Source organism: Apodemus sylvaticus, chromosome 11 (genome assembly GCF_947179515.1).
Source record: "Apodemus sylvaticus chromosome 11, mApoSyl1.1, whole genome shotgun sequence".
Lineage (NCBI taxonomy): Eukaryota > Metazoa > Chordata > Mammalia > Rodentia > Muridae > Apodemus > Apodemus sylvaticus.
The window spans coordinates 16,186,977-16,430,769 of NC_067482.1; the positions used below are offsets into that span (position 1 = coordinate 16,186,977).

Here is a 243,793-nt window from a genome sequence, read left to right on the forward strand (position 1 = left end):
GGCAGTCTAGTCCATATTGGGCATCTGTCTTAGTCAGGGTTTCTATTCCTGCACAAACATCATGACCAAGAAGCAAGTTGGGGAGGAAAGGGTTTATTGAGCTTACACTTCCACATTGCTGTTCATCTCTAAAGGAAGTCAGGACTGGAACTCAAGCAGGTCAGGAAGCAGGAGCTGATGCAGAGGCCATGGAGGGATGTTTCTTACTGGCTTGCTTCCCCTGGCTTGCTCAGCCTGCTCTCTTATAGAACCCAAGAGCACCAGCCCAAAGGTGGTACCACACAAGGGGCCCTCCCCTCTTGATCACTAATTGAGAAAATGCCCCACAGCTGGATCTCATGGAGGCACTTCCCCAACTGAAGTTCCTTTCTCTGTGATAACTCCAGCCTGTGTCAAGTTGACACACAAAACTAGCCAGTACAGCAGCATCTCACAACGAACAAGACATTCACAGACGCTGTTTTCATGTGAAACAAAATGAGAAGTAGGAAGCGCTAAGTTTTAAGCTAACGAAAAGAGGTTCATTTCATCAGACTCTTCTGCAGCCTCTCATGCTGATACACGTCAGAGGCGTTCAGACCAGCACAGCCTTTCTTACATGCACTAGATTTTAAGTATGAGCATGACTGTCTGCTAATCTGTGCTGTTTGTCCCAATGTGGTGCCACCCTCTGCTGATGGCTGCCTCCTGAGATGGTGACTCTCTAACCAGAGCCCGAAAACTGTGGCACTGCCCAATCAGCAGTTATGCGCACCAGGCACACTTGTGGCATACGCATGCCTATGCTAAGTCTTTACTGTCTTCGTATCAGCTTCTGAATGTATTTGTGCTGAATGTGCTCCTTCCTAGATACCAGTGCCTGCCGGTCCATTTTCTCACCACAGTAATGAATCACTTATCTGCCCATCCTCTTCGAAAGTGAAAATTAGCAGAGCTCCAAACAGATTTAACTACCTCGCAGACTGGATATAATCTCTAAACAGAGTATAACTGGAAATAATGACAGTCTTCTTGTCTGGCATTTAAGAAGCTCTTTCCCAGAGGCATCTTGGATGCTGTAGAAGGTTTTATTCCCTAAGATTTAGAATGGGAATAGTTAAGCCATAATGCAGACAATCACTATCCCAAGCCTTTATTTTTTAAAGAATAAGATTAATACAATTAACTCCAGAATAGTGAGGTTGCTTTATTAGGTCGGACAGACCTGGGACTACAGGTAGGACTCCTCCTGTAGCTGGCAGGGCTGATTCCAACCTCTGCTCCTCCCTGGATCCTTCCTGCTCTCACTGGCTTCCAGAGCTAATTCTGCCCTTCCATGTTCTACCTGACATCATGTTCCTTAACTTTCACTCCGTGTGGTCACACATAGCTTCCTTCTCTCCCTCTTCTCCCCCAGAGAAATTTTTTTACATTCTTGTCAGTCCATATTGTTTCTCTATTTATGTACGTTTTTTTAACTTCATTTTTTTTTTCAACACAGGGCTTCTCTGTGTAGCCCTGGCTCTCCCAGAACTCACTCTGTAGACCAGGCCGGCCTCCAACTCACAGAGATCCGCCTGCCTCTGCCTCCCGAGTGCTGGGACTGATTAAAGGTGTGTGCCACCACTGCCCAGCCTAGTTTTTTGTAATTTTCAATTAGCAAAAGAAGAAAACTGGGACTTGTATCTTTGGTTGTCTATACTCAGTACTTTTTAAAAAAAGCTTTTAAAATCTCAGTCCTATAAATGTACCATAGAAGGGTACATTTGTCCAGAATGCTAGGGAATTGCAAGTATTTTGGGCCTTGAATAGTTTTAGGGTTTGTTTTGTTTTTGGTAAGGAGGGACTTCTTAATATTAGCTTATACATAATCAAATACCTCAGAGATGGGTATATACATATACATCATATACATATATGTATACATATACGTATAAATATATCATATATACATAGCCTGATAGTGACTTTATACAATATTGCTAATCATTTTATACATAAAACAAATATTCATAGTATGAAGTGTTCTTTTTTGTTTATGCTGGCACTGCAAGTTTTTAGACTGTGGCACGTTTTGGGTTTAAGAACTTCTGAATAGGGACAATAGACGTGCAGAAGTGCCTCCGGAAAACAGAGAACAGGGCTCCCCAATGCCCCAGAAGAACTGTTAAAGCACTTCCGGGTAGCAACATAGGTCTGGGAATGATTACATAGAGGCCCTCAGGACTTTAAGAAAACATCTAAAGTTTCAGGGCCTGCTCTAGTTTCTTTGAATTGATAAAATAGCAGGCGCCTGTTAGGCACAAGGGCGTGGCCTTGAATGCAACAGGCAATTTGCTCTGGGAGCACAGTCTGATTCATTGGCTTCAGCAAACCTGGAACCGGGTGTATTAGAACTGAGGAAATGAATGACTAGGTTGACCTTCCCTTACTCACGTCTTCTCGAATGTTCTATCAGCGTCAAGACAAGCCAGGCTGAGTTAACTGTGGGCGGGGCAAACACCCACTTCTCTCTGCTCCTCTTGTCTGTCATCCAGCAGCCTTGTTTGTCTCTAAGGCACAAAGAGCTGGAAACTACTACGTGAAGAAACCATGTCACTAACGCCCAAACAGGGATTCCGCCCTAAGTCCAGGCAACAGCTGTTGAACAGCTGCACCAGTGTCCTGTGTAAGCTGTTCAGGAAAAGAACGAAACCTCCTGAATCCCTGTGGAAAGCCCAAACCCTGGAGAAGACAGCTGGCAGGTACCACGAAGGCATTTGTGGATCCAAATAGATGCATGGTGGGTGAGAATTATGACTGTATTTTCCCTATAAATATTCTACATTCAAACCTTTCCAACTAAAAAAAAAAGGTAAAAAATAAAAAGAGAACTGGAAGAATTGTAGTAGTTGCTATAATACAGATACAAAGGGCATATAGAACGCTTTGTCACTCTTCTCTTTCCTAGATGCTCCACCCTTAAATGTCATGGACTGTTTCCCTCAAGCAACCGAGATGCCTATCTGCTGCTGGAGCCAGGCCCCAAGTTCAGGCACAGCACGGCTTCTGAGAGCTGGCAGCTGAGCTAGCCTTTGATCTCTGGCTCCAGTCTGCAGCGCTCCTCTAATGTACAAGACAGGACAAGTGCTCAGGCTGGGCAGGCATAGCTGCAGGCAAGCCTTTCTCCAATGCTGAACAGAGAGGCTTTGGCCTGCCCAGGCCCAAGGGCAGCAGCTGGCTCCAGCTGCTTGCCTGCTACAACCCACAAAGGACTCTGGGTGCTCTGGTGGCTCACGATGGGTGTTGCCCAACACGGGCGAGCTGGAACCTGGTTCTAAATGGAAAACAGACATGTTCGGATCGCTTTTAGCACCTCGCCTCTGGGGACCTATATTTCTTTTCTTCCATCCCTTTCAGTGACATCTTCCTCAGGGCCCTTTAGAAAACTAATGAGCTCATTTGCTTTTCTGAGTCCTCCTTCCCTATCCCTGTCCAAAATATTGGGCATGAATGTAAAGAAACTCACTGACTTTCGCTATCAATAGGGATGAAGAACAGTATTGCTTCCTGGAGAGCTGGCCAAAAAATGTATGCTTTTTAAACGTGTGTTCTTGTAGGCCCAAGGTTTTCAGTTCTAGAACTGTATCCTACAGAAGTGATTACACAAGTAGACAGAAATGCATTTACAAGAATGTTTCCTGCTGCTGCTGCTGTATTAAAAACAGAACAAAGAGGAATGACACAAGCAGCCATTAGAAAAGAATTGGTTAAATAATGATCACACCAGTAAATGAGGAAATATGCTGTGAAAGCCACTAAAAGCTGCATAGTGAGGACTGCTCTGATAGATATAACCAGGAAAATTAGAATATAGAATAGACAGAGTGGGAGCCTGCTTATGTAAAGACAGAGGATTATTCCAGTGTTTATGTGTTCATACAGTTTAAAATGAGGACCAGCGAGATGAACCAGCGGATAAATTTAATTGCTGTGCAAACCAGACAACCTAAGCACCAGGCCCAGAACCTGTATGGTGGAATGAAAGAATCGACCCCTAAGTGTTGTCCCTAATCTCCACAGGCATACTGTAGCATGTACACACACACACACACACACACACACACACACACACGCAGAGCAACAAAGGTGAAGATAAACGCTCCAGTTGACAGCAGTATCTCTGAGAGGTGGCCTGTTAAGCATGATCTTTTTTTTTTTTTCCCAAATGTCTACATCTTTACAAAGCAGAGATGTATAATATTAGGTAGGGTCAAATTCTCCCCCCACCCCCTTCACTCTACCCCTTACATTTTCTTGGAAATTCAAAACCCAGGGATACTAGCTTTGTTTAAAGACATCATCCTACATCCCAGTGATCTTATCCATGGTAAGCGCTGGATGATGCCACCCCCTTCCATCTCATCTCTTGAAGGTTCTCCAAGATGGAAGACAATAGCTTCAGAACCGCCCCCCCCCCCAATTTCTACATATGACATAAAGACAGCAAACAGCAACTTTCGCTTGGGAAGCCTACACCTATGGGTGTCTTACACTCTCTCCAGCATCTCGTTCTTTTTTCTCCCATGTGCTTTTTAAGACGTGTGTGTGTGTGTGTGTGTGTGTGTGTGTGTGTGTGTGTGTGTGTTTGCCTACAAATCTGTGCACTACACATGTGCAAGGTCCACAGTAGTCAGAAGCAAGCATTGGATCCCTGGAACTAGAGTTACGGATGATTGTGAGCTACTAAGTGGATGCTGGGAACTGAGCTAGGTCCTCTGTAAGAACAACCAGTGTTCTTAAGCACTGAGCCGTCTCTCCAGTCCCATCTCTGGTTCCTAACAGCACCTGCCCGCTCCCAACCCCCACGCTTAATGTTTATATTTAAAATGTCATTCAACACCCTGCAAGCTCTTCTCTGAGAAGCCCACACCATGCCCTTGGGTATGTCTTTTCTTCTGAGTGCCCCCTTTTTCTTAACCTCATGCTAAAGTCTATATTAAAACATCTTTCGTTAAACTTCAACTTCATACTGCCAACTTGTGAAAACTTTCTGCGCCTTTGCCACAAACCTGTTTGGCTTGAGCCAAAGTCCCTCAGAGGTTAGGGGAACTCCTCAGAGTGCTGCAGGCTGTGCCTTTCTCCCGGCTCTCCTTGACAGTAGCCACTCTTGCTGTAGCTTTGTTATACGTAGAAGAAACCGAGACACTACCAACACTTCACCTAACACAGCACCTGACACTCTAGCTGCTGGAGTCTGATGCCAGTTGGTCTTTGTCCCCACATCTCGCCTTTGATATGGCCCTGGGCAGTATCTAGAGCAGTGGGCTGGGATCTCCCATGCGCTCTATTGAAACGCTGGCTTTAGAGAAGCTGAATTTGTCCTTACATGCACAAAAGTCTACCTTTGCAGATTATGAATAGCTGTAACCAAGAATGGCAAAGACATGACCAGGCATAATTATCAACACAGGAATATGTTTGTACCCAGTATTATGTTAGGCAGGTTGAAGGAGAAAAAAGGAAACAGAATATATCATCTCTTCTCATAAAAAGTTCCCAATTAAGGGAAAAAATAATCTACGGCCCTGTGAAATAATTACTGGACATACTCCAGAGGTAAATGCTATGCTGGGTAATAAGAATATAGGTGAGGAGTAAGCAAACCTTTAGCAAGACAGAGTTCTTACAGAGTTCCACTCTAGTTAAGCCTGAACTGCTCTAGGTCTTGGGCCCAGAGTATAATAATAAAGCGTCAACTATAAAATCAGTTTAAGAATTGGATGGGTATGTGTTTGGAAAAGTTCTTCAATCTAAGTCCACAAGGTCTGGGGTCAAATTAAAATTCCTCATTTGGGGGCTACGCTTGAGCTCAGTACTAGCGTGAATATGCAGTGAACAGGCCAAGGGATTGGCCCTGGATTCAATCCCAGCACCAACACAGAAACCTCTGCCTTAAGTCCTAACTGCTTTGGTACTGACTGCCCCGACCAGCCCATTTCTGGTCTAATCTGGTTCCAGAGTAAATAAAGATGCCTTAGCTTTGAATCCCAACTGCTTTTTCTTTCTACGGGCAAAAGCCCTTAAAGACAGAGCAGAAAGAGTGCAATTTTGATTTCACTGGCATAGCCAATACTGTTCTTCATATGAATTCTGCCACCGATTCAGTTTGAATGGTATCAGCCTTGGGGCAACTGTTGAGCACTGAAATTAAGAGCTCAGTGTCTGGCAGGCAGATAGATGGGTTTGGATCACGGTCCTGTCTATCTCGGCTCTGTCAATGAGCCTGACTTCTCTAACATGCCCAGCACTGTACCAGGACTTGTCAATAGCTTTGGAACAAAGCGTCAATAATCCACATCAGACATCTAGCATGGTGTAAGTAGTCAGTAAAGTTGCCTGTTAACTGTTATAAAGTCATGCAGCAGCTGGAGAAAATGTGGAGGTCAGATGATGTACCTAGTGTTGGGCATTCCGCAAAGAAAAGAGACATCAACAGCCTCTCCTGTTGAGAGAAGACAAATTTAAGTTTTATAAAAACAACACATGGCACTGACACAGATGCTCTGGGAAAATGTCTTGGAAAGAAGCATTATCACAGGCTTTTAAAATTACAGGATTTGTTGCATTTCACCCTTAAATTCCCTAAGGATGGGATGAGTCTGGTGCTACATAGCAAGCACATGGGAGATGTTCAGACATCCTTCCAGTGAGAGAATTCAGGAAGGAGGGACTCTTCAAGCAGTTAAGTAGGTGGCAGCAACAAGTGAGTGTGTGTGTGTGTGTGTGTGTGTGTGTGTGTGAGAGAGAGAGAGAGAGAGAGAGTGTGTGTGTGTGTGTGTGTGTGTGTGTGAGTGTGAGAGTGTGTGTATGTGTGAGTGTGAGTGTGTGTGTGTGTGTGTGTGTGTGTTAGTCCCTGAAGGAAGTGAAGAGGGGGAGGAGCCAGCATGCTGTAGGCTGGAAACCTCACCTTTCTGCTGCCAGGAGGAGACTTAGAAGGGGGCAGCCATGCCAGGGGGGTGGTGCTGAGTCACGGTAAGGAAGCTTGAACTGGGTGCTAAGAAACCAAGATCTGTTAAGGATTTCATCACAGGGAGGAGATAATCAGTGACGGTGTTCACAGTTCACTCTGTATTATGTAAAACACCAATGACATAAATCCATTTCAAGAATAAAAAGCATTACACTCATATAATCACCCTCTGGCTGTGAATACTTTGTTTCAGCTATTTATTTCTCTATAACAAACCATCCTAAAGCCTGTTGCCTTCAAGAGACTTCTTTCTTATGGGTCTGTGGTGGGTCAGTAGGGGTTTGGTCTGCAGGTGAGGATCCAGGGTGGTCAGCTGAAAACCCAAAACATCAAGATGATTTTCATTCTTAAAACCCCTTCCACATGGTCTCTCCTCTTTCAGGCCTAGTGTAAACTCCTTTGTGGTAAAACAGAGGGCCAAGAGGGCAAAAAAGAGTGGCTACCAGTTTCTTAAAGTCTAGACTTACTCACACAGTAAGATTCCAAGCAGGAGGCAGAGAAGCCAACACAAGAGCAGCCAAAATCAAAGGGGAAGAGGGTCCACCCATTGACAGAAATAACATCACGGTGATGGGGGCGGGGGGAGGAGACAGGGGGAGGTCATGCGCAGGGAAGAGCGCCTGACTGACACTTTGGGAGACATCTATCCGTCTGATATCTACAATCTACAGACTAGCACAGACACTTTTTTGAAATTTCTGTTTACAGGAAAATTGTATTCCAAAGAGTTTTGGAATGGAATCTCTAGGATAAAGGGCTTGCCTGGCATGTACAAGATCCTGGATTCAATCCCACCATTTCAAAAAGCAAACAACAAAAACAAAAACAAAAACAAAAAAAACCCAGGAGGGACAAAGTGAGTGTCTTAATCTCCGTATATATAAATGGAGTGTCTGTATCACACGATAACTTGCCTGTGTGGTGGGAGATAGGATGTAGGGGACACATCATGCTACAATCTAGTGTTTAAATGACAGGAGTTAAAGGAAAAAAGATCCTAGACCAAGAAAATGGTTTAAGTTGCCATGAGAATTTTGCAGCCAACATCTTTATAATTAACCTCAATGTAAACTCTGTTAAGTCCAAAGGGGTTTATTAAAACACAAAGCTTACATAATCTCACATCCTAGGGCAAGATATAGAAGTAGGGTCATATGGGTGGAGACCCATGACCCAGCAGGACACCAGCACAATAGTAAAACACAGTCAGCTTACCCCAGCTTACCATCCAAACCAAAAGAGCCAAATTTTTTGTCAACTCAAAGGGGTGGATCATGAATGAGGTCAAATTCAATCTGACTCCTCAATTCCTTGAAAAAGGTCCATTACTGAGTAACAGCAAGCTTGTGAGTCCCCTTGTAATAACACACACACACACACACACACACACGTTCACATGTATTCCTGCTCACACTCTCATACACACACCCACACACACACCTCACATGTCACAAACGTGCACACACATGTACATACAAACATGTACACACACACACACACATACACGCATGCTCACAGATATGCTTACTCTCAAACACACATGTATGCGTGTACACATATGCACACATGCACACACACCCCACCCCAGCCCATCTTCCACATAGCTGTCAGCTTGCTAGTTTTCTTAACATTTTTTAGCCCCAGGAAATAGCAAGGGAAAACAAGCCAACAATAGGCCAGCGATAGGTTCAGAGTAGGAGACTTGGTTTCTCTTGAGTATATCCTTTTGAGCAAATTTTCAGGACAGTCTTACTGTCATGTCTTAAAAGGTTAAATAGGCAGCAAGTAGGGACCAGATCCAAGCAAACCTGAAATAAAAGATATCAAGAATAGCATAGTAACCACTATTATAGAAGGGTGTGTGTGTGTGTGTGTGTGTGTGTGTGTGTGCGCGCGCGCGCGCGCATGTGTGTAAACTTGCTTATGTGTAAACCAAACAAGCAGTAGGAAAGGAGAATCAGTAAGGAAATATAAGCAGTATAAATAGCATCCTCCAAATGACAGAAGTTACTCTCCAGTAAACAAGCAAGAGGAGAAAATACTAGTCAGAGTTTTACCTTGAACAGGTAGAATTCTGACTCGGTGAGAACAGGTTTAGGAGTAACCAGAAACGTCCCAGTAGAATGAGGACTTCCCAGAGTGGCTGATAAGCCCAGTGGAAAGGTCTACCGGTAAATACATTGAAAACTAGGATTAGAAGAGGAGGCATGGGCAGTCACCCAGGAAGATCCAGTAAGAAAAGCAGCCCAATCCAAGGGACTGAAGAAACCACACGTACTTCACAGTAAATCAAAATCTGAAGCAGAACATACTGTAGCTTGCCAAAGCTATTTAATAAGGGTCATCCTAGAACTGACGCCTCACAGGGAAAGTAGGAAGCTGTGGTGATTTGAGTAAGAACGGTCCCTATAGACTCAAATGCTTGGTCAGGGGTGTGGCCTTGTTAAAGGAAGTATGTCACTTGGGGGTAGGATTTGAGATTTCAGATGCTCAAGCCACGCCCAGTGTCACTCTTCCTGTTGCCTGCCAATCCAGATGTTGAACTCTCAGCTCCTTCTCTAGCATCACATCTGCCTGCATGCTGCCATGCTTCCCACCATGACAATAAAGGCCTAAACCTCTGAAACTGTAAGCCAGCCCCAATTAAAGGTTGTCCTTTATTAGAGTTGCTGTAGTCACAGCACACTAAGACACAAGCCACGCCCATATCTCCAGGGCAGAATAAATTATACTCAGTATGCTTGATTTGCTACAAAACAAGTTTACAAAATCCAATAGAATGGGAAACATATGTGAGTTGTTTTGTTTTGTTTTTAAAATTTGAAAGAAAGGTCAGATGTCGCGGTGCATAGCTTTTATTCCAGCAACTGGGAGGTAGAAGAAGGCACCTCTGTGAGTTCGATGTTAGCCTGGTCTACACAGTGAGTTCCAGGACAGCCAAGGTTGTTTAGAGACCTTATCTAAAAACAAAAAAAACCCAAACAAACATACACAAACCCAAACCCAAAAAGTAAACCTAAAAAACTCAAGCTACCAAAAGCAATATGCTAGGAAACTAGTGGGACTCCATTACCAAGCATGACACATTTATGCACCCAGCAGCACTCAAGAGATCATATGGTACACCAGACTGGCCTACTTGGTACTGTGTCATTGGCGTCCACTGTGAAGAAACAGGCATTTGGATTAATGTGCCATTCCTGAAAGCGTAATAGGAATCCACCTGGAGATAAGTCAAGTGCCAGAGTGTTTTTTGGTATTTCCAAAACTAAGGGCCAAACTGATGACAAACTACAATCTAGAGGACTCGTCAGCAGTTAGAAAGCTATGTGGGAGCCTTCGGCCTCACTTCAAGCTTTCACATTAAAACACACCAAGTATTTTTGCCAAAAATCAATTAAAAACTGAAATATGAATACATTTAAAGAGAATGCATTAATATTTTTATTTTTGAATTATGACCTATTCTGAATTCAAAAAATCTACTCTGGAAAACACCTCATTGGGGGTTGACTTACTAATAAAAAGTAAGTCATCAATGTCTGAGCATAATAAAGAATACACAATAAATTATATTTACATGCACTGACCAATTATCACACACACAAGGTAAAAAAATACAGCATTTTATGTACATTTTTAAAGATTTACATTTTCACATAGGTTTATAAAGTTAAAAATTCTCTGTACAAAATCTTCCGTGTCCAGAGTGTACACATCTTCATCCTTATGGCTATATCACCACACAGAATTGCTTTAAACTAACACTACAAACACTGGAGGGCTTTCACTTCATATTCACATCTTGGCACCCATATACAATACATTATGAAATGTGAATTATAAAACAATTAGAAAGTAATCATGCAGGTATTTTAATACAAGAAAGTGAGATGAGCTAAATCAGCACTTATCAATTCCATTTCCTGTTCTGTTCCATTTCCTCTTCTGCTTTCACACAGGTGCATGCAAAGCTAGCAGATTATGAACTTTTTAGGTAACACTAAAATAATACTACAGTCTGACAATACTTAGGTATTAAGAATGCAACTAACAGTCCTAGCTTGGTGGCAACTTCTGCTTCAGCAGAAAGCTCAAGACATTTATGAACTAAAATTCACAGACATGTCAATATAATTCTTAATGTATAGGATCTGTATCAGACAATACACCACCATTAGAAAAACAGAATTGGTGTTTGACACTCAAGAGTACTGTAGTCTCTGTTCTGAGAACAAGGGAGAAGGAAATCCAAGATAAACCATGAAAGGATCGCGCGCTCTGTCCCTGCTAAGGAAGCCCTTGCACACTCCCAGTCTGTTAAATAAAGACACCTAAAGGCTCTACAGTTTCAGACAGGCTACACCATTCATCTTTAAAAGTCCTGAAAAGGAATGAAGGTATCTGCACCTTTCCTCCTCCCCAAGATAAATGTCAACAAGAAAATAAAGTGCCAATGTTTAAAGTACTGTTTAGAGGCACTAACCCATTTGATGGCTTAGGATTAAATATGAAAATAGGCCAGATCTGATCTGAATAAATAGAAAGTCAGTATTCCAGTCTGTGAAGTTCCTGTCTAGATGGGGGCTAGACTAGAAAACTACCTCCTCCCCCACGTATTGCTTTGAAACAGGTACACACACTTTAACCCTGACACAGACAGGAGCTCTAAGGGGGAAAGCACAGTGTCTGAGCCACTTGGAAGTCAAAGAAGAAGGTGCATTCCTGGTCACTGGGAGGGGAACTGCTCAGACTTTCCTCGCCACAACTCATGTCTTCACCAGAGTCCTCACTGAAAGGAAAGAGACAAAAGAGTGTCACGGCTTAGAACACACATGACTACAGGCAAAATAAAACTCAGCCTGCTACAGTTTACATAAATATTATATTCAAAAGTTAATCATCATTTACACAGTGCAATGAGTTTAAAGTCAAGTCTATTCGAAGTATAAGATATTCTTTCCTTAACAGTAGTTTTTCTTTCTTTCTTTCTCTCTCTCTTTCTTTCTTTCTTTCATTCATTCATTCATTCATTCATTCATTCATTCAGACAGGGCTTCTCTATGTAGCCCTGGCTGTCCTAGAACTCACTATGTAGATCAGGCTGGCCTTGAACTCACAGAAATCTGCTTGCTTCTGCCTCCCAAGTGGTGGTCTTAATGGAATGTACTACCATGTCTGGTTAACAATAGTTTTCTTAAAAGAGCTGCACCAAGTGCCATCTATTATGTCTGTACCATTAACTATAGCAGAAGTAATCACAGGTTTCTACGCATCTGCATCCAGTGGTTACCTGTGGTCTGTTAAAGGTGTTAACAGTCACTCCTTCACTGGTTCCCTTAAACACCAAAGTAAGAACATACTGTGAAACTGGAGTTTCTGGTCCTTCACTGATAGCACAGAACAATCAAATTTAGTAAAATTCACAGAAATAAAGTGGCACTGGCGAAATGTGATGTCTGCGTGCACTCTGCTTGACAATTGACAGCTCCTGTGTTCCAGACCTCCCTCAGCATCCGACCGTGCCAACCAGGGAAACCCCGATACTGTCTGCATTGTTTTTGTTTTAATAACCGAACTGTGTCTCCAAAGTAGGTAAAATGAGAAGACAGAAGTATCCTTTGAGGTGAAGTTTACAAATTGTCTATTTTAAAAAACTAGTTAATTTTCTGGCATTAAAAAACACTGCTATATGTGTGTGTGTGGGGGGGGGGGGGGTTCTCTCTTAACTCTCCACAGGGGACTTCTAGAGACAGCATCTCACATGTAACAGTGGTCTTGAACTCATGCCCAGCTAAGAATGACCTCCAACTCCACACCTGGTTTTGGTTGGGGACCAAATCCCCACTTCATGCATGCTACAAAGCACTACCAACTGAGCTTCATCTCCACCCCAGTTCTTTCTTTCAATTTTTAACTTACATGCATTTACTTAGGTCAAGTGATAGTGGTGGGGGGCAGAGAGGAAGAGGGAGGGAGAGGGTGCACTGTGTGCCACAGCATGTGTAGAGTTGAGAAAAATCACTTGGAGGGTTGGTTCGCCTTCCACAGCATGGGTTCTGGACTCAAACTCCAGCGTGTCAGCAAGCAGCCTTACCTGCTGAGACAGCTTGCTGGTTGGTTTTTTAACAAATCCCATCGTTACCTTTAGTCTGTGGAAGATGCCTGCTTACCTTTCACTTCCGTCAAAGCAGCCACCCTCTGGTATAGTGGGCAGCTCAGGAACACTGTAGTAGCTGTTGTGGAGGTTTTGTGCAGTACGCCGCGAAACAATCCAAACCAGCTTCTTCAGATCAGGTTTGCAGCATTGAGGAGAAGAATACTCAGCTAGACATTTAGAAACCAGTTCCCTCCAGTAAAAGAATTCAGTGTCACTGATCTGCATAGAAAGATGGAGATGCTATAACAATGGTTCTCACACTTTGCTGCCCCTTGAAGTCGCAAGGTAACTGGTGCCAGGTACCCTGATTTCACAGATGAGAATATGACCTGGGTGCTGAGTATCTCTAAAGTCCTACAGTCAATTGTGAACTTGAAATAATCAAGTTTTACAGAGGAATCAATCCACAAAAAAAAGTTCTGCCTATTCTAAGAAAACACCAGCCTAGAGCCAAGTACAGTTTAGTGTAGTGCTGAACAAAAGAAATTTAACATGTGTTATAAAAATTATTTTCTTTCTGTAGTGTTTCTTAAACAAATCACAGTTTCAATTGCTTATATTATATTTTTATTATGACAGAAGACACAAACTAAAGTTAACACTATCAAAGAAGAAATTCCCAAGGGCGGGTCCTCCCCACCTGGAGAATGCCATTTGTCCTGATTCCACCCAAAACAAAGATGGTTTCACGTATCATGCAGAGAGAGAGCAGTGACACGCAGACGCCAGCATCTCCGCTAACACCAGGCTTTTGCTCATGTTTTGCAGGCTCACCTAGCCCAGTCCTTCACTCACTGTGAGACTACACTGACTTTCAGCTCACAATCCTCCCACCCTGTCTGCTGGGTGCTGGGATTACAAGTCATCATATCTGACTTAAACATGGATTCTTTCAAACCACTGTGGCATCTATAGTCAACTGAAGCTGGCTATAGCTTTAGCGCTTTGTAACAGGCAACTGCCGGTCCCTCCTCACTCTCTATAGGGGTGTCCTCAATGACCTCCTTCCAGTCTCATGGTATTAGTCCTGTCATCAAAACTCAGGACAAACTCTACTGTTATTAGGGTGTGTATGTGAGAGAGAGGGGGCAGGGAGGGAGGAGGGGCAGGGAGGGGAGACAACTTTATGAAGTGGTTCTCCCACTGTGGACTCTGGGTATTGAAACTGAACTGGCTATCCATGTGTCCCTGATTCACCTACACACTTGGCTTCTATAGAGCTATCTGTTAGGTTGGCTATACTTACTCTGTGACTGCAGCCCATCCCACCTGCATATCCACCCTAAAACTGCCTTTCCCAACTTAGCCTGCCCATTCCTTAGTATAAGCCCTCTGCAGTCCAAGCCTCCGTTCTCGGAGATGACGGTGCTGGCTCCTAGACTGCACACACATCCTGGATTGCCTACTTCTTTGCACATAACCCCAAAGTACTTCTCATCGTCACCATTATCTAACCCTAGGTCACAGTATAACAAGTATACTATTTCATGTTAAAGTTTGCATTTCCTTAACCAGACAATTAAGTAAGGAAAAGCATTGGGCTTTTGTTTTGGTTTTCACAACTGCAAGAACTTTCAGAAGTGGCCCACCTAAGGAGCTTTTTAAAAACCTGCTAATGAGCCAGGCGGTGGTGGTGCATGCCTGTAATTCCAGCACTCTGGGAGGCAGAGGCAGGCGCATTTCTGAGTTCAAGGCCAGCCTGGTCTTCAGAGTGAGTTCCAGGACAGCCCAGGGCTGCACAGAGAAACCCTGTCTTGAAAAAAACTAATCCAAAAAACAAAAACAAAAACAAAAAAAAAAAAACCAAACTGCTAATGACCTTAGGCAGTGCTACTATGACGACTCAGCTCTAGAGACCCAGGCATGAGGCATGTCCTGGGCCGCCTGAGCATAGTCAGGGTACTTCCTGCTCCATGGTTGACAACAGTCACTGGGAGTATGCACAGCTCTCCTGCCTTTGGGCATGCCTAGCCAATGAGTGTACTTAGAGAACGTTGTAGTGCATAATTGAGGACAAGGACAGCCATCCTGGATGGGGCACGAGTCCCCAGAACAAGCACCTGCCTTCAGAAGGAAGCTAACTAAGTCAGAATTTCTTCTGACTTAACACTGTCTGAGTCAAAACATTCTAACACCTGACATACAAGAGAAAAATGAACAAAGACATTGAGAATTTCACAAAGGATTGTATAAAATAAGACACCACAAAAAAAAAATTAACACAGAAGAGACACTTGCTTAAAAAAAAAAAGATATTTACCTTCAAATGTTTTTTAACAAGCAGGAGAATTTCCAGCAACTCAACAGATTTTATCGTTTCTATTTCCAAATTGAGAAGGCACAGAGCTAATACAGATGGCTACAAAAAAAATAAACAAACATTAGGGGAAAAAATCAAAATAGGATCTGTAAGACGTAAACAAGAAGCAGACTCACTTTTGCTTTTGAGAAGACGAGGCGGCAGTTGCAAGCTTTCAGCTGAGCTTCGAGTTTATCGAGGCTCAGGATCTCCTTCCTGTACGAAGCAGAGAAGGATGGATTAAACCTTCAGAAAAGTTACTTGATTTCTAAGGACTCAAATCCAAGTCGAAAGTTTGGACAGAGTAAAACATCAATTTGCTGGCCATCTAACTTCCTCCCACTGGTGGCGGCCACTGAAGGCCTGTGGACGCCCCGCCGCACCCCACCCACCTTTCTGGAGTATGGCAAAATACAATCGCGTGGTACAGGTGCAGAAAGTTTAAGGCAGTGGTAGCTTCCAGCTCATATTGCAGTTTCTCTGAGATGATTTTCTCCATGCGTTTAATGTCAGACGCTGTGCATTTGCACTGACTGATCCGGATCACATCGTGCGTGGGGGGAACGTCACATTCTTCTTCTGCCAGTCTGGCGGCCAGCAGAAAGCAGCAGACGCCAATGCAGGACAGGTGTTTCGGTTTCACCTAGAAAACAGAACACAAGGAACCAATCACACTTTGATTTGGCAACTAAAGATGTCTGAAACAATGCCATGCTGTTTCTCTTAGGTGAACTCACCTTTACCCATAGTTATTTTCACATTTTAGATCACCGTAAACGCTTTAACAAGAAAAAAATGGCTACATAAAGCATTTATTAAATTTAAATGCAGATTAAAAAAAAAATCCCAAAGCTGGTTTAAAAGCTTGCTTTCTGGTACTGAATCAGTTTGTATTTCTGACTTAGTAAAACTGAGAATAGTACATCTTCCCTCAAAATAACCCTCTGAACACACACTCATGAACACACCACACACACACACACTCCTGCGTGGATAAAGGGAAACTATTCTGCATCTTCTGTTTCTGTACAAAGCTCTACCATCACGTGATGTCATCTTGCCCAGAAGCCCCACCCCTCCCCGACTGTGCAGGGCGGAGGACGTTATGTAGATCCACTGCAGTGGACAGATGGGTGCCCTTTTCTTTTCAGGGCCTGAAAAAGTGACCCGGCAGCTGACAGCGATCCCATTGGCCAGAGAATTTCCATGTTTTAAACAGTTGCAGTTGACTATTAATAAGACTGTGGCTGCCTGCTTTGAAGGGCCTTACAGGCATAATTTTATTCTTCTTTGCCCAGCTTCAGGGTTAAAACTATGCAGGCTCCAACAGGAAACATGGTAACAAATGAAAATGTCTCTCTCTCTCTCTCTCTCTCACACACACTCACACACACACACACACACACACACACACACACACACGTGCGCACTCCCAGCAGTATTTTATTTTTATAAGAAGTCTAGCTCCTTTCCTCAGTTTGGACACTTTTATAAATGAGCCTGTAACAGATATTATGGCATTTTTCACAAAGTGACTTTTAGTTGATTCTTCTCACCTCCCCAAACACGTATAATGAGTACTTAAAACATAGTGATCTTCCTCTGTAATATCTTTCAAGAGAACATATTTAAGAGGTGCAGTAAAACCTTATTTAAGATGCAGAAATACAATTTTTCAGTCTCTCTCGTATGAATGATCACAATTCTGATTACTTTAAATTTATAATCATGAGACTTTAGTAGATTCCATTTGACAAATATTATCGAGCCCTGTATGTGTTAGAGACTATGCTGGGCACTGGCCATTGAAAACATGAGGGGTTGTCAGAAGTGGAAGCACACCCTTTTGACCCTAGCACTTCGGAGGCAGAGGCAAGCAGAACTCTGTGATTCGAGGTCAGCCAAGTCTACAGAGCTAGTTCCAGAATAGTCAAAGCTACACAGAGAGACCAGGTCTCAAATAAAATAAAATAAAAATAACTATATGAAATATAATGTAGATTTTACAAAAAGAGATGAAATACCTTCATAAGGGCCAAGAATCTATCCAAAATATTGACAGCCAGAACAAAAGTTTCAGTGCCAGATCCAAAAAAGTTAGTTAAACTTCTTAAATCTTCGACTTTGGCATTTCTCAGTCTTGAACACAAAGTGTTATCATTCTGAAATTAAAAACCAAGAAACAAAGTTTATTTTCTCAAAATGGAACAGAGAGGTTCCAAAACTACTCTCCCTTCAGTTTTCACCATTGTACTCGTGACCTCCTAAAGCTATCAGAATACAACGATCAGATATAAGAGATAAATCACTGCTTTTAAAGTTTATCCAATACAGAACTTGAGCAACTCAATACAAGTGTTCCTCACTCCAGGCAGTTACAGTAGAATGTGCGTTCCTTGATGAGGTTTCAGTTTTCTAACATAATTTAAGATCCTATCAGAAATATTCCCTAGGAGTTTCCCACCACCAGAAGAAACCCCTCTTATGGTACACTTGGTATAACTTCCCATTCACTAAAAACAAAAGCATAGCCCTGTGCAGTTTCAGGTTTTTCTTAGTACAGGGAGGCCAATTTTGGATATAACTTTGTAGCCTTTGGTACTGATTCAACCGAGGAAAAACAAAAAGTTACCTTTCCCCCAAGTCCTATCAATTCTCAAATTTACCTCCGGGGTAGCCTCCATCAAGGTCAGCCCTTTTTCTCGAGGTTGGTATCTCTGTTCTTGTTCCAGATATAAGTTCAACAATCCGAAAAGCTGAACCCCTTCGCCACCTGCCAAGTGCTCGGCCCCCAAATCCTTCATCTGCAGCAAATACACCACGGCCGGTTAAGAATATTTATTATACGGATATGAAGGGAGTGAGAGCAGAAAGATTTGGCCGCGATCCCTCCAGCTAGGGGCGCCCCAGATCACACAAGCCAGAACCGGGTGAAGGGGGGCGGGGGGGGGTCGGTCACGTCCGCCAGCCTCAGGGGAATCCTCCCCTAAAGACAAGGAGGCGTGGCATGGGGGGGGGGGGGAAGGATCTCGGTCACCTCGGCTGGCCAGGACTAGTTCTGACCAGCTCTGGGGCCAACGGCGTTAGACAAACAGGAAAAGTGTCCAAGGAGCGTAAGGTCCCCTACTGTCCTCGTCACCTGGACAGCACATCAGGGACTTCTGCCTAGACTCTAAGCCCTAGAGGAAAGCGGGGGGCCGGAAGACTGAAGCCACCGAAGCGGGTTCTGGGGCGGGGCGTTGCACAATAGGAGAGAAGGGAGGGGGAGCCTCGAGACTGAACAAAGAACTGGAAGGAGGAGGCTTCGGAGCCCCGCCCCGGGAGCCCTTCGCGGAGCCCACCTCCGAGCTGCCCCCTCAGCTTCTGCAGCTTGGACGAGCCCCGCAACTCGAGACAGGGCGGCCCGTAGCTTGGGGGATGCTGGGGGGCACAGGGGGAGTCCAGTCCGCCCGCGCCGAGCAGGAGCCTAACACTTCGGCTCCGTAACGGTGCGGAGCCCCGGGGCTGTCAGCCCCCGTGAGGCCTCAGAACACCCCTGTCAGTCCCTCGACTGCGGCTGGGGGACTCCACCATCATAGCAAGCCGCGATCCAGACCCGGAGCCACCCGGGAGGCCCACTCACCGTGTCGGCCCCGGCGTCGCGGACCGGCGCGGCGGGGGCGTCCGGACCCGTCTCCGAGCTCGGGGACCAGCCTCCTCAGCGGTGCCCTGAGACCCGCATCCGACCTCCCCGCCGCCGCCGCCCGGCCTCACAGCCCCGGCTGCATCCTGCTCCTCAGCGGGGCGCTGCACCCGCCCTGCACCGCCGCCTCCTCCCGGCTCCGCCGCAGCCTCCCGAGCTGAGCAAACCCCTTGTTTTTGTTTTGAGCCTGCGACGCCCCAAGGGGCGGGGCGCGTGACTCCGCGCGGAGGGATCCTCTCTCGCTCGCTCAGGGAAGCTGAGAAAAAAGTCCCTGCTCCAACCCTCAGTTCCCAGCCCCTCTTAGTCCCTTCTGTTCCTCTTGATCTTGCCAAGCCAGGATCTAGGGTGGGGAGTGGAATCTAGATCCCAGCCTCGTTTCAGAATGGAACCGGAAGGGAGCAAAGACGAGCGAGCCCATCGGAGAGCGGAAGGAGACTGCTTCTGGACGCCTCACACCTTTTAAAGGTCCCCGATTTGTTTGTTTTCGCTATTTTGAAAAGTCCGCCCAAAGTAGCCGGCTCCCTGATTGGACACGGGTGGGGCAAGCCTGACTGCTGAGGACTTGATTTAATCTCGAATCTGGATTGGCTGGCCGATTGGCTGTTGCGTCTTCTGATTGGCTCTCATTATATCCCGAGTCCCTTATCTTCTTCGGGGGGCCTTAGCAACTCAGGGGTCTGGATTGCGCATGCTTGGGTGGGTGGCATTTGTGGTGCTCGGTTACGTGCCGGGGTCCACAGCTGCCTACGAGCGCTAGCTCATTCTAGGCGGGTCCCGAAAATGTCGCCTCGGGTCACACCCCTGGAAATCTGGGGTCACAACTCTGTAACAGCGTTTCCACTAGAGCAGAAGGGCGTCCTGAGCTTAGTTGTACCACGGGTGTATTTTGCAATAAGCAGTCATGCTCTAACATTCCAAGATGCTTACCTAGATATTTGTTTAAAAAAAAAAAATCTGACTCAGGAAAGGAAAAAAAAAAGCTAGATTCGACTAGTTGTTTACACAGCTGACTTGTTGAAGTTGGTCCGTGGGTAGTAGAGACTGCATTACAGAATTGTTAATGCATTTGTGCACCTTGAAATATTTTTCCATAATAAAAAGTTCAAAGGAGGGACCTTTCAATAAAAACTGCAGATTGATGAGGCAATATAAATATCTAGTAGTGTACTTCTAGAGGTTATGGTTGTACTGTTTGCTTTCGGTTTTAATGGAGGCTCCCACAGCCGCTTGGTTCTTGATCACCCATAAATTATCATTTATTGCCTATTATAATTAACGTTGTTATTAAGCTAACACCTCTCCTTAGGCAGAGCAAAAACCAAACCAACTAGATGCCTTAGGCAGGGCTAACTTTCACACGGAGTGGAGTATCTGTCAGGAGGTAGGAAAAGTTCCTAGGTTGTTTTGGTTTTATTTGTTTGTTTTACTTTCTATTCCCTCAGATCTCTACCTCCTATAAAACATGCAAATCAGCAACTTAGCGCCTTCATGAATTCTAAACAGCTAACCTCTCGGAAATGAGTTTTCTGCAGTTTTCTGCTCTTACGTGTGTTTTCTATGAGTCACTTTGGAGCTTATAAACTACTAGAAGGCACACAGTACAGCTTTTAACAGCTGAACTCAAATAGGTGGCTCTGTGTATTAGCTGAAAAGAGACTCAGACACCTAGAGCAGCAGAGTTGGAGACCGCCAGAGGGCTAGCCAGCACTCCGGTTTCAGAGGGGTGTGGCCTTCTTGGTTTTCCGAACAGAAAATAAAATTAGCATGCCACTTATAAATGATTTACAGGTTACATAATTTTATTCAAGGTGTGGTTGATCTTTTAAGCGTTATTTAAATTATTACTTTAGTGACGCACATCTGGACGAAAGTCCATGCTAATAAACGCACGCAGCAATCGGTAACTCGTTTAGCGAATGGAGCTATGATTAAAGTTCAGACATACATTGCAACAGGGGAAAAGCCCAGCTAGCAGGGTTCACAGAGAGAAAGAAGCAACCAAATGATAAGATAGACATGAGAGAAGTTTAGGAGCCGAACATAAAGACTGGGTTGAGTTTTGTGTTCCAACCGGCAAAGTTAGAAAAGGAGCCTGGGCTATAAAAGGTATAGTGATGTGAAAGAGGAAGTGTAAAAGAATGTGGCAGGAGATTTATTTAAAAAAAAGAAAAAAAAACTTACTGTATGAGACAAAAAGGAAGAGAGCCTGCCCAGTGTGATGATTCTTGTCTGCAAATCCAGACTTGGAAGGCTGAGGCAGGGGGATTGCTGTGAGTTCAAGGCTAGCCTAGGCTACAGTGGGAGACCCCGTCAGTAGGGAGAGAAGAGAAAGAAAATAGAAAGATCTAGAAAGTATCCTCTTTTTTTTTTCAGCCCACTAGAGGGTTTTTACAAGATTGTGAACAGCCCTGTTGAGTGAGATGCTTTATACTGGTGAATTCACTGCTCAGTACAAAAGAGACTAACTTTCCACTTCCATCCATTTAACTCTTTAATATAAAAAGACAGCAGTCCTTTAAAAGGCTAGCCCCAAATTACATCATCTCCCAATCGCAACCTCTGGAAAAATTATGATTTTCCAGAAACTGAGGAGAATTGTTCCAATTTTTCTCTTTGCTAAGTCTCTTTGTCTGTCTGCCCTCTGCCTCTGTCTCTGCCTCTCTCTGTCTCCCTATCTCTCTCTCTCTCTCTCTCTCTCTCTCTCTCTCTCTCTCTCCCTCTCTCTTAAATGAGCCTTTCTGCAGACAGTCCTTATCTCCTCGGCTAGCTGCACCAAACCTGTGGGTGCTGTTTATTAAAATAAGACATTTCTTCCTGTGCTGAACCCATTAGGTTCATCTTGGCCTTTCCTGAGAAATTCTTGAAGATCACATTCCTAGACAATCACCCACATAAAATAAGGAAATCAAAACTCTTTCAGCACCCCAAAGATATTGAGGGAATTCCCTGTATTCTACGATACTGGTCTTCTTCAGCGCGGTGATAGGGATGCGGTAGTGATCAGGAGGAACTTGGCGCAGGAAAACTGACACTATGAAGGATTTATTAATAAACTTCCTTAGGACATATTAAGTTCTAGAAGGTAGAATTTACCCAAAGGGGAGCTGCCTCCAATATGATGGGGAGATAGACAGTAAAGTAGCAACCAGGCTTGTTAGACATGAAAGAAAAGAAACTTTCTCCCATAGCTGAAGTTAAGGGTTGCTGTGAAAGTCTCTGCTAATGTTTGTTCATCAAGATTGACCTTCAGTGAGGCTCCATTTCCACAGCTAAAGGAGATGAACCCTGACTTTCAACTGGCTATTAAGACCATTCCCATATCATAGACCACGCCTCTAAAGGGTTGCTCAAGTGGGCAGAACAGGCTCACAACCACCCTAAGAACCCTGTGCTCTTATCAGAAAAGGAAAGATGAACCTGCATAACAGCTGTTTGAAAATAACAACATTGGTGTACTTAAATAATTCTGAAACCTCTTTGCAGAGTAAATCTTCTGTCTGACCAAGTGGCCAGACTTGCAGTCTCCTGTCTCTGTTTAAACTGTTCAAAGTATGGCTCAAGACCTGGAAGACATTTAAGAATGACAACATATGTGAAATGCATGTCTAAGGTATATATAAGCTAGTTAAAAGCTTTTATTTGCTCTTTTTGCTCTCTGCTCTCCCACATTCTCTCACCTCCCTGCCCCTTGGGCTTTTCCCCCCTCTACATGGGTATGGCTGGCCACCACTCCACTTCTCTACTCTCTCTACTCTCTCTCTCTCTCCCCTCTCTCTCTGCCTCTCTCTACCACTACCACTAACTCCTATCCCCTGCTCTGAATAAACTCTATTCTATACCAAAAAAAAAAAAAAAAAAAAGCTTTTATTTTTGCCTGGCTCCTCTTTGTACAACAGCCAGAGGCAGGACCTCACGATACTAGAGATTTTTTGGTTTTGGGTGTTTTTTTTTTTCCTTTATTAATTTTCAGGTGTGTAGGGTGATTTCTCACTGGGAAGGAATGTTAGTTCTATAACACTAGGATTAGGTGGGGCATTATCGGCAATGGCCCATCTGAAGGCATGACAGAGAAACTGAAACCAGAAGGTGGGAAACAGACAGGAAACAGCAGCAGCAGCAGCAGTCAGTCAATAACAAAGCCAGCATGAAGCCCATTCTTGATTCTGAAGGGTATCCTTCAAACTGCTCACAGTCAGCTTCTAACCAAAAAGAAAGATGTCCCAAAAGGCTGCTTCAAGGCTCCTCTAAGTGAGCCAAAGCAGAGCACCCCTAGACTGAATGAGGGCATCTGAATTCTTATAGCTTTCCAAACAACATCTTTCTCCTCAGAAATAATGACTCGTGCCAGTAGTGGTAGCGCATGACTGTAATCCAGGGTTGGGAGGGCAGGTAGATCAGAGGTCCATGATCATCTTTACCTCTGTAATGACTCTGACACCAGTCTACAGTTCATGAGACCTGCCAGCAACTCTCAACCACTTCAGCAGACACGTTGATGGATTTCAGCATCTAGGGACTTGAATGTTTTGGGTTAGGGTTCTAACATCAAGGCTCATCTCCAAACCCTATACTACAGGCATTTAATGAATATACACAAAGAGTTCAGAAATACAAAAATAAGTAATAAGAAGGTCCTAGGTTCTGTCCTAATGCAGCTACACTCAGGCAGAAGTGCTACCTCAGGTACCAGGAAGGCTTTGAATTCAGTTTTCCTACTCTCTAGAGACACGACCTTCAACAGCTCACTCTGCCCTGAACGTCAGCTTTCTATTGTAAGGGAGTGGGGGTGTGATAGTTATGACTACTTTGTTCATAGGAGCCTTTTGCCTACACAATGAGCTAGTAAGGTTTTTCATGATGTTTACCAAAGGAATCATGTTTAACCTCAAAGACGTCTGATGGGAAGCAGCCCTGCAAGGAAAGAGACCCTTAGGACCTGGGTTACATGCTGAAGGTTCTGTGTGTCTCCTCCCCGTGTCCCTGCTCTTCTGACTCCAGGCCAGACTCCTTTCTGCATTAAAAATGGTTGCAGCCCAAACTTCCTGTTTAGATTAACTCTGGCTAGCAGAAGCCACAAAGGAGACAGGAATGCCTGTCCCAGAAAGAGAAACAAACAGGGAACTTATAACCCAAGCCAGGATGCCATCTTGAAGTGATTCTGCTTTTTCCAACCAAGAGCTCATGTTTTGATCTTAACCTGGAAAAACTGAGATAATCTGCGTAATAGATCACTATCCGTGCCTTTCCTTAAATGATCAGCAGAATAAATCAAGAGGGCACCTTATACCATCCCCTTTCTGACTTTGTTACAGGCAAGAGACAAGGATAGGCCATCAGCTTACCATGTTGATATTCTGCCATTTCTGTTAGTAATCGCGGATGCTGTATCTTTTTCTAGCGAAGTGTTCATAAACCTATGTAAGGGCTGGTGATGACCACAGCACAGCCAATCCCCAGATGTTGATATACCTAGCCCTTAAATTATGGAAGTCATCCACACCTTGGGGACCGACAGCAGCAGGGTCAGTGAGAGACAGCCAGTTCTGCATTCCCAGTTCTATTAGCTCATAGGTAAGTTAGCCTGGAGTAAAACTCATTTGACGAGGGTCTCCAGGTTCATTATCCAGGACCCTTTCTGTTACACGCCAATTGACATAAGCGAAGTGGCCATGACATGACGTGGAAAGCTGGCAAAGAAGAGTCCAACAACAGAAAAGATATTCCTGCCGATATCTCAGAAGAGTGAATCTACCCCAAAGCAGATATTCTTCTAAGAGACTGTGCCTCAATATGATGCCCAGCCTGTGTCAGTGACTTTGTGTCTTAGCCTATCATCAAGCTGGAACACACATTAGCTTCCAAAGTTACACTTAAAGAGACCCAGACTCTATTCAGGGATGCTGTACATTATAGGATGTATCTTTTTCCTTTGGTCTTTTTTTTTTAACTTTTAATTTGTACAAAGAACCATAACATAAGTCAAATATTTCTTGTCTTATCTTGACATCACAATGCTATGTAAAGCTGCCACTTTCAGCAGAGAACTATTTAGGGGCCATCTGTTGAATATATCATCTTATACCAAAAAGAAGTTTCACTGTCTGTAAAAACAAGATCCTTTCATTTAGATCTCAAATGGAAAGGCAGTTGACATTTAAAGTGATATGAATAAAAAATGCAAGCTTAAAATTTGCTTTTGTTAACATTTTAAAGTGTTTCCCAAATGAAGGGTTTTTTTTTTCAAATTCCAACAAGAAAGATTGCCTTAAAGATTCACAAGTCTGTTATATTGCATACAGTAAGTTTTCAACCTTAATTATGAATAAGAAATTATGGCTACAGGTGGGAGCAAAACCAGAGTAGGGGGAATTTGATAATTTGGAGAGTCTTTTCTTAAAGAGAAAAAATAATTTACAAATATGAAAGTATATATGAAGTCAGCATTTATTAACATGAGATGAATCTAGATAAATTCATAGATTTTTATAAATCTATAAAAGTTGTCATAAATTTACTGCCCCCACTGTCCATTGCTAAAGTGCATGGAATCCCAAACAAATGCTGTAAGTTAAGACACTCATAACTTTATCGTAATTCTGGGTGTTAGGTGAGTTCAGCTGGGAGGCCCTAATTCAGGGTTTCTTAGGAACTTGCAGTCAGATGGTGGCTGGGGCTGTGCAGTCACGTGTAATCATGTTAAAGCTCTGAGGCTGCTGTGGGCAGAGACTCAACTACATGAGACTGTCGGCCAGAGTACGTCCACATGTGGACTCGGCATGTGGTCTTTCCAGCTTCACACAGCTTGGTGATGGCTCCAGCGGAATGCCAGATGAGAACTGAATGCAGCACCTCGCTCTGTGATTGATTAGCTTCACCTTCTGCCATAACCAGTTACCATCCGCCATCATTACAAGAACCACACAGCCAAGAAATCCCCTGATAGTTTTTTTCCAGATGGCTTCTCATTTTTCTTCATTAATTCCCACAGAATTCAGGACCTACCAGTAATTCCACTATGAATTTTCTTTTCTTTTCTTTCTTTTCTTCTTCCTCCTCTTCTTCTTCCTTCCCCCCTCTTTCTCTCTCATTTTTCATACAAGCTCTATATTGCTTGAGCTGAGTTCTAAGTTAATGGGGCTCAAAGACTCCTCCCACCTCAGGTCCCTGAGCACAAGGTCCTATGTCGGCAGGAAGCCCAAGGTTGAAGCTGAGGATCTTCCTCTATCACTCCACCTTATTACTCTGAGACTGCCTCACTTACTGTTTCAGCCAGGATGGCTTAGGCTTGGGATGGTGATCACTCACAGACTATTTATCTAACATGTGTTCAATCAAACCAGGAGTCCATAAAGCACTAAGCTTTAAGTGCTATGTTCTCAACTCAATGTCTTTCTAGCTAGATTCAAGAAATGGTGAGGAATACTCAAATACCTTTAAACAAACAAATAAAATAAAAATTGGGCATGAGACGAGACAGCAGCCTCAACCACAGCAATCAAAACCTCTTCCCTTTATCCAACTCAGAGAAACAACCAATGCGCCATGACTAAAGATAGGCATTTAGAAGATTGGTTAGGGAAACAGTGATGGATGTCTGTTTCCAAATCCAGACAGTCTAAGCTTTTTATTTATTTTACTAAGGGTTCATAATCACTTTAACCTCCCTTCTGGAGATCCCACCATGTACCAGAGGTAGTAGACAGGAAAGGTTAAAAGGGCAAAGGGGAATGTGTACCTATTTGGAAATAATTCTTTGGGGGTGATTCCATTCTTTGTTGTCAGGGTATCAGCAGTACAGTTCACACAAGTCAACAGAGGTAGCCTGATCTACTTGCAAACACCACTCACAAGTTAGCAATGGCAGTTCAATTCAGAAGGCCAAAAGCCACTGGAATATCATAAGAAGGTCTTTAGTGTGTTTTTCTCTACAAAGTCACAACAAATGATGATCATAGAAGTAGGCAAGGCAAACCAATGGCCCAGTGTCATCAGTGAAGAACAGTGTCAGCAAAGCCCAACAAAGACCACCAAAGAGTAGCAAGGTGAACCAATACCACACTGTCATCCGCTGTCTGTTGGGTTATATTTACATCCTTTCCAAACACCATGTGTTCTCTCAAGCATCTGCTCTAGCAAAACATCACATGCCTTTTTATTTTCCAGGCAGCTTCCAGAAAAACATCACATGACACAACTGAGTCTCCAAAGAAATCAGAAGTTTCCACTTCAATGGCTGGCTCTGCCACCATCATCCCAGAACCTGCATAGCATGGTTCCACTGAGTCCAAGACTCTCTGATACTTCATTGTTAAAAATATCAAGCTTGAGTTCTACGCCACGGACTAAGCATTGGGAGAGCACAGAGGACAAAAATAGCGGGCACAGAGTAGGTGGAAGTCAGAGGTCACCAGGTCATAGCACTTGCTGTGTTGCTTAAGGTTTATAGGTTGTTTTTAATTTTCTAATGGTGTGCATTTGCATGTGCGTGTGTGTTGTCTATACACATACGGGGGTCAGAGAAGAGTTGATTCTCTCCTTCTACCATGCCACCTATCATGTAGGTCCTAGAGATCAAACTCCATGTACCCTTACCCACTGTGCCATCTCTCTGGCTCCTGTTTTTAAGTTTTAGGAGGACATAGGAATATAGTCTCTTAATATTTTACATTACATATGATAGAAACTCATGGATTCATCATCCACGAAAATCATGCTTTTAAGGTATTCAGTTGTCCCTAGCTGTGTGCTTTAGTGCATTACAAAATCTTTTTCTGTGTCTTTTGTTCCACTTAATATAACAGTATGTGGGTCTGTTCTTGGCAAAGTGTATCTCTGGAAGAAACAAAGATGCAAAATGACTTTCTCAGGGAACTCGGAGGCCAGTGGCAAAGAGCTGAGCCACTGAGCAGCATTACCGTGTGATTTGCACAAAAATACACAAGCATACATGTGTTTCCTAGTAAGACAGAAAGAAAAGAGAGGAAGATAAATGGAGAGAAACTTTTTCTTGCCTGCTTCTAAAAAGCTGCTTCTGTTGTGTGACTTTGTCTTCTCTCTTCAACTGAAAATTTACATTCATTTTGAAAGTGAGCCACTTCCTCCCCAAGAACAAACTGGCTGGATCCAAGCTACCCCAGAGTCTGTGTTATAGAACTTCCACCTTCAGCATGTCCTTTCCTAGAGCTTATGCTTCCCACAGATTTATGTAATTCATGGCTCTGAACATAGGTAGGCTAGGTCAAAATATTGTTATTGCCTATAAATGAATTATGTATTTAAATTATGAAAGTACTAAAATTGCATTACAAAAGTATACAAAAATCACCTAGAAACAATCTACACAGTTAATGTTATTATGCTAATGTTTTCTGGTATTTTTCTTGTGTGTGTATAATATTTTTATTATATTTTTGAGAATTTCATACATGTTTTGATACACAGTATTTTGGTCAGATCTATTTTCACCCCCTCCACATTCAACTCTCTCCAGATACCCCTAACAAACATCCTTCCTAATTTCATGTCTGTTCTTTTTTAAAAAAGATTTATTTGTGTGTGTGTGTGTGTGTGTGCTGAGGTCATAAAAGGATCTAAGAACCCCTGGAATTGGAGTTACAGGTAGTTGGGAGTTTTACAGGTAGCTAGGAATTACAGCTACTGGATGTTGGGAACTGAACTTGGGTCCTCTGAAAAAGCAGTACTCACTCTTAACTGCTGGATCATCTCTGTAGCCACCCTCCCCCTCATATTGGGGGACAGGTAACCTACCTACTTGAAAACCCAGCCAAGGCCCCCAAAGAAAATTAATCTTCCCCATCAACTGCCAACAGCTCCTCAGCTAGGGGTAGGGCTTCATGAGTCCCTCTTCCAGCCCTGTTGGAAAGTTGACTGGCTTGAATCTTGTAAGGGAACCCCAGCTGCAGTGAGTTCATGAGGGCAACGGTAAGTCATGTGGAGGACATAGCATGTCACAGCCCTCCTTCCCATCCTCTAGCTCCTTCAGTCTTTCTAGTTTCTCTTCTGTCACTGGTCCCTGAGCTTCTAAAACATGTCCAGCTTCTAAAACAACAACAGGGCCTATTACCTCTCCAGTCATGGGCCTTTGACTAGGTTTTCATTATCAGGTGTGAATTCCTGCCTGTGGAGTAGGCCTCAGATCTAGTCAGGAAGCAAGTGGTTACTCCTATAATAGCCATGCCACTATTGTACCAATAGGTACATCTTATTGCAAGGTCCAACTTCTCGTTTCTCCTCCAGCAGTCTCCATAGACCCATCCAGCACAATGAAAGCTAGCCAGTGGGGACAACAGTAATAATACTTGAGAACAATCATTAGAATGGCAGATTCTCTGTGTCCTGCTCTTTATACACATGCAGCTGGATGCAGAACAGGCATTCAAGCAACATTTTCCAGCTGGTTGCTGGGTTTAAAGGAAAATATTGCATAAATTCAAAGACAACTATATCTCCTTTTTCTTTTTTAAAAGACACATTTTTATATAGCCCAGGCTGGCCTAAATCTCACTACATAGTCAAGTTGGCCCTGAACTCTGAACCTCTTAAGTACCAAGATTACAAGGCACGTGCCACCACATTCAGCTAATACAACTGTCCTTAAATACACAATAGGTATTTATGTAACAAGCCCAAAGTTTGCTTCACTTTTAAATTAAATTTTATAATTTTTTTTTGTTTTTTTGGATTTGGTTTTTTCGAGACAGGGTTTCTCTGTATAGCCCTGGCTGTCCTGGAACTCACTCTGTAGACCAGGCTGGCCTCAAATTCAGAAATCCACCTGCCTCTGCCTCCCAGAGTACTGGGATTACAGGTGTGCGCCACCACTGCCTGGCTAAATTTTATAAATTAAAAAGAATATTTTATACATAACCATTTATATGGAAACATCATGAGGCATATTATTTATTAATAAAAAGTGGGGGCAAATAAATAGCACTTGTGGGTACATGCATGTAAGTGTGCTTCTGCATGTGCAATGTGTGTAAAATGCACATGAGTGTGCAGATGCACCCACCCCTCTGTGTACACAAAAGTACTAGAACTCAGGTGTTCTCTTCTATTGCACTCTGCCTGGCTGCCTCTAACTGGGCTCTTGGGTTTCTCCTGCCTCCCCTGGTTCTAGAGACAGGCACGTGCAGCTATGCACAGCTTCAACAACACAGCTTCAGCCAAAAAGACATTCTGAAACTTTATTACCGCATGCACATGTCCATTGTATGTGTGCACATATGCATGCACATATGTCATGAATATTGCACTTCCTTACATTCCTCATATGAATAGATAGGCTCTGTCATCATGTGAACATAGGAATCCATTTTACACGCTTATTCATTTGGAACCACTGATTAAAGATTCTGAACTCTAAATTCCTTTACAAGTCAAGTTAACATAATTTAAAGTAAGCCTTAATATGCACCCAGCCAAGGCAAAACCATGCTACAGTGAATCATTTAAAAGTCTAAATATATATGTTTTTCTTTATCTACAACAGATTGTCACCCTCCTACTATCCTGACCAATTTCAAACCAGCTTTGTTTTAAAATAAAAAATGTCTATTTATCTGCCAAGGCAACTTAAAGATAAACCTTGAGACTTAAAAAAAATTGTGCAATACCAACAATCAGCAAAAGATAAATTTAACTTATAGCTTTAAAACATGAGAGTACTTTCTTTCTAGCCAAATATGTAATTATTTTCTTAAAGTTGTTACTTCTACACTATGGTAAACAGAATATGACAAGTACATTTGTTATCTCGTAATTTTGAGATAGAAAAAAGTACTTTTCAGATAGTTCTATTGCAGACTTTTGCTTCACCTGTTAGAAAATATGATGGAGGGTGGGCTACACGGCTCAGAAGGATTGCCACCAAGTCTGATGACAGGCGTTCAATCCCCAGAGCCAACCCACATAGTGGAAGGAGAGGACCAGTTTCTGCAAGTTGTCCTCTACACATGTGCTGTGACACACACACACACACTCACACACACACACGCACACGCACACGCACACGCACACACACACACACACTCACTCACACACACACACACACACACACACACACAGAAGAGATGCCCCCACAGCCTCAGGCATTCAAAGCTGTACACCGCTCCCAGTGTTCAGTCCCTCCTTCACGCTTGCTTTAAGATATGACCTCTCACTCCTGCTGCTTCTGTGCCATGATAGACTCATCCCTCTGGAACCACAAGTCAAATAAAGCCTTCCTCCTGTAAGTGGACTGTATCTTAGTGTTTTATCACAGCAGCTTACATGTAACAAATACACGTACCAAATACGTGGCTTAGAAACGTTAGAGAAAACAACGGAATCCGTGGCAGGCAGGACGAGCCTCCTGGAATCAGCCTTGTGATTTTCCATGTACATCTAATACTCACGATGGTACATTTGCCCCGTTGATAATATTTAATCTGTGTTCTTATTTTATTGAGCAAAAATGAAGTGGCTAAGCTCTGTGGGGCCTGGATAGAGAGAGCACTTACGGAACTACCATTTTACTTGTGCTCTGCGGGCTTTGGGCTTACAGGAAATTCACATACTACTGATGCTGGCTGCCCAATTCCTGAAACACCCAGAGGCGTGGCTTTAGGACCGACCCTGTCACCTGCTTGCCTAGCAACCCCCACCCTCCCACTTTCGCAAACCAAGGATAACTCTGGTCTTGAAGGAAGCCTAGGAGATGAAGGACAAGTGTGTGTGCAAATACAATCAGTTGACCATAAAGTGCTAAATATATTTGCATTCAAATTCCAGTTTTAGTTCTATTATCTCTGTGACTTACAATGGTAGATTACTTTTCTCTTGTTCTTTTTTTAGACAGGGTCTCAAGTGTTCCAGTCTGGTTAAGAAATCCCTATGTATCTGTGTAGATAAAGATGACTTTGAATTTCTGGTCCCCATCCCTCATTCTGTTAAATGCTGGGATTATAGACATGCACTACCACATGCAGTCTCTGCAGTACTGGGATGGAAACCAGGGTTAAAGGTTACGTGTGTGCTAGGCAAGTGCTCGCCCAAGCAAGCAACATGTATATCTCCTTAACTTTCCTGAGTAAGACTCAGACTGCAGGTCAGGCTAAATTCAAACTCATGATCCTCCTGCCTCGGCCTCCTACATACTAGATTAAGGACATACACTATCACACTTAGCACATTTCCTTACCTAAAAATATCAGATTTATGAGTATTAAATAAGTCAAGTCACAGAAATTGCTAAAGCACAGTGGGTGTGGTTAGAAGGGCCACACCCTCTACAGTTTAGAGTTACCAAACTGTAACTCTAAAATTAGTCACATGACCAGTGACCTGTGCCTGGGAGAGACTCACACAGGATACCATAGAAGCTACAGCGTGCGGTGGGTCTTCTCCTCTGTATAGAGCTCAGCAGCCAACATGGAAACTGAACCTTGCCCTTATTAGGTAACTGGATGAACCAACCTAGATGCAAACTATATAAACCAATTTCACACCTAGATGTAAACTATACAAACCAATTTCACACACTAACAGTAGGGTTGCAAAGCTGAAGGGTCTGAAACAGTCCAATCCCAGGAATAACACACTCACCAAGCGCTTGCTTGAATAACAATTGGCATTGCTAATTTCTCTTCGGGCCACCTCAGGATGACCTAGTTCTTTCTTTTGGCTTTGCATATCTAATCTCCTTGTCCCTCCAAATCTGTGCCCTTGCTTCCTCATCAGCCATTTCTACAAGCAAGGAGCCTTGGCTATCACCACCCCTCTAGCTTTTTGACATGTTCTACTGAGAAGTAGTCAAAGCGGGTCACGAGGGAGAAGGCCAAGTGTTACCTCACACACACCAGATTCATTTGGCCTTACAACCCTTGAGGTCAGACAGCTCTGAGCTGTTTATGACCCAAATTCAGAGCCGCCATGAGCCAGCAAAACCAGACAGCTCAAAAAGAACAGGTCTGAATGAAATTACTTCTTTCATTGAGCTCATTTGGGGGAAAAATAGAGGTGACAATCAATTGAAACATACAGAATTTTTTGGGTGTATTGTAATATGTCTCACACAGAACCATAATAATGTATACCAAGTAGCTATTGCTTCTCAGAAGCTACTGAATCTTGATAAGTTCTGATCTTATCCCAACCAGTTGCACAAGTACCTGTTTGTTAACACAACTGAGGGAACATGATCATTAAGTTTTAATGGGTACAAAATATATACCTGTGGTATTTCATGGCAAACAATCTGTTTCCTTCCATGAATAAGTTGGATGTTATATCAGCTTCATATTTGAGAATATATGCATTTCATATATTTCATCTCACAGTTGATAAATTATTGTTTGTAAACACTCTTTGAATATTATTGGTCAATTTTTAATCTTTGAGAGTTGTATATGGTGTCAGTAAGTGACTTAGCATTCCATTGGGGATGCAAGACAAACAATTAAAAGCATTTATATCACATAGTATCTTAATATAAAAATATAATATTAGCATATGCTCTATAAATTAATTATAGACTCCAACCACTGCAATTTTCCCTCCGGAGAGTGTTTTTCCCACTGCCAAAGACAGTTTTATTGAGATTTATGAGGTGCGAGGCCAATGTCCAAACTGCAGTTAATACTCTATTAGTCATGTAGCAGATGCCACTGAATGTTTTTGGGGGAGATTTTTCTGCAGAGGACATTCACAAACAGAAAAACATTCTTTGCAATTTAATGAACTCTTAGTGAATAACTGTATGCAAGTGTATGCAAGGTGTGCACATGCAGAGAGAGAGAGAGAGAGAGAGAGAGAGAGAGAGAGAGTTCTCAAAAATCAAGGTCCTAAACAGGACACTGAAACAAAGTGTTGCAAGTGCTATGACAGAGCCCAAGAAATGTGGAGATGGAGTTAGAAGTCTCTCTCTCTCCTGAGTTTTACACTCACTGATTCAACACCATTTTGAATAGCATTAACTTTTCAACATATTCAAAGCAAAATTTAAGCACTGTCTCCTCCAAGTAGCTATAGTCAATTATCTTCACGGTCCCCCAGCCTCTGGAGTCTGCTCTGTGTCACACTGGGTGGACACATAGCCTGGCCCTACACCCACTCGGGGCAGAGCTCACGGGTGGGATAATTGACTTGTGCTCTGGCTGTTGTCTTGAGTCTCCACCCACTAAGGATGGCGAGAGGGAAAGGGAGTCAAGCAGAAGCCCCTGGAACTGCTGCCGTTACCAAGATTTTATTGATAAGCCATGCCACGTCCCAGATCGAACCTCAGAGATTAGTTCTACTGATAAAGGTTTGACCGAAGAGATATTGACAATTGTCGCTATCAATTTGCCTCTTTGGCCTCTACAGAAGTCAAATGGATCTTGGAGAATAACTATCACTGTGAAACTCAACAGTTGACTCCAGTTGCAGCCATTGTCTAGGTATGGTCTTACTTCCTGGACAAAGGCTGCTGTTGGTGGACACTGCTCTTGGTGGACAGAAGTTTCCTTTCCCATGCCAGTTTGCAAGAACCACCAGGAGCAGAGCGTTACTGACCTGACATCATTCAGGACTGTGACGATGCTCCTGCTTTCTCCCCGAATGTGTCTCTAGAGCTTATGAGATCTTGGCATTCCTCATCAAACCACACTGGCCCACCGTGACACTTGTTAGCATGGGGTTTCTCGGCTCTGATCCTGGATAGGAAGCAGCACGTAATTTCAGGCAAGACATGTGAGAATCCCTGAAGAAGATAAACCCAGAGAAAACCCACGGAGTCCCTTACCAGGGTGAAATTTCTGAGAGTCACATGATATCTCAAGATATCTCTTCCCAAGTAAGAGATAAGTTGTGTGCCTTGCATACACAGTCTACCACTTAAAGAAACTAAAGAAGAGGCACCAGGTGAGCCTTTGGGTTTTGGAGATGGGGTAATTACTGGAGCTGGAACCTCTCACATGCTGGTCAGTTACTCTACCATTGAGTTACACCCCTAATTCCCTTTTGAGGTTCTAGAGGCAAAGTATATTACATTTGTTTATGCTGCTTAGACTCAATTTACAAGTAATTCGTAAAGTTGCCAGTTCTAGGGGAACTAGAGAAGGGTAGCTGGAGTCTAAGCTGTTCTTCTTTGGCACCCAGCAGACACAATGACACTCGAAGCATCGCTAGCACATAAAATGCTTAATGAAGTCTCTGGCGATCACCAAGTAGCACCAAGAATTGCAGCACTGAGCTCAGGGGTTTGGAGCAAATGTTTCCCCTTTGGGCAACCATTGTCCTTTCCAAAAGCAGCTCCGCCTTGATTTTAATACTAAACATCCTACATATAACCTCAGATTTCCATTAATATTTCAAATACAACATGTGCCCCACAGACTCATGTGTAGAAGTCTAGGTCGCCAGTATGTGGTGCTGTTTGGGGAAATACTAGACACTTTAAGGTGTGTTACCTTACTGGAGGAAGTAGATTACTGGGGACTCACTTTGTGAGTCTGTCCCTGGCTTCTTCCGATCTCATTCTTTGCTTCCTGTCCATGGTAAGATAGTGCCATCCTTGTGTGCACACTCCGGATACTGTCCTGTGTCACCCCAGTCTGTGCCAGAATCAATGGAGAATGTATCAGGATCTCCAAAACAGTACGCCAAAGTAAAATCTCCTTCAAGTTACACTGTCAGGTATTTTGGATAAAGCAGCCTATGATCATGCAGAGCTGGGACTGGAGTACGGCATGCAAGGACGGCTCACTGGTAGAGTCCTTGTTGTAAAAAATGAAGATCTTGAGTTCAGACTCCCAACACCCATTTTTACAAATCCAGCTGCTGGGTCGTGCCCCAGTAATCTCAGAACTGGAGAGACAGAGACAGAAGACTTCCTGGGGCTCACTGGCCAGCCAGCCTAACCCATTCAATGGGCTTTAGGGTCAATGAGAGACTCTGTCTCAAACATAAGGTGGGGGTAATTGAGTGTCAAGTTCTGGCCTCCATATGCACAGTCATGCGAGTGCACCTTCACACACACGCAAATTCACAACGGTGCAAACGCCTGCATGCTGAGTGGTACACGAGACTCTGATATCTAGTAGATCCAGAAGGCACAACTAAATTCCCCTAAGTGCTTGACTTATGTGTCTTTAATGCCAGTCTGGCTCTTCTATCCAGACCTGTAACCTCTAAGTGAAGTGGGTTTTTTTTTTTTCTTTTTAAACTTTGTTTTAAATTGAAGACAGGTTCTTGCAGTGCATCTGAGGATGGCCTTGCATTTTGATTTTACCTGTTACTATTGTGTGGGGGAATGCATATGCCATACTGCACATGTGGAGGACGGAACACAACTCTGGGGGGCGACTTCTCACATCCCACCTTTGTGTAAGTCCCAGGGATTGATGCAGGCAGCCAGGCTTACATCACTGGGCAATGAGGACCTTTACCCACTGAGCCATCTCCATCTCACTGGCCCTATCTTGAGCAAAAAGATCCTTACCCTTCCATCTACTGAGTTCAGGGAGTACAGTTGTGTCAGGATGCCTGGGCTCTGGGATGATGGGGATCCGACCCAGGGCTTCATGCATACATTATATACATGTATTCTCTCACCTGAGCTACATCATGGTCAGGAATTTCTTTTGTATTTCCAGTTGGTGACGATGTGGAAGAAGGTCCTGATGTATAGGTAGAATGGCGGGTTCCACGAGGAACATCTCTCATAGGCTCTGGAATTTGAATATTGGTTCCCCAGTTGATGATGCAGTTTGGGGAGGTTTAAGAAGTATAGCCTTGCTGGTGGAAGTGTGTGTTTGAATAAGAATGGTCCCACAGGCTCAATATTTGAATGCTTGACCATCAGGAAGGGGTACTTAGAGGGGGAGTATTGTTGGAGTAGATGTATGGCCATATTGGAGGAAATATGTCACAGGGTGGGGTCACTTTGGGGTTTTCAATGCTTAAGCCGGGCTGTGTCCTTATCTTCCTACTGCCTGCTGATCCAGCTGTAGACCCCCCAGCTACCTCTCCAGCATGCTGTCTGCCTGTGCACTGCCGTGTTACCCACCATGATGATAACAGACTAAACTTCTGAATCTTTAAGCCAGCCCCAATTACATGTTTTCTTTTATAAGAGTTGTCATGGTCATGGTGTCTAGTCACAGCAATAGAACATAGACTAAGACAGAAGTGGGTACCAGGAACTGGGGTATTGCTGTGACGGACCTGACCATGCTTTTGTTCGGAGGAATGTGAAACACTTTGGGGCTTTGGAGTAGAAAAGCAACTAGATACTTTAAGTGAGACTCGATGGACATTCTAGTAGAAGCTTTAAAGACAGTGGTGCTGAGGGTGATTTGAACTGTGGGGGCCCAGCTCAAGAAGTTCCCGAGGGGGAGCATATTAGTATGTGGCCTAGAGACCATTCTTGTGATGTTTTGGTGAAGAGTGTGGCTCCTTTTGGCCCATGTCCAAAAAATCTGCACAAGACTCAGTTGAAGAGTTTTAGATTAAAGGCATTGGCAGAGGAGACTTAAATGCTTTCCTTGTTAAGCGTTGCTATGGTCATGGTGTATCTTCTCAGCAAGGGAACGTCAACTAAGAAAGCCAGCCATTGGGGTTGGACTTTGAGATCTTAAAGCCGTGCCCGGCTTCCATTTTGTTCTTTCTGCTTTCTGTTCCTTCCCCCATGCCTGCCACTTGCTGCCTTGTTGGCATGATGGATGTGTCCGCCTGGCATTAAAATAAAGTCTTTCTTCCATAAATCATTTCTGGTCATGGTATTTTATCACAGCAACAGAAAAAGTAATGAAGACAGATGGTAATCCACCCAGTGTACTGTTTAATTGAGTGAACAATTGCAAATAATTTCACATGCATGCCTTCTAACAGTGATGAAGTACACACCAAAGGAGGCGCTTCAACAGTGCATCGGGTTGCTCATTTTGCCTTTGCTAGATGATGTCTGCGGGTTTTATTGCTGTGAATAAATAAGGCAGCTCTTATAAAGGACAACGTTTAATTGGGGCTGGCTCACAGTTTCAGAGGCTCGGTCCATTATTGTCATGGCAGGAAGCATGGCAGCAACCAGGCTGACTGTGGTTGCTGGAGGAGTCGAGAATATTACATTTTTGATCCAAGGGGAGCCAGAAGGAGACTTTCATCCATACTTGAGATGTGAGTTTGAGCAGTGGACCTAAAGCCCACCCCCACAGTGATGAACTTCCTCCAACAAGGCCACGCCTCCTAACAGCAACATCTCAGTGAGAGGAATGCAGCAGCGGGTTCATTTCCGTGGAATTTGTCTTGGCGCATTTTCCATGGAGCAGTTGGTTTATGCACTAGTGGACTCGCCTTCTGAATTCACTTTTAATAACGGGTGAGGGATGGAGTGCTAACACAACATGGACTAATCTTTGAATCACCAACCAGTAGTTACCCCTTTCCTCTGTAACCAAAACACATAGGAGGAGGAATCGAGGTAGAGGTGGGAGTGGCTCCCTTAATATACCTATGGCCCGTCACAGCAACAGCTTTGCTTTCCTGGTTGGGGACAAGGGCAGAGTGCTTAGCCAGGAGACATGACAACGGCTCAGCAGAATTGGAAGTTGCGACGACATACTCTTTATTTTGGCTCTTCATATTATGGGCTGGGACGATTGTTCCAACTGACTGAGGACAAATTGGATTTCAGTAATACAATAATAGCAGAGAACATCGCGTCTGAAGCCAAGGGATTATTTAAGGGTCTTTTTAGTACAATAATACAATTTAGTGCAAAACCATAGCAATGAAAAACAAAGCCAATCCAAATAGATACGCATATATTTCAGTACAAAAGCTTGGATCACACTGTGCAGACAGACTGCCTACTAGCACGTTGTGTGTCCTCATTTGGAAGAGGGTTAAAAAATAAGTCTTCATTCATACCAAGCATACTGAAATTTAAAAGATAGAATCTCACTATGTGGTTCTCTCTGGCCTACGACTGGTCTTGACTTCTGCAGGGCTGCCGCTGAACTTGTGCACCGGCAGGTCAAGCTAGGATAATAGAGTTTTGCTGGAGGTAATAAGAGTTCTTCTAGTTGGTGGTGAGGCTGTGACCAAGCGAGCTCAGTCAGTCAATGAGTTCTCCAGCGCAGGAATGAAGATTAAAGAAAAAACAAAAACAAACAGACACCATGGTAGCATGACCCCAGCCAGTTCTGAGACTGAGGCAGGTTTATTTTTTTCCCAATCTGCTTTTATACCATTTTAATTAATGCAAGTATTAAGGGCGAGCAGTGCAATGAGGACAAACGAGGCCATAAGCAAAGTCCTGTGATTACTCCTGAGACAGTTGTTTCTTTTTTTTATTAGATATTTTCTTTATTTAAATTTCAAATGTTATCCCCTTTCCTTGTTTCCCCTCCAAAAATCCTCTATCCCATCCCCTTTCCCCCTGCTCGCCAACTCACCCACTCTTGCTCCCCTGTCCTGGTATTCCCCTATACTGGGTTATAGAGCCTTCTCAAGACCAAGGACCTCTCCTTCCTTTGATGTCCAACAAGGCCATCCTCTGCTGCATATGCAGCTGGAGCCATGGGTCCCTCCATGTGTACTCTTTGGTTGATAGTTCAGTCCCTGGGAGCTCTAGGGGTACTGGTTGGTTCATATTATTGTTCCTCCTATGGGGCTGACAGCTCCTTCAGCTCCTTGGGTCCTTTCTCTAGCTCCTCCATTGGTGACCTTGTGCTCAGTCCAACAGTTTGTCAGGTACTTGCAGAGACAGTTGTTTCTAAGGACTTGTCAGAATGACCAAGATATCTGAATCCACTTCCTTGTCCAAGCCCAAAATCAGATCCTTGCCTGAAGCCTACTTCTTTTGTTCCACCCTATAATTAAGATTTCCTCCTGAACTTACTTCCTTGTCTTGGCCTAATGTCAGATTCCTGCCTGAGCTTACTTTGCTGTCATTGGTCAATGTTAGATTCCCCCCAAAGTTCTCAGCTCTCCACAAGGCTGGATGGGTGTAAACTGCTGGTTACTGAGCTATTATCTCTCAGCTTCAAATGTGTCACGTGGTGATGACATTCAGGAATTTTCCAAACCACTGGCCTGCCTTGCTGTTAGTGAGGTGTGCTCCTAGGATGCTGCCCGAGGAAGGAGAGCGGAGTGCATCGTGTTTTATTTCTGCATGCTCTTTGTGCTTTCGAGCAGGACTCAGCTAGCATCGTTTCTTGTAAAAAAAAAATATATATATCGTATTGACACATTCATTATACACAAGCATTTCCATGATGACATTTTCATACGTGTACACAACTCATGTTGACCATATTCACCTGCTACCCCCTCGCATCCCATCCCACCCCTCCTGATTCCTTTCCTCCTCCCAACTCACCCCCATTTGCCCTCCTGTCTTTTTCTCCCAGTGAGCTTCATCAGGGTTGTTCTCTGGAGCATGGATAGGGGTCCATTCACAGGAACATGTGCCCCCTACATGTCTCCACATGTCTGCACTGCGCAGGAGCATGGATAGAAGTCCATTCACAGGAACATGTGTACCCTACATGTCTCCACATTTCTGCACTGCGCAGGAGCATGGATAGGGGTCTGTTCACAGGAACATGTGCCCCCTACATGTCTCCACATTTCTGCACTGCGCAGGAGCATGGATAGGGGTCTGTTCACAGGAACATGTGCCCCCTACATGTCTCCACATTTCTGCACTGCGCAGGAGCATGGATAGGGGTCTGTTCACAGGAACATGTGCCCCCTACATGTCTCCACATGTCTGCACTGCGCAGGAGCATGGATAGGAGTCCCTTCACAGGAACATGTGCCCCCTACATGTCTCCACATGTCTGCACTGCGCAGGAGCATGGATAGCAGTCCCTTCACAGGAACATGTGCCCCCTACATTTCTCCACACTGATTCAGCACTGCTTTTCTCCTTCGTACGGCAGCTTGATTCCATTTGCAGTTTTTCCTTTCTCTTCAGAACCATCTTCATTTTGCTCCACTTCAGAGACCAGGCTGAGCAGTGCTTCATCTGCTCATGTCTGAATTTCAGCTCCACAGAACTCTACTAAAGCTTCTAAACTTTGTAGTTTGTTTGTTTGTTTGTTTGAGACAATGTTTTTCTGTGTAGTCCTGGCTGTCCCTGGAACTCACTCTGTATACCAGGTTGCCCTAGAACTCAGAGATCCATCTGCTTCTGCCTCCCAAATACTTGGATTAAAGATGTGCACCATTACACCCAGCTTAAAGCTTCAAAATTTAATTATTGAAATCTTTCTTGTCCCATCTTCAAAGTGGTAGCTGCTTCCTGCAATTGACACTTCTGTCGTAACCTGGGTTTTGCCCCTTTTCTCTCTTTTGCAGTTTTCTGTAATGCTCCTCTTGGTATCCATGGATACAGACACCCACATAGACTTGTCTCCTCTGACCCTGTTATGGTTGGTTGAGCTTGGTGTTTAAACTGATGATGTGACTGCTCCATGGACTGGTTAAGGGGAAGGGTTTTATTATGGATATGAGTGGCAGAGCAGCCAGAGGCATCTGGAAGAGTCAAGAGCAGAGAGAGAAAGAAGTGGACTGAACACAGCCAGCAGATTGGATCTGGCCTTAATAGAATCAGGAGCAGAGCAGAGAAGGACAGAGAGAGAGAGAGAGAGAGAGAGAGAGAGAGAGAGAGAGAGAGAGAGAGAGAGAGAGAGAGAGAGGAGAGAGAGAGAATCTAAAATAGCAGGGTTATAAGGAGAATGGGTAGCTGTAGGAGGGAAGCCCACAAGCTGAGGGGGTGTAGGGTAAGGGAGGATGTGAGAAGGGCTGGGATGCCAGCCTGGGCTTTGAAAGGTGTAACAGGTACTTGTGTTACTGAGGAAGCCTGGAGACTGGCGATGTGGGATTTGGTGTGCTAAAAGATACCATAAGTAGCCATTTGTCCCTCCTACCAGGGAAGGGGGACGACTCTTTAGTAGATGGGAAACAACCTCACAAGTTCTGGAGGAATGGTGGCTTTTGTTTAATCACCAGAAAGCCTCCTGTAGTCCCCGGTAAGCACATTTGTGGATATTTGGCTGCCTTTTAGAATTTAGGGAAAATGGAGTTTCCTTTGGACCTGACAGTTGGAAGTTTCTCTATACTGTGATACCACTAGTCACTCCCAACACAGCAATTGTACATCCCCATCAAGTAGAACACTTTGTAATGGTGTGTACGGTATTCCTGCCTCGTGTCATACTGAAAACCAGCAGTTTAAGCAGCAAGTCTTGCTATCGCTTTGTGTTGTGATGAAACATCATGACCACACCTTGGGGAAGTGTGGTGGTTGAGTGGCCCCATAGGTTCATGCATGTAAGTGCTTGGCCGTGGGAAGTAAGACTATTAAGAGGTGTGGCCTTCAGACACCCCCCACCCTCCGGACTGGACTTATAACCAAAGAATACACATGGAGCACCCCATGGTGCTGGCCACATATGAGGCAGAGGATGGCCTTGCTGGACATCAGCGGGAGGAGAGGCCCTTGGTCCTGAGGGTATTCAATGCCCCAGTACAGGGGAATGCCAGGGTGGGAGAATGGGAGTAGATGGGGGGGGGTGCAGACCCAAGTAGACGCAGAGGGAAAGGGGATGGGATAGAGGGATAGGGGGTTTCTAAAGGGAAAGGGGAGACCTGGAAAGGGGAAAATAATTGAAATGTAAATAAAGAAAATATCCAATCAAAAATTAATTAATTAATTAATAAACAATCCCAAACCACAAAAAGAAAAAAGAAAAAACTGTGTGTAAAAGAATTAAATAAAGAAACACAATCCTTCACCATAAAAAAAAAAAAAAAAAGAAGAGGTGTGACCTTGCTGGGGGAAGTGTGTTACTGTCAGGGGCGGGCTTTGAGTCTCCTATGTTCAAACTGCAGCCAGTGTGGCACACAGTCTCCTTCTGCAGTCCTTCTCCGGCACCGTGACTACCGGGACAGTACTGGACGAAACCTCTGAAAGTGTATGCCAGCTAGGAGCAAATGTGTTCTTTTATAAGAGTTCCTGTGGTCATGGTCTCTCATCACAGCCATACAACTCTAACTAAGACAGGAAGAAAGGGTTTATTTCACTTGCATTTCCATACCATAGTTCATCGTTGAAGGCCAGTCAGGGTAGGAGCTCAAACAAGGCAGGAACCTAGAAGCAGGCTCGAGCTGAAGCCTTGGGCGGGGGTGCTTCCTGCTTGCTTGCTCTCCATGGCTTGCTTATTCTGTTTTCTTATAGACCACCTGCTTTCTTATCTGGGACCACCCACACCTGCTTTCTTATCTGGGACCACCCACACCTGCTTTCTTATCTGGGACCATCCACAACAGGCTGCAGCCCCCATCACTAATTAAGACACACCCCACAGGCTTGCCTAGCCAGATCTCATGGAGGCATTTCCTCAACTGAGCTTCCCTCTTCTCCAATGAGTCTACTTGTCTCAAGCTGACATAAAACCAGCCAGCACAGCTACTGAAGATGTGTGTCCAGCTAAATAGGATAAGATTACACCTTTTTAGTCTTATAATAAAAATAATTGTAACTCCACAAAAGAGGCTACAGGGTTAACAATTGTGGCAGAAGCCTAAAAAGCATGAAGACACCTGCTGTGGTGCCACCTGCCGGTAATCCCAGCACTTGGGAGATAGAGGCAAGAGGATCAGGAGTTCAAGGCCAGCATGGGCTACATGGCAAGACTGAGGCCATCTTGAACTACACTAAACTCTGACTTTTAAAAAGCAAACAAACAAACAAGCAAAAAAAAAAAACCAACAACAACAGGAGACAGAAAGATGCCACAAGTTGCCATAGTATACTAATGGAAGTTCAACTTTCTTCTGCTACTGTAGCTAAGAGGGCAAATCCAAATCTTGGAACTTCCATGACAGACCTTAGAAAGTTTGGGGTTGGGCAGTGGTTGGTCTTATCAGCCTGGATCATTAGGGGGCAGTTAATGTGTGTGTGTGTAGGGGGTTATTTTTGGAATGAAACTTCATCTCTATTGCATTGGGAGAAAAACAACTCTTAACTAAATGAGGCCGTACCTTACCACCTTGGGAAAGAACAGGCCTGGTCTATGTCTTTGTAACCAAACAAGCAATCAAGAGACAAAACACCCAGCCGGGCAGTGGTAGGTGGTGGGCCACGCCTGTAATCCCAGCACTCTGGGAGGCAGGGGCAGGCAGAGGCAGGTGGATTCCTGAGTTCAAGGTCAGCCTGTTCTACAGAGGGAGTTCCAGGACAGCCAGGGCTATACAGAGAAACCCTGTCTCGAAAAAACCAAATCTGAAAAACCAAAAAAGAAAGAAAGGAAGAAAGGAAGGAAGGAAGGAAGGAAGGAAGGAAGGAAGGAAGGAAGGAAAGAAAGAAAAGAAAAACAAAACATCCTCTCTGACCCTGGACAATTTAGACTGAAATGTTTGGAAAATATCTATTTTTCAGCTCTCTTTCAGTGTGCTTCTCAGAGCCTATCTTTTGTTACCCCAACTGAATTAGCGTCAGCCCCCATAATAATTCCCCATACTCTTACCCCTTCCTCCTCTCTTAACTTCTTCTCACTCTCCTCTCCTTTCCCTGCTTTTTCTTTCCTTCCCCCAGAAGGGCTTCCCTTCCCCTGTGTTAAGGATTTTATAGTCGAGTACAACGGAAGATTCCATATAAAATAAGTGCCTGCTAGACCCAATTTCTTGTTCTGGTTACTTATTTATATTTCCGTGTGCGTCAGAGTCTTGAATGCTGATTTGTTTAAACACTTGGGCGCAAGCACACCTCCTGCTCCAGCCTCCCAAGCATCAGGGCCACGTTTGTGTGCACCTACTCATTCCTATAATTTCTTGTTGGGATTCTAACAGTAACCTTGGGCCAGCTTAAGACGAGAAGAAAGGACACAGGAAGGTACGCCCATCGCTGCAAGTGCTCTTTGCAATAGTCTCCTGGCATGCGATGCCCTGGCTTCAGCTTTCATTCTAAAGGGACAGCCTTGTGTTCTAGACACACTGTAATGCTGTCTCGGGAGTTTTCTGTTGTAGCTAATATACTGTGTTCTTTGTGAAATAAACAATACTGCAAGCCAAAGGCAAGATATGCAGAATCGTGGGAAGCCTGCATCTTCTAAATGATAAAACAATTTTAATGTTTAATACATTGTAAGGGGACTATTTTAAAATACATTTTGCAACATTTTGCAGTCTCTATCCTCTTAAAATGTAAATAGGCAAACATCTTGTTAAACCCAGCTGGGCTTTTTAATAAGAACATTGGTGTTTACATTGCATTTTAATAAGTATCACCAGCATTTCAACTCCCTTGTCATTTAAGGGACCGCAGATCACAGAAACTGACCCCACTTAATGTAGAAGTTAGTTAGTATGATGTGAGAATCGAGATGATGTCATAAATTGTTCTCTCAGATACTCCAGTTCATTCTGCCTGTACTAATTGGAGAATCCTAAGCTTTGACTCTCCTTAACGACCACTACCCTCATCAAAAGGCAGTGTGTCTTTTTTTTTAAAGATTTATTTATTTTATGTGAGTACATTGCTACTGTCTTCAGACACACCAGAAGAGGATGTCAGATCCCATTACGGATGGTTGTGAGCCACCATGTGGTTGCTGGGATTTGAACTCAGGACCTTCGGAAGAGCAGTCAGTGCTCTTAACCACTGACTCTAGTCCTGGTAGTGTGTCTTCATGGTCAGATTATGAACTCTAACCAGATTTCCTGACTGAATCCTTAGTGAGGAGTGGGGAAAGTTGGGAGAAGTTACTGACTGCCTGTGTGCTTCCATTTCCTCCTCTTCAAAGAAAAATGACACCACCCGTCGGGCTATTGTCACACACACAGCGGTATTGCTAAGCGCCTGGAAGAGCGCCACACAAACAACGGAACATTGCTTTTTTTTTTTTTTTTTTTTTTTTTTTTTTTTTTTTTTTGCCTTGTTTGGTTGGTTGCTTTGAGACAAGTTCTCATGATGAATCCCAGACCAGTGCCATCAGACAGGTCCACAAAGACAGTCACGTGTGCCAGGGGAAAGACATTACCAACTGTGGCACTGAACAGCTGATGGATGTCCTCCAGGCCTGTAAAAGGATGAGGGCTGGGCAGCACTGTCTACCTCACCGCGTTTGACCATCAGTGGTGGGTTTTTTTTTAGGCATAGAAACATTATGTACATTCTATGTATCCCTGGAGCTTATCAAAGTGCCAATGGCATATTTTAAATCTTGATTCATTTATTGTCATCTGTACGGTGGGGAGGTGAATCCATGGCACGCATGAGGTGGTCAGAGAACAAGTTCTTGGAGTCACCTCTCTCCTTTCCCATCCACGTAAACTCCAGGGATCCAACTGGGGTAGCTGGGAACTGTGGGCCACACACCTTTGCCCTATGATTGGTTTTTAATGCATTGCTTCATTCGTCCAGATTATAAATTAAGAGATGCTCCTGAAACCTGTAGAGCAATTTCTCCCAAGAGCAATCTAAATTAAGACTTTATTTTGCACCTTTGAAAAGTAACACTGAGCCGGGTGGTGGTGGCGCACGCCTGTAATCCCAGCACTTGGGAGGCAGAGGCAGGCGTATTTCTGAGTTCAAGGCCAGCCTGGTTAGAGTGAGTTCCAGGACAGCCAGGGCTAGACAGAGAAACCCTGTCTCGAAAAAAAAAAAACAAAAAAAAAAAAAAGAAAAGAAAAAAAGAAGAAAGAAAGAAAGAAAGAAAGAAAGAAAGAAAGAAAGAAAGAAAGAAAGAAAGAAAGAAAGAAAGAAAAAGTAACACTGTGCTTTCCTGTCGAGTCTTCCTCATAAGCTCAGTGCTGCGTGTATTTTGTGTTCTCTCTGTATCTCAGTTGTGAGAGGAAGGAAGTGTGGTCCTGCGGTCGTGCACTCGAACCACCTTTTGAGAATCCTGAGATGTGAGCCTTCTCTTTGTTTCTGGGTGACCGGGAAGCCACCAGACCCCACAGCCTGCAGTGTTGGAAGAATAATCAATGCATGGTACATCTTACTTCAGATTTACATTCTTTTGATAATTTTCTTTCTAGGAGATGACACAGAGACCCCTGGATCCCCAGATAAGCACCAGGGGAACCAGGAATGTTAAACACCCAGGGTTGTCTCTTGAATGCGGATGTGGTTAATAGCCTGCTGGCCTTTGTGCTATCTCTGTGGCCCAGACCACACTGGATCCTCCCCAAGACCGTTATCTTGATCTTGTTTGTCTCTGTTACTCCAAAGAACCTGTCTTTATGGAAGATGTACTTTGCAAAGATGTAGTCATGTCCTAAACTTTGTTGTGCACACAGGATTGAATTAATAATCACTGAGAGGTTTTTTTTTTTTCTCACCAAATTGTCCTGTGCTTAAACGTGCATAAAATAAACTACTTGGGGTCAGGCTCTTGAAGTTTGAACCAACACCAACTACTAAGTCGAGCTGAACAATCTGCCTTCGTGCCTCCTGCAGGCCAACACTCCACTGGCTGAGGTGGTTGCTGACACCTCCTTCACTATTTTATTTATAATAAATAATTGTAATAATAGCAATATTGTATATATAATATATTTAATATGGTAATATGTAATAATATATTTAATAGTTATTAAATAACTTTAAATAATATATTTAATAATAAAAAGTAATAAATGTAATGATAAAATAAAAATAATATAAAAATATTAAAACAATACTATATAATAACATGTGCTAGGCAACTATTTTACATCCTCCAACTCTTTAACTTTTTCTTTGAAAAAGAGACTCATTTACTTATTTTGTGTATATATGTGAACACATGTATGCTATGACACATGTTCAACAATCAGAGAACCACTTGCTGAAATCCTTTCTCTATTTTCATTCTACACATCCTGGGAATCAAACTCAGCCTGTCAGTGTTGGAAGCAAGCACCGTTACCAGATGATCTGTCTTGCTGGCCCTATTTTTCTCCCGTAACTTTTTCTCCCATAACTTTCTTTTTATATTAAACACTGTGTGTGAAAGCTATGTAAAGCACCTGGTAGAGATAAGAACCCATAGAATGTTTCTGGGATCTTATAATCTAATGTTCTTTTATGTTTCGACAAGCCTAGCTCCAGAGAACCGAATGGTAGGTAGCTATGGTCTCCCTGTCTGCAGTCACCAAACATGCTCACAGAGCATGAGGCTAGGGGGCCACACGGTGCACACGAAACTATTATACTGGTGGGGTACAGACTGGTTGCTTAAACTATTGTGGCATTAAACTGTATCTGAAGGGGTTAAATCATAAGAAAACACACCAAAAAATATTTCTGCACAGGAAATATAAGCCCCAAACCTCTAATGGAATTAATCGCCTAATTAAAACATTGCTCATAAATTACAACTAGATTAAATGGCTAACTAATAAATGCTTTTGTAACCACAAGTTATGGCAGGCATGTAGCCCATAATAATCTCCAGGCTCCACCAGAAGCTTTCACTTGAGGTAAAAAGAGGTGAAGCTTTGGAACTTCATTTAGAGAATTTCTGAAATTGACTTTGCATGTGCGTGTGCACATAAACAATTGCATGTGTGCGAGGGCATGTGTGTGTGTCCACGCGCCCGTGTGTGTGCATGTGCGTGAGCGTGCGCGTGTACGTGCGTGTGTGTGTGTGTGTGTGTGTGTGTGTGTGTCTCGCACAGTAAGTGAATGAAGTAGGAGGGCCTCTGGGAGGGAGGCGGAGCTGAGGGTGGGCAGTGAGCAGGACTACAGCAGCAGCAAATGTGTTGGAAACAAGTAGAGGAACTGTTTATTGCTGCTTCAAAACATCTCCTGGGGGCTGGAGAAGTGGCTCCGTAGTTAAAATGGCTGCCTGCCTGCTTTTCCAGAGGACCCACATGGCAGCTCACAACTGTCTGTAACTCCAAGATCTGATGAGACATAACAGACAGGCAATGCACATAAAATAAAAATAGTTGGGTTTTTTTTTTTCAATTTTCTTATATTGGTCCCTAGTTTCTTGATGACTACATAGATCCCAGATTTCCCTGGTTAGAAACTGAAGCTCAGGGGTAGAGCTATAGCTGAGTGCTGGAGTATCTATCTAATGCGTGTGGGCCTGGCTTCGACCCCTGGGGGGGGGCAGAGAAAAGGGGGGAAGGCATTTAAGATTCAAAAGAGGGCTAGAGAGTTAGCTCAGTGGGTTAAGAGCACTGACTGCTCTTCTGAAGTTCCTGGGTTCAAATCCCAGCAACCACATAATGGCTCACAACCATCCGTAATGAGATCTGCTGCCCTTTTCTGGGGTGTCTGATGACAACTACAGTGGACTTACATATAACAATAAATGAATACATCTTTAAAAAAATATATTCAAAGGATAGCGTGACTGAGAAGAATAAAAAGCATACCACTGTGGGAAAACAGACGCAGCATTGTGGGAAACAGATGGAGATGCCTCAGAAGATAACAAAATTAGAAATAGTGCGTGGTCCATCAATGCAACTTCTGTGTGTATTCAAAGGTAACAAAATCATTACCTTTCCTTTAATGACTCCACTCACTTTTTTATGTATGTGTGTGGGAACGCGCATACAATGGCGTGCACGTGTAGTCAGTGGACAACCTTCGTAGGTCCCCAGGGATTGCCAGTCTCGGTGACAGATGCCTTTACCCACTGAGCCGTCTCCCCAGCCCTGATTCCTTGAAGCATGTCTGCACTCTTCTATTCATTTCAGTATTGCTCACACTAGCTAAGAGCCGGCACAACCTAACTCGCCATTGACGATTATGTGCTTAAGGCTAGCCTGGGCTACATATCAAGTTCCAGGATGGCTCAAAATAAACAACAAGGAAAATCTGCCCTTTGCAACGACCTGGACAGCCCTGGAAGACATTCTGTCCCATGAAATACGTGAGTCACAAAACACAAACAGCATGTGATGTCACATGTGAAATCTGAAGTCGGCTTGATAGTAGTATCTCATTGCAAAACCTTTGTAGGTAGCTATAAAGTTTGGGGGTGGGGAAACAGATAGATGAAGGTATAGAGTTTTATTCATGTGGGTGAGTGAATTATGGTCTCTAATGCACAGTGTGGTGACTATAACTGATAGCAGCATATACATGAATTTGTTAAGAGAACAGATCGTTAAGTGTTTTTAACACACACATACGACAGACAGACATGCTAATCAGCTTGTGGTAATTATTGCAACACCATCACATGATAGCCCTTCAATGCGCATAGATTGTTAACCATACCTCTAAAACGGTGAGAGAAATTGACACTCATTAAGGAAGACAGCACCATTGCCCTCATTAGGCAGAGGAAGGGCCAGATGGAGACCTCTCCTGTGCCATCTGTCACACCTTGGCAGAGGCAGATGGCAAGTGGGTTTTGGGAAAGGACAGTGGAGTCTGGCTGGCTTCTCTCTTGGCAGGAATTGTACCTGATTCCATTCCATCACTTCCACTACCCAACCCTCCTCTCTCTTGGTCTCTAACCTGCCTCAGACAGCTCATTGCTGGAATAGCCTTCAGAATCGAGTGTAGATGCCCACAATCAATCGGCTGGAATCATGGGGTCATGACTTTGGGTGCCTGGGTGCTGGAGAGGAAGGGACATTGACATATGGTGGTTGTTCCTAGTGTTTGTCATAGTGGCTTTCTGATCTTCTAGGACACAAAGGAAGAGTCCCAACGCCTCCTTTACAGTTAAGCTACAGCCATGTGATGAGCTCTAGCCGGGATACTGGAAGCAGAAGGGATGTGCATCTTTCCTAATCTATGATAGGTGGGGGGAGTGTGTGAGCTTCCGACCCTTCTGTGTCCCTACAAGCCTTAAATTACACTAAAAGCAGCTCTTAAGATGAAGAAAGGAGAGAGGTATGATGGACAGAGAGGGAAGGAGGGAAGGAAGGAAGGGAGGGAGGGAGGGAGGGAGAGAGGGAGGAAAGAAGGGAGGGAGAAAGGAAGGAAGGAGGGAGGGAGGAGGGAGGGAAAGAGGGAGGGAGGGAGCTAGAAGTGAACACCAAGTTCCTCCTCCTAGTTCCAGATTTTAATATTTCCCCTTCCCCTGCTCTGACGAACTGCAGTTTTAACCAGGGTCAGAACCAGATACTAGCAAACTGGTAATTGTCCATGGGATCAGCCCTCCCCTCTCACATGCATACTGTTTTCCTTACAAAGACACCAGTCATGCTGGATCAAATGCACCCGATAATTTCATTTTACCTTCCTTACTGCTTTCCAAACCTTGTCTCTAATTACAGTCACGTTCTGAGACACAGGGAGTTTGAGCTTCAGCATATGAATTCAGGGGTGGGGTGGGGGTGGGGCGGGGCACAATTCTGTTCACATCAGAATCTATTTCCAACAAGATGGTGATTACATATCCTGCCCAAGCCACCTGCTGAAAGCCACCAAAACTCCATTTAGAATATGCAAAACACCTTTTTAAAATGCATCACAGAACAGAGAAAAAAATATATGCAGAAGCCCCAAACCAAAATGAAATGGAGACCTAGTTAAATAATAGGCACAATGAAATGGATAACATTTTGCGGACTCCTACAAATTAAGAGTTGGTTTGGTTTGGATTTAGCCAGACATGGTGGTTATGCCCTTAATCCCTACAGGAGCAGGCAGATCTCTGTGGGTGTGAGGTCAGCCTGGTCTAAATAGTGAGGTCTAGGCCAGCCAGGGCTGCACAGTAAGACTGTGTTTAGATGTATTTTTTAAAAGTAATCTAAGACTGGTGTTGTTCCTAGGGGAGCCAAAAGCTTTCTCTGATGGCCCATTGCTCAGGGAGGAGCCCTGCACCCCTCCCCCGCCTGAGTTCAGTCAGGCAGAAAGATAGCCAAGCATTACATTTGTAAGTCTGTGGGTCAAATATCTGAGAACTACGGCGCAGACTCGGTCTGTCTGCACCGTGATATCTGGTCCCCATCTGAGGAAAGCATGAACGCCAGGGTGGCCGGGGAAGAAGCTGGAATCTTTGAAAGCTGATGCACTCTCTCATGTCTCATGACTGGTGCTGCCTGTTAGCTGAGGCCACGGGTTCAAGTGCCCACCATAAGGAAAGATGGAGTGGTAGATACTGTTCTGGGACATCCAACGTACCATTGAGAAGCATGTTTCGGCTAAGTTTTGTATCAAGTTGACACAAGCTGGAGTTATCACAGAGAAAGGAACCTCCCTTGAGGAAATACCTCCATGAGATCTAGCTGTAAGGCATTTTCTCAATCAGTGATTGAGGGGGGGGGGGGTGGAGGTCCCCTTGTGGGTGGTAACATCGCTGGGTTTGGGTTTTTTAAGAGAGAAGGCTGAGCAAGTCAGGGGAAGCAAGCCAGTAAGGAACATCCCTCCATGGCCTCTGCATCAGCTCCTGCTTCCTGACCTGCTTGAATTCCAGTCCTGACTTCCTTTGGTGATGAACAGCAATGTGGAAGTGTAAGCTGAATAAACCCTTTCCTCCCCAACTTGCTTCTTGGTCATGATGTGTGTGCAGAAATAGAAACCCTGACTAAGACAAGTTTTTTTCCTAGAAAAGTTGTTCCCCACCCCCAGACAAGTCTTCTAAAATATCAGCACAAGATCATAAAATACATAAAATTCGTAAAGCATTTTATATAAGAGGAAACAGAAGCAACTAATAGAATAATGCTACCACAAAACTTCAAACTCTTTTAAGCAGAAAATAAAGTAAGTCGGCTGCCGCTCTGCCCTGTAGGGGTAGCGAGCTGGTGGTTGCACACTTGGCTGGGCTGGAGGGAAGGAGGCTTAGCCCGGGTGACTGGTGCACTGCAGGGCCTTGGTCCTTAGTAAGTGCCTGGGTAAAGAACATACACACATGGGGGACAGCTTCAGAGAACTGGTTCAGTTTATGGGGGGGGGAAGGTACTTATGCCCCTGGGGAGGTGGCCAGGGTCTCTGGGGCAAGGTCTGTGTATGGCCCTGTACAATTGTCTATGACGGGTGTTGGAAGATACTTCATCTGCACACTCAGGGAATAGGGGGTCTGAGAAGGGAAAACCTTATAAGGTCAAACAAGGAGTGAGGCCTGATAACAGTCAGGATAGTAAACTCTTCCTTGGCTTGATGGTGGGGCAGCTGACTTTGTGGTCCACGCTGGGAGAGGGGGGTAGCCAATGCCTGCTGTCCTCATCTGAGTTTTCCAGGGTTGAAGCTCTCCTTAATCCTCCCCTAGGGGTCACTATGGTCGCACAGTAGGTTAATATGTTAACATTACATGATTGGGTTCTAGAAGGATCCTACTCAAGACCATAGACTATATATAGACTTACTATGTCCTTAAATGGTGGAAAGGTACTGAGACAGCTCTAGGGTCTATAAGAGCCTCACTTTCATGAGCTAAGCACCAATGATAGGCTATTCTTTTTTATTTGGTTGTTTGATTTTTAAAGACAGGTTCTCTCAGCGTGGTCCTGGCTGCCCTGAAACTCACTATGTAGGCCAGGCTAGCCTCAACTCAGAGATCCTCTCAACTGCTTCATTAAGGGCATGCACCACCTCACCCAGCGAGGCTCCACCTCTCCCTCCTTCACGCCTTTCCTCCCTCCCTTCTTTCTTTGGTTCCCCCCCCCCACACACACACACACCTCTGCAGACATAGTTTCCCAGTGTAGCCCTGGCTGTCCTGGAACCCACTCTGTAGTCCAGGCTGGCCTTGACACAGATTACCTGCCTCCTCCTAAAATGGGCTGAAAAAAAGGAATGTGCCACCACTACCCAGCAAGGTTTCACCTCTTAACTTGATAATATCAAGGTGTTAGGATCTCAAGACATGAATTTAGGAGGAACACATATATTTATTCCACAGCAACGTAAAACAATAAAAGAAGAGTTTAAAATATAGGTATAGAGCCTGGAGCGATGGCTCAGCAGTTAAAACATGTTTTCTTTGAGTAATATCCATAATTTGCACTTATCTGTGGTGATGTTATCAGCAGAGAAAGCAGAAGAGAAATGTAGACAGTTTCCAGAGGAAACAAATGCATTTTAAAAATCTAATCTTTCTTATTTATGGTAAATGTGTTCTAAGTGTTTATATAAACAGTATGTCAACAGTTTTAGAACTTCTAAAATGTGAACAAAGAGATAAGTTCTAACCAATAAGCTAAAAATGACCTTAAGTAGAAAAATGCCCAACTTCATAAGCAATCCAAATAGATGATTTATAACTGAGGAGCTCAAATAGCTTTGACAAATAAATAGAAAACTACTCACTCTCACTAGCCAATTAGGGAAACAGAAGGCAATATTCCATTTCCATCTAGAAATTTTGTAAATTCTCTTAGAATTAGATAGCATGCTCAAAGCTGCTCACCAGAAAAGAGATGCTGTGTTATGCTTCAGAGAAGCTGGTTTACAATGAGATTCAGGAATCCCATTCCCTACGGACTATACAGCTACAAAAGAAAAGGAATGCAGTTAAAGAAGTCTTTTTTTTTTTAATTAGAAATGCTTTTCTTTCTCTTCATCCCTCCATTCATGCTTCCTTCTTTTCAATTATTTGCCGCCTCAGCAATTCACCTGTTAGACCGAGTCAGCACAATGGGTGTCCCGTGGGATGGGACGGAGGAGAAAGAAGAATGGTGGTCTGTCCAGGAGGGCAGTCTGCCTGTGGTGGGAAGAGGGAATCTCTGGAGATGGGAGCCTGGCACCAGCACTGATGGAGGAGAGGATTCATATGCATATCCAGCCCTAGCAGGAGGAGAGGATTCATATGCATTTCCTAAAGAGGGGCTCCGGAGCTCTGGGAGGAGGGATTTGCAAGGTGCAACAGGGGCGGCAGGTTGTGTGCAGGAGCGCTGATCGATCAAATGGGCGTGGTGGCGCAAACTCCAACGGCTTTAGGACTCATTCATTACTGGAGTGTCACGTGCCACAAGGTCACAACTTCAGAAGCACCTCAAATGACTGTCTTACTTGGTAGAATTGCTTCTATGACAATCATAACACGTAGCTAAGTCAACACGTGTGGGACCGACTGTGAAGGCAGCCTATGTTCTGGTCGAGCAAGACCGGAGACCCAGCAGGTGTTCCTGCAAGGGACAGAAGGCCTGTTGGCCACGCTCTCAGACACCAGGCTCCTGACATGAGGCCTCAGCTCCATAATTCTGTGGCCATCAGTCACGTAGGGCAACACCCCAAGTCCCTGGTATTCTGTCTGGTCTCCACCCCCACAGTTACCTGGCAATAACCAGGTGGGCCTGGCCCACTATAAAAAGGGCTGCTTGCCCCCTCCTCTCTCTCTTGCCTCTCTTACTCTCTCTCCTTCACTCTCTTACTCCCCTCTGTCCGCATTCCCTTCCTCCTCTCTCCACATGGTCCTGGCCAGCCTCTACTTTTCACTCATCACAATTCTCCGCCAACAGCAGGTCTTCCTCTAAAGAGCATCTAGTCTCCTATAGGAAACCTCTCTGCGCTTCCAGACATGGTCTCCGCCAAGCGAAGCTGAGCAGCCAACCAAGCCAAAGACACTCTTCCCCACCGGAGCCAGCCGGAGCTCTCCTTTCCCTCTTTTCCCTTCGGTCCTGGGTGGAAAGCGCCCCTCGGGTCCCACCCTGTTCTCAGCTCTTCCGCGGCATCCAGCGGTGTCTGTGGTGCCCAAGACAGAGAGCCTGTGTGCCCCAGCCTCTGCTTGGCCCAGGGACCCACAGCCCAGCCCATTATGTTCCCCGGGGACCCCAGACTGCTCCTGCCCCACCCCCGGAGCTGGGTTCTGCCGCTTCTCACAGCCCAATGTCCACCCAGCGGTGGCGTGGGGTTCACACAGTCCAACTCCCTGCGTCTGCCTTGCCCAGGCAGCCATTTTAACGCACAATCCTGCTTTTATAATTGGATAGTATTATTTGCTGAGTCATGATTTTGAAAAATCCCTACTGCATGCCTGTGTGACTTTTCCAGATTTTCACAAGAAATTCTCCATTTTCTTTCTAAAAGCAGTCTACACTGGTATCAGGTATACATGCAGTACACATATGTACTCTCGGGCAAAACATTCATACACATAAAATTAAAGAAAAGTGTTTTTAGAATTGGGGTTACAAGCAATTGTGAGTTGCCATGTGGGTGCTGGGTTTGAACCCAAGTCTTCTGCAACCACAGCAAGAGTTCTTAACCATTGAGCCATCTTCTCATATCTCTATATTCTTTAAAAAATATATTTTTTAAGCTGGGTATGGTATCATATACCTTTGATCCTAGCACTTGGGATGCAGAGGCAGGTGGATTTCTATAAGTTCAAGATCAGCTTGGTTTACACAGAGAATCTCAGGCCAGTCAAGGCTATCTAGTGAAATTCTATCTCAAAAACAAAACAAACAAAACCCCAAACAACAACAACAAAAATCAAACAAAAGCAAAACAAAGATCTGCTTTCAGGTGTAAGTATGCGTCTGCATCTGTGTCAGTGTGTGGTGAGCGTGCTTGAGGGCAGGTGTTCAAGGGAGCCCTTGGATTCCCGGGAGCTGAGCTACAGGCAGTCACAGGCCTTCCAACCTGAGTTCTGGAAACTGAACAGACCTGGACACTGCAAAAACATTACAGGCTCTTCACCACCTTCCCTGCCCCTCTTCCTCTGCCCTAACCACATCACAACAATCTAACAAATTTCCCCTCACCCTTTAGATTTGTTCAAATCCAACCTTCCCCTAAGAATTCAAATTCAAAGTTTCCTGTTTCGAAGTTTCACTGAATACCTCCCCCACACACACCTCATTTACTCTGTCTTCTATACACCACTAAGAACACATAGCACACATTGAAGAATTCATAGAAAATACGTACATATACAAGCTTTTTTTTAAAATGGGGAGGGATATACCTACACTTGACCTTTGCTCAACGCTGAGAGGTGGTGGGACACTTATTATGACATAAAAGGCACACTATAATGCAACAGTTCTCAACCTGCAGGTTGTGACCCCTTAGTGTTGGATGGCCTTTTCACAGGGGTCACCTAAGACCATCCAAAAACATGGATATTTACATTATTATTCATAACAGTAGCAAGATTGCAGTTATAAAATAGTAACAAAATAATTTTACAGTTGCGGAGTCACCACAACATGAAGAACTGTTTTAAAGGGTCGCAGCGTTAGGAAGGTTGAGAACCACTGTTCTAGTGACTTCACACTTTCCTGATTTTATTAAGAACCTAAATCAGAAGACAGGGTTAGTACCTATACTGCAAATGCGAGAATAGAATCTCAGGGAGGCTGCATCATCCTCAGTTATTGAGGAAACATTAGAAAATACTTAGATACCAGTGACTGTAAAACTTAAGCCACATCATTATGCAATACAGTTTTTCAGTACTGGCAATAATCACAGTATATTGTAACAGTTGAGTTTGTTACTCTCTTGAGTTAAATTCTCAGTATAAAGAGGGAATCTTAGCTTCTTTCTTATTCTTAGCACCTATAGAGTATCTGGTGATAAAAGTGCCCTGTGTTTTCTTCTGGGATGAATACATGAAAATTGTTCAATAAAACAGTTCAATAAAAGTTCAAAGTACTTTGTGATAGTGCACGCAAGTGTGTGGTACAGACAGGAAAGAGTTTTCCGGAGACTTGAGGATTAGAGATCTGGGCTCACTGTAACATTTTCTGAACATTTATTCTGGTCTGGAGCAACATCTTAACTCAAGATGAGAATTTGATGAGTTGCTCTGAGAAAACACTAGAATAAAGAAATGGGATGAACAGGGTGTTCTTACAGTCTGTTAGAGGACTTGGCCTCAATATAATGCAGAGAGAAATAAAGCTTGGTTTTGATGTGAAAGATAGGAGCAGTTTGTGGAGCATTTTGGGAGTCCCATTTTGAGGAGTTTGTAAAGCAGAGGAAAAAGACTAAAACCATGACTTACAGTTTCAAGCGAACTTTTCATCCTAGCACAACCAGTACTGAGTGAACCCAAGTGTTCATGCCTTAAGTTCTTCCAACTGTAATTGTTTCTTATTGGCATTCATCTGCTTGAAGTGATTAATTCCTGTGAAAAGAACTTAGCACACCATGGGCATTATAGTAAATATGCAGTGAATTTTAGTTATTGATATCGTAGTTATTAATTGGAGCTGTCCATTAAAAATGCATTGTATTAGAATCGTTCTAGGAAGACTGTTCATTCTATCACACTTGAGAGGCTTAGAATTTGAAGGCAAGCTAGTGTTGAAAGAATCCTGACCTATAACTTTTAAAGGTCTTGAACAGAATCCTGTGGGTGGGAAGAAAGCACTCTGGGAAATGAGTTGAAGGCAAAAACTCTAGAATTCAGGAAGGTACTTAGACCAGTAAGACATAGGGAGTGGAGACCCTGACTTAGGGTCTCCATTGAATCCTTGGCTCTGAGCAGTTTAGATGGCTCTGACCTTACTGTCTACTACTTGAAAACACTAAGAACAATGTCCAGGGTTCTGTTTTCCTACGTCTGTTGGCTGCCGTGTCTAGATCAGTATTGATCCCTGGGTTGCACTGAGCCTCAGTAACCACAAATCATACGTCGCTAAGAAGGAAAACCCACGGGTGAAAGGTCTTTAATGCAATGAGCTCAACCACCATCTCTGAAGTAAGTGACCTGTTTGCAGATGAGCTCCAGCTTGAACCTGATGATCATCTCCAGGCTGACTCTGTGGGGCAGCGAGGCAGGGCTGGACTGCAGGCATAGGTCAAACACAGCACCTGCGTTCCCCCTGCCCAGACCATTGTGTAGAGTGTCACTTTCAGAGTTGACACTTGATTTGCTCCTACTGCCTTTCCTTGTTGATGTGGAAAATACTTGAAACCACTGAACTTCATGGTGAACTTTACAAAGTGACTTTAAGTCATATTCTGACATTTTTAGTGATTAGCTGTGAAATCCTGAATCTCAAAAAACAAACAAATAAACAAATAAACACCCTTTTTCTTCACCTGGATGTGTCTGACTCAGCAACTTAGGATGCTGGAAAATCAGGGGCCACCAAAGGTCAACCTGAGACAGTGGCTCTTCATTAGGGTGTCTAAGGCTGATGAAGACCACAAACTGGACATGTGTGAGAGTGCGCAAAGGGAGGTGAAGCTTTATTAAGAGAAATTAAAGTGAGAGAAACTCCCTAGAGCACAGTGGTACCCGAGAGGAAAACCCACTGCAGCGGTTTGTTTCTGGAGTTTTGTAGGACTCATTACAGAAACCGGGTAAAGACTAAGGTTTCTGTTGGGCTGGTTCGCTCTCTGTGCTATCATGAACTGAGTCATGAGCTCTATGCATGTTTCCCTGGCCCATCCCCATGCTGCCCGCCCATCATCTACCCAGTCAGAGGTGCTTGAAACCCTTCCTTTACCATCTCTGACTTATGCTTTGTTAATGGCTGACCTCCACTGGCTACTACCTATCCCCAGCGATCCCTGATACCATTGGCCTTGTAGGTATCTGACTGGCTGTTAACTAAACTGGTGTTGTTTTTGTCCTCATGCTCATGTGGTCAGTCTTTAACCTCTGCCTTGGACCTAACACTGTCACAGTTACCAAAATGCAGCTGCATTTGGTCTTTGTTTATGTATCATTTAACTCCTTGAGGTGGTCTCCTTCCAGGGATGGGGGAAGCCCTCTTGTTAGAAGGCATTGCCATTCACAATTTAGTGTGTTATAAGTAGCTACATTAGAAGTAAGATTACACAAAAGGGCAACTTTGCCTTGCATCTATTACCAGGAGAAGACCTGAGGAACCAGCCAGCCTCTGCCATTCTCAGAGCCCCGCCCTTTTTATCTAGAATTTAGTTATCTCAGCCCCATGGGCAAGCTCTTTTCTCATTCTGTGTGTTCCTGAGTTCAGGGTTTGAACACTGATATTTCCTTTCACCAAGCATCGGTCTTCACTGTAGCATTCGTGATCAACACAGAGTTTTCACGATGAGCCGTTTTTCCCTTCCGCCAAGAGTGGAGTAGCTCCTGCCTCCTGTTAAAGTGTAATAAAAGGAAAAGGTAGGCATTCAAAATAAGTTCAGGAAGCTAAAGGGATATCTTGGTGGGTAAGTGTAAATATAACTTTTAATATACATTTAATCTGTAAATCAATATGGTGGCTGTTTTTCTTTACCTTAGCTAGTTCTCCAAATAATGACACAGAATAACCAGAATTTATTCTAAAACTTCACCTCAATATCGGGGCAGTCAAATGTTCTATCTTAACCTCTAAACTAATCTGGCTAACTCTGAGCCATGATCCTAAATAATACTTGCAATTAGGGCTTTCATTGTCCAGTTGAACTCTTAAGAACTCTTTCTTTCTTCCCCCTCATGACTGAACTGAATCTCTCTCCTCTCTCTCTCTCTCTCTCTCTCTCTCTCTCTCTCTCTCTCTCTCTCCTTCCCTTGGCTGGTAGAAGTTCCACCCTGTTCTCTCTTCTGCCCAGCCATTGTGATCAACATTTATTGACAAGAAAGAGAATAAATGGTAAGAATTGTTTACACAAACTTGAGACTGGAGATTTTCTTCCTTCCTTCCTTCCTTGCTTTCCTTCTTTCACTCTCTTTTATTTGTTTTGACAGGAGAATCTTGACCTAAAACTGTCATGTCCACATTGAAACAACATATGAGGGCAGAGAAATCAGCATTTGAATAACACAACGATAACTCTACACAGTGCACGAAAACATGCCTACAGGTAAGAACAGCACTCAGCAAGCATTAGAATCAATATTTTAATTCCTAGCACCCATATAAAAACCTAGAATTGCCAAGATACCTGGAGATCTAAGAGCTTGTTTGCCAGGCAACCCAGCAGAAAACTGGCAAGCTTCCTGTTACAGATAGAGCCTGTCTCAAGGCAGCAAGGCTAAAGGTGACAGAAGAAAGCACAGATGTCCTGCTCAGGGAGACCTGCCAGCACACTCACGGATACGTACCACAGCACACAACCACACCACGCCACAACCACAGCATACCACAAGCACAATGCACCACAACCATAGCATACCACATCACACCACACCCTCATACCAAGCAACCAGCCTAAAAACACCTTCAAAGCCAGGTGCAGTGCATTAAGCCTGCAAACCCCGCGTGGGTCAGGCAGAGGCCAGAGATCTGGAGTTTAAGGGAAACATTGGCTACAGGAAAATCTGCCTTAAAAAGGCAAAACAACACTGTGAGTTTTAAGAGACTGTAGGACTCACTGGACAAAAGGCACAGAAAATTGCAGAAAAAATCCAGCTAGAGAGAAAAATGAGATGACAACACGAGATTAAGGGGACAGTTGGAAATCTACATAAAGAATATCAGAAGAAGAAGAAAAAGCCTGGCATTTAACACATTAGGGCAAGCACATTTGAAATTATCTGAATAAAAATAATAAAGTAGCAGCAATTAAACAGTCTTCTTTAACATTTTTTTTTTCACCACAGGATTAAAAACGAAGCTTGAGAACTTCAGAGCTGCAGAGGGGGAAAAGTCAAGTTGCTGACAGAGGAGAGACACCTCTAGAGGGAGAGCAAGGCAGGGATGCCCATGCTGCTGCCTCCAGCAAGCTCCGTCATCTTCTCTTGAGAGACGGAGATGTGAACAGGTCACTCTACAGACCACTGTCAGCACCACGGTGGTGCAAAGCCAAGGGGCAGCCTTGGCAGAGCTAGAGAAGAGAGAACACCGGCCGGAGAGTGAATACAAGCAGGTCAGTGTTGGCTTTGTTAGAATCCAGACAGCGCAGACACAGAACACAGAGTTTGAACAGCATTTAGATGGAGTTATGAACAAGGGTGCTATGTTCGCCCAGGGGTAGCAATCTCGAGTAGCTGTTATCATCCCTAGGCTTGATGGCGTAGAGAAGGAATTAATTACTGAGATGCAGAGAAAACTGTGAAAACAGCGAGCGAGAATGAATCCGTAGGAAACTGGTACCGAAGGGATAATCCATTTCACTCTCCTCTGGATTTTTCGCAGTGGCTCTTGGCTGACTCCACTTAGAAGAGTTGTGATTTGGATGGTGCAAACTGTTTGCTCATAGCAAACAGATAGCGAGACAAAACATCTAGCACAAGCTCGTTTTTGTTTTGTTTTGTTTTATTGGATATTTTATTTCTTTACATTTCAAATGTTGTCCACCTTCCTGGTTTCCCTTCCACAAACCCCCTCTCCCATGTCCCTTTCCCCTGCTTCTATGAGGGTGTTCCCCCACCCACCCACCCACCTCACCACTCTAGCATTCCCCTACACTGGGCCATCAAGCCTCCATAGGATCAAGGGCCTCTCCTCCCATTGATGCTAGACAAGGCCATCCTCTGCTACATATATGGCTGGAGCCATGGGTCCCTCCATGTGTACTCTTTGGTTGGTGGTTTAGTCCCTGGGAGCTCTCGTGGGTCTGGTTAGTTGATACTGTTGTTCTTCCCATGGGGCTGCAAACCCCTTCAGCTCCTACAGTCCTCACTCTAACTTCTCCATTAGGGTCCCTGAGTTCGGTCAGATATTTGGCTACTAGCATCCGCATCAGTATTGGTCAGGTTCTGGCAAAGCCTCTCAGGGGACAGCTATGCCAGGCACCTGTGAGCAAGCTCTTCTTGACATCAGCAATAGTGCCTGGGTTTGGTGTCTGCGGATGGGATGGATTCTCAGGTGGGCAGTCTCTGAATGGCCTTTCCTTCAGTCTCTGCTCCACTCTTTGTCCCTGACTGTCCTGGATCTCGCTCTATAGACCAGGCTGGCCTCAAACCCACAGAGATCCACTTGCCTCTGACTTCTGAGTGCTGGGATTAAAGGCCCGTGCCACCACTGCCAGGCCCAACACAAGTTCTTCACAAGAATGAAAGAGGGTTGGAAAAGTCATTGTGAGAAAACAGGGAGAGAGCCAAGAAATGACAGGAACTGTCACACTACATAAGAAGAACTGCTTGACACCAGTTAGTACTTTAAAATAAGACATTTGTTTTTATGTTACTGCAAGAACAATATATAACTCTCAGGTTTTAATTTCTGATAATCCCCGTCTTCATAGGCAATCTCTGAATTCAATGAATTTTAAAAATACCTCCAGAATCTTTGTATGTCCAAATACATTTTTATATAAACAAATCATCACACGCACCATACAAATCTGAATCACGTGATGGCCTTTGAATCCAACCAAATCACGTTAAAAATTTCTCTGAGATGTATTGAATGCTTACAAGACACAAGGAATTTTTACACATTGAAAAGAGAAAGTTTGTCATTTCATTACTTTTACATTTGAGTGGAGAGTAATGGGAAAGGAGCAGGCAAATAAATAATATATTTTAGGAGATCACAGAAATTAAAAAAAAAAACTAGATAGATGGGGATTATGGGGGAGGCAATAATGAATTTTTCCATGTGAGAAGTCATAGCTTCGACCAGGCAGGTAATGAGGGAGGTGCTGGACCTGGAGGCAGGGCAAAGCAGAGCCCACAGGTGTGCATGGAGGTATCCTCTGCGGAACTCTGAAGGGAACTCGCTGCAGGTTGTTTCCTCAAACTCTCTGCCCTGGTCCTCTATTGCCCGGAAGTCCCATCTCCACCAACCACAACACCTGAATCCCCCACACGCTCTTTGGGTTGGGTTCAGGCAAGAGAGTTAGCCAGAAAGAGACGGGGGGGGGGGGGGGGGGGGAGGGGGGCACAAATGGAAGACTTCTTTCCCTCCCATCTCTTGTTCAGCAGTTTGGCAATGGCAGCTTGGCTTTGCTGACAGCTCTGGTGTCTCTCCAGGCAGCTGTGCGCTGGGGCCACAGTTCTTATTGGTTTGACTGCTGCTCTCCCCACCCTTGCTCTTTCTGGCCTCAGGGTGGAGCTGGTTTTTACTGGTTCTGCCTCTTGTCACCCTTTCTTATTAGCTTTCCTCAACTTGGCCATACATTGGTAACAAACCCAATGACCTTTCCTTAGGTAGGTACCCTTTAGTATGTCACTGTTGTTTACATGACTAGGACTCTAATTGACACAGAATATCAGAAGAAGAAAAAATGGAGTCAAAAAGGACTCCAAGTTTACTGGTCTGAGCATCTGGAGGAATGGAGTTGCCATTTACGGAATTGGGGGAAGACTTCAGAGAAATAAATAAATAGTTCGAAATAAATTCATGGGGAGAAGGGGTAATCCACAGAGTGCCATGAAGAGCGGAAACATTTGAGAGGTGAGTTTGCTCCCGCGTCTGTTTAAGAAGGTGGAAATGATCCTGCTCAATGCTCCCAAAGGGAGCATAGGGATCAAAGCCTTCCAGTCAAGGGCTGGCGACAGGTCAGCCCACCGCTCAAAAGCAGAAATGAAACAAAGCCATTGCTAGCTGCTACCTGGGTTACAACTTATTAACTGGGAAGCTTCCTGCTTAGAGTGAAGGAGCACAGCTAAATCCCTCCTCAGCACAGGCAGCCCTGCTCTGTAAGCCGCCTGCTGGGTGCTTCAGATGCTGCGTCTCCTGGGACAAGTCAGATTACTCTACATCCAAGGTTTCCAAGCAAGCCTTAAAGCAACAGCAACAAATGTATGGGGGCTGCCCAAAAGAGGCACTTCAGGGATTTATACATTTGGAAAACTTTGGTGAAGTGCCTAGAATCTTTTTCTTACAATACAGTGATGACTACAAACGCATACATGAGTACAACTCCACTCAGCACAGCATAGGTCTATGTGTGGTTTAAACAGTGTATCCATATGTGCTTAGGCCTGCAACTAAAATTAAAAAGGTGGTAAATCACACATTACAGCTTTAAAACCCTTGCAGGAGCCTTTCCAGGAAGCAGAGTGCTGTGATTTTGTCTAATGACAGGTACTAAAGTAAGCTCGTGACAGAGCTGTATTCATTCGGCACAATGGGCTTTCTATGTCCCAGGGAGTCTCTTGGGACGCAGCCACTTACCTGGAGCAAGACTCACCGGAGAAGGGAGCCTGCAATGGGGCCTTGTGTGTGTCTTTAAGCTCAGCTCAGAACTGAGAAATGGCTTGTTGGTCTAGGGCCAGGAAGGCACTGACAGCATTCTAGAGAAAGCTGGCACGTGGGCGGCAGAGCCTCAGGGCTTGGACTCAGTTGTTTCCCAACATTCTGGCAGAAAATGACCTTTCTTTATAAAGTAAGAAAGACTTTGCTTTTTCTGATTAGAGCTAGAAAGTTTTATGTCTAAAATAAATATAATTTATGTCCCAAGAATTCTCAGGTCTACCAAACTCTCTTCCTGGTTAGCTTTCACCATCCCAACCCCTGGGAACATGATGCTCTATTCACAAACCTGCTCTTTATTTTCAAGGTCAAGGAGACCCCGACCCCAGAGGATGCTCAGGAAATGCCAATGTCTATAACAGAAATAATGGTGCTAATGTCCCGAGAGTGTGAGACTCCAATGACTGGAAAAACTCAGTAATTCTATGACTCTCCCATAGGGTTTTGCTACTCTTGAGGTCCCCTAGATTTTTATAATTGTATTTTCCTGAAGCTATAAAGTTAGATCCCCCTCCCTAACTCAGAAACATTTATCTGCATAAATATCCATAGAGATTTTAATTGACTATACTTTGTGCTGTTAAATCAGCTGTTAATTCAATATATCAACTGTTTTATTCCAAAACATTTTCTATATGTAAACACTTAGTATTTTTAAAGTTTTATGCACTTAGTAATTAGCATAATAAGACCATTAATCTGCTAAAACAAAACAAAACAAAGAAAACCAGTCTTACCTAAGGGTAGCTAGAGTTTATTTATACTATTTGAAACTCCTGTGTTTGTGTGAGTGTATGCTCTGTGTGTGTATGCACACATGTGAGTGCATGTATGTGTGTGTACGCCCATATGCATGTGTGTAAAACCATTAATAGATAAGAATGTGCTTTTGTTTTAATCCCAGGTGTAGAGATATGGAGCTGCTTCAGATTGTCCACAACAGCTGACAATGATTTGTCTTGGGCTATGGTAGGCGCTTGATTTTCCCAGCTACAGATAGTTTCTGCTATTGTGTTTGGAATTCTGAGGACTTTTCAGAGGGTCTGTAAATGCTAGAGCCCCAAGAGTCAGGGTGAGGTGTTGACTGGTTGCTGTTGGTTGTTGTTGGTCATTGTTTGTTAAGCAGTCATGCACAAAGAAGAAAAAAATTACATATCCTGACATTGAAGATCAAACTTGCCCCAAGGAACTCAATACCCTAATCAGCAGGACGTAGTCAATGATAACTTTGCCCTGTTTCCTTTCTATCCTGTTTTCTCTCCTATCTAGTGTTAGGAGGTTGAAAGGGTGGGGAAAGGATGGAAGAAAGAACTCACAAAGTGGCAAAGACAGATACACAGATGTAATTCTGGGAGGCCACTGTTTTGTACTGGGTTTGTTTTTTGGACTCTGCCAAGGCCTAATCAGAAGGAAGCCTCCCACTTTAGGAACTCTAAAACAACAACAAACAAGGTATTGTCAGCCACAGAACAGGAAGGCCCTTGCTGTGTCTGATGCAGTGTGAGAAGTCTCACTGTTCTCTTAGGAAAACATTCTGTAATGACTAATCATGTAATGCTTCTTGTTCCTTTTTTATTCCTTTAAGACTCTTTCTGTCTCAAAAGCCACCTTCCTCTGCTCTTCTCACTGGATAACCTTTCTGTTTCTAATAAGATGAGAATTACTCATTAAAAGCCAAGTAGTCTATTTTTAAAATTTTCATTATCTATGTATCGTACAATTATCAGAAGCAGTATAAAAATATAGAATTATAATAAATGTAATTTAAAAAAAATTAATCTCATTATCCTTTGAACTTGCATTTAGTATTCATCTTTGTTCCTTATTCGACACTGTAGAAAACTGGTACCTAGGGGGCGTCTTATCTGCCAATCGATGAAAGCGCCTCGCACCACACAGGGATTCTCATCACTGTCATTTGAGGTTCCTGGTCTCCTTCTCTATATTGTTTTTTCTTTCTATTTTTAAAATACAAATACAACTGAATACAAATACAGCTTGATAGGGCTGGAGAGATGGTTTAGGGGTTAGGAGCACTAATGCGGAGGTCCGGAGCTCTGTTCCCAGCCCCACGTCTGGCTGCTCTCAACTTCTGGTCACTCCGGTTCCAGGAGCAATTCGATGCCTCTGACGTTGGATGGTTCCTGCGCTGTTCACATGTGCACACCCACATTCACACATAGACAAAGACACAGCTTAAAATAAAACAAACCATTCTAATAGAAAAATACAGCTTGATGTCATAGTCCATGTAAGCTTTGTATACACAATCAGGACTTTTTTTGGGGGGGGGGGTGTATGTGTGTGTTAAAACAGTGTCATAAACTTTTTAAAAATATTGATATGTGTATAGTTGTTTTGCCTGGATGTACATCTGTGTACCACATACATCCCTACTGCCTAAGGAGACCTGAAGAAGACACTAAATTCCCTAGACCTTGGGTTACAGACAAATGTGAGCCATCACATAGGGGCTGAGAGCCAATCCCTGGCCCCCCACAAACACCATAAACACTCTTAGCCACGGAGCCATGGCTCCAGCCCCTCAATAATGTAGATTTTAAAAATACTTTTTTTTTCAATTTCATACATGTATACAATGTATCTTGACAATTTCCAACCCACATTCTTTCTCCCACCCACGGACATCCCTAATACTTTCCTGATCCACTTACTTGCTGCATTTCTTTGTTCATAAAGTGATCATTGCAGTTTCTAAAAAATATATTCCTCAAACATCAAAATATCACCACAATCTTATTAGTTCATTATTAAGATCATGTTAAACTGTGGTATTCAGATTGCCAAAGGCTGTGGCCTAGAATGGAGGCTTCAAAACTTTACCTCAAGGTCTTTTCCAGTAGGTCTGGAATAGAGCCAGAATATGTATTTTAGTAATGTTGTCATGCTATTTTTATTTTCTGTGAAATGGAAGAATCATATATTTGAGAGGTATCCATTATGTGTCTTTTCTCATGAGTCAACTTCATAATTTTGTCTTGATAATGTTAAACTTTTAAGTTCTCTCTAATTGTTTAAGCTTTCAGGCCTGGGGAAACCTACTCCTGCTGTAGGTAAGTTTATACTCTATGATTTTGCATTGCTAAATGATACTCCTAGAGCTTATAATTAAACAAACAAAATCATAGTGGGAAACACAATTGCAAAAGGAGACATGGAAAGATCTTGTCTAAAAAGGAGGAATCCTGGGTTCAAGAAGCCTGTCATTTCCAGGAGCTGTTTCCAGGGCAGGAACAACTGCTCAAACATGAGTAGATGAAAGGAGATGGTGTCGGTCATCTGACCATTCGAGCCACAAACTTGTAATGCCTTGAAGATCACCTGCACCAGCAGAGGCATCTTAATCTGGTAGTAGCTGACATCTAACTCACATTTCAGGTCTGAGTCCTCTCATCTCAAGTTTGGCCTTGGGTTAAAAATACGAAGAAAAGCTAGGCATGGTGGCTAGTACCTGTAAAATACTATCATGTAGAAGGCTCTGGGAGGAAGATCACATGTTCAAGGCCATTCTAGGCTATATAGAAAGTCAGCCTAAGCCACACAGTGGAAACTTTTCTCAAAAACAACAAATAATATAAAAGGAAATGAGGGAGATGAGGAAGGTAGGAGAGAGGAGAGGAAAAGAGTATGGTCGCACATATTAACACCTTCCTACCCACAATCACAGTGTTCCATGCTTACCGAAGGAAAACATCTGACTCAGGATGTCTTAGTGTTTCATTGCTGTGAACAGATACCATGACCACGACTCTTATAAAGGATAACATTTAGTATAGACTGCCTTACAGGTTCTGAGGTTCAGTCCATTATCATCAAGGGAGGAGCATGGCAGCATCCAGGCAGATGAGTTGCAGGAAAAGCTGAGAGTTGTACATCTTCACCTGAAGGCCACTAGAAGACTGACTTGCAAGCATCTAAGAGGAAACTCTTAAAGCCCACACCCACGGTGACATACTTTCTTTACCAAGGCCACATCTACTCCAACAGGTTCACACCTCCTAATAATGCCACATATTCAATACAGAGTGAGTCCATCGCATGCTCTTTTGGTAGAATATGAACCAAAAGGCAGAGAGCTCAAGGCTGTTTCTACTGTGCAGTGCTCTGGGATATGGTTACACTGAGACAAACATTGCTATGGTAAATCAAAGACATATGAGTGAGTGAATCCCCAAAGCCTAGAGAGGTCAAAAAGGACCAAATAAAGGGGGAAAATGCAAGTGGACAAACTGACAAAAGCGGAAATGAGGACTCTCTGACCCTCTGAAAGGGGAGCTGCCGTGTGAGTGCATCCTATGAAGAGCATTCTGTATTTTCACATCAGTCTCTCTGACGTTCCCGCCTATACCCTATTTCAGACAATGGTATATTTAACAGCCACAGTTTGAGAAGGTAAGGAAGGAAACACACTTCCCATATGTGGTCATGCTCAGTCTCCTGTGAATTCTGATCGTGTTGAAGCTCAAGCCCATAGCGCCCACAGGAGTTGTTCCAGTCTAAATCTCAAATCCAGGGTGTAGACATTACAAAAAGAGGGCTGAGAGGTAGATCATTGTTAAAATGCTTACCTAGTGTGCACAGGGCCCTGTGTTTGACCCCCCTGAGGTAGAGTGGAGGAGGTGCCCCCCAAGACTGGATAACCTCCTACTCATAGAATAAAGCGTAAAATGAAGGGCATTCAAAACTACTGGATTTTTGGCTGCACAGGAAGGAATATATTTTTTCTTGGTCTTACTAGCAGTCATTATAACTTTAATATACTATACTCTTGAAGTACATTCACTTTTTGGTAGTCAGACAATCAGTATAGCTGAGGTCTTACATTTTTTTCAGGGTCAGCAAAGGGATAGGGCTGTACAGTGGATGGAGATCAGATCAAAAATGCCTTACTGTCTCCATCTAACTCCACTTTATGTTCTCCATCTGGCTATTCTCAGGAAAGAAGAAATTCTGAAGGAACTAAGATGGAAGTGCTGTGCCAGGCAGAGCAGCAGCTGCTGGCTGTGGCTTTAAAAGCTCACTTCTAAGAGATATACATTATATCAGTAGGTGGTGGAATTTGCTAACGTCCTCTCATATCTCTGCACTGCTAATAAAGATGGACTCAAGTCTAGCTAGGCTGCATAGTCAATAGGATGTGGCTATAAGTGCACTGTGTGCCACTTCTGAATCAAGTGCTTCTTCATTCACTCCTTTCTCTAAAGAGTTGGAGTGAGCATGTGCTGGATGAGCTGTTATTGGGGAATAATGATGAAGCCAATCCCTTATATGGCAAAGCAACAAGGTAGAGGAGGAGCTCTATTCTCTGCTATTGAGCTATCCTCTGAGTCTTTTTTTGTTGTTGTTGTTCATAAGTTATTAAGTCTAACACCTAGTTAATCAGACCAGAATCATAGATCATAGAGAAGGTTCTCTCTACATATATTTTGAACCTAACACAAATTTATGAGAAGAGCACAGAACAGAGACCAGGTAGACAGATTAGATAGCTAGATGAATGGATGGATGGATGGATGGATGGATGGATGGATGGATGGATGGATAGATGGATGGATAGATAGACCAACTGACCACTGTACATTGGACCTAGATCAGGGATAATAAAAAAGAGTCTCAAGGAGTGAGAACCCACTAGCATATAGTATGAGGAATGTACTTAAGAATACTTGGGGAGCCGGGCAGTGGTGGCACACGCATTTAATCCCAGCAGTTGGGAGGCAGAGGCAGGCAGATTTCTGAGTTTGAGGCCAACCTGGTCTACAGAGTGAGTTCCAGGACAGCCAGGGCTAAACAGAGAAACCCTGTCTCGAAAAACCAAAATAAAAAAATAAATAAATAAATAAAAATAAAAGAATATTTGGGGAAGTAGAAACTTGATGTAGAGAGAGGAATAGTTGTAAGTTTAATGAAAGAGGAGACACACAAAGAGTTGACAAGAAGTGGTGTGTGTGTGTGTGTGTGTGTGTGTGTGTGTGTGAAACAAACTCTATTAAAACTTAAAAGCTGAAAATCTAGTTTGTGGGGATTGGGAAATCTGAGAGCCAGGTGCCAGTGCTCAAAAGTCACAGCCGGTGACTTTTGGCAGAGGTTCTCCAAAGGCTGAGAGGTATCAGCTTTTCCACTCCATGGTCTCCTTAAAAGGTACTAATTTCATTCATGATGCGTCCACTCTCTTGACAAAATTACCCCTCAAAGGCTACACTTCTAAATACCATCACTTTGGGGGAGGGGGGTCTGGCTTTAGAATATGAATCCAGGAGCTGCACATCCAGCCAACTCAATGCTACTAGAAAACCAGTAGGCGTGCCCGACTCCCCTCGGTGGTATTTCATACATGATCTCTGGGTAATGGTCAGTTGGCCTGCATTTGGGAGCATTTGCTTCCTTTACTGATATGGTCAAATTCTGGAAACTATTAAGCACAAACCCAATTCAATGTTGGAAAAGATTTAGGTTAAAAAGCATTAAGTGTTCTGTAACTTTGTCTTAGTCTCTGTTCTATTGCTGGGAAGAGATGCCATGACCACGGCAACTCCAACAAAAGAAAACTTTGAACTGGAGGCTGACAGTTTCAGAGGCAGGCAGACATATTGCTGGTCAAGTAGCTGAGAGCTACATCGTCATCCACAGGCATCAGGCAGGAGTGGGGGTGGGGGAGCACACTTATGAAGCTTCAAAGCTCACCCCTAGTAACGCTGCCTCCAACATGACCACACTCCCTAATCCTTCACTGACAGCTCATCGACTGAGGACTAAGCCTGCAAATGAGCCTATGAGAGCCGATCTCATTCAAATCACTGCAGACTTCATGGGTAACTTGTATTCAAGACAAAGATTTCTAACTTTGCTACACAAAATATTTTCAGTAGGTCACAATTTTCCCTTAAAAACTCAATCGCTGGGAGATGGCTCAGTGGTTAAGAACACACTGGTTGTTCTTTCAGAGGACCCAGGTTCAATTCCCAGCACCTGCATGGCAGCTCAAAACTGTTTGTAACTCATATAGACATACAGGCAGTCAAGACACTAATGCACATGAAATAAAAATTAATTTTATAAAAAAATATAAGGCTGGGCATTGGTGGCGCATGCCTTTAATCCCAGCACTTGGGAGGCAGAGGCAGGCAGATTTCTGAGTTCGAGGCCAACGTGGTCTACAGAGTGAGTTCCAGGACAGCCAGGGCTGCACAGAGAAACCCTGTCTCGAAAACAAAAACAAAATAAAATAAAAAATATAATTACTGTGTACTTCCCAATAAGCATGTTGGTGATTATGCTGTTGGTGTATTATGTATGTTGGTGATTATGCTGTTGGTGTATTATGTATGTTGGTGATTTTGCTGTTGGTGTATTATGTATGTTGGTGATTGTGCCGTTGGTGTATTATGTACGTTGGTGATTGTGCCGTTGGTGTATTATGTATGTTGGTGATTGTGCCGTTGGTGTATTATGCACGTTGGTGATTGTGCCGTTGGTGTATTATGTATGTTGGTGATTGTGCCGTTGGTGTATTATGTATGTTGGTGATTGTGCTGTTGGTGTATTATGTATGTTGGTGATTGTGCCGTTGGTGTATTATGTATGTTGGTGATTGTGCCGTTGGTGTATTATGTATGTTGGTGATTGTGCCGTTGGTGTATTATGTATGTTGGTGATTGTGCCGTTGGTGTATTATGTATGTTGGTGATTGTGCCGTTGGTGTATTATGCATGTTGGTGATTGTGCCGTTGGTGTATTATGTATGTTGGTGATTGTGCCGTTGGTGTATTATGTATGTTGGTGATTGTGCTCTTGGTGTATTATGCATGTTGGTGATTGTGCTGTTGGTGTATTATGTATGTTGGTGATTGTGCCGTTAGTGTATTATGTATGCTGGTGATTGTGCCGTTGGTGTATTATGTATGTTGGTGATTGTGCCGTTGGTGTATGATGTATGTTGGTGATTGTGCCGTTGGTGTATTATGTATGTTGGTGATTGTGCCGTTGGTGTATGATGTATGTTGGTGATTGTGCCGTTGGTGTATGATGTATGTTGGTGATTGTGCCGTTGGTGTATGATGTACGTTGGTGATTGTGCCGTTGGTGTATGATGTACGTTGGTGATTGTGCCGTTGGTGTATTATGTACGTTGGTGATTGTGCCGTTGGTGTATTATGTACGTTGGTGATTGTGCCGTTGGTGTATTATGTATGTTGGTGATTGTGCCGTTGGTGTATTATGTATGTTGGTGATTGTGCCGTTGGTGTATTATGCATGTTGGTGATTGTGCCGTTGGTGTATGATGTACGTTGGTGATTGTGCCGTTGGTGTATTATGTACGTTGGTGATTGTGCCGTTGGTGTATTATGTACATTGGTGATTGTGCCGTTGGTGTATTATGTATGTTGGTGATTGTGCCGTTGGTGTATTATGTATGTTGGTGATTGTGCCGTTGGTGTATTATGTATGTTGGTGATTGTGCCGTTGGTGTATTATGTATGTTGGTGACTGTGCTGTTGGTGTATTATGTATGTTGGTGACTGTGCTGTTGGTGTATTATGTATGTTGGTGATTGTGCCGTTGGTGTATTATGTATGTTGGTGACTGTGCTGTTGGTGTATTATGTATGTTGGTGATTGTGCCGTTGGTGTATTATGTATGTTGGTGATTGTGCCGTTGGTGTATTATGTATGTTGGTGATTGTGCCGTTGGTGTATTATGCATGTTGGTGATTGTGCCGTTGGTGTATTATGTATGTTGGTGATTGTGCCGTTGGTGTATTATGCACGTTGGTGATTGTGCTGTTGGTGTATTATGTATGTTGGTGATTGTGCCGTTGGTGTATTATGTATGTTGGTGATTGTGCCGTTGGTGTATTATGTATGCTGGTGATTGTGCCGTTGGTGTATTATGTATGTTGGTGATTGTGCTGTTGGTGTATGATGTATGTTGGTGATTGTGCTGTTGGTGTATTATGTATGTTGGTGATTGTGCCGTTGGTGTATGATGTATGTTGGTGATTGTGCCATTGGTGTATTATGTATGTTGGTGATTGTGCCGTTGGTGTATTATGTATGTTGGTGATTGTGCCGTCGGTGTATTATGTATGTTGGTGATTGTGCCGTCGGTGTATTATGTATGTTGGTGATTGTGCCGTCGGTGTATTATGTATGTTGGTGATTGTGCCGTCGGTGTATTATGTATGTTGGTGATTGTGCCGTCGGTGTATTATGTATGTTGGTGATTGTGCCGTCGGTGTATTATGTATGTTGGTGATTGTGCCGTTGGTGTATTATGTATGTTGGTGATTGTGCCGTTGGTGTATTATGCACGTTGGTGATTGTGCTGTTGGTGTATTATGTATGTTGGTGACTGTGCTGTTGGTGTATGATGTATGTTGGTGATTGTGCTGTTGGTGTATTATGTATGTTGGTGATTGTGCTGCCGGTGTATTATGTATGTTGGTGATTGTGCTGTCGGTGTATTATGTATGTTGGTGACTGTGCTGTTGGTGTATGATGTATGTTGGTGATTGTGCTGTTGGTGTATTATGTATGTTGGTGACTGTGCTGTTGGTGTATTATGTATGTTGGTGACTGTGCTGTCGGTGTATTATGTATGTTGGTGACTGTGCTGTCGGTGTATTATGTATGTTGGTGATTGTGCTGTCGGTGTATTATGTATGTGGGTGACTGTGCTGTCGGTGTATTATGTATGTTGGTGACTGTGCTGTCGGTGTATTATGTATGTGGGTGACTGTGCTGTCGGTGTATTATGTATGTTGGTGATTGTGCTGTCGGTGTATTATGTATGTTGGTGATTGTGCTGTCGGTGTATTATGTATGTTGGTGATTGTGCTGTCGGTGTATTATGTATGTTGGTGATTGTGCTGTCGGTGTATTATGTATGTTGGTGACTGTGCTGTCGGTGTATTATGTATGTTGGTGACTGTGCTGTCGGTGTATTATGTATGTTGGTGACTGTGCTGTCGGTGTATTATGTATGTTGGTGATTGTGCTGTCGGTGTATTATGTATGTTGGTGACTGTGCTGTCGGTGTATTATGTATGTTGGTGACTGTGCTGTCGGTGTATTATGTATGTTGGTGACTGTGCTGTCGGTGTATTATGTATGTTGGTGACTGTGCTGTCGGTGTATTATGTATGTTGGTGACTGTGCTGTCGGTGTATTATGTATGTTGGTGACTGTGCTGTCGGTGTATTATGTATGTTGGTGACTGTGCTGTCGGTGTATTATGTATGTTGGTGACTGTGCTGTCGGTGTATTATGTATGTTGGTGACTGTGCTGTCGGTGTATTATGTATGTTGGTGACTGTGCTGTCGGTGTATTATGTATGTTGGTGACTGTGCTGTCGGTGTATTATGTATGTTGGTGACTGTGCTGTCGGTGTATTATGTATGTTGGTGACTGTGCTGTCGGTGTATTATGTATGTTGGTGACTGTGCTGTCGGTGTATTATGTATGTTGGTGACTGTGCTGTCGGTGTATTATGTATGTTGGTGACTGTGCTGTCGGTGTATTATGTATGTTGGTGACTGTGCTGTCGGTGTATTATGTATGTTGGTGACTGTGCTGTCGGTGTATTATGTATGTTGGTGACTGTGCTGTCGGTGTATTATGTATGTTGGTGACTGTGCTGTCGGTGTATTATGTATGTTGGTGACTGTGCTGTCGGTGTATTATGTATGTTGGTGATTGTGCTGTCGGTGTATTATTTATGTTGGTGATTGTGCTGTCGGTGTATTATGTATGTTGGTGATTGTGCTGTCGGTGTATTATGTATGTTGGTGATTGTGCTGTTGGTGTATTATGTATGTTGGTGACTGTGCTGTCGGTGTATTATGTATGTTGGTGATTGTGCTGTCGGTGTATTATGTATGTTGGTGACTGTGCTGTCGGTGTATTATGTATGTTGGTGACTGTGCTGTCGGTGTATTATGTATGTTGGTGACTGTGCTGTCGGTGTATTATGTATGTTGGTGATTGTGCTGTCGGTGTATTATGTATGTTGGTGACTGTGCTGTTGGTGTATTATGTATGTTGGTGACTGTGCTGTCGGTGTATTATGTATGTTGGTGACTGTGCTGTCGGTGTATTATGTATGTTGGTGACTGTGCTGTCGGTGTATTATGTATGTTGGTGACTGTGCTGTCGGTGTATTATGTATGTTGGTGACTGTGCTGTCGGTGTATTATGTATGTTGGTGATTGTGCTGTCGGTGTATTATGTATGTTGGTGATTGTGCTGTCGGTGTATTATGTATGTTGGTGATTGTGCTGTCGGTGTATTATGTATGTTGGTGATTGTGCTGTCAGTGTATTATGTATGTTGGTGATTGTGCTGTCGCTGTATTATGTATGTTGGTGATTGTGCTGTCGCTGTATTATGTATGTTGGTGATTGTGCTGTCGGTGTATTATGTATGTTGGTGATTGTGCTGTCGGTGTATTATGTATGTTGGTGATTGTGCTGTCGGTGTATTATGTATGTTGGTGATTGTGCTGTCGGTGTATTATGTATGTTGGTGACTGTGCTGTTGGTGTATTATGTATGTTGGTGACTGTGCTGTTGGTGTATTATGTATGTTGGTGATTGTGCTGTCGGTGTATTATGTATGTTGGTGACTGTGCTGTTGGTGTATTATGTATGTTGGTGACTGTGCTGTCGGTGTATTATGTATGTTGGTGATTGTGCTGTTGGTGTATTATGTATGTTGGTGATTGTGCTGTTGGTGTATTATGAATGTTGGTGATTGTGCTGTTGGTGTATTATGTATGTTGGTGATTGTACTGTCGGTGTATTATGTATGTTGGTGATTGTGCTGTCGGTGTATTATGTATGTTGGTGATTGTGCTGTTGGTGTATTATGTATGTTGGTGATTGTGCTGTTGGTGTATTATGTATGTTGGTGACTGTGCTGTTGGTGTATTATGTATGTTGGTGACTGTGCTGTTGGTGTATTATGTATGTTGGTGATTGTGCTGTCAGTGTATTATGTATGTTGGTGATTGTGCTGTCGGTGTATTATGTATGTTGGTGACTGTGCTGTTGGTGTATTATGTATGTTGGTGATTGTACTGTCGGTGTATTATGTATGTTGGTGATTGTGCTGTCGGTGTATTATGTATGTTGGTGATTGTGCTGTTGGTGTATTATGTATGTTGGTGACTGTGCTGTTGGTGTATTATGTATGTTGGTGACTGTGCTGTTGTTGTATTATGTATGTTGGTGATTGGCCCTCTTCATGGCCTGGCATTTCATTTATCCCATGATCTCGTTCACGGCTGATGTCAATAACTATTTGAATATTTGTTCACTGAATCACATTGGGTTACACAGCAGCAGTGTTTACTGGGAAATCTGACTTGCAAAACCAACAGCCTCTGGAAGGAACCTGAAACCCCACTGTCCCTTAATGAAAGCTTGGGAACTCTGGGTCTTGAAAGTGAGTGGACTTAAATTTCACTTTTAAAAGAATGCCTAATCTTGGAAGACACAGAGGTGAAGACTGTACTGAAAAAAAAGCGCATATGTTCATGAACTCGTTGGCACACAGAAAATAAAACAATGTTCTTCTGGCGAGGGTGCTTCGTTCTGGGAAATGATCCTCCCTGCAGTTTCTCCGCAGGTCCTACTCTGGAAGTAAACTTAGACAGAAAAAAGCAAATAGCCGATCATAAAAGTCCCCTGAGGTCCAAAGAGCCGGAAGTTGTGGAGGACTTCTGTGAACAGTTTTCCTGACAGAAGCAGCCCACCGCACACACTGCATACACGCAGCTACACCTGAGAAAGACCAAGCCATTTAGGAGTCCACCGTGGGTTTGGGGAGGAACTCACAAAGCTCTTGGCACCCCAACTGAGGGGCAATTAGTTGACTGGTGGCCACTGGGGATGGAGTGTCGCAGGCTGCTGGGGAAGTTTTCCTCAGGTAGGCTGCTCCATTTCCAGTGGGTGAAAGGCCCTACATGTGTGCACAGAACCACAGCACCAATTCTACTCAGTGACAAAAGAGAAAGGTTTATGAAGCTGGGACAAAGATTTGGTGGTTGTGATCTGAGAGGATTGGACGGGAGAGACTACAAAAGGATTACATAGATGGATAAATGGATGGATGGATGGATGGATGGGTAGATAAAATGTCCTTTAAAGAAAACATTACACCACTGGGGCTAGAGAAATGTCTCAGTGGTTAAAAGTGCTTCTTACTGTCCCAAAGGACCCGAATATAGTTCCTGGCACCCATATCAGGTGGCTCAGAACTGTGTCTAACTTCAGCTCCAGGGATCCAATGAACTCGTATGACTTCTTTGAGTACCCACATACATGGTATGTTCACGCATGCGCACGCACACATACAAAATAATTATAAATAAAAATACACTAATTATAAGTAAAAATACAATTTAAAAAATACTACCATGGATTTTGTTCTTTTTTTTTTTTCATACAGCTAAGATTCAGTTTCTGTAATCTTAATTAAAACCTTCTACTTTGAGGAATATGGTGTATAAGGAATGTGGGAGTAGCTGTCAAACACAGTCTGTTCTAAATCCATTCAGTGGTACTCTGGGAGGAAAAAAATGACTTGGCATCCAAATCAATCTTTTAATATTCATTATTATATGTGTGCTGTAACTTCCTGAGTTACAGAGGCCAAGTTTCAGTGGACCAATAAAAATCGATCAGGGGCCATCTCCAAGAGATGTGGTAGAGAACATCTGATATTTGGGGAGGAGGTGAGTTTTTCTCACATACAGATTGATTCCTCTCACCACATTATCTCTGATGTTATTTTTCCCCCTCAATATCCAACATTATCTTCAAGGATTCAGAAAGCAATTTAGATTCTGAAAGAGATATCTTATGTTACAATAATGAATTTCGGATATTGTGTGTGAGTGTGTGTGTGTGATCTTTCTTCTAAATGCAAGTGGTTATTAACATAATAAAGTTGTTTTCAATGCTGAGGGTTGGATGTTGACCTCACCTCCCATGTGCTAGGCAAGTGCTCTGCCCTGACCCACACACTCCCACTTGACCTCTTTGAATAGGGTTTCACTGAGTTGTCATGTAGACCTTGAACTTATGATGACCCTGCCTCAGTTCCTGAAGCCGGAACTGGAGTTGTAGCTGCTTGCGCTGAGAACAAAAGCCCAGTTCTCAGCAAGAGTGGCCCAGTGCTGGGAATGGCTGAGCGCTCTCTCAAGCCGGCCATTAGCACTGCCATATGCACTTCACTTGGTTGATTCTCTATCCCTTCCTCAGCAGTGTGACTTTCACATGCTCCTCTGAACCCTTCTCCCCATTTCATATGCATTAAGAATTCTTTATGTCGCCAGGTGGTGGTGATTGATTCCTTTAATCCTAGCACTCCGGAGGCAGAGGCAGGCAGATCTGAGCTCAAGGCCAGTTTTGGTCTACAGAGTGAGTTCTAGGACGGCCAGGGTTACACAGAGAAACTCTGACTCAAAAACAAACAAAACAAAACAAAAAAAAAAACAAAAAAAAAAAAAAGGAAAGAGAGAGACAGAGAGAGAGGGGGGTCTTTATGTTTTTAAATTGTTTCCTTCCTCCTGAGGTCATGGTTGTTGGTTTGAGAAAGTTACTCTTCCATCCAGTCTCTGGAGAGACAGGTGAGAACAGCAGGCAGATCCAAGAGACAAGCGATACAGATTGTTCCTGTTCTCACTCTCCTACAAGACAGTGCCTTCATAAATTGCTGCATGAAAACCTCATCTAAAAAGCTCATTTAAGACAAGGGAGACAGGCAATTTCACTCACTCAATATTAATAGGCTAACACTGTGCAAATCAATGCGTGGCAGGTCCTCAGGAAGATGAGAACTAATCAATCTCAAGATCCAGCTATACCACTCTTGGGCATACACCCAAAGGACACTTCATCCTACCACAGAGGCACTTGTTCAACCAGGATCACTGCTGCTCTATTCACAATCAACAGAAATTGGTCACCTAGATGACTCTCAACAGATGAATGAACAAAGAAAATGTGGTTCATTTTCACCACAGAATATCACTCAGCTGTTTAAAAAAATGAAATCATGAAATTCATAGGTAAATGGATGGAACCAGAAAAAAAAAATCATTCTGGTGAGGTAACCCAGAAAGACAAATATGGTATGCGTCCACTTGAATGTGGATATTAGCCATTAACTCATAATTACTAAGCTATAAACCATAGAAGCACAGAGGTTAGGTATAGAGTAAGGGATGGGGTGGGAGGAACAGATAGATCTCCCTAGTAAAGGGAAATAGGAGAGATGGGGAAGGGGAGAATAGAGATTGATGAAGAACCCTGGGGAGTGATAGCTAAAATTAGGACCACTTGAGGGGTAGTAGTTTCTTACATCTATGAAGACAATCTAAATGAAACTGCCAAATAATGTGGGAGATTGGTTCCCAACTAAGTTATCTCTTCACCAAATGAAGCTTCCAGTACTAGGGAAGGGTATATCTAATTGAGTTGTTGGCCAAAAAGGTCCCATGAGAAACCACAAACAACCTAGGTGTTTTGGGCAAGAACAAGACTACATATAGACTGTTCTCCACAAAATGATAACAATGTCCTATTACTGAAGACACATCAAATCCCTCTCCTCAAGACTCAGGGGATCCTGCTGAAGAGGAGGTAAAAAGATTATAAAAGCCAGGGGGGATGAGGACACCAAAGAAACAAGGCCTTCTAGAACAACAGAATCGATGCACATTTGAACTCACAAGAGACTGGGGCAGCATGCACAGGGCCTGTGTAGGACCAGCTGGGGTCCTAGAGCTGAAAGGTGAAATGGACACAAGCTCCGGTCCCTAACCCAGAAGATATTTCTGACTGATAACCGCTTACAAAGGAAAATTTAGTTTTTTCCAAGAGAATCTCAGTGGGGAAACAAACTACTTTTAAGGGTAGGTCACATGCAGAAAATGAACTAAAATGGCTTAGAGTAGTGGTTCCTAAACTATAGGTCATGACCCCTTTGGGAGGAGGGGTGAATAATTTTATGGTGAGGGGTCGCAGCCTTAGGAAGGTTGAGAACCACTGGCTTAGAGGTTCCTTGTCTTGTAATGTCGTGTCAGGGCTTTTTTTTAATCTTTAAAAAATATTTCATATTATTCATTCCTCTCTCTCTCTCTCTCTCTCTCTCTCTCTCTGTGTGTGTGTGTGTGTGTGTGTGTGTGTGTGTGTGTGCGTGTGTGTGCATTATGGCTTCCAGTTTAGCATTTTTATGGGATTCCTGAGTGTGCAAAGGAGTTGGTCTTGGTATCTGGATCTGTTTCTTTTGACTTTCTTGGGCTCTTTCTCTTCTGTTTTGTCCTATTTGAATATATTAGTTTTTGTTGTATCTTCTTTTACTTATCCCCCTAGCAGCCTGTTTCTTTTCTAATGAGAGACCGAAAGGGGACGGATGGAGAAAGGAGGGTAAGTGTGGGGGAGCTTGGAGGAACAGAGGGAGAGGAAACTATAATTGGGATATATTATATGAGAAAAATATTTTTCAATAAAAACGAATGTATTCTAATATCAAAAAGATTAATAGGCTTATCTTATTTACTTACAAAATGTGAACACAGTATTTCTAATTATACTTCTTGAAAAAATTAAGGGTAGCAAACTAGTGTATATTAATTTCATTAATTTGTGCTGCTTCACAAGTGTTTGACCTGAGTGTGTGTGTGTGTGTGTGTGTGTTGCTCCCAGAAGCCAGAAGAGGGCACTGGATCCCCTGGAATTGGAGTGACTGATGATCATCAGCCAGTGCAGGTGGTGAGAATCGAACATAGGTCCTCTGGAAAAGCACCCAGCACTCTCAGCCACTAAGCCTGGAACTCACTGTGCAGACCAGGCTGGCCTCAGACTCACAGAGATTCACTTGCCTTTGCCCCTCAAGTGCTGGGACTAAAGGCTCGTGCCAACAAGACTAAGAATTATAACTACCCCTTCTCCAAAACAAGGTTAACACTTTAGAGACGAAAGTTAAAAAAAAAAATACTCGCTAGAATGAAAACTAAAAGATCAAAGGCACGTGAAAAATAATCAGAGTAATGTTTTTATTTTAAAATTTAACAAAGCCAGAAATGCCCACAGGGACAGGTCCAAAACGGTGCCCGAGGGCACAAGCAGGCTTCGAGCAGGTAAAGCTGAGTGCTGACTGTGCCTTTCTGTGTCATCGACCTTACACATCTACTGTCCTCCACCACACCGGGGCAGCAGCAATGCCCACTGTGTAGAGTGATTCAGGGTTAAAAAAACCGAATGACGAGCATAGTGCCAGGCCTACATCTCCAGCCACCGTCTCAAATGCCACGTACAAGGGCACTCTAAAGGCATACTGTTTGGGAGGTGTTCCTACAACTTATATTTCTAACCAATACATTATAAGACTTATTTTCTCAGGGACTTTAATAGTTCATGTAAAATACAATTATCAAGCAGGAAAGGATCCTGAGCCAAAGTTTAACAAATGAGTGGTATTCAGCTCAGGGGTTAAAAGCACTGAATGCTCTTCCAGAGGACCTGGGTTCGATTCCCAGCAGCCACATGGCAGCTCCCAACTCTCTGAAATCCAGTCCCAGACGATTCAACCATATACAGGCTGTCCAGACAACACACTCATTCGCGTAAAATGTTAAAACATTTTTTAAAAAATAATGAAGAATATTCATATTTCTCTTCAGACAACTGACACTGGTTTCTAGAAGACACACCATTGCAAAGGTCTATTTCAATGAATGTCTCAAATACATGAATCTACAGGGGCAGAAGCTCTCGTGGCTCTGGGCTGGGCTGGGCACAGGACTGGCAGGTGATTCAGGAAGGATGCTGAGTTTATTTTCAAGGTGATGAAAATGTTCTAATGTGGATTGTGATGACGAGGCTCAGTGACGTGAACCATATGCTTGAAATGGATGGTTTATGCGTCAATAAAGCTGTCCCTCGGGAAAACGGAAGACAAATCATCTGGTATCTCTACGCACAGCCTTCTCGAGGTGATTCCTGCATCCAACAGTATTTACATTTTTGTGACTTTTGATGAATCTTTTTGCCAAGTTGTTTGACATAAAAATTAAGCCAATTTAAGTATAACCAGGAGTATTTAAGAGCTCTCACTTAATTATAAACTTTTTGTTTGGAAGTTCATGAATGCCAGTGGCCATTTAATCCATGGTGGGATGTGTAGATGTACAAGTAACAGCAGGCGCCTGAAGGACCAGCTTCAGATATTTACCTTTTACCTCTTATGAACCATGCTTCTGTGACCATCCACATATAACTTCTTTTTGAGAATTTTTTTTTAAATTATGTGTATATGTATGCATGGGAGCTATGGGCCTGTTTACTGCAGATCCCAGTGGAGTCAGGAAGAGGGGGTCAGATTACTAGGAGTGGATCCCTGTGAGCCACTTTAACTTGGGCCCTGTACTTGCTCTTAACTACTCAGCATTCTATCCAGCTCCCATATATACATTCTTCACACACACACACACACACACACACACACACACAGGCACACACGCATGCATGCACGCACAGTACTGTTGTGCTACATTCTTACTCAGTCTTCCTCACAGGAATGAGAGGCAGAAATGATTTCATGGTTCCATGAGAGTTGTGCCACTATAAGTTATGCAGAAAGGCCCTTCCCTTGAGACTATGATCCAGGAAAAAAATATGTTGGTCATATAAAGAAAGAACGTGTAACACTGCAGAAAAAGACTAGATGGGGTGGGAAGTGCAGGCACACATAGAACCTTCTTGAAAGCTGTCCAATGCTCCCTATTCTCCACTGTGTCTGGGGAATCCTCTCTGACATCAGCTTTCTGCCCCTCGGGTCCCAGAGGCAGGTAAGCTTCAGAGCCTTTCCAGATGTTGCTTCCTGCACTTGTATTTTTCTTTGCCCAGTTACTATGAGCCTCATCTTAAATTTCACTGCTTTTTTTAAAAAAAGATTTATTATTATGTACTGTAGCTGTCTTCAGACACACTAGAAGAGGGCATCTGATCTTATTACAAATGGTTGTGAGCCACCATGTCGTTGCTAGGATTTGAATTCAAGACCTTCAGAAGAGTAGTCAGTGCTCTTAACCGCTGAGTCATCTCTCCAGCCCTTAAATGACACTTCCTCAGAGAAACCTTCACTGATAGCCCAGAACAGGCAAAGGGTGTTTCCACAGTGGTCCACAATTTTCCATCTTAATCCTTCTGCTACTGACACTTGTTTATGAGGCTGGGAATCAAATATTGAGAGCCTTTCGCATATAGAGATGCAGAATAAAACAAACTATACAAGATCCATGCCATCCATGACCTCGTATTCTAGGGAACAGATGGCTGTACAGTCTTTTGGGTAATGTCATATAGTGATTAGTAAATCAATGGGTATCTCTGTGCTTGAGTTGCAAACTCCTTGAAGGCAGGAGCCTTTTGTTTTCAAGCTAATTCCAGCTTTGTAAGAATCTGATCTGTATTTTTTTCCACTGACGTAAAACGCATACTGGATTAGGTAAATGGTTAAGTTTCAGGTTTCCCCTTCTTCCCAAAGCTATCTGCATTCTTTTCATAATTAGAACCATTGTAAGATTAGCAAAATTTGTCATCTGGAGTAAAAGGAACTCCAACTAAATAAAACACATTTTACATTCATTAAGGACCTAGAGATAAAACGGACCCCGAAATACTAGACGTATAGGCTCATGATTAGAAGTCCATTGGCGCACAGCCAAGCTGTCAGTAGTCTGATCCACTGTTTTTAAAAGTAGCCATAAGCACCTAGGATATGATCCCCTTAATTTTCTGATTTCTAAAGTGCTTCAGTCTCCCATCACCCACAGGATGGTAAAAAGACACGCATCCATACTCATTAACAGGAACGGGACAACAACATAACTTTGTGTAAGGTCAACAAAGAATGTGATCTTTACACAAAAGATCAGCATCCCCGCCCAAGAAATTCGTTTAGGAGGTCTAAGGACAAGTTAGGTTAGAAAACATTGAGAGACTCAAGGTTGGGCGCAGGCGCTCACCCACAAACCATTCCCTGAGGCTAGCGCTCAGCAGCGCCTTTCTTTCCAGAGGCGCATGCGCAGCACACTCTCCGGCCACTGCACGCCTCCTCGGCTAACTAAACCTCTTACATCACCGAGCGGGCGGAGATGGGTTCTTCCGCGCGCCCTAGGAAAAGGAGTCCGCGCACCTTTCCTCCTCTTTGTGTACACAAAACGCACTTTCTCCATCCACCCCAGTTCCAGCGCCTTCCACAGATCTTCTCCGGTAGCTCATCTTTGTTCAAACTCTTATATGTGTCCGTGGGACCCAGGAGGAGAACACTGGTATTGTTTACAGACGCGCGCGGCCGAGATCAGTCCGCGAGGGCGGGGCTAGGCGGCCGGCGCTATTTTACTCGCCCCTCCCTCCCCAGCCTTCCCCCGCGAGCGGACGCGCCAGCGCCTCTGTCTCGCTTTTTCTTATTTTCTCCCCCTTTTCCCCCTTCCTTTTCTTTTCTTTTTTCCCCTTCCCCCCTTCCACCATTTCCCCTCGGAGGCGCTTCCCTCGGGCAGGGGCAGAGCCGGCCTCACCCCGTGCCTCTCCCCGGCCCCCGCCGCCCTATGGCGAGAGGGCGCCCCCTCCTCACCCGGGCACCAGCGGCGGCGGTCGGAGGAGCGGGACCGGCGGCGGCGGCCTCGGGCCCAGGGTCATCATGGAACTAGTTCGCTGAGTGACCCTTCGGCCGCAGCCGTGCGTCCCGCCCAAGTGCCCGCGCCCGCCGGCCCGGTCTGCCCTCTTCTCCCTCCTCAGACGTCCCGGCCCTGGTCCCGCGCGCCCCGCCGCCGCGCGCCGAGGATCATGAGGTGGTAACGGGCCCCCGGATGACCCCGCGTCACCACTGTGAGGCCTACAGCTCTGCCGGGGAGGAGGAGGAGGAGGAAGAGGAGGAGAAGGTGAGGGCGGGGGTGCGGCGCGGTCGCCGTGCGCGCCGCCGGAGTGGGAGCTCGCGGGGGCGCGCGCCGCTCCCCCGAGGACCGGTCCCTCGGCGGTCTTTTCCGGAGCACCCCGGGGTCCCCCTCGCCGTCTCTGGCAATGCTGGGTGGGTTTCCTTTGAGCCCGGCCTTTCTGTCCCCAAGTTACTTGTAGCCACAGCCGGTCACCGACTGGGGTGCCAGTTCCAGGCTCTGCAAGCAAGTGCTAATAAAGAAGAGGACACACCCCCGCCTACAGAGGCCACCGATCCCTCGTGACCACCGAAGATAATTTACCGGGCAAAGCATTGTGAATGTCAAGCCAGTAGTTAATCCACCCCAGCTCCCCCCCCCCACACACACACACACTGCGCGTGGTAGTTGCCGGAGGGTAACGTTACCTAGGGCTTGGGCGGATGGAGGAAACTAGAGAGGTGAGGGAGCTGAATTGCATCGGAAAGGACAGAAAAATGCCGAATTCTGCAAGAAGCCCTAAATGCTCTATGCTGAGTTACTTGCTCCACTGCAGGTCATTTAGGAAGAAGTTGCACATTGTAGTTAAATTAGTGGAAGGTGTGAGGTAAATTGATCAACGAGGTAAATGGATCAACTGAAGGTCTTAGAATAGCAAAGTAAAATACTTAGGTTTCACTCTTGACAATAAAGAGCCATTGAGCAGTAGAGACTTTCAGAATAGCTATAGTGACATACATAATGGATCCTGTCTTAAAGGAGGGGGTGGGTCAAGGTTAAAAGCCAAGAGTATTTGTTTACTCTGGTCATGTAATTCTTAAAATTAAGAGAATTCAACCTATCTGTGTGTCTGTTCCTCTTTTAAATGGATTTAGTAATTCCACCATCATAGGGTTAAACAAGGCTTACCTAGGCTGATAAGAACAATAGCTAGCCTAGTAGCAAAGCTTTGAGGGCCGTTGATAAGCACCAGGCAAGTGTAAGCTGTGATTGGGGTGGAGGAGGCATAGTGCTAGATTTTAGAAACTGGTTGGTGGTAAAAATACTCATGATTCCTTGAGAAAGCAAGTCTAACAATGGTCATGACAGTAAGTAAATGCAAAGGCAGGATTATGTCTAAGTATATATACAGAAAGTCAGGGGAGTGTGTTCCTTCACAATTCCAAAAGGTAATGTTAATAGATCGAGAGCAGTTCAGCCTACAGAAGGCACTGCAATTTGGAAGACCAGTGGATAGCATGAAGATTAACCCACTGTTTTGGGACCGCTATAACCCAGTATTGCTGATGCATAAAGCCAATGAGGGAATAGTAGATATGAGAACCTGAAAGGCTCACATTGATATTCTCTGTTCAGAAAAGGAAGTAAGAACCAGAAGTCAACAGTCAGTACAGGATTATTAATAGAGTTGGCATTGTGGTAACCATAATAGGATAATTATGTATTAATGAAGTTTGCTATTAATGTGGTTGTTTACCAGCATTATGTTACACTCTTAAGATCAGGGGGTCCTGGGTGTATGTTGGTAGTACAGTTTGATGTAAGCTTTGTTTTACAAGCTTGTTAATACAGAAACTAAGATTTTTCATAAGCATGAACAGTATAGAAGAAGCATTTGAGACAATGGGAGGAAAATGTAAAGCCTGTTAAGAAAATTTAATGCTTCATAGCTCATTTAGACATGTGTGGAGTGTGCCGAGCCAAATTCAAGTTGAGCATCCCAAATCTGTGGAAAGGAATTTAAGAAGTTCACAAGTGGAAAATTCTATACCTTGAACTTTTCATGTACAAAATTATTTTTAAATTATATAAAATTATTTGGCTATATGTAAAGTGTATATAGAATACATATTTATATTGGGTTCCCTTCTAATTATATATATATGTACATATTCTAAAATCTTATACACACAATATCTGAAACACTTGAACTAATCATATAAGGGATACCCAACTTCTATGTAAATATCTTTCTCTGTCTCTCTCTGTCTCTGTCTCTGTCTCTCTCTCTCTCTCTCTCTCTCTCACACACACACACACACAGAATCTGAAACATTTGGACCCATCATATAAGGGATACCCAACTTCTATAGTCCTTTTGTGTTTAGAGACTAAAAAGATCATTCACATTTGTGCATGTGACTAATAGTGTGTACAGATGAACAAGAAACAATAAAGTTCCATCATTTAAAAAAAAAAAAGTTGTCCTGGGAGACTGAGGTGGAAATTCAGGCCTGGCTTGGGCTACATAACAGGAAAGTTCTCATCTCCAAAAAAGGTAGAGTATGATGACATTTTTAAGTGTTTGTGTTAGCAAATATTCATTTAGCTTAAATCTCTTTTTATATGTTAAAGAATAGACTTACAAGTTTTCTGTAAAAGGAGCAAAAACTGAATTCCCTGCTACCTGTCAATAACTGTCTTAAAGGAGTGTAAAAAATGTTTCTCCCACGATATTGACAAATAATTTACAACTTAATTCTATGCATACTTTTACCCATTTTTATTGTTTTATTGTAAATGTGTGTGACATATACTTCTAGAATTCTTTATCCCCTATGAATAGGATTTTTTTTGTTTTTTGTTTGTTTTTTGTTTTTCCGAGACAGGGTTTCTCTGTGTAGCCCTGGCTGTCCTGGAACTCACTCTGTAGACCAGGCTGGCCTCAAACTCAGAAATCCGCCTGCCTCTGACTCCCAAGTGCTGGGATTAAAGGTGTGCGCCACCACCGCCTGGCTGAATAGGAATGTTTTTATACAGAATCACAAAACATTTTTAAAATTTTAGTAAATGTAGTTTTGATACATGTAGGCCTGCAGTCAATATCTCTTTGATTAGGTAATGCTCCTTAAAATATGCCTGTTTTTAGTACAGGATCCAATCCAGTTAAAGCTGTATTTAAGCCGGAACCTCTTAATACTAATTCTCAATTGATTTCATTGTTTTTCCTCTTCTCATTGTTTCAGCAATTAGTTATCTGAAAAGCCCAGGCTGATATTAAATGTTGTATGTAGCTAAGAATAACTTTGAATGTCTCATCCTCCTGTCTCTACCCAAATTTACAGGTGTGCACAAGGCCTGGTTTACAGTTCTATTGTTTTTTTTTTTGTTTGTTTTTTTTTTTTGTTTTTTTTTTTTTTTTTAAGTTTAAGGAGATTTTTCATTTATTTAAAGACCAGGTCTGGCTGTGTAGCCCAGGTCCTCAGAAGTCCTGAGGTTACAAACATGCACTGCTTGTTTCCTGTGACTTACCACTTACCTTGTCTTTGGGTGGAGGTTAGGTAAATGATTTGGGGTGTTTTAATATAGGCATTTTCAGGAATTAGTTTTCCCTTAGCACCACTTTCTTTGCATCTTACACGTTTTTAATGTCTTCATTTTCGCTCATCTCAGAATATTTTTTAGATTTTTTTTGTTAAATAACATTTGAACATTTGAAAATCTTACTAAGGACCTTAATTGTAGAGCAGACTCCCTTAAACCAGTCTTAACCCTCACGTGACTTCAAATGGTTTAATGTAATTATTAAATTAATGTATTTAAGTGATAAGAGTAATGGCCTTTAGTGATTATTTTTATTTCACTTCTAGAGAGAATATTTGGAACAACTATTTCTAAGAATTTCTAATATAAAAAATAGTGGTCTTAGTTGTTTGCTAGTTTTACACAATACTGAATTATAACTAATTTCAAATTTAAGGTGAGGTTACTTTAGATGACATTGTTGCCAACTTTAATATATGGTATTTTAAAGAGCTATAAAATCGTATACTGCCTTATAACATTCTTATTTTGTTTTATAAATTGCTTAATAAATACCAACATTTATAAACTGTATAATATAGTTATTCTATAATTATGTGATGCACATTATTTATATTTGATTTTAATAGGTAGCTACATCAAGCTGGGTGGCAGGCAGATCCAAAGGGATATCATGAAGTTTCCAGGACCTTTGGAAAACCAGAGATTGTCTTCCCTGTTGGAAAGGGCAATCTCCAGGGAAGCCCAGATGTGGAAGGTGACTGTGCCGAAAATACCTACAAATCAGGTAATTTCTCACTTGAGACAGGTCCTCGTTACTAGGCATAACACTATTGCATAATTTATATCATGCTGCTACATTGGGAATATTTGTACTGTTAAACATGTTCTCACCTGGGTTTGCTGATGCATACTTGTAATCCTAGAGCTTAAGAGGAGTTCAAGGCCCGTATTACTTGGAGGCTAGCCAACAGCAAAAATCTCTTGTCAATATTTCTAAGGAGTTCAGTGAATTACTAGGTAATAGCAGTGCTGAAAGTCTTGAGATATCAGCTGAACTCTTTGCTGTAGCTATGCAGTTTTTAAAAATTACTTTATGTCTGTTAGTATTTTGCCTGCATGTATGTCTCTGTACCCTGTATATGCCTAGTGCCTTTGGCAGTCAGAAAAGGCCCCGGAACTGGAGTTTCAATTATTAGCTGTCGTGCGGGTACTGGAACTTGAACTCCTGTCTCTGCAACATCAACAAGTGGTCTTAACCACTGAGCCATCATCACTCCGGTCACCTGTGTACTTTCACTGGTATACAGTTTTATACTTTGATCATAGTAGTTAAATTTTTATAACTAAAAGTTTCATATTCTTAACAGTTTACTATATACAATTTGTACATTTTTTTATCCCTCTTGTCTCATAAGGTGTTTGGCGTGTAGAGTAGCCAAGAAAATTTTAATATTACCAGTGATCAAATGACAAACAGCTGTTTTACATTAGTTTTAGATTTCTAGGCTGTTGAAGTCTACATTTTCTGATTCTATTCTTAACTCTTCCTATAAGCTAAAGAAATCTGTTTCACATTTACTGTTTGTCAGTTTGCACATTGAAGACTAGTTGAGCTTGAATAAGTACTGTCTATGGAAGGAACACTTAGGCACTCTCTTGTAGTGGATAGTTTGGTTCTCTTAAGTTAGGCACAGTCCCACGTTGTTCAAGACTTCGATAACGAATAATAGTTACAATTTGAATCTTTACTTGAGGCAGTCTCTTCTTGTTCTACTTTCCCATTTATTTTTGTGTTAATGTGTGGTTTAGATTTCATTAAATGTTTATTGAATATTTGCTGTACTTCTGGGTGTGCAATTCTACACACTGAAGATGTGAATGGAGAAAACTCCAAATTTCATGACTGTGTTAGGACTTAAAACCTTTCCAACAGAGTTCTAAGAAGAGCTCTGTCTTTCTCCTTTCTCCTGTCATCTCCTTAAGTCAGTATGTAGCTAACCCTAAAAACCATTTGCAGCACAGCTGTGAAGGTGACATTTTACTGTGACTGTCGTAAATGGCTGAATTACCATGTTGCCTGGTCTGTTTGTATAGCCAGGTTAACAGGTATCAGTGAGGTAATACCAGAGGACAAGACAGGATCAAAACTTATAAGACAAACCTACTTTTCTCTCCCCTCTCTTTCTGAAACAATTTTTAAAACAGCAGGACAACTACAGCACAATTTAAAATATTTGTAATCCAGTTACAAAGAAAGATACAAAGTATTTATGATATTGCTTACAGAGTCATACAGCTAAGTCATTCACCAAATGTTACAGTAATCTATAAGTGTTCCAAATTGAATAGTTATGAGTTGTGTTAATGAATCTCTTTCCTTACAACATTTATATATTATCTCTAATATTGATTCACTTATAAAATAGAATATACAAACTACATTTTTAAATTTTGTTGAAGGATGAATAATATTCTTTAGCCAATAGTTTAGTTTACCGAACATTTTGGGACATGTGAGATAAAGTACTAAGATTAACACATACACACACAAACCTCTATAATTCTGATACTAATACACTTTTTTTAAAAGATTTATTTCATGTATGTGGGTACACTATCGCTGTCTTCAGACATACCAGAAGAGGGCACCGGATCCCCATTACAGTTGGTTGTGAGCTACCTTGTGGTTGCTGGGAATTGAACTCATGACCTTTGGAAGAGCAGTCAGTGCTCTTAACAACTGAGCCATCTCTCCGGCCCTCTACTACACTCTTAATTTATGTATGTATGTTTGTGGATGCTGCAGTATTTATGTGGAGGCCAAAGGACACTCACTGTATGGAAGTTGGTGCTCTTCCTCTCCTCAGGGGTTAAACACAGCTTGCTAGGTCTGAGCATCAAGGGCCTCCACCTGTACTCAGCCATCCTCTGACCCTGAGAACAGTACATTCATAAACTTTGCAAAAGTTGATCTGAATGCTACAAATAATCCTCGGGACCAACTCTTAACTAGTTATTCTTAACACAAAGCTTGCTGCTGTGTTACAGACTTTTCCTGAGGAGGCACAATACATGTCTACTTGTTCCCAGATAGCCCACAATAGATGTACGATTTCCCTAAAGTCCTTGGTAATTCAATGAGCTTTGTTAGAGTTACTTACAGGATAAAAAAACAACTCAAAGATAGATATATCAAAGTCTACTCCAGCATGGGTAGCGACACAGAAAGGCTGAAAATAGGGCTCACACTGCACACACTGCCTTACCAGGGTGAGCATGAGCACCGGCCCTGGTGGAAGAAGAGTTGGCCGAGTTGGCCCTCAACCTTTCCCAGGTAGCTCGTCTAACACCCGTGACTAGAGTGCCTATATTTTTAGATAGCAAACATGTTATTCTGTACTAAAGGAGTTAGTAATAAATTCTTGTCATATAACAATTTAGTTCTCTAGAAAAATCTCAAAATATACAGGTTTTATGGTTTTGAAACCAACAGCTCCAGAAAAAGGAAATCAACTTGCTGCTTTTCTTTGCTTCAGTCAGAAAAACACTAGAGGTGGGCATGAGGTTTTGCATATATTGTCTAAGAACTTGATTTTCTAATTTTAGCTTTTGATTTTTTTCTTTAATTGCATGTTCTTATAGAAAGATTTCCAAGAGTGTATTGGAATTCCAACATTGTCATGTTCTTTTTCCTCTGTTCCACCTGATTTTAAGCATCAAGTTGACATCATTCATTATTTTTGGATAATAAACTTTTGAAGCCTTGGATACAGAAATTTTGAATGGACTTGTGGTTAAGGCACCCAGAGTGAGTCATCAGGTCAGGACACTTAGAACCAGCAGATGCAGGCATTCCCACCCTTCCTGCACAGAGAGCAGAGGGCTTGTGGATGACAATCATGCTGATAAAAGTCTAGTCCTTTTATCGATGGCCAAACCAAGAACAGGCTTGTGCCTCTGAAAAGTCTGTTGGTGCCCAAGCTCAGGGTACAGAGGTGTTAAAGGCGAACCAACAAAGACCATAGTTTATATCAACATTAGACGGGGTCAGAGCAACCTGGAAACCTTCATTCCCGGCGGAGCATTGTAATTACTTTACATGTTCCATGCCATTTACTTTTGACATAGATCTTTTCTAGTTATTTTAGCTTAGTTACTTTGGTTAATACATCTGGACCATGGTCAAGGCAATGGGACTCTCACATGTTGCCAGAGCAAATGTGACTGTTAGGGGAGGGGTGATAGATCTAGGATAGGATGGTGTTAAGGCGTTTTACCTATTTAAGGACTTGCTTTAGTAATGCCAATAGTTCTGGTTAATACTAGAACTTTGAGTGGTCTGAGGGGAATAGGAGAGGATATGGGTTTAGGCTTAAAAGAGCAGTTCTAATTCCTGGTCTTAGACAGGCCTTTCTCCTGTTACATATTTTTAAGAACTGGTAAAAATAGAAAAGTCTGGGTTTGTTTTTTTGTTTTTGTTTTTTTTTAAGAGCTTCCTTTTATGCTGCCTGCTTCTGCTTTCTTTTACCCCTTTCCTTGTCCTCTGTAAGTGCAAGGCCACTCTCACAGCTCGTTCTTAATGTTGGCCCCAACCTCCAGTGCTCAGCAAAGTGTGGCCAAGCAAGAAAGTGTCCCTGTTCCTCCTGACTTCTCCCAGAGAACTCTGTATTTCCCTTGTGATAACACAATATAATTGGTTGGGGTTTCCTTGGTGGTGATGTGTCCTGTTTTCTGAAACATTTGTTACTCTTTAATAGTGTTTTAAGTCAGGGTCTCAAGTAGCCCAAGCTGGCTCAGACTTGCTTTGCAGATGAATGCTAGCCTTTAACTCTTGATCCTTCTGTGTCTACTGGTGAGTAATGGGTTTCAGGTGTGTGTTAGCACAACAGTTAAACTTTTAAATGAATGGCTATGGCTTCTTTATAATTTATTCAATATTGGTCTGTTGTGTGTTTTTGGTTCTTACAGAAAAGTTCTTGTGTATAGTAGTTGAAGTTTGAATGAATTTAGGGAAAACTTAAAAACAGTGACACTTTCAGATAATCTACATTTATTTTGCTGAAGTCTTTGATCACAAAGAAAGCCCTGCCACAAACTTTAAAGTGATTTTTGTTGGAACTTTGGCACACTAAGGTGTCAAAGGCTATCTGGTTTTATGTTAAAAAAAAATTATGCTAAGGATAGCTGAAACATACAGAGAGGTGTGCCTGAATCACTTGGCCACTAGATAGATGAGAATTATCTGAAAGTTGTAAAAATTGGAGTTTCAGCTGGGTGTGGAGCAGGCTTGTGATGCCAGCATTTGGGAGGCTGGGGCAGTAGGATTTCTGAAAGTTCCAGGCCAGCAGGCTAAGAATAACACCCTATCTCAAAAGAGACAAGTGATCATTTTAGAACTCACATGCACACCCTTTGAATTGCTGTAGCAACTGTTGAATTTTGTAACTTTATTGCTCTTGTGGGGTAGGTACGCTCTGCATGTGGGGGTGAGGATGGACTGTCATTAGCGCTCCAGGACAAGCGTAAACTTAGATCAGTCAAGCTTGCACTTCAAGGCACCTTATGTAGCCACTTTTCTGACCCTAGGATTTGTATTTTAAAACTACTTCTTACTTGTATTTGTTGTATGTATCAAGTTTGGGAACAAATCTAACAGTACAGTAAAAAGGAAATTTTGTTTATTTAACATCCATCTCTGATAGTTCAGTAGTGTTCCTCTATTTTTTGGGCCATTCTAAGAAAAGTTCCTTTATTTTATTTTATTTTATTTTATTTTATTTTATTTTATTTTATTTTTTTGGTTTTTTGAGACAGGGTTTCTCTGTGTAGCCCTGGCTGTCCTATACAGCTCACTCTGTAGACCAGGCTGGCCTCGAACTCAGAAATCCACCTGCCTCTGCCTCCCAAGTGCTGGGAAAAAGGTGTGCGCCACTACTGCCCGTCTCTAAGAAAAGTTCTAATTTCTGATTATCACAAGGCTTTTCCTAAATTGGACCTCAGAAATGCTTCTACTGAATGCCTCACAAGCATGAGAAACTTGAGTTTGGTTCCTGCAGAACCTATGTAAACATTTTGGGTGTGGCAGTTCACACTTGTAGCCCAGCATTGGTGTGGCAGAGGCAGGAAAAACTCTGGAGTTCAAAGATCAGCCAGCCTAACCTAGTTAGGCAGGCACTTCAGGCTAATGAGTACCCTGTTTCAAAGGAAGTGAGTGGCATTCTTGATACCCGTGGTTGTTCTTTGGCTTACATGTGCATACCAGTGTACACACACACACACACACACACTGGTCACTTAGTGAGTTCACTCATTCAGTGAGTGGTTCCATCTATGTAAGTAATGCAGAGTAGCCGGGCGGTGGTGATACACTCCTTTAATCCCAGCACTTGGGAGGCAGTGGCAGGCGGATTTCTGAGTTCAAAGCCAGCCTGGTCTAAAGAGTGAGTTCCAAGACAGCCAGGGCTATAGAGAAACCCTGTCTCTAAAAACCAAAAACAAAAAAGTAATGCAGAGTAAATCTGTGGCTCTTTATATATTTAAAGCTAGATTTTACTTCCACAAAGTCATCATGATACACATTTTACTCTTTATTTTTTTCATTTGATAAGACTTGCCCTTCTCCATTCCAGTATTTTCTTTCTCTTCTGGACCAGGCTGGTCTCAAAGATTAAACGTGTGCGCCACCACCCACCGCCCAGCCCAACTCTTCTATTTCTTAAACTGGTGTTTTCAGATGTCATTAATGTGTAGTAAAATTAGACTATGCTTTTGACTTACTTTGGCTTCTTTTATTAGTTTAGCTCTAAACTTTGTTTTATTTAGGCAAAAATACAATGTTGGCTTGTATTTGTTCTTTAGCCGAATGGGTTCTATGTATATTGTATATGTGTTTGCTTTTTGGTTTGTTAGTAATGAATGAACCCTGACCAGCAAATACTAGCAGACAGTTACACCTTAACTCTAAATCTTTATCACCACTACCAGCAGTTTCCTTGATCGTGAATATAGAGTGTTAGCTTGCAATTTTAATAGAGTACATTTGTTTCCAAAATACTGCTTTTTTAAAATCAGAATTTTATCATTTATTACTTGCTGTTTTACTTTTCAAAAATATAACTTACTGTTCTTTAAGGTAGATGCTTAAGTTATTTTTTAGTATTTTTCTTTTAACTGTAATGTGTTTAGATTCATAAATTTTCTTCTCTATGCTTTAGGTTTTTGGTTTTTTTAACCTTTATCTACTTAGTGTATGTGAATGTACATACCTGTGTTAGTGGCATGGCATTTGTGTGGGGATAAGAAGACAGCTTTGGGATTTTTGTTTGTTTGTTTTTTGCTTTATTTTATTTTTCTTTTGTTAGATATTTGCTTTATTTATATTTCAAATGGTATACTCTTTCCACATTACCCCTCCGGAAAAAACCCTATCCCATTCCCCCCACTCCTGCTCACTCCCCCACCCCCCAACCACCCCACAATTCCTGACTTGCATTCCCTTATTCTGGGGAATCTAGCCTCCACAAGACCAATGGCCTCTCCTCTCATTGATGTCTGAAATAGCCATCTTGTGCTACATATGTAGCTGGAGCCATGCGTCCCTCCATGTGTACTGGTTGGTCCATATTATTATTCCTCCTGCAGGTCTACAAACTTCTTCAACTCCTTGGGTCCTTTCTCTAGCTGCTCCATTAGGGACCCTATGCTCATTCTATTGGTTGGCTGTGAGCTATTGGTATTTTGATCCACTTTCCAATAAGGATCAAAGTATCCACACTTTGATATTCCTCCTTCTTGAGCTTCATGTGTCTGTAAGTTGTATCTTGGGTATTCCAAGCTTTTGGGCTAATATCCACTTATCAGCGAGTACATTGTGTGATTGCCTTACCTCACTCAGGATGATATTTTCTAGCTCCATCTATTTGCCTAAGAATTTCATGAATTCATTGTTTTTAAGTGGTACTCCATTGTGTAAATGTACCACATATTCTGTATCCATTCCTCTGTTGAGGGACATCTGGGTTCCTTCCAGCTTCTGGCTATTATAAATAAGGTTGTTATGAACATAGTAGAGCATGTGTCCTTATTGCATGTTGGAGCATCTTTTGGGTATATGCCCAGGAGTGAGGCATAGCTGCGTCCTCAGGTAGAGCTATGTCCAATTTTCTGAGGAACTGCCAAACTGATTTCCAGAGTAGTTTTACCAGCTTGCAATCACACCAACAATGGAGGAGTTTTCCTCTTTCTCCACATCCTCTCTAGCATTTGCTGTCCCCTGAGTTTTTTGATCTTGGCCATTCCGACTAGCGTAAGGTGGAATCTCAGGGTTGTTTTGATTTGCATTTCCCTGATGGTTAAGGATATTGAACATTTCTTTAGGTGTTTCTCAGCCATCCGGCATTCCTCGGTTGAGAATTCATTGTTTAGCTCTGTACCCCATTTTTTAATAGGGTTATTTGGTTCTCTGGAGTCTTAACTTACTGAGTTCTTTGTATATATTGGATATTAGCCCTCTATTGGATGTAGGATTTGTAAAAATCTTTTCCCAATCTGTTGGTTGCTGTTTTGTCTTATTGACGGTGTCCTTTGCTTTATAGAAGCTTTGCAAGTTTATGAGGTTCCATTTGTCAATTCTTGATCTTAGAGCATAAGCTGTTGGTGTTCTACTCAGAAAATGTTCCCCTGTGCCCATGTGCTCCAGATTCTTTCCTACTTTCTCTTCTATTAGATTCAGTGTACCTGGTTTTATATGGAGGTCCTTGATCCACTTGGACTTGAGCTTTGTACAGGGAGATAAGAATGGATCAATTTGTATCCTTCTACATGTTGGCTGCCAGTTGACCCAGCACCATTTGTTGAAAATGCTGCCTTTTTCCCACTGGATGCTTTTAGCTCCTTTGTTGAAGATCAAGTGACCATAGGTGTGAGGGTTCATTTCTGGGCCTTCAATTCTATTCCATTGATCTACCTGCTGGTCATTGTACCAATGCCATGCAGTTTTTATCACTATTGCTCTGTAGTCTAGCTTGAGGTCATGGATGGTGATCCTGCCAGAAGTTCTTTTTTTGTTGAGAATAGTTTTTGATATCCTGGGTTTTTTGTTATTCCAGATAAATTTGGAAATTGTTCTTTCCAACTGTATGAAGAATTGAGTTGGAATTTTGATGGGGATTGCATTGAATCTGTAGATTGCTTTAGGCAAGATGGCCATTTTTACTATATTAATCCTGCTAATCCATGAGCATGGGAGATCTTTCCATCTTCTGAGATCTCCTTCAGTTTCTTTCTTCATAGACTTGAAGTTCTTGTCATACAGATTTTTCACTTACTTGGTTAGAATCACACCAAGTATTTTATATTATTTGCAACTATTGCAAAGGGTATTTCCCTAATTTCTTTCTCAGCCTCTTTATCCTTTTAGTATAGGAAGGCTACTGATTTGTTTGGGTTAATTTTATATCCAGCCACTTTGCTGAAGTTGTTTAGGAGTTCTCTGGTGGAATTTTTGGGGTCACTTAAGTATACTATCACTTAAGTATACTATCATATCATCTGCAAATAGTGATACTTCTTCCTTTCCAATTTGAATCCCTTTGACTTCCTTTTGTTGTCTAATTGCTCTGGCTAGGACTTTGAGTACTATGTTGAACAGGTAGGGAGAGAGGGCAGCCTTGTCTAGTCCCTGATTTCAGTGGGATTGCTTTCAAGTTTCTCTCCATTTAGTTTGATGTTGGCTACAAGTTTTTTGTATATTGCTTTTACTATGTTTAGGTATGACCTTAGAATTCCTGATCTTTCCAAGACTTTTATCATGAAGAGGTGTTGGATTTTGTCAAATGCTTTCTCAGCATCTAATGAAATGATCATGTGGTTTTTTTTTCTTTGAGTTTATTTATATAGTGGGTTACATTGATGGATTTCCGTATATCAAACCATCCCTGCATCCCTGGGATGAAGCCTACTTGATCATGGTGGATGATCGTTTTGATGTGTTCTTGGATTCGGTTGGCAAGAATTTTATTGAGTATTTTTGCATTGATACTCAAAAGGGAAACTGATCTAAAATTCTCCTTTTTTTGTTGGTTCTTTGTGTGGTTTAGGTATCAGAGTAATTATGGCTTCATAAAACGAATTGGGTAGTGTTCCATCTGTTTCTATTTTGTGGAATAGTTTAAAGAGTATTGGTATTAGGTCTTCTTTGAAGGTCTGGTAGAACTCTGCATTGAACCCATCTGGTCCTGGGCTTTTTTTTGGTTGGGAGACTATTAATAACTGAGAAGACAGCTTTGTTGAAGTTGTTTCTTTCCTTCTACCATGTGGGTCTTGGAGATCAAGCTCAGGTTCTAGGGTTACCAGCATATGCCTTGATTCTGTGGGCCATGTCTCTGGCTCCTAGACTTCCATTTTTTTCAAGACAACAAATATATCTGTTGTAATCAGATCTATTACAATCACATGTAATTCTTGTTAGATGGACACTTGAGTTTATAATTTTCAGTTACTGTATTTTTCAGTTTTTCCTCTTGGGTCATATTCATCATTGTCTTTTTAAATAAAGATTTGTGGATGTGGGTGTTTACACAGAAGGGAGCTTTGTATGACTCCTTGAAGTTAAAGGTGTTTGAGCCACCTGATGTGGGTGCTGAAATCTGAATTCAAGTTCTCAAATAGAGCAGTTAACCACTGAGGTATCTTGCCCCTCTGCCCAGTGATTTCTTGTATAATAAATCCTTTATTCTGATAAAGATCTGCCTTCCTGTTGCCTGGTTTCTGTTCTTGTCTTTCATTTGTTTACTTAGTTCTTTTTATGTTTCTGATAAATTTTTGATTTAGCACTGAACATTCTATCATTTTAAAAATGATACAGACTTAGTTCTTTTTTGTCTTTGTGGTGTTGGGAGGTCAAACCCAGCATGTTCTGTCTACCAAGCAAGCGCTCTACCATTTTCCTACTATTGTCACTTAGGATCTTATCTTGTCTTACCCCTTTTATTTACTCGTCTGCCTCCTACCTTTTCTCTTCTTCCTCCTCCAGTGATCACGACAAAATCTCTGAATCAGGGCCAGAATACATCTTATGCCATCAGTTAGGTGACTTTCTTTTTCCTTCAGATTTCTGACCTCCTACTATTCCTTGGTTTTTCAAGTCCCAGATTTTGTCTCTCTAACTCTTAGTTACTCCTAGCTGCTTGCCCTGATCTCACAATGTGGACTCGTCACTTCATTATCTTCTCTTTAGAATCATAGTTCAGGACCTGGTTGTCACAGCAATATTGTAACTTTTAAAAAGCACACCCAATGTTTTGAAATTGTGTGTGAGTGTGTGTATGTATGGTGTGTATGTTAAAACAAGTAAAATAGAAAAAGGATTGCAGTTAGAGGGAATGATTAAGGAAGGAAGCAGGGATGCAAAATTGCATGGTAAGGAAGACTCCTAGCCTAAGCACTGTTAATAGTGTGAAGGTTAATGTAGAAAGTAATAAAAGGTATGCAGGAGTGGACAGGTAGACGGTTTCTGTCTGTCAAGCATGGGAACTATGCTACTGTCCTTAATTGATGAATCTTAGAGATTAAAGCTAAGCCCAGGAGACTCACCAACCATGTGAATGTACTCTATATTCTCTTAAGAAGTACTAGTTGAACGTTACCTTCTTAACCTCTTTAGGCATTGCCTGTGAGAAGTGGTATCTGGGACTTGTACTGTTCCCTTCTTCTGTTCATTGATCCTTTTTTTTTTTTTTAATATGATTAGAGAATATTAGATTTGGAACTTACTTCTCACAAAGCTGTCCAGATTGTTTTACTGCTGAGTGCTCTTGATATGAGCAGTGGTCCAGGATCAGCATTACTGAAGTGCAAATGCATTTCACATATTACCTTCTGAGAGTTTTGTTAGTAATAATGGGCTTTTTTTTGGTCTGATTCATTTTTCCATGACTAATTACCATATTTAAAAATAACTGATGTGTTACATTTTATGAATTTTTGTTCTTAATCAGGTAGTATAGAGGTAGGGCAGAAGAGAAGTCATACATATTCCTTTTCCATATCATATGTATGCTTATATAGTTTATATCACTTAGCTACCATAACTATAACAATCTACATAGGTGATTGTGTTCCTTCTATTTATCTTTTTTTTTTTTCTTTTTTTTTTTTCTTCGAGACAGGGTTTCTCTGTATAACCTTGGCTGTCCTGGAACTCACTCTGTAGACCAGGCTGGCCTCGAACTCAGAAATCCGCCTGCCTCTGCCTCCCAAGTGCTGGGATTACAGGCGTGCGCCACCACTGCCCGGCTCTATTCATCTTTTATAATTTTCCTTAAATTTTTGTTTGTATTTGTTTAAAGTGAAGTATACCAGAGAATAATATAGTCTGCTCTCGGGGAGAGTTTTTTCTGTATCTTAACTGTATGTCTGACGTGCCAGTGTAGTTAGTGTTCTTGTTTCTTGTGACCTCTGATCATTGTTCCTTTCCTTCCCGAGAGCTCCCAAAGTGCATCAGATGGTATCACTGCCTACTTCTCTTTCATGATTCCTTTCCTCATTGTTGGTTTATTAGGCTGGCTGGATTTTCCTTAAATGTTTAATTTCTTATTTAGAAGAGACTACCTTTACTTTCAAAGATCTTTAGGGGACAGAAGTAGATTTTATTAGTAGCACCTTGGGGCTCTAAAAATATAGGAAATGTGTAATTAAGGACCTTGCCAACTGATAGTTACCCAGATTCTAGCTACAAGGCTAGATATCCTCTTACCTAAAGAAGTGATAGCTCTAGACAGTAGTATTTTGTCAAAGGATTGATTCTTTCTCTGTTATTGATGGCTTGACTCCAGACTATAGGTTGTAATGCTGTTGTTGGAGTGCTTTTCTAGCACACATGAAGGAAGCCCAGGGTTTAATACCCAGCGCTGCATAATCCAGGTATGGTGTGCATACCTGTTATCCCAGTAATGGAAACAGGAGAATCAGAAGTTTAAAGCCATCCTTGGCTATATAGCAAGTTTGAGGTGAGCCTGGGCTACATGAGATCCAGTCTTTTAAAATAAAATAAAATAAATTCGACTACTGTTTTTCTGTCAAACGGGATATAAGTTTGTCATAAAGTAAGAACCTTCAGGCTGGTAGCTTTATTCTCAAAACTTACTTAAGTCTTTTGTTTGTTTGGTGGTGGTGGTTTTGTTTTTGGTTTGTTTTGTTTTGTTTTTTTTTTTTTGTTTGTTTGATCATAAAATTCTAGGATTGATTGTCTGGGCTTCAGTTCCTGGGAGTCTCTACCCACCTTAATCTTGTCTGCTCTTCTGAAGAGCTTACTGGTTTAAACCAGTTTGAAATTGGGTTTGAAATCATCTTTGTCCTCCATGTCCCCTCTATGAGCTTAAGCACTAAGACTTTTTATCTTGCAGCACAGATGATCCTCAACCCCTTTTTTTAGGATACTACTTAGTTGCTGTTTCTTCTAAGATTTCATTATACTCTTAAACCAGCCATTAAACCAGGTAACTCTGGTTTAATACCTTTTTATGGTCCTTCTGACTTTAAGACTTAAGTTTTGAAGTGTAAACAACTTTTACTCAGTAATCAACTTTGTAGTGAGTTGCTAATAAAATAGATTGTAAGTCATCTGTATCTTACTAGTATTTCTATTCACCACTGACATTGTTACCAAAGAGTTGAACAGAAGGTAGGTGTACTAAAAATACCTGTTATAACCAAGTTTAGAGCTAGGTATAAGAATTATGTAACCATCTTGATTTGGCTAATGAGGAAGAACACTTTGTCATGTCACAGCTGACAAGCAAAGTGACAGCAAGTAGAGGAGGAGGACTCACAATGAGAAGTCGACAGCTGCAGTGGCAGGGACATAATGAACAAAAGTCACTTCTGTAACTCTAGAGCAAACCAAGAACAGTAATGCAATTCTAGCTAGAATTCCTGTTTGAGGAGCTATACCCTAGATACAGTCATTGAACATTTATTTTAATAGCTGTTAATTATATTTGTAGGATAAAAGAATTAGCTTAGGTTGGCATTGATCAGGAAACGTATCCCATGATCACTGCACTATATTTCATAAAGATAAGTAAGTATCATTCAAGTAATTTTTTACTCCATTGTGCTACATGGCATGGTGTGGTGTAAGGACTTGGGGTATGGGGGCTCAGTTGGTACTGTGTCTCCATGTGTGAAGCTCTAGAATCCAAGCACTGTGTAAGCTGGGCGTGCTAGTGCACCTCTGCATCCCAGCACCTGAGAGGTGGAGGCAGGAGGGTCCTAACTTTAAAGTCACCCTCAACTACATAGTGAGTTTTAGACAAGCCTGGGCTATTTATGTCCCTGTAAGTAGTCCTCAAAGAATCTTTTACTTTGCATTAGTAATACACTAACAGTTCAGTCATGATTGAAATTCAAATAAAAGTAAAAGAATTACTACTATTTTAAAGTATACACACATACACACACACACATACACATCACACACAACCCTACACACCCTTCCTCCCTCCCTCAAAACTTAAGCCTTTACTCAAAAGTTCAAAATAATATTTAGGTAAATTAAAATGTTTTTTATTGTTGTTTTTAGAGAACTAATCCTTGTTTCATAGTCGATTTGTATTTCCTAACATAAGCTCATGGGTATTTTCTGGCTCAGAAATTACTTCATTCTTAAAAGAGTAATTATCGATTAGTAGTAATTAAATTTTAAAGTGTTTTGTTTTCTAAATATCTGAATTTAATTCAATTGTAGATATTTGGTGAAATGAATAGTGAAGATTTTAGTATCAGATGATATTAAATGTGATATGGTATATATAATTTTCATCTATCTCAGGTGTGATTTTGAATGATCTTCAAACATTTTAACAATTAGTGCATTTTTATTTAATTTCCTAATGTTTAAAAATATGGTACATGTATCTATTTTGTGTATGTGGGCATGCATATACCATAGCACATGTTGGAGGTTAGAGGAAACTTGTAGGAGTTGATTCTCTTCTTTTACCATGTGAGTCTTAGTGAGTGAACTCGGGTCACCAAGCTTGGCAGCAAGGACTGTTACCTGCTGAGCTGTCTGTCAGCTAGCCATGTATTTAGAGAGCTCTAAATGATAACTGAAACGTTGTGATCTCTTATTTTTTTAATTATTCCCTTCTAGAATGTTTCTCCATCCCAGAGAGATGAAGTAATTCAATGGTTGGCCAAACTCAAATACCAGTTCAACCTTTATCCAGAAACATTTGCTCTGGCAAGCAGTCTTTTGGATAGGTTTTTAGCTACGGTAAAAGTAAGTATTGTAAGATACATTCAAACACAGCGTCTTTCAGTGACTTTTGTGCTAAACCATAGATTACTAGTAGACATGTTGTCATGACAGTAGATATAGAGATTTTGATAGGACGTTATTTTGTTTTAAAATTTTGGAAGTAATTCAGTAAGTTCAGAGTTTTACATAGCATTTATTCAATGACTGGTATGAACATACAGAAAAGAAACTTATTTTTGTACCTAAGAAGATGTAAACTGGGGGAATTGTAAACTAGATGTCTGTTTAGATTTTAAAAACAAAGAGCTCAATTCAAAATAATCATTAATGTTGTTTTTTGTTTGTTTATTTTTGGTTTTTTTTTTTTTTTTTTAATTTTAGGCTCATCCAAAATATTTGAATTGTATTGCAATCAGCTGTTTTTTTCTGGCTGCTAAGACTGTTGAGGAAGATGAGGTAATGAATCCTTTCAAAGTTTATTCTTTATGTTTGGTTGATTTGCTTGGAGGCTTTTTTGTTTGTTTATAATGAAACCTTTATTACTAAATGTATAAGTGTTACAGCTCTGAGAAGAAAGGTATCCTGGTAGTCAGGAGCCAAGAAATACCACAAAGTCATACCACACAACAAGCTTCATATGAGAGATTGATTAGGAAAGACACAAGAGACTGGCTGCTTCTGCTCAGGAGAGAAGCAGCAAAAACTGAGCAGGAGGCAGACCTTATATAGGGTTTCTTGGGACTGTGGGGAGTTATTTCCCGGACGGTCTGGAATGGTAGAATTCTTTGGCCTTATCTTGGGGTCTTTTTTAATCTGTAGGATGTAGTTTGGGTGCCTGCATCTTGAGGGGCTGGAAACAACCATTAAAGAGTATCTAGGGGCAGGGCCAGGCTACTTGAGCCTCAAGAGGCTTAATAATGAATGCTGTCTTAGAAACTCCAGTTTTAGTTAAGTGTTTTTGATTCATTGTCCTTCTAGTATGCTTCTTTGGAAGATCAGTTGTCTCTTTAAAAGGATTATTTATTTGGGTGTCTTGTTGTTGTTGTTGTTGTTGTTGTTGTTGTTTTAAAGACAGAATTTCTTTGTGTAGCCCAGGCTGTCCTGGAACTTGATCAGTAGACCAGGCTCCCTTTAAACTTAAGAGATCTGCCTGCATCTGCCTCCCAATTTTTAGTGCTTTGCTTCAGAGTATATAAGTACACCGCATGCATGCCTGGTGCACACAAGACAGAACAGGGCATTGGTTTCCCTGGCGCTGGAATAAAGACAGTTGTGAGTTGTCATGTAGGTGCTGATAGTTGAACTTGGGCCTGGGAAGAGCAGCCCTGCTCTTAGCCGCTGAACCTTTGTAGTACATTTTGGTTTAATATATTTTTCTGTGTATTTCTGACCTTTGTATCTTACTCCTTTTGTCGTGAATAGAAAATTCCAGTGCTAAAGGTATTGGCAAGAGACAGTTTCTGTGGATGTTCCTCATCTGAGATTTTGAGAATGGAGAGAATTATTCTGGATAAATTGAATTGGGATCTTCACACAGCCACACCATTGGATTTTCTTCACATTGTAAGTATATCTAAAATGTTTTAGTTCTTACTTGGAATACATAGTCCTAATCCAGTAACTTGGAGAAAGGTTGCCTCTTCATATGGATTTGGGAAAAACTATTAAAATTAGTCAAGGAGAAAAATTAGACTCTGAAAATGTATCAAATCACTAAAGCTAAAGTTATAAACTTGCATTGTACCTGAGATGTTATTTCTATGTACACTTTCTTAGATATTTTTCTTAAATAACAATTTTGTTTCTTCTTCCCCAAACCCCCAGTTCCATGCCATTGCAGTGTCAACTAGACCTCAGTTATTTTTCAGTTTGCCCAAATTGAGCCCGTCTCAACATTTGGCAATCCTGACCAAGCAGCTACTTCACTGTATGGCCTGCAGCCAACTTCTGCAGTTCAAAGGATCCATGCTGGCTTTGGCCATGGTTAGTCTGGAAATGGAGAAACTCATTCCTGATTGGCTTCCCCTTACAATTGAACTGCTGCAGAAAGCACAGGTATCAAGCTTAATTTTTTTTTATTACACTATTTTTTCATTGGTTGAATTGAGAGGGTTATTTTATAGTTTTAAATAAACTGAGAGAGTAGGAGATTTAGTTCATGATAGAGAAGGCTCTGACGTCAGTCCTTAGCTTAAAAACAATCAGTTTGCAACTGGCATTTTCAAATGCCACCTCAGTATTAAGAAAAGTTTAGATAGAGAAAATATAATAAAGTAATAGTGCTGTGTGTTAGTAACTACTTAACAGCCTGTTTACTCATGCCACCTAAGAGAAATCAAGTTGAGATTTGCAAACTGGTATCTCTAGAGACTGATGGATTTTCTTTCCCTTCTCTAAAAACTAGTGCACAGCTCTAGGAGTTGGTTTTCTTTGTATATATTCTGATGCTCAGAGAAATTCCTCATTTAATTTTATTTTTTCCTTAACTGTACAGGATCTTAGAGATCATTTTACTCATCAATTACAGTTTCAGTTTAGGGAATTTGAGAGTTCAATAGAGTGACATAGAACTCTGTGGTTGTGCAGACTAGAAGGAGTCAGTGGTGGTTTGATTGCTCTGTACATGTTGTGAGCTACCTGGTGTGGGTACTGGGATTTGAAGAATCCTCTGCAAGAGCAATATGTGCTCTTACCCACAGAGCCATCTCCAACCTTTCTATTTTTGATAGCACATAAACCTTAAAGAGTCTAGAGCAGGCTGGAAAATTAAATCGGTGGGTGGAGTTCTTTCTCGTGTGCAAGCCTGGGGAGCAGCCCTTGGGACCCAAGGATGATGGCTGTTAGTTCATCTGGGCAGAGGTCCTGTCCTTGCTAGGTTCACCTATGTGTATTTAGAGCAGAGTATAATCTCTTGTTTCTTTGTAAGTAGACCCATGGCAAAAGATAGACTTGGGGTTCTAGTATCAGAAGCTTTGCATCAGATCGTGCCAGAATGCCCCCTCCTGTTGCCCCTAGTGCTGGGGATCAAACTTAGGGCTTCGCACATGGTGAGCAAGTGTTGTACCATTGGTTACACCCCATTCTTGATGCATTCTGTTCTGTCTTAGCTTTCCCGTGCCTCTTGTGGACTTGGGACACATCTCTGGTTTGAGAGCTTTCCAAACAGCCTGTGCCAGTGCTTCTGCCCCACTGGTGAGCTCCACACCAGGACAGCTGTACCTTGCTCTCTACTGCTCTCTTCCTGGAGTTTATTCATATGGCTATGTTCATGTCCTTTGCTCTCTGACCTGTAGTGACCCACGCTGATTGTCAGGATATAGATTCTATTGTGGTCTTCCTAGCTGCCTGCCAGTCAGTGGTCAGAGTAGATGTTCTTAAAACTAAAATAGAGAATTAAAACGCATACCCTCCTACCATAGACTCTTGGTTACCCTTGAAAGCTGCCTGTTATTCCAACAGCTGTTTTCAGGGTTTTACACTGCTCACCATATGTGGGTCCTCTGGGACCTGTCACGTGTATCATGCTATTCTGTTCCTCCTCTTCATTGGAAACCTATGCGATGGCCTTATTTTATTGCTGTTTGACTATTCTCCTGGTCAGCTAAATGGTTAGCAACTTTTTGTTGCTAATTTTTGATAAGGTCATTTAGAAATGGTTACCATATTGAAATTTGGAGTCATAAAGATGGCCAGTAAAGGTTCTCTTGTTTCTCATAATGAGATAAGTAAATAAGTAAATAAACAAAAAAAATGGTTCACTTAAAATGCTTAAATTTTAAGAGCAAGATAAAGGACTTGTCTGCATCTAGAGTTAGTAATTGTAGTGTATGTTCCTAAACAAGTGCACTTTACTACAAAGGCAGCAAGTTGGGAATGGTTTGTTACTTTAGAAGGTCGAGTTCATATTATACTAGATTAGGATTTATTTTAAACAGACTTTGTTTTGGAACCCCAATGGAAAGTAGAGTTTAAATAGATGGTGAGTTTTTTTTTTTTTTAACTTTATAATGCATTACTATTTTTTGATAGTCTTCACTTCAAAATAATAACTCTCGTTTCTCTTTTTCACCATCAGAGATCATAGAGAGTATTCCTTTTAAATGCATGTTCAGGATCATGACCAGTGAACAAGGGGTTAAAACATTTGTGGCACTTTTCCTCTTTTTGGAAAAAAGCCTGTTCTCTGTCTGTTGGTTCTCTTTTGTATGCTGCTTGAAATACTAGAAACCCCATTTCTTACATGCAGTTTTTAGCAGGGGTCTTCATCACTGGGCTAATAATTAGGTCTAGTCCATATCACACCTAGCCACCCGAGTGCGATCCCTAGGGCCCATGTAAGGTAGAAGGGGATGTCACAAAGTGTCCTCTAACCTCCATGTGCATGCCATGACACATGGGTCCATTCACACATCATGAACATGCATGATGCATGCACACACAAAATTGGGGTCTATTAAAATGGCTTTTCAAGAAAAATGAATTCTGATACTTAATATCTTACTGTAGTGTCTTCTAAAGTACTTTAAAACAGGAAATGGAGGATGCCAAAGTCTTCAGTTAAGTATTCTGATAGTTTCATGTAACTTTACATTTATGTTTTTCCCATTGATTCTTTCCCGATCAACATAGTAAATACATTTAGAGATGAGCTAATTTTGTGACAAAATGCGTTCTTGTAGAGTTGTACTTATTTCCCTATAGTATTACAAATAGTTCTGCTGTGTACTTCAGTCTGTGGGATGAGTAAAATGTGGATAAGAAATGTCCAAAATGAGCTTGGTGTGATGGTGTACACCCCTAATGCCAGCACCTGGGAGGCTGAGGGGCCAAGAGTGGAAGCTAGCCTGGGCTCCGAGCCAGAAACAAAAAAGAAAGGTGGGGAAAGATAACATTAAAATGCCAAAAAAAAAAAAAAAAAAAAAGGTACACAACAGGGAAAAGTGCTTCCTTGTGCTTATGTGGCCAGCATAAGCTTCCTGGAGTGAGAGGGCAACAGTTGAGGCAGGTAAGCAAGGGAGAGTGGCAGGGGTTTGGTGTGTATTATGTAGACTAGGCCTGTGCCGGGAGTGTAAACTGTCACTATGGAGTACACTGGGAAGTACGCTTGTGAGATTTATAGAGCCTTGTGCATATTACACTAGAGAGCATTTGGCTTACTCTGAAGATACTGACTGCCATGCTGCTGAAGAATTGTTGACTAGAAGAAGAGTCGATAGTGATAGAGAAGGTCACTCAGTGCTATAAGTTAAAAGTAAGACAAACACTTCATAGGTAAAACTTTGAAGGCCTTTCACTGCAGTCATTAATATTTAATATAAGCAGTGGTTCTCAAATGCTTTGTAATGCTACAACCCTTTAATAAAATTTCTCATGTTGTGGTGACCCAACCACAAATTTATATTCATTGCTACTTCATAGCTGTAATTTCGCTACTGTTATGAACTGTAATGTAAACATCTGTGTATTCTAATGGCTTTAGTCAACCCTTATGAAAGGACCCAACCCCCAAGGGGTTGTGACCCACAGAGAATGAAGCAATGGCTAAGATAAGATGATGCCTCAAAGTTGAGTCTTGAAGTCACCAGATGCAAGGCTAGATTGTTAAATGGGTGATTGTGATTATTTGCTTAACTGTGAGGATATGTTGAAACAGAAACATAATGACTATCAAAATTGGGGTGTTCAAGAGGTTGAAGGGATCAAATGTGTGTTACTCCAGAATGGATTAATATCTGAACTGTTCCAAAGGATAAGGAAGAAATAGCAATTCTCAATCGATGTAGTCTTGTTAACTATTTTCTATAAAAATATGCTTGCTTAACATTTGCAATTATTTTGTAACATAATACATTATTAAAAAAAATGAGCCAAGCAAGCTTCCCCATCATCCCTAGTTTAATGTTTTCCATTGCTTTTGAGTCTTCCTTAAATTGTTGATCACTGCTCTGTGCCTATCTTGACTTTGGTCTTCATTGAAGAAGTTAGAAGAGGCCAAGAGAGTGGGGTTTGGCCTTATAGACAAGAGGCATAGACAGAAGAAAGCAAACATTACTAATATCACAGGGAACAAAGTCAGGTTCTGCCTTGTTGTGAGTGCTCACACACGATACAGATTTATGTTGGAAGCACAAGCATGTGCACTATTTCAGAAGAAGGCTGGATAGGTAATCAGTGAGTGAGGTGGAGGGTGTGGGGGAGCAGAGAAAGCTGAAGGGAGAGAGGGCCAGGGGTGAGGAACGGTGGCAGTAAAGGTAATAGTGGGCCGCGTTACTGACCAGTGTGGTTTTGTTTCTTTCTTTGGTCCAGATGGACAGCTCCCAATTGATCCACTGTCGGGAGCTGGTGGCATATCACCTTTCTGCTCTGCAGTCTTCCCTGCCTCTAAATTCCGTTTATGTTTACCGTCCCCTCAAGCACACCCTGGTGACCTGTGACAAAGGAGCGTACAAATTACATCCTTCCTCTGTCTCAGGCCCAGATTTCTCCAAGGACAACAGCAAGCCAGAAGTGCCAGTCAGAGGTCCAGCAGCCTTCCACCTTCATCTCCCCGCTGCCAGTGGGTGCAAGCATACCTCTGCTAAACGGAAAGTGGAGGAGATGGAGGTGGATGACTTCTACGATGGGATCAAGCGGCTCTATAATGAAGACAATGGTTCCGAGAATGTGGGTTCTGTATGTGGCACTGATTTATCAAGGCAAGAGGGCCATGCTTCCCCCTGTCCACCTTTGCAGCCTGTCTCTGTCATGTAGTTTCAGGTGTCACCTTCCACTAAGGCTGACTACTCGGGGTGAGACTAGACAACCAGGAAAGGCTGTAGAGAAGGGCATGTGCTTTATCAGACTGAAGTGAGCCAGGAAAAAAGAAAAACACTCTTCTTGTTTTGTACGGTTACCTACAGTTCAACATAATTTAATATAAAGGCATATATTTATAGACTCAAGATCCAAAATGTATTTAAAAGTGAAGCAAAAGTTCTTTGTACTATGTCAGTTCTGCTTCATTGTTAAAATAAGTTTGCCCCATGTCAAAAAGAAAAAAAAAAATCAATGTTTAGGGGAAAGTTGCAAACTCACAGCTTGGAACCTGTTCCCGTGTCCTTATTTTCCTCTTGCCTATTCTTGCCTCGGTTGAATACTTACTAAGTTGTGTGCTTGTTGATCTGTGTATTCTGACTTCACTGAATAAGTACCACCCACCTTTTCTTTTAAAGTAATTCAGTAAAGAAATTATTTTTGTGTGGCAGCCATGTTTAATCCACGGTTCAAGTGTTTGGAAAGGGCGCTCTGAAGCCGTCCCCGTGAGTCAGAGGAGGAGGAAACACTCTCTGTGTGGCTCATTTCAGTTGTTAGTTGAAAAAGATTATTGTCCTTTCTGTTTATCTTGAAGCTTAAAAAAACGGCTTGTAATTAGGACATTTTAAGCATTTGACATTTATATAAAAGAATTTCTGATAAAGTTAATATATCCAGGTGCTCACCAAAGAAACATGTAACATGTACGTAGATTTTTTTTTTCAGTAACTGATCTGTTTTCGCTCATTTATAATCAGTAGAAGTAACTGTCTAGATATTGGGGCAGCCCTGATTTGAGTCTGTAACTTATAATTGAATTCAGTACCCTAGTTTTATTTTACACTATTAGGATTTTCTTGATAAGGAGTTATTACCTTGTTTTTCTCTGAGCGACTTCTGGACCCTGAGCTCCCTTTGCAGTCTGAAGATGGCACTGCAGTCAGAACCATGTACTGCTGATAAAGCCTCTGGTAGCAATAAAATGTTGTCCTTAACCTTTGTTTCTGTAGGAGTTCTTTGTTGGTTTGTTTTGCTTATGAGAAGGTATGGTTTCTGATATCTTAGGCACGTTGCAAAATTTTTAATTAAAGAAACCAGCAAGAAGCCTAAACGTGAGCTTTCTTGACTGTACTATAAAAATGAAAGTGGTTGACTGTGGAAGTTTCACATTTGTAGTATTTTCTTGTTTGTGGGCTAGAGACCTTACAATCAACTGGGATTGCTTACAAGGGCAGGCTCAAGCTTACAGATGAAGCTTAAGCTTTCATTCTTAGCCCATTGATTTTTTAAGTTTAACAGAGCAAGAGTATTCTCATCAGTATCTAATGTTTAGAAATTTGTGGAAGACTTTTAACTACTATTTTCTATGACCTTGGAAATCCAATTGGAGAATAAATTAAGTGTGCAAGGTTGGGGGTTGGGAGTGACATGAACAAAGGGTTTATATGCAAAGAATTGGTCTCACACAGATATGTATTTTTATAAAATCATGTCTTGTTTATCTTTCTTGACTTTGAATTATGGGAGCTTTGGGTTCACAGTTCAATGCGTTCATAATGTGTATGATATGAATGGGACAACCCCTACACACACACACACACACACACACACACACACTTAGATGCACAAAACTTGAGTCTAGAGCCTGCATATCTAATCTATAATCCAGATGTTGAAGACTGCAAAAGTGGGAGAGGAGACAACAGGACTTTAGCTGCTCCATCTTGAGGTTCCTTAATGCTGATGGTGAGCTGGTGCTGGCATGCATCTGTGGTCCTGGCTATTAAAGAGGTTTAAGACAAGAAGACTGTTTTAGCCCAGGAAGTTTAGGCAATAGTGAGACCTCTACAGTGAGGCTGGATGACCCAGGTTCAAATCCCAGCACCCACATGGTGTTTTACAACCGACTGTGATTCCAATTCCAGAAACCCCAGTGCCATCGCTTCAGTGGGCCTATACATGCATGCAAGCAAAGCACCTACCTACATGATAAAAATAACAAAAATTTTAAAACATTAAATATCCAGAGCCCTCAGCATTCCTCAAAACCCACTCTTCAAAACTTCAGCCCGAGATTGAAATAGCAAACACTGAACACTGTAGATCCTCTATGAAGAGTATTCCTGCATTAAGAATATTCCTGCTGTTCACTCAGTTCCTTGGGGTAATTGCTGCCTCCTGGTGGTTAAAAGATGCATCATCATTCTTGGGTGCTCCAGAAAAGGATGGGTTAAATAATCACCAAAAAGAAAGCAGAGGACCATGATTTATTTGCAAGTGAAACGAGAAGCTATTTACTTTAATCCTCTGGAAGTTGGGTAAGCTGGTTATTGTTGAACAAAATGCCTTCTCTCCCAGAGGAAGGGGAACTGGGGCCGAGTTGTCCATATCCCCTACTGAAAGGTAAGATAGAGGTTTTGAGTGCTCCTGACACCATGGTTGGCTCTGAGGGAAGCTGGTGAGAACCTATAAGCTAACACTTTACTGCTTGCCTGCCCAAGAACTTCCCAGCCTTGAGAAGAAAATTGTGGTTAGGTTGTTGATGCTCCCTTAATGTGCCTTCCAGGGGAAAGGATAAGTACTGTGCCATACACTCTCACCAGCATCCTGAGGGGTAAATATCCTCAGATCATAACACGTTTGAAGGTTGAAGGATGTTTTCTGAATGACGTTAATCTTCAAAGTCATCTCCGTTCACCTTTTAGCTGATAAGAATTTCTAACAAAAGTGCTACTTCTAAAAGCTCCCAAATTCTTAAACCTTTAAACTATGTTAATGCAGTCTTCTATACCCATAACTATACTACATAGTGCTCTGGTTTTCTGGCCACCAGGCGGTGTTCCCAGGAAAAGAAAAAAAGCATCTTTTCAGCCTGTGGCGAAACTGAGCTCTCTGGGTTGATTATGGTACTAAGCAGATGATGATTATCTATGTTTTGTGATTACAGTTTTACTCCAGTTTGTGGTGTGTGTAGAGGGGGGTGGGTTAAAGGACAACATAGGGCAGGCAGTTTTCTCCTCCTATCACTGTGGTCTCAAGCTAGCCGTCAGGTCTGCCAGAATGTTCACTGAGCCATCTCACTGGCCTTCATGCTTACAATTGTGTGCAACCTAAGGTATAGGTGGTGTGGGCTGGTGAGCCTGGAGAAGTTAGCAATTGGCAGAGTGGCAGCACACTAAGTCTCAGGCAAACAAGAAACCCAGAATCACGTGTGTACATTGAGATCCTGAGAAGAGTTGTATGTAGTCCGTAATGGAGACAGAACCAAAAGGGTGTGAAGGTGGCCCAGCCCAAGGTATTGCTGCTGTCGGTGTGGGCTGGACTTAACCAGTCATTTGGACATGAGAGGAAGTGCACACATGGAGCACAAATGTCCTTAAGGAATTGTTAGACTGGAAATGTTCTCTTCCAGATAGGTTTGGTTTTGTGGCCTTTTGGATATACCGATGGAGGAGTAGACCAGCTCTGTTGCTTTCACCATAAAGGTAAGAGGTAGCCAAGAATGTTTCATTGGCGTAGAAGGTTTTGGGTTAAGGGTAGAAAGAACTCTTATCTTGTTCAGCCGACTGTTACATGTAGCCTACAGGAGAACAAAGCTAACTCCTCTCTGCACAGCAAACCTCCTGTTCGTGTAATGGAAACAGCTTGCTTTAAGAGGGCCTTCCAGAATGGAAACCAGCAGCAGCCAGCCATTGAAATAAGCTTGTGGGAGGATGGAGTGAGGCCTGCTGATTTTCAGAACAGGATTGCCTTTGATAGTTGAATAAGAGACATGCCACCACTTCCCTTTGCTCCACACTTGGTGTGCTCAGGAGGAACGGGGTTAAGTACAATTGAGTGTGCCCGTGTCCCTACGCTCATGGCCACAAGGCACAGGATAAAGGACTGGGAAGGGGGGAGAGCGGTGCAGACAGCTCTCTGCAGAGAAAATGTTACTCAGTTCCTCTCATACATTATTAAGTTGTGCTTTGTGGGAAAGGTCTGTTCCACTGCTCACTTAGAAGCCACAATTTTAAGTTTCCAAGTCAGACTGAAAGGCTCTACCAACAGTGAAGCAGACATGGAAATTCTGCATCTCGTGATGTTCTGTGAACATCTGGCAGATTGCATGCAGTTACTAGTGAGGCTGGAGAGGGAGGGTGTGGGCATTTAGGCTTATGGTCTTCTCAAATGACTATCCATCCCATCCTGGGAAGAGACATAAGGACTAGGTATCACTATAAGCATTCAAGCACAAGGATCTTTGAAGAGACAGTGCCCTGGTGGTCACCATGACAGAATGATGGCTATCTGCAAAACTTTCTGTAGGTCATTAAATGCAGTCACAATTAATTGTGTATTCTTAGATGTCCAGAAACATTTATCCTGCAATCTTTTTCAATGGTGAACAAAAAACTAAGATAGTTTATGATAAGGTACAATTGATGGCGAAGCTTGGATGTTTGGTCAAACATGAGCTTCAGTTCGGGGATGGGGGGACAGTTTTTAACTTTCTTTTTAAATCACCCAGCTCAGCATACACTAATTCAGGATGTATTTATCTTTCATAATGGATTATGCTGGTCTCAAGTAGACAGACAGCTAGACTATATACTTGGATGGGCAAGTTTTTAAAGTTTGGGGGAAAAATAAAAAGGCTATTATTATTGCCCACAGAAACAGGCTCTATGGCTCAAGTCTTCCCACAGCGTAGATGAGGATTATTGCTAGTGATGGTCCTCAGTGTAATTCCACAGGAGGCCCATCTGTGCCCACATTAGAGAAAAGGAGTCATGTGACACAAAATGCCAAATCAGTGGCAGGCAGTCTTAGGAGACAGGCCATAAGGTACTTGGCCAGTGGTGTCCACAACTAGGTTCTCTATGGTCAATGAATGGAAGCTAGCTTGCTTAGAACCCCCTCACTTCCCACCTTGATCTTAGAAGGAAGAGAAGAACAATGAAACTACACACTCCTTAGGCAAAATCCTGCCACCTGACCTGATTTTTAAACATTACTCAACTATCACCTGAAACAAAATGCTTTTTGAAACAAGTAAATGACAGTATGAAATTGTTGTTAAATGATTATAAGTTAAAAATGAAGTGAGTTATACGTAGTGGTTTCAACATGAACTCACGTTTAACAGCACCACTATGTGCTGACATCAGAGACAGTCACAGCACTGAATTTCTGCCATTGCATAAGGTAAGGGGGCATTTGGGCAGCTAATTAGCTCCAGTGAAACTGCCTTTACTTTAGAAATACTTTCTAGTAACAAGCTGCTTGCTAACAAACTCATGCAGTTGCTCTAAAGGACCTCTTCCCAAGACTAAGGGCAGCAAGGGCTGTCGTGCCTCCACTAGCCCACAGAAGCACTGTACCTTTCTCAAGTGCAACTCACCCCAGGGGCATGAACTACCTGTCATGGGAATGAAAGTATTTGGAGATGCAAACAACGCTGTGACAAGTAGTTAATTTAGAAGGGAACCTCAACCATTCTTTACAGATAGGAATTTGGATAGTTGGATTAGATAGATAGGGATCTGTAAGTTGTCTTTTGTCTGAGTGGTGAATATTATTTAAGTGTCCTAGCTTTGAGCTCAGCACTGGGAATCACAAGCTCACTCAGCTGGCACAAGTGGTTCTAGATGTGGGTGGATTCTAAGTTTTCTGATGCAAATGCTTTGATTCCTAGCAGGCCTTTTGCAGATACTATGGAAAAAGCCATGTGAGTCCCTATGAGAAGATATGTATTGAACCTTTTTACCAAAGCAGTTACCTGGGAAGGATATGTACATGTTTAGAACAATGAACATGAGGTAAAGTAGAGCTTCACAACAAATTCAAAGGCAGGGATGGGCCAGACAGTATTTTAAGATATCTTTAAATATAAACTGAGCCCCAGAGGCAGAAAAGTCATTTACCCAACACTGGCACAATTCAAACGTAATTAAGACTTATAGATCAAAACTCTAGTGACAAAAAGGGGCACTTTGAAATTGCATCTAAGATAAGAACATATTAAACAGAATTCCCCCTTGAAGTAAACTTAGGATTGGCATGATTTTTGATACCAAAAGTTTGAGTAACAAATACAAAAATGCAAGAGTGGCTAGTTGGAATCCCCCCACCCCCAAAACGAGCAAAACTTCCTCCCCCAAACAACTTCTGTAAGGGATGCAGATAACAGAGTCAAATAAAAAATTGGTTCCTGAATTTTAAGGTAGGATGCCCACTTCTTTCTCTCAAGAGGCAGATGTTCAGCTGAAAAATAAAAACACCGTATCAATAGGACGTTCCGGAGGGACAACTGCAGCGACCTCTGTGCATGCAATAGCATTTTTTTTTAATCCCACACCAGAAAAACCCACAAAACCAACAGAAGGCAAGGGTTGACCCGCTCTGATGACCTGCTGATAGCTGAGGATCCTGAGGGGGTCGGTGAGAGCTGCCCATAGGATAGAGACCGGAAGTACCATGTGCTATGTTTGCCCCTCAGGTGAGGTACAGGGTCTCTTCTGTCCGTGAGGTCTTAGATTAGGAGCTTCAAGAAAATGGCAGCTAAGCCAGAGGATTCCAGCCCCAAATCCCAGGGTTTGGGCCTAAGTTTTCTATTCCACTCTTTTAATTAATCTTATCATTACTATTTTTGGTAGTTGAAGTCACTTCGGTAGCCACTGAGGGTGGTGGTTTGTAAACAGACATTGACAGTTACAAACAGTGCAATATTTGACCCAGACTTTAAAGAATGGGAGGCGATGGTGGAGATGAGGTAACTCTTCCCCAACTCGAGTGAACAGACAGCTCCCGCTCTTCTAATGCTGTCCATTAAGAGAGAGTAGGGCTTGGCAACGGGATGGCTACATAAAGAAGAAGCTACAGAAGAGAAAAAAGAAAGGTTCAGGTTCAAATTGATTCTTAAAGCCAAAGAAACACTTTTCTACAGCCAGGTGAATGTAGCAGTCTGTCAGTTAAAGGGCCAGTGTCTGAAAGCATGGTTTGGGGAGGAGTCCATAGAGTAGCAATGTGTGCACTCAGCAAGGGAGTGGAGGATGCCTCTGCTGGACACTGGGGGTCATCGATGTACTGGGCAGGCAGAGACACGGGACAATGAGTGTGGTGGCGAGAAGCGTGTGAGCCACAGGACACCACAGGGTGAGTGTCTTAAGAGAAGCTGGGTCAACCATCAATGCTGAAGTCCACACAAGGTAAGAAAGCAGGGGACAGTGGCCATCCCCATTTCTTTATGTGACGTAACAAGCACGTGTGTACATAGGCATGTCAGGCAGGGACTGGAAAGAACTCACAAACGGGCACACAGAACAACGGTTGGGTAAAAATATATTTCCCCACTTTAAGTCTTGGCACTAGTGATATATGCATAGGCCGCCTGGCACCACACTACATTACCAGACACCAAGTTACTCGGCAGGTCGCTGGGCCAGCGCTTTCATACTTGTCGGAACAATATGTGTCACATCAATACAATTATTTTAGTTCATAAAAAAAAAGACTGAGTGTCTAGCATGCAGCTTACATACATGACAATCTGCATTAACACTGAAAGATTACACAACAGTTTAGAAAACATTGGTTATCTTGAAACAGCAAAAAAAAAAATGACAATTCTACAGCTACAGTTTAAGGCATTATCAGCATATTTTAAAACCAAGAAATAGACAAAGCTCTAATGCTGTTCACAGCTTAAATTTCAATTTATTTTTTAAAATTCCCTTCATACCTACATACAAACTAGACTGCGGGTCATGATTCAGCTAACGATTCCATAAGAAATGTCCTGTCAATAGAACTAGGACTTTTGGAACCTGACAACTCCAGACACTTGTGAATGGCAAAGCCGAGGGATTCAAATGGACAGTTCTGGTAGGACCACAGAGAGACAGTACGATGTGGGTGGGGAGACGTGAACACCAACTCTGCAGAACACTTAGGGGTATGGCAGGAAAGTGAGACAGCCAAGTCTATCCATTAGAGGTGCACAGGATGGAGAGAAGCAAGAACTGTTGCTGGTGAGTTGCAAAGTAGAGGAGGAGGAAAACAAGAAAGGCACACCCAACACCAGGTGGAAGAGTTCCCCTGGCTGAGAGAGACCCTTTTGGAGAGGTCCATACAGAGCCCAAGCTGGGAAACCAGTCCTGAACTGCTGACCATTCGGCCATCCCCACAGCATGGATGACAATTCCAGGGGACCACAGTCCAAAGGAGCAGAAGATGCTCCCTGTGCTTGGGATGCAGAGAGGCCAAAGATGTCCGACAAAAAAATAAAAGTGGCTGTTGTGCACTGGGCATAAAGGAGAGGCCGTTAAACCGAGATGCAGAATGTCAGATCAGAAAGGCGGCCTAGCCCGGCAGCGACATTTTCAGGACTTCTGTCCTGTGGACGGTGGGAATCTTTCACCAGCGTTTTGCCACTGTCACAATCCAAGGCCCTCTACAAGACCTCCAGGACACTATTACACAACAATAGCTGCCATCAGTAATCAGTCCCCTACTTCCTCTGAGATCAAGAGGAAGCGTAAATTGTGGGGGCAAAATATAAATGTGGCCAGGATAGATGTATTTAGCTTTAAAAGGAAAAAATGACTACTCAGACGATCCAGCACACCTTCTAAAAGAAAACTTCATCTGCCCCATTTGTTTTCCCTAATCTGAAACAAAGATCTGAGTTCTTACTCCTGTACTTACATGCAAAGGCGAAAGCACGTCCAGTTAGATTTGAGAGTATCGTTTATTCCGTGCAGAGCCAGGGACTACTGTGAAGAAAGGTATAGATACGGAAAGAAAAGAGCAGCAGTAACCAGCTCCCAGAGGCTTGAAGCAGTGGAGGGAAAGGTTCAGAAGCAATTTTTTTTTTGAAGCTTCTTTAGGATTCCCTTAACTTTTTATTCCCTGACTCTCCATAGGATTTATTTTACTGAGAAAAACACTTGATGCAAAAAAATTTCAATAATTTTGGCATCAAAAAAGGCAGTTGTTTGGGTTTTCTTGGTTTTTTTTGTTTTTGTTTTTTTTCTGAGTATCTTTAAAAGCTTTATGGATGTGAGAAATCAAATGCATGGGGGTGTTTTCTATTACAAGGCACACACAAAATCACACAAGCAGTGGCTGGAACAAGCAGATGGCACCAAAGCTCAAGCTCCTGTGTGGTGCCCGGTCAAGAAGCAAACGCAGCCACGGTTAATCAGCATGCCATTAGTACCTGCTGCCCCACAGCTAGCTAGAAAAACGGAAGCAAAGCCAGTGTCTGCGTTCCTGCTCCTCCCTGCACCAGTGACGATGGCTGAGGCTGCTCTCCAGCCTGGTCTACACCCCAGTGAAGCCAATGTCCTTATTTGTCTAACGAAGCCTAATTCAGTTTAAAAGCTTCCTTCTTATGATGGGAAGATGAAGTAACAGATGACAGAAAAACTTGGCTGGGATCAATAGAGGCTGACTGGGCAATGTTTTTTTTTAAGTGTGACAGAGGGACAGCCTGTATTGTCCCGTTCACGTGTAACTGGTGAGAGGGAAATGCAGAGGCAAAGGCCTGGGTTCATGAGAAACGAGAGGGTAGAGCCAAGGTCTGGTTAGAAGGGGGTGGCCAAGCGGGTGACAGGAGGAGCGTCAGAGAAAAGAGGACAGGACAAACAATGTGCCCTTCTCAGTTTTGACACAACAGGCAAGCAGGACGCGTCCTAGCTCCTGAGTTAATCCTCATGGGGATGAGGTGAGATAACCGATGGACCCAATAGTCAGAGTGGGTGGAACTGGTCACAGTGAGGGGACAGGAAGGAAAACTCCTTAGAGGCAACTGAGTTTCAACACGGCAAGGAACTGGACCAGGGACTGGCGACCAGCCAAGGCTATCTCTGCTTGCACTGTCCGTTCACTCCCCTGCTACCTTAAACGAGAAGGTCCTGTCAGACTGGTGCTACCGGCAGAACAATGTATAGAAAGTTTTCTCATGGTGACTCACGAAAACTTCGATTAGAAGTAGCCACATCCTAGAATCAGCCTCCAGGTTTCCCCTCAGCCTGCGTAAAGCAAATGTGTGTGTGTGTGTGTGTGTGTGTGTGTCTGTGTGCGCGTGCGCGTGCGCGCTCGGGCTAGACAGGGAAGGGGTGGACAGCATACCCTCATTGGAAGTGGGAAGCCAACCTCATTAATAGAAGATTCTTTAGCTAAGCATTACCGGATGAGGTGTTCTTTGAGATCTGGACCCTGAGAGCATCAGGGGCACCCTGGTGGGGGGTGAATGTAACCATGTTTCTTATGCCAGTCCGTAGCTTTGGCCTGGCTTTGAAGGTAGGTATGCAGATGCAGGCTCCATTCCTACGACGGTCTAACCAGATCACAGGCTTGGGCCAAATAAGCAAACAATGGAATGAGAAAGCCATACATGGGGAAAAGCTATCTTAGATGCCTCGCCCGTTTCTGCCTACTTTCAAGCACACCTCCAGTTTGTGGCGAGTATGAAGAAGAGAGTGAACTCTGGGGCCGCGCAAGCATGAGCCGTACAATTAAGAAAATGCAAGTTGTCATGGCTACTCGGGGTTTTAGCTCAGCTGCTGAGGCGGTGAGTTTTCCCGCCAGACGAACAGGTAGTTATTTTACCCCGCTTTCCTTGGTTCAAAGCGACATACAACGGACAGACATGCTTCCGGCCGCCACGTGGAACAGGCATACAAGGCAAGTCAACTTTCCAGAAACAAAGTCCAGCTGCACACTTGCTGGGATCATCCCCTTGTACTATGGCTTTCCACCACCTGACAACATTCAGTAAAACGAGCTAAGTTACTGGTATTTGGGGAAAGGCTGAAACAACAAATCAAACAGGACACAGATGACAGAGGTACGCTACTACTGCCAAAGCAGGTGAATGCGGGAGCGTCCTTGGCTTGCCAGGCCTTATGCGAAGCTTGCACTGCAAGTTAAAAAACAAAACAAAACAAAAAGTTAGAAATGATAACAAATTAAACGAAAAGAAAACCAGGAGTGCCAGCACCAGCGTTCAGTGGTGGCAAATGCTCATGCAATGATTGTGGGACTGAGAAATTAAAAGAAAAACCCAAGTAGTCTACAGGAGAAGCAAAGCGAACCTCGGGCCCTAGATAGAGAACATCTGGCTCAGTTTCCTTTTGTGTGGAATTTATATTCACGAGTGACTTAGAAACCAAAGCACGGTCCAGTGGAAGGATCCACTGTCAGGTTTGTTTTCTCTAATAACAAAACTATCATCTGTGAGGAGTAGAGAGCACCCTGGGACTGAAGAGAAAAGTCATCTTCCACTTCTGGGCTGCAGGAGGAGGAGTCAGAGAATAAATATATGACAGGCATCTTGGTACAGATAAGTTGGAGAAGAGAGCTAAAGCAGCTTTGCAAACTGGAATCTAGTGGGTGGACAACGTGCTACTGGTCTAGCTGGGAGGGGCTGAAAAAAAAGAGCATGGTTAGAGCGCCACCACCACCAAGAGCTTTCCCCTTTTAGCACCAAAGCAACGCCAAACCTGGGAGCTGCACAGCTGGTTTCAGGCAATTCCAAAAACATGCAACTTTATTACTTAGCAAAACCAAACCAACAACAAAAAAATATTTGTTTAAAAAAAAAAAAAGGCCGGTGAGCAGCTGGAGATGTCCAGTGTAGAGGTCACATGCCAGCTTAGATGATGGCACTCAGTCTTCACTGGGGTCAGACGTGTCCCAGCAAATGCCTCCTGGCAACCGTGTAAATTGTTTTCAGGAGAGGGAGGGACACCACTAGAAAACTTGTCCTCAGGCAGTCCTACCATAGCAGTTCAGCCCTGGACAAGGGAAGTGGTTAGGAGGCCAGAGATGGCAGAAGGTGGGGTCCACCTAATGGCAGTGCCAGGGTTAGTTCTACTTTGTAATCTTAGGAAATGTTACATACTCTGATGCCATGTTCAGGTCAAGGGGAGGTCTACAGCCTTAACCTATGTTAAAAAAGAGTGCAAAAAGAAAGTTTAAAACTATTACAAAGTAGATTAATACTGGCTGAGGGGTGCGGGACAGACAGAAGAGCACCCCTCAGAAGTTTTCTGTTCAGCACAGCCAGGTCCTAAGAGGCATGAGGTAACACTTGCACCTGCTGCAGCTATGGCCAGGAGGAAGAACCATCCTCTTTCTTGGTTGCCCTGGTTGTTGTCTTTCTGTGGTCCTCTCCAGCCAAAACCCTCCACTGATAATAAGAGGGGTAACTTTTTTTTCTTTATGACTTTTTTTTTAAAAACAAGTCAGGCTTCCAACTAACCCTCGCTTTCTTTATACAAGCAGAAGTATGGAAACGGTAAGAACCAACTGACACAAAAAATACTGTCAGTCCAGTCACTGAGCCTGGTGATTGTTGTGCACCAAGTCTAACACCATCAACAATAAATGAGAATATATAAATAAAGCTAAAATAGAATTTTTAACACAAACATCATGTAAACTTTAAGAGCATTATACATTGGTAAAGCCTAGGATGAGAAGAGACTAGGGTAGCTTATTCCAGAGAAAAAGATGTTTGTGACTAAACTTCCGATGGAGGGACAATAATGATCAGCTTGTGGAATTTTTATTGCTGAAAGGCACATCCAGTATACATGAAATGATTTGTTAACATTGCTGGTCTTTTATAAACAGTTTTAGTTTAAAACTTGAACCTCTACCCACTTTAGTGCTTTGGGGTGAGAAAGCCTACCCTTTGGACTTCCTAACCAGTGCGCTCTCTCTCTCTCTCTCTCTCTCTCTCTCTCTCTCTCTCTCTCTCTCTCTCTCTCACACACACACACACTTCTGTGGTTTTTCTCACATAAGAGACCAGGGTTCAGTGCCAAATGGCTTTAACTCTGGCTTGCCATGTGGGGGCGCCAATCTCAGTATTAGCCTGTCCAACACAGAGAGCAGCAGAGCCCGGGACTGAACTAGGCCACTGAGAAGGCTGTTTCTCTCAGAGCTAACTCAGTCTGGGCGCTGGACTCTGATGACTTCGATCTACACCAACCCTAATTAAAGCCACATGTTATCTATGTGGACTACGTCCGTTATTGCTTAGACCGGTTTCCTGCTCCTCTGTCCTCTGGACACGCTTCCTACTGCCTCAGAGCTTGCACAAGCAATGTGTGGAGAGCATGCTTTACTAGACTTTCAGTGTCACCATGGTGACGAAGGCCACAGTGCCTTAGGGACAGGCTCTCTCTCTCTCTCTCTCTCTCTCTCTCTCTCTCTCTCTCTCCTCTCTCCCTCCCTCCCTCCCTCTTCCTCTCCCTCCCTCTCTCTCTCCCTCCCTCCCTCCCTCCCTCTCTCCCTCTCTCTCTCTCTCTCTTCCTCCCCCTCCCTCCCCCTCTCTCTCTTTGCCCCAACTAGGATTGGGTAGAGACTCAATCCTCTAAGGGCTACAGGTTTTTTGTTTTGTTTTGTTTTTTCAAAACAGGGTTTCTCTGTGTAGCCCTGGCTGTCCTAGAACTCACTCTGTAGACCAGGCTGGCCTTGAACTCAGAAATCCGCCTGCCTCTGCCTCCCAGAGTGCTGCAGTTTTCAAAGAAGGAGCCTCCTCGCTAGCCTCGGCCCACCCTTTGTGCTGTTACTCGGATGCCAGCCTTTTTCTCTGAACCTTAGCCTCCAAGGACGAAGAACAAGAACCCCAAAAAGGGCTGGCCCCAGGGTCACCCACACAGCGACACTAGCTCGGCAGGTTCTAGAGGAGGGTGGCCCATGGTCACGTTTTCCAAGGGCTTCCTTAGCACCGTGCTCACTCGTCCCACAGCTACTGTACACAGTGTACTGTACCCACAACACTGCCTCCTCTGCTCGTTAAGGTGACGCAGTGAACAGCTCCAAAGCACAGAAGTTCAAGGAAGGGCACTTCTCCACTAGTTCAGATGCCGCTGCTTGGGTGCCACAGGAAGTGACAGCGAGAGAGCATCTAGCCCTTTGGCACTCGAAACCAAGGCTGTATGGAAACCATGAGGGTTGCTAGGGCTGTGCTAAATGAGTGGGCATTTTGGTTCAACTTCACAATACGATAATCCTCCAGAAAAACCAGCGCCCATTAGCTGCTGTTTGGAATATGAAATTGAGTAGCTGGCTCGCCATCCTGTCTTTACAGAACAGAGAACCCATGTGAACAACTGCAATTTTAAACTGCTTTTACCAAGAGTCTTGAGAAAGCCTGCAGAGGCACTACGAGAACTCGCCTGTTTCCTCTGCATCTCCTCGTATTGCTACAGAAGCTACTATGGGAGTTCACAGGCCTCTGCTCTCCAGATTGCTTGGTCACCATAGTGACACTTATAAGTTAACCCTTTGTACCCTTTAAAAATACCTCTAAAACCTCTGTCGTCTTCCCTGCACTGTAGAGAAAAATACTTGCTTCTGTTTTCCTGGCGACAGCCAGTTTCCAGTCTGTAAGTAGGAAAAGGTAGACATGCAAGAGGAAGAGATTATTAGCGGTCCCCGGGAGGTGGGCGACACCTGCTTACTTTTTCTTATCTTTGTCCTTCTTGGTTTGCTGGGCCCCAGACTGCTGGGCCTGGGATTGTAAGAGCTGAGCCGCCGCCTTCTTCTTCTGGAAGTTGCTCACCTCCTCCTCAAGCTCCTTCTTCTTGTCTTCCACCTTTTTCTTCTCCTCTTGGTGAGTCCGCTTCAGGAGGTCAAACTTCTCATGAAGCTGGGCAGAAGAAAGGAAAACAGGCGTAGCGAAAGCAATGGAAATCTGCGTGAGCTCCTGCACAGTCAGAACATGTAGCCTGTGGCTGCTCTCCCTTTGTAGTGGTTAGAATAGCAATGGTCCCCACAGGCTCAGAGATTTGAATTCTTAGTCATTAGGGAGTCACCATGGCACTATATGAAAAGGACTAGGAGGCGTGGCCTTGTTGAAGGAGGCGTCCCTGGGGATGGCTTCCAGGCTCTGTGTGTGTGTGTGTGTGTGTGTGTGTGTGTGTGTGGTTCTCTCTTCCTGCTGCCTGCACGTCTGCATACAGAAGTCTCAGCTCCTTCACCAGCACCATGCCTGCCTGCCTGCCTGCTGCCATGCTCCCCTCCACGAGGACAATGGGTCCTCCATGAGGACCTCTGAAATGGTAAGCCAGCCCAGCCCCCCCCCCCCCCCCCAGTTAAATGCTGTCTTCTCTAAGAGTTGTCATGGTCATGCCGTCTCTTCACAGCGACAGGACAGTGACTAAGTCAGGTCCGAGGTGTCTGTGTGGCTGATGGAGGAGGAAGGTGTGGGTGCTGAGCCCTAAGCTTTTCTGCCACTTGAGTTCATCAGGGCTAACACCCCTTGGGCACACTTAGTGATGACAAGGTGTTTGTTTGTTTATTGTTTTCTGATTCTGTGGCCCTGGCTATCACTGAACTCATTAGACCAGGCTGGCCTCAAACTCATAGAGATGTGTCTGCCTCTGCCTCCTGAGTGCCGGGACCAACAGCATACACTACTCGACTCTGAAATAAGATACATTATTTTGAAAGCATAAAGGTAGGTGGCCAGCAAGGTGACTTAGTAGGTAAAGATGCTTGCTGCCAACCGTGTCCCGAGTTTGATCTCTGAAACACACACACATACACACACACACACAATTTTAAAGGACGTATTATTTTTTTAAAAGCATGAAAAAGGCAAAAATTAACCATAAACCTAAAAACAAAGTCACCTTTCAAATAAAACTGGATTCTTGTTTCTGGGCCTTTCATAATTCAGTGTTCATATACACATATTATTCTCTCTCTTTCCATGCATATGTGCACACATACGCTGCACTGTTTAAATAATAAGATGAATAATTACTAGCTTTTGATGAAAAAAAATCATAATCCTGGGCACAGCTCAGCCATAGGCCTACTGTGCAGGTGTGTGACTCTGGCTTCATCTTCTAAAGCAAACAACACAAAAGCCAGAAACAATAACAGAAAGGGGTCGGGGAGGACAACGGATTGCCAAATTCTGCATTTTATCTCATCACAACTTGGTTAAGGTCAGCCAATTTTCTTTTCTATGCAGCACAACCACTGTAAGTACTTTGCATAAATGGCATCTAAGTTCTACTAGCTTCTTTAAAAATATTTATTTTTCATGTGTGTATGTTTTGCTTCCATGTATGTCTGGGCACCACTGTGTCTGGTACCCAGAGAGGACAGGGCAGGGCACTGGATCTCCTGGAGTTACAGATGGTTGTGAGCCATCATGTGGGTACAGGGGATTGAAGACCAGTCCTGGGGAAGAGCAGTCAGTGCCCTTAACCACTGCGCCATCTCTGCAGTCCCAAGTTTCATCAGTCTTTAAAAACTAAAATGAGTTGCAAACATTATTCCAGAGAGTAGTGGGCCACAGGGAAACTTGGCTGATTGGGGTGGGACCGGGTAGAGTCAGAGGATGCCAGAGCAGGGAATATGCTGGAAGGAGGGCAGTGGGGGGTGGGGATGCCGTACTGCGAAACGCCTCCACCGTTTAGCTCGTTTAGTTGGCTGAACCCCAAGTCTCACATTCGAAAACTTATAAACTGAGGAAACTCGGAGCTGAAAAGACCGCATGATCAGTTAGAGACGGAAGATCTGTTTTAGCCTTGTCTACCGCAAAAATCACTCAACTTTACCATCTGCTAAGTGGGGACAAGAATATTTGCGAGCATTCCTTGCCTGGTGGGGAAGCTGCTCTTGTGATAACGGGAAGGGGACCACTCTGTACTACTGCGAAGTCTCATTAACTGCAACCCGCTGAGAAAACGCCCCTTTCAGCTCCTGGAGAACAGACATTGGCAGCTCACCTCTTTCTCCGCCTCCTTGAGCTCCGCCTCTTTCTCCTTCACCCTCATGACAAACATCTGTCTCATCTCCTCCTCTTTCTTCTGCAGCTCTCCCAGGAACTCATTCCTCTTTGCTTCGTATGTCTCCTGAAGACTAGTAAAAGTCCGCAAAGCAAGACAGGGCATAAGACAGCATCAAGTATTTCAGTTCATGACATTTCTCCCTCTCTGGTTCCAAAAGAAAAGGCCCAACTGCTGCTTACCACACTAAAGCCCAAATCAAGGGTCTTATTCTTATTTACGCCAACATTATAGAGGCGAACACGTCTGAAAGCATAACGCCACGCTAGGGGCCTGCAGCTAACCACCAGCCAGGTTTCTTGCAAGAACAGGCCAGCCTGGCATCACGGGTGAAATGACAGGAACTGGAGTCAGTCAGAGCTGCAATTCCGGCCTCAGCAGCTGACGGGCTTTGGTAGGCACAGCTCTCCAGTCCCCTGCACAGGGCTTCAGGCACGGTAGCACTTACCACGGGATAAGACTGTGCAACTGAATCAGGCGTTACTTGAGAAAAGCATCTGCCATACAACAGTATTCGCTAATCTCCCTCTACCCTCCAAAGGGCACATGGACTTAGCGAGAAGGCTCCCGTCCAAAGCTGGGACAGAAAACCACCATGGCTCAAGCCATGGTAAAGTTTCATGTGGTGTGGGGAGGAGTCTTATTTTCATTTCGAATCCTGTACTCCTCCCCTCTGGGAAACTCAAGAGTTTCATACTGAATGTCATGAACTGTATCTCTAAGTCAGAACAACGGCATTTACAGAGAAAGCTGTAACAAAACTATATAGTCAATAGATCTGAACCACTAAAGAAAGTCCTCTTGCTACATCTAATTTGTTCCCTGATCTCACCCCGAGGGGCTAAGGACATGAGGAGAGGCAGAGTCAGGACTTGAACTCAGGCTCCTCAGCCAGTGTTCCTGGACAAGAGTCCTGGCCAGTGCATTCGACGCAACAAAAGTTTTGTTGTTCCACTTTTGTGCATAGGAACAAAATTCCATTAAAAAAACAAAACAAAACACTTTTTCGGGGACTGGAGAGATGGCTCAGTAGTTAAGAGCATTGACTGCTCTTCCAGAGATCCTGAGTTCAAATCCCAGCAACCACATGGTGGCTCACAACCTTTAGTAATGAGATCTCATGCCCTCTTCTGGTGTGTCTGAAGACAGCTACAGTGTACTTACATATAATAAATAAATAAATCTTTAAAAAACAAAAACAAATAAAGAAAAACCTACTTTTTCATCAGACTTAATAACCCCAGAATAGGCTTACTTTATGGGGTTATCTGGGAAATTCACTGCAAGCACAGACAGACTTGCTACACCTTCACAGAGCCATCCTGTGTGGTTGAAGATAGTGTCACAGGCCTGCAGGACTGAATTAAATGATTAAGTTGCTCCGAAGTCCTTTGTGTGAGATTTGCATTTGTTCTCACCAAACACAGACCTGCTTACGGAAGTGCACAGTTGCACTGTGTAGGGGATACTTGCACAGAAAGTACTGAACTTTCTCCAAAGTGAGCCCAAGGGAGAACTCCTCCACCAAGGGGCCAGTTAGCCCCAGGAGGAGATTGCTTCTCTGAGCACTGACTGACAGACAGCCTCAGGTTCCTTGGCCAGCCATCAGTTCTATGACTTGCAGATTTCAGAATGTGTCCTAGGACTAGCCAAAAAAGATGGAAACCAGCTTGTTCAAAGGCACTGTGGCTTTAATCAGAAGAGGCTCAGAGTCCTGGCAAACCTCACATTGGCTCAACGGAGATTCCTATTTAGGAAACAGCTTGGGCTCAAACCGGACAATCCCTTTCTCTACCAGGAGGTGGCGACCTGGCCTTGAGCCTTACCTTCCAGTGAGCTATCCTTCCATTCAACCCAAACTTTCTCCACCATGGTGGGGGATGGGGGTCTGTTGAAAGGAGGGCAGTTTCTAAGGTGCTGAGCCTACCTCCCCCCACCCCTGCATTAATTTATTTATTTGTTCATTTTACATCCTGATTGTTGCCCCAACCTCCCAGTTCCCTTCCCTGAGCCTACCTTCTTTTAAAGTGTTTTTTTTTTTTTTATTTTTGAGGTTTAAAGATTTATTTATTTTATGTATATGAGTACACTGTAGCTGTCTTCAGACACACCAGAAGAAAGCATCAGATCCCATTGCAGATGGTTGTGAGCCACCATGTGGTTGCTGGGAATTGAACTCAGGACCTCAGAAGAGCAGTCAGTTCTCTTAACTGATGAGCCAGCTCTCCACCCCTGCCCCCACTCTTTTAAAGTTTTTTTTTTTGTTTTGTTTTGTTTTGTTTTGTTTTTTTGGTTTTTTGGATTTGGTTTTTTCGAGACAGGGTTTCTCTGTGTAGCCCTGGCTGTCCTGGAACTCACTCTGTAAACCAGGCTGGCCTCGAACTCAAAGATCCGCCTGCCTCTGCCTCCCAGAGTGCTGGGATTACAGGCGTGGGCCACCACTGTCCAGCTCTTTTAAAGTTTTTTAAAATTTACTTTTATGTGTAAGGTTGTTTTGCCTGAATATATGTCTGTGCACCACACGTGTGCTTGGTGACCAAAGAGGCCAGAAGAGAATGTCCTATCCCGTGGAACTGAAGCTGCAGATGGCCCTGAGGAGCCGTGTGGACACTGGGACTCAAACCCAGGTTCTCCGTGAGAACAGCCAGTGCTCTTCTTAACCGCTCAGTGCTCTCCCAGCCACAATCACCTTGCTCCCTTGCACATTTTGCCTGTCCATCTGTGATGTGGGAAATCATACACATTTCCTAGCTTTTCCCTTTCCTGCCCCCTGTCAGAGTTGTACACCAGGGAGGTAACAAGAGGCCCCGAGGGCTGGAGAGACAGCTCGGGGGTCAGGCTGCTGGCTGTTCTTCCACAGGACTCAAGTCTGATTCCCAGCACAATCACAGGTGGCCCACCCGTAATCCCAGCACCTGGGGATCTGACACACTCCACTGTGGGCAGACACTTGCATGTTTGTACTCATGTACACAAACACACGCACAAACACACACACACACACGCACGCACGCACATGTGCTTTATAAAGAAAAAGTATTGAAAAGCTGAAGAGCCCTAGGAAGTTAAGTCTGTTAAAGACAAATGAATGAGGGCAAAGGTCAGGCGGCAGCTGTATCCTGTGAGGCTGTGGGTCAGGCATTACACCCCACAAACGTAATTAGGAGCTAGGGCTGGCTCAGGGGCCCAGAACAAACTCCTTTCCCTAACTACTAGGACTTCAGGCAGGTTGCTCACACTTGTGGTGCTCTGAATGCTAACACTTTAAATGCGGACAGCAGTACCAACATCTGCAACATCACCCGGCTAAGACGGTAATGAAAAGTGGTTATCCCAACACCTGACGATTAACCCCACCTCTCATGGAGCTACAGAGGGACCAAAGCCTCCGTCCAGCAACTCTTTCTGTGGGGCACGGACATAGCACTGCCTGAGACGCCTGCCTGCTGTGTACGTCACGTTTGTACCTGAAGGGCTTGCTGTCGGGGTCGGTGTCTTTGAAGCCCATCTCCTCAAGCTTACAGCGCCGATACAACTCATAGTGGCGAGTGTGTGTCTGCTCTCGCAGGTCCTCCATGTTTACTCGGATCAGCATCTCCCTCAGCTTCACAAAGTCACAGTGGTTTTCATTCTCAACTACAGGAGACGTAAGCAGAGGAGAGAGGGAGACCGTCAGCAGTGATGTCACTGAGAAGCAGGGCGAGGCCCCAGAGGGGGTGTCGCCAGCCCTCTTGAGACCCAAGGTCCCGAGGCATAGAGGATGTCTTGCTGGTTCCTCTCTCCGTTCTCAAGGACGCCCTGACGAGGGTGGCAGAAGACGGTGCCAAGGGAGGAACTCTCCTCAACCATTCTTCCTGCCAACCGGTGACTCTTCCCCTGCAGAGGCAGGGTCTGGGTTTGGAATGGAGCTGACAGCCAAGCAGGGGTAGTAACATCTGGCTCCAAAGTCAGACTCCATGCTGTCCCAACCCAGCAGGGCCATGCTTAAAGACCACGATTCTTCCTAATTACCAGATTTCTGCTGAAACAGCATTTCCTTGGAAAACAACTTTCCCAGAGATGAGAGAGAAACAAGCTCTTCCCAGCTATCCGACGCTTTGCTGATGAGACGGATACATACTCTCTGGGAAGAACGGTTTCCTAATTTTACTAATTTCCTAAAAAGCCCAACATCTTGAGGGGCCACCTCCAGCTCAGGGTTTGTAGCTGCTTCTCAGTCTGTCTACCTGCCTCATTGATGACTATTTCTTCCTTCCTCACATCCGCAGTGGCTAAGCATGGGTGGAAGTGTTGCAGGAGGCAGAGGGACTCGAGGTGGGGGATGGGGTTGGGGAGATGGGGCGGACAAATCCCCACATGCCCCGTGTTGGCCCCTCCTTCCACACCGTGGGGCAGGAGGAAATGTGGCTGTCATTTCTTCATCACAGGCACTAACATGGAGTCCCTCTACCACGACTGGACGTACCCTGCACCACGCCCCAAGGGTACTGTCTGGCCTTCGCCATCTTGTTTCCAATCTTCACCTCTTCGGTACTGCCAACCACTGCGAATGGGAGGTGGACCTGCCAGGTGACAGAGAGGTAAGCGGTTATTTCCCACAGCACCGAGCAGAGCTCCTGACCCTATCATCAGAGAAGGTTCTCCTTCCTCAGAAGCACAAGAAAAGATGAGACCATGAAGGACAGCCAAGGGTGACTACAGCCCGCTGGTTGCCCTTCATGAATCAGTCTCCATGATCTTATATGCTAGCCTAATACAAGCTAGATTTAAGAAGCAACTCGAGCTTGCTCTGCATGTCCTGTCACAGCGGACATTGTGACACTCTGCGTCCACAAGGCACTTAAAACACGGCTTATGGAGGAGCACAGGAGTCACTGGGTCAGCAGTTAAAAACACTGGCTGTTCTTCCAGGGAGCTGAGGTTCAATTCTCAGCACCCACACGGTGGTATTTCATAATCATCTGTAACTCCAGTTCCAGAAGAGATGATGCCCTCTCTTCTGGCCTCTGTGGGTACTGCATGCACATGGTACACAGATACACATGCAGACAAAATGTCCACACATGTAAAATAAAAATAAGTAGATCTTGGGTTGGTGGCTCAGAGACCAACAGGCCGGTCCAAGACATCTGGTACATATGTAGCAGAGGGCTGCCATGTCTGGCCTCAGTGGGAGAGGATGCACCTTATCCTATAGAGACTTGATGCCTCAGGGTAAAGGGTTATGGGGATGGAGGCTGCCCTCTCAGAGGTGAAGTGGTGATAGGAGGAGGACGTCTGTGAAGGGGGCCTAGGGGGGCAACATTGGGGATATAAATAAATAAATTTAAAATAAGAAAATTTTCATACACACAGTTTGTGGGAGCAAGTAAATTTCATTTACTTTTAATTGACTCACATGCAAATTTTAAAATGAACGCAATGGAAAATATCTCCCCATTAAGTATTAAATTTATTGACTAGTAGGCCTTTGCATTTCATTTAGCTTTGAGTTCAAATCTTAAGATTTTATGACGGTAATGCAAGTATTCAGAAAAATTATCATAGGTAAACTGTCTACATATTGAAAAACCTCAAAAACATGTTAGGAATAATGGATACTTGGATCTGCCTCTTGGCTAGAATTTCATGATATGTAAATGAAGATCATTTGTTACTAATGAATGTGAAATCTGACTGGGGGGGGAGGCGGGCAGTAAATGTATACACTGGATTCCGGAGGCCTGCTAAGGAAGCATCACATTGGTGAGATCACAATGGCCAGTACTGAGCTTCATTTCTCCTGAACACAGTTGTTTTCTTCCTGGCTTTGCAGTGCTGGGGTGGAGGCCGAGGCCTTGCGTGTGCCAGGTAAGACAGGCTCATCAGTGCACACACTTCAAGTCGGAAGTACACTGCAGTCCAAAGGCCTGGCTCGAGCCCCGCACCCCAGCTTAGCCAGAGCAGAGACGGTATTGTGTCCAAGACGACGGCCTCTTCCATACTGGGTCGTCTGGTAGTTATGACTATATCCTGAGTGTGGGGGAGACAGCTAACTGCTTTCTATCAGCACACACACATACACACACACACACACACACACACACACACACACACAAACACGAGTAAGGAGATCTTTAGAGCTGCTTTGAGGATTATTGTTTACAGTTTCCTGTCCACTGCTGAGAAGGGAGACAGTGTTTTCAAGATAATCAGGAAGAGTCCACAGCTCAGGTTACAGGCGTGGCATTTTGTGTGGTGCACAGATATCTGAATTTCCTAGTGTAGGGGACTCAGGCACAGCAATTATGAATGAGCACACTGCTCGAGCACTCACGCTTTGGGACAACTCACAACCACTCCAGATCCAAAGCCTCTGGTCTCACACACACATATCTGTATACAGATATACACCCATACACATAATTAAAATAGACAGGGTAGGTACATAACTCTGGCTGGCCTGGAATTTGCTATATAGACCAGATTTGCCACAAATTCATAGCCATATACCTGCCTCTGCCTCCCAGGTGCTGGGATTAAAGGCGTGTGCCACTTCCTGAAATCCTAAGGAGAACTGGGATCTTTCTACATAACTTGACATATCGACCTAGAAAACAGTTCCCACTCATTGTGACAAAAGCAACTGGCAAGTTCAGCTTTAATAATCAATAAGTACATGTGACATGAAATTGGTAGGGGTCCTGTCAATGGGAAGAAATAGGTCAAGAGGGAGAGGGTGAGCAAGATGATGGGTAAAGGAGGGCATGGAATGAAGGATACCATGCTTCCTTGTGTATGTAGCCTAGATATAAATGCAGGTGTGCATGCATGTATGCACACATGTGTATATATGTGCATGTATGTGTATGACTGGAAAGCAGAAAGGAAGGAAGAAAGCTACAAAGTTGGCACCACGAAGGAAGAAAGCTACAAAGTTGGCACCACATTCAACATGACCTGGCATTTGTTCTAACAGGGGCAACGAGAGAAGTTACAACAACAAACACACTGTGGTGGTTTGAATATGCTTGGCCCAAAGAGTGGCACTATTAGGAGGTGTGCCCATGGTGGAGTGGGTGTGGCTTTGATGGCAAAAGTAGTCACTTTAGAGGTGGGCTTTGAGACCCTCCTCCTAGGTGCCTGAAGACAGTCCTCTCCTGGCTGCAGGTGAATCAGGAGGTAGAATTCTCAGCTCTTCTAACGCCATGCCTTCCTGGACGCTGCCGTGCTTCCTGCCATGATGATAGTGGACTGAACCTCTGAACCTATAAGCTAACCCCAACTAAATGCTGTCCTTTATAGGAGTTGCCTTGGTCATGGTGTCTCTCCACAGCAATGGAAACCCTAAGACAGAAGTTTACATGGAAACCCTAACATAGAGAGGGAGGGTCAGGTAGACTGTGCACACTGTCAGAGCCACACCTACTGTGAGCTAATTATGTATAGCACAGGGGAGGAGCTCGCTAGTAGGCGGTCTCTGTATGCAAGACAGAGACCTTCTGGAAACCCTCATGAAAGAAGCTACAGTTGCTAGTTTTTGCACATAGTTGTCAACCATTTTTTTTTGTTGTTTTGTTGTTTTGTTGTTGTTTTTTTTTTTTTTTTTTTTTTTTTTTTTTTTTTTTTTTTTTTTCGAGACAGGGTTTCCCTGTGTAGCCCTGGCTGTCCTAGAACTCACTCTGTAGACCGGGCTGGCCTCGAACTCAGAAATCCACCTGCCTCTGCCTCCCAAGTGCTGGAATTAAATGCGTGAGCCACCACCACCCAACAGTAGTCAACCATTGATTGGTACACTCATACTTGTACACACTGTTGACATTCACACTAAGACTAGAAAAGGGCTTTCCATTCTCCCTGAGTCTCTCGGTGTTGTGTGTGTATGTGTATGTGTGTGCACGTGTGCTGTTCCTGTGGATCTGAGGCACTGGCCTTTGATAGTGCCATCCCCACATCGAACAACACACATTCGCTCAGGATTTCAATAGCTCCTTACACATTCACTCAGGGCCTCTTCAGCTCCCCACAGGTAGGAGTTAATATGAGCAAAGTACTATGATACAAACTTTTGAAAAACATTTATTTTGTCCACTAAAAATTTTAAAAGTACTTAAAACTCCCCCAAATTAGGTAGATAAATTATGGTTTGGAAAAGAAGCAACTGCTCTGGACATGGTGATTTATGCCTATCATCCTAGCACTCAGGAGGCTAAGGCAGGAGGATCTAGAGTTGAAAGCCAGCTTTGGCTATACTTTGGGTTTGAGGCCAGTTTGGGCCAGAGGAGACCTGGTCATGAGGTCAATGAAGGACCAGCGAGCAGTTTCATTTATCTCCTGATGGCTACCTCTCTGCTGTGGAGAGCATCCTTCATTTTTTGGTTTACCTTCAGATTCAGGAAAATGCACTGGAAAGGCACAGAGGGGAAAAGGGAGGCAGCTCTAAGACAAATGGGAGGCAGGCAGCCATATTTCTGCCACTGCCGACTGAGTAAGGAGATCCCTTCTTTGAGCTGCTTTGAATAAGGTCCTGTATTTGTGTCATATTCCTAGAAGATTCTCCATAAAAATCAGAGTGGGCAGAAAGCTGAAATAATCCTGCCTTCTTTTCCCACTTGACAGTGAGAGAAACTGAGGCACAGGCTAGTTAAATGACTGGCAGTCCCACTGAGGACCTCCGTGCAGGCCTCTCCAACCTCCGCAGTGCTAGCATGACACAAGCTTTCTGGAAGGCTTCCCTCCGGTCCGCATTCCACCAAGGACTTACGCTCATCGTTGCATTGATCTCAGCCACCGTTTCCTCATCTGTGGGGAACTGATAGATCTGGACTCCGTTGCTAACTAGTTCACTCATTATCTTACTCTTGAATTTGTGCAATTCGTTCTTGGCAATGGTGTCGGCTTTCGCAATGATCGGAATGATGTTCACCTGCAAAGCAAACATGTCTTGCATTCACACAATCCCACCGCGAGAAAGAAAGCTAGACAATGAAAATATGCGGCAATGAAAGGAGAGTCGCAAGGCAACATTGTAACGTGCAGGTAACATTGTAACGAGCAGGCGATGCTGACAATCAGACTTCCTCCTGGATGAGAAATTCAGACACAGAATCCTCTCAGCTCCCTCTGACTTCCTCTCATCCCACACTGACACTTATTTGTCATTTCCTCTCCTGCACCAACTCCCACTTTATAGAGTAAACGGAAGTGTTTTTACTCCGTGACAAACCGTGACAGCAAGGAAGTCAGTCCACTCTTTGAATAAACAGCCCCTCCTTTTAAGGGCTTGATTTCTGTGTGCTGATGCTACGTTGGTCAAAGTGGAACCTTATCAGGGCTACACTGCATCACCTTTTCTTTATTGTGACCATCTGGAAATTCCTGGGAGAGATTCAAGTATTAAGCCAAAAATAATAAAATAAAATAATTTTAAATTACCCATTTTTAAAATTTTCAAACTCAAGCATTAATTCTTTTGAAAATCAGTTTGTATCAAATGATGCTTTCATCTCATAAAAAGCTCCCTTACTGAAAACAAGGCTTGCCTTGAGCATGGTGGAACACACCAGAATCCCAGCACTAAGGAGAGTCAGGAGGATGAAGAGTTCAAGGCCATGCTCATCTACACAGTAGGTCTGAGGCTGACATGGGCTCCATGAGACCCTGGCTCAAAAACTGATGGCCTGATAGCTCATTTTCAGAGCATCAGTTATTAAAATAGAGATACATTCAGAGTTTGATCTTAATGGTAGACATCCCAGAATAAGAGCTCAGGACACCTGGGTACACAGGAACAAAGCCCCAAGGTAGGAAGGACACCGTTGTCTCGACTTATCAAGAGGACTCACACAGCTGACCTCAAACACTGCGCTGAGGTTGCTTGGAGCTCCTGATTCTCCTGTCTCCTCCTGCGTGCTGGGACTACAGATACGATTTTTTTTTTTTAATTCACAGTTTAAGATGAACTTTCTCCTTCTCCCTCATAGGCACAGAGGCTTTAGTGAGATGCTCTGGATACCAGGAATCTGGACTACACTCTGCCCAGATCAGGAGCTCAGAGTATTTCAGAGTTTTCAGTCGCATTTGAATTTTTTGCTTTTCTTTTCCATGGACCCAATCAGAACCCTCTGACAAACAAGAACAGGAGACGGTGCTGACTACCGTGCTTGTTTTCAACACATCTCTTGGACCCTCCCAAAACTCATGGGGCTCGGGGCTCCCTCTGGTTAAGGAGAGCATCCCTGACAAGGCATGGGCTCGATCGGAACCTCGGAGCCCTTCTTCCTGCTGTGCTTCAGAACGGCCTTGTGCACACACTCTAACAACAGCCAGCGTTGGTTCCTTGGCCAAACTGATGAGGGTATAGATAGACATCAAACCCCCACTCAGGCGGGTGCTTACACCAAGACCATAATTGCTTAACACGTCCCTTCACCTTTATAAATGACACTGAGTAACAGCACTGAAAGAAGCTACCTAGCTCTTTCACAGTATCGACAGTATCATAGTCAGTCATCTGGAAGGGGGGAAGGGTAACCTGCCCTCCAGCCGGACCTTCGGGGTGTTTGTGTGAGTCGCATGTGTCCAGCTTCTACTTTTCTCCTTTTCTTTTCAACTCTCAGACAGAAAGCCAGAACCCCTGCCTTTCTTTAGGATGCTTTACAGCGAGCAGAAGCCAAAGCAGAAGTGGAGCAGCCCTCCCCCACGGGATCTGCCACCAGAGCAAAGCCCCCAGGGAGCAGAGTTCAGACAACAGAGCAGGGTAAGGAAGAATGGCGATTACCCTGGCAGAGCCCGCTGGAGCTGTAGTGGTGGGAGTAATGGTAATAGCAGTGGAAGTAGTAATAGCTAATAAATAATAATAATAATAATAATAATAATAATAATAATGAGGAGGAGGAGGAGGAGGAGGAGCTTTAAGGCCAGTACAGTATCTTTCCGTAATGCACTTTGCCCATGGATGCTAGGAACCAAAAGACCCTGGCCAGTCCAGAAAGGAGCCTGGGGGGCAGGCTGACTTCTGAACAGGGTCTTTATGTTTTACTTCTCTATAGAGAAAAGAAAATTTTAAACAGTATCTGGGGGTGGTGTATGCACCCCATACCACACCCTAGGGCTCTGCCGTCCAGTAAGAATCTGCGCTGTTGGAGGGAGTTTCAGGAGAAACTCCAGAAGAAAGGACGACGGCTTGGTGCACGGTCCTTCTTCTTAGTGCCCTTTGCATCATGGATTTCGGAACATATTGTTTTCTGTTCATTTCAAAACAGAAAGCTGAATTCATTATATGCCTGGACATCAGATTTTATCACAATGAACAACCCCTTCCTTCAAGAGCTGTAAAGACGGAGACTACAAACATGACAGGCCAAAAATAAAACATAGACTTCACTTTCTGTGGAGACGCACATATCTTTAAAATCTAAAAGGCTGTGTGACCTCAGGCAGGCACAACGTTAGAACCTGATCCTACTTTAAACTTAAAATTAAAGCCAGCTCTTTATACACGTCCAGGAAAGCAAATAATCATCGCATTTCTATTTTAGTCTCCATCTAAGAACTAAGTGCAGTTTCCTGTGCTGGCTCACTCTCCTCCTGCCTAACACCCAAAAGAGGTTTTTAGGCACTTATGTGGCCAAACTCTGGCTCTGTGATCCAGGACCAAAGAAAGCAAAGACAGTGACCCAGCTACGAGCATCACAGCAGCTAAGCTTCGCCCCAGGGAAATGGAGGCGAGAAGGAGAGTGCGTGGGACACCACGCCCGGTACCTTGCTGTCCAGCTTCTTCATGGTGACCAGGTCCAGGGACTTCAGTGAATGTCCCGTGGGGGCAATGAAGTAAAGGCAGGCGTGAATCCTCGTGTCATGGTAGTTGAAGAGAGAGCGCTTAATCTTCAGTTCCTCTTGCAAGTAGGCCTCGAACTGGGCGTCAATGTATTCCACTATAGGCTTGTAGCTGGAATGTAGGAGAACATTTGACAAACACATTTTCAAGGGTGTCTGGGTCTCGAAGCTCCTGCAGGTTGCTACAGGCCTTCACTGAACATTACGGCTGACACTCTGCCCTAGGAGCTAGGACCCACCTTCTTTACCTCTCCGGCCCTGACTCCCCTTCTCTGTACAGCAGCGCAGAACCACTTACCCTGGCCCAGTCCTCCAGTCCTCGCTTGCTCCCCGCATCAGCTTACACTGTCCTTTAGTTAGAACCTCTAAGAGATCACGGACCTCAGCAAATTGATTCTGACAGTTTTTAATGCCCGCTGCGTACTGGTGCCCGTAATGAAATGGGTTTGTGATTTCGGACCGGGTCATGGCTGCCCCCAGGAACTTTCCCTAGTCCGGGGCACATCCCCCTCAGAGGCAAGCCGGCTGAGCTCTCTGCGCTTCCGGAAGTTCAACTGTGATTTAAGATTCTTCCCAGGGCTGGAGATATGGCTCAGAGATGGTCCTGAGTTCAAATCCCAGCAACCACACGGTGGCTCACAACATCCGTAACAAGATCTGACTCCCTCTTCTGGAGTGAAGACAGCTACAGTGCATTTACATATAATAAATAAATAAATCTTTAAAAAAATTCTTCCCAATATATAAGTAATTTTGTCCTTTAACCATAAACTCTGTGTCCTTTCCTCCTCCTCTTCCTCCTCCTCCTCAACAAGTCATAGCAAACTCTGTTTTGAATAACTATGTATGATTCTATTAACTGGCTATGAAAGTCAGCAACAGCTATCAGAAACACATCCTCCAGGAAGTAAGCAGCTCGGTGCTTATAGTGGGAAAAGGAATTAACCCTTTCAGTCTCCAGGGGACCCGATCAGAGGGAGGACATTTTAGCACCAAAGAGACAGACAGATCCATTAGAAACAAGGCACTACATCTCCCCAAAAGTACTCTCTGGTGAACAATTCAGTTGTATGAAAATAACAGTCTCTGAATACCCAGATCCCAGAGCCACAAATCAACTGGAAGCCCCAAGAAAGCGCCACAAATCCTTACAATCAGGCGGGCAGCAGCCATCCTGGGGAGAGTGGCAGAGAACAGAGTGGTGATCAAGACTGAAACAATCAGCAAACTGGTTTTGTATTGTTTAGGACAGGACGGGGAGGACAAGTGTGGCTGTGTGTTTGTGTGTCTCTGCTTGTCTATGTGTCTGTCTGTACATGGAGGCTAGAGGTCAACCTGAGACACTGCTCCTCAGGAGCCATTTCCTTATTTTATTTTATTCATTCATTCATTCATTCATTCATTCATTTATTTATTTATTTTTGGTGACAGAATCTCCTACCGGTTTATTTATTTATTTATTTATTTATTTATTTATTTATTTATTTATTTTTGGTGACAGAATCTCCTACCGGTTTGGGACTTGCCGAGTAGGCCAGGTTAGCTGGCCACTGAGGCCCAGGGTCCTCCAGCCTCTGCCTTCCCAGAGCTGGAATTACAGGCTTGTCTGCCCACACTTAGGTTTTAATTGTGCTATCACCCCAGGCCCTTGCTTGGGTGTTTTAAGGCCAAGTCCTGCTACGTAGCTATCCCTGAACTTGCTCTGTCGCCAGCCTTGACCTTGGCAGCGTTCCCGCCTCAGCTCCCAAGTACTGGGACCACAAGCATGCATTCCTACAGGGCACTACGAAATAACTGCTCATCGGACGCTGGACTCATTATCCCTCGGCGGAACGGACACAGTCGCTCCACAGGTATTTCTAAAAAAGGTGGAATGTGTCTCAAAGTTAAAATGAGAATTGCAAAATTCTCATGCAATTGATAGTGACTGATATGATTCTTTGTTTCTCAATTTTGAAATATAGGCACAGATTACATAACAATAACAATACTTGTGCTTGTTATTTTGAGATAGCTGTGTAGGAGAATCATGGATTTAGGCCAAAGTGCCTGAGACCCAAAGTAAGCATCCTAGTCACTAAGTAACTAGTGGCCTTGGACAGGTCACTGAAATCCTTCTGTGCTTCAGTTTCCCCAAACATAAGTCAGGTGCAAAAACAGTACCTTGAATAGACCCTGGTATACGCCTCTAGTCCCAGTACTCCGAGACAGGGAGGAGGAAGATCAAGCCTACAAGGCCAGCCTCAGCTGCACAACTTCCAGACAAGCCTGGGCTACAAGAGACTAAATAAGCACTCTTTTTTTTTTTTTTAAATCAGAGAGCTACAGTGACAGGTGAATGAACTAATTGATGTAAAGAATGCACTGCAAAGCTATTTGGTAACATCTTATAACAGCATCATAAACACAGATGATGCAGTAAATCCCAGGACCAGGGCTTTTGAAAAAGAAGAGGAAGAGACCCAAGAACTCCACACCCTTTTCATCAGTTCCTACTTGTCTAGTACTGAGCCCCACCTACCCTGTGGGGAAGTGGATGACCCACAGAGATCCACTGATCATCTGGGGGGTGAGCCTCAGGGTTTCCTGACACTGGGGCAGGTTGGGGGTTTAGGCTCTCCCCGGCAACTTCTTATCCTGTGGGGAGGAAAAGACACTTGCAGTGTGCCCTGGCTCCTTGTGTCAGAGTCAGGGCTGCCTCTGCCTCCTCTAAGGGGCAGTCCACGTTGGTTTCTGCTCTCGTCTGATTTCCTCTCTTGCCTCTTATGCCCAGGGTATAAGACATGGCCGGAACCCTTTCAGAATTGGGTTTTGAGGCCTTTGTTTTCTCTGTACCTGAGATCTCCTTTGCTGCTTCTTCCAAGGTCCTGCTAGACCTTCACACCCTCTTCCCTTCCCCCTCCCCATTGTCTCCCCAGAAAACCACATTTATTCTGAATTTCCTTTAGCATTTCTTCGATGACACACTACTTTCTACCTCCAGTCCCACCAGTCTCACACTCACTCATCAGTTTGTCAAATATTTCCATTTGGTCTTCTGTAGAGCCTCCTCCTAGTCATCCCCAGGCTGTGGGTGCCAGAAGTCCCAAGTTCAACATGAGGGCCCCCCCTTCACAACCAAGCCTGAAATCTCTTGCATCTAGCATATGTGAAGGCCTCTTGCATAAAAGATATAACTACCCCTACTAACATCACCGGCAAAATAAATACCCATCAATAAAAGGAAAGTCGCATGAGTTTTAGGGGTTTTTATTTTAAAGTAAAGATGAGAAGGAAAAGAAAGGACCTAGAAGATGGGGGTGGGGAAGGAAGGAAAGAGGAAAATTAAGTCATCATAAACAAACAAAAGACTGTTCTCTTGGAGACCTATTTCCTTAGGCTAAAGTTTCATTATGGGAAAGAAACAAAGAAACAGCTTCCTGGGGGAAACCAGCGCCGGCAGGCTCTTCATCCCTCTGTATCCTGGTATCCCTCTGTATCCTGGTATCCCCCTCCGTACCCTGTTCCACAGTCCCTCAACCCCTTCCACTTCTGCAGTCTGCCAGAAAGATAAAGTTTCCACCTAACTACCGTCAGTCACTTTCAAGGCTAAGAAAGGACCCCTGTTACTTTGTGTGTGGCCACTTCTCTGGGCTGCAGGAGCTGGGGAGAACAAAGCCCTTTTAACATAATTTCCTTTGCCGGGGCATTACTGATTGCTGCTCGTTTTATTCCTATATTTCTGGGCATTAAAAAAATATAAAGAAACCAGATGCGTTCAGCTTAAAGTTACAGATGAAGGCTATTCTCAGCGGATTTTCTTCTCATCATTCTTGTGGATTATCTACGACTTTCAGGCTGATGACCTTCAAGGTCACGGCACCTCCCAAAGGTGGAGTAAACTATTCTGGTTCTAGTTAGGCAGCAAGAGTCTGCTGGTCCTTGCCCCTTGCCCTCACCCATGAGTACAGACAGAGCGAGGAAGCCCTTAAACACAACAGGAAACTCGCCCAGACCCCACTTCCTGTCTCCTTCTAGCTAGCCAGGTCAGAAGCAGATAATGTCTCAAGAATGCCGATATGTCCCAAATCTATAAACACACTGGGACATTCTTGATGTGCAGAGGAGCTTGCCTCGTAGCAGCAGAAGATAATCCTGGCTTTGAGAACAAGCATACCCCTTCCTATATGGTTACACACTGATGCAAAGATGCATTCCACTTCCAATATCCTGATGAAAGCAGAGGCTGTCCAGCAACTAATTTTAGGTCAGTCATTTCAATTTACAGTCCACCGCCAACATTGCCTTTTGAGGTATAGGTCAAGAGCTCTAAAAGCCATTCAAGGAGGTTACGCAAGAGTTGTCAAGAAATTAAAGAGGAAAAAATATTTGGTATCTAGGTTAGGTTAATATCATACTTCCTCTCTTCTGAGTCTCCTTGGAAACTATTATTTGACCCAAATGAGTCAGATAATTTCTTAAAGAGGACTCCAGAGGCAGACGCGAGGATCTGCACTGTGCTCCCTTCAACTAGTTTGCAGCTTGTTGCTGGCCAGTGAAAACCCACCAGCCTGAGGAGAACTCTGTCAGGAGTGAGGCAAACGAAAAGCCAGGAGCAGGGCCAAAGGGAAGGGCAATGCGGCTCCAGCAGCAGGAGGTTAAATGGCTCCTGGTTCTCCATTCCATGGGGTGTCGAAACTCCGGCCAGGGAATGCATTAACTCGACATTCCCTAACTCCAGAAGAAATCTATCCAGCAAAGAACTGAGGGACAAGCTTTGTTTGCTCTGTGCGTAATCCCGACAGCGCAGGGAACAGAAGCTCCTGTCAGTCTCCAGCGCCCACAATGCACCTGTGCCCTTCTCTGGGTCCCTGGGGAAGTCTCATTTTTTCCATTTAGCATTAAAAAGGCCTTCAGGTACAACCACCCCCATCATATCTTGGCATTGAAAGTCAGAGGACGGTCAAAGCTTGGTTGTCCCCTCCCCAGCTCGCTTGGTACAAATGGCCCTACTTTGACTGTATGCTAATAAAGTCCTTTCCACTAAAGGTAACTATAGCCTGTTTAATCACAGGACAACAATGGCTACTTGAACATTTAAAGTACTCCACAGGTAAACCAGACCTTAGTGCTCAACTAATGAATGAATTAGATATTTCCACCGTGAACTGTAGGACCTATGTCTAACAAGGCACTGTTAAAATGTATCTAGATGATACACATTCCTACATAAAAAGGTTTCAAACTCCTCTTACAGAATACAACTACAGAAACACATCATTTCGAGGAAAGGATTTTTTGAAAATTCTGGCACCCACGCTGTTGATAAGCAAAACACCCCACAACTTATTTCTGCTCTAAGGAAAGAGGCAGTCCCACAATGCTGTCATTATCCATAAAAGGTTTCTAGAATCATCTTTGGGCCTGAGATGGCTTTAACCTTCTTAAATCTCTTTGTAAGAGAACAATTCTTGAAAGTCTAGCAGGCCTCCAGACTGAGAAAGCAGGCAGCCTGCTACTAATGAAGACAAGGGAGGTGTCCGGGGGCTGAGTCCCCCTGTCTGCCTCCCACACCCCGGGAGGGACGGTGAACTCTAAATGATCCAGCTTGGCTTTGTGGTTTTCTATAAATTATAAGGCTGCCAGAGGCATTGTGGGAGAAATTAGGTTTTCTCTCCTTGGTTTGGCCAAATCGTAAGGAGACCCATTTCCTTTAGACTACAGAGAAAGTGAAGCAGGGACTTAGGGACCAGAGGTTCGGATTACAGTGTGAGAACAAAGGGACTGTTTTCAACAGTCAAGACATCCAAAGTCAAGATTAAAGAACAGGCTCACTGACCTTGAGAGGAGCAAGGGTGTGACCCTGATCGCTGAGTTCTGATGCCCTTTACACTCTGGCAAGCTCTAAGAATTAACAGCTTCCCTCAAGGAGAGGCAAACCAGCCATTCACCGTGAAGACCCACATTTATGTGGCTTTATAAATGGGCTATGTGTTTTACGAAATTAAAACTAACTATAGTAGTTTACAATATAGCTTCCAGCTTAGGTGATGAATTGGAGCCAGATTTTATGATTACACAAGAATTCACTGGTGTCGGGCATCCTCGATCTGTGTATTCAAAAGCACTGTGCCAAAATGCTTTTAAGATATTTTACTTTTTAATTAAGAGCTATTTTCCCATACACATACAGGATTTTATAGCATAAATTACACAATTAGGTAATCCTGTCTCTGTAGAGCAAATTTTAATGCACCCAATTGAGCTAAAGTTCTCATTAGGCTCAACTAACCTTCCTAGTTGCTATTCGCTCGCGATTTGGTAATTCTGTGCCCAAAGTCTTCAAAGCCTCTGAATTTACCTGGGATGGAGCCTTCTTGGTATAGAGCTTCCGACCTCTTAACCCATTTCTACAGCTACAACAAGTTACGACATACCTGTCATCTTTGTTAATCTGGTCTCCGAATCCCACCGTGTCAACAATAGTTAGCTTCAGCCGCACGTTGCTCTCCTGAAGTTCGTAACTCCTGGCTTTTAACCGGACGCCCGGCTCGTTGTGAGTAGCTGGGTCACTTTCAAATTTGGTGTTGAATAAAGTGTCCATCAACGTGGACTTGCCAATACCTGTCTCGCCTATATAACCACAAAAGAAAAATCAAAGCTGGGTTAAAAAGCGGGGACAGCGACATGACCAATGACCAGAAATTCCACTGTAAATCCCAAAGTTCTTTCTCTGGGTGATCTAGGGAACATTTCCTTAGAACCTCTTAGGCCTCTAAATTCATAGATTACTCAGTAGAAGGGGGGCTTGAACTTACAGATAGGGGTATTTTCTAATAGCCAGGCCTGAGGGTGCGAGCCTGCTCTCCCTGCAACTCAGGAGGCTGTGGCAGGAGAGTTGCACGTTGAACAGCTTAGTGAGACTCTGCCTCCAAATAAAAAGTAAAACGAAATGGCTGAAGATACAGCTCATTTGTAGAACACTGCCACACCCACACCCACACCCACACCACACACACACACACACACACACACACACACCACACATCCACACCCACACCACACCCACAGGAGGTCCTGAGTTTGATCCCTATTATGGGGGTATGGGGAAAGGGGACATTTTTAACCCTTAGATAGCCAGTACCTGTGAGCCTGCCCATGGTCACTTTGTATACCACAAGGATAAAAAGTATCTCTCTCCTAAATCATTCTGTAAAGTGTATTACTTAGAGAAAAATACATTAGTGGATTTAATATTTAAGAAGATTTATATATTTCAAAACATCGCTTTGATAACAGTAACCACTAAACTTGCTAAGTACTTACTTTGTGCCAGGCCCAAGACAGGAGGCTCTACTAGTCTCTCATTGATAGGCCTTCAACCTTCTCCCCTAGGACAGGAGGCTCTACTAGTCTCTCATTGATACGCCCTGCACCCTTCTCCACTAGGCACTGGAGTTTCCTGTGCTTGGTAGGCACAGCATTTAAGCTCCTAAATATCTTGCTTAAAGTCACAACGTAAAGTGCCACACACAGCCAGGATTTTAACCTAGTTTACATGGGCCTGGTGTTTAGATGCATGCCAACTCTCTGTTACAGCTAAGGCTAGGCGTCTTTGTCAAGCTCTCTGCATTGCCTCTCTCTCTCTCTCTCTCTCTCTCTCTCTCTCCCTCCCTCCCTCCCTTCCTCCCTCCCTCCCTTCTTCCCCCTTTCCCTCTTCTCTACAGAGCTTATTAGTTTTTGAATTTCACAGCTCACATGTTTGATGTTTTAAGCATGACTCGAAGCAATGACTTTATTGATTCACAGTGATATTTCAAGTCAAGATGTGGGCTCCTCATATGCACAAAGCAGAGGGAAGGACATCAAAACAACAATATTGATCAAACAGGGAAACTCAAACATGAAGCCAGGATGTGTTGAAGATTCTAAGTTTTCTGCTTAAGACCAAGCATAAGTCTCTCATAACTCTGGTTCCTCTGCTGGGTCTCGGAGCTCTGGAACAAAGACAGACCTGTGTCTCTGGCTGGTGGTGTGGTTGAGTGCAGACATGATTATCAAGAGGAGGAGGGAAAACACAGGAAGCACTGGCTATAAAATGCTCCTTTTTAATGTAATCAGCAAAATGTCCTCTTAGACGCAATTAAATGTGTCAACACATATCAGGCCCCTTGAGCAAATCCCGGCTGAGACTTGACAGTGTTCTTGGATGTCCTGAAGGAAAGAGGCAATCACTTTTCAGACAAGTTAAGGCCCTAGGATAAAGGAGGGATTCTAGAACCTGCTGCAGCCTTAAGGCAGTTTTCTCACTAAGTGGACAAAAGGGAGTAATTAGAACTTTATATTATTGTAATCCTTGCTTCTCAACACAATGCCAAGGTAGGTGGGGCTTTCTGGGTTTGGGCTCATTTGATGGACAGTCTGATGAAGCTTGCCACTTAGGCTTTGATTCATTTCTTCAATAAAACATTGATCAAGTACCTTTTTCTTACCCTTTAACCTTTGCATTGTGTCTCTGATCTAAGATCATAGTTTCCTCCCCCACCAACCCTCATCCAGCCCGTGTTTTTCCAGTGCCTACTGTGAACACCACTCCGTGCCAAGTTCAGAGAATACAACAATGAAACAGGTTGATGTGTTCTCTCCTATCGTAGGATCTGGTCTAGAATAGAACCAGATACCAATCGGACTCTGGTTGAAAGGGGCACCCGGCGTGCCTGGCCATTCTTCTTATGAGCAAGACCACACCTTCTCCCCTGTGACCTTGGGAGTCTCCACAGAAAACTGGCCTACAGCTTGGCCTCTGGCCCACAGGCAACCACAGAGGCTTGGCTGCAGTGATGCTACACAGGGGAGCTATCCACCCAGAACTTCTCTGAGGGGCATCTGCACACTGTCAAGGCATAAGGAACGGGGGTACAGGGAAAAGGAAACGAAATGATGACAGAGGGAAGGTTGTGAGCACAGGGAAGCCGGGAGACAGAGTTTTAGCTGGGAATATGGGAGAGGAGAACAGATCAGTATGGAGGGACAAAGTACAGGACACTAAGTTACAAAGGTAGCATTTGAGTGTGGGGATTTGGGTGTGGAGATTCCCAGGCAAATGCAAACAGACAGTGGCAGCTCCGACCTCAGACATTACCTGAGTGTCATTCCAGATGGCTCTGTATCTGGCTGGAGAGAATTTGAGACTGAGTTTGAGCTTTCTTACTTTCCTGAATAAATGTGCATCACACACACACACACACACACACACACACACCAGTATAAAAATAATATAAGCCAGTCGGCTTCCTAAAGAGTGGCCCTTTCCAAGCCCACAGCCATGACACATTCACACAGATTAGCTATGGGCAAAGCAAAATCACTGTCTGATGGGCACAGATAAGAAAGAGGAGTCTTCCCTTGGGAGCCTAGGACTCTGGTGGGCAGGCAGCCTGCTGATGGCAGTGACTGTAAGCGCGTGCTGTGCAGGGAAGGGACCACTTGGTTCTCGGAAAACTGTGCTTGTAAGACATTGGCAAAGAGGCAAGCCGTGCCCCCACCCCCCAGAAGTTTCCACTGTGCCAAAGGTTGTCAGGAGAGCGACCTACTTCTCTCTCATCTTTCCCCAAGAACAGCAATAATCTTGGGGAATTATTACAGAATCTTGCATTTACAAGGCAAGGATGCTAGGCTATCTGAGACTGAAATCACCATCCATCTCCTTTTACTGGCTGGGAATCACTTAAGCGCGTGTGAACTGGGAACACCAGCTGTCATCTTTTTAAAAAGACATGGCGTGTTTAATGATCGTTTATTATTAAGGTAGAAACTGTGAACAATTAGCATTCTGGACGCTACTTATAACACAGAGTTAATCAACTGGTTGAATTAAAAAAAAACAACCCACTTTCTTCTAAATTTCCATGTGTTTTGCTTTCCAGGTCTGTGCTCTTTCTTGAGAGCTGTAATTAGATGTGGCTACACAGCTGGTGGCTGGTGTGATTCACCAAACGCAGTCAGTGGGAAACTGGGAAGCTGGAGTCAGAGGGGCCACAGAACTGAGGGGGGTCTAGAGTCCTATTTAGGCTACACAAGTGTTCAACCACTCAGCTGCATGCCTTTGCTTGCTGCTGTTTGGCTGTCTTCTGTTTATCTTTATTTTTGAGACAGGGTCGCAAGGTGCAGCCAGGGCTGTCCTTGAACTCACAGCCATGTGCACCACACCTGGCTGTCCCTTTTGTTTGTTTGCTTGTTTTCTTTAGCCTAGGCTGGTCTTGAACTCATAATGTAGCCCAGGTAAGCCTCAAACTTGAAATCTTATGCCTCTGCCTCCCACGTGCAAAGCTGAGAGGCCCACACCACCGTGCCTGGCATAGGGTAGATTTTCAGGGCACTAGCTTTTGAATCTTCTGTCTAAACCAGTGGTTCTCAACCTTGCTAATGCTGCAATCCTTTAATGTAGGTCCTCAGGTGGTGGTGACCCCAACCAAAAAGTTATTCTTGTTGCTACTTTATAGCTGTAATTTCGCTATTATGAATTATAATGTAAATATATGTTATTCAAAGGAGTTGTGGCCCACAAGTAGAGATCCACTGGTAAACTTTGACTGCAGGGCCTTGTCTATACTTTGAAGTTTCTCCCAAGCAAAAATATGTCTTTTTCCTACTCCTTTGTTTTAAAAGGAAAAAAAAAAAGATTTATTTTTAATTGGTTTGTCTGAATGTTTTGCTTATACGCTGATTTTTTTTTTTTAACTAAAAACCTACCACGTACAGGTCCCAGTGCCCACCAAATACATAATGGCCTCTTGTGACTGATACCAACTCTACAGCATTTCAAAACTCACAGCAGAGCACCAGGCACAGGGGAGGCCTTGTTAATGCTAACAGAAAGTCAAAATGGCCGTGTAGCTGATCCTATGACTGAAATCTGCCACTGGTGGGCTGGTCCTTGTGTTTCTGTTCTGTCACCAATTTGTCTCTCCTCCTCATAGCTGCGGCAGGAACTGAAGGCACTCTTCAGTGGAGCGCTCTCTGCAGCTCCGTGTCTGTGGCTCCTGCTAATGATGGGGAAGTATTTCTATCCGTCTGTTTGCTCTCAGACTCACTTCAGCCCCCCTTGGGTGGACGTTAAAAACAGCCAGAGCTGCAGATGGATCAGACAGAAGCTTGAGTTAGACCGTTCCCTCTAAGTCCCAAACCTGGCTACTTAGGTACACAGCTGTGCTCAGGGGTCTGCTGGCCTCCATTAAAGAGCAGAGTTTATTCTTGGACCGTGCTGGTAATCAGACAGCTGAAAGATATGTTATTACACCTCACGCACTGGCCTTGGATGAAACATGCCTTGGCATCAGAGTGCCAGCCTGCAAGGGAATTTAAAAGACCACATGACACGCTTGCTGTCGCCTCTGCTGGCTATATTCTGGGACGCTCCCAAACTGACCACAACGTCCACCAGTGCCTCTTTTCTAAAATATCCATACGAAATTTTCTTGGGTGAGTTCTGTCTGAGGCAATTATTTCTGTTTCTTACTTAATAACACTGTCACACATTAAACATTTAACTTGTGTTTGGCATGTAACCATTGCAGACAAGTCTGGTTTCTTGGTTCTAACCTGGGCTTCCCCCTTGGTTCTGGGGTCAACTTGATTTTCACTCATTTTAACTTATGAGCTGTTTCCCTGGCCTTTCCTGGGAAATGGTGGAACAGAGATGTGTAAGATCTGATACCGTGTATGAGGAACATGTGAGAGAGCTCATGGTCAGACAAGAAGCCAGAGGCTGGGGAATGGCCAGAATAAACCTCCATCCCTGCCTTCTCAGATCAGAATCAGAGACCCAGAAGAACCACTTTAATCCCTTCTGAAAAAGGGACCTAAGCTCCTCTCAGACACCCATTCTTAAAGGTCCCACAATGTCTCAGGACTGGCACCAAGGCTAGGACCCCAGCACATGAACTCTTGGGGAATGGACCCAAACCACAGCCAAATTGTAGAGATTCCAAAGGAAATCTGCAGAATTGCATACCCTATCTTGGAAGTATATGCAGGATTACAGAGCAAAAAATATTAAAGCCCAGAAACAGCGTGGTCCTTTGTGTAAATCAACCGCCCCCAGACACCTATGCACCTGCGAGCGGTCCTTATCTGTCCAGTGTGTGGGGCCCCATGCAAGCTCCCTTCTGATGAAGCCTTCTTTCCTATAGGAAGCCACTTGTGTTTTGGAGTACACTGACCTCCTAGGGAGGGAGGGATGGGAACCACACAGAGAAAAATCTGTGGTATTCAGTGATCTGTGTGAATGGCTTGCTCTTGCCCTGCTAGTAATTGCTGGAGGCCAGGCTGCTGCAAAGAAAATATCCAAACATAAATAAGCCAGCAGAAGCAAGCAATGCCAAGAAGGGAACAGTGTTCAGAACACACGCTTCCATCCCAGGAACCAGTGTGTATGTGTGTGTGTGTACATTGTATGTGTATATATACATCTGTGTGTGAAAGTCTCGGTCTTTCCGCTTCATCCGAGACAGGGTCTCTTGTGTCGGTCCTGCCTCAGCTCCAGTTCCATCCCAGGGAGGTGCACCAGGGTTACAGAAGCCACCATGATGCCCCAGCTTATTAAGAGAGATCCTAGAGATTTGAACTCGGGCCCTCACACTTATTTAGCAAGTCTGCTTGTCCCTAGCCCTGGAGCCAGCTGTCTAGGATTTTTTGGCTCTTTTTTTTTTTTTTTTTTTTTTTGGATTTGTTTTTTTTTTCCGAGACAGGGTTTCTCTGTATAGCCCTGGCTGTCCTGGAACTCACTCTGTAGACCAGGCTGGCCTCCAACTCAGAAATCCACCTGCTTCTGCCTCCCAGAGTGCTGGGATTACAGGCATGCGCCACCACCATCCAGCTTTTTTTTTAAATAATTTATTTATTTTTATTGTATGTGAACTGGTATGTTTCCTGTATGTGTGTCTGTGGACGTGTTAGTTACAGATGGCTATGAGCTGCTATGTGGGTGCTGGGAACTGAACCCGTGTTCTCTAGAAGCATAGCCACTGCTCTTTAACAGCTGAGCCATCTCTCCAGCCCCAGCCGGTTGTTCTTAATTGTATGATTTAATACGTTACTTGCTGAACCTATCCTGGGAGAAGGCAATCCTAACTACATTTAAATTGGGTTTCTCCAAGTCTCTGAAAAAGAGACTCCTGTTGTAAGAACAATAATCATAGAAAGGCTTTGGTTGTACTGAAGGTGAGGGAGAGGGTCCAGGAGTGTGGGCATCCTCTGCAATTATAAAAGGAAAGGGTTCATTCTCCTGGAAGTGGTGCCACCTACAACCATGCAGAGCTCAGCTGGGAAGGTGAGAACACACTGGTTGTGTTACAAGCCACCAGACTTAATCTCTTAATAGACAACGAGGTGGGACGCATCCTAGAAGCAGGGGTTATCTGTGAGTAACAAATTCAGGAGGGAGGTTTGTAACTTTTCAATAATAAGCATGTATTATGTTAGTTACTTTGAAACACTGCATTTGTGTAACGTTAGTTACTTTGAAACACTGCATTTATGGATGGACGAAAACTGCCCAGGTATGAATCCAGGTACTACTACTTATCCTGGAGAGGGAGTCTGGCAGATGCTGTGCTACTTAGCTTGAGGGGTCAGTCACGGAGCCAGGCATGCCATGTACCCCGTTAGAGCCTACCCATTAGCAAGCAAGCCCTGTCCCATGGGATAGCTCTCCGCTACGGTGCAGGAGACAGAAGTGTAGCTCTCAGATCAATTCATTGAAGCCAAGTTTGGAAAGGGGGCCAGGGAGGCTTGGAAGAGGAGGCAGAACAGTAACTGGAGTAAAAATTTAGTACGCTTTTCAATACAAAAATCAGCAAATTGCTACACTAAGGATGAACTCCCCTGCTCTGCAATGAACACATACCACAGGACAACTGTACATACACAGCAGTAACTCAGCAGGCCTAGTGACGTGTTCCGGATCAAAAGGCTTGCACACAGGGAGACCAGGAGGCTCGAGGCTTTGGCCGGGTCTTTCCTGCCATTCTCCTTTCCAAGGCTTAAAACACAGTGCCAGGGAACAAGCCGGCCCAGCCGGCTGGCAGACTGTCACAGTCTACACTACTAACTTCCATACGGCTACACACCAGCTACGTGCGATAGGCTCCTGAAGAAGAAAGACATCTGCTCCTCCTCCAGCTCAGCCAACCTGCTTCTCGGGCTGAGGGGTAAACCTTCAGATTTTATTGTTTCACTGAGACAAGAGAAATCAGTCTAACACACTGTTGGGTTTAGACTGAGGTGAGGGGTGGGGAATAGGGAAGGGCAGGGGGAATGGGGTGGTGTCACACGGTGAAATGCTTCCGTGTGAGGTGTCACACAGTGAAATGCTTCAGTGTACCTCAAAGTGATACTCTGAATACACCAAGGCACCTGTGGCAATGAAACACCGCCACAGACACGCTCACTGCTCTGCAATGTGACGGGGGTTTCAGGGAATACTTTTTAATTAAGAGAACAGATTTATTATTTTGATTCTTCTTGTTTGTCAGTCTTTTTCTACCTTTCCCTTCTTTTTTTTTTTTTTTTTTTTGGATTTGATTTTTGTTTTTTCGAGACAGGGTTTCTCTGTGTAGCCCTGGCTGTCCTGGAACTCACTCTGTAGACCAGGTTGTCCTCGAACTCAGAAATCCGCCTGCCTCTGCCTCCCAGAGTGCTGGGATTACAGGCATGCGCCACCACTGCCCGGCTACCTTTCCCTTCTTAATTTAAGAAGAATGTATCTAGAGAGAGGAAGGAAGCCAGTCCCACTCCCAGGCCAGAGGTGACCTGGGTTACGGCAGGACACTTGGAAGAGAAGAGGGCTTGTGTATAAGACCCCTAGAGGGTGCAAATCAGATCGCTTTAAATTTTACCATTTGTCTACAAGGAATAAAGCAAAGTTAAATTTAGATCCCAATTTAAGAACAGCAGATCAGATAGATAGAACCCGGGATTTTTTTTTCTCCTGTCCTGAGAGCAAAGGCTTACTGAAGTGTCAAAGGTCATTTTAACTCTTACTGCTCTGATGAGGCTTTAGAAGGCTTCCGGGGGAGGTTACACATACAGTAGGAGATCAGAGACTCTAGGAACACACTGCTTAAAGCAGGTTCTCAACCTTCCTAATGCTGCGACCTTTAACACGGTTGCTCATGCTTTGGTGATCCCAACCATAAAACTATTTTCATTGCTACTTCATAACCGTAATTTTGCTGTTAGGAATCATAATAAATATCTGATATTTCTAATGGACTTAGGCTACTAGTGTAAAAGGATCAGATGATCCCCCACCCCTACCCCCACCTCCCACTTCCACCTCCACCCCTGAAGAGGTCATGACTCACAGGTTGGGAACCACTGGCTCGAAGTTCCTTCGATTTCCTTTAGTCTAGTTAGGGTCCAGCTCCCCTTCTCCACACAAAGTTAAGATAAATGTCTTCATGGCAATGTAAGACTGGTCAGTTGCATGCGTGACCACATTAACAGAAATGAAGACAATTGGAGTGGTACTACAAACTACAAAGCATTTATCAAATATAACTCGACTCTTCACCATGGTGCCACACAGGGACAGCCATGATTATTAGCTCCCCTGGAGGCAAAGGTAATAAACTATCATCCTCCTTTCCTAGAGCCATCATTGTCCCCTTCTGTGCAACAGGTGCCGCTGTCACTTACCCACGCACAGGATGTTGAAACAGAATCCTTGAGAAGTGGATTTGTTGACCAGCTGGTCGGGCAGACTGTCAAATCCAACATGGCCAGAAAGTGACAAATTTCGCAGCTCTTCATTCTGGAATTTAAGAGAAGACATGCTTGAGGGACCATGAACTACATCACTAGCCGTCATTCCCGAGATCATTGTGACATACAAAGATGTCCTAGTGTCCAAGCCTTCCCTGGCTTCTTCAGTACCAACCCTGGAACCTCCTCCTCCTCTAGCCTCCCTCCGAAAGCAGACCACCTCCCCAGGGACCTCATTCCTTGCATTAAGTGTACGGTTCCAGGAAACAGGAGCTTAGAAGTAACTCGTTCAAATATGAACTAGGAAACATTTTTTTTTAATTTTTTAAAAAATAAAAATTTAATAGCTTCCATCATTCAAGAAAAACATTCCATTTACTCTCTAAATATGCAAGCAAACATTGTTCCAGGAATACAACCGGATCTCTGAGATGCTCACAACGGAGCACACAGAAGGCTACAACTACCCGGCGGTGGTGGCGCACACCTTTGATCCCAGCACTTGGGAGGTAGAGGCAGGCAGATTTCTGGAGGCCAGCCTGGTCTTCAGAGTGAGTTCCAGGACAGCCAGAGCAACACAGAGAAACCCTGTCTCAAAAAAACCAAAAATAAACAAACAAACAAACAAACAAACAAACAAACAAAAAGGCTACAACTAAGGAGCACTGTTCTAATCGCCATAACCCAATGTGTTTAAAACTTCTCAGCACACAAAGCAGGTCCATCTCTTCATTTCCTGTCCAGGCTCAGTGGCACTTCGTCACGAAGGCTCTGCACACACAGGACCTCCTCAGGGTGGACTAGTGGAGACTGGCAGGGGATGGGGGCTAGGGCACCCCAGTCAGGCATTGGAGTTGAGAGACTCATGTGTCTGAGATGACAGTGATGACCATTAACACAACTTTATAAACACATCTCACAAGCACTAGAGATCAACCATGAAGCTTTTTCTCCCTGAGATGCAGAAGTCACATACGGCAATCAATGACAATGTCCTAGTTAAGTTTTTCCAAGTAAAGAAGTCAAACGTGGAAAGCCTTCTGGGAGACGAGGTTGCTGGTACTCCGGCTATGGCTGTCACCAGCGGGCTTGGTATAATTCTGAATGTGGATGAAGAACCAATCTCATTGTCTCTGTGCGTTCGTGCGTGCGCATGTTTGTACGCATGCGTATGTGGGTGGGTGTAATGTTCACTTGGGGATGTACCTTCATGCGTATTCGAGTGCGTGTGGAATCCTGGGGTCTGTTCTGAGTGGCTTTCCTCAGTCACCCGCCACATTATGCTTTGAGGCAGGGTTTCTCACTAAACCTGGGGCTTAAATAGGCTGGGCTGTGGCCAAATGAACTTCAGGGATGTGGCTGTCTCTGTCCCCAGCACTACTGTTAACCAGCCCACATCACCACAGCTGGATATTTTACGTCAGAGCTAAGATTCTGAACTCAGACCCTCATGTCTGTGAAGCAGGCACTTTGCCAGATAAGCTATTCCCCAGCCTCACCATTCTGTTGTTTTTTTTTTAAAGGAAAGAAGGAAAGAAAGAAAGAAAGAAAGAAAGAAAGAAAGAAAGAAAGAAAGAAAGAAAGAAAGAAAGAAAGAAAGGAAGGAAGGAAGGAAGGAAGGAAGGAAGGAAGGAAGGAAGGAAGGAAGGAAGGAAGGAAGGAAGGAAGGAAGGAAGGAAGGAAGGAAGGAAGGAAGGAAAAAAGAAAGAAAAGGCTGTGCACAATAACTTACTCAATGATTTTTAAAGATTTTTTTAAATTCTCCTATTTTTATACTGTGGGGTTATGAGTATGACTTTAAAAAACAAAGCTGGCTCCATTCTCAAATTCCTATCGTTACTACACGGGCAGAGACACGTGACTCTGCCAACACTAGGACTGGCGGATGTTAATGTGTTTGTGATCACTAGACTACATACCAGCTCTAAAATTCTGGTTTTATGAAATAAAGGAAAGACTCAACCCCTTGCCTGTGCGGTGGCAGCTGCAGGTTTGAAGTCAATGGGACAGAGAACAGATGTCCACTCTATGAATAGTTTCCTTGAAACCTGCCAACAGTAAATACAAGACCAGAGAGCAAACACTTAGCCTTGAGTGGAACAACATGGGCCCCAGTTTTCCTCACACACGGGCCTCACACACATACAGGCCCAGTGGGCACTGGTCCTGGAGGATGGGGGAGCCGGCCAATACTGCCAGGCTTCCAGCCCCAGACCCGTGCCTGCCCCTTCCTTTCAGATACCTCAAAAGTTCAGGCCATAGGTATTTTTAGGGTGTTTACCACATCCACCATCCGTGGGGGAGGAACATGTGAAGCCAGCCCTGGATTATATTTAGAAATGTTTCCATAGCAGCTGTGTGGTAGCTATTGGGCACTAGGCTTGGAGAAGCCGTCACACCAGTCCTTACTTCTGTTCTGTCACATGTGTGAATGGTCACACAGCAGAGAAAAGGCTGGGAAAGACCCAAGCCCATGCTCCTCCTATTGCCAATCACAATTTCAACTTCCAGGGAAAGGCAGGGATGGATGCTACGGATCCTTGCTTGCTGGATTTCCAAATACCCAACATCCACCCGTAAGCCAATCCCAGGAAGGCGTCGGTTAGTAATTACAGCTCTCATCCCAGAGCCCCAGAGCTCTGCAGGCATCTCATATTCTCACCATGACCCAAAACAGGAGAAGCCACCCACACACCCACTTCCTCTCTCACAGCCCCGCCCCCGCCCCGCCTGTTTCTTCTCTATCCTGATGCTAGAGGGGTCTCAGTACCCACAGGTTCCCTTCAACTCCCTGCCATCCCGAGGCTGTCCAAATCTCCATTCTTCCTGCATCTCCTACTTCTGACCAGGAAGCACCTGACACATTGACGAGTCACCTTCCAAGCCTGAGACAAGCCTAGGTATCATTCATTCTGCTAGGCAACAGTGACTCACATTTCCCGTGATCTGCAATGGCTATACCTTACGGACTCCACTGAAACATTACTCCCTAATTTATCTTTATTACGAAACCTTGGGGGGGGGGGATGCTGAATAAACATCACCCCTTTCCAATAAAAAGAAACCTCTGATATTCTCTGATCATCATGACTAATAGATGATGGTGGCTAATGTTCTGGAAGTGCCCTAAACAGAAGCAAAGTGATGCTATTTTCTTAACTGCATGAAGTAGCTGTGATCACCCAAGTTAAACTTATAAATGAGGAAACAGAGGCACAGAAGTTAGTCATTTACCTAAGGCTGCAGAGCTATTGAAGCTGAGGGGCAGAAATTTGAAGATTAGGAGCCAGCATCTAGAGCAAAGACCATGCCCTAGTGTGGTATAATCTATGATGCTGCCAGGTAGGCCTGGACACTGTGACACTTCAGCTACTATAGATGTCCAGTATGTTGAGACAAAAAAAAAAAAAAAAAAAAAAAAAAACCTCGACACTAGTTCTTTGGCAACCATAAAAGGCGGAAATTGAGACTCAGGATGGGCAATGTGCCCCCAGTATATTTTCACTCCCCTGGCAATGCCAACACATTTTGATTTCTGCAGCCATGGCACATGAAGCCTGTAATAGAAGGCTTAGTTCTAACCATTTTGGAAACAAAAGTAGCAACATGAAACCACTAAGTAAGTGACCAGAAGACCTTAATTGGTGTGATCCGCCCCCCCCCATGCTAATCTATCTGCAGAAGGTTGCTTCCTGAACCAATCCCACAGCCCGCCACCGTGCATGGAGCGGTGACTGAACTTGATTTGTACAGAACAGCCAGTTTTAATCAGACTGCTTCAGTTTTCTCTTTTCAGAACATGACTTCTTGGGGATAATTACCTGTTCCCCTAAAAAGCATACTAAAATCACTAAAGTAGAAGTGTGTTGTTTCTGTTATTCATTGTTAAACATTGTTTCCAACCCTAAGAAGTTTTACAATGTAGCAGTAAAGACAAGCCATACTAACTATAACACTATTGAGGATAAAAGTTATAAATTCCATCTTAACAGAGGGGCATGGGAAAAGGGGAAGCTGCTTTTTTGGCTGTACCAGTTCGGGGCACCGATGGAGCTCCCCTCGATACATCAGTGAAACAAGGGTGCAGCTTGCAGGGATATTTCTAGATGAAAGCTACCTGTGTCCAAGAGCTCTCTTGGCAATGAATGTACACCCTCGAGTTCATAATCTGAAAGTTTTAAAAAGATGCCCAGCTGACTTCATTATCGAGACAATTATAAGACAGCTTATATAAGAATGTATGTCAACATCCAGTTCTAAACGCCTGTCTAGACCGTGTTCCACAGGTCAACGTCGTACTTAAGCAGAGCAGGATGACAGAAAGGCCAGAGCTGACAGACCCGGGTTTGAATTCCCGCTTTGTTTCCTACTTGCTTTCTGTCTTTGTTCTGTCACCAATAAAAAACGCAGCAGCGCTCAGCAGGGCTGTGGTTCATGGTCCTCAGGAAACCTGAGTTTCCTTTCCCCAGTGAGGCGTGTGAGGCGGGAGGAAGGGACAGCTCCAATTGTAAAATCTGAAATGAATTAGTTCCGTGACTGCTGTGAGACACGGCAACGCTGATCTGAAACGCTCTTGGACAAAGCAATCGATTAAAACCAGCCCTGAGAAGGGCAGAGTGAACAAACAGAAGGCAGGAGAGCGCCTGAGGGCTCCGGCATGGAGGACAGTCCACCTTCAGAGGGTAAGCTCGGTGACAGAGTCGGAGGAACACAGAGAATGCAGATCAACGGTTCACAGCATCAGCAGCCTCCAAGGTTGGAAACCATTCTGCACTCCCCGCCCTCACTCTGGCTGCTATTTTAATCCATGCCAGACTCTCGAAATTAACAAGCTTGATGCACCCAGATGGACGCTGTTCCCCACAGTCCAAGTGATACCCACTTCTTTTACTTTAAAAACCAAACTGTTCAGCACCAGATGTGGTTTAGCAAAGTAGCCTATACCCTCTGATCCTTATCAAGGGGCGGAAGCAAGAGAGTGAACGTTGCCATGGTAACGTTTTGTTATCATTAAAACAAATTAAAATTATGAAAGCAAGATAATTTTTACCTTTCAGGTCAAAACGGGTTTCCCCTCTTACATATACTCTTGATTTGACATATAATTTATGTGTGCAGATGAGTGTTGGAGATTTTGTATACAAGATGCAGTTACTACATTCTTGTCATAGCCTCAGTTTGTGCACAGTAAATCATAGTGATCCAAGTTGTTTAATCCCGAGGCTTAATTTTTTTTTCATCTGTAAAGTGATGTGACTTAGGCAAAGACTCCCCCCAACCCCCAAGTAAAGTCTCTGGGCCTTTTGCCAGTTCTAAGGTTTCTTTTGTCTGGAAATCAGAGATGCCTAAGTCCACAGCTGTCACTTGCTTAAAGAATGGTAACATAGGAGATACTCCAGGCAAGACAGCTCTGGTTGCCAGATCAAGACAGCTTCTTTACAAGAGAAGGCAGTTGGAGAGTCTATCAGACATCCTGAGAAACTACAACCACTGGAGATTGTGTGCTTGTGTGTGCATGAGTGTGTGTGCACACACATACACACACATACGCACACACTGAACTTTTCATTTCTGCTTTTCCTACGATCATTATCACTTAGTCAAAAGTTGTATAGTTAGATCCCAGGCATGCATGATGGAGGAAGCGGGAAGGAGGAGAGAAGGAAGGGGAGAGGAGGGAGAGGAGGAGGAGGAGAGAGAAAAGGGGAGCCCCAGGAGCTCCTGTGTGAGTCAGTTATTTGTTGTCAGGGATCAAAGTGAATCTTTACTGAGGCTATTATTTACCTTGTGCTATTTACACTGAGGAGTCATGTGTGCGAGACACCATGCTAGACACTAAGTGCAAAGCACTCCCACCCTGTGGAATGTGTCAGGCAAGCAGAAGCCGGCAAAACAGCCACAAAAGTACAACACACTGAGTCCTGCTGTGTGCACAGCCGCTGCTAAGAGCCATGCATCTGCTGGTGAGAAAACAACACCTGGAACTGTGGAGCAGCCCAGGAACAGTGGGGAAGCCCGGGTCAGTCACAAAGTTGACAATAACTGATGCTTTTCAACTTTCTAACTCATGTCATTACTCAGACTTCAAGTACACTGGCCAGCCTACTTACCATATGTAGAACCTTGTACAAGTAAGCAAGTATTTCTCAATACTAATCAAGCCATTAACTCTAAAGGAATCAAATGCAGGCTATCTACTTGAGGCTCGTCAGTGAAACCGGGAGTCTCTCTGGGCAGCAGTATGAGTGAGACACAGAGGAACCCATAGCACAGCATGAATGGAAAGAATAGCTGTGTAAGGCACGCGCCCGTCCGCCCGCCCACCCTGTTGCTGTCTCTCCTCCCTGGGAAGCCATTACTACTGGGAAGAGAGAGGAGATTTTCATTTAGGGAGTTTCTGTGGGGCTTCCTGTTTCTGCAGTACAGAAGAAGACAGGCTGAAGAGAAAATGCAGATTCTCACCCAAAATCTGACTAAGCTACCTCCCAGTACCTGAAGAAATCCTGACCTCAAACTACTCCCTGAGTATTCTAATTGATCATTTCTGGAAACACATACCCGTCCCAACTATAATCCAGAGAGAACAGAACTGGTCTCAGACTCTTTAAAAAAAAAAAAACTAAGCTTAGTGTGAAGATGGGAACTGCCCTCCCTCAGTTCCCAAACGGAAGGGAAAGCAGAAGAATTTGAAGTATGGGCCCAAACCACAGCCATGACGCCCGCACCCGCACGGAATGCCTTCAGGAGGAGGCTTTGCTGGGGTGACTTTCAAAATTCGAAGCCTCTCAAACATTACACTACCAGTAAGGGTCACATTCTTTAAGGATGATTTGAACAGCATTTGCAAATCTGCTAGTCATCTATACCATGAAATCCAAACCCTGGAGCCAAGAAAATCCCCAAGGAAAGGGTGTTCCCCATTCACACAGCAGAAGAGAGCCAGAGGGAAGAGCGGAAGTTGGGAAGAAAATGAAGTTAGCTTCTCTTCCTAGCCGGCTAGGACTGGCACTGAGAAGAGGGGTGTGGGGGGGAGGGGGGCCCAGCTCCAGGCACGGAACAGGCGGATCAGAGCGTAAATAGCCCCAGGGGCACCCAAGAAAGCTCTGACCAACAGCCCCAATTCCAAGTGCTGCTTCTAACTAACTTTTTCCTTTAAAAGATTTCCAGGAAAGGAAACTGTTTTTCTAGATCTTGGGGGTAGGAAGGGATGCATCTGATAAAATCTGTCCCTATGCTGTAGGTCATGTAGAGAAAAACAAAGAGTCCACATTCAGGCCCTTTCCAATTTCGCCCTGTGCTCTGACTTGGTCAGTGGGGGCTTCTTGAGCACGCTGTACCAAGTTAGCGGTTCCCCTCTGTGGCCAGATATAACAGCTCCAGCATTGCCGCCCCTCCGTGCCTTGCTTTTTGCCATCCTCTTTGTTTGTGTGTTTGTTTTTCTTGTTTTTAGAGACACGATTTCTCTGTGTAGCCCTGGCTGTCTTAGAACTCACTCTGTAGACCAGGCTGGCCTCGAACTCAGAAATCCACCTGCCTCTGCCTCCCAAGTGCTGGGACTAAAGGCGTGCACCACCACCACCTGGATTGCCATACTCTTCCTATCTTGCTTTCTCTCAGACATCAGATGCTTCCAATCTACCAGCTAGTTCCTATTTCTACACCTGAAAAGCCAGGCACTTGCAGATAAGAACTAGGGTACAGCCGTGTCCTTCCACAGCACAGGGCCAGGGAAGCAGGAGGCGGAGCTTTACGAGAACCACGGCCCTGGGCTATGGCTCACCCTTCAGCACCAGACACACTGGTGACCAGGTCTGGTTGGTTCCTGGTAAAGCCTTCTATAAGGGCCTGAGAACACCACACTAGTCTCCAGCTCATCTTGTCTTCTGTACAGCCTACCTTCAGATAAAAGGATGAATACTCACCTTTCTTAAAAACCCAGCTGCTTTGGCTGGGGCTAGGTAGCATTTTACCTCCATTGCATCCAAAATTAGATTTTTCTGAAGTCAATTAGAAAAGACACTGCGGCTGGGCAGTGGTGGTGCACACCTTTAATCCCAGCACTTGGAAGGCAGAGGCAGGCGGATTTCTGATTTCAAGGCCAGTCTGGTCTACAGAGTGAGTTCCAGAACAGCCAGAAAAACCCAGTCTCAAAAAATGAAAAAAGACAAGACACTGCTCAAGTGTACTGAGCCCCAGCTGTGGCTCCCCCATCCCCACAGATGTGCAAATAAAATACCCCATGGGCAAATGACCGTTAAGTATGATGACCCAAAAAACACTCGAGTGGGAGCAAAATTTTCCTTATGGACATCATGTTTTCCAAAAAGTCTGTTTAAACTCAAGAGGCCCGAGCGAACTGGAAGCCAAGAATTAACAACAACAAAAGGCTGTTCCTTACATTTCCAGAGACCACAGCCTTTCTGCTGGGTTCTGGGTGACTATCGCCCGCAGGAGCCTCACAAATCCTCAAAGTGCTGACCAGAGCAAAGTCCGGCGTTTGGGGAAGGCAGGATCCACGTGTGCATTCCAGGAATGCTTACACACTTCACAGCGCCCAGAGGAAGAAGGGTGGGAGGGGAGGGACGCGGAGAGACAAACAGACGCAAAAGGTCACAATGCGCTTAGGAGCAGATGCTACAGCTGTCCCAACCCCCATCAATCACCTCAAAGTTAATGCACACAACGCAGACACCTAACATCATTTCAGACCCCTCAGGCTTTCCAGTGGCACCCCAAACTACCCACCTCTATTTAAGACTCACCAGGTCTCCACCACCCAACCACTATATAATCCCTCACGGAGATCACGGCGGCCCTTCCTGCCCTGCCTTATGACAGACTTAGACAAGTTTTCTAAAACCATGGGTGAGTTCACCATTAAGAGAGCTAGCAAGCTGGAGTCAGCTCAAATTTTTATACACCATTGCCCTCTCCATGTTCATGAATCCATTCCCCGGCACTTCCTGTTTCGGAAACCCTGTGGCTTAGTTTATATATTTTATTCACTGAATTCCTTAATCAGCAAATAATAAAGCCTGGATGAGCTACTTCCTTCCCTGTGCAACCATTTCTATCACCGGACATAAATTAGCACTTCCTTTTTCTAAGATACCATTTATTTGGCTGTCCCTTTCTGAAAGGGGGAGAGGGGTTGTAGAGAAGGGCCGTGGTTACGGTAATGAACACAGACTGGCAGTCTCTCCGAGACAGGAGGAAACACATGAAGCCAACTCTAAAACAGAAGGGGGGTGGGGGGGGGGTACCAGGATTGTCTTCAGTCACAACCTGGCCATTTTCTCCTCCCAAGGCAACTCAGATCCTTAAGCGAAGATGACCTAGTCATCTCTGACATACTCATAGCACCTGAAAACTAAGGACTGTACCCAAAATACCTCAGGGTATAATAACTATGCTCCTAAGAAACAAACACACAAATGAACATATGACCTTATTCTCCAAATAGCACATAATGGTGATGGTCCAAATTCACAAACTCCTGTGAGAGTTTTCATGATGTCTGAGCCTCAGCTCTGATGGAACACTACCAGGATAGAACAGAGGTTGTCCACAGACATTTGGGGTGTGTAAGCATTCTTATAACCACATAACACCTCATCAGAAACCTAGAAGCTTAGCACACCCTCATTTAGTTCCATAAGTCATGACTTGAGTCTCTGCTCAGAAGAACACAAGGCTGGCTGAGCCAAGGTAAGTCCAGAGGTTCTAGGGCAAAGTCTACCAACAAGCATTTGGGTGAATGAAAGATTCGGTTCCTTGTAGCTAGGAGACTAAAGACTGCCAGAGGATAAGCTTAGCTCCAAAGGTCATGACCGTTCCCAGCCATGAACGCACCCACCCACCCACCCACTTCAGAGCCAGCAATGGAGAGGCTCCCAGAGTGCCTCTCTCATTTGGGGTACCCTTCATCAGAGAAAGCCCAATCCCTTATGAAGAACAGCCTGGCTACATCAAGTCCACCCAGAATAATCCTCACTTTTTTTTGGGGGGGGGGTTGGTTTTTTTTTTTGAGACTGGGTTTCTCTGTATATCCCTGGCTGTCCTGGAACTCACTCTGTAGACCAGGCTGGCCTCAACCTCAGAAATCCGCCTGCCTCTGCCTCTCAGAGTGCTGGGATTACAGGTGTGCACCATCACCACCCGGCTTAATCCTCACTTTTAACTGAACTGCTTTGTAACTTAACCTACTCCCAGGAATAGAAGACCCACCATGGTGGCCAGTCCTGGAAGACAAACCAGGTGTGTGTATACCACGCAGCTGGGGTTGTGGGCCACCACAGGGTTCTGACAACCTGAGACTGCATCAGGATTGGATATAATCAAAAATATTCCCTCAACTGAGAAAAGAATACAAGCTGGTTTCTGGGAAGGGGACAGAAATTATTAATGGCACAGCAAACTAGATTGCCCCAGGTCAAGAGTGTCCCTCTCTTGTTTATACTGAATGTGACAGTTCCACAAGGCCAGTGACTGCCCATCTGGAGGTTTTTCTGCTTGTGGAAGAATCTAGAACAAGAGGACTTTGCAAATATATAAGTGCTGGTTATGTGACAGGAATCCTTGGGACTGAATGAGGACTCAGAAGACAAGTCAGCGGGACAAAAGAATGACTCACAAGTGTTTCATGATGAAACAGAGGACCAAGGTTAGGTGACAAGGTCACCCAGCGGAGACCTCTCTTAAAGGAGGTCAGCTGAGCTCAGAGTCACAGGGCTTGCAGAAAATGCCTGGTGATTAGAGGCAAGGAAGGCCCTGAATCTACCTGGGAAGGCAGCAAGGAAAGGAGGAACTCCAAAGGCACAGGAAGAATGAACAGGAAAAGGGGAACCATCACAAGCCGAACTCTGGGACTAGAAAACAGCCTCACAGCTAAGTCTGCTAAAGCTTCTTGGAATAAAGCATTATGAAGACACATCCAAGCAGTGGACCTTTCTATACCCCACCCGGCACTGACACTCCAGCTTTTTGTGGATGAAGGGATCCAGTGAGCAGGCATAGTTGGAAAGATTCCACTGTTTTCTCCCACCCAGGGAGCTTAATCTTCCCATCCCTCCAGCAGAACAAGGGACTCTGGAGTACAGAATTGTCTTCTGGCCAAGGTTCTAGCCCACATTACCAGACTGGGCAAACATCCAAATAGTTGGCTGTTTGATGCAAACTTTCTCCGGGGTGGGGGTTGGGGTGGGGGTGAGGGATGGAGGTTGGCCAGAAAGCACAGCTTGCAGAGAACCTGACAGTTACAGCTACAACCCCTGGCCTTCTAGACCTGCTGAAAGGCTTCATTTCTTTCTTAGTCTGCTTTCCAAAAGGAAAAAAAAAAAAAAAAAAAGGACGCTGTAGGCCCAGTGTTCTCAGCAGCAGAAGGGGCAGCTTTCTAGCTTGCTGGGCTAACTGCACATCTCACAAGCATCCGCCTAGCTGGGAAAGCAAGCTGGTTGTGGGGTTTTCTCCCATGTATGTCTGCTCTCGGGCAGGCAGATCCAAACCACTGCATTGCATTTTCAAAGTGTCCTTTCGCTGGGTGATTTTAAATGCTGGCTTTCTTGTCCTGATTAGCTAAGGGGAAACAAGCCTTCTTTTCCCAGGCTGCCTGCCTGAACTGCAGGAATGTTCCCACAGTCCCCCCTCCGCCCCCTATTGTTGCCCAAACTTAAAGAGGCATTTTATTTATTGATTTTTAATTATTATCAGGTTCATGTGGCTGAATAACACACAGAGGACCCAAGCAGAACACTGGGAAAATTCTACGAACAATAACTCTATAAAAACCCCATCAGCTCTTGACATCCAGGGCTCCAAGCAGGTTATTACACAAAGCAGTAAGGCTTGGGCCAGCATCCCAGGTGCTCACCCGAGGAGGCAGCATCCAGTTCCCCCGTGCCTCTCAGATTAATTGATTAAATTAGGGGATCTATGACAGGGACTAGTTCTGACAGCCTCTGATAACATGATTACGGGGAAGGATCACATTGAAATCAAAACCCAAAAAGATTATATGGCTCAGCAGGAGGCCCTAGCTGTCCTTCAGACATTCTGAGAAGACAGAAACTAAGAAAGTTAGCTGAGACCCAAGTGGAACAAAAGACCAGAATTAGCATAAGGCTTGGGTGCTGGTCCAAGGAGCGGCCATTAAACATTCCCAATGCCGAGTGGTTTATCAGAATAACTATTATCCAAGTGGTGAAGGCGAAAGGCAGGCAGGGGAGAGATCGGCGATTCACACCAGCAGAAGTAACTCCGTGGCCATCTGAGAAACCTGCAAGCCTCAAATCCCATCTACACGGACAGGATCAAACTGCTTATCTTCCTGTGATCAGGGCCCCACAGTTAAAAAACCCCCTTTGCCACAACTTGCGACGAGAAGCAGGGTTAGAACAATGCAGCAGCTGCAACCACAAGGTAAGGAAAGGAGGCGTGGCAGCTCCTCCCAGCATCCTCCTCAGCTTCCTACCCGCTCCAACCATTTACTAAATCACGAGGCACTGCAACAAACATAGGCACGGATGGACACCTGACGATCACAGTAAAACCAGACGTATTCGGTCAGAGAAACTGGTGATTCCTCAGTCTCCACAGAGGGTAGACCGGTGATAAGTTGTCTTACGTTCCACCCATGCTTACCAGCACGGAGAGGCACAGGGAAAACAGTTCGGAGCTGAAAGGAGCCACATCGTGAAGGCCAGAACACTCAGAAGAGAACACAAGTTCCTCCACTTCTTAGAAAGAATCCTTCTTTTTACTATTATGAGTATGAGTGTTTGCCTGTATATATGTATTAGCATCCTGTGTATGCCTGGTGCTCAAAGAGGTCGCAGGGGTTGTTGGCTCCCCTGGAAATGGAGTTATAAATGATTGTGAGCTGCCATGTGGGCGGGGAAGGGGGGGCAATAACAGTTGACCCATCTTTCTGGTCCCAAATTCTTAACCACCCAAAGAAGCAAAAAGAGGAGATCCAAGTTTCCCTTGAAAGAGCCACAGAAAGCCATAGGCCACAGTCTGTAGTGGAGATCCCCGGGCTTGTATTTTGATGCTAATTCCACTCCTCAGGGGGACTGCAGATGAGGCTTTGCCTTGAGAACCTTCTCCCCACCTTAACTTTTCAAATAAAGGCTTGAGCCAAAGATTAGGCAGGAGGAAGTGGGAGGAGTTGAGAGTTTGGGGGACAACAAGGGATCGATGGAGAGGTTGCAGAGAGAGAAGCTCGAGGCCTGGAGAAAGTGGAAGTTATATGGGATAATATAGATGGGAATTGAGTAGTGTAGTGGGAGATCTGCCCAGTCTAGGCTTCTAGCTTGTATTGTTACTGAGTTGAGACTTCTTTTACTGGGTAATTGGGTTGGATACAAAGTAGCAACAATTGTCTACTGAGGTAGAACTACCAGCGCTAGCAAAAGAGAACAGGACCCCCCTCCCCACCCCCAGGTGGCCACACCTTAAGGGTGTCAGCAGGACCCTCCTTCCACAGCAAAGAACAGCACAGCAACAACGGGCTGATCCAGTCCTTAAGAAAATCCCGCTTCATTCCCTGTGAAGCGGACTGTTTGGGCCCCTTTCCACAGATGGGGAAACCAAGCTCACTTAAATAGCAAAGCCGGAGCTTAAACCAGTTTCACCAGATTCCAGGCCTATCTCCACTCACACCTTCCACTGCACAATTAAAATCAGGTCTCAAAGAATAGCCGCTTCTGCACCAACCGCACCTCCTGTGCATCCTGTAAGCGGAACAGCACACTCTTCTGTGCGTGTCTCTCGCTTCCTTATGCGTTACAGAAGCTCACCATATCTGGTCAGTCGTCACATCTTCCAGCTAGAGTATACTACACACACTTTCATACTTGCCATCCCAGGGGAGTGTTTCCTGGGTTTTATATGTTTGTTTTGAAACAGAGTTTCTCTATGTACCCCTGCCTATCCTGGAACTCACTCTGTAGACCAGGCTGGCCTTGAACTCACAGAGATCTGCCTGCCTCTGCCTCTAGAGTGCTGGAATTAAAGGAGTGTGCCACCACCCACCGACTGGCCAGAAAAGTGTTTCTTATTCATCTTACTTTCACCTTTACCTACTATACACACCACCTATAACAAAGACTGTATGTTTACAGACAGGGAATGGCAGAGTAAGTTGTCATAAAAGTCTATACAACCTGCCTTGCCCAACGCAATATACAAGGTAACTGAGAAGCATGCAGGGACAGAACCCAGAGCCCTAGGAACAGGCTGAGCGGCCTCAGGCATACGTTGGAGGTCAAGTGTAAACGGGGCTTTGAAAAGTGGGAACAAAACAGTGTGCGACTGCTCTAGACATAAGCTTTAGTACCTACCGACTCTTCCAATGCCCAGCCCAACAGTTGTGTAAGGATTCAGTAACAAGCCGGCTGCAGCAGAATTCTTGTCACCATGGTATTAGCAGTCCTGGGGAGTCTGTTAAACCAGTTCTGGGCAGCCTTTTATAAACAAGAGCGACACAGATATATGCTGACCGTAGCAGAGTACCCAAAGCCCCACTGGGAGTGTCACACTATCTGCTGAGATGGAGAACTGCAAAGGCTCTCGGCCATGCTCCACAGACCCCGGCTGTGAGATGGAGAGCAAGGCAGGCTAAGGGGCGGGGCCCCGGCGGGCAGGAAGTAGGGGGAGCAGAGGAGGGTCCACAGCCACCGCTGGAATGGACCTTGCTTTTACCACACACAGAGCGGAAAGCTGGGGGAGGGGACGATAGCGCACACAAACGATTCGAGGCCTCCGGAGGCTGGGGCTAGAGGAGTGTGAGTTCAAGGCCAACCTGAGCTATACACAGCCCCAATCCCCAAAGGCGAACAAAAGCAAAACAGGAGTAAAACTTATGATCTAAAGACGATGGACCTTAGATTAGGCAGTCTGCAGCAACCACACTCATGCTCACTCACTTAAGCTCGCCAAGGCTCCCCTCCACTCTCCTGAGGGAAGCAGAAGCACGCAGTGGCAGGGACGGCAGAAGAGGGCGGGGTCATTGAGCAGGCCCAACAGATGCAAACCACGAGTCTAAGCAAGGAAATTCCTAGCACTTCCTCCGCGTCTACCAGACCCCACGAAGGAAGAAGCACAGAGGTGTGGCCACGCCCCTCTGGGCAGCAAGGAGAACTCTGCAGACTCCTACCTCCCACGTGGAAAAAACCTCCACCGCATCAAGTTAATGCAGAAAACGAAAGATGAACTTTTGGGAGAAAGAGGGAAGGTCCAGAGTCATTTCCACATTCTGTTGGAGGAGGAGGAGTGAAGGATGTTCGCTACTTGGTGCATACAGGCATGCATGTGCACACAGACAGACAGACTGCATCAAGTTAATGCAGAAAACGAAAGATGAACTTTTGGGAGAAAGAGGGAAGGTCCAGAGTCATTTCCACATTCTGTTGGAGGAGGAGTGAAGGATGTTCGCTACTTGGTGCATACAGGCATGCATGTGCACACAGACAGACAGACTGACAGGCAGACAGACACACACACACACACACAGAGTTTGCCAATGGAACGTTATATGATTCTGAGCTTATGAAAAAAAAACCTATAGGATTTGTTAAGATGGCTTAGTGGATAAAGCCACTTGCCACATAATCTTGGTGACTGGGGTTCAATCCCCAGGACCCAAAACAGAAGGAAAGAACCAACTCCATGACTTACATCCGTGTTCTCCCATCAAGGACACACATATGCACAATCATAATACATTTAAAATTAAAAAAAAAAAGACTTTAGTAGCTAGTGATATTTTACCCCCACGGACACTTATGTCCCTGCAGCTGGGCTAGCCTGGGCTCAGTGGCATTTCATTTTAAGTTGTTTCAGTTGATAATTTATTTACTCAGGCTCTCATTTCTGAAACTTTTAATTCACTCACATTCTTTTATGTGCACTTTTCTGCAGCTACAACTGGAACAAAGTTCAAGGGGAAAGTCACTACGGCACCGGCACCGATACAGCCCTCGCAGTGCGCTCACCTGCCTGCGATCTCCAGAATCAACCAGCTTGCAAGAGCTTGCCCAGGCTTTGGGAATCGCAACCAGGTGTCGTCTACTCGAGCACTGATATTTTTCCATAAGAGCAGTGCAACAAATGGAAACGTATTTCAAAACCAACTTTAAATAAATTTCAAATCACACATTACATAACATCGTATACGCTTGCCAGGGAAAATCAGCCATCGTGCTCTTGAGTCTTTTCCCACACTTCCCATTCCTCTCCCACCAAACACACACTAAGTCATGGAGTTTGTTCTTTCCTTCTGTCTTGGGTCCTGGGGATTGAACCCAGGTCACCAGGATTTTGTGGCAAGTGGCTTTACCCACTGAGTCATCTTAACAAATCCTATAGGTTTGTTTTGTTTTGTTTTGTTTTACACAAGCTCAGAATACTGTACTCTTCTCTCTACCCGTCTCCACATGATAGATACTGTGTAACTGGGCCTACCTCAAGATGAATATGCACAAGAACCTTTCCAATGCTATCCCTGCAGAGTCAGCTTCACCACCATCACCACCATCACCACCATCACCATCATCACCACCATCACCATCACCACCACCATGTTGGAAATACTATAGATTGAACCCAGGGCCTCATGGTAGTAGTGAAGTACCCACCTGAGGCACAGACTACTCAGAACACTGAATACCAACCCTCTGGCCTTTAGTGTCATCATCCACAAGAGGGACAGAAGGAAAGAAAACTGTATCGTGTTCGTAAGCTACTTCCCACGGTCTATACGGGATGCTGTCTCCAAATGTCTATATGTGAAGTCCATACATAAAACCAGGTTTGGCTTTTCTTTGCAATGTTACTTCCTGTGGGCTACACAGAGACCTTGCCCCCGAGAGTCAACATTGGAGCAGGCAGGACGGCTGAGAGTTTGAGCACTCTGCTCTTGCAGAGGACGACGTTTGGTCCCCAGCGTCCATATGGCCTCTCGGACTCTAGTTCCAGGAGATCTGACAACCCCTTCTGGCCTCTGTGGGCTCTTGTACTTATATGGTACACATAAACTCACTCAGGCTACACACACATGAATAAATAAAAGATGTACCGTGCCCAGTGTGGTGATGTATGTTTTACTAAATCCCAGAATGTGGGAGGCAGGAGCAGGGGGAACTCTGCGAGTTCAAGGCCAGCTAGGACGATATAATAAGTTTCAGGACAGCCAGAGCTACTTAGTAAAACCATGTCTCAATCAATCAGTCAATCAACCAATCAAGCTTTTAAGAGGCCGGGAGAGGAGAGCCCACATTTTGTTTTTCTGAATAGGGTTATTTCGCAGGCCCCTCTCAGCGGGCAGCCATCATAAGTCCTAAGTATGAAATCACAGAATGCAGGCCTCTTCTGTCTGGTCATCTTTTGGGCACTGTAGGGTCTTTCCCACACAGAGCAGGCTAAACAGGAACACAGAAGCTAAGTGTTACTTTATGAGTGTCCCTCCAAATGTAGTCAGGAACATGTAAGAGGTATGCGAGTTTGTTTCCAACCCCACAGCCTTGAAGGTGTGATAGAGCTCTTGCGTTCCTTGTGTGAGGCCCTGGGTTCAATCCCCTACACCGCCGGAATCCAAGCCAGCTGGCATCATCTGGCCTCACGTCCCCTGGGAGTTACGTCTTCATGGACTTCAGCCAAAAGCAATATATTGCATTAGAGCCAATGGCAAGTTGACCCAAAGACCAGCTGTCTTCCATTACACAGGCCACTGAAAAGATTTACAAAAATGTGACATTATGAATCGACTCTACATTCTTAGTTTGAAAAGCAGTTCTTTTTTTTCATAAAACAGTGTTATTTATGTCAGCGTCTAATACGTTTATTATTGTTACTTCAAGTGAATTTACAAATGCCTTTAAACTTAGTAACAGTAGACTGAAGTTGCAACAAGAAAGCCCTGGGAAAGCCTAAAAGAGAGGCTTTGTGTTAGCATAAAGTATCCCAACTAACCAAAAGTGTTCCAAGCTAATACTTCCACAGCACGTGCTCTGGATAGCAGAGTGCTCCCCAACATACCTTGTACTGTCTGTCAGAAACTCAGCGTCCTTTACTGCCTCTGCTGAGGGGCCTCACGAGCAACCCGATTCACACAGGTGTGCCACACAACCCTTACAAGGGCTCCCGTGAACATTCCACTGCACTGAGTTCAACCTGACCTAGGCCATCGGCAGCCAGCTCCATAATGCTCACACTGACCAGGCCCGAGCAGGATCCATGCTACTGAGAAGAATCAGCCTCCGGACTATCTGGAACGCCTTACTTCTACTGCCCGTGAATTTTTAGTAAGCAAGTCAGGGGATTTGGCTCAGTTCTGGCCCTGTGGGCCTGAAGCAGGTCATTTATTCTCCTGGGTCTCGGCTTCCTTCTCTGTACAAGAAAAGAAGTGGAGGACTGGATTCTTTAAAAGTCCTCCCTGCACTCGAATGCTATAAAACCCTGAACAACAGAAACAGAAACCCAAGGGCATTCACTCGCCTCCACAGCAGTGCACACAGGCACCGGCAGAGTGTCTGTGCAGTGTCTAACCCGCCAGCAGCACCAGGGCTGACTGGAGGAATATCAGAAGGACGGCAACAGAAAGACAGGAGAGAACCAACGTAGGGCATCCTGGGTATTTTCATTCCAACCCTGGCCCCTGGACAGAAACCTTGCAAACACCACCATACCAGAGGGAAGAGGTCCTGACAGGTCTCACTTGAGGGAGAACATCTGAGTGAGGAGAATGATGGAACGGGGAAGCTGTCGGACTCAGAAATACCCACAGTTCTCACACAGAATCTGGGTTTAAACTTACACTCGCACGCGCACACACAGAGTGAACTATAACAGAGGAAGCTGTTTAGAGGGAAGGGAAAGTGGAACAAGACTGGGCCACAGAACAGACACAACTAATAAGCACACTCTTATGGATAAGGATGGGTGGATGTAAGAAGATGCCATTCCTTTGTATCCTAACCAAAAGTAAGGAAAGAATGACTTCAGTCCACAACTGGGATCCCAGCCCTGAGGAAAAGGAGGCAGGACAGTCAGCAGTTCAAAGCCACCCTTAGCTACCCAGTGAGCTCAAGTCCAGGGTGCCTACATGAGACTCTGTCTCCAAAATAAATAAAATATAAATGTCAAAAGTCACAATGGAAATTAGAAAACTGTAGGTTTAAGGTCTTGAAATTACTAATTAAGCTGCAAGTATCTGCAGGCTTAGCCAAAAAATAAAGAAAGAAAGAATAAGAGTGAGAATAGAAAATAACCAATTAAAACCGAAACAAAACCAAAGCCAAAGAGAAATTCCAAACAAAAACAAAAAACCTGTGAAAATGGCAGGCGTGAGGCCAGGGGCACCGCCTGGGGATCGAACAAACAATGATTCTGTTGAAACCTTTTAGATGCCTTGATCCACAAATAGAAGCCATAAGGACATCAGTTCACCTGAAGGAGCACCAGTGTGAGCCCAGCCTAAGGCCCTATCTCAAACCAACCAAGCACAGAGGCTATGATGCATTAGCTGTAAGCAAATACCATGCCATTTTGCAAAGAGACTTCTGCAATTACTGGCTTGGGTATCTTTCCCTCTGAGAAGACTCTATAATTTTTATTTTAAAGACAGTCATGATGGCAGGCGCCCTTGATCTTGGCACTCAAAAGTCGGAGCTGGTGAGCGTATGAGTTCAAAACTACCCTTGTCTCTCTGTTGTAAGTTCCGGGCCAGCCTGGGCTACATAGTGTATCAATCTCAAAACAGCAACAACAAGCAAATATGAAGCAACAACCAAATCGACTCCTGTAGATTTATTTCTTTGTTTTTGTTTTGTTTTTAAAGTTCAAAGTCTGGAAACACCTGTTTGTCAAACAGACAAGTTACTGATACTTTGTGAGCAGTTCTCCCTAGGGCTTTGCACAGGGGGGTTCCAGAGTCAATGAGATGGCAGGCTCTGGTTCTCAACCTACCTGATGCTGTGTGACCTTTTTAATAAGTTCCTCGTGTTTTGGTGACCCACAACCACAAAATTATTTTCATTGTTATTTGTTTTTTAAGATTTATTTATTTACTTACTTATATGATTATGTAAGCACACTGTAGCTGTCTGCAGACACACCAGAAGAGGGCATCAGATCCCATTACAGATGGTTGTGAGCCACCATGTAGTTGCTGGGAATTAAACTCAGGACCTCTGGAAGAGCAGTCAGTGTTCTTAACCGCTGAGCCATCTCTCCAGCCCTCCTTGTTTCACAACTGTAATTTTGCTACTGTTCTGAGTTGTAATGTAAATATCTGTGTTTTCAGATAGTCTTGGGTGAGCCAGTAGACACCCAGAGGGGTTTCTCTCTACCCACAAGTTGGGAACTGCTGGTATAGATGCTGTGCTCAGCTGGCTTGTTTGACAGCTTTAGAGCTCGGGGAGGGCGTTCGTTACTGCTGAAGCTGCTACTGATCATTTTCCTCTCTAAACCACTGAAAGGTGTTAAAATGGGCTAGCTTCAAGGGTTTGTTAAATGGGCTAGCTTCAAGGGTTCGGAAGACCCTCTCACTGCCTTCTCTGCTTCCTTCCACTCAGCTCAGCCTGGACCCAACAGCTAATTATGAGTTACACACTAATTAGCTAGTAAAAGTTCCTTCAAATTACAGAGCTTACGTGCCTGCTCCCTGTGGAAGGCTGGAGCTCAAGCCTCTTCCTTTCATGTCCTGAGATCCGGCTCGTCACTCTCCGGACTCTTTGACTTGTTTCTCGTTTATTAGTCCAGGGCATCGCCCACTTGAATGTGCACTTGGTTCTTAAAAGTCGCTATGACAGTTAAATACAATTAAATAAACCAGTTAAAAGTCAACTAGATTTCAAAAGACACCGAATGTACAAGCCAAGGAGGGAAAGACACCGTGCTTTAGGCCTCTCCTTAAAAGTAAAGAAACATGAATAAAGAGGAGATATTTTGACTTCGACAAAGAATGGATGTCAACAGAGAGAAAGCCTAGTAGTGGGGCTTTGGGAAGGTATGGATAGAAACAGGTCACTCACAATAATAATAATAATAATAATAATAATAATAATAATAATAATATAATTGCCCAGTCTAGCCACTAAGGCATAGGAATTGGGGATCCCAGTCACTAGGGTGACAGGCATGGGCCCCATCTTGTTTAGCCCAAAGACTGTAAGGAATGGTTGGACCAAAGCACTCATGCCAGTCAGCCATAGCTTGGCCTTCCATGAGACACAATTCCTCAGGAATTTCCCATCTCCTGTTTTAAAACTCCGTGTATTGAGGATGGTCTAGGTATATGTTCACATCAGTGCATGCGCATACAGGTACACATGCACACGAGTCCACCTACATACATAGAGGCTGCAGGTTAACGTCCGTGTTTCCTCCATCCGACTCTACCACCTGTCCTGAGGTAAGGGCTTTCACTAAACTGCAGCTCCTCTAGTAAGCTAAGTCAGCTGGCCAAGGAGCTCAGGCTATCCTCCAGACTTGGCCTCCCGAGCAATGGGGTTGGCCCTCTCCCCACGTGGTGCTGGGGAATCTGGGCTCTGCGTCTCCTGCTTGGTTAGGCAGTCAGGTAGGCGGACCACACAGGCACTGTCTGTCAGCTTAGGATAGCTCTGACTTGGAGGGGAGTTGCCTCAACTAGGAAGCATCCCCGGTCCCTCACAACAGGACCATCTTTCTTGTTTGGTCTTCTTTCAGCCGACTGTCTCCAAAGTATTCATCTGAAAAGTAGTTTCTCTTCCCCACTTTCCCAAGTGAGCACCACCAGATAGATTATGAAGCTCATAAAAAGCCCTGACCGATTCCTAACGACGGTGCTACACCTACACAATTTCAAAGGTCATAGTTAGGAAGCACTTCACTAAACCATCTCAATATTCTGTTCCAGGAAAACATAAGATGGTGCACATTTTTAAAATAATCAATGTTTCCTTTTACCAATAGACACCCAACCTGGTCTGTATGAAACACGCATTATTCTGAAATCTAGTATCTAAACTTAATATACTCAATGACACATAGGCTTAAAAACTATGTAACACATATATTTGGAAAAAAAGCAGTGTGGATAGTGTCGTAGCATTTTAATCAGAGATTAAAAAACAAAAACCTCCATCTCTCCTACTCTTTAGTTGGATGGCTTTGTGGTGCTGTGTGTAAGTCTCTTTATCTTTAATTGTTAAATGGGGATAATAACTGCACGCTGTACACATGTTAACTGAGATAATGCACGGCACCAAGTACCTACAGTAAGCAATTCAAGTGTAAACAATGGTCTCTACCAAGTCAGCCTCCCTTCGGACAGGCACTGATGTTTGTGTAAGCTAACACTTGATACCTAAGCTATAGCATTCTTTCCACCAGAGCCTGTAGTCCCCGGTTCTGGAGATCACAGACATCTGTTAATAACCGCCTCTGACTCTATTATTTCTAGAACTTTTCTATTTGTATTGGCAGTTCTGTGGAAGGTAATTAAACAACAACAACAAAAAAAATGAAAATACCAAAAGCAACCTGCTAATTTCTATACAAAATAGCATCGGGGTTGGTAGCTATACATATAATTTCAACTATTAGGAAAATAAGCCCGGGGGAGGCCCGGAACACAGCATCAAGGAGAACTAACTAGTCATAGTTATATCATCTGCAGTGGCTGCTGCCTCACCCAAGCACTCAATGTTTTCTGAATCCCAGAAGTAAACTACATTAAAATGTCAACCAGTCGGTATGCTATGGACAACCCAACACTGACAAAAGTTAACCTGAGACCATGAAGAGTTGACTGAAAAGTAAACTCTTCAAGCCTGTTGCTTGGGCTCACTTCCCAGCCCTTGATGCTCTCTGCTGAGACACCCCCAGCCCTTAGCACTGACGCTGTGAGACTCCCTGGGGGAAACAGCAGATTGTCAAAGACTTAGCTCCAGAACCTTCCCCAAGCATGTTATGCTACAGGAATTCCCCCAAACCTAACTCCTCTTCACAGGAAGGGACGAGAGCTTGTGACAACAGTTAATTTTGAAGCATTTACCAAGTGACCGCTTTGTGCCGGCCGTTCGGTACTGAAATTAAAATGCAGAAACGAGTAAGACATGCAAACTGCTGTGGTCTAAGGAGACGTTTGCTAAGGTCAGAATTCAGAAAGTGAACCTGCCTCTGCCTGGCTGAGGGAAAGCTCAGAGGCCGGCAGGTCCAGAAGGATGAGGACCCGCAGAAGAAGGAAAGAGGCAGAGAGTGACGGTCAGAGACAGCGAAGCTGGAGGGGGGTGGGGGCGCAAGGGCGGGGCCTGCAGAGCCCAGAAGGGCAAGCACGCCACCCTGGGGAGATGAGCCCTGTGTACCCTGAAGGGAACAAAATATGAAAGGGCAATTTGGCAGAAATAATTTAAGATGGTTAAAAATAGATGCTGTCTCTCTGATAGCTGAAATTCCTTTGGGAAGCGTTTTATCCTAACAAAAAGGCTCTTCAGTTCTGCAGTTTATGTGGAAGTATTACAGGCTGGAGGGTGTCTTAAGAGCCAGGGTGAAAGCAGGGTATGGCGGGCTGCGTCTAGAATCTGCTGGAGAGGCTGAGGCAGGAGGATTCCAAGGTCAAGAGAGGTGGGGGCTACAATCGGGTTTCCTGGCCTGTCTCAAAACCACCAGTCACCACACACACGAACACACACACACACACACACGAACACACACACACACACACACACACACACCACCACCACCACCACCATGACCCTAGCCAAGTAAGAATATTCACACCTGTAATACCAACACTTGTGAGGCTAAGGCAGAATCTCAAGGATATAAGGGCAGCCTGGGCTACAGTGTGAGTGTTGGCAGTTCTGTGGAAGGCAATTAAATAAAGAGAATGAAAATACCAAAAGCAACCTGCTAATTTCCATACAAAATAGCTCCTCTTTTTAAAAAGCTCACAATGTTTGAAATCTAAACCAATCATCAAAAGGCCTGGGAATGTCAGGGGTGGTTTTCTAAATAACCCCTTGGCTAAAGGCAATAAAATAAAACCCCATTACCAAGCTGCTGACCACGGAGCCCCAGCTTGAGTTTATCCAGCTGTGCTGTGTGCAGACTTACGAGCCACGGACTTTAATAGAACTTGGCTCATATCTATCAACTGAGTTTGGATAGATTTCTCTAATTTCTTGAGAAAAAAAATGAACATGCATGCATTTATTAATTCCCTTGATGCCTGAAGTCAGAGATTTGTTTTGTTTGGTCAGGGGCCTGCAATATGATTCGAAGGTCACAACACTTCATGTTTTCCATAAGTTTCAACATTAAGCACTCAAAATGTCTTCCTAAGTGCAAATATTCAACAGAGTCCATTTAGAGAACCAGCAGACAAAGAAGGTCTGAAGGCCTCCAGAGCTGCTCTCTCTCTGGGCCAATTCAATCCCAAATCCAAAGTAAAAGGATCCAGTTACAATAACAAGCAACACTTCCAGGAGTTCCAGACCTCAGTGTGAGTTGTAGAGCCGGTAACTCCGTACCAAGCCACTGCGCTCCTGACCAGCGCTGCCCCTCCAGCTCGTTTCTGTTGGCCTGAAAACTGAGACGGAAACCCAGCACCTGACTCTAACTGCAGCCTTGGGAACTGCTCCAAGTCGAGCCTAACATGTGGACAGCAGACCGCTCAGCACTGTTTTGCAGTCCAGTTGTTCTGCGGAAACGTTTTAGAGAAGGCATCAAAGGGCAGAGGGGCGCAAAGCCATGTGAAACACCCCAAATGTCTTTACGAGCGTACCCCAATTCTGCACATGCCTTTCCACTCAAGCTGAAATCTGGAGCCTCAGAAAAATACCATTTTTGTGGTTATGGAGTGGCTGAATATCAACTATTTCATGAAACTCAAATCATCTACTAGGATATTTTGCCAGTTCTCTCAAAAGTCCTTATTAAGTCTGTGTTGGCCTCAATCTTGTGATCCTCCTGCTTCAGACTCTTGAACAACATAACTACAGGTAGGCAGCCCCATGATTAGTTACTGTCCATATTATTACTATTGCTAATCTAACTGCCTTGTTTGTTTGTTTTGCATTATAGAAATGTTGGAAAGTAGGCTTTGGGAAGAGAGGATCAAAACCCACATAAAGACCATAGATTTTGTGTTAAGCAAAATCGACCTTCTAGGAAGTCATTTTCAAATAACTTATTAACCAGACTCTGTTATTGTCATCAATAGTACATGGACAATACATTGTTTCTACAGACAAAAAGAAGCAAGAAAACCAGAAAATGGTGGCCTCCTCCGGGAAGGAAAGGGAGGATGAACAATTTACAAGACAGCTCACTTCCCAGCCTTCAGCATCGCTGTTAAAGGGACGGCCCTCGAGGAGGTGGCCTCTCTCCTCTCTTCTGGCTCTAGCACTAACAAGTTATTGGAATTTGGCAACACACTTTCTTCTACCTAAATCCTCTTGAATTTTATATCATCATCTTGCCAGTTTCATAAATAATTTATAGTCTGTGGGAACAGCCATTAACTGTCATTGGACCTAGCTGGGAAAGAGAAAGTCCAACTGCTCCCTATATATAGTGCACACTTTGCAGAATGTGCATTTGCTGGCCTCCCACGCACCCTAGAATCTCTCCAGCTCTCCCTTGACTGCCACGACACCCAGCCATACCAGATCTCCATTCCTCTTCTCCAACTGGATGTCAGATTACAGGTCAAGCGTTTGCTTCATTTCTACTTAAAACAAATACACATCAAACACACACACACACCCAAAGCATGCTTTAGTTCTTCAAATTTTATTGTACTCTTTCTGTTCTTGTTTTGGTTGTTGTTCTTGTTGTTGTTGTTGTCCTTGTTTGTTTTGCTTTGTTTTATTTTGTTTGGAATCAGGATTTCTTCATGTCACCCTGGCTGTCCTGAAACTCACTCTGTAGACCAGGATGGCCTCAAACTCAAAGATCCACCTGCCTCTGCCTCCGGAGTGCTGAGTTTAATGAAGTACATCACCAATGCCTGTATTTAAGGCATCTCAGAGCTAGGGTGTAACTCAGTTGGCCAGATGCCTGCCTAGCATAGAAGGAGCCCTGGGCCATGTCTCCAGCCTATGGTGGCACAGGAAGACCCAGCAGACGTGGGAGCACGAGAGGCATCGGCAGTTCTCCATCCTCGACTACAGTGAAATCAAAACAAGCCTGGGCTACACCTGACCTTGTCTATGTAAACAGATGCATAGGTGTGCCAATTTTTTAATGGTCTCTTTACGGAAATACAAGAAAAACAAATTAATTTCTTCCAATGGAAATCAGATTTCAAATGTGTTTATGTGTTCCACACAGTACTTTCCAAATACATGGGTTTAACGTTGCCAAAATTTTCAGAAGGGAAAATTTCACTTCAAATCTAGATGTCTGTTTTCTTTTCCAACACTGAATCTAAGCTTCAGCAGACCTCGCTTCTCTCTTCAGGGCCAGTGTGACATGTGCTCGTGTGGTGACCACAGCAGAAGGATCTGAGCCCCGCCCTTTCTGATACTCTTTCTGCCTCTGATATCTGCACATGCTTCGGTTTAATAAAGAGTGCTGGGCCAACCCATCCTAGACTTCTTTCCCATGCTGTATGTGTGGTGGTTAGGGGAGGGGGGGAGCCCTGAATACATGTCTGTGTATCCTGTGTGCAGGGTCTTTGGAAGCCAGAGAGGGTGTCAGTTAAATCCCCCTGGGACCGGAGTTACAGATGGTTGTAGGGCACTGTGTGGGTGCTGGGGATCAAACCTGGGCTCACTGAGAGACTAGCCAGTGCTCTCGACCACGAGTCCAGCCCCTCCTTTCCAACCTTAGCACATACACCATCAGTGATGCAATTCAAAAACTACATAAATCAACCAAAACCACGTGATAAAGCATTGAAACGAGCTTTTTTTTTTCAAAAAGCATTTCTTATTAATGTTATGGCAATATTAAGTTGAACCTTTTACTAACTGTAATAACCTATAAGCACGAGATTTGGAGTATGCAATTTCTTTTTTCAGGACGTGTTGCTGCTAGTTTAAATCTGGACAATTATAAAGGTGTTTGGAATCTAGAAAATTGACATTAAAACGTTACTAATCGCCAGGCGGTGGTGGCACATGCCTGTAATCCCAGCACTCTGGGAGGCAGAGGCAGGCAGATTTCTGAGTTCGAGGCCAGCCTGGTCTACAGAGTGAGTTCCAGGACAGCCAGGGCTACACAGAGAAACCCTGTCACAAAAAAACCAAATCCAAAAAAAAAAGAACACGTTACTAATCTTGTGCCCTCTTTGCTGGAATACCTACTGCGTTTGCCTCAGCAGGTCAGAGCCATTTTAAAAGCCTCCATGGCTTCCATCATAGAAAGGACATCCTAGCTAATTAGATGAAGCTCTGTCCTAAATCTTGGGACTTAGCTCTACCATGAATTCAAAGGCCTCTTGTCAAATAAGGATAAGATTTGCTTCGCGGAGTATTACATAAAATAGCAGAGATCTTGATTCAGGAGGGTGTGATGGTGCGTGCCTTTAACCCCAGCTCTTGAGAGGCAGAGGCAGGTGGTATCTCACAAATGGAGGCCAGCCTGGTCTAACCAAGCAAGTTTCAGGACAGTTGAGGCTGTTATAAAAGAGAAACCCAGGCTCAAAAAACAAAAGCAAGAAGAGGGTTATCCTTTGAGCTTTGAATGCCACCACCCACTCCCCAAATGATCAGTGATAAAGGTTTAGACACCATCCTGATGCTATCATGACGTGGTAGAACTTTTAAGAGATGGAACCTACAGGGAGGTCGTATGTCACTGGAGACCTGGGAATGTGCCCTTGAAGGTAACAGTGGGATTCAAGTCCCATCTCTTCTTCTGCATCCTGGACCGATCACAGCTTGGTCCCACAGTGTACCCCCTCACCGCAGAGGTGATCCCACTGTGCACCCCCTCACTGCAGACACCATGAATCCATCATGGACGGGGACCTCCAGAACTGAAAACTGAAACTGCTCTTTTTTGTAGTCTGATTGTCTCAGCCATCTGTTACAGTAGTATGATTGACCACCACAGGGCACCATCCAAGCATCCACTATGCTCATGAAACATGGAGTCAGAAATGATGAGCTCAGACACAGACCCATCCCTATCTCCCAAAAACAGCTTACTGAGGCAAGATAACCCAACGGGTGGGCTCTACAGGAGATAAGGACATGGAAGACACGCACATCCTGCTGCAGCTGAAGGCATGCAGACATCCAGAAAGAGCTGACCTTATCTACACAGTCCTTCCTCCGGCATGGTGCCTTCTATCAATAGAACCACTTAGCAGAGACCTGGGCATGTTTCTGATGACACAAGTTTTCCCAGCCATCGCTAATCCATCTCCCCTAAATCCTGAGATCCAGGTACAGGCTTCTGAATTTAGAATATCCATATTCTGCATTCTATCACAAAAAGAAAATCATTACCAACTCTCAAATTCAACATCAACAGCTCAGCTACAAGGCCTGCTCTGTGCAGTAGGGGTAATGTACTTCCAATATCCTCGAAGCAGGCACTGTTTGTCTCACTTGTCCTCAAGCCTCTAAGGTCCTTGCTACAAAGGTTTCTTTTGCAAATAGCATTTCCCACAACTGGTCCTACCAGTCCCAGGCATAAATGCTCAGCCTCATAGAAACAATTTCACAAATAGCTGTTAAAGGATGCCAATGGTAGAAACATTTCTCCCCCAAAAGAGTCTACAAAGCTACCAGGAGACTGGGGTGGCGTGTCTCTGCCCTCCAGAGACCACTACCCTATGGAAGAGTGACTGAGCTCTGTGAGCTTTAGCCCAGCGAGTCTCCAGGCATGGGATACTCACTCCGTGTGACCCCAGGTCAGGCTGCTTCTCTCTGGAGCTAAAGTTTCTGAGGAGTCTTTCCTAAAAGTTACCCCGGACCTTTTCTTCTCTTTTTTTAAAGTCTCCGATGTTTCAGCACTGCTGCCATTCGATAAATATTGCATCTGAAGAGCATTTCAGTGCTTTAAATTATGCATAAACCCCGAGGTTCAATATAAGGACAAGTCAGAGAAGCCTGGCACAAGTGACTGTCCCCCTGGAGTTGAATTTGCTTTTGATATGATGGTGGTAGTGGTGGTGATGACAGTGGTGGTGGTTAACGGTAGTGGTGGTGGAGGTGGTGGTGGAGGTGGTGGTGGTGGAGGTGATGGTGGAGGTGGTGATGGTGGAGGTGGAGGTGGTGGTGGAAACAGTGGTGGTGATGCTGATGGTGGTTGTAGTAAACAGTTCCAGTGCAAAGGTGGTCAACACACCATAACCTTCACCATTCATAGACTCTGTAATGTTAAATCACAAAATCCTCTGAAGATCACTGAGTATTTCTCTTTGATGCCATGTGTTCCCCTCTCTTCCAGACCACTAGTTTGGCTCTTTAAAAGAGATTGCCTTGTGCCTCCAATTGACTCAAACCCTTCTGAGGAGGGAGGGAGGTGACCAGACATGCTGAGAAATGGATGACACAAGACTGGTTATGAACTGGTCAGTGGTTCCTCTAAGTAACAGGGTAGAAGGCTTTAACACACCATCCTCAAGCTTAATAAAAGTCTTTGCTGTCATGGTAACTCATGCTTCTATTTCTAACACTTGTGTGACACACACAGGAAACGGGCTCTGCCAGTGGCCAGCCTCTATATAGCAAGCTCAAGCCAACATGGACTAAATAGTGAAACTCTGCTTCTGAGTTTTTCTATTACGAAGAAAGATCAGATGATAATTATTTCCAGCCTATATTCATAAAAAGTTATGTTACGCCACATAGGAGCAACTAGCCTTATGTGGCAGTTTCAATGTAAGTTAATGAAAACTAAGCTAAATTATGGAGAAAAGGTAACTCAGCAACAAGAGCCCTTGTTGCTCTGGCAGAGGACCTGATCCATCCCCAGCACCCGCATGGTGGCTCACAACCATCTGTAACTCCAGCATCAGGGCAGCCAACACCCTCTTCTGACCTCCACTGGCACCAAGCGTGCAACATGGTGTACACATGTACACACAGGCAAAACATTCAGGTGTGAACTTTACTGTAAGCGTCTATTAAAAATAAACAATTTTAACATTAAGTTAACTTAAATTTTCAGTTCTGCAGCTAAACTAGACCTATTTTAAGAGTACAATAAACATCTACGCATGGCTAGTGACCGTCATATTTGACAATACAGTAGAAGAATACTTACATCATCACTAAAAATCCTATCTGCTGGAGACACGCTATAGTTGAGGCTGATATCCCCATTATGGTAGGAGGGTTATTTAACCAGTACTGAGAAGTTGGCCTTGAGATCACTGCTGGTTACAGTGAGCATGTCTCAATCCTGATCCATCACAAAGCAGCTGCAGGCACTGGGTTGAGAACAACAGCTAAGAAACCCACTCACGAAGCTGTTGTGAAGGTAAACATTTACCTATGAGCTCTAACCAGAGGAAAAATATGTGGACTTACACAACGTCAATTAGGAAATCTTTGTGATGGTTACAGTGAGTCTAGCAGCAAGGCCCACACACAAGGGAACATAAACATTCTCAAACACATGTAAAGGCAAGAGAAAAATCTCAAAATGGCTCCAGTTCCAATTTGAGAAGTGAAAGCAGTGCCCAGCTCAACCTGCAATTTTCTCCATCTATCCTCTTTATTTTAGAATATGACAATAACTTCCTGCTTGCTTTTCTTGCTGTTGTTGTTTGTTTTTAAGATAAGGTTTTAGCTCAGGCTGGCCTCAAACTTGTAGCATAGCTGAGGGAATCCTTGAACTCCTGATGTTCCTGCCCTCTATTTCCCAAGTGCCTAGAGCCTGTCACTAGAGCAGGCTCCTACTTGCTCTCTCTGGTGCTTGTGTGATTTCATTGTGTACTGTACGCACATTGTACACGGAACTGTGCTACAGAAGGACATTTCCATACAAGTATATACCGTATGTTGAGCTACTTGTTTTTTTAACACCTGATTTTCTCAGTTAAGATTAAGAATTAACAGACGGAAGTGACTGCTCAGCAGTTATAGCTGAGCAAAACTCTATCTCACATAGAGGAAAAGAGTTCAATTCCCAGCATCTCCATAGGGTGGCTCACAACCAACCAAGCCTCACTCCAGCTCAGGGGATCTGAGGTCTTCTGCTAGCCTCTTAGAGAGAGAAAAAAAGTCTCTCTCTCTCTTTCTTCCTCCCTCCCTCCCCCCCCCCCTCTCTCTCTCTCTTTTTTGGTTTTTTGGATTTTTTTTTTCCGAGACAGGGTTTCTCTGTATAGCCCTGGCTGTCCTGGGACTCACTCTGAAGAACATGCTGGCCTCCGAACTCAGAAATCCGCCTGCCTCTGCCTGCCAGAGTGCTGGGATCACAGGCATGAGCCACCACCACCCAGCTTCTCTCTGTAATTTAAAAAAAAAAAAAAAAAAAAAATCTAACAGAAGACTTGCCAGGTGGACACTTGGGGAAATCAAATCAAAGTGTTTGAATAAATGCAAAAACTCAAGGATGGGGTTATGTTTTTTTACATGTAGTATTCCAGGTCCCTCTATTCTGGGCTAACCTAAGAGAAGTCAATCAAATAGGATCCTTTTATCTTTAAACCTTGAATAAAAAAAAAAACAATAAAACAAAAAGCTTGATAATCATTTGTATTAGGACGTAATAATCTAAGCGCAACTGAACCCAGGACAAATCACTCATTTCAAAAGCAAATGTTTCCCCCATTCAGTCATGTAAAGAGAAACCATGCACAATGCAGGCTTAGCACAGGGATGGGAGCAGAAGCTGAAAGGGACACTTGTGCTAAGTACAAGTTCCTTTATCCAAAGCTATGAGGAAAAGGATTTGGGCAATCTGTCTTACAATGTCTTTAAAGATTGAGATATTACAAAAAATAGTCATAGCCTAAATATTTGATTTCACCTCAAACCATCTAAACAGGCATTCATTTTTGAGATTTTTGTTTGTTTTTGTTTTTTGTTTTGATAAAGGGTCAAGGCTTTTTTCTAATCAGAGAAATCTGAACAAGTCTGCCCAGGTTACAGTTTCAGTGCAGACATCTTTTGTGATTTCATTTATTTTGCTTTTTTTAAAAATATGTATTTTATTTAGTGACGCATACCTTTCTTTAATCCCAGCATTAGGGAGGCAGATACAGGTACCTTGAACTCTGTGAGTTCAACACCAACCTGGTCTATATCGTAAGTTCCAAGACAACCAGGGCTATGTAGAGGTTCAGGCTCCAAATATGTAATAATAAAGAAATATGTATAAAAAGAGACAGTGACAGAGAATCAAGCACCATTAACCACTGAGCATCTCCCTAGCTCCCAGGCTCTTCATGAACCCAATCTTTTCCTCCATCTTTTTATAACTATCTTGCCTATATTAAACTCTCAAGTTTTATTTTAGAAATTTCTTAACCTTACCAAATCTTTCCAACACATCTAATTTAGAAGCAAGTCAATTTTCACACATAGATTTCATAGATTTCTTGAACATAAAATTAAATCATGCACATATGATGACTTCTACAACTGGTATAAGCAGGTTTAAAACAGACAACTGGTCTACCCATAATACAACTATTAGTACAGAGCCACGCCTGTCACCCTCAGCTAAACACCCGTTACCAGTGTGCTGCCAGAGTGTTCTGTGGAAAGGACAGGCAGGATAAAACAGCCAGGCAGAGTCCAAAAACATTCCCTCCAGATTCTGATACATTCCTCGTCCCTGTGTAGGCTACTTCTATCCCTGCCTTAAAGCCACAGCACAGTCACACAGAAGGACAGCCCAAAAGGAAAGAAAGCTAGTAGTTAGCTTTCAAACTCTGTTCAAATCCCATAGTAAAAGAAAGAAAATAAAATAAGTGCGCCCCCCTTCTGATTATAAGAGCCAAATCCCCACATTTACCCAGAGCAAGGCAAGAACCGACTGCCAGTACCTGTAGCACAAGACCCTCCTAGTCATGGATGCTGGGGATTGTTGTTGAGTGTGAGACTTTTCTTGTCAGATACATTTTAAGTTAGACTCACAGAAGGGTCTTGGGTACCATACCAGCTGAAGAAACCTGTCAGAATGAGTTAAAATGCATGGAAGGAATTCCAAGTCTGGATAACTCTGCCAGACCTGAAGCCAAAGACAGACCTTGGGTCTGGAATGGCTGCAGTTGGAGAGTGATAAGAAATATGATCTGGGATTCTCTCTTTCTTTTTGCCTGGTGTCAGCTGGGGTACAATGCTTGCTGACTTAAAGAACAGGAAACAGGAAACGCCAGCGAAGAATAAAAACAGCTCTTCCAGGAGAAGAATTTCCATTGTGAATAAGGAAGGGACTCATGAGACCTACTGCTGGTGAGGAGCTGTGGCAGTTAACAGCTATTGAAGGACAGCCATTTTTCTTCAGGAATGGAGACACTCATTCGCTGTGCATGCTTCAGTAAACAGCTTCATATCCATGATCATACGAGCAACTTTAATTAAACTCAGTGGGTTGTTTTTTGGTTTGGGTTTTGTTTATTTTTTTTTTAAAGACAATCAAGGAGGAGGATTTGGTGAAAAGAAGTAGGAGAGTTAGTTCCCCAGAGAGGAGGAGGGGCTAAGACAGTAATGAGAAGGGGTTGATTAAATGATCAAAACATATTATATTGATTTATGAAATGATCAATATTTTAAAGAGAAAGATCTAACATTATTTAGCAACATTGTCAACCACTTCCCCAATGAACCCCACTGCAGAATGCCAAAAGGCCACCATCACCTACCTCCTTGATTAGGATATAAAACCTAGCTTACAGTTCCTGCTCAGCCATTGTGAGTCAATGGTTATCAACGGCTGCAAGGCTCAGGAGCATGGTGGAAAGGGGAGTGTTAAGACTATAAGAAGGGAGGAAGTCATGGACTGCAGTCTTTCAAGCATAGCATGGCCACTACATATATGAAGTCACAGCAGCTGTGATCACCTCCACAAGAGCTGCATACAATGGAGACCTCAAAACCCTGTCTTGTAGGGTGAGGGGCTCAGAAGGTATCACCTCCAAGGATTTATAGCCAGTCAATTGTTAGGGGAAGGGGGGAGAGGTTCTTTAATAATGTAGACAGGTTAAGGGGCCCTGGCTGCGGTATATAACTCTTCATTTGTATCTCTATAAGCAACGCTAATGAAGCCCATTGGGCTATCAAACACAAAAGCAAAAATAGAGTTTGTTGTCCAATACAAGGTGGCCGTCCTAAAACCATATACATAGAAACAACAAAACCAGACCCAGCAGGTCATATTTATTTCTCTATGTATACATAGATACATATCTGTAATAATAATAACCAGGGAAGAGGAGTCTATCAGTTTGTGGGTCGGCATTTGGAAGAAGATATAGGACAGGGAAAGTGATGTCATCATTTTCATTAACAATGATATAAAAACAGAATTTTTTTTGAAACTTAAAAAGTACTTTTGAGAGTTTTTTTTAAAAACCACACATGACAGAAAAGAAGAGGATGAGTGGGAAGAGAAATGGGCTGGGGGGGGGGGCTGGAGGAGGGCACGAGGGGCGGACCCAATCAAAAACGCACTATAGACATGCGTGAAAATGTCCTAATTCAACACATTGCTATGTATAACGAACATATGCTAAATAAACCTTTTTTCAAATCCCAGTTCAGTTACAGCTCTTCGATCACCCAGCTTAAAAACCTAGTTTAAAGCTGCAGCTCCCTCCAGACAGCAAACCAATTAGTCATTTCAAGGGTGGAAGCCTTAACTGTCTGCCTTAAAACCATAAAATACCTGAGAGCTTAAGTTTCACAATGAAGCCAATCTGACTACCAAACAGTCACAAAACTTTCTTAGAGGGTTCAAAGTCGAATGTGTGCTTCTGCTACAAACTACAAGGCCAACATTCCCTCAGGGAGAGCTGACTAAGAGGCTGTTTGGTGGTGGGAAGAGACTGGAACGGAAGAGGTATGTAACTAGCAGATACAAAAGCTAGGCCAAGGTGCTAGTCTGTCTGCTGGAGCACACACAGGTCAAAGTACACATATCAAAGATCGGGAGGAAAGATGTTAATTAACGTTGGGGAGAATGGATGCTAAGATGAACCAGACTGCTTTATGACCTTTCTAAGAAATCTCTCCAGGATTTCAGAAATCGCCTCTGGCCAAGTGAAGCGATCATTTGAGCAATTATCCGAAGAAACTAATCCAGAGCCTCGATATAGCTCAAAACTGAGACCCGCCCCACAGCAAGGAATTCATGGCTGGTACTGCACACCTAATTTTAAAAGCTCATGACATGGGGTGGTGGTGGCACACGCCTGTAATCCTAGCACTCTGGGAGGCAGAGGCAGGCGGATTTCTGAGTTTGAGGCCAGCCTGGTCTACAGAGTGAGTTCCAGGGCAGCCAAGGCTATATAGAGAAACCCGGTCTTGAAAGAAAAAAAAAAAGGAAAAAAAAAAGCTCATGACAAGGGAGGTCAGAGGCCTTAGGTGGGGAGCCCACGGCTGTGGTTTTGCTCAATGGACAGTGTCTTCCAAATGTTTGTTCATACCCACAGATTAGTGCTGCTCTCAGCCTCGGTCAGTTCTGCTTGCAGTGAGCTAAGGTTAGTACAGAGACTCATGACTCTTCAAAGCGCTAAGAATGAGTATTTGCTGAGGGCTCAGGCCAGAACGAGACATCTCTATGGCCCACTCCAAATCCTGGGAAAGGTGGAAGATGGGGTGGAGAGAGAAAGAGAAATTCAGAAACAGTGTCTTCTAAACATGATGTGGCTGCTGTAATCATGAGCTCACATACCACAGAGATGAAAACCATGATCGGATCTTTAAGTTGCATTTTACTCCAAGAGCTGGCGACCTGTTTGTCCTCAGTCTCATTGCTAGCCAGCAAATTATAAAGAGAGGAAAGCAAAGGCTCTCAATCATCCTAAACTGGATTAATAAAAAAAAAATGTAATTTTGGGCTGGAGAGATGGCTTAACAGTTAAGAGCACTGACTGTTCTTCCAGAGGTCCTGAGTTCAATTCCCAGCAACCACATGGAGGCTCACAACCATCTGTGATGGGATCTGATGCCTTCTTCTGGCGTATCTAAGGAAAGCAATGGTGGTGTACTCATATGTATAAAATAAATAAATAAATCTTTAAAAAAATTACAAAGAAGCTCTAGTATGAACTCACTTCTTTTCAGAATTTAATTTTTACAAAAGTTTGATGCCTGCTCTTCATGAAATAATGGTAAAAATCTAGTAAATGATCAATTTGCCTGAGCGTCATTTTAACAACCCAAGTAGCTCGATGTTATAAAATATTCACATTCCTTTATTGTATGGGGGCGAAAAGCCCCCAAATCAAGAGATGATGTGATTTCATCTAGGTTTCCTTAAAAGGCAAGGTCTTGAAGCAGAATCTTACACAATGCTTTGTGTGATGTGGTGGAACCAGAGAATGGACTGGATGGGTAAAACTGGAAGGAGAAGCTGGGGCAGTGATAGAAGCCAATCGCAAATCCACTCGTTATGGGACTCTCAGGACATAGGTACCATGTACCTCAGAACTGCCCAACTCACTGACCAAAGGGAAAGTCTCAAACCAACTACCTCCCATGCCCTCAGTCATAGACTCACTTTGGGACGGCAATTCCTTGCACATTAGATATGCACACAGAGCAGAGAGGCTAAGCCTGGGATCATGAGCACAGCTATGAGACTACACCTATCTGAGGTTCACATATCTACAAACCAAGGTGAGCTGCAGGGAAGCAGGGTCCACACATGTTCAATGCAAGCCTTAGACCATACCCTTGAAGCAGGAGGTTTCACTTCTTCAGCCAATGTTTACAGGAAAGGCTGGTACACAACAGAGGACCTTCTTTAAGGTTGGTTCCCAGACTAAGAACGCATGACCGTGCCCAAGAGTGAGTCAGTCACACCGTCAATGTGATATGGGTCTGCTTTTTACTAGTCACATCAGTCACATCAATACTTGATAAACCCTTGTTACTTATTTACAGATTTGCTTATTCATTTGTTTATGTGATTTTGGGGGGGAGATGGTCTCATTCTGTAGCTCAGGCTGGCCTCTCACAATTATTCCCCCATCTCATTGTATAGGTATGTACTATAGGTACACCGCCATGCCCATCAGTATCTTCAAAGAGATAAAGGAATCTAAGAGATGACATATATAAGTTGGAACATACATAAATGTTGCATTTCTACATATATATATATATGCATATACACATACATACATACATACATACATATACATACATTGTGGGAATTCAAAGAAAGAAATTGCCCAACCTGAGGTTTACCATGAAGGTTCATGATAACCAGAATGGCAGCAGGACTGAAGGTGTGTTAAGTAGAAATTGGGGTGGCCTAGACACTTGCTGGGCTCAGTCCTCACTCCAGTAATGGGGTCAATTTAAGTTTGAACCCAGCCTTCAGCACAAATCTGTTACTAAGTAAGCTATATCATTTAATCTGTAACTCTTTGAGGGAAGGACTGTTACTATTCTACAAAGGAAATAAGTAATCCCCCTAAGGTCAAGAGTACCGACAAATTCAGCTGGAGCACCCCTGTTCCCCCCCAAACTATTAAGGGGGGGTTGCCTCTGGCAGGGGGCAGAGGGAAGGGAAGGAAGTGACATCTGCATTTGACAGACTGGCTGGGAAAGGTCTGCTTTGGAAACTTCCCAAGGGAAATACTTCTGTCAAGCAGCTGGAAATCCTAATGGCCTCGCTGACATTTCCCATAAAGTCAGTCCCAAGCTTGGGCCACCAGCAAGGAGTACAGAAGGTCTTGCAGAAGGTCACCACGTCACTAGGCTGTGGTGTGGCTGGAAGCTCACCCGAGAGCACTAGGCATAACCACGCTCCCCTCAGTTCTCTGGCTGCTCCTCTTCCTTTAGCTCTTACAACTTCACCATCACCTCACCATGACCAGCTGCAATCAGAATGGGCCTAGGAAAGTGAGGAAAATCACTACAGACCAATCATTAAAAAAAAAAAAAAAAAGGCCCTGGCTCCAGTCAAGATTCTTGAATGAGAAATGAACTATGAACTTTTGCTGAGTAAATCAATCTCCTCCATCTCCCCCTCTTCCTATCCCCCCAACCCTCCCTCCCTCTCTCTCTCTCTCTCTCTCTCTCTCTCTCTCTCTCTCTCTCTTTCTCTCTCTCTCTGCCACTCACACACATTATCATCATCACTATCATAATAATAGTAAGGACCCTTGGCTTCATAGAGGATTTAAAAGTGTGTAGGACAGTATGGTCAATTTGTCATTCAAAATAGTAGCTGCCTCTCCCTGGAGGATGGCTCACATTTCGCCAAGTGACTCACAGGCCTACTCTTTCCCTGAAGACTAACCATTCTTATTCTGATGAGCTTTTGGAAGATTCTTCATGCTAGCCGATGAAAATTCATGGGAAAGTGATCATCAAAATCAGCTCAAGATCCAGCATGTCTTTCCCCTCTGTCACCAGACACGATAAACTGGTCAATGTAAAACAGAGCAGTCCTCAGAGAGAGAACAGATAGAACCTTGAAGGAGAAATAATTCTTTGCTGTGTAAGCCATCAAACCTGAGTCGGTAGGCCTGTGTTCACGTTGATCTTAAAAGCTTAGGTTCCTCTTATGACTTAGATGTTAAAATATCACCCCTAGTTCACATAGTTGAACACCTGTCCTCTAGGTTAGAGAACTGGCCGCATCTGGCCTCAAATTGTCAGCGCTGCTTTGGGAGGTTGAGTAAGCTTTGCAAGATGGGGCCTAAGGGGCCTTGGGGGCTATAGCTGGGCTCCACTTCCAGGCTCAGAATCTGATTCCCAGTCCTCCAGGATGCGAAGAAGCCATGGGGCTAGCCACCACCATTCCCTCTGCAGCGGGACGGTCTACAAGCCGTCAAGCCTCGAGCAAACAGAAATCCTTCCTGCCCTAAGTTACTGCTTGTCCACAGCAACAGGAAGAGCAACTATCACCACGCCAAAGCTTTCCCCGCCAATGGGCTGACTCAAACTAGCTAAGGGATAGCTCCACCTCCCTTTCTTGCGCTCACTACTTCTCCCTCGGATGTCATCTACACACCCTGTGTATCATATACAGAGGCATAATTGTCGCCACAGAAATTCAAACAGAAAACTTAAAAACCAAGAAGCTCCCGGGCATGGTGATATATACCCATAATGCCAGTACGCATAGGCAGAAGCATAAGGACTATGAATTTTGAGAACACACTTGGCCACTTAGCAGGTACATTGTAAGTTCAAGGCTACTGTGGCATATAAGGAGCCTTTTTGAAAAATTAAAATCAAGATCCTGAAAAGTTCCTCATGTACAAAGATTTTTTTGATGGCTCCTTTATTTCTAAGTTTCAAAATCAGGTCAGAATAAACTCAGTGGACACTCTTAATGAGATTCACATGTATACATGGCAAAAAAAGAAAAATACACACACAAGTAAGACAAATGAAACCAGTCCTAAAACTTAAGGAAAGTCTGGTCTTTGCTACACAGTCTCATTCTCATAGGAACACAGTGGGTTTTGCGTTCCTCCTTCTGATAATCCTAATTGCTAGCAAAAGCTCCCAGGCCTGACTCATCTCCTCGAAGGGCTGGTTCTCCAATCCTGATCCTTTCTCCTCTCTCTCCATAGAAATTAACCCTGGGGAATTAGTGCTCTGCAGATTTTCAGCATCTTCCCTCAACCAAAATTCAGAAATAGGTTGGGAGCAAGGCATGAATAGGAGATACAGTATTTAAAGAGTAACAGCAGTGAAGACACATCTACATAAAATGTCTGCAGGAGGGAGAAGGAGGAGAGAAAAGGGGCGGAAGTCGCTATGAGGGGAGATGGCCCAGGAGCACATGACCAGGAGCAACACAGCTGGCTGGCTACAATGTTGTTATACTACTGGACCCTGCCAGCAAACTACAAACAACCACTCTAGACCTTCCTGGGAAAGTAGATTTAACAGAGGCAGGATGAATTTCAAAGCATGTTTTTTAGAAGCTTGAAAAACTACAACAGAAAATCCAAATAGAAGACTTCTGATTAAAGTATCGGCCAGCTGAAGAAACCTGTGAGTTCTTCAGCCTCAGCTGAGAGAGAGAGAACTTCATTTGAGTCTTGTGCTGGAGGCTATCAGTCAGCCATAGTTGTTTTGGTTTTTTGCTTGTTTGTTTGTTTTTGGGTTTTGGGGGGTTTTTTTTGTTTGTTTGTTGTTTGTTTTTGGTTTTTCGAGACAGGGTTTCTCTGTGTAGCCCTGGCTGTCCTGGACTCACTCTGTAGACCAGGCTGGCCTCGAACTCAGAAATCCACCTGCCTCTGCCTCCCAAGTGCTGGGATTAAAGGCGTGCGCCACCACTCCCAGCAGCCATGTTTTTTTTTAACCTTGTTCTCAGTTTATTATACTGATGACTAACAATATTTATTTTTCCGCAATATGAAGCAATGTCCTCTTAGGATGGTCAGAGATAGCACAGCGATAATTATAATTGATACAACAATGCAAAAAGAAAAAAGAAAAAAACTGTCTGCACGATTTGTACCTCCTGCCTCACGTCAGTCCACACTCTCTCCACCAACCCTGCAGGCTAACAGCTGCGAGACACTGGATTGCCTCAAGAGGACCTCTCACTCCCAGAGCACACCCCGTTCCTCCGGCTTAGAACACCTGTCCACAGTCACTTTGCGCTTGCTCTCCTCACACAGTCCGACTGTCAGGAAGGTTCCCGGGCAGGCTCGGTTCAGCCGCCTGGACCACTACCTCAATTAAAGGGATGAATCATGGGGAAAAGCGGGGACTACACGTGAGGGCTCACAGTCACAACCTCTGCACCTGCACATGGAGAACACGTGTGCAATGCATGGTAAAATAGCGTTTTACAGAAAAGAAAGGCTGTTTCTTATTTCTAAGAAAATGACAAAATCTTCCCCAAGTGATGCTAGTTATCAAAAGAAATAAGGCAAATTTCACATCAGTTAACAAAGTTACCCTCTTTCCTGCTTCTCCAGCCTGTTCCCTCTCTGGACACATCACAGCCCATCCCACAGGGGTCTCAGTTCCACAGGAGGACAGCGTCTGCACCACTAACTTCCTGTGTCGACGGACTTGAGCATCCTGCCCCCAGTCACTGGCAATGACACTAAAATCAAGCCTGGGTGGAACTTTAGTCACATCGGGGAACACACTCCTACTCAAGCAATGCAAATTTTATTTCTGATCACCCAGCAAATTCTTTCTGGGCTCCTCTCTGTATCACCTTCACCCCCATATTGGCTTTATGCTCAACAGAAGGTACACTGATGGACTGCCGGCAGGGTCAGCCAAGGTATTGTTTAGTTGGAAGAGAGTCTTCTGTCGATCTAGATTTAAAAGAGGTGGGGAAGGGTATCAGTTATATTATAAAGGAGGTCTCCTTGGGGAAAAGGATAGAAGCTTTAAGTTCTCCGAGTCTTAAATAATGGTTCCGTTTTGCTGACCCCCAACTTCCACAGGAGTAGCCAAGGCCACAAAAGACAAGTCCCAGTTAAAGGTTAAAACCCAAAACCAAGCCGGGCAGTGGTGGCGCACACCTTTAATCCCAGCACTTTGGAGGCAGAGGTAGGCGGATTTCTGAGTTCGAGGCCAGCCTGGTCTACAGAGTGAGTTCCAGGACAGCCAGGGCTATACAGAGAAACCCTGTCTCGAAAAAACAAAACAAAACAATACAAAAAACCCAAAAACCAGTCTCCTCCCCCTCAACCAAATCAAGATCCCATAAAGGGGAAAACCGGAAGCTCCCTCCAGAGTGGCACCTTTAATAGGTGAAACCCCTTAGTGCTTTGGCAATCAATCAAAGCCAGCCAGCCCTCCAAATTGTGGCAAAGTGGAGTCCCACCATCCCAACAGAGACAACACGCTAAGCACCCAGAGTTAAAGTGTTCCCATGGTCAGGTGGGGCCAGCCAGGCACAGTTTGGTTTCTAATTAGCAGTTTAACCAAGAAGGGTTATGCTTGCTGAAGTAAACCTCTAAGAGGCTAGCGGAAATAGTGCGCTGACCACCGGCACCTGTCACCTGACATTGATGGGGTGAGTTATGCTCCCTAACGGATTTCTTGAGTCTGACTTCCACAACAGTCCAGACACATTGGTAAAGGTCATTTAAAATCTTTTTTAAAGGAAATTATTTGGTTTTCAGGCAGTTTTAGCTGGGCAGTGGTGGCACATGCCTTTAATCCCAGCACTTGGGAGGCAGAGGCAGGTGAATTTCTGAGTTCAAGGCCAGCCTGGTCTACAGAATGAGTTCCAGGACAGCCAGGGCTACACAGAGAAACACTGTCTCAGAAAAACAAAAAACAACAACAAAAAAAAAACAACAAAAAAAAATTATTTGGTTTTCAGACAGTTTTAAAACAGACAGTTTGCACTTTACACAGTTCCACTGGTTCTTAATTCTTACTCTTTTGCTCCTCAGCGTTTAGGTCACAGCACTAAGGAGTTATCGCTTTTTTTAGAATACACCCCAGCCACAGAGCCCATACACTGAGTTGATGGCTCAGCCCTGAACTTCTGCAGCTCTGTGAACCTTTCACTAAGTACACCAATCCAGATTCCTGCATCTGCCGTCACATTTTCAAATCTCAGAACTGTCAATTTAGAACAAAAGAAAACAGTATTTGATGTCACTAATTCCTCACACACAACCCCTATCTCTCCAAGAGTGTATCTTTAGTAAAAACTGTCTGAAGTGATTTGGAATAAAAGGCTACCTGACTCCTAACCGTTGTCAGCAACAGGCTTCCTTTCTCCCTAGTTTAAAAATTCCACAGAAGTCAGTTACCGTAATACACGAGGATTTTGAACCTTTTAAAAAATGAATAAATACTGCAGATCAGGAGGGAGTTTACTGTCCACAGCTGATCGCTAAGGCCTGGGACTGAAACCGACACAAAGCAAGTGCTACTAAGCGGGCAGACAATCAACAGTGGTACTAAGCGGGCAGACAAGTAACTGAGTTTTCCATTTCTTTCAGTTCAGTGGATGAAAGGGCAATGAAACAAATCCCTTGAAGGACATCACAGGCCTTTACACCACTGGGAAAGTTGAAACAGACCCTTTGTTAGGAAAAAGAGGAAGAAGTGCTTCTGCATTGAGGAAGTAAGGAGACTATAACATTCCTAAAGTTCTCTTCAGTTCCTAGACCCTACAACATAAATATCATGCCCTAAGAGAGACTGAACATCTACCAAAAGCCCGGTTCCCATGTAGAGTAATTACCACACACTATTCAGAATAAACAGCTGTGTGGGGATGTGGATGCAGAAATACTAATCCATCCAGAATGGAGACATAGCCATCAGAGAGAAGCACTGTTGCTAAACTAGGTACACTCTGAGAACAGCACCTATGCTGGGGGGGCTTCCCAGGAACAAGGCCCGAGGCCAGCAGGGACCAGCGGGGGCATGGGACAAGCTAGGGATCCAGATTAAATAGGGAACAAATAGCACCACATTAAACTCCACCCTTTGCCTGGTCACTAACAACAGCTCTCTCTACCTAAAAGAGGTATGAATTTAGCCATGAAATGTAAGCATTTGTATATATACATCTCATAACTACAGAATGTACATTGAATATATACATCTCATAATATAGACACCACGGCATCTGAAGAACTGGGTGTGGCTCGGTGGCAGTCTGAGCAAGAAATATGAAGCCCTGGATTCAATCCTCAACACCGTAAACCCACCACAAAAACCCCTCTATATACAAGCACTTCTCTGTTTGTTAAATTTGAATTTTTACTCACTGCAAATGTCACCCTACAATGCCTAAAACAGAGAGCACCTTCCTCAGATTACATTCTTTTTCTCCGGACAGGAACAGTGGTTTGTACAGACAGAAGAAAGATTTATGTCTTCCTTTAAAAAAAGAAAAAAAAAAAAACTTCTAAAGAACTAAAGGGAACTCCATTCATGAAGAAGTCCACTTCAGAGTGCCTCTTTCCTTCCCCTATCCCCTTTCGGTCTTTTGTCCAAACCACAGAGCAGATAAAGGATGGGAAAGGTAGAAAATGTCAACATTACAGACCCAGCACAGCCATCTAGGAGCTGGACCGGGACACTCTTCTGCACTCGCTGGAGTTGTTCTGAACACATCAATACAGATTCCAGAAAATAAATTGAAACAGTCTGATCGTTCTCTGCAGTCTCCGAAAAGCCTTATTCAAAAGCATTATTTGACTTCAGAGTCCATTTCTGACCACTCCTACCACTGGGGAACGGGCGTCTTATTTTCAGGTTTTAAGTAATTCCATCTAATACCAGAGAAGACAGATAATATGCATAAAGAAGTAATCTTCTCTGTGTACACATACTTTCAAAATCTCCCCTATTATCTGAATGAAAGGTCCTACACAAGAACTTTGTAGTTTTAAGCTCACATATGGCTGGCAGACACTGAGTTGGATATGATTACAGCCACACAACTAAATCTCAAACTCACATATTGTTCCTATTTAACTGACATATATGAACTTGCTAATTTATTGGAAATGTGCAGCAAATTATTCCTACCACCTCCCCCAGCCCTCAAGAATGCACTGGCAATAGGTGTTACTGAAAAAGACGCCCCCTACACAGGATCCTGCATTCCCAGACGCTTGCAGAGATGCTTCTAAAACATACATTGTTATTTTAGTTCTTTGAATCTGTGCCCTGAAAAATAAGGCCAAGAGTTAACCTTGGTTCCCTTACCATAGTAATAAAGAGATCAGCCCAGAGACTATGCAAATTCCCTCAGTAATGACAGCCTCGGACCAATTAACAAGGGCATAATTTGTGTGGTGAAGAGGAAGACAAAATTCTTAAGAATGTGTCATTTAATAGAGTTTGGAAGACCTAAAAAGACCCACAGTAACACTAAATGATGACCAGTGAACATTTTCTCATGGGGGGGGGGGGGAGGGCGGGTAAAAAGTCTTTCAAAGCACCTCAAACTGGAAGTAGATGTTTCAAAGAGTGACCTCACGAACTTCCTGCTGGGCTAAGACTCCTCAGGGGTGCAGAAGGTGTGTGTGTGTGTGTGTCTCGAGGTGTAAGCGGGAAGAGCCAAGAGACTCAGCATCTAGGGTTTGGCAGTTTTCAACATCTAAGACTTTTCTCTATATCTGCAAAATGTCAGGCCACCACCTGAAGATAGCTGTAAAGTTTGAAAGGAGAAAAAAAAAGATGGGGTACTAGCCTGGGAAGGACTCCACCAGAGTCGCCCCAAGGACAGACCAGGGGAAGTGGGCTATGAACGATGACAAAGAAAACCAGAGAGAAGAGGACTCCGCCTTTCCCACTGGGCTTGGCTCCTTTCAATAAAAAGGAAAGGCGGCCACCGCGGCCACCGCCCCTTCCCTCCTTTTCTCCCAAGGCTGGGGTGCAGACCCTAACTACATCCTCAAAGTCCTACTCGCTCTGGCTGGCTCCAGAGTTGGAAACTCAAGAGTCTATACTCCCAGAGGCACAGCCCGTGGCGCGTACCCCAGCCCAGAGTCCGAATAAGAGCATCCCCTCCCGGACTTCGGGTGCCGGGGCACTTCTCCAGGCACCCACCCTCCCTTCCTCTTCCCGGAGCCCCGCATTCAATACTGCCGCCCCCGGCCTGCCAGCCGCAGAGTATTTCAGGACTTCCACCCACCCCGAAAGGGAGCCCTTTGAAAACTTTGTGTGTGTGCCTAGGGCTTTGTCCACATCCTGGGCAGGGCCGGGTCACCCGGGTGGGCGCCTGAGGGTGTCCGGAATTTCACAATGCACCGGGGGTAAACCACCGCGGAAATCCCACCCCTTTGACCCGCTTCTACAGCCGTGTGACACAGCGCTTCAGCATCCAATTCTCAAGCCCCGATCGCCCCCAGGGCGCGGGAGAACCGCGAGGAAACCCTCCTCAGTCAGCGCCTTCCTCCACTGTCACCAGCTAAGCGTTGTGCTTGTGCGCTGGGAGAGAGAGGTAGCTGGGGAAAGCGGCAGCTCAAGCAACCCCTTCTAAGGGCGCCTCACAGAAGGGTCCTTTTCCTCCACAACCCCGAAATAGGGGCGCGCCAAGGCGATCTAATGTTGCATCAGGTAGGCTCTGAGCCTGCGGGCTCCCCAAGCTCCCCTCCGCCCCAGACGCGCGCCCAAATTCATGCACACACCCACAGCCCCCATCAGCCACCACCCAGAGCCCCCCTCCTGGTCCCCGCAAGTCTCCACCCGCACGCGCCCCGAAGCGGAGCCCACCCGGTGCCCGGGGATCAGCACGCTAGAGAAGCGAGGCCCCAGTACTCACACTCGGTCTCCCCACAGCCACGGCCATCGCGACTGTGGCTCTGGCTGCGCCCGGCTGCTCTTTACCGACACTGGCTGCTGCTGGTGCTCTGGCTCCCGCTGGCCTCCCCCGCGCCTCCCTCGCGGCTGCGCCCTGCTCGCGCCCGGCTCCCGCGCGCCTCCAGCCGCATCTGCTCGCCCGCGCCGCCCCGCCCGCTTTATTCCAGCAACATGGCCTCCCGCCTGGACTCGACCATTAGCTGCCCCGGGACGGGGGTGCAGAGAGAGCCCCAGCCCCAGCCGAGCAGACGAACGCGGCGGGGGAACCGTGATCCTGATCAGCTGATAGGATGATCATCTCTGAAATCAGCCACCTTCCCTTCTGTGGCTGTCTTCCGTCCCACAACAGTGTCCTGTGCCGGGACACTGCCCGACTCTCCCCCTTCTGCAACACATGCTGGGAGCCGCGTAAAAGCCTAGGCGCGGAGGTCCCAACCCTGAGCTGCCACGCGCTGCGCGGAGCCGGCACCTGGAGCTGCTATGGGGTGGGGCAGGCTAGGGGACCACAGGGTGCAGAGGTTGCACCTCTGGAAAGTTGACCTGGTGACATGCCCCACCCGGAGGAACCCGCTTAGAAGGTGCGGTGGGTAACCTACTAGGGCCGAGCGCGCCCCACGAGGAAAGAATTGCCGGTTTGCTGGGCCTTCCATCAGAAAGGAGACTTAACCCTGCTGCTGAAAGCGGTCTCGCCGTGGCGTGTGGCCCGGCTGGGGACCGCTTTTCGAGAGAAAGAGGATGTAGTTGTGAACGACCTAGCCACCGGCTGCTGGGGACAGGGGAAAAAAAATAAAGAAATTTAAAAAAACAAACAAACAAAAAAAAAAAAAAACCTCAGTGCCCGCTGGAGAAATTAGGTTGTGAGCTTGCTCCAGAGCTTTTCCCACGGTGTCACTGGAGAGGTTACTGGTGGATGTATCACTGGATCCCTGGAGACAGACCGGATGGCCCAGGGTCCAGAGGCGTGCAGGCTTCAACCCTGGCTGCGGGTTGTGGAACACGGTGAAGGCGCGAAGCGGGTGACAAGTGGGTGCGACTCACGGCGCAGGGAACTGGGAGGGCTCCTCCACCACTAAGAAGGATTTTTTTTTTCCCAGCAAATGTTGGAATAATTACTGTGAGTGGCAGGCGAAATGGCGGTGTCCTTGTGCATGCATCTGAAGGGTGCCGTGCCTGTGAGTGTCCACGCATGGTGGACCCACAATCACGTGAGGCTAGCTACTTGATTGAGTTGAGGAAACCAGGTGGGTTGAAGCGCAGGAAAAGAGGCAAGGGAAAGGTTGTATCCAGCCCACGTGAACGCGCCCGCGGGGGTGGGGATGGGGTGGGAACTGGGGCACCTGAGAGACCTGAGACTTCAAATATCCAAGTTTCTGGGGACTCACTTTTGGCCACGGGTTTCAGACGCTCTGCCCGGCCTGTGGCTGAGAGTAAGTGGCTCTGTAGCACTGGCCCACCAGTAGCTGTTTGGATGCTCTGGCCGGTGAGCGAGGAGCTAGAAGCCTCCTAGAGTGAATTCAACCCTTGGCGGCGGTGGATCCTAGGGAAGACTGTGTTGAAAGAAGAGAGAATCGGATATAAAGCCCGGTCTGGTTCTGGCTCCCTCAGACCTGGACAGCACTAACTTGTTCTGATGACTTTCTGTTCTATAGATAACCTGTCTTTTGAGAATGGGGACTTCATTTACGCCATTACACAGTAAGCAAAACCCTGTCGAGTTTGTAAGATGTCACTGGAGGGTGTGCTATGCCAGAGCTCTCAAAACCAATAATTACCTTTCTTCTGTGACTCTTTCTTGTTCTTTGGTGGAAGGTGGGGGGTAATCAGGGCAGGTGCCTAGGAGAGTTGTGAATAATTTCTTATTCAAACTTAAAAATCATCAAGATTAAAAGGGGAGACTGGTGCTATATATAACTTCAGATGACAACAGGCAGGAACTGTGACTTAACGTTCACCTCAGCCATTGTTGCAAATGAACTAGGCCGTTAAGAGGTTGTCATAGTAATAATCATCTCTCAATAGACTCTGAACTCAGGAGTGCTAATTTGCCTTTTGGCTTCACGCACACACCATACATGTTATACAGGACTCTCCTCCAAGCCAAACAACTGCCATCTTGGTGCAAATGCGCATCCCAGCTCTGGCTGCTGACTGTTTACCTCGCTCAGAGTCGGAAGTGAGGCTCAGGAGCCCCGCACTAGGAATCCAGCCACTTACTACCACGTTTTCTGTGTACGTCTGCCTTAACTGCACGTGGCCTCCAGGAAGGGCTAGAGTGTATAGGATGGGAAGACTAGGAAAGAGGGGATCCTTCTCTGTGACTATTGGGAAGCCTTCATCCCTGCTGGGTGATATCTGTTTTCAGTGTGACCTCTAAGAAGGGAGTACTTACTAACCCTCACCTGTGAGCTAAGGTGGCCCAATAAACTCACTGGTTTCCAGAGTGAGTTTTGGCTGCATGGTGCCTCAGTATGTCTGTGGACCTTAGGAGGGGTAGATGTTGCTACTGCCTCCCCCTGGGAAGGTACTTGAACAATATTGCAATACTTAATGAAGCTGAAGGATCAATACATGCTTACATATTCTAATAAATGTTGGGTCACATTTGAGTGGGGATAGAACTAGGAACTAAGGCTATGAGCAATCAGTGATTGCCGTGGGCAGAATTTAGTACTTGCTCCTGAGGGCAGTGCAAAGCCCAAGGGGTTAGTAAGATAGGAGTGACTTCAAATTTTCATTTTAGAAAAGACATATAATGATTGTTTAACACTGTTCCTCATCATGTAAGCTCAATGCTCCTCTGTAGTGGGACCCCTGATTATTTAGACAGATTTTCAAGTAAATGTTGCACCGTGGTAGAAAGTGACTGTCTCTTATTAAAGGTTCCTTAAGATACAGTATCCATCATTTCATTCCCTTAGTGCCCTCCAGAGAGCACATAACCTAACTCAGAGAGGCGACACTGTTAAATTTGATTCTGCAGTTAAATGAAGTAAAGACAAAAACCTTTGCATTCTAGGTTTAAACATTCTTCATTTTTAGGTAAGTTATCTAGGTTGTTTCTGTATCTTTCCCCTTTCCTTTAAAAAGATCTAATGTAAGAGTGCTTTGATCACAGTACAAGAAAGAGATACATTAAAAAAGCACAAAATATACAATGAGAACAATCAAACAGATACAATCAGAAAAAGACACAGTAAGAAACAAAATAAATACAATGAGAAAGACACAAAACAGATACAATGAAAAAGACCAAAAAAACAGATATAAGAGCATAAAGTAGAAACAGGGAGGCTGAGTATGGTGTCAGTCCTTTAGTCCAGTCTGTGTAGCCCATTTCAAATCAACAGGGCTACATAGTAAGATCCTGTCAAAAAAAAAAATGAAGTAAAGAAAAAAGAGAGAGAGGGAGGGGACAGGAAGAGTTAGAAACTGTGACTACATTCCATTTAGAGAACAAAGCAATAGATCCTGGACTATTTGTACAACATTCTGTGAAGATGTTCAAAAAAAACATTTTTAAATACATGCAAATTAGAAAAGAAAACTTAAAACTATTTCCATTCAAAAATTGTGTGAACTTTATAAAGAAAATCTTAAGGATGCTAAAACACCATTAAAACTAATAAATGTGCTCAGCAAGATTGTATAGGATACAAGATCGATACTCAAAAAACAATTGTATTTGTACACATTTGCAATGTGTGCACATTTGCAATACAAAAATTTTAGAAAACAATTTCATTTCTATTCACAGTAAAAATGAAAAACCAACTTACGGGAATGGTTTTAAAGACATGCAAAAAATATTTCCGAAAACAAATTTTAATGAAATACTAGAAATTGAACCCAAGGTCTTGCCTAGGATTTGTGAAACAAACATTATATAATGAGCTAAGTCCCCAGACCCCACCCCAATTTATGAATCCAAATGAAAAACTATTCATGGGCCTCAATTGGAAAACAAAGCAGTGTTAGGGTGACAGACTCTTCAGACTGATTTACAAATTCAACACAGTCCCTTTCAGTGACTCAACCAACCTGTTGCTAAAAACTGATGATTGGGGTTCACTGTTCTTGTGGACATTCAGAGACTCAAAACAGCCACAAGTTCCAAGACTCACAGTACAGGCTTCAACCTTGACCACAAAGCCGGAGCCAGAGTAGCACAGGTATAAGAAAAACCTGTTAATAATGGGATAGAATTAAGATCCAAAACCAGATCTGTCTGCTGTCAGCTGATTTTGAACAAGGGACCATTCAATGGGGAGAGTAAACTTCCAAGGAAATGGAAATGCAAGGAGAAACAGCAACTAGGTGACAGTTGACATTAGTTAGGACAGCTAACTCAAAGACCACTGGGCATGATAGCTAAGCCTTTAATCCCAGTGCTGAAGAAACAAAAAAATAAAGCAAGCGGATCTCTCTGAGTTCGAGGCTAGCCTAGTCTACATACTGAGTTCTAAGACAGCCAGGTCTGTGTAGAGAGTCCCTGTCTCAAAAACAACAACAAAAACCTCAAATGCTCAAATAATAATGTGTTGGTGAAGATTGAGAAAACGTGAAAGTTTCGTGTATACTGTTGGTAGGAATGACGTTGTAGTCCTGACATTACAGACATTGACGGTCCTCAGATAATTAAGCCCAGTTATGCTATGAACTAGAAATGTCACTCCTCAGTAGATACCCAAGAGAAACGAAAACACAAGCCACACAGCAGTGTGTACAATGGCATTCACAGGGTTCAACACTATAGCCAAACAGTGGCAATAACCCTGCCAACTGATGAACGGATAATATACGATATATCCATACAGTAGAGTATTTATTTTGCCGTAAATGGGGAAAGTGCTGAGAATATAGTGCATGAATGGATCTTTCAAACATTATGCTATGTGAAAGGGGAAAGTCTCAAAAGAGCACTCATCCTATGACTCCACTTACGCGTCTGAGTCTAGACACAGACAGCTCATTGTTAGTTGGGAGGAGACGAGGGAGACAGCCATGAGGCATAGGCTGTGCTTCTGAGATGGTAACCCAGAGAGCAAGCGCTACCCGCTCTCCAGCCGCAGTCAGTATACTTGGTCTTTTAGGTTTTAGCCACCCCTGTAGGTGTGCTGTTCCCTTGGGTGTCTTTGATACACGTTTCCTTCAACCCTGGGGATGTTCAGCATCCATTTGCCAAACACAATTTTTTAGATAATGTGTCTCTTGTCTCTCGTTGGTCTTGGGATTTTGGTTGGTTGGTTTTGGCTGTGTTTGTTTTTTGTCTTTGAGAAAGGTTTCAGTATATAGCTGTGAGTGGCCTAATCAGACAGACTGACCTTGAAATTGTGAAAATCTTCCTCTCTCTGACTAGAGTGCTGAAATTGCAATCATGTGCTATCATGATGGGCTTTCCCTCGGACTTTAAATTGGGTTTTCCTGTTCGATCAGAGACTCATCACACATGCCCGATACAAGCCCTCTAAGAGGTATGTTCTTTGCAAATACTTATTCTGACCAAGACTTGGCATTTCCTTTTCTTAACAGTGAAAAGCAGAGATTTTTTATGTTTTTTTTTTTTCTCCATGGATGATGCCTTCCTTGGTTTTAGTTTTTTCTTTAAAGAGTCTTCACCACATTTATTACTATTTTCTAGATCACTCATAGTTTTCAGGAGTTTTATGTTGTGTGGTTATAATTGTTGTCTGGTTAGTTTTTTTGTTTGTTTGTTTGTTTGTTTGTTTGTTTTGGCTTTTTCAAGACAGGGTTTCTCTGTGTAGCCCTGGCTGTCCTGGAACTCACTTTGTAGACCAGGCTGGCCTTGAACTCAGAAATCCGCCTGCCTCTGCCACCCAAGTGTCGGGATTAAAGGCGTGCACCACCACCGCCCAGCTGTTGTCTGGTTGTTGATACTGCCCTGGAACTCAAAAACCTGCCTCCACCTCCCGCCTGCCGTGGTTATTGGTGCATACCACCATGCCTGGCTGTTCTGTTTTATGTCTAGTGATGGAGGGATGGCTCTGCAGAAAAGGGCTCTTGCTGTGAAGCCTGTCCTCTGGAGTGTGTTCCTTAGGACTCATGTGGAAGGAGACAACCAGCTCCTTCAGGTTGTCTTCTGATTTCTATGTGTGTGCTGTTGTATACACACACACACACACACACTAAATGCATTAATTAAATGTAAAAATTAAGTCTATAATTTTTTTTCATTATTTTGTGTATAATACAAGGTAAGAACGGGGTTTGGCATTTGCATTTCATCATATGTAGGAAAGCCTCACCCTCCCCTGCCCCTGTCCCCCATCTCCCACCACTGAATTCCTTTTGTACCTTTGTCAAAAATTCATTTAACAGAAGAAAAACATAGCTTAGTGATTAATTTGCTACTCAAACATTAGGGTGAGTGTGCATCTCTCGCCTTGCTTCAGTGATTTGTATACTTTTCATTCTGTCAAGGCTAGCTTACCTTAATCACAGTAGCCTAAGTGTTAAATACAGGGGGGGAAATGAATTCTTCAACTCTTAACCCTGAGGTTTAACTCACCATGTTCCCTCTGGGCTGCTCGTACTCTGACTGACAATGTTCCCATGATTCACCTACCCCACAGAGTCTTCTCCTCTCCTTTTCCCTCGTGGTCTTTCCCTCAGACCCCAAGCCCGGGGACCGAAACTCTACCTACCTCTCCTCTGCTCAGCTGCAGGCTGTAGGTATCTTTATTCAACCACTATTTTTTTTTTATTGAATATAATCTTCATTTACATTTCGAATGCTAAAACCTTTCCCAGTCTCCCCACTCCCAAAAAAACCCCAACCCCTCCTCCCACCCCCTGCCTCCAAGTATATACTCCTCCACCCGACCCACTCCCGCCTCCCCATTTCCCTTTGTTGGGACCTTTACCGGACCAAGGACCTCTCCTCCCACTGATGCCCGACAAGGCATTCCTCTGCCACATTTTCGGCTGGAACCATGTGTACCCCTTGGTTGATGGTTTAGTCCCTGGGAGTCCTGGGGCTGGGTGGCTGACATCACTGTTCTTCCCATGGGGGGCTGTAAACCCCTTCAGCTCCTCCGGACCACCCTCCAACTCCTCCATTGGGGACCCCACACCCAGTCCAATGGCTGGCTGTTAGCATCTGCCTCTGTATGTGTAAGGCTCTGGCAGGGAGACAACCATAACAGGCTCCTTTCAATATGCACTTCTTGTTGCCCATAATAGTGTCGGGTTTGGTGACTGTTTATAGGATGAATCCCCAGGTAGGGCAGTCTCTGGGTGGTCTTTCCTTCAGTCTCTGCTCCACACTTTGTCTCCATTATTGCTCCTGTGAGTATTTTGTTCCCTTTCTCAGAGGAACCAAAGCACCCCCACTTCAGTCCTTCTTCTTGAGTTTTCCATGGTCTGTGAATTGTAACTTGTCCTCTTCAATCTTCCCAATGTCTTTGTTTTCCCATCACTGGCTAGTATTGATCCTCCAGTCACTCAGGTGGAGTCTTTCATGGCTAACTCAATTAGATTGGGGCATTTTACTTCATTTAGAACAACCTGCTGCTTGCTTACAATTTGAAACCTCTTAACCAGGTTTCTCAGTTCGACATTCATTTTCTCGGAGGTTTATTTCTTCCCTGCCTTCCCCTGGCACGTCCTCAGCAGCATCTAGCGTGACTTTTATCCTTAGTCACCCTCTTGTGGTGGGTATGGCTTTAAAAAGAAAAGGCGGCCTTGTAAAGTTTCTGTGCATGCTTTGCATGGCCTTGTAAAGTTTCTTTGCATTCTTTGCATTCTTTTTTAAGACTAGCCCTATAAGGAATTATCTAACCCTATAAGGAATTATCTAACCCTATAAGGAAGCGGCTTCGTTGTTTTGTGGCTCTGTGCTGCGCTTTAGTGCCTGTGCCTTAAAATCTACTCTCATAAGGAACTGCACTGTGATACAGCAGCAAGCTCCCTGGGGTCTGACGATAGCCTGCTGGCCACTGCTGGCAGCCAGCCCTGGAGCTGGGTCAGTGACCCTTAGCTCTAGCGTCTCTCGCTGCTAGATAAATCCATTCTTACTGGGACCAGTAGTCATATGATTGTTGTTTTTATGGGCCTGGAAACTTCACATAGACTCTGTGAATACAAAATGTCTTTTATTTTATTTTATTTTATTTTATTTTATTTATTTATTTTGGTTTTTTGAGTCAGGGTTTCTCTGTAGCCCTGGCTGTCCTGAACTTACTCTGTAGACCAGGCTGGCCTTGAACTCAGAAATCGGCCTGCCTCTGCCTCCCAAGTGCTGCACTACCACTGCCCAGCCCTCCATTTCTCTATGCTCTTAGCTATGTTTGTGATGTGACAGCTATTTGAGGTCCTGCCTTTGACGGCCCCTCCATAAGGGACTGTGTTCTTGAATTGTAAGCCAAATAAATCTTTTCTCTCCTAAGATGACTTTGGCCAGAGTGTTTGCCACAACAATAAAAAATGCACCTAAGACACAATGGGAGAACTACAGAGGCAAGCCCCAGTCTGGGGGTGGGGTGGGGATGGGGGGGGGGATCCTTGAACCATTTGTAAAAACAAAATCAATGGGCAAAATATGTGAACACACACATCATAAAGATGATCATATTTAGCCAAAGGCGCAAGAAATAAAGGTTGATATCATCAGTGCTGGTAGAAATGGAAAATTAGAAATTAAATGGAAATTAGAAATACTGGCCATGTCAGTTCCCAGGATGCAATGCGGCACTGAGGTGTTCTTGGTGACAATATAAAGTGTACCAGGATTTGGAACACAGATTGGCAACTTCTTATGAAGTTAAAAGTGTATTTCCATATGACTCAACAATTACCCTCAAAGGTAATTATATATGAGAAAGAAAAGCATGTTTTTACCAAAAAAGAAATCTATCAGAGTGATAGTTTTATTCATTGCGTACTCATAATGGCCAAACAATGGGAACAGCTGGGGTCCCTCAACAGATAACAGATAAACAAGTTATTGTTCTACCCAGCCACCGCTCAGCAGTGCGACCCACTGTGGATTCATGTGAAATACAGATGAATCTCAAAATACAGATTATGATCCTGCCTCCGTGAAACCACAAAACTGATTTATAGTTGCAGAAAGCAAATGATGATGCTGGGTTTGGGGGTTAGAAACTGACTTGGAAAGAACCCTTAAGGATCCCTGAGCTGAGAATGTATTGAGTACAACGTGAATACGTGCCGAATGAATCTAACACACATTTATCTCAAAAATGCATATAGACATTGTATCCAGATTATATAAAATAAGAAATTGTGGGTAATTTTTAAAATTGCTTTACCGGTGTTTGGCTTGTCTGCTGGCTTGCTTGGGGTGCGGAAGGTTCACATACACCAGGCCAGCCTAAAATTTCCTATGTACCTAGAGGACACCTTCTGAGTCTCCTGCTTCATCGCCTAAGTGCTAGGGTCTCAGGAGTGTGCCATCACAGCCCAGGCCACCACGGGCATGACAGGCAAGGTCCACCAGTGAAGCCCAATCCCCCGCCCTACTGTTCTGTTCTATCAAAAACTCAGAGGAGGCATCTTTCTTTAGAAACCACAGCCATCAAACTTTGTTTATATTTCTTGAGAGACAAGAGGAGGGCAGGGAGAGAGGAACAACACTACCAAAAATCTAAGACTGAAAGGCAGCTGTGTTAAATCCATCGTCCAGTGGCTCTCAGCGAGGTCCTTTGGGGTTTCACTCAGCAACTCCGAGAGAATCACCTGTGTCACTAAAACACAAACATTAGGAGTATTGTAGGCATAAAGTTACTGTGTGCTATGTAAAGATTATCCTTTTATTATTCAAATACTGATTTCTGTGCCCCCATATCTGGTTGTAATTCTTATTCTAAGAATCTCCTGTCTCAGGGCTGGTGAGATGGCTCAGCGGTTGAGAGCACTGACTGCTCTTCTGAAGGTCCTGAGTTCAAATCCCAGCAACCACATAGTAGCTCACAACCATCCATAATGAGATCTGATGCCCTCTTCTGGAGTGTCTGGAGACAACTACAGTGTAATGTACACTGTAATAATTACATGTAATAAATAAACAAATCTTAAAATTCCTGTCTCAATGTCATATAATCATTGTTCCCCAATTATAACCTGATTGGTCAACAAAGCTAGCTGATCAGCCAATATCTGACAGGGGAGAAAATAGGGCTGGACTTTTCTCCCAGCCAGGGGCAGGAGGGAGGAAGGGGGAAAGAGGGAAGGGAAAAGAAAGCGAGAGAGAGGAAGGAGAGAGAGATGCAGTAGAGATTAGCCACAGGGAGAGTCCTCAAGACACCTTGGACAAAACACCTGCAGCACATAAGTAAGGAAATGCAAGTATGTCCAGGATTCTGGCCGGGAGGTAACAAGATTAGCATAGAAGACTAAAATAGAGTAATAACTGCTCAGTTACTGTGTCGTTAAGACTTGTTAAATAAATAATAGTCCAGTTTCAATTATTTGGGAGCCAGCCAGCTACAGAGAAATGTAGAGAAAATATCTTGTATCTGTATGGATGTGGCCACTGCCAATAATAAATGTGATGGTCTACAGCTTTGAAGGAAGCAGTAAGTGGGACATCCTGTAAGCAGAAAACATTCTGGGATAGTGCTAGGTGGGAGATTTGTGTGGTACGTGAGCGCAGGAAACCAGTCACGGGGCAACATGTCGATTAGAATGAATGGGTTATTTTAAGTTATAATCTAGTCAGAGAAGAGCCTAGCTATATAGCCAACGTATTTGTAAATGTATTTTGAGTCTTAGCTCCAGGAGCATGGGGATGGGGGGAAGAATGACCCAACTTCTACAGAGCAAGAAGAAGCACTTTATAAACAGCCACTAACGGAGTATGTCAGAATCAGGGTCCACATCTCACGATGTAACTTAGGTAGCCTTCAAACTCAAAACTCCTGCTTCTATCTCCCAGGAGTGTGGAATTACAGATGTGCGCCTCCACACCTGGCCTGCCTTTGTTCTTGCTGAACACACAGCCAGCGACGCTGTGCATATGGATGTATATGTATAAAGTAAATAGGTATAAGTGAGTATATTATAAATGCGCATCATGACCCCCATTGCTATTGCTGTTGTTTATAAGGCTTCTCCTGGCCTTCTTTTTGCTGTCACTGCCGAGGGCCAGCAACAGCTGCTGCACTTTCATGCCCTCGTCCTCTTCTAAACCAACACCCGCCCCAGCTCCCCTCAGCCCAATAAGAAATTGCTGGAGCTAAAATATGATATAAAACTAGTGGGGCGCAATTAGATCATAAACCTCCTCTGACTTACAAAATACATGCTTCTGGTCATATCATTTATTGAGAACTTAGCAACAATGTCCTATTAGACACAATGTAAGCTAGTGTGTGCTCTATGTCACCCTTCCTGTACGAAAGGGAGGAATCCTCTATAGAACACTGTCCATAAACTACACAAGAAGCTGGGAATTTCGCTTGCCCCAGTGAAGGGGGCACAGGCGGGTGTGAGGCCAGATACAGGCACCTCAGAGCCTCTGCCATCTCCCTTCACCCAAAGGTACTTGGAAAACGGACCATTTTCTCCAGGAATGGCTCTGATGGGGTAAGTATGGTTCCAGTCTCTTGATAGTGATTTGTTCAAGGATGGCTGCGTGACCTCACTCTGCGGGAGGGTAAAACCACACAGGGAAGCTTGGTAAGTAGAGGAGGTCGAGACCCAGAGGCTCGGTGGCCACACACCTGAGACTTGAGCGACTCCTGCTCCCTGACAGATTCCTGGCCTGAACATGAGCCATGCTTCTCACATAAGGAGATAGGACCTGCGGTCACAGAGACCCACAACAGAGTTTGCCATGCTAATGAGGTGCCTAGAGGTAAACTTCTCTTCACAGGCATCCCTCCTCACAAAGTGTATTTAATCTCAGATCCACCCTGAGAAGTAGGTACAGCTGGGTATCCATTTTCTATCCATTTTCTACCATGAACAGTCTATAAACAGTTTATAACCATGGACTGTCTCACCAAGATCCACTGCGGGGAGCCGTGCAGGAGACCTTTGCCTACAGAGCCGCAGCTTAATTCTCCCATAGAAGGACTCTGAGCTCCCAGCCACAACCACCACCAAGCTAAGGACAACCACTACTGAGATACGCCGGACCTCCCCTTTCCTCCACCCAACCCCAGCCCCTGGCCTAGATGCTGTCCCCAAGCCCTCCCCCACCCACATCCCCATCCCCCACCCCCCACATCCCTCCACCCCCCACCCGCCGACGCTCCCCCCCACTTCATTCTTGGCTCTTCTGCAACTTGATGCACTGTCTGGATACCCAAGAGTCTGAGAACCCCACCGCCCCCTAAGCTAGCTCTGGTTTTCCCACCCTGGAGAGGTGTCTGGGTGCTTCCCTATAGCTGGCGTGAGATACGTGTGCAGTCAAACTTGCTGGCTTCACCTCCGGAGTGGCCATGCCCTGAGGCTGGCAAAACAGGACCCACATAGCTCTGCTCAGTAAAATTAGAGGTTTGCTACCCGCCCTGGGGTATGCTTTCATACCGTGACAGATTCCAGAGAAGTCACATTCTTCGTCTTCTGTGGAATCCAGCGAAGGAGGAATGAAACCCAGCTGTTTTTATTTTGCAAAAGAAGACAAAAACAACAACAAAAACAAAAAACCAGCCTTAGACTGGAGTCGTACACTAGAAAGCAGAGGAGAAGGGTATTGGCCTCTAAGTGATATTGTCAGCCTTCCAGTCAACATCCCCCATACTTTTAAGAACTGAGTATATTTCCCAGGTCACTCAAGGCAGAGCTCAGACTCTGTCAGAGTTCAAGGTCCAGGAGTGAGCTCTTCCCCTTTCACATGGTCCAGGTCTCTTCACTCTGAAGTACATTCCAGCTTGCCAGGCCCTTGAGCTTCAGAATGATTTTCTTGTCTCCTCCCTCTCTTAGGGAGTTCGGGGTTACAGATGTGCCTGCTGCGGCCAGCCTTTCCTGGGAGTTTTGTGGATTAAGCTCAGGTTATCAGAACTGCACTGCGGTTATCCAGTGAACCACCTCCCCAACCCTATTTTTCTTTTTATAATCATGTGAATATGTGCCAGTGGCTGAGTAGCTGGGGGTAGATGATAGATAGATAGATAGATAGATAGATAGATCGATAGACAGACGATGGGTGGGTAGGTAGATAGGTAGGTAGATAGATAGATAGATAGATAGATATTAGAAGTGTGCACTGTGCTTTAGGCACCGGAAAATAAAGACTAGTCAGAGGTAAATTGCCTTTAATTAAAAGAAAATCCCAGAAGATGGGGTTTCTAAAGAGACTTTTTTCTTCAGCCGGACTCAGCCACCCCAGCTCTCGTTTGATTTATCCATACAGTTTACATAGGTTGGCCTATGAAAGAAGCTGGCTTTTATGTAGGTCAAAGAGATTAAATATCAGCAAATTCACAATACAAAGAACGAAGCAGGGGCCACTGCTGGGAGTAGAGGAAGCCCTGGATGTGTGAGGTCCTGACTTAATGTGTTGTTGATATGCGACTGGAAGGAACTGGAAATGCCTTCCTCTGACCCAGGTTCAGAGGACATAGCAAACCCTTTCTCAGGGTCCGAATGTGGGTATTGATAGCATGTGCAGAAAAGGTCCACTTTCTCCCTCCAGATATTAACAGCCTGATGACTGCTCCCCCTACGGAGAAAAGAAATTGCTCCTGAGATTAGCTAAACCTGTGCCCTTGATCCAGCTGTATATAATAACCCTGCTCCTCGTTTATCTGTATGCAATAACCCTTCCTTCTTACTCAGCTGCATATGATAGCCCTGCCTCCGTCTTTATCGCAATATAATAGCCCCTTCTCCAAGTTTGGCTGCAGGAAATAGTCTCTCCTCTCTGCTCACCTCTGTAAGATAAGCACTGTGCGGTTGCAAGGTGCTGTGGTATCTCCATCAGAGGGCCCAGTGCCCCTGAATCCAGCTGCATCAGTGTGTGTGTGTGTGTGTGTTTATCTTAGTCTTTTCTTTATTCTCTCTCGCCCTGAGTCAGGCCAAGTCCCTGGAGCTATGCCAGGACTCAGTTAGTCAACATAACTGTGTCTTCCCTCCCAGTGTCACTGTTGAACTTTCTCTATTACTATTTTATCACTTCTGCCCCAGGTCACAGAGGATTGACAAACCCAAGAGCCCAGTGTTCACACCACTATACCCTACCATTTATTTGTAGTGTTGTATATGTATTCCATTATTTTATCTAGCAGCTACTCTATGCTTCCTTCTGACAAGGAGAAAAAAAAAAAAACCTGCATCTTCCCACCATGGACATCCTTATATCTCTACATGTACAAGTTGATACCTTTGTTTATAGCCTTCAGCACCTTCCTCCTTCCCAAAAATGTGGCCCTTCTCATTTATGCTGGATTAGCAGCTAAAGAAAGCCAAAAGAGATTATATGTGTTTTGTGTTTTGATATAGAGCATCAGTTAGCTATTACAGCATAAAAAAATTACTCCCAAAATGTAGTGGCTTAAAACACAGTGTGGGTGTGTCAGAAGTGGCTCACCCGGGTGGCTTGGCTCCAGATGTCTATGGGGGCAACAGTCAGATTGTCTGGAACAGCAGACATTTGAAGGCTTGGCAGCAATGTGTCTGGGAGGGTGGAACCGGTTGTCATGTTGAGTAGCCAGTTTACTGCCCTCTATCTTTCACCCTGAGGCTAGAGTCCTCCGGCTGTTGATTTTTTTTTTTTTTTTTTTGGATTATGTACACTGAGTTGGTCTATTGTGGGGGACTGTCTTAACTGACTAAATAATGTGGGAAGACCCATGCCACTATGAGTGGCAGCATCGCCTGGGGGGAGGGCTGAGCTGTATAAAGTGAAGCCAAGCCCAGCACCAAGAGAGAAGCAGTAAGCAAGCATCCGTGTACTTCTCTTTACTCTTCACTATGGCTGTAACAACAGAAATCTAGCCAGCTGCTTTATGTAAAGAGACTCTTACATAAGCACCACCTGTCAATAACAGAGCCTATGGCCAATGAGCTGAGGCAGGAAGTAGGAGGTGACACACTGGCAGGAAGGGAGAGGATTCTGGGAAATAGTCTGAGGTGCTGGACATTCACTGGGGAATGCTGAGGATACGGATGTAAACCAGCAGTTACCTGAATTCAGGATAGAATAAAGAGGAGATTTGCCCTGGACTTTGATGCATGAAGCTGAGGAGAGGTTACTAATTATGTGGAAGACATAGAATAGTTTGAATAGGATAAATAACTTACAAGCTAGTCAGGGAATGAGCCAAAGCTTGTGGCCTGGGCATTTATTAATAAATAATTAGTCTCAGAGTTGTTATGGTTTTGGGAAATAGCCAAGAGAGAAAACGAATTTATTTGTTACAGTTTTAGATTCCTGATGTCTTGACTTGCCTGCTGAAATGGACTGCAACCTGGAACTATGAGCTAAAATAAACCCTTTCTCCCCTAAGTTGCTTTTATCACAGTGACAGAAATAGAACTAGGACACTGTGTTTATATCTTTTCAGTTTTATTACTATATTGCTACATAAAGTTGGATTCTGAGTGTCCTGCACAGGTTCAGGTAAAGTCTTGGCTCCCACTTACCAACACTTCGAGGTAGGAGAACCTCCAGTAAATGGGGCCTGGTGGGAAGTCATCTGGCAATAAAAATTTGTGGAATCGCAGTCTCTTCCTTCTGACCCTTCTTTTGCTTTCTGGCACTATGAAAAGTGGCTCTGCCCCACCACATGTCCCAGACATGATGGCTGCTTCACCTCAGGCCCAGAGGCAATGGAACCTAAGATCTCCAAAACTCTGAGCCAACATAAGAATCTGTTATGAGTCCATGATGTCAGGTTTTGGTTACAGTGCTTAACTAGCACAAGCACTGTCCGGAGAGCCATTAACTAGTGACACCGAGGACCACAGACAGCACCAATTTGCAAAGGGCACTCACAGTGGAAAGAGGTGACTTTCTTGGTCAGTAGGAAGCATGGCTTCTGAAGGCTAAACTGCATGCATTTCTATGACCAATTATATTATACACATTTAATAAATACAGTTTCAGCAAAGGAAAATTGTGCAAATAATAATTAAAGTTACTAGAAGACTGACTGGTTGAATCAAATGGGCCCCCAAAGAAGGGGGTGGGGAAATGAACTGAGGTTTGACTCACCAATCCTAAGAGTTAATCCCACACTAGATGCCAGAAATCTAACCTGTTCTTATATCTCTCCCCTCCTTTCCTCCCTGCCTCCCTCCCTCCCATCCTGCCTTCCTCCCTCCTCCCTTCTCTGTCTGGTATTTCTTTCATCGTTTTCTTCCAATCAGATCAAATACCCCAATCAGAAAGGGATTGAATTTAAGCATGTAGAGAACTCTGTCTCTGTTTACAACAGCGGGTTTTATATTACTCCTGGGTTTAAATTTGGTTTTGTTTAAATAAATTTCATATACATGAATGTTTACACATGCACACTTATTAATTTACAAACATCTGAGAATCTTTCTAAATGAAACGAAAAGCATATCTAAATAGGGGTCTATTCCAAAACAGTGAATATTCTTATAGAATTATGGTGATAATAAAAATAGCACTTACTTTTATTACTTTTATATTGTTGAAAATCCTTCAAGAACATTGGTTTTAATTTTTAGATTTCTTGGTTGAGATGGAAGATCAGTTTGTACATATGATAGGCTAGAGGAGGACACAGGATTAGGCATAGTAGAAGACTTCAGAAGTGTAGGGCCACCATTGGAGGTAGCATGTTTTAGGAATTCATTTAATCCAGTTCCATTCAGGATGAGCAGTCTCATGGTGTCTTAGTCAGTGTTCTACCAAGGCAGCTCCTATAAAAGGAACCATTTAATTAGAGGCTAGCTTACAGTTTCCGAGATTTAGTCATTATCATCATGACAGGGATCATGGCAGCAGGCATGGCAGGCATGCTGATGGAGAAGGAACTGAGAGCTTCATCCTGATCCACAGGCTCAAACAAACAAACAAACAAACACTGGGCCAGCTGTGAGCTTTTGAAAACCTCAAAGCCCACTTCCAGTGACAGATTTCCTCCAACGAGGCCATACATCCTAATCCTTCTAATGCTATGAAAGAGTTCTATTCCCTAGTGATTAAATGTTTGAATAAATGAACCTGTGGGGGCCATTCTTATTAAACTACCACATCTCCAAAGCTATGAGCATTACACTAGGTGAAGCCCACTTCTTCGCAATGACATTCAGTCAACCAGGAAATTTAAAATTGGCCAAGGGCAGGGTCCCAATCATACGCTCTTTGTTGTGACGGGATGTGATGACCTGGCCAATATAAATCCTGGCCACTGTGCCTTGGGGCTTCCAAAGGCATCCCACATACCTTTCTGGAACCTAGAATGGGGAAAGTGTGAGATCAGAGACAGCAGCATCCGCCAGAAAAGTTCTTCAGGGTTATTTAGGGGATACGAGCAACAGGCTGCATGCATTCCCTAGGGATCTGCTGCGGGCAGCCATTGCACACAAGGAGCCCCTGAGGAAAGAACCTGCTTAGCTTAACTGGCTGCAGAGGAATACTGCTTTTTAACAGTTAATTCATTATCTGATTCTAGATTACAATGAAACTTTCACAACACTAAAACAAATTGCCTTTCATTACACTCATCAATCTTCCATAAGTGCCCTATAACCACCAACTAACTCTACAGACGCTGTAGTTCTGCCTCCTCCGGGATCTTATGGAAATGGTCATTCCTTCTATAATCTTTCAGACTAATGGTACATGTGGCATTAAAAAGAATCTTTCAATATTTAACTAAGATAAGATAAGAGAGAAGGTCAACCAGATGGCTAAGAAGGTAAAGACACTTGTGCAGCTAAACTCAAAGAGTTTAATCCCTAGGACCCAAAGGGAGGAAGGAGAGAACAGATTCATCTAAGTTGCCTTCTGATCCCCACATACTTTCCATGTTGCACACATACACATGTGTGCATAAAGAAAGAAGGAAAGAAAGAAAGAAGGAAGGAAGGAAGAATTAAGAATCCTTAATTAGGGGCTAGAGAGATGGCTCAGCAGTTAAGAGTACTGACTGCTCTTCCAGAGGTCCTGACGTCAATTCCCAGCAACCACATGGTACCTTACAACCATCTGTAATGAGGTCTGATGCCCTCTTCTGGTGTGTCTGAAAACAGCTACAGTGTACTCATATTCATAAAATAAATGATTCTTTAAAAAAATAAACAGAATCCTTAATTATCAACTGACAAGTTGGCGTGGGCTTTGTAGCATTGAGTTTAATTTTTGGGAGGTGGGGGCTCCAATTTTTAAGGTTTTAGATGGGGCTAGAGAGATGGCTCAGTCATTAAAGGCTAGGCTCCTAGCTGTAAAAGTCATTTTTAGTTTTGATGTATTTCGTTATGTAATACCACAGCTGTATTTCTTTATCTTTGCTAGCTAGTTCTCATAATGACACAGAGAGACTAAGATTTATTTTCAAGCTTCACCTCAATACCTGGGCAGTCTATGTTAACCCCCTAAATGCATCTGCTACCTCCCAGCCAAGATCCCAATAATTATTTCATTTATGGCCTTCCACTCGCCAACTGAATTCTATGAACTCCTCCCTCCTTCCTCTTCACAGACCTAAATCCCCCCCCTCTCTTTTTCTCTCTCCTAACTCTAAGACAGTATTTAATTGACCTATCTCTAAGACAGTATTTAATTTTTTCTTCAGCAATAGAAATGCTTGTGCATACAGGATAGCAACCATTCCTCTGTTTTGTGGAAGAGAACACAGCATGAGAACTCTGAAATGCATCTCATCATTTAATTACATTTTAATTATTACACTGTTAAATATAACACTGGTCCCAGTTTCTTTCTTCAGTTTTTTCTCTCTCCCTCCTCCTTTCCTTTTACCCCTCCGGTTATTACATACAACCTAGTAAACATTATACAGGAGCTGTCTCCCACAGCTGAAACAGGCTGAGGGCCTAGGAGCAGAGTGCCTTCTGATATCGCATCATTAGCCCTGAATTAAAGAACCATGAATTCAGAAAGCTTACCTGTTTGGTACTTGGTACCCTAGTCCATGTTCACCATCACTGTCAGACACCTCGAATGTCCTAAACACCTTGGAGAATATGCAAGTCGTCATGGAAATCTGGAGCTAAACTAGACACAGCTAAGTTTAATCTTGAGACAGGAACTATACCCCCCAAATACTAAGTAACACGATAAACCAAGTACCTAGCAAAAAAAAAAATTTTTTTTGTTTTTTTTTTTCTTTTTTGGAGACAGGGTTTCTCTGTGTAGCCCTGGCTGTCCTGGAACTCACTCTGTAGACCAGACTGGCCTCGAACTCAGAAATCCGCCTGCTTCTGCCTCCCGAGTGCTGGGATTAAAGGCGTGCGCCACCACCGCCCGGCTAGCAAACATTTTTTTTGCCTTTTTTTACGTGCATGGGTATTTTGCCTACATCAATGTCTGTGTATCAAGTGTTTTCCCCTGACGCCCAAGAAATCCAGAGGAGAAAGAATCCTTGAGGACTGGAGTTACAGTTGCAAGCCACCATTACTAGAATTTGGGCCCAGGTCCTCTGGAAGAACAACAAGTGCTCTTGACTGCTGGGCCATCTCTCCAGCCCCTACCTAATGGAATCCTAAAGAGTACTATATAGTTATTTTTTTTCTTGCTGCCTATTGCTTTCTCCTGTAAAATCATTTCCTAAGTAAAACTGTTACTGCTGGAATTAAATTAGCAATTAAAAATAGATGAACTACTTACTATAGTAGAGAAACATTTTAGATGAGCTAAAGTGTTATATTGTTAGCAAGCTAAAAAAAAGTATGTAATTTTATTAATGTTCACAATTTTCTAAAGGTGTCATAAACAGTTTTGTGTAGTTTTAAAATATTAGAAAGGTAATAAATAGTATCTCCTTTGACAAAAGGAAGTCTGTGAAGACTCATCATAACAAGACTGACTGCAAGCTTTTAATATGAGAAAAGATGCCTTATGTTTCTTCTGACTATGATTTGATGAAACAAACCAGTGAAATTGTTAATATTCTCATGTGAAATACCCATGAACCTATTGCTTGAATCCAGTGATAAAGCGAGCCTTCTATTGGATGTTTAGACCTGGGAACGCAGCTCAGAAGTAGAGACTCGGTAATGTGTGCGGGATCCACCAAGAAAATATAACGGAAAACACCTTAACTCATGAGGTGTTTTTAACTCATTTAGTAAAATCAAATTCCAATGTGATGGGGATATTATGCCTTAAAAGGATGACTCTGTTTTCTTCCACCTGCCTGAACCTCCTACTCACCACCCCACTCCTCCTCCTTACTCTGTAGACCTGGCTGGTCTGAAACTCAGTATATACCACGATGGTCTTGAACTCGCAGAAATCTGCCGACCTCTGCCTCCTGAATGCTGAGATTAAAGACGTGTACCATCATACCTCCTTCAACTTCTTAGAAACCTATCTTGGGGCTGGAGCATCCATTAAGAGCAGTGGCTGCTCTTTCAGACGTCCAGATTCTAATCCTAGAGCCTGGGATTCCAACGGCCAACCGTCTACAACCTCAGTTCCAGAGGTCTGGCTTCCTCGGGTACCAGGCATGCGTGTGATACACAGACATGTGTGGACACAAAACACCCATACACGGAAAATAAGAAAAATTAAGTACTTTTAAAGCCTAATTTAAAATAGTCACTTTATAAATATTTAGTCTATGTCGTGCCTTGTGAATTGGCTTGATGTTTTGTCCTTCTCCAGTTCTGAAAGTGTTGTCCTTCCTCTGCCTGTTCACACCCTAAGGATACAGAAGTAATAAATAGCTGTTTTCCTATTTTCTTGAGAGAGATGCCATTTCCTTGCAATAAACTATTTGTTGTCTTTTTAAAGTCTTGAGTATCACTGCCAGTGTGCTATTTGTGGTCTGACTTTCTAATGTCCTTCCTATGTGAGGGTGAATGATATCTTAAAAGGAAAAAATTAAACAGTTTGGCTTACAAATCTTAAATGACTTTGAAAAAAAAAAAAGATTCTAGAATCTGGCCATACTTTTGCTCCATGAGTACACCATGTGTTTCAATACAGTGAGCTGATCAGAAAGATTTAGCTTGTTTTTAAAGCTTGTTTTATCTAGGGTCTCCAAGATACAACTCACAGACCACATGAAGCTCAAGAAGAAGGAAGACCAAAGTGTACATACTTTAATCCTTATTGGAAAATGGATCAAAATACCCATAGCTCACAGCCAACCAATAGAATGAGCATAGGGTCCTCAATGGAGCAGCTAGAGAAAGGACCCAAGGAGCTGAAGAGTTTGCAGACCTGCAGGGGGAACATTAATATGTACTAACCAGTACCCCCAGAGCTCCCAGGGGCTAAACCACCAACCAAAGAGTACACATGGAGGGACCTATGGCTCCAGCTACATATGTAGCACAAGATGACCATTTCAGACAGCAGTGAGAGGAGAGACCATTGGTGCTGTGAAGGCTCAATTCCCCAGAATAGGGGAATGCAAGTCAGGGAATTGGTGGGGGGAGTGATGAGCAAGGGGAGAGGAGATGGGATTGGTGATTTTCAGAAGGGTAACTTGGAAAGGGGATACCATTTGAAATGTAAATAAAGCAAATATCTAATAAAAAATAAAATAAAATAAAATAAATCTGGCTATCCTGCATCTCCATGTGTGGGATGCTCCAGCTGAGACAGAGGGTACTTTCTGGTCCTCCTGCCTCTGCCCTTTGAGTGTTGAGATTAAGGGCATTTCCCAACAGACAGGTTTTATGTGGTACTGGCGATTGAGCCCTGGGCTGGTTATTTTCAAGTTAACTTTCCTTTTAACCAGAAACAGGGAAATAAAGTAAAATAAAAACCACCACTTCCAAGGGATGGCTTCCTTGTCAGCTTACTTCTGCTCCCTATCAAGGGGAGGGGTGGAATTAAAGCAGGGGAAACATTCATTATATCTCAACTACAGTTGGTCTTTTGAAAAACGGGCTAGTTATGGTATCTCTCCTGGTATCTCAAAAGTTCTAAGAACAAACTAGTTTCAGGTTTGTGGCATAGAACTTTAATAAGAATGTTTCCACTTTGATTTTTTTTTCAGTTGGGTGGGTCCTGGAACGTGGTCTAAAACAAAGATCCTGAGAAAACCTGTATTTAACCAGTTGCATAACAGGCAGTTATGTTAACTGAGGATGGAAGCAAGTGTGGAAGCAATCAATCCCTTGGAAAGAATCAATGGAAACAAATTTCTATTGAAGGAAATATAATTTGTTACCCTCAGAGAGGCCATGCCCTGTCACTCCTCCACAGTGGCTATTTTGTTTTCAGATCTCTACAAAGCCTCAGTCCAGATAGAAGAAAACAAAATCAAATGGCTAACAAAGCTTTTCACCATGTCTACACCTCAAAACAATTTTTTGTAAACCAGATTCATTATCTTTGATGGGGTCAGTAGAAAAATAAGAGAAAGATTGTTTATTTGTTTGCTGTTTATTGTATACCTTGTAGCATTTATATAGTTAAGCTCTAAGTAATTGTCAAGGGCAGGAGAGATGGCTTAGTAGGACCTGATGCCTGCGGCCAAGCCTGAAGACCTGAGTTCGATCCCCAGGACCAGCGTGGAAGAAGGAAAGAATGGATTCCCTCCCATACCTCCCCTGCACACAAAATAAATAAATGATTTTTAATGTCAACACTAAGGCTGGAGAGATGGTTAAGAGGTTAAGATCACTTACTGCTCTTGCAGAGAATATAGATTCAGTTCCCAGAAGGCTCAACCCCATCTATAAGTCCAGTTCCAGGGGATCTGACACCCTCTTCCGACTGCAGGCATGAGGTCTGTATGTGGTACTCTGACAAACGTGCAGGCAAGACGCTCATACAGATAAAATGAGTAAACCTTAAAAGAGTCGTCAATACTTGAATCTGACCTGAAGGAGTGCCTCTAGTAACATAACAGCTTCTACTGGTATTCAAGATCTAGCTGGGTGCCCAGTAATTACACTCAGTTCTCACAGTACCTGTGGGTTGCATAAGCCACAAGGGTCAGGAACTTACCCTACAGAGTAGACCCCAGGGATAATCCTAGGGGCGACCATGGTGCTTACTAACCAGTATGGCTATCAACTTGGGGTTCCCAAGACTCTGCTTCAGGATCGAGGACTGACTGACTCACTGGATCCTGCATGTGCTGGGCGCCATCCCACTGTAAATGATACAAGTTAAAAACCGCCACATTTGTTTTGTGTTGTTGTTATTGCTATTGTTGCTTTGTTTTTTCTTATTGTTGTTGTTGCTATTTTGAGACAGGGAATCTGGTAGCCCAGGCTGGACTTAATCATGTTATGTAAAGGAGGTTGGGCAGGAACTTTTGCTCCCCTACCTCTGCTGGGATAACAGGTATGTGCACCATGCCCAGCGTTGGAAACAGCCTCATATTAAAGATGATACGGATGAACTCTGAAGGAGAGGTGGGAGCTCTGTCCTCAGTGTGTGACATGTCCCCTCTCCATGTCACACGTCGTCAGCTGGGACTCTTAATTGAGAAAATTACTAATCATGTGACTGGACTCATCCTCTGGCCCACTTTCTTCCCAGGAAGTGGAAGGGGGTGTTACTGTGTCACTGTGAAATCAGTCTCCTGCTTTGCTACATTTGGTCTCTGGCTGGTGGCACTTGCTGGTTTGAGAGGTTATGGAACCTTTGAGGCTAGGGACCTAGTTGTGGACTTAGGTTACTTGGGATGGGTCTTGGGTTTGGTTCTGTTTCTGGGCCATTTCTTTGCTATCCACTAAAATGTGAGGAAATGTGAAGTGGAAACTTCTGGTTTCTTTGGAAAGTCAGTTGTATCTCGGATGGTGCTTTGCCAGGGTAAACACATGAAGGAGTGTTTTCCTGAAACAGACAGAGGTGAAAGGATGTTTTGCTAAAGCAAACACACAAAAGGTTGCATGATGAAGGAGTCTTCACTAATGACATGCATATATTGGTTCGCCTTACATTGCTTTGCTGGGCTCTGTTTGTCGTGACTCCATAGAGAGAAATGTACAAAAAAGAAAGAAAGAAAGAAAGAAAGAAAGAAAGAAAGAAAGAAAGAAAGAAAGAAAGAAAGAAAGAAAGAAAGAAAGAAAGAAAGAAAGAAAGAAAGGAAGGAAGGAAGGAAGGAAGGAAGGAAGAAAGAAAGGAAGAAAGAAAGAAAGAGAAGAGGAAAGGAAAGGAAAGGAAAGAAAAGAAAAAAGGAAAAAACCTTCTGGTGGTGTTCTGGTGGCTTCTTGCTACTTTTGTGGACATAAGCTGATTGGCAGAGTGATGTTAGTTGATACAAACTCATGTGGAGTTTTGCTAAGACAGTCTCTCTGAGGCAAGACACGTGGTGAGGCAAGACTGTGGAGGATGCCTGATGTTTGGAGGGAGTGTAAATAGGACCCAGTGGACAGTGACGAGGCTGGATATCTAGCTTTGCAATGCTTCTTGGTCTTGAGTCTTCACTGATCTTCACTTTGTTGAGAGAGGCACAGCGAAGAACTTCTCCTGGCACAATCATTCCTGCTGACTTGTGCCGATTCGGCTGAAGCCTGGCTGTTTCTGCTAGGTCACGCCACCGCTGCTGATTCGTGTTTTCTATCTCAACACTACTGAACTGGACTGCTGGGTATATCTGTGAAGTGTTTGTGAGTGGATCAAGCCGCCTCTGCTGAATCCTGTGAATTGAACTGCTGATCTCCTGACAATGCAGATGGGATTTGTGCCAAAGAACAATTTCTAAGCAGATCTGCTTCCCCTGTATCCTGATAACCTTTCTTTTCCACTACCCCTGGTGGGTGGTAGGCTAGAAGGGAGGTTAAATCATTTAAGAACCCTTATGAAAAGTGGTTTTGAAGGAAATCTAAACTTACAGAGGAGATACCACCTAAGGCCCCCACAAGTGTTGACAGATACACTCCATTAGCTCAGATAAACTGTATCTCCTGAAACAATCAGATGTTTTGTCACAGTGACAAGAAAAACAGCAAGTTAATGGGAGTTGACAGCCCCAACCCGCTAGTCATGTTCTCCATCTTCCTGTTGTAACTAGCTCCTCGTTGAGCCCATCTAAAGGTGTATTCTGCATCACTGAATTAGAACACGTTTGGAAAGACATTAGGAATGACCAAGAATACACCTGTTAACTCCAGAGTTTGCAAGGTTTTTAGGAGGAACCAGGGACCAAGGCCAAATATAGATAGATGGTTTTGTTATATCGTAACAGTTAAGTTTACTGCTAGGTAGGAAGGACATAAATAACAATAACAATGAAGACCCCTAAGCATGCAATCGACCATGGGCACTCACATACCTGCTTTTATATTAAAAAGTCAATGTTGTCTGGTTGTGGTGGGGCATGCCTTTAATCACAGCACTCATCAGGCAGAGATAGATAGATCTCTGAGTTCGAGGTCATCCTGGTCTATAGAGTGAATTTCAGGATATCCAAGGCTACACAAAGAAACCCTGTCTTGAACACACACACACACACACAACTCAATACTCATTTGCCAATTTGTAGTCCAAAATGGCATAAGTGAAGTTGTAGGGTAGGGAGGAGCACACCTGGCTGTTGCCAGGTGACTGTGGGGGTGGAGTCTAGGCAGAATACCAGGGACTTGGGGCATTGCCCTACATGACTGATGGCCACAGAATTATGGAGAGCTGAGGGCTTGTGTTAGAAGCCTAGTGTCGGGGAGCATGGCCAACAGGTCTGTCCCTTGCAGAATATCTACGGAAGTTAAACCTTGCTCAACCATAACACAGACTGCCTTTCACGGCCCCACATGGTGTGTTTCACATTTTAAAAATTGAAGTTATGGACTTGTGCATGAGCACGAAGCCTATCTAGTGTTACCTAACCTGGTGGAAATGTATTAAGGGTGAATGACAGGGAAAATAGAGCCACAAGCCATTAGATCATTAACTTGTCTTTCCCTTCTCACACCCTGGAAATCTGCTCCTTCTGTGGATTCATTTGTTTTGCATATTTCATATAACAGGACTCCTAGAACACGTGTGTCTGTATGAGATACCTTCTTTCACCTAGCATGTCTCCTCAGGTTCCCTCCATGTCACAGTGTGTATAAGGAATCACTCATTCATCTATCTGAGCTGTTCCTAATTTTTGGCCGCATGAATAACACTACTGTGAACCTTTGTGTGCAAGTTTTTGTGTGAACACAGGTTTTTCACTTCTCTTGAATGTATAATGGTATGTGAGATTTTTCTCTGGAGATCACATGAGGCAAAGGCCTCCACCCCTCCCAACTTGGCACTGCCACTATCAGGAGCTGGTAGAACCTTCGAGGGGTGAGGGTCAATGTGAGGTCATGGGTATGTCCTTGAGAACAGAGAGACTGTAGCCCCATCCCAGCTCTCCCTGCTTCCTGCTCACCTCGTGGTGCGTTCTTCTACACACTCCCAACCATGCCTCACCACAGGCCCAAAGGCAACAGGGCCACCTGGCCTTGGGGTGAGACCTCTGAACCATGAGCCACAACAAATTCTACCTAGGGCTGGGAAGATGGCTCAGCAGACAGTGCCTGCTACACCAGCACCAGGACCTGAGTTTGATCCCTAGCACCGTGGAAAAAAGCCCTGTGCAGTAGCATATGCCTGTAATGGGTGCTGCAGCGGTGGGGTAGCAGGAGCCCGGGACTAGCTACCTAGTGTGTTTGGCCATACCAGAATGCTCCAGGTTCAGTGACAGACCATGCCTCCAAAAGATAAGGTGAAGAGAGACTAAGTATGCCAAACATCAGCCTCTGGCTTCCATATGCACACAAGCTGAGTAAACTCATATTAGCTGACTAACCCTGACTAGCTGACTAACCCTGACTAGTTGACTAACTCTTACTAGATGACTAACCTTAACTAGCTGACTAACCCTAACTAGCTGACTAACTCTTACTAGCAAACTAACTCTTACTAGAGGACTAACCTTAACTAGGACTAACCTAACTAGCTAACTCTTACTATCAGACTAACCCTTACTAGATGGCTAACCCTAACTAGCTAATCCTAACTAGCTGACTCACCCTGACTAGCTGACTATTCCTAACTAGCTAACCCTGACTAGCTGACTCACCCTTAAGATCTGACTCACCCTGACTAGCTAACTAGCCCTGACTAACTGACTAAACCTAACTAGCTGACTAATTCTTACTAGCAGACTAACCCTTACTAGATGACTAACCCTAACTAGCTAACCCTGACTAGCTGACTCACCCTGACTAGCTGACCCTTATTTTCTGACTAGTAGCAGCTTACCGCAGACTCAGGAGTGCAGCTGCTATGCCACCTGGTGTCTCTGAAGAGAGGCCCCACTCTTTTCCAAAGGGCCAATCCATCTTCCCCTCCAGCAACACACTGGTTACTCTGGGCTCTTCTATTCCTCACAAAGGAATCAAAATTTCTCTCCTTGGTTCCGATTTTTTTTGGGGGGGGGTTGGTTTTTTGGTTTTTTGGATTTGGATTTTTCGAGACAGGGTTTCTCTGTGTAGCCCTGGCTATCCTGGAACTCACTTTGTAGACCAGGCTGGCCTCGAACTCAGAAATCCGCCTGCCTCTGCCTCCCAGAGTGCTGGGATTACAGGTGTGCGCCACCACCACCCGGCTCTTGGTTCGGATTTTTAAAACCTGGGAAAAGATTTTATTTGGCTTCGCCTGGGTCAAACACTGACCTAGTTTCTCATCTGTGGAACTAGAGGGGAGGGGTCGGTCACCCAAGAAGTCCGACTTAATACATGACTGCAGAGAGTCTCCCTGACAGTGGCACACCAGGCAGGTGATGATAGATGCTTTCCACAGAAACCCAAAGTAAGAATAATGCCACTCCCTATGGATAATGTAAACGTACAGAGGTCGATACTGTGACTGAGAGGGTGTGACTTAGATTGGTGTTTAGGTATCTGGGCCCTAGAGGGATGAAAGACCTGAAACCGTCAAGATGATGTCATTCAATAAGAACTTGACCTGCTCAAAAGGCCCATAGTGCTTCCCGTGATCAAGCCGGTTTTGTAATAACGAGCTCTTTGTTTTTCATGGAGGGCATGCCTATCCAGAACAAAGGGAGTTTCTCTTCCCAACCTTTCCTGCCACTTTCCTGCCACCCACGTGTGGCCGTGAGAGCACATTCTGGACACTGGAGTGTAATCGGCAGTCTTGGATGCGAGTACTACGGTTTCATTTTTACTTATTTTTTAAAATGCCTTTCAGGACTGGCAAGATGGCTCTGTGGCTTGTCACACAAGCCTGACTATCTGGGTTCAATCCCCTGGGACTGAGTTTGATCCCTGAAACACAGGTAAAGCTAGAAGGAGGGAAGTAGATCTTTGATCAGCATGTATGCGTACTGTGGCACATGCACGCATGTACCTGTGTGCGTGTGTGTACATACCCATACATCTGCCTCTTTTACACACAGAAATAATAAAAACTAAAACAAGTTTATATGTATATATATATATATATATATATATAAAATATATTGTATATCATGTCATATATATCATATGATATACAATATATTTGATATATATGTAATATATATAATATATTTGAGACACTGTATTCCAGGCTATGATAGAGCTTGGTGTGTGGTCAAGGCTAGCCTAAAATCATGATCTTCCTGTCTCAGCCTCCTACATGTCAAGGTTATAAGCACTCACAACTATGCTGGTCAATGTGTAAATTCTTCCAGACAGCAATTCTTCCCTCTTCTCTGCCTTCCTTCCCTCCTACAGCTGGAATATGGGTACGATGACCCAGGCTACGACAGAGTTAGACTCTGCCATAGAAATCCCACCTTGAGAGCGTGTAGAACATAAGACGGCAGAAGTCTGGGCAAATCACAACGGCGGCTCCTGCGATAACTCTGGGCTGCCCATGGTGTGTGGGAATGAGATTTCTATTTTAATGTCACCATTAGTTTCTGTCACTCTTTGCTGAGCCAGGTCCGAGCAGATGTGTGTGCTGTGTGCCAGGCGGCTTCTTAATTTTCTTGCTTGTGTCCTTCTTATACTTTCCCTATGACTCCCCTATAAAGCACAAGGCACCAGAACTGATTGCCTTCTTTACCACGAGGGTCTGGGGACTTGAACTCAGGCCAGCAGGTGGCAATAAGTGGCTTTACCTACTTCAGCCTTCTCATTGCCACCCCTTATTTCCAAAAACTGACATCCATTTATAATTATACAGCAAGAAGAACTAACTGTAGTCAACACCTCAACTGCATCATATAATAGTTGGTATGTGGTAAGAGATTAGCTTTTGAGAAAAAATGATTTAAAAGAGGGGCAGAGGGGCAGGAATGGGGAGGGGGTATAAGTCTGGGAGGAACCGGAAGGAAGAGAAAGGTAGGGGGGTGAATATGCTCCAGATACATTGTATCAAAGTCTCAAAAATTTAATAAAAATACTAGATATATATAAAAAGAAATTAGCCTTTGAAATTTGGGGGGAATCCAATTCTCTGCCTAAGTGTGTTTGCCAAGGATTTTTTGGGCTGCCAGACTTTTTAATAGCATGCTAAATTAGTATCCTTAGCTCTCCTCAGATACGTGCCAACTGTAGTACATAAATACCAATTTTTAATGACACGTTGAGTTGATGACTCACGAGTACCACCCATGGCGTCATCTGAAAAGGCCAGCCTGTGGCATCCATGTCCTCGCCATGCAATCAGTAAAGACGAGTTGTTAAAATTAAAGTTTTAATCTGTGGTAACCATATTTGCTCCTCAGTGTGCCTTCCACCATGACATTCAGCCCTGCCTCAGGCCCAAAGCCAGAGGCCACAGCAGCCATGCACCTCACACTCTGAGGCCACAGCAGCCATGCGCCTCACACTCTGAGGCCACAGCAGCCATGCGCCTCACACTCTGAAGCCACGAGCCAAAAAGGAACCTTTTCTCTTTTTAGTTCTTTTCTTGGGTCTTTGTCCTAACAGCAATGAAAACTGCTCAATACGTGAGCTAATATTATGAGGATTATACCAACAGGAGTATACATTATAAAAGGAATTACACAAAGCCAAACAATTCTTAAGTTATTGCTAACCACAATTGGTTCTTACACTATAATCAGCCAATACCACAAGCCTAATATTAAAGATAGGGGATGTCAAATTCTATTCCAAATTTCTTTCCCACAATTTCGGTTTTGGAAGTTGCTCAAGGCTCATGCCAGGTCCTGGTGTCTGCCCCATTGGGCTTGTCTCTTGGATTGGAAGCTTGGTGTTACCTTTATGCTTTCTGACCTATTTTAAATCTGGTTGGTGAAGATTAATATAATATAAACCAGATAAAAAGAATCTTCAAATTAGACCAACAGGCTAAACAGCATACATTACAGTATACACTGAAAGCAAACAGAAGAGTATGCCGTCATCTGCCCTGATAATGCTGTATCCTATAGGAGCAGTTGTGGCCTCTAAAGAGAAGATACATTTGAAATTAAGGCCTATACAAAAACTCCTGTGATTTAAAACGCAAAATCCAGGTGCTAGAGAGATGGCACAGTGGTTAAGAGCACTGACTGCTCTTTCAGAGGACCTGAGTTCAAGTCTCAGCAACCACATGTCAGCTCACAATCATTAACCATCTGTAATTCCAGTTTTGGGGCGGTGACACCAGCTTCTGGTCTCTGAGGGCATCAGCATGCGACTGGTGCACAGACATACATGCAAGCAAACACTCAAACCTAAGAAATGGATAATCTAAATTTGTTACTCAAAATGCTCCACGACTTACTGTCAATCTCCCCATCATTTTACTGTCTATTCAATTCAGCAGCCTTTGCAGAGAGCCTGAGGTGCCACTACTTAGAGGTGTGAGTCCAGTCGCGGTTCCTCCTATAGAAGAGGTCTAGGAGTCAATAGAGAAAACAAGACAGACCACATAAACCAGAACAATGCGGACTATATCAGAGGGCTGTAGCAAGAAATAAGTTCATACACAAAAAGTCAAGAAACAAGTGTTGAATATGCACTAGTTGCTGGATTACAGGAGGAACGTATGTCCTGCGAAGACAGAGGATGTGGGTAGATTCCTTAACCAGTGATAGCTGGCTCAATTAGTGAAGGAAATTCAAGCTAGCTGGGGCAAAGAGAGAAGAGAAACCAATGAAAAGACATTTTTTAAAATATATATATATATTTTACTATATATATATACACTCACTGTTTCCATCTTCAGCACCAGAAGAGGGCATCAGACTCCATTACAGATGGTTGTGAGCCATCATGTGGTTGCTGGGAATTGAACTCAGGACCTCTTAAAGAGCACTCAGTGCTCTTAACCGCTGAGCCATCTCTCCAGCTCACAAAAAGACATTTTTAAGTTTCTCTGTTTCTTCAATTAATGGGTTGAATGACATCTTCCAAAAGGCATGTCTTGTGTAAGATTCCTAGAACCTACATGTCAACCTGGTAGATGTAATCAAAGCATCCTAGATCATGGATTTGGCCATAACTCCAAAGACAAATGTCTTTGTAAGAGACAGAAGCGGGAAGATGCACAGAGGATGGGCTATGAAGAAATAACAGCAGAGCCAGAGACACGAGTTATTTAAACAAAGGCAAGCTGGACATTCCCAAGGCTGGGAGAGGAAAAGAAGGCTGCTCCAAAGACTGCAAGGGAGAGGGGCTCTGTCAATACTGTCCTTTCCAGGGTCTACCCTCTAGCATTGCAAGGGAGTAAATTCCTGTGTGTATAAATGAGTTAGGAGGGGAGAGAGAGAGAGAGAGACAGAGAGAGAGAGAGACTGAGACAGAGAGAGAGAGAGAGACTGAGACAGAAAGAGACACAGAGAGACAGACAGACAGACAGACAGAGACAGACAGAGACAGAGACCCACGGGGAGAGATCTCAACAGGGAGCACCCTTCCCAGATCCTCTCCTACTTAGAGCTGCTCTCATCTCACTGTGACCTCTCTCTACTTCTGGTTTCTGACAGGCTTTCCCTGTCCACCCTTGTCCGTCGCTTTATCCATCAGTTGGCCTTTGTATCTGAGCACATGCCAATAGTGATTTTTTTTCCTGTTTATTTTATGTCGACTGCCACTCTCTTTTCTACTAAGTCTTAAGTTTCCTGGGAATAAAGATTCTGCTTGTTTGATTCACCATTACACTCTCAGCTTCCCAATACACACATCCGATGGACCCTCAATAAATATTTGATAAATGAACAAAGGCCGAGGACAGGACAGAAGAGACATCGATGCAAGGAGCCCCATCTCATCAGTGTCCCCCTCCCAGTCTGTTAATGTAGCACAGGCTAGCCTCAAGCTCTTTACATAGCCAAGGATTACTTTGAATTTCTGATCCTTCTATCTCCACCTTCACAGTGCCAAAGTTACAGGCATGGGCCATGCCAAGTTTATGCCTGGATCATGTAGTACTAGGCATCAACCCTTCTGTGCACTCTACGCAAGCTCTCTACCAACTAAGCTTCATTTCCAGCCACCAAATGCAATACCTACTTTCCTTCTTTTCTTTTCTTTTCTTTTGTTTTCTTTATCTTCCTTTCTCCTCTCCTCTCCTCTCCTCTCCTCTCCTCTCCTCTCCTCTCCTCTCCTCTCCTCTCCTCTCCTCTCCTCTCCTCTCCTCTCCTCTCCCCTCCTCTCCTTTCCTCTCCTCTCTTCTCTTTTTCCCCAGTGCTGGGGATGGAGCCAAAGGCTCTGGCATGCCAGGCAAAGGCTCTACCATTGAGCCACATTCCTTTGTCTTCATGGGAGAGTTCTCTCCTCTCCCTGATCTCTGGGCTCCCAGGCCACACCTGCCTCCTCCTGCATCCATTTTTCACTCCACTCTGGAGCCCCACTTAGCCTTCTTTGACTTGTTTCCCTCAGCACACATGAAAGATCATATCCTGCCCTAAAAGAAGAAAACTTGCTTCCATAGTTTGACGATAACCTCTGTCTCTAAATCTACCATCTTTCCTTATATCTAAGGGTGAGTGGGTGAATCTTCTCCCAACACTCTCTCCCCCACCCACCTCTCAGGTTTCTCTGTGACTGGCTTCAGTCCCTGCCACTGCTGTGACACTGTTCCAGATCAGCCCCGGTGACCTGCCAGCTCTGGTTCTGTTTTCCTTCTTATCAGCCTTGGCAGTGTCTCTAGAAAGCTGTCCCTCCTGATCCTGCTCTTCTGAGACACAGGTGTTCCTCTTTGGGTCACTTCCAAGTCCCCACAGGAGTTCTTTCCTCTTTCTCTCCGGGAATTGCCATTTTGGTCTCTTGTACCTGCCCTCCTGCCTGTATGTTGTTGCTTTTTTTTAAGCAATTTCCCTTCCTGTGCTTTAAATAACCATTTGTAGATGTGAATGGGCATGCCTTTGGTGACCCAAATTTATATTGCCAACTATCTTCTAGATATCTCTATTTTTATAGCCCTTTAAATTTCATACGCCCCAGGTTGAATGTCCCATCTTTATGTATTCCCACAAACTACGTTTTCTCTATTTTCTCTCCAATGGAGGAAGAGATGATGCCAAACCTCTCTCAGCTACTCAGGAGCTTGCCAAGCTGGTTCCTCATCCCCTGGCTGACTCTGGTGCCAGGTCCTATTGAATTCACCTTCTAAATATCTCTTGAATCCATCTGTTCATCTCCCTTTCTCAGCTTCTGCTGAACTCAACCCTTTTTTTTTTTCAACCTCTTTCCTGCATTGTCTCGGCAGCATCTGGATTCCTCCTCTGGTTGAAGCATCACCTCCTCTTTCCTCTCATATTCTTTTTTTCCTTTTGGAGATGTACTCTCACTGTTTAGCTCGGGATGGTCTTCACTCACAATTTGCCTGCCCCTGCCCCCCATGACTGAGTTGCACCATCATATACAGCCTTGTTACTTTGTTAAGTGTCTTTGTAAATGAAAGAGAAACATAGTCTTATATAGTCCAATGGTGATGAGGCTAGTCCCCTAGCGGAAGCACTCAAATTGCATTACCCTCAGGAGTCCTATCTGAGCCCAGTACACAGACACATATCCAGCAATTGTTCTTTTTTCTTTTTTTAACCATGGAACCCTGGCATGTCTGAAATTCTGCTATGAATTCCAGGCTGATGCATAGAGATGCATCTGCCTCTTCCTTCTGTGTGCAGGGATTAAAGGCACGCACCACCACTCCCAGCATCGAGTATGTATGAACGTATGAACGTATCTACATATGTATGTATTTATTATTTTGCAATTCCTGTATTTTAAGACGTACTTCTTTTTACATTTTACCATCTCTGAAATAGAAACGCAGTCTCAGATGTTGTTAGATACAGCACTGCTGTGTTTACATTCTTTTCTACCCACTCTGATATGTATTCTTTTTACCCATAATCCTAAGTCAGCATTTACCTCCAGATGTTTCTCAAGTGCAAAGCTGATCTGGTTGAGATTCTCTGGGGAAATCTGAAAGGGCTCTAACTTGGGGGGAGGGACTCTTTAGTCCCTCCTCTCCTAACCCTTCCTCTGCACCCCCTCCTACACAGCTACACCTCTCTACCTTAAAACCAAGGAACTATATTTGCAACCAGCTCCCCAAAATACTTAAGTGAAGCCGGAGCCCTCTGCACAGAAGTGTCTTCTGCCCTAATGGCCTCACTTCTTTTAAAAAAATGCAAAGTCCTCCTCCTCACTCTGAGCTGGGCCTGAGCCCTTCCTTCATGCATCCAGGGACCCCAGCTTGTGGTCCGTGCCATTCCTAAATCAAGCAGCATGCCAACGCGTGCCATTTCTCTGATCTTTTGTTACCAACAGAGTTCTCTAACTGATGTTTTTCTTTATATATACCCATTTCTAGCAATGCCCAGCAATGTAGGAAAAAAAAACTTTGAAAATAATGAGCTAAATATGAGGGAAGCAAGAAGGTTCCCCTTATATAGGATGTAGAATCTTCCACCTAACCATCCCCTTACCCTAGGACAAGCAAGAGGACACCAAACCACTTGGGTATCCAGAAACCAAAACCACTGTAGACCTAGTAATTCAACCCTCAATTGAAGGTGGATGGTGTCAAGACCTTTGGCATCTGTCCCTCCCCCTTCTCTCCTCTTAGAGTAGTACAGCAAAATCATGTAGCATTCTACCTCTTGGTCACTTGTGCAACTCAACATATGAGGCACCAAGGAGGGACTCTCCTGACTTGCCCACTTGAGGTTCCCATCTGGACCCCATCTCCCACACCTGTGAATCTCACCGAGCCTCAACACCAATAAATAAATACAAGCACAAGCTGAAGTTTCATATAAAAACATTTATTTTAATAACTACCTTAAGGCGTCAACATTCTATGGAGTGGGAACAGTTTCTCCATATCAACCCACTACTAGATTTCAATTCTAGAAACTGCCCCAAATAGACAGAAACAGTCCTCCTTTCTGACCTAGATAATTTAAAGCCAAGGACTCCAAGTCAGTCATGGAAAAGTACCAGGGTTCTGTTGAGATTTTAAATAAAGCACTCCTGATGTGGTGGCCTACCTGACAGACAGTCAGACTGGCCAGTGGTAGTAACAGAGGGTTCTCCTAGCACAGATGAGTACCCGGTTTTGGTCCCCAGTGCTAGGGTGGGGATGGAGGGTGACCATACCAAAACATGTTGGCAATTGCAGGACCAATGTACTTGAGCTATTCTCCGTGAAAAATCTGGAACTGCAAAGCAAAGTAAAAAATAAAAATAAAAAAATAAACAGAGAACAGGAGAAAGGGTGTCAAATGCGAGGAGAAGAAAAAGTAGAGAATTTATCTCTAGAAACATGGCAGTCATGAGAGGGTGCGGAGACACAGGCGCTTGGGTGGCGATTAGGGAAAGGTGGACAGGGAAGACTGCAAAAGGCCATGCAGAGGAGAGGGGCCTCGAGGCTACAACAGACTGGTGCTGTTGACAGCGTGCAAGATAAGGAAGAAAGAGAGGCCAGAAAGAAAGACCAGGCAGAAATGTGAGGCTGTTACCGATGAAGTGTGCTGCTGTGCCCTCTTCAAAGGCGGCTAAAGAAATATTTGAATCAGGGTGGACTCCACAGACCAAGAGAGTCTAGCATCCCCCCTCTTGGGGTGGAATCAAACCCTGTCAAGTCGCGTGTTCAACCTATGTGGAAGAGAACTTACATTCTCAAAGCAAAAACTTCACAAAGAAGTCAACATGAAACAGATGGAGCGAATCTCTTCACTTCACAAATCTTAGACTAAATAAAAAAAAAAAAAGCTCTGGGTATCAAATACCTTAGCTGAGGGGATAATTCCTACGGATTTTGGCTTCCTAGGAAATGAATTCTCTGATAGCGAATCCTCCCCCAACTCCTCCGGCACTGAGCACTGCAACTTGAGGCGAGAAGTAGGAAAACGAAAGGCAAAGCCAACCTTGGTCTGTAGCTTTCAGAGTGATTTCACTCTCAGTCGGACTTCGTTAGGTGTGTTTGAACTCCTTGAAGGGAGGGAGGGCGCTGGAAGCCGCCTTCTCAGTATTTCGGTATCTCCAAACTGAAAGAGATTTGGTTTGGATCTCAATGGGGTTTTCCGGATCCCACCGGATTCTGCAACTGGGGACCCCAAGCCCCTCCCCAGCCGAGCTAATAAAGAGAAACTGTGGGGAGGCTGTCTATTGGACCCCCACCCTGTGGGCTCTGGCTGTAACTCGTGCCGTGGGGGGAGAGGGACTGAGCCGACCTCCTCTGCTTTTGTTTCTAGCCTGGCGGCCACTCTGAGAGACAACCAGTCACCTACCGGCCTGACACCGCCCAGGCCCCGGGGTGGCTGTGCACCCCGGAGCCGTTCCCCTCCGGCTCACTTCGCCCTCGGCCTCACCTCCCACGCTGTCCGCGACCGTGACCAGCCTGACTCACCCGGGACGGGTGGCGGGGTTGGGGGATACTTCAGAGGGCGGAGGTACAGAAGGCGGGCTGAGCCCTTCCCCCAGAGCCGGGAGGAGGCGTAGCCAGTGCGCAGGTGAAACCGACTCCGACCTATCCCGGGAACTTTCGCTGCGGGGACTCGCTGCGACAGGCCAGCGTCGTTCAGGGGCGGCCCGGGAGCCGCCCCCTGCCACCAGAGTTGCGCGCGGGGACTCAGCCTGGGCACCCGCCCCTGGAGACCCTCGGCCCTCCCGGAGCGCCCTAGGGATGCGGGCGGCGCCGGCCTCCGCTGCTGATGGAGGCGGGTGGCGCCACCCCGGGCGCAGGTGACACTCGCCGGGCCTGGGTTTCGGTCGGAAGGGAGGTGCGCTGGGAGCTCGAGACGCAGCCGCCCCAGGGACTACGGACCCGGCAGCGATGGCGGGAGAGCTGAGCCAGGAGGCACTGCTGGACTTTCTGTGCCAGGCCGGGGGCCGAGTGCGTAACGCAGAGCTGCTGAGCCACTTCAAGAGCTTCCTGCGCGACCCTCACGTGCCTCCAGCTCAGCTGCAGGAGCGTCGCGAGCTCTTCAAGGGCTTCGTGAACTCGGTGGCCGCAGTGCGCCAGGACCCCGACGGCACCAAGTATGTGGTGCTCAAGAGGAGGTACAGGGACCTGCTGGGGGAGGACGGCCTGCAGCGACCCGCCCCCGCAGACGGACAGCCTCGGAACCACTGCCGCCGTGACCCGGAGCCACAGAAGCCGCGGGCAGCTGCGGGGACCCGGGTGGACGTAGGTGGCGATGAGTTAGTGGGCAGCAGCGCGCGGAAGGCGACCGGGCCAGACCCCAGTCCGGAGGACAGCCCGAGCCAGAGGACACCGGGGCCGGAGGCTGCTCAAGCCAGAGGCAGGTGTGCGGCGGTGGGGACGCGGGGACGCTGCTGCTGGGAGTGCCAGCAGAATGGCTGGAGACAGCCGCCGCCGGAAGATCTCGGAGACCCTGCAGCCGCCTGCGAGAAGCCCGAGCGCGCTGCGCCTGCCCGGGATGACCTCGGAGCTCCGGGGTGGCTGCGGGAAGGAGCGGCGGCCGAGCGCTCGCCGGTGTCTGTAACGTCTGTCTGGCCTCCGGCCGCCGTCGAGGCTGCTGGCAGCCCGACGTCCCCGCCCGCTCTCCCGGCTCCCTCCGGAGAGCCGCTGGAGCTGTTTACTGCCGGCTCCCCGAACCATTCAAGCCAGCAGCTGCAGCAGCAGCAGCAGCGCACTCGAGAGTGGGTAGCCAGATGCCCGCAGGTGCCCGAGGCCGGGATCCAGGGTCCCACTCGCGCCTGGTCGGTGTTGCCAGACAATTTCCTTCAGCTATCTTCAGAAACCGCCTCTGGGGTCCCGGAGACCAACTCGGCGCTGCCAGAGCCCGCTCTGTCTTTTCATTCTCTCCTTCCCGGGGTTCCTGACGAATCCTCTGAATCCTGGCCGGGGAACGCTCCACCTACTGTCTTTCGAAGCATTCGTTGTCAGCTGTCCCTACAGGATCTGGACGACTTTGTAGATCAAGAGAGCCAGGAGAGTGAGGAGAGCAGCAGTGGACCCAAAGAATCTCCCGGAACCCCCGAAGAGGGGCTGCAACCTGTCCCGAGAACGTTCTTTTGGGGCGAGCTCAAGGATCCAGTCGAGGATCTGTTTGTGTCACCAAACGAAGGCAGCTCCTACCTGATCCGGCCGGGCCTCAAGAATAGAGGGAATGCGCCCAGCTTTCGGAAGGCCCCAGCAGTGGCTAAAAGCCTTGGAGACCACCTGCAGGAGCCCTTCCCTGCCCCCAAGTTCCGGAGGTCTGTCAGGAGGAGCTCTCGAACAGGGAGAACCAAATCTCCTTCTTCCTCAGATGAGGAGCATCTTGATGAGGACTTGTTGAAAAGGAGTCGGCGCCCACCTCGGTCCAGGAAACCTTCCAAGGCAGGAGCCCTGCCCAGCCCAAGAGCGGATGTTGTTTTGATACAGAAATTGGTAGATGCTAATGCTGTGGCCAGTCAGCCATACTCCTCATGGGTCCCAAGCAGAGATGGATCTGCAGCCCTGATACCCCACAGACCTTCTGAGCACAGGTCACCCCTTGTCCCCCTAGATGCCAGAGAGCATGAGTGGATTGTGAGGCTTGCCAGTGGTTCCTGGTTACAAGTACTGACGTTGTTCTGGGAGGACCCCCAGCTGGCTTTGCACAGAGACTTCCTGACTGGGTACACAGCCTTGCACTGGATAGCAAAGCATGGTGACCTGAGTGCCCTTCAGGACTTGGTCTCTGGAGCCCAGAAGGCAGGGATTGCACTAGATGTAAACGTGAGGTCCAGCTGCGGCTATACCCCACTGCACCTCGCAGCTATTCACGGGCACCAGGGAGTCATCAAATTGCTAGTGCAAAGACTGGCTTCTCGGGTGAACATTCGGGACTGCAGTGGCAAGAAGCCGTGGCAGTATCTGAACAGCAATGTCTCTGGGGAAACGTGGCAGCTCCTGGGTGCACCCCGGGGCAAACCTATCTTCCCTGTCTATTCCTTAGTCCGAAGCTCTTCCCCAGCCAGGAAGGTGAAGAGCCGGGAAGTGTCTAGAAATGTCACCCGGAAGACCTCATTGGCTGCCCTGCTCAAAACTCAGCACAACAAATGGAAATTGGCCAGCCAATATGAGAAATTCCACACCCCAAAGGAGAGAGAAGAATACAGTGACTGAGGTGGGCTTTTCTCTCCAAGGGGCTTGCGGCAGCGCATGCGCGCACGCTAAGTAGGTGGAGAGAACCCAAGGGAAGCAGAAAACTGTTAGGAGTTGATAAAGATAGAGGACCCGTGAAATGGTGTCCTCAAGGGTCATCTCAAGTTCTTGAACGCTCTTACGGTCTGTGAAAAGTGACTGAAGCTAATCCAGTCACTCAGGCCTGCGCGGGGTCCCTCTCTCTCCTGAGCCAGCCAGGGGTCAGGGCACAGGAAGGCTCAGTATTTTCTGAGGCAGTGCCAGCCAGGCCTTACTAGAAAGGGAACAGACGCGTCAAAGGGAGGCGATTCGTGCAACACCATAGCTTACACTCTCCCTGGCTGGAAGTTCTTTGGCTTCTGTTCATCTCTAGAATAAATCTTGGCTGAGTGGAGAGCACCAGGTTTAAAGTCAGATGGCTTCCCTTTGCTTCCTTTATGCGCCTTTTAGCGATTCCAACCAGTGGAATAAAATTGTTCCCGGAGAGTGGAGGGTTAGATTGAAGAGATTTCCTCAGTCCTGCGTCTTCCCGAGAGAAGGCGTCGTCTACAGCGCTTGGTGTAAACTGATGACCGATTTCTCTGGGTGTCATTACCACTGACAGGAGAAGCAGAGGAGTGACATCCAGGAATGATCATGACTCCACTCCCTAGAGAAATGACCACATTCAGACTCTGTTTTGTTTTCTGTTTGTTTTTGCCGTTGTTTGTTTTTGTACCAACTCAAAGTGAGCTTCCCAAGAGTAAACACATTTTGGTTCATCTGTGTAATGACTGAAACTCTTCATCCTGCAGGGGAAGATTCGTTGTGTAGCAAACAGGGTCATCTCTAACAGCGTTCCCCACGCCAGAAGGTCAAAGTTGGGACTGGGGAACGGAGCTGGATTCCCTTTGGGGAAGCGGTAGGGCTAAAAGCATCAGAACTTTGTTAAGCTGCTAAGTATAATGTTATTTGCACTAAACTTTTTGCCAATTAAGATTAAATATTAGCCTTGAAGTACTGAATGTCTAACAGGAAGTGTCTCATTCAGCTCTCAGGAAGAGGCCGATCACGGCAGGGCCCTGGCTGAAAGGTGATTCTGCCACTCCAGGAAAATGTGTAAATTCTGAATATAAATCCAAAGAGGGCTGAAAAGTTCAATGTTCAAGCAGAGATTACTTTTTTATGGAAATATTTTCATGTGTGATGATGTATTTTTTTAAAAGTGTTCTTGTGGGTTTTTTTTTTTCTGGTTATTTTCCTTCATTAAAAGACCAGCAGATTGTTATGTTATTATATTGTATCAGCTGATTATTGTTAATGTTCTTATATAATGAGCTCTGTGATTGTCAAATCTTTTTTGTTTCTTTGTAGTCTAACTATATAACTTTGCTGAAATCAATCTCATTCTCTTGTCTGTCTCTCTCCTTTTCTCTGGGGACCTCATGTGTATTCACATGCATATATATATATATATATATATATATATATAGTCAAAAAGGCAGAATAATCCATTCTGTGAGTTTTTTCAATTACATGGCCTTTTCATTCCGTACCTAAAGGGTGAAATGGAAAAATCAAATCAGAAAAGATGAGAAAATGGCTGTGTGTGTGGGGGGGGGGGGTGGGGGGTGGATGCGCGCACTCGCGCGCATATGTAAGTAAATTTAAGTTTACAAAACAGACATTTATATAAATAATCTAGTAAACAGCTTCGTTTAAGAGACAGAGGATATAACATGCTGTCGAGACTGGATCAGATTATTCAACACATACTTTGCACAGCTCTGTGGGGTTTATAAAGGTGAGCAGGAAGCCGGGCAGTGGTGGCGCATGCCTTGAATCCCAGCACTTGGGAGGCAGAGGCAGGAAGATTTCTGAGTTTGAGGCCAGCCTGGTCTACAGAGTGAGTTCCAGGACAGCCAGGGCTACACAGAGAAACCCTGACTCAAAAAACCAAAATAAATAAATAGATAGATAGATAGATAGATAGATAGATAGATAGATAGATTAAAAAATAAAATAAAATAAAATAAAATAAAATAAAATAAAATAAAGGTGAGTGGGACAGGTTGAAAGGATGTCTCTCCACTAGGAGCTAAAACTCTAAACTATTTGCTCTTGGCTGTTTTCTACCTTGACTTGTTCCCAGGCTGTCTTTCAAAGCTGCATTACAGCAGAGAGAAGTGTGCACTAATAGGCAAGAGGAAGAACGGGATATA

At 44.2% G+C, this 243,793-nt stretch overlaps 4 protein-coding genes and 1 non-coding gene across 11 annotated transcripts; 2 read left to right on the top strand and 3 right to left on the bottom strand.

The window, feature by feature from the left end:
- Positions 1 to 10,601: 10,601 nt before the first annotated feature.
- On the bottom strand, positions 10,602 to 19,331 carry Ccng2 (cyclin G2). Its single transcript, XM_052198751.1, has 8 exons — positions 19,073 to 19,331; positions 18,117 to 18,254; positions 17,475 to 17,612; positions 15,843 to 16,093; positions 15,588 to 15,666; positions 15,412 to 15,510; positions 13,165 to 13,370; positions 10,602 to 11,783 (listed from the first exon to the last, which is right to left on the bottom strand). Exons 2-8 carry the CDS (start codon positions 18,252 to 18,254, stop codon positions 11,660 to 11,662), a joined length of 1,035 nt encoding a protein of 344 aa, XP_052054711.1. The 5' UTR covers positions 19,073 to 19,331; the 3' UTR covers positions 10,602 to 11,659.
- Positions 19,332 to 59,931: 40,600 nt separating this feature from the next.
- On the bottom strand, positions 59,932 to 202,161 carry Septin11 (septin 11). Of its 6 annotated transcripts, none has more exons than XM_052198472.1 (11): positions 201,981 to 202,161; positions 157,655 to 157,732; positions 155,619 to 155,733; positions 146,357 to 146,552; positions 139,866 to 140,052; positions 136,867 to 137,028; positions 132,589 to 132,685; positions 131,591 to 131,759; positions 128,064 to 128,196; positions 125,781 to 125,968; positions 59,932 to 60,046 (listed from the first exon to the last, which is right to left on the bottom strand). In XM_052198472.1, exons 1-11 carry the CDS (start codon positions 202,005 to 202,007, stop codon positions 59,947 to 59,949), a joined length of 1,452 nt encoding a protein of 483 aa, XP_052054432.1. In that variant the 5' UTR covers positions 202,008 to 202,161; the 3' UTR covers positions 59,932 to 59,946. The 6 variants fall into 6 exon arrangements, with proteins under 6 accessions (XP_052054432.1, XP_052054434.1, XP_052054433.1 ...); XM_052198473.1 differs by lacking the exon at positions 59,932 to 60,046 and adding an exon at positions 112,024 to 113,098; XM_052198477.1 differs by lacking the exon at positions 59,932 to 60,046 and adding an exon at positions 114,242 to 117,564.
- On the top strand, positions 85,489 to 112,313 carry Ccni (cyclin I). 2 transcript variants are annotated; one of them, XM_052198478.1, is made up of 7 exons: positions 85,492 to 86,006; positions 89,891 to 90,048; positions 104,419 to 104,547; positions 104,908 to 104,982; positions 105,949 to 106,089; positions 106,351 to 106,581; positions 110,833 to 112,313. In XM_052198478.1, exons 2-7 carry the CDS (start codon positions 89,935 to 89,937, stop codon positions 111,274 to 111,276), a joined length of 1,134 nt encoding a protein of 377 aa, XP_052054438.1. In that variant the 5' UTR covers positions 85,492 to 86,006; positions 89,891 to 89,934; the 3' UTR covers positions 111,277 to 112,313. The 2 variants fall into 2 exon arrangements, with proteins under 2 accessions (XP_052054439.1, XP_052054438.1); XM_052198479.1 differs by lacking the exon at positions 89,891 to 90,048 and having other exon boundaries at positions 85,489 to 86,006.
- Positions 202,162 to 219,419: 17,258 nt separating the features above from the next.
- Positions 219,420 to 219,548, bottom strand: LOC127696880 (small nucleolar RNA SNORA70). Its single transcript, XR_007980330.1, has one exon. It is a non-coding gene; the product is annotated as a small nucleolar RNA SNORA70 (small nucleolar RNA).
- Positions 219,549 to 239,107: 19,559 nt separating this feature from the next.
- On the top strand, positions 239,108 to 242,735 carry Sowahb (sosondowah ankyrin repeat domain family member B). Its single transcript, XM_052198696.1, has one exon. The coding sequence runs from the start codon at positions 239,292 to 239,294 to the stop codon at positions 241,572 to 241,574; it is 2,283 nt and encodes a 760-aa protein (XP_052054656.1). The 5' UTR covers positions 239,108 to 239,291; the 3' UTR covers positions 241,575 to 242,735.
- Positions 242,736 to 243,793: the final 1,058 nt, after the last annotated feature.

What these genes read in the sequence shown, in the direction of transcription:
- Ccng2 (XM_052198751.1), bottom strand. Translation starts at nt 18,254, where the DNA reads ATGAAGGATTTGGGGGCCGAGCACTTGGCAGGTGGCGAAGGGGTTCAG. An exon ending in GATTCTTGGCCCTTATGAAG is followed by an intron (nt 16,094 to 17,474) that starts GTATTTCATCTC and finishes TCTGTTTTCTAG; the next exon opens with GTGAAACCGAAACACCTGTC. An exon ending in TGCTTTGACGGAAGTGAAAG is followed by an intron (nt 11,784 to 13,164) that starts GTAAGCAGGCAT and finishes CTTTCCTTTCAG; the next exon opens with TGAGGACTCTGGTGAAGACA.
- Ccni (XM_052198478.1), top strand. Translation starts at nt 89,935, where the DNA reads ATGAAGTTTCCAGGACCTTTGGAAAACCAGAGATTGTCTTCCCTGTTG. An exon ending in GGTTTTTAGCTACGGTAAAA is followed by an intron (nt 104,548 to 104,907) that starts GTAAGTATTGTA and finishes TTTTAATTTTAG; the next exon opens with GCTCATCCAAAATATTTGAA. An exon ending in AACTGCTGCAGAAAGCACAG is followed by an intron (nt 106,582 to 110,832) that starts GTATCAAGCTTA and finishes TCTTTGGTCCAG; the next exon opens with ATGGACAGCTCCCAATTGAT.
- Septin11 (XM_052198472.1), bottom strand. Translation starts at nt 202,007, where the DNA reads ATGGCCGTGGCTGTGGGGAGACCGAGT. An exon ending in AGATCAATGCAACGATGAGC is followed by an intron (nt 132,686 to 136,866) that starts GTAAGTCCTTGG and finishes GTCACCTGGCAG; the next exon opens with GTCCACCTCCCATTCGCAGT. An exon ending in CCCGACAGCAAGCCCTTCAG is followed by an intron (nt 128,197 to 131,590) that starts GTACAAACGTGA and finishes GACTTTTACTAG; the next exon opens with TCTTCAGGAGACATACGAAG.
- Sowahb (XM_052198696.1), top strand. Translation starts at nt 239,292, where the DNA reads ATGGCGGGAGAGCTGAGCCAGGAGGCACTGCTGGACTTTCTGTGCCAG.